This window comes from Lontra canadensis, unplaced genomic scaffold, assembly GCF_010015895.1.
Source record: "Lontra canadensis isolate GAN:19392208 unplaced genomic scaffold, GSC_riverotter_1.0 scaffold111, whole genome shotgun sequence".
NCBI classification, from domain to species: Eukaryota; Metazoa; Chordata; class Mammalia; order Carnivora; family Mustelidae; genus Lontra; species Lontra canadensis.
The window spans coordinates 1,584,746-1,873,103 of record NW_022631105.1 but is presented as its reverse complement, the minus strand read 5'-3'; the positions used below and the strand labels follow the sequence as shown (position 1 = coordinate 1,873,103).

The window sequence follows — 288,358 nt, the reverse complement described above, 5'->3', positions numbered from 1 at the left end:
CCATGCTGATCACAGGTGAGATATAAAATAACCATTTATAGAGGTTTTAGATTAGAAGTAAAGGAACTAGGAAAAGAATCATAAAGAAAATATCACCTAACAAATTTGTAGACTTTAGCTAAAGCAAGAATTAATGGAAAATTTGTGGTTTGAAGAGGTGGGGGGTGGGAGGTTGGGGGAACCAGGTGGTGGGTATCAGAGAGGGCACGGATTGCATGGAGCACTGGGTGTGGTACAAAAATAATGAATACTGTTATGCTGAAAATAAATTTAAAAAATGATTAAAAAAATTTGTGGTCTTAAATGTGTATGTTAGAAAGAAGAAAGCTGACAATAAATGAGCTAACCATCCTTCTCAAAAAAAAAAGAAGGAAAAGGAAAAAAATGTAAAATAAACCAAAGAAAATAGAAAAAATGAAATAATAAAGAGCTGAAAATAATGAAGTAACAACATTCGATAAACAGGGCCAAAAGACAAAATCTTGCTCCTTGAAGAGGTTAGTGAAGTTGACAAGTTTCTGACACTGAGCAAGGGTTTACAGAAGAGGGAACAAACCACCACCATCAGGAATGAAAAGAGGAACATCACTACAAACACTTCAGAAATTATAAAGATAATGTCATAAATAGCTTTATACACAAATACAAACATTTAGAGCAAATTGAAAAATTCCCAGAAAAATACAACTCAACAAACTGAATCAAGTAATAAAACTTAAATTGTTCTATAACAATTAATGAAATTGAATCAATGATTCTCCTACTGAGAAAATATTCAGATGGTTTTATAAGTGACTTCATCAAACTTTCAAGGAACAGATCACTAATCCCTGAACAAAAGTGAAGGATCAGAAGGGAACTCCTTAACCAGATAAGGAATATCTGCCAAAATCTGAAGCAAATGTCACTTCAGCAGCAACACACCAGAAGCATTGCTTTACTACCAGAAACGAAGCAATGATTGCCACCATCCCTCTTCCACGACACCGGGCAGGCAGGGCGGCAGGCACAGCAAAGAATGAGACTAAAGACCTGACAACTGGGAAAGAAGGAATTTCATTATTTACAGATGATGTGGCTTCCAGAAAGCCCAAAAAGCATATTCAGACAAATTATTAGAAACGATCAGAGTTTATCAAAACAGCTTACCAGACAATCCACATACAACAATCAGTACCATTTCTTAACCAGAGACAGAAAAGAAAAATAATAACATTCGAACAGCGATGAGGTGTGCATCCGACACAGGACGGGCAAAGCCTGCGCGCAGACATTTCATGACGTGTTGCTGAAAGGCATCAAGGCAGAACTACAGAACACGTGCAAAGGTGATGTTTCTGCGCAGAGACTCAGTATCCCGAAGTGCTCTCCCAGAGCACACGCAGACACAGCAGAATCAGAGTGCTAGTCCCCGTGAGGCTTTCTATCGACGGTGACGGGCTGATTTTAAAATTCAGATGAAGCAGTCGAGGGCCAGGAATAGCTAAGATAACTCTTGAGGAAGGTGACAGGGGAGACATGTAGCCCACCAGACAGCAAGAAACATCATAACTCCAGAGTACGTAAGACAGGGCTGCAGCATTTACAGCCAACCATTGCAGAAGAATGGGAATCCCACAGTCAGACCCAGGCGGAAAGCTGGGAAGCTTATATAAAATAGAGACAGTTTGATTCCACTGAGGGAAGGACAGCTATTTATTAAATGGTCCTGGGAAAAATTAAGTATCTGCTCTGGAAAAAAATCAGACTGGACCCCTACATTCTTTCATAAACCATCTATTCTAGGTAATTCAAAGACACTTCAGGTACCGTCTTCATGATCTGAAGGCAGAGATGTCGTAGAACACAGAAAGCACTAACCATAAAGAGAAAGTTTGATAAACTGGGCTACATTACAATTAAGGGCTGCTCCTTACCAAAAAATAATATAAATAAAATGAAAAAGTAATTCACAACCTGGGATATTAGCAACACATCTAACTGAGGAAGGACCTATAAATGACTACATATGACTATACTAGGAAAAGGTAAATGATGTAAGTAGAAAAAAGATATGAATGGGGACTTCAAAGAAGACAAACTATAAGCAGAGAATTATCATATGGAAAGTTTTTCTGCCTTAGTAATCAAGAAAATTAAAATTAAGGCTGCAATGAGATTACATGTTACATTTAACCAGATTTAAGAAGCTGAACAATGCCAAATGTTGGAGACATGGCAGGTTAGTGAGAACTTTACCTACCCTCTTGGGAATATCTGTTGCTACAACCATGATGCAACCACTATACAAAGCATCTTGAGGGCACCTGGGTGGCTCAGTTGACTGAGCTCAGGTCATGACCTCAGGGTCTTGGGATCCCACACTGGGCTCTGCTCAGCAGGGGGTCTGCTTGCAATTCTGGCTCTCCTTCTCTCTCTGCCCCTCCCCCCAAAAAATAAATAAATATATCTTTTTTTCTTTTTAAAGCATCTTGACATTGTTTTCCACAGTTGGACGTTTGCTTACCTCACCTAGCAGTTTTGTTATTAGGTATATAACCTAGCAAAGTTCTCATACCTCTACATTCCACAAAGACACTCTCATAGCAGCCCTGAGCCTAATAAAAATAAAATAAGCTAAGAAAAATCTGAATGGCCATTCACTGGAGAATGGGTAGACAAATTAAGGTGTAAGCATCACACAGCGGAAAACTATGTAGCAATAAAAAAACAAAGTCCTAGAAGATGATAATCAGTGTGGTGCCATTTGTATAAAGCTGAAAAATAAAGAGGAAAATGCATACAAGTTGCTGAGGATTAGAAACACAGAATAAATACAGAAACAAAACCAAGGAGATGATAAACACCAAATTCAACATGGTGGAATGCAGGAGAATCCTGATACAGAATGAGAAAGGAATGAGGTACATGCAAGGCAGTGGTAGATCTCTAGTCCCTACACTGGGGTGGTGGATTCAGACATTATTGGATTAAACTTTCACATATATATTTATATATAACATATAAGAGGAAGGAACTCTACTCCACCTTACCCTGACACCAAAACCAGGCAAACTCATTCTAAGGAAAGAAAACCACATACCAATAACCCTCATGAACATAGACATAAAATTCTAGCAACAAATACTAGCTGATTGAATCTAGTGATACATAAAAAGAGACAAAATTTTTACAATTGCTCTAACACAAATATTGTTAACCTTTTTTACCATATCACTGGTCTTTCTTTTTTTTTTTAATAAATGAAGACTTAAAACCAAAAAACATTAAAATTAAAGAAAAGAGTAATATTCCATTATCATTTGGAGCTTATCCCAGGAATACAAAGCTGGTTCAACATTCAAAAATCAATCGAATCCATTATATAACAGACAAAAGAAGAAAAACCACATGATCACATGAAGTGGTGCAGAAAAGCACTTAACAAAATTGAACATTAATTCATAATAAATACTCAGCAAACTGATAAGAAAGAAATCTCTTAATCTGATAAGGGGCATCTACAGAAAAATCTAGAGCTAACATTACATTTAATGGTGGAAAAACTCACTATTTTCTGCTTAAAACAAGAGAACCAATCACTACACCTATTCAACATCATACTACAAGTCCTAGCCAGTTCAGTATGGCAAAAAAAAGAAAAAGAGGGGTGCCTGGGTGGCTCAGTCGACTGAGCATCTGACTCTTGGTTTCAGCTCAGGTCATGATCTCAGGGTCATGAGATTGAGCCCTGCATCAGGCTCCACACTCAGTGGGGAGTTGCTTGAGATTCTCTCTCCTTCTTCCTCTGCCCATCTCCCTGTTCTCACTCTCTCTCTCTTTCTCAAATAAGTAAACCTTAAAAAAAAAAAAAGGAAAAGAAAAGGGAATAGAAAATTTGCTGTCTTTTCAGATGTCATGACTTTAGAAAATCTCAAAGAATCTACAAAACAAACTTCTAAAACTAATAAATGAGCTTATCAAGTTTGTAAGATATAAGGTCAACTCACAGAAATTAATCCTATAAACAAGCAATGAATAATGAGAAAGAAAATAATTAAAACTATACCATTTATAATAGCTCCAAAAATGATATATCTAGGTATAACTACAAAACATTTTTTGAAAACTGTAAAACCCTGATGAAAAGAAAGGAAGAAGGAGCTTATTAGATGGAGAGGCATACAATGTTCATGGATTGGAGTACTCTCTCCAACCAACCAACTTAGTGCAATTCCAACCAAAATCCCACCAGGACGTAAATATCCAAGCTGATTCCAAAATTGATATGGAAAGGCAAGGAATCCAAAATCACCAAACAACAGTGAAAAAGAAGAGCCAAGTTGGAAGACTCCCACTATCCAATTTTTTAACATTTTTTTTAAAGATTGTATTTATTTATTTGACAGACAGAGATCACAAGTAGGCAGAGAGGCAGGCAGAGAGAGAGAGAGGAGGAAGCAGGCTCCCCACTGAGCAGAGAACCTGACGTGGGGCTCGATCCCAGGACCCCGGGATCACGATCTGAGCCGAAGGCAGAGGCTTTAACCCACTGAGCCACCCAGGCACCCCCCACTATCCAATTTTAAGAATTACTATAAAGCTACAGAAATCGAGACAGTATAGTTTTGGCAAAGGAAGCAAAAAAAAAAAAAAATTAATGCAACAGAATAGTTTAGAAATGAGCCCACACAAATGGCCATTTGATCTTTGACAAAAATACAAAGGCAATTAGAAGAAAAATGATAGTGTTTACAAAAAATGCTGCTGAAATAATTGGATATCCATACTCAGAAAAGATTAGTGTTGGTATAAACCTCACACCTTGGGGCTTCTTGGTGGCTCAGTTGGCTAAGCATCCAATTCTCGATTTTGGCTCAGGTCATGATCTCAGGTTTGCAAGATCAAGCCAGGGGTCCTGGACTCCACACTGGGCAAGAAGCCTGCTTAAGATTCTCTCTCTCCCTCTGCCTCTGCACACCCGGCCCCAATGCCTCTGCTCATGCTCTCACCCAAATAAATAAATAAATCGATAAGCAAACAGCTTATATAAAAAGGAGCCAACAATGCACCATAGATTTAAATGCAAACTGTTGACCTATGCAACTGTTGGAAGAAATCATGGGAGTGATTTTTGTGACCTGGAGTTAGGTAAAGATTTCTTACCTATGACACCAAAAGCAGAATCCTTGAAAACAGAAATTGATAAACACCTTCATCAAAATTAGAAATGTTTGCTCTTCAAAGACACTGTTTAATGGGGCAGCTGGATGGCTCAGTGGGTTAAAGCCTCTGCCTTCAACTCAGGTCAAAATCCTGGGGTCCTGGGATCAAGGCCCACCTGGGGCTCTCTGCTCCACAGGGAGCCTGCTTCCTCCTCTCTTTCTCTGCCTGCCTCTCTGAATACTTGTGATCTCTGTCTGTCAAATAAATAAATAAAATCTTTAAAAACTAAAATAAAATATATAATAATAATAATAAAATAATAAAATAAAATTTTAAAAAGGCTATAGACTGGAGAAAAATATTTGCAAATCACTTATCTAACAAAGGACTTGTAGCCAGAAAACACAGTAAATTCAAACAACCCAATTAAAAAGGGGGGGGGGGGAAAGACTTGAACAAATGCTTTGCCAAGATACCTGGGTGGAAAATAAGCACCTGAAAAGATTCTGAACATCGTTCTCCGTTTGGGGAAACTTAACCCATGCTGAGACAGAACATTAGGACGGCTACATGGAGGGAGACGGAGAGCAGAGGGCGGAGGAAGAAAGACCGCCGACACCTGGCGCCGGTGAGGATGGGGGGCAGCTGGGACACAGCCACAGCACACCCGGAAAAGCAGCGAAACCCCCCACCACAGGACCCAGCAGCCCCCCTCTGAAACGCAACCTTAAACAAAACCCACACATGATTGTTTACAGCGGCTTTGTTTATCATTACCAAAAACTGGAAACAACCCAAATGTCCAGCAACCCGTGAACGGTAATCGAAGTGAGGCGGACGGGATCTGTCTCAGCCATGAAGAGGAACGACAGACGCACACATCACGGCGTGAATGCATCTCCAACGTGTGCCGCTCAGGGGAGAAGCCAGATTCGGAAGGTCGCGTATTGTATGATTTTGTGTATGGGAACATTCTGGAACCAGGCAACACTACAGGCCCAGAAAACAGATGAGTGATTGCCAGGGGCTGGGGGTGAAGAGAAGGGACTGGTTACAGATGGCCCCAAGGAACCTTTCTCGTGATGGCGGTCATGTTGTCACTCTTGACGGTGGTGGTCACACGACTTTGCGTCTTGTGGAAACGCATGAAACTATACAATTTAAACAGTATGTGCATCACTTACCTCCATATACTTAAATTTAAACATGTATCATTATAGAGATATATCATTATTGAAATATAAGAATATAAGATATAGAAATATATCATGATAGAAATATAAGCCCATGGGAAACCAGCTGCTTCAAAAGAGGAGGCAAAGTCGTGATAGGGGAGAGCCTGAACAGACCGTGTCGCGTCCATAGCAGGCAGGAGTCTGTAGCTTTGAATAATATTTTTATAAGCTCAAATCTCCAATAATTAAATCTATAAAACAGATGGGACAACAGAGCTAAACATCTTGCAAGAGAATCAAAATCTAGAACAATAAGGGTTGAATATATACATATGTCCTACATTCCAAACCTTTTTCTTTTACCTTTTTATGCATCTGAGCCATTGTTCATGAAAACCAGAGGAAATGGAAGCACAGAGGGATCCTGGAAAACAACTAATTTATCTCACAGTATAATCAAGTCAGCCTCAACAAAAAGAATCTGAAACCAAATGTTCAAATGAAGAGTATATGCTTTTGTTTTCCATCCAGTTTTGATGGTGTTTAAACAAGGATTTTTTAAAGCCTTGACTTTCAGAAGGTCACATGTGCAACATTTCCCTAAAACTTCGCCTGCTCTCTCCACAAGGTGAGTTTCCTTAATGCTGCTGCAAATCAGGTGAAAGGCATGCCGAGGGGAAAGTTAAATAAAAAGCTATCTCGAATAGCATTTTTTAAAAGGCAAACATCAACCTTGTAAGTATTAAAAGCACATTCTAAAATCCACTCTGATGACAGTTTAAGAAAGCCGCTTTTATGTGTGCAGAGCCCTGCTCTGCAAGGTCTTTCAAATGCGAGTGTTTACCTAAAAATACAGGCAAGGGCCAGAATCTGGCCTTGAAGAGGCGCCTTTTGATTGCACACAGTGAACTCAATCTTTAACTAATAAATTGTCCCACACCTTTGTCTCGCCCAAGAAAGGCAGAGGTCTGCTCTCACAAGAACGTACAAGCCTCTTTAAAGGAACAGGGTTTTTCACTCTGAATCTCTCTACTTGTTGATTTAGAGCTTCTCTGAGTGACAAAGCACATCACTGGCTTTTTTTTTTTTTAACTCTGTCATCTGTGCTACTGAGTGTACTTTGACTCAGATCAAAGTTGAAAGCTTCCAGAAAGATACACAAACCACAGTGTGACAAATAGCGTGCCGTGTCTGACCCGGCAAACAATAAATTACTTTCATCAGCCCAGGTAAAGAATCCCATGTTTTCAATTCTAATTCTGAGGTCTGAAATGATAGAACTTTACCACATTCTCAAAGAACGAAGAGCTTTAAATAACAAGGAAAAGCCGTAAGTGAAACTCACGTGCTACAACCACTGAAATTCTCATTGTTCAAAGGACTGTGGTTTCAATTTGCCCTCCTCTGAAGCTATTGTGAAGTTTAAACTAAGTAGCATCAGTTTAACTAAAACATGTCCATTGGACTCCATTTTTTTAGTTGAGAAATAATTTGCAGCGTGTCTGTGCCCACGAGACTATATAAAAATGTCTTTCATATTATTCAACAACAGTACAACCGACCATTCCTTTCCCGCATAAACCTGAGTAAAGGGCCCACAAGTGACAAATGACATCGGACAAGACATGCCCGCTTTGTCAGGGCCGCGCTCTCCGTTGCCTGTGGGCACCACTATCAGCAGAGACTACGACGGCTCACTAAGCATCCGTTGTCTGCTGGGCCCTGGGGAGGTGCTTTACGTAGAAGACCTTAGTCCCTCCAAAAATCCTAGGAGGCAGAAATTTCTACTCCCATCTTCCAGATGAGGAAACTAAGGCGCAAAGCATTTAAGTAACTTGCACAAGGTCACACACATCTGGAAAGTGAGAGAGCCTGGATGTGAACCAGTCTTTTCTAAAACCCAAGTTGCACTGGACTCACAGGGTGAGAACACTGTCTTCTAACAAGCGTGTGAGTTGCCCTGATGGTGAAAGAAAGGACACACTGGTCTTTTGTTTCAAATCCTTCCTGAATCAAAGAGAAAAAAGGTCGTCCTAGTTTGTCCTCCCTGAGCACTTCATTATGTGTACTCCAACGGGGAAACCGTGAATTCCACAAATATTCCTCCTACGACAGGGTGCTGAGCTGTGGGGTGGGACCATCATAAATAAGAAAACAAACAAAATTATTATTGATTCTCTAAGAATTAGGTTTTTGATTTATTTTAAAAAATATTTTTGGGGTTCAGATGTCCCGCCAGCAAAAAAAATCAGGAAGTCCAGAACATTTGAGCAAAACATTCCACATTCCAAACTGTCACTAATCCTTCTGTCCCCTACAATGACCCAGAATAATTAGGGAACGTGATTTGTGCCATTGGGACAGCAATTGATAATCACAGAACAAAAACAGGGCCATTGTAAACCGCTGAATGGAAGCTGCTGGCGCTTCCTCCGCCCGCCAGGACACAGGACGTGAGCACGCACTGTGCTAGCGAAAGCCCGTGTCGTCAGAGCAAAAAATTTCATCTTTACTCTTGAGCAAAAACCGAATATTCTTGTCCGGATTTGCTTAGGGATGCCTATGTTTCATGGCTATAGACCTCTTTTGCGAGGGTTATTATAGGTTTTTTCCTATAGGCAAAAAAACCCCTTTTGATTCAGAATCTAAAGCTTTCTTCTCTCCACTACGAAACATTTTCCAATGAGTTTCCAGGCAGCAGAGCACTTTCCCCTGCTCCCCACCCTGGACCTAGTCCTGGCCTCCACCCCTCCTGCTGCCCCTTCCCTAGTGCTGCTCTGTGGCCGCAGGCAGCTCTCCTCAGATCTTGGCTCCCCACTTCACAGGGACCCTACTGGCTCAGCACCGACCTGGCTGGGTGTTCCCTGCTCTCGCTGACTCCTGGCTCGCTCCCAGCCCTCAGTGAGCAACCTGCAGGAGAGCAGTTCTCACCCCCAAGGTCCTCAGTGGCTCTGTATAAGCCCGTCCCCCTCCTCCCCATCCAACGCCCTTCCCCAGCCAGACCTGCCCTTCCCAGGCCCAGGACGGGTCTTCCGCACCTGCACATTCTCATCCTCCCAGGCACTTCCTCCCACACTCGGCAGGCCTACACCCTCCCCGTCCTCAAAGTCCAGCTCTGCCCTCCAAGCCCACTCCGACCCCACACCCACACCTCCAAAGCCAAGTGTTATCTCTGCTCCAAACCCACGCCAAACTGACCCAGTGTTCCTCCCGGGCCCAGTCCACCGGGATCCGAGCTCATCATGCGCTCGTCTTTCTCCTTCCAAACTCACATCTCCTTGACGGCAGGACTCTCAGCTGGCCCCCCTGTTATCTCTGCAATTCTCAACGCCATTCTTTCATAAAATAAGCATCTAATGAACACTAGTTTAATGAACAAACAAGTCAAATATGAATTTAAAGACATGGCCACCAGCTTTCCTAAGTCGGTTATGTTGACAGTAACATAGAAGCAGACACTAATTAAAATAAACATGAAAATACACCCAAACCAAACCATTGAGAGGATTACAATAAAATGGAACAATTTTAGAGAAAGAGAGAACTAATGTTTTACATATTACTCTTTTATTTAACGGTTCCTCTTTGTATTTATACTAGCATAAAACTACATCTTTTTCTGTTAAAGAAGTTTAAGCTCAGTAACAGTTCTCAACACACTTGTCCTGGTGCAGTGTTTATCCCCTCCATGAACGAGCGTTTTAAGAGTAAGAGAGCTCGAAGCACTCACAATAAGGCACTCACAGCTGGGGCAGCTGGACCTTTCAGGCCTCAACTGTATGCATTGCTTTGCACACAAAGCGTGATGATATCTTAGAAAACCCCACATCTGCTGTACTTAAACATACTCCACTTTCCTTCGCATCCATTTAAGGGTAATAAAGGGATAGTGACAGTCATTATAATAGGATTTAATGTGAATAAAAAGTATAACAAGTCTGCAGGACTGTTGCTACCTACAGGCTCACAACTAAGAAACCGAGAGCAATCAAGAAGAAATGAATGGACACTTTGCTGTGGAAACTCCCAGAGGGTTTCAGCAACGATGAAAATAGATTGGAGTGACAGACAATTCAAACGTTCACAAAAACATTTACTTCCAAATTACCTTTGTCTGTGAAAAAATACAGAGATCTGGGAGCAGCAGAAAAGTAGCTTAATGGCCTCATTTTAAACATTTGATCTATGTATGAACAAATTCTAGGCTCATGGATTAAGATCTCACTTTAAAAGTAGTAATGACACATTTCATACGTGAAAACTAATGCGCAGCCATCAGCGAGGTTGTTTTCTTATGTGCAACAAGTTCACTTGCCTGGACAAAGCAAGTCACGTAGCCAAGCACGGGGCTGGGCGCGCACGACTGCAGAGACACCAGACAGAGGGATGCAAAGCCGGCTCCAGGTCCGCACTTCTCCCACACCTGCCCGTGGTGCCGGGCCACTCTGCAGGATGGAGCATTCTGACTCTGGGCCCCACCATGCGACTTGTTTGCCTGGGAGCACCTTTGCAGACACCGGAGCAAAGGCTTGGAACAGGCTTGCGCGCTGGGGCTCGGCCCCTCGCGCTTCGCCATCCCCAGGAAGAACGCGCCTGGGCTCGCCGGCTGGAGGGTGGGAAGCCTCTGGAGTGCGGCTGAGTTGCTCCGGTCGCGCCAGCCAACCGAGATGAGCCAAGAGCCTGCCAGTTCCATAGGAACAACAGCTCTTTGGGGGGGTTCTCTTCAGTAAATTGCCTGTTCATACAATAAGTGATCCCAGTTGAGACCAAAATAACCTCCAAGCTAAGCCCACCCCAAAGTGCCGACCTGCAGGCTTCCCTGTAAGTCAAGTGAACCTGACTGTTTGAGACGGACTCTGGGCTGGAGAGGGGCTGAGAGCTGGCGCTACTAGAAGGACACAAGAGTGACACTGAATCTATAAACGGACTCTCGCCAGACCGTACGGGACAAGAACACTGACCGTAACCTGCGGCGACCAGCCCGCGAAGCCAACCACCAATGCAGCAACTGGCCCCACATGGTCAGGACCAGGCCAGCGACGTGGCCCCTCGTCCCCACTCAGGACAAGCTAGAGGAAGCCAAATACCCCCATACCGGCCACGCAAGACGCCCCACTTCTGTCTAGCCTCCTCCAGCTTCCCTGTGCCGACAACCTCCATCAGGGCCCTCTAGAACCTTCTGCTTCTCCCTGGGAAGCTCCCTCCCGCCCACTGCTTGCCACCGAGTGTCACTGAGCTCGAGTGAGTGTGCTGACCCCCCGGAAGAGCACACTCTGGATAAAGACCTACGTGTCCCCACCTGATGGGTATTTCTTCATTTCCACAACACGAAGGCCATAGAGAATTGTGACTGCGATGACAAGTCCTAACAGATACGTAACCAGGAGCCACGCGGTGCATCACACACTGCGGCTGTAATTAATCTGAGCAACTAATGCTGGATCAAAACGCTACACCATCACATGTGTTCACCTCCACTTGGACTGCAACAAAAGCGTCCTCTTTTGTCACAGATGATTCCAGAGACTTCTCCATGTTCCCAAGAGCCTCTCTCAGCCCGTGGCCTGCAGACCTTTCTCTCTTGAAGCCCCTTCTTGCTACCGTCCTTGTCATTCTCTCTTCTAAAATCGTTGCCTGGTCTGGGGCACCTGGCCGGCTGAGAAAGTAGATAGAGCATGTGACTCTTCACCTCAGGGCTGTGAATTCAAGCCCTATGTTAGGGGTGGAGTTTACTTAAAAACAAATAAATCAGGGCACCTGGGGGGCTCAGTGGCTTAAGTGACTGCCTTTAGCTCAGGTCATGATCCCGGGGTCCTGGGATCAAGTCCCACGTTGGGCTCCCTGCTCACCACGGAGTCTGTTTCTCCCTCTCCTCTGCCCCTGCTCATGATATCTCTCTCTCTCTTTTTTATTTTTTAGATTTTTTTAAAAATTTATTTATTTGACAGACAGAGATCAGAAGTAGGCAGAGAGGCAGGCAGAGAGAGAGGAAGGGAAGCAGGCTCCCTGCTGAGCAGAGAGCCCGATGCGGGACTCGATCCCAGGACCCTGAGAACATGACCCGAGCCGAAAGCAGAGGCTTCAACTCACTGAGCCATCTCCATCAAATAAATAAATTAAATCTTTAAATAAATAAATAAATAAATAAATAAATAAATATTACTTGGTCTAATTCTGCCAGATTTTCAATCAGTAATGGCTTTATGTGATTTTTATCAAGTACATTGAATCCCAAATCTTACACAAGATTTGTAATTTGAGCTTTGCAATCTCTTTGCCTCATATTTTTACAGGTTTGCAGTATCCCTTCTGCAAGACACTGCCAAGGATCCTGATAGCACAGATGACAGTGGGACAGGGGAAGGGACATTCGCTAATCTTATAAATGTTTCAGTAAAGAAATCTGATAATGAAAGTAGGATATCAGTACCTCAACGTTTTTATAATTTTCCCTATACTTTAGAAAAATCTTTTAGAAACAAAAATTCAGTAGTAAAGAACTTTTATTGAATAATAAAACTCAATAATTTTTATTTTAAAATAGTAAATACACTGTGATTCCCTTTATCTCAAACTAATTTTCATAATCTATCTGTACATGTGCATTGAAAATACAGCTAAATGATGTTCACCAAATGTTCACGATAATTACTTCCGGGACGTGAGATGTTAAGTATGTGTACACACGTGTGCATGCATATGTGATTACTTTCTTCTTTGCACAGTTACATATTGGTAGAAATGTTATAACAAAGTTCTATCATTTGATGAAAAGATAAGGGTATTCTTTTAGAAAGTCCAAAACTTGAAAATATACAAATGAAGATCTGAATTCATTTATTCAATAATTTCCTGACAATTTATGAAGGTGAGAAAATGAGAGAAATTGTAGAAATATGCAATACCAAGTAAACAGTAGGCACTAGAGGACAATGTGAACATGGAAAAACATCCTGCAGTCATAGAAAATAAGGGTAGAGAGACTAAAAGGACAGATAATGAGGGAAAAAGGAAAAAAACTATCTAAGGAAAGAGAATGAAAGGAGCTAAAAACACAGTTAAAGGAAAGACAAAACAGTCAAACAAACAAAAGCTTATCCAGACTCACCAATTCTGGTTTTCACTCCAACACACACAGAGCTTGCACCTATCACTCCCACCCTCACACCAAGAAAAAAGCTGAGTAAACTGAAAGTCAACAACTCTTCTTAGAGCAACCAGAGGACTGGGGTCACAGGGCAAACCCCCCCCACAAAAACACCTCCACTTACTGGGTGGGACTGCCACTGGCAGACATGCTACACGGTAACTGAGAATGGCTGGGTGCTGAGTGTGGACGAGCTTTGGGGTTAAAAACCACAGCCGATGCCATCTTATGGGGCCACCACACTTTCATGAGTTTTACCTATAGGAGCCTGACCAGGTTCTCACAGTGAATATTTCACAAAAGTACCCTAGTGTTTGTGGCAGTGGAAGAGTTAAGTAGGCATTCTGAAATAAAGCCAGAGCATTCTCTTCTCATCACTCTGCTCTAGGGATCTGCCCTCAGGCGACACGTTCTTGTTGGAGCCTGTGTGACCTAGACTGAGACCCTGCTTGTTTTTCTGTCTCACATAATGGGAGGGGAAAAGGACTGAGGGACTCTGTAAAGGTCACAGCCCAAGGATATTAGTCCATTAAAAGAATGAGGATTCAGTCATAATATTATAGAATGCTTCTCCTCCCCAATACCTTGCCCCCATCCATAGAGCTCCAGTATCATCAAAGTGGGTCACAACTCAGTGAGCTGATAATGGAGGCACAGCATCTATTTAAAAAGGAGTCTCAAGGGATACCCAAGAACAGTGGAGGTGCACCCAGTAAGAACACTAGAGGAAATGTAAGCTTTGACACCTACAAGTACAGTGAAGATTAAACACAACACAACTACTTTCCAGATAAAAGTATAGCTCTCATTAGAGGCCTATTTGCCTCAGTTCTTATTACCCAATACATATGTCTGGCTTTCAACAACAAAACAGAGATGCAAAAAGGGGGGGTGGGAAAAACAAAAGCAAGAACACTGTCTGAAGAGACAAAGCAAGCATCAGAATCAGACTCAAATATGACAGAGATCTCTGAAATTATCAAATGAAAATTTTTTTTAAACTATGGCTAAGATGTTAAGGGGTCCAGGAGGAAAAGTGAACAACATTCAAAAACAGATGGGCAATGTAAACAGAGAGATGGAAACTCTAAGAAAGATCCACAAGGAAATGCTAGAAATCAACAACACCATGGCATAAATAAAGAGTGCCTTGATGGCCAAGGAAATCAGTGATCCTGAAGATGTATCAATAAAAGCTTCCAAACCTTGTGCTCAAACAGAAAAAGTAATGAAAAAAATGGAAGAGAATATCCAAGAAATCTGTGGCAATTACAAAAGATTTAACATACTTGTAATGAGAATACAAGAAGAAAGATGTATAAGAAATATTTGGAGTAGTAATGGCTAAGAATTTTCTAAAATTAATGAAAGATATAAAACCACAGATCCAGGAGTCTCAGAGAACATCAAGCAAGATAAATACCAAAAACTGTACGCCAAGGCATGTCATATACAAACTGCAAAAAAACAAAGAAAAAGAGAACATCTTGAAGGAAGCTGGAGAAAATCACCTTACTTATAGAAGATTAAGAATGACACCAGACTGTATTTCAGAAATCATGCAAATAAGAAGAAAGTAGAGTAATTATTTAAAGTGTTGAAAGAAAAAACCCCACTAACCCAGAATTCTGTATCTAATGAAATTACACTTCAGAAGTGAAGGAGAGGGGTGCCTGAGTAGCTCAGTTGATTAAGCAACTGATTCTTGGTTTCAGCTCAGGTCCTGATCCCATAGCTCATGGGATCAAGCCCCACACTGGGCTCCACACTCAGTGGGAGTCTCCCTGGATATTCTCTCCCTCTGCCCCTTCCCCCACTCATTCTCCCCTCTTTCTCTCTAAAACAAATAAATAAATCTTTTTTTTTTTTTTAGGTGAAAGAGACATTAGCAATGAAAAATCTGATAAGGAAATTAAGATAATAATACCAGGAGAGGCAAGATGGTGGAGGAGTAGGGAACCCATTCCACTCGTTCTCTGAATTTAGCTGGATATCTAACAAAACATTTTGAACACCCACAAAATCATCCTGAGATAAAAGAATATATATCTGGATCTCTACAAGCAGAAAAGTGACTGCTTTTTGCAAGACAGGACATGTGGAGTCATGAATCTGTTGGGGAGATATCAGAAGATAAACAAAAGGGGGAGGGAGCCTCCATAAGCTGACTCCTGGAAAGTGGTATAACACTGGAGTGCAAAATCAGAGCCCTAGAAATCTGCTCTAGTGAGAGACATCCCTCTCTGAAAGGGCCTCAGGAAATGAAAAGGCAGTATTCTAGGTAGGGCATTGTGGTCTCGGGATACAAGGAACCACAGAGCAAAAGGGGTTGCCCGAACTGGTAAAGTGCCCTAGGAGAGGAGCCAGGAAGCAGGTTATGGTCAGCAAGCCAGGATGGGACTCTCAGCTCAGATCACTATAAACTCGGAGCGAAGCCTGTGGATAATTGCTCTTCTCCTGAGCAGCCCGAAAAAGTCTGGAACCCGCACCCACAACCGGGCAAAAACTCAGAGTGAGAGTGGCCCAGAAGGGGCTTTAGGGCAGCACCCAGACATGATCCAAAAGCTTCTGGTGTGCACACAAGCCTGTGGCCACTTGAGGTTTTGAAATAAAAAAGGGCAATGGTACTCCTGAGCCCCTGGGACTACCTCTGAGAGAGTTGCTGTGGGCACACACTGTGGGAGACTGTGGGAGCATACAGAAGTGGAGACTGTTCTTGAGGGCTTATCAAAGAGAGCAGACTGCGTTTTTTCCTGCTCTGGGCCATAGGATTGGGGTGTGGGCCATTTTTGCTCTGATCCTCGGAAGAGGCATGGAAAGCCTCCAGGGAACAAAAGCACACAGGATCAGTTCCCACTGAGCGCATTCCCCCAACAGGGGGCAGAGCAACACTGTCCAGGCAGGGTTACCTGAGAAATAGCATGGCAGGCCCCTCCCCCAGAAGACAGGCTGGAAGAACAGCTGGACGACAGACCTATGGCTCTCACAAAACTGTTAGATCCCAAGGCCAAGAGAAAATAGTACATGGAGCTCCAGGTATTGACTCATGACTTGTTATTTTTCAGATATAATTCTCCTTTTCTTTTTCTCTGTTTTTCTCTTTTTACCTTAATCTCATTTCAACTAGATGCTTATTATATCAACTTTTATTTCTTGGTTGCTTTTTAACTCGTTTTTTTTCACACCTATATGTTTTATAGATACATGCCTCGTTTTAGTCCTTCTCACTCTCTTCAATTTTATCTTTACGTGTGTGTGTGTGTGTGTATATATATATATATATATGTAATATATATAATGTAATATATATATATTACATTATATATATATTACATATATATATATATATGTAATATATATATATTACATTCCTTGGAATTTGGGAATGTAGTGTCTGTCCTCTAACACACAGACCAAAATACACCCAGGAACAACTGGAACATCCTGCTTTGCCCTCACAGAGATCATAGGTCCCCATCCCCATTTTTTCTTTCTTTTTTTTTTATTTTTTTATTTTATTCTTGTGTTTCATTTTGGCCTTGTTTTTTGGTGGTGGCTTCTGATCACTCCAGATTTTGATAGGTGTATCTTTCTTGGGTCATGGTTGATATTTTGGACTCTGCTCACTCACTCAACCATCCCTCAACAGGATGACTAAGAAGAGGAACTCTCAACAAAGAAAAGAACCAGAAACAATGTCCCCTGCCACAGAACTAATGGATATAGATATAAACAAGATGTCAGAGATAGAATTCAGGATCGAAATCATAAAGTCAATAGCTACGCTTGAAAAAAGCATTAGTGACAACATAGAATTTCTAAGGGCAGAAATGAGATCTAACCAGGTGAAATTTAAAAAATGCTATGAATTAGAATACTCTAATAGCCAAGGTAAACGAGGCAGAAGAGAGAATCAGTGTTCTAGAAGATAAGCTGATGGAAAGGAAGGAAGTTGAGGAACACAGAGATAGGCAGGTAGTAGCACATGTTGGAAAGATTAATGATGCCCTGAAACACTCTAATGTCAGAACTCCTGGAATCCCTGAGGGGGTGGAGAGAAAGAGAAGGCTATGAGGTATATTTGAGCAAATCATAACTGACAACTTCCCTAATCTGGGGAAGGAAACAAGCATTCAAGTCCAAGAGGCAGAGAAGACCCCTCCCAAAATCAATAAAAATTGACCAACACCCTCATATGTAATAGTGAAGCTTACAAATTTTACAACCAAAGAAACTATCCTGAGATAGTTCTTTACTATCTCACTTTATCCAGCAAGGCTGTCATTCAGAATGGATGCAGAGATAAAGAGCTTCTAGGACAGGCAGAAACATGTGACCACCAAGAAAGGCCTGCAAGAAATATTAAGGGGGATTCTGTAAGCAAAGAGAGACCCTGAGAGTCATGCAGACCAGAAACAGAAAATCTACAGAAATGGGGGCTCTGCAGGCAATAAAATGGCATTAAATTCATGTTTTTCAATAGTTACTCTGAATTTAAATGGGCTGAATGCTCCCATCAAAAGGCCCAGGGTTTTGGATTGGATAAAAAAGCAGGACCCATCCATATATTGTTTACAAGAGACTCATTTTGAACCTAAAGACAACTCCAGATTGAAAGTCAGGGGATGGAAAACCATCAAACTAATGGACCTCAAAAGAAAGCTGGAGTAGCAATCCTCATATCAGACAAATTAGATTTTAAACCAAAGACTGTAGTAAGAGATGTAGAGTAATGATATGGCACACTTAAAGGGTCTATCCAACAAGAAAATCTAACAGTTGTAAATATCTATGTCCCCAACATGGGTTCAGACAATTATATAAACCAATTAATAACCAAAATAAAGAAACATAGTGAAAATAGTACATTAATAGTAGGAGACTTCAACAGTCCATTCACAGCAATGAACAGATCATCTAAGCAGAAGATCAGCAAAGAAACAAGAGCTCTGAATGATAATTGGGCCAGATGGACTTTGTAGATATATACAACATTCCATCCTAAAACAAGAGAATACTCATTCTTCTCAACTGCACATGGAACTTTCTCCAGAATAGATCACATACTGGATCACAAATCAGATCTCAACCAATACCAGAAGATTGAAATTATTCTCTGCATATTTTCAGACCACAATGCTTATATGGAACATAAGGAATAGTGCACAGGACTATAGTGGAAGGAAGGGAAATCTGAATGGGAAGAAATCAGAGAGGGAGACAAACCATGAGAGACTCTGGACTCTGAGAACAAACTGAGGGTTACAGAAGGGAGGGTAGTTGGGAAATCAGGTAACCAGGTGATGGGTATTAAGGAGGGCACATGTTGTGATGAGCAGAGGGTATTATGCCCAACTAATGAATCACTGAACACTACACCTAAATGATGTACTATATATTGGCTAACTGAACATGATAATAAATTTTTAAAAAGAAAAAAATTCTCTTTATGATAACATCAAAATGAAGAAAATATTTAGGAATAAATTTAACCAAGGAGGTGCAAGACTTATATACTGATAACTACAAATGTTGCTGAAGGAAATTTTTAAAGACAGAAATAAATGGAAAGATGTCTTGTGTTCAAGAACTGGAAGGTATAGTATTCTTAAGATGATAGTACTAATGATGATGAACATTTTTTCATGCATCTGCTAGCCATTTGTATGTCTTCATTGGAGAAGTGTCTATTCATGTCTTCTGCCCATTTTTTTACTTATCTGTTTTTTGGGTGTTGAGTTTGAGAAGTTCTTTATAGATCTTGGATACCACCCCTTTGTCTGTAATGACATTTGCAAATATTTTCTCCCATTCCATGGGTTGCCTCTTTGTTTTATTGACTGTTTCCTTTGCTGTGCAAAAGCTTTTTATCTTGAAGAAGTCCCAAGAGTTCATTTTTCACTTTTGATTCCCTTGCCTTTGGAGATGTGTCTTGAAAGAATTTGCTGTGGCTGATGTTGAAGAAGATACTGTCTATGTGCTCCTCTAGGATTTTGATGGATTCCTGTCTCATGTTGTGGTATTTCATCCGTTTTGAGTTTATCTTTGTGTGTGGTGTAAGAGAATGGTGGAGTTTCATTCTTCTATACATAGCTGTCCAATTTTCCCAGCACCATTTATTGAAGAGACTGTTTTTTCCATTGGGTATTTTTTCCTGCTTTGTTGAAGATTATTTGACCATAGAGTTGAGGGTCCATATCTGGGCTCTCTATTCTGTTCCATAGGTCTACGTGTCTGTTTTTATGCCAGTACCATGCTATGTTGGCGATCACAGCTTGGTAGTAAAGCTTGAAATCAGGCAACATGATGCCCCCAGCTTTGCTTTTCTTTTTCAACATTTCCTTGATGATTCAGGGTCTTTTCTGGTTCCATACAAATTTCAGGATTGTTTGTTCCAGCACTTTGAAAATGCCAATGGTATTTTGATCAGGATAGCACTGAAAGTAAGATTGCTCTGGGCAGCATAGACATTTTAACAATGTTTATTTTTCTAAAAATGTTCCTCATCATTAGCCATCAGGGAAATTCAAATCAAAACCACACTGAGATACTACTACCTTACACCAGTTAAAATGGCAAAAATTAACAAGGCAGGAAACAACAAATGTTAGAGTGGATGTGGAGAAAGGGGAAACCTCTTACACTGTTGGTGGGAATACAAGTTGGTACAGCCACTTTGGAAAACAGTGTGGAGGTTCCTCAAAAAAATTAAAAATAGAGCTACCCTATGACCCGGCAATTGCACTACTGGGTATTTACTCCAAAGATACAGAGGTAGTGAAAAGAAGGACCATCTGTACCCCAATGTTTATAGCACCAATGGCCACGGTTGCCAAACTGTGGAAAGAACCAAGATGCCCTTCAACAGACGAATGGATAAGGAAAATGTAGTCCATATACACTATGGAGTATTATGCCTCCATCAGAAAGGATGAATACCCAACTTTTGTAGCAACATGGACGGGACTGGAAGAGATTATGCTAAGTGAAATAAGACAAGCATAGAGAGTCAATTATCATATAGTTTCACTTATTTGTGAAGCATAACAAATAGCATGGAGGACAAGGGGAGTTAGAGAGGAGAAGGGAGTTGAGGGAAATCGGAAGGGGAGGTGAACCATGAGAGACTACGGACTCTGAAAAACAATCTGAGGGGTTTGAAGGGGCGGGGTGGGTGGAAGGTTGGGGAAACCAGGTGGTGGGTATTGGAGAGGGCACGGATTGCATGGAGCACTGGGTGTGGTGCAAAAACAATGAATACTGTTACGCTGAAAATAAATTTAAAAAATTAAAAAAAAAAGAAGGGCCATATGTACAGCAATGTCCACAATAGCCAAACTATGGAAAGAGCCTAGATGCTCTTCAACAGACAAATGGATAAAGATGCGGTCCATATATACAATGGAATATTAGTCAGCCATTAGAAAGGATGAATACCAACATTTTGCATAAACATGGATAGGACTGGAGATTATGCTGAGTGAAATGAGTCAAGCAGAGAAAGTCAATTATCATATGGTTTCACTTACTTGTGGAACATAAGGAATAATATGGAGGATATTAGGAGAAAGAAAGGCAAAGTGAAGGTGGGGTAGGAGGGGGAGATGAACCATGAGAAACTGTGGACTCCAAGAAACAAACTGAGGTTTTCAGAGGGGAGGTGTTAGGAGGATGGGTGAGCCTGGTGGTGAGTATTAAGGAGGGCATGTAGTACATGGAGCACTGGGTGTTACATGTAAACAATGAATTTTGGAACATTACATCAAAACAAATGATGTATTGTATGATAACTAACATAACACAATAAAAAATATATAAATAAATAAAAAGAAAAAGAAAAATATGATAATACTATTAAGGTTTAGTACTATTAAGGTTTAGGACTACTGGAAGATCTAGTATAATTAAGTACTACCTCAAGTGATACACAGACTCAGTGTGATGAATCCCCTATCAAAATTCCAATAACATTTTTGTAGAAATGGAAAAATACATTCTAAAACATATATGGAACTTCAAGGAATCCAGAATAGCTAAAACAATCTTGAAAAAGAAGAGCAAAGTTGGAGATCTCACACTTGACAATTTCAAAACTTATTACAAACTACAGTATCAAAACTGTACGGTACCAGCATAAGGATAGACACACAGATCAGTGGAGAGAATTGAGAGCCTAAACTAAACTTTCACTTGCTTGTTTAATTGATTTTTGACAGAAGTGCCAAGACCATTTAATGGGAAAGGAATAGTCTTGAAAAAATTGTGCTGGGAAGAATAGATATCCACAAATGAATGAAGCAGGACCCTTGCCTTACATCATACACAAAAATTAACTTCAAATGGATCAAAGATTGAATTATAAGAGCTAAAACTATAAGACTTGTAGAAGAAAACATATAGGAAAACCTTCATAATATTGAATTTGGCATGATTTCCCAGATATGACACCAAGAACTCAGGCAACAAAAGAAAACAGATAAATTGGACATAATTGAAATGAAAAACTTTTATGGATCAAAAAAGACTATCAAGAGAGTGAAAAGACATCCCACGGAATGAGAGAAAATATTTGCAAATCACATCTATGATAAAGGTTTTATATCCAGAATATACAAAGACTAAAACTCAACAACAAAAAGTGGTTCGCTTTTGTATCCTGGAACTTTATTATAATTGTTTATTAGTTCAAAGTTGGGTGTGGATTTTTTTTGCCAATTCTTTGGGATTTTCTACATAACCATGTCATTGATCAACAAATATAATTTTATTTCTTCCTTCCCAATCTGTATACTTTTATTTCCTTTTCTTGTCATATTGCATTAGCTAGGACTTTCTATATGAGGTTGAATAGGTGCTAAGAATGGACATTCTTCTTGCCTCGCCAGAGGAGTAAATCATCTAGAGTTTCACCATTAAGCATGATGTTTTTGCAGTATTCTTTCTAAGTTGAGGAGTTCCCCTCCATTTCTTATGTGCTGAGAGTTTTTATTGAGAATGAGTATTGCATTTTCTCAAGTACTTTTTCTGCATCTATTGATATGGTCATATGAACTTTCTTCTTTAGCCTGTTGATGTTATGGGTTACATTAACTGATTTCTGAATGTTAAATAAGTCCTGTACATCTAGGATAAGTACCACTTGGTCATGGTACATAATTCTTTTTATACATTGTTGAGTTCTATTTGCAATATTTTATTAAGGAATTTGAATCTGTGCTCATGAGGAATTGGTTTGTAATCTTATATCTTTATCTGGTCTTGGTATTAGGGAAATTCTGACCTTATATGGAATGCGAATTCCCTATACTGTCTGCTTAATTTATCAGTAAATGTCTTTAAATAAAAACTATTTAATTAAAAAAATTTACCTTGGTTTAATCAGGAAACAGCTCCTTCTCTATGAAACACACCAGTGCACAAACCAATTTAAGTTAGAGAAACTGCTTTAGCAGCAGCAGTCAGCAACCAGCATGCACTGAGTCCCAGGTTATTGTAGAGACTGTACTAGGAACCTGGAGTTTTTTCTGCTTTTACACACCTCCTAAAACTTTCAGTTAGGGCAGAAAAATCACAAATGTCTGAAATAGGTTCACATTACCCAATCAAAGTCCTTTGATACAATGAATATGTACTAATTGCTTCTGACAAGACTTTTGTAATGTCTGGTACATGGTGATCAACAGCATTTTTAACATGAATATCTTTATCGTGTCAGTTTTCAGATCATAACAGGACACTGTTCTTTACCAAAGTGATAAATTGCTTCTAACTATATTGGATTCAACAACAAAGAATGAATTTGCTCCATTTTCTGTTCAGAAAATGAGTTTTTAACAGAGCTCTATTGTTACACCCATGACTTTATAGACAAAGAACTGAAATAAGATAATTCCGCCTCATTTCTCCGGTGCTCAAGATATTTTCATCAGTGTTATTTCACCACTCTATTGTAATGTGAACAGGAATGACATAATCATCATACCTCTTGTTAGAGATTTTTTTTAAAAAGTACACATTTTGCCAGAGGAGTTAAAACAACTCGTCCCAAGCTCTCTTTCTTTATTAAAAATAAAATCTAGTATAATCTCTAGGAAAGAAAATATTTTAGGAACTCCTACCGTATACCTGAGTCTCTACAGGGATCACTGTTGTGGGAGGAGGAGAGACTGCAGATCGCCCCCAAAATGGCTGGACCTCATCTGTCACAAAATACAGAAAAGGACTTGAGTTATTTGGTGGGTGGGGAAGAAAGCCCTGGGGCGGAAGCAAGTTTGGGAATAGAAATCAGTAATAAATCTAGAAGTGTTAGTAGAAAATTAAAGGCAATACTAAAGATTAAGAGAAATAAAGTGCAGGAAACTTTTTTCAATGACAATCTTAAATTAAGAAAGAAGATGGACTTTGTGCCACAGACTTCTGCTCCTTCCATTTGTTTTCAGGGTGAAGAATTGGGCTAAGAGAGGCAGAAACATGCCTCGTGTAGGATTAGAGCATTTTGTGGATTACAAAGAAGAAATGTGGGAGCACTGAGAGAATAGGGGAGAGGGAGGATGTTGAATCGGTAGAACCATTGTGATCCACGCAGTGTCTAGTGGAGATCACGCAGGTGGGCACACGTGAACCCTGTGGACACGATGTACCAAAGATCCGTATGTTCCCAGCATCCCTATCTGCGACTGGTCTCTAGGGTCATTGTGGAAAAACCTCACTGTCAACCGGCAAACTCCAGCTGTCGTTCTAGAATTTGGACACGTTCTCTGCTTTTCTCCTATGCAGACAGGATATAGGGTAAGATTCCCCTCTGCATCAATGTTTCCCACTTCAATAGCCAGGCCTTCCCACCCTTGGACCCCCTTCTCCGAGATGCAGAGGCATCATCTCCTTCCTCATCACAATGTTTACACACGCATCTCTTTAATATGGCGCCAGGCACTACAGCTTACTGTTTAGACACGGCGGAGCACACGCGTGCAGGCCATTTGTCCCAGGCACATCCCCTCCCTTCTCTGAGTGACTGAACAGAGCAACCAACACCTCTGGTCCTCTACCTACACCCTTACCTGTGTCTTGTCTTCTTCAGCCTTTCTCTTTGGATCATTCCCAGAACGTTCAATTCATGTCTTGAAACCCTAAAATAAACGGGTCACATGAGTGCTTTTGCAAAGCACACAACAGCACACCACCGGGTTTTTAGAAAATGCAAACATAGTCTAGCAACCTGCAGTACCTTAGGCCCATCTTTAGACAAACGAAACACTAATGCCTTCACACTAATAAATCATCAAGAGCACTTTTTGGGAGTGAGACCAAGAACAGAACATACCATCTGGAGGAAGGATAAGGGACGCGCTCCCCGCGGCATCTTCTTCAAACATCAACCACGTCAGCACTGATTTTGTCAAGAATTACAAAGAGTATTAATCAGAAGCTTGAATTTCCAAGCAAAAGCCTGCAGAGAAATATTCTATGTAGCTAACAAGAAAGACCAATGTCTTTTGGATGGAAAACATGCTGGGAGTAAAACTGTTGAGAGATTTTAGACACTCGGAGGGAAGGGGGAAATTTTTAATGGGGATTTTTCTTAGAACTTTATAGAGTTGAAGAGAGATACCTTAGTATGGGTACAGAGAATAGCAGGCACTGTACTAAGCACTTCATATACATAAGATGGGGTTTTTTTTAAGATTTTATTTATTTATTTGACAGAGATCACAAGCAGGTAGAGAAGCCCGCAGCGGGGCGGTGGGGGGGGGGGTCGGGAGGGAAGCAGGATACCCGCTGAGCAGAGAGCCCCATGCAGGGCTTGATCCCAGGACCCTGAGACCATGACCTGAGCTCAAGGCAGAGGCCTTAACCCACCGAGCCACCCAGGTGCCCCCATAAGACGGTTTTAATCTAACCACAGGCATCAGGTGGTTAACAGGACCCCCACTTATCATTCAAATTATTCCTGTTACAAGTAACAGAAAACCAGCCCCAAGCCGGCTGAAGCATGCAGGAACCCTAGCCACATAGGGAGGTAAAATCACTGAGTGGGGCTGGCTTTGCGGCACTCGCTATGTTGCCAGGGCTTGGTCCCTGTCCCGATCTGTGCGGTTTCCTGTGTGATTCTCTTCTACAGCTCACAGGTTGGCCCCACAGCACCAGCTCTCACGTTGGGATGACAGGAGAGCTGGCACAGCTCTAGTTTCATGTCTTCTCGTTTCTACGTCTGTAGGAAGAATTACAAGAATTTTCCAGTTGCTCCCACAAAAATACTGAATTCACCCGAGTGGCCCCGTTAGGTCACATGCCCAGACCAGCTGTGTCAGTGTGGCCAGGACACTGATTTCTGACTAGCTCAGGCCGGTCATATGCTCCATCCTAGAACTGATGAATCCCCAGGGCTATTGCTAAAGGGCAGGCAGATGTTGACAAGAGAAGTAGAAAATGTCCCCTTTATGTATAAGGGACCCATAGTTTCGGAAAATGAAGTAACTTCGCAAATTCAGACCTCTAAGAAGTCAGACTAGATCTGAACTCAGATCTACCTATCTAAACCCAAAGCTTTCTCACCGTGTCCTCTGCACAGTCCTAACAGTCACAGAATGAAAAACTCTCAGGTCCACAGAGAGACCCCTAAATGCATTCTAGACCCATTACCACTGCAACATAAATCAAGATTACAGTATTTGTTAGAAAAGTTTAAATAACTTAAAAATTAACTTAATTATGAACTCAATTTGGTTTCTCAAAAAAAATTTAGTTTTTAGTCTGTCTTTTGAAAACTTCCAAACAGGACTGGCCAGCTTAGGAAATTTAATTGCACTATGAAAACAGGAGAAGCGGAGCTTCAAGTAACCTTGTTTCACAGTGGAAGACTATTTATTCCAAAGTCATGTCAGACATTTTCACTTTAAGGTCTTTTAATGACCAATGATCAATTTCTACTCAACTTGGTAACTTCCGTAGAACTTTCAGAGAAGTAAAAAGGGGCGGGGGGAGAGACTACTTGCATTTTGCATGTCTTCTTTATACTTTCAGCTGAACTTTATTTCAGTAACCGTCCAAACATAAGTTTAAATAACACAATTGAGTCACTTCATTCGAAAAAAAAGACGAACGTCTACTAATTTCTGCTTCTGGCCATGACGGAGTTTTAGGGACCAGACCAACAGCTAAAGGGGCAGACGGAACGCGGGGACCCACGGCCCTGGGGCCGCCGTCCTCGAGCGCAGGGAAACCACGTGAGGCGGGTTTCCAGGCCACGAGTGAGCAGACCCCCGGCGGGTCCGCGGACACAGACTCAAGGCCCACAGGAGGACCCACGCGGCGCCAGGCGAGCCCTGAAGGCCCGGCTGGGGTCTCCCGCCACGTTCTGCCGGCCGCCAGCTCCAGGCGGGGAGCAGGGCACAGCGCCCGCCTCCGAGCTCCCGCGCGGCCCCCCGAAAGTGCTCGAGTTGGCTCGGGTCCTAGGGACCCCGCGGCGCTCGGGCGTCAACCCCCCGCCCCCCACGTGACTACCTCTGCGCCCCACGCACGACGCGCAACGTCACGCCAGGGCCGTGAAAACGCCCGCAGGGACGCGGAGCTGTGCGGGGCGTCCCGTCCAAACGGCCAGCGCCCACGGGAGCAGGACGCGGAACGCTGGGAAGCACCCGGAGACGCCGACAGGTGCAGACAGGGCCCTGCGGGGGAGGAGACGCCCCGCAGGTGCTCGCAGCAGGGGGGACCCGCCGCGACTTGAACACGCGTGAGCCGACAGGTGCACACGCGCCCGGAACGGACCGAGGTAACGGCGCTCGGAGGGACGGCTGAGAGCCCGTCCAACGCGCTGAGACCCCAGATGTCCGCGGCTCGGGGACGTCCACCCAGGGCGCGAGCGAGCGCGGGGCGGCCTGCGCGGGGTGGGGCGGGGAGCGTGCGCCGCGTGGGAGCGCCCGGGCGGCCCGCAAGGCCGGGGAGGTCGGGGGCGCGGGGCCGAGCCGCCGAGCATGCGCGGTGTGGCCCCGAGCTGGGCGCCGCGAGGGGCGGGGCGCGGCGGTTGAGCATGCGCACCGGGTTGCTCGGCAACGGCTAGCAGCGCGGAGGCCGAGGGTCGGGGTCGGTGCGGGAGCTGCCGGAGCGAGCGGGCAGGGAGGGGCCGCGGGGAGGGTCCTCGGTCCGCAGCACCGCGGGCTCATCGTGGCCGCTGTCGCGAGGGCGTCAAGGCGGGGACGGTGTCCCGACGTGGTGACCGGGCGGCGCCCGCAGGTAGGGGTCCCGGAGAGCGTGGGAACCCGGGCGCGCTGGGCGCTCGGGGCGACTGGTCCAGACACCAGGGAGGGCCACCGCGACGGGCCGCCGGTGGTTGCCGGTGGTCGCCCTCGCTACCGAGCCCGGGCGCGGTTTACAGCGGGTCTCTACGCGCCGGAAGGCACCGTCCCCCCGGCGGCGCCGCTCCGACGCCGGCTCCGCCCCCTGCGCGAGGACTGCAGCGGCCGACGGCTCCGCCCCCGACGCCGGCTCCGACGCCGGCTCCGCCCCCTGCGCGAGGACTGCAGCGGCCGAGGGTCAAGCGACACGAGGACCTGACGCGCCCCCGGAGCGGTCGGGACGCCGCGGGCGTGACGGGGCAAAGCTGTCAGCTCCCGGAGGAGACGCTGCGGGGAACTGCGGCCCGTGCGGAGGAGCGCCCGGCGGGCCGTGAGCCCTGGCGGCCGGGCGCGCAAGGAAGGTTCTGGAAGGGCCCCCGGCGGTCTGGAGACCCCGGCCCACGTGTGCGGTCGGCGCCGCCCGGATGTCACGGGCGGAGGCTTCTCACACGCGCCTTGAGGCCAGAAGGGACCGCAAGCGCGGCGAGGACGCGGGGAGCGCGGCCGGCGGGTTCCTGTGCGGGACGCCCCGCGGCTGTCTCCGCCGCCGCCACGTGTGCAGCCCGAGGCGGCCGGACGCCTGTGTCCGACCCCGATGCGCGTCCAGGTCCCTTGGTCCTCACAGCCGCGTCTCGAGCGCCCCGCGGCCACGGCTGTTCGCTTCCGTCTCGTCCTCGGGCGCTGCACCTGCCTGAAGCCGAACGGACCAGGTCGCTGTTTCCGCGGGATTCACGGGGACCCGGGGCAGAACCAGCGCTTGCAGCGTGTCTTCTGCACGGAGCCCCTCTCGGGAGCTGCACACAGCGGGCTTCATCGGGGACTGTGTCGTCACGCTGTTTCCTGGGGACGCGGCTGCCAGTCCGAGGCGGCCAGTGTCCGGAGCAGCCAGAGTGAGGCTGGACGCCAGGTCGGCCCCCGCGGCCTGTCCTGAGTGTCCCAGACTGACCGCTGGCGGCCCGTACGCCGTGTGCCCCAGGGCGCACGCGGTTCCCCACAACCGTGCGCCGCACTCCGGAGGGCCCGTGCCGCTCTGTCCCGGAGTGTCGTGTGTCCCCTCCCTCTCGTCTGACCTGCACATCCCGGTGTCAGTGCTCTCTCCCTGAGACGCGCTTCACTGACAGCGCTGCGCGGGGCCCCGTCGGGGCAGCGTGTGCCTTCGGCCCAGGTGGTCGTCTGGGGTCCTGCGGTCGAGCCGGCATGGAGCTCGCTGCTCGGCGGGGAGTCTGCTGCTCCCTCTCCGTGCGCTCTCAAAATCTTCAAAAAAAGTATTTCACTTAACTATTCTCTGATCTTTTCAGCTTCACATTTGTCGTACGTATTTATGTATAACATTATCTGAGCAATGGATGTTCTCCTTCCAGTGCATATGCTCCCTCCAGCCCGCTGGACCTTGGAGGGCGGGGCCCAACCCGTCACCACTGGAGTGAGTCTCGCTGGAATCCAGTGCGTCGCCTAGACCAGTGCTCTCTGGGCATCCCGTATCCGGCAGACTCTCAAACGGATCTTCCCTCCGGACTTCATAAGAGATGTTGACACGCTCTCTAACTTGGACTTCCTGTTGCTTCTGTCTTTACAGTGGAAGAATTAAAGGAATGTGGCAAGATGATATAACTTGATAGAGCCGAGGAGCAAGTGTGCCTGACTCAGCATGTCAAAAAACAAGGTACAGAATCCTGTTTGAAAACAGTCTTTTCAATGAATCTCGCCATCTGCAATCACGTGGATGGAACTGGAGGGGATTCTGCTAAGTGAGATAGAGTTATCCTGTGATTTCACTCATATGTGGAAGTTACGGCTCAAAGGGGAAGGGAGGGAAAAATACAACAAGATAAAATCAGAGAGGGAGACAAACCATAAGAGACTCTTAATCATAGGAAATAAACAGGGTTGCTAGTGGGGAGGGGGAAGGAGGGTGGGGGACTAGGGTACCTGGGGGAAGGGCATTAAGGAGGGCACGATGTAATGAGCACTGGGTGTTGTATACAACTGATGAGTCACTGACTTCTGCCTCTGAAACTAATACTACACTATGTGCTAATCAATTGAATTTAAATTTTAAATTTTTTTTAAATAAAACAAACACTGTTTTACTCATGACTGTTTTTTTGTATTTTCATTGTACTTTTTTTCTCATTATGTTAGTCACCATACAGTACATCATTAGTCTTTGATGTAGTGTTCCGTGATTCATTGTTTGCCTGTAACACCCAGTGCTCCATACATTTTAATTCAGCTGTTTGAAAGTATAAAAATATAGTTGCAAACCTTGCTCCAATGAGGAACTATCCACCATATACCGACTGCAAGCACTTCATAGGCGCCCAGCAGTTTTATTCTGTGTTAAGTTTTTGCCAAAAGAGCACGTACTTAAACGCAGGATTCGCTTTCATATTATGGAAGCAAGATTTTGCCTGGAGACTAATTTAATTGTAGTAAAGCAGAATGTGTTTAGGCATGCACAGCTTTTATAGGTCATAATGAATTAATTCATATATTTAAGACCCTTGCAAACAATTGGAAAGACATTACTATGTCACCAACGTAAATGAGGAGACTGGGCTTTCCCACACTTCCGTAATGTGGGTCAAGCATCCTGCACCATTACATTGGGTCTAGTATCTCACCCAGATTGAGTACTAAAGCTTAAGGTTTCTTCCAAATGATATATTACAAAATGTTCCATAAATAAGGCTTTTTCCCCTAATTTTTAGGGTCATTCATCTAAACAAGATAACTTAGCAGTCACTGCAGTTGCTTTACAAGATCACATTTTACATGATCTTCAACTTCGAAATCTTTCAGTAGCAGATCATTCTAAGACAAAGGTACAAAAGAGAGAGAACAGATCCAAATCTCTAAAAAGAAACACAAAAGCAATAATAGATACTGGACTTAAGAAAACTATACAAGGCCCTAAAGTGGAAGATCTAGAAAAAGAATATGTTCTTGATCCAAAACCACCACCATTAACTTTAGGTAAGTTAACCTTCTCCTTCATATTTTGGCTTATTAGAGCTAAGGAATCTAGTTGAGATTAATACTATAATTTTTCCTGGAACAGAAATGATTCTAATTTATAATCTTACAGAAAGAATGTATGTACAAAAGTTTAAAAATGATGATGGGGATGATATGAGCAAGAAAATAAAGATAGAACTACATAAAAATAAAAATAGTAGAATACAATCAATATCCACTAATCCACATAGGTGGAAATTAATCAATCAATAATGGAAAAGAAAAAGTTCTCTCTTACAGTAGAATGACAACTGATAAATACATAGATGGGGCCAGAAATAGAAAATCCCCATCCGGCCAACAGCACAGTGAGAACAAGTGTCAGTGGCTGCTGAGACATAGGGTGTGGGCACGGCCTCCCAGTGTAATCACGCATCACGGAAGCACAGCCACCAACTACTGGGGACCCGGTTATAGCAGCACCCTATCCACGTGACCCAAGTGCCATCACCAAAGGGACACATGCTGACATGCCCCCCAATCTCATGCTCTAAGAAAGGTGCAGCATCCCCTCCAGGGTATTCTTCCCAATATGCGTATCTGAAGTTAACCACGAGGAAATATCAGACTCACCCAAATTGATGGAAACACTACACACTTCCTGGCCCCTACTCTTCAAACAAAAGTATCAAGTCAAGGAAAGCAAATGAGGAGAGAGACACTGTCCCAGATATAAGGGACGAAGGCGACGTGACAACTGAGAGCTATATGTAATCTGAGTCCAAAAAAAGGACTTCCATGAGACAAGAACAAAATCCAGTAAGGAGTACAGATTAATTGCCAGTGTTAGATCAACGTTAATTTCCTCACCTTGATCGTTGAACTAGGGATATGAAAATACTAACATTTGGGAAAAGTGGGTAACAGGCCCATGAGGATTCCTTATTCTGGCTTTACAACCTTTTGCAAGTCTCAAATTATTTTAAATGGTAAATTTAGAAATAGAAAAGATTTTTACACCATGCTGGGCATGGAAACTAGGTTTGTCAGGGGGCGCTGCTCCCTCATGCAAGTGTGATGGCTGCAGGAGGCCCAGGGAAGCCTGTGGGCTGCTGCACGGTGTAAGGGGAGCCTGTGGCTGCAGCAAGACCAGTGGCCACTCATAACTTCCCGCTGCACTGCAGACAGTGCTACTTGTCTTCTAGGAAATGGCACAGCCCGAGAACATGCAGACACTGGGAAGAACGTGACTCAGTCATGTAGTGGGTCTCTTGTGCATATATAATTTATGGAGACAACCAACTAGATGATTGTCATAGTTTAGCAGGAAAGGTTTAAATTAGACATCAGGAAGAACTTCCTAATTTGGAAAAAGAGTGAGGTTAAAAAAGAGTAAATGAGGTTTTTTTCCAGAAGCTTTTTGTGAAAAAGGAATTTTTAACTATTATGCATATTAGCTACCAGTAACTGTTGAACCATATGCTCTTTGTTATTCTCTATACATCGTATTGCACTCAGGTCTCTTCTTGCTGATTTCGTGGAGCTCTTTATGTATTCTACATACTAATCCCTTGTTGATGGAGCCACTGAGACCTCTCAGTCTGGCACGGTCTTTTAATTTTAGGTGTTATTTTATATTGAATAAAACCTTCATTCTGATTACTGTGAAATCCATCAGTTTTTCTCTTTATTGTTTATGCTTTGGGTGATTTAAGAAATCCTTACCCATTCTGAGATCACAAAGGTTTTCAAAACCACATTTTATTTACCTTTACAGTTCGCCTTTCACATTTAGACCTCATCACAGTTTATTTTGCATACAGTATTTGCAAAACCATTTGATAGAAAAATTTACATTAGATTTTTCCCTAAAACCACCCTCTGTCCTTTCTTGGTTGACCAGCAGCACCACATTTTGCCTTTCCCAAGTTTTCCAAGTTCATGCAAGAGAGGGAGGAAGGGTCAGGATGTATGATTAGGGGATTCTGTTTCTATGTCAGGATTTTACTGTTTTAATTCATAATAGTTTTGTAATATGTCTTAATAACTGGCATAAAAAGGCCCAAAATTCATTCCCCAAAATCTCAGAAGTATATTCTTTCCATACCCTGAAACAGAGTGGGTGATCTTCCGATTTCATCTTTGTGGAGACATTCCTTCTAAAACCTCCCATTACTTTGCTCCCCTATGGCCCAGTTGTTCTGTGGGGCTGGCACAGAGCCATTAGCCTTGGATGTCTTTTTGGCATCACCCTGTGGGCTAATACCCTTCGGTTCTCCTGCATTAGCTCCTCTCTCTCTGATCGTACAGCTTCCCCTTTTTGTCTATGCCCTCAATGGGGTGAAGCCACTCCTCCAGCAGCTTCCTGGAAAAGAGTGCAGAAGAGACCAGTGTATAAGCTTATGGGCACAAAGGTAGCTTTATCCTATCATAGTCCATTGATAGCTGGTAAAGAATTTCAGTATGGGAGTCCTTCTCAGAATTTTGAAAGATTTGCCTTCTTGTGTCTGTGGTGTTGGTGGTAAGTCTGATCTAATTCTGACTTCTGACCCTTTTTGAGACCTGTTGTGTCTCTCACACACAAAACTTTGAAATCTGCTTTTTGACCCTACAGCTGTGATGTTTCATAGTGGTGGGATTTGGTGTGAATCCTTTGTTCTGGGCCTTCCTGGGGCCTCTCAAACTAGAAACTCACATCCTCTTGTGGGAACTGTTTTAGGCTATTTTAAGATCTTTACTCTTGATTTTCTGTTTTCTTTATGGAATGTCTGTCTTTCAGATGTCAGGCCTCCTAGTCTGGTCCTTTAGTTTTCTTATCTTCTGTCTCCTGTGTTATCTCATCTTCCTACTTTCTATGAGATTACTTTAACTTTCTCTTCCAGTATTTGAGTTGACTTTCACATTTCTACTATAAGATTTTTGATTTTTAAGAGCTCTTTTTTGTACTTTGAATGTTCCTGGTACAACTTCCTGTTCTTGTTTTGTAGATGTAACACTTCACTTTCTATCTGAAGAGAGCCCACAGGGTGGCACTGTACCCATTCCCTCATTTGGGGGTGGTGTGAGGATGGACATTGGTGCTCGCACCCTGCCAGCACTGTGCCCCAGCTGCGGCAGCTCCTACTGGGACGTAAGCTATGCTTGACGCAGAGGGGACACATGGTGGGCTCTCAAATATTGCTGAAGTAAGGAATTGATCCTGACGATAATTATACATTGTAAGAATTTTTAGCAAGAGAAGAACCTGACAGATACTCATTCTGTGAAGGTCACTGGTGGCAAAAACAAAACTAAACGAAACTGGCAGAAGACAACACTGAAGCCTGAAAGACAAATTAGGTGAACAGTGAGAACCTTTGGCCAATACATGTGAAAGCCTAGTATTCTTCAAATTTCCTTCTGAAAACTGGATAGCAGTCCTGCCTCCTGTAGAGGACATTGTGAACATGATATAGGTGTGGGGAATCCTTCATAAATAAAAGCATAAGCCACAAATGGAGGTATTATTACCATTGACTTCTATGCACCATGGAAGATTAGCATTCAACATTTGGTGGAATTACATGGTATGTTTTACTTTCAAATTTGTTTACACAATGATGTCATTAAACTGTATCTGAGTTCTATATTCTAAATAGATTGCAAGTTCTGTTTCGTATTGTTTTAACTTCAGCACAGAAGCTGGGCCTCTTTGAACCTCCCACACCGCTACTATCCTCAGATGAATGGGAAAAAGTGAAGCAAAGATCCATCCTGCATGGGGACTCGGCGCAGCCGTGCCCGATATGCAAAGAAGAATTCGAACTTCGCCCCCAGGTGTGTAGCCTGAAGATCAGATAAGCAGGCTTGGGAACTAGACTGAGCTGGAGCCTAAGATCCCAGGTTTCATTTTTCTAGTTTCTTCTGCCTATCTGACCTCAAATACTTTTACGTTTTCTTTTCCATTAATTAAAATGTGTGTGTAAGAAAGGCTAAACACCCTTATCAAAGAGTTTTGTTTATTTACCAAATGATATTTTCAAGTATAAAGTTCATACAAAAGGAATGCTTCCATTCTGCTGGCTGGAAATAGCTGAGGAGGGACTGGAGGCACCACTAAGAGGAGGCCAGGGCAGGAAGAATGAAAGCAAATGGAAATTTTAAGTTGTTTTGTGAATTGAAATGATAAAAGAAATGAAAAACTAGGCTTGCATATCTCCAAAGAATTTGTGTAAGAATCTTTAAGTAAAATCTTTTAATAATCTTTATTCGTAAACTTTACCACAAGAAGGTTGATGACATAATAGATAAAATGCAATCAATCTCGGTCATAGGTTTCCCTGTACATACTATGTCTGCCTAATCTATTGTCATCTCCTGGCAGTTAGGGACACTTTCACTGCTAGAATTTTGTGTTTTATTTTAAGCTAGTGGCTGCCCTACAGTGGTTTTCCATGTGTGCAGCATTGTGATTCCTACGGAGCAGGCACTTGGACATTTGCTGGGGAAAAAAACCGCAAACAGAGTCAAAGCGGGCCCAAAATTTATAGCCTGGGAAACTTCCAGCTTTACTCTCTACCTGACACTTAACTCTCAAACTTAATTTGTTTTAATGAGTTTCATCGTTAACAAGTTAGTTCACAATCATAAAACGTTTGTTCTTCACTAATTTAATTTTACAAGTTATTTTAAGTATACTTACTGTATTCCAGTGCTCTATCAAGACCTAATCTTACATATATGAAAGCTAGGTATTTTCGTAAAATGTTAACCCTTAAACCACAGAATCATCATCTAGTATAATTTAGTATTTTAGTGTAGCAAGAGTTAATAGACCCACACGGAGCCTTTCCGGCCCCAGCAACCTCCTTTTTTACTGTGCTGTAAGTATTGAGCCCGACTGCTGTATGGCGGATGAAAACTTACACTGAGTGTCAGAGGCAGGGCAGCGGGGGGCTCAGGGTACATCATCCCCACCATTTCCTCTCTTCTGTTTTTTATACATTTCTCACTAAATTCTTATTTCCGCTTCGTTAGATATAGATGCTTGTGTTTATTTTGCGTTTTTAGCTAGTTACTGTCGTTGTGCTCAGGTTTTCCCTTCCTCATGCACAACAGTCGGCGTTTCCCCAGCGCTTGATGATTTCAGTACTTCGGACTCCAGTAGTTGTTGCGCATCACCAAGGGGAGCTCTGTACCCATTTAACAGATGAGGAAATAAGTCTAGCGCTCCACAGTGGGGTGGCTCAGGAAACGTTTGCATGGTCAGCTAGAGTCTAATCCCAACTTCTAGGACATCTTTAGTGCATTTAGGACAACTTAATCATTCATTGTTATCTCAGAGAATGTTTGCCAATAACAAACATTTATGGACATGTAGAAGTCTAATACTTTAAATATATGGAAGTACAAAGTTATTCAGTACAGATAATCAAATATCTATTGATAAAACACCCAAAGACTATTCTAGAAAGGAGAAGAGTTAAGATGGAGGAAGAGTAGGGGGACCCTAAGGTTGCCTTGTCCCTCAAACACAGCTAGATAATCATCAAATCGTTCTGAACGCCCAATAAATCAGTCTGAGGACTAAGAGAACAAAACCACAAGTCTGTAAGTAGAAAAGCAGCCACCTTTTGGAAAGTAGGAGGTGCAGGGAGTTGATCTGAGACAGCTGCCACTGTGGGAACTGCAGCAGGAAAGGAGCCCTGTTTGCAGAGACCACCGCGAGGGATTATACAGAGCAGAGTGCAATATCTGACGAAGTCTCACGTTTTAGAAGTCTGCCACCGCCGGGGTCATGCCTGGCTTAAACATGCTCAGGAGGGTTGGCTGGGTGGACCCAGGAGTGAATAGGGTGGTCTGAGGTTACCCTGGGTTGCGAGAAGAACGGGTGGCATCAACGTGCTTCGCTCTTTGCAGGCGTAGGAGCGGGGACTTTGCTTGCAGGCCGAGTCCGGGTGCCCGCTCTCTGCTCCACCTCACCATAAACTCTGCACTGCTGTGTGGTCCTGTGACCACTTTCCTGGCATGGTCCAGGCAAATGGCAAAAGCATAGTGAGACACTCCCCCAGAGGAACAGCATGGTTCCATGCCACAGGAGTCCCTAAAATTGTGGAGTGATAAAACCCAGTCCCGCCTGGGATAAAACAGGTTGGACGCAGGCAGAGGGTGAAGGTAGGGATCTGAGGGAAGCTGGGAACACAAGAGGGGTGACTGATTGCCCTTCTGTGGGGGCTCACCGAAGAGTGAAGGGGAGCCAAGAACCTTCCGTTCCAGGGCAAGAGAGCATGGCGCTGCCATATTCATCCCACCCATCAATGACAAAACACCTCAGGGAGCAGTACAGTGCAGCCGAGTGGAGACTAGCACGCTTACACCAAGCCCTGCCCCCCTGCGCCCTGCAGGTGCATTTCCACTAGAGCAAGTCATCTGAGAATCAGTGCGACGAGCTCCTGCCCAAGAAGGCCAGCACAAACACCTTGCAGGTGCCAAGTCTACTGGTCATAGAGTACTGCAAAGCTTAATTAAGGGGAAATAGGATTTAGCTTTCTTTTTATATTTATTTTTTTCTAAATATAAATATTATATATAACATTATATATAATATATAAAATAAAAATATATAAAATATTTTATATAATATATAATAAAATATATAAAATATAGTGACATATATTATAATAAATAAATAATAAATAATAAAATTAAAATAAAAATAATAAAATAAAAAATAAATATGTATTTATATATTATATATTTATATATTTATTGTATATATTAAATAAATATATAATATGTAATATATAAAATAAATATTAAAAATATGTTTATAAAAATATATAAAATATTTTATATATAAATCTCATAAAATTATATAAAATATATATAAATATATTACTATATATTATATAGAATATTATATATAAAATTATATATTATATATAATATAAAATATATGTAAATCTTATATAAAAATACAAGATATTTTTTTATTTTTCAATTTTTTAAATTCTTTATCTTTTTAATTTTTAATGTGTGTGTGTATATATATATACATATGTATATATATAGAGAGAGAGAGTGAGTGGTGTTTTTTGGTGTTGCTTTTTTTTTTTTTAGATCTAGCCTCTTTTAACAAGTAGACCAAAACACACCCAGGATCTAGTTGTGTTTTTTCTTTTTTTCCTTTTTTTTCTTTGTTTTCTAAGATGGAGGAATTCACCCCAAAATAAAGAACAAGAAGTAGAACTGATGGCCAGTGATTTTCTTTTCTTCAAATCTAGTTAGTTAACATACAGTGAAATATTGGTTTGAGGAGTAGAATTCAGTGATTCATCACTTAACATACAATACCCAGTGCTCAACATGAAAAGTGCCCTCCTTAATGCCCATCACCCATTCAGCCCATCCCCCACCCATTCCTCCATCAGCACTCAGTTTGTTCTCTATCTTTAAGAGTCTCTTAAGGTTTGTTTTCCTCTCTCTTTTTTCACTTCTCCCTCCCATATATTGACCTGTATTGTTTCTGAAATTCCACAGATGAGTGAAATCATACGGTATTTGTCTTTGTCTGACTTTTTTCACTTTGCGTAATATAACTCCATTCACATCACTGCATATGTATAGTAGGACTTCGTTCTTTTTGATGGCTGAGTAATATTCTCTTAGGTATAGATATAGATATACCATTTCTTCTCTATCCATTCATCAGTTGATGGACGTTTGGGCTCTTTCCATAGTTTGGCTATTGTTGATAATATGGCCAGGGATTTAATCAATACAGATATAAGTAAGATGTCTAAACTAGAACTTAAAACAACAATTCTAAGGATATTAGCTGGGCTTGAAAAAAGGGATAGAAGACTCTAGATAAATCTTTACTGCAGAGATAAAAGAACTAAAATCCAGTCAGGATGAAAGGTAAAATGTTATAACTGAGGTGCAAACCTGAATGGATGCCATAAAATGAAGATAGATGAACCAGAGGAACAAATCAGTCACATAGAAAATAAAATTATGGGAAGTAATAAAGCTGAAAAGAAGGGGAAAAGAAAGGTAATGGATCACCAAGGTAGACTTAAGGAACTTAGCAACTTATTAAAATGCAAAAACATTCGTATCATAGGCATCCCAGAAGATGAGAGCGATAAAAGGACAGAAGGTTTATTTGAGCAAAGTATAGCTGAAAACTTCCCTAATCTGGGGGAGGATACAGACATCAAAATCCAAGAAGCACAGAGAATTCTATAAAATTCAATAAAAGCTGGCCATCGCCAAGACATATATCACAGTCAAATTCACAAAATACACAGACGAGGAAACAATCCTGAAGGCAGTAAGGGGGAAAAAAGTCCTTAACCTGTAAGGGAAGGCAGATCAGGTTCACAGCAGATCTGTCCACAGAAACTTGGCAAGCCAGAACATAGCAGAAGGAAATATTCAGCATGTTGAATGGGAAAAATATGCAGCCAAGAATACTTTATCCAGCAAGGCTCTAATTTGGAATAGAAGGAAAGACTAAGAGTTTCCCAAACAAAAAGGAGCTCGTGACCATTTGACCAGCCCTGCAAGAAATATTAAGGGGGACTCTTTGAGTTGGGGGCGGGGAGAGACCAAAAGCAACAAAGACTAGAAAGGAACAGAGACCATCACCAGAAACACCAACTCTACAGGTAACACAATGGCACTAAATTCGTATCTTTCAATAATCACTCTGAATGTAAATGGACTAAATACTCCAATCAAAAGACACAAGGTATCAGAACAGTTAAAAAAACAAGAAATGCTGTCTATAAGAGACTCATTTTAGACCTAAAGACACGTGCAGATTGAAAGTGAGGGGACAGAGAATCATCTATCATGCTAATGGATGTCAAAAGAAAGCCAGAATGGTTATACTTATTCATATATTCATTTATTTGAGAGAGTGTGTTCACATACGGGGGGTAAGGTGGGGGGGACAAGGAAAGAGGGAAAAGCAGATTCACTGCTGAGCAGGGAGCCTGACATGGGGCTTGATCCCTGGACCCTGAGATCATGAACTGACCCAAAGGCAGATGTTTGACTAAGCCACCCAGACACCCCAGACAAACTAAATCTTAAAATGAAGACCATAACAAGAGATGAAGAGCATTGTATCATAATTAAGGGGTCTACCCATCAAGAAGCTCTAACAATGGTAAGTAAATATTTATGCCCCCAACTTAGGAGCACCCAAATTTATAAATCAATTAATAATAAAGAAGGACACTTGGGTGGCTCAGTTGGTTAGGCATCTGACTCTTGATTTCAGTTCAGGTCACAATCTCAGTGTTGTGAGATCAAGCCCCACATCAGATTCCATGCCCAGCGTGGTGGATTCTCTCTCTCTCCCTTTCCCTCTCCCTCTGCTCCTCTCTGCCCTGCTCATGCATAATATCTCGAAATATAGCAATAATAATAATTATAATAAACACAAGAAAACTGATAATAATAGAATAATAGTAGGGGACTTCAACACCCTACTTACAGAAATGGACAGATCACCTAAGCAGAAAAACAAGGAAACAATGGCTTTGACTGACACACTAGACCAGCTGGATTTAAAAGATATATTGAGAACATTTCATCCTAAGGCAACAGAATACACATTCCTTTCAAGTGCACATGGAACATTCTCCAGAATAGATCACGTACTGAGTCACAATCAGCCCTAAACAAGCACAACAAGATCGAGATCATACCATGCATGTTTTCAGACCACAATGCTATGAAACTTGAAGTGAACCACAAGAAAAAAATTGGGAAGACCATGAATGCATGGAGGTCAAAGAACAACCTACTGAAGAATGAATGACTTAACCAGGAAATAAAAGAAATTTTAAAAATACATAGAAGGAAATGAAAATGAAAATATTACATTCCAAAACCTTTGGGATATATCAAAGGCAGGCCCAAGACGAAGGTATATTGCAATACAGACCTACCTCAAGAAGCAAGAATTATTGGGACCTCATCAAGGTAAAAAGCAAAGGAAAATCAACAAAACTAAAAGGCAGCCGATGGAATAGGAGAAGATATTTGCAAACAATATATCAGATAAAGGGTTAGTATCCAAAATCTATGAAGAATGTATCAAACTCAACACCTGAAAACCAAATAATCCAGTGAAGAAATGGGCATAAGATATGAATGGACATTTCTTCAAAGAAGACAAATAGCCAATAGACACATGAAAAAATACTCCACATTACGCTGCAACAGGGAAACAAAAGTACAGTGAGATACTACCTCATACCTGTCAGAATGGCTAAAATTAACAAAAGAAACAACAGTGGGAGAGGATGTGGAGAAAGGAGAATGCTTTTGCACTATTAGTGGGAATGCAAACGGGTACAGCCACTATGGAAAACAATATGGAGGTTCCTCAAAAGAGCTAAAAATAGAACTACCCCATGACCCAACAATTGACTTACTAGGTATTTATCCAAAGGACACAAAAATACAGACTTGAAGGGGTACATACAGCCCAATGTTTATAGCAGCATTATCAACAATAGCCAAACTATGGAGAGAGCCCAAATGTCCATCAACTGATGATTGGATAAAGAAAATGTACACACACACACACACACACACACACACACACACACACACGGAATATTACCCAGTTATCACAAAGAATGAAATCTTGCCATTCACAATGACATGGATGGAGCTAGAATATATTATGCTGAGTAAGTCGGAGAAAGACCTATTAATACCATATGATCTCGCTCATATGTGGACTTTAAGAAAGAAAACAAATGAACATATGGGAAAGAGGAGAAGGGTGAGAGAGAAATAAACCCTAAGAGATTTTTAACAATAGAGAACAAACTGAGGGTTCATGGAGGGAGATGGAGGGGAGGATGGGATAGATGGGTGAAGGGTATTAAGGAGGGCACTTACTGTGATGAGCACTGGGTGTTGTACATAGTGATAAATCACTGGATATTGCACTATATGTTAACTAAGTAAAATTTAAATTAAAAAAAAAAGAGAAACTTAACCCTACACCAAGAGGAGCTAAAAAAGGAAAAGCAAATAAAGCCAATAACCAGCAGAAGAAGGGAAATAATAAAGATTAGAGCAAAAATAAACAATTTAGAAACAAACAGCAGACCAATGAAAGAATGAATAAAACTGATAAACCCCCCAGCTAGACTTATCAAAAAGAAAGAGAAAGGTCCCAAATAAACAGAATCATAAATGAAAGAGGAGTGGTCACAACCAACAGCACAGAAATACAAACAACCCTAAGAGAATATTATGAAAAATTATATGCCAAAAAACTGGCAACCTGAAAGAAGTGAACAAATCCCTAGAAACCTACAAACTGGAATGGAAACATTTTCCAAAATGGAAACAGGAAGAAATAGAAAATTTCAACAGACCCATAACCAGCAAAGAAATTGAATCAGTAATCACATCAAATGTGTCTGAGACTTCAGTCATCCCCAAGAGTCTTGCCCGCCATCTCTTCTCTTGGCCGAACACGCTGGAGAGAACAGAAGCCAGTGGCCGTAAGACCAGCCCCCTCACATGCTCCTTCCGCACTGGTATCCTGCTCTCATCCCCCAGTTCTGGGAGAACCACACAGCCTTCCTCCTTATCCTACGGCCCAGAGTATCACTGTGTGGTGGGGACTCTGGGCCACAGAGAGGTGACATTTTCTTGTGAGCATACTTTTCCCACTTTTGAGAAAGAAGAGATGATTCCAGTGTCTCTGGACTTATTTCTGGAACTCTCTGTTTAAGCGTCACAGTCAATGAGCTGCAATGCTAAGCACTCCAGGACTGCAGCTCAGCTGAACAAAGCCCTGTAGAGATGCCCGTCCCCTCCCTCCGCTCCCCCTTCCCCCCACACCCCAGTGTGGGCTGGGCACCCCCAACACACATCCCAGCTTGCTTTCCTTTCTCAGGATCTACCCAGGGAATACACCTATTTTAGAAGCTGTGACGCTTACTAGCAGACATGTGTGTTTGATGTTTCAGACTGTCGTTAACTTAGTCTTTCTTACTGAATTATTTGCCTGTGCTGTGTTCATCTTAAATGCTAAATATTAGAAATATCAAGGTTATTAATCTGTTTTAATTTTTCAAAGAAACAACACAGACTACCTTTTAAGCATTCAGAATTTTTCTTTTAATTAATGCATTTATGCTGCTGCTCTTTTAACACTAATTTAAACTTCAAACATTTTTTGTCTTCTCATGCACAGGTGCTGCTTTCATGTTCACATGTGTTTCACAGAGTAAGTGACTCCCGCTCCCCCCTGCCCCAATAAAGTGAGCAGGGTGCCAGCCGAGTAGCTCTTACTCATTGAAAATCTCCCAAGACGAACCACTTATTTTATCCATAATCACCACTCGGAGTTAGAAATCTGACTTTAGGCTACAGAATAATTCATCCTGTTTTGAAAATCACAAATTTTATGTGACAAAAGAACCACACGTGTTTGTGTAACACAGTGCTGTTACTAACATTCCTCAAAGTGAGTGGCAACTTGCTTCCTGTGACCTGACTGCATGGTAGCCCTCTATACTGGGCTCATCTATCTTGACACAAGTGATTTTCAGAAGTTTTTGATGTATGTGCATGTATGTTCTTGTAAAATTTCACTTTTGGAACAAGTTTCATGAGGAAGGTGTTAACATCTGATGAAACGTCTTCCCTTCATAATCCAAACTGGACTGTCTCATAATGATGAGAGAAAAGAACACTATAATTACATTAGGAGTAAGAATGTTATTTATAAGTAATTGCTCATAAAATTTTAAGTGAAATGTTCTTCTTCAGGCATGCCTCCAGGCTTTTGAAAAGTTCACAAATAAAAAAACCTGCCCTCTCTGTAGAAAGAACCAGTATCAAACCAGAGTGATTCATGACGGAGCCCGGCTATTCAAAATAAAGTGTGCGACAAGGTAGGAAGTGTCCATCCCCCTCCCCACGACATACCCAGCTGTGGCGCCGGCTGGTGACTCATTTTCAGGGAAGGAGGGATTTTGCCTCCCTCCTTGGCCACTGCCTCCCCAGGGCCTCCCCCTGTTTTGAAATACCTGTCAAGGCCATCCTGAGTGAGTCATGTCAAACATCTGTGTTCCAGGATCCAAGCCTGCTGGAGGGGACACGTGGTCAGGAAGTGGTACCAAGACCTGAGGAGAAAGGTTCCTCCCACAGACGCCAAGTTGAGGAGAAAATTCTTTGAAGAAAAGGTAGGTCCAGGGCCTTGATTCTCCTGGTAGTCTGCCCACCAGTGGTTCACTGGGGTCAGGGAGGCCCACCGAGGCGGTGAAGCCCAGAGACTCACTTCGTTTGCAGGCCTTTTACAGATGCTTGAGAAGCTGCTAAAACCCCATTCCACCTGGATTTCCAACTCAGGCAGTAAAATACTTCTAGGTTTTCTTTTCTAGTTAAATCATAAGCATCATAAAATTGAAAGAAGTTTCAATTCAAAACAACTTTGGTTTGGCTGTTTCATGACACTTGCTTAAATAATCTCGTCAGAGGAAGGAATAGATAAAGCTTAAGTTTTCACATCCCCTGAGCTGCACGTTAAAATTTTTTATTTATAAAAATAGAGCTCCCACTGTGCTACAGTTTTACCAGGTGTCTCATTGGGCTTCATGGGGTCACCAAAATGTGAGTTTCAGAAATAAATAACCTCAGTTTCTACCCTTTCTTTGAATAATTTTTTAGCTTTTTTTTTTAAGATTTTATTTATTTATTTGACAGAGATCACAAGTAGGCAGAGAAACAGGCAGGGGGTGGGGGGAAGCAGGCTCCCCGCTGAGCAGAGAGGCCGACTCGAGGGCAAGATCCCAGGACCCTGAGATCATGACCTGAGCCGAAGGCAGAGGCTTAACCCACTGGGCCACTCAGGTGCCCCAACTTTTTAGTTTTATGTTTACTTTTTGGCTTACCAGTTTTCCACCCTTGTACCCCACAAGGCGGGGTAGAGCAGAGGAGCCGGCTAGCCCGGGTTCCAGCGTCAGCCCCGTCCTCACCAGCTGGTGGCTCTGGGCACAGCCTCCGTGCTCACCTGTAACAGGACAGTCATGACCTGAACCCCCGGCGCTGCTCTAGGACTAACGCCCTGTAGGCCATGAGACGCACAACTCTTTCGTCCTATGTTGTCCGAGCCCGTCTTCTCGGTGACTGCTTCAGATGTCGTCGTAGCCCATGCTGCCGGCGACGGCACTGGATGAGGCTCTGGCGTTCTGACATCACGTTAGCTTTAAATCGCGAAGATAAAACTCACAGTTGCACCTCCCTGCCATCATCTTTATGGAAGTGTCCCTTACACGTTTGTTTAGCTCCTCCCTACACTTGCTTTGTGAGCCTGCACTCCCGTTTGGAGTAACAAGTGATGGAAGATTGCCCTTTATTGTGTAAAGATTCCCCTAACGGTTACGTCCGTTAGCATGTGAAGCCCGCGTGACAGCGGCCCTGTGCTCCGGGGGAAGAGGCTGACACTCACCGTAAGCGTCACGCTTTCATCAGACTCCCAGTCCGGCCTTCTCAGGCCAAGGTGCCATCTCTCTGTGCGTCGCGTAACCTCGCCAGCCTTGTTTGTGCCCTGGCTGAGGGTCTTCTCCAGAGAGCCCAGGACTGCGTAGGGATCCTGAAACTAAGTGCATTTAGGCTCGACCCTCAAACGAGAGGACACCAGACTGTCCCGGGGCCCTTCCTGATCACTCAAGTAGTTGGTCCAGGCAGTGTCGTCATCAGTGAGTGCGAAAGAAAATCAGGAACTTGGCTGATTATGATGTCATTAAATCTCAGATTTAATTAAGAAAATACACTTAGCTGCCCTCGAGAGAAAGACAACATTAAATGCAATATAGGAACCAATAACCCTAAAATCCTGAAAATCCTGAAGACAAGGAGACGGACCCACTGCTGGAGGTGAGCCTGTGCGGCAAGGGCAGCCCGAGCTCGGGGGGAGAAGCCACAGGTGGGTCCACTCCGGCTGACACAGGCGTGGGGTGGCTCCAGGAGGGGGCGGCGTCCGCAGCATCCGCTGGTTGCAGAAGTGGAGGCAGGGGCAGAGCAGAGGCTATGGAAAGAATCTGCCATTCTACTTGTGAATAAGAAAAACTGTATTTTCTGAGCCGTTCGTGCACCTTATGGCATGAATTGGGGAGCACAGGATCTGAAAGGAGCGAGGACAGAGCCCTAGTGAAAGCCCCCCTTCCATTTCTGCCTGTGGGGTGGACATGAGAAAAGCTTTGCATTGGTCTGCACCATCCTTTTGACAGAAGAAACAACAAATTGGCTAAAACTGCTGCGAACTTACTGGAAATGTGAGCCTTTGCTCTAAGTGCTTAGAGAGCAGTGTGCTGCCCTCCTTCCTCCACCTCCACTCGGACCTTTGTATCTGGTTTCAAAAAGCCCCTGTCTGTGGACCAAGACAATGGATTCAACCTAAGCTGGGGTCCTCAGTGCCACTCCCCACGCTGAGCCTGTCTTTCGGGCAGTCTGTCACGTCCTCCCTCTCTGTCAGAGACTGGCGTCTCTCGAGGGGTGGCTCACACTCATGGTGAGCTGTCATCCTTCTCCTGTGTTCCCCTCATGCTCTCCTCTCTCCTGGGGTCTGACAGTAATTCTAATATATTATTATTATTACTCTTAGTAATTCTAATATAATATTCCCTTGGCTTTTAAATCAGAAATTATTAATTTTTTTCTCTTAACAAAATTTTAATTACAGATGACAGTCATTTTACCTGTGTGTGTAAATATTTTTTCATTCGCATATATCATCTTATTATAATTTTTTAAAATACAGGCTACACTCTGCCTTCACATAAAGCAGAGTTGTGAGACTCAAATGATTGTACATCTCTACCCAGACACTAACACACAAATGTGCACACACATGCAAAGACATACACTGTAATTCAGATCATTCTTCCCCAAAAGTGCTGATTTACTGTCCTACTCAATTTGTTGCACAAATAAGCATTTTATAACTGCTTCAGCTATCTATTTGTTAATTAAATCGATAATCCGCAGCTCTCTCTGCTACTTTCCTAAATGTTCATTTCAATTTATTCATTCCTCACTCTACTCACTTGTCCCATTTGGGCATAAACATTGAAATCTATAAACCCAAACCTCATTTTATTTTTTTAAATCCGGTTGGTTAACCTACAGTGTGACATTAGCATCAGGTACGGAATTTAGGGACTCAGCACTTCCATACACCAGCCAGTGCTCATCGCCACCAGTGCCCTCTTTAGTCCCACCACCTCTTTAACCCGTCTCCTCTCCACCTCCCCTCCAGTGACCAGCAATTTGTCCTCTAGAGTTGAGTCTGTTTCTTGGTCTGTGTCACTCTTTTTTTCCCCTTTGTTCATTTGTTTTGTCTTAAATTGCACATATGAGTGAGATCACGTGGTATTTGTCCTTTTCTGACGGACTGATTTCACTGGCATGATACCCTCTAGCTCCATCCATGTTGGGTGGAAATAAACCCGTGCATTTATTTCTGGGTTTTCTCTTCTGTCCCATTGGTCTAGGTGCCTCTTTTTGTGCCGGTACCATCCTGTTGTGAACAAGCAGCTTTGCAATAGGGCTTGACCTCCGGAGTGACAAAGCCTCCAGCTTTGCTCTTCTTCTTCAGAATTGCTTTGGCTATTTATGGTCTTCCGTGGTTCCGTTCAGATTGCAGGATGGCCAAACCCCATTCTGAGTAAGTGAAGACGGGCACTCGGGTGGCCCGGTTGGTTAAGCATCCGACTCTTGACTTCAGCTCAGGCCGTGATCTCAGGGGCCTAAGATCAAACCTCACATTGGGCTCCACACTGCGAATGAAGCCTGCTTAAGCTTCCCTCTCTCCCTCGGCCCTTTCCCCCAACTCCCACTCTTGCCCTAAATAAATAAATAATGACGGCATTTACTGTCCGATAGTACACTAGTAGTAGGTAGTACTAGTAGTAGGTGCTCTTGTCATCATTCCTCATTGCCCGTATGGGTACACATCTGTCCGCCCTTATCCCTGGGGTTGTGCTCCAAGAGCCTCAGTGGATGCCTGAAATTGCAGATGGTACCAAACCCTGTATATACTACATTTTTTCTCTACCTACATACCCAGGATAAAGTTCAATTTATAAATTAGGCACAGTAAGAAATGAACCACAACAAATAATAAGACAGAACAATTATAAAAATACAACAGCACACTATAATACAAGTTATATGACTGGTTTCTCTCTCTCTCTTTCCCTCAATATATCTTACTGCACCCATCTGCACCCATCCTTCTTGTGACGATGTGAGATGACAAAATGCCCCGTGAGGAGATGAAGGGAGGGGAGGGACATAGCATTAGGCTATACCGACCTTCTGACAATGTGTCAGGGGAGGGTCGTCTGCTCCAGGACCATGGTTCGCAGTGGGTAACCGACACTGTGAAAAGCAAGACTGCAGAGAGAGGGTCAGCTGTGTGTCCGAGTGTCTATGTGGCCAGAGCCCAGAGGCTATCCTTTCTTACACAGACCAGTTCTTTGTCATTTACTGAATGGCTCTTGCAATTTAATGATTTTTTTCCGACCTTTTTCAAACTCTCCTGCTGGCATAGTCTAGGAAATAGACCAGTTAATCTACAATTTTAATGTATAATTTTAGTGAAATCTGAAAATACTGAACAAGGCTATTGAATGCCACATTACCTAGGACTGTACAGATGCATCCAGACCATTTGGATATATACACAGGTGACAGTTTGTGGAGAACTTAAATCAATAAATTACATTACTCTAAACTACTGGGTAAAAGATGGTTGAGGAACAGGATATTCACAAAGTCTCAAAGCATCGACCCACAGATTATGTATAATTTGCAAAGGGTATGAGAAGCCTTTACATCGGAAAGGTCCAACAGACATCTCAACCTAATGATTGAAATTACGTGCTCCTAATGTGCACAGAGTGCACTAGAACAAAACATCGCCTTTACACTTTCATGCCAAAAATGCTTAACCTGAACCCAATCAAGAAAGCATGTGATCAAGTAAATTCAAAATGAGGAATATCCTCATAATTAAAAAAAAAAAACTAAACAAAAGTAAGAACCTGTTCTTACTGTTCACCTATTAGATTGCAAGAATTGGAAAATGTGATGACAATTATCTAGTACTGATGAGAACTAGGGGAAATGGACATTCTTATAAGACATCGGTAGGACGAAGAATGTACATCCTGGCTGACAATTCTCTGAGCCATCCTCTAGAAGTCACCCTACAGATCTACACGTGTGCTGAGATGTATCCATGACTTGTTCACTATGGCAATGATTATAAAAGAGAAAGAACCAGAAACAGCCAAAGAATCTGCCACCAAGGAACATCCACACAGTGATTACTACACAGCCATTGTAAAGACCAAGTTAGATGTATATGTGGGGGTAGTAAAAGATTTCCAAGAAAAGGCAACAAGAAAGAATAATAAGTAGACAAGGTATCATGATAGGGTTAAACTATAATAGTAATTACAGCAAACATGATTGAGATGAATTTCCTTATTAAATAACAAACTTGAATTACATTGAAAATCCACTAACAACTGCTTATGAGAGAAACATTAGAATCAAATGAAATAAAAATGCCTTATATAAAGGCATGCTCAAAAATAAATGAGGCAAATGCAAATAAATAAGTAGAAAATCACAGGGCACATGGGTGGCTCAGTTGGTTAAACATCTGCCTTCGGCTCAAGTCAGGATCCCAGGGTCCTGCGATCGAGCCCCACATCAGGGTCCCTGCTTACCATGGAGTCTGCTTCTCCCTCTCCCTCTAGCCCTCCCCCCCACTCATGCTTTCTCTCTCTCTCAAATAAATAAAATCTTTTTTTTTTAAAAGGCAAAAGCCATGAAAAAATAGAAAACCACAATAAAATAAAGGAGTATTAAAACACATCAGGAAATTCAGAGTCTACATACTGTCCTGGTGCTTATGACTGTGAACACACTAGTAGTCTATGGTATATAGCTAATGCTGTATTTAGAGGGCAACTAGTATTAAGCACATTTATTATTAAACAAGAAAGATGAAAAATAATGAACTAACCATTTAAGTCAGAAAGCTATTTAAACACTAAAGAATTTTTAAATGTAGGAAGTAGAAAGTATAAAGATAAAAGAAGTAATTTATTAGGATAAAAGTAAAACCAGTAAGTGAAGCCAATAGCTGGTATTTCAGGAAAGAGAAACTAGAAGTGAATATTTTTTCAGTGATTGGAAAACTACCAAGTACAAGATAAAGTCTCACCAGGGTTAAAACAGATAAAACAATGTAGACACACAGAAGGGAAGGCATAACCATAGATGTGGAAATCATTTTAAAATGATAAGACTTGTATGCAAATTCATGCTCTTAAATCTGAAATTATTTACCTCCTATCAAAATAGGAAACAGAAATATATAAAAATGACTGAGAAAAATGATATTAAAGCGTCTCAATCTTTACCAAAAATATACTAAACAGCCTTTCTTAGTAATGACAGCAATCTCAAGCTAAAGTGACATTTCCTTATCACAGTAAAGACCATATATCAGAAACTAAAAACATATTTTTCAGATACTGAAACCCTAAAGATGCAAAATAGGTTATCTATTATCACACTTTGGCCAATCCTTGCCAATGCAATAATACAAGAAAGCAAAATACCATGTGTGTGTGTTTGTATTATATAATATTTAGTACATATATTGTCTATGCACATGGATTTTAAATTAATAAAATCATTTGAAGAGTTATTAGAATTATTAGATATCCCAATTCAAGATAAACATGCAATTTTTTCCTATAGAGCAACAAGAATCAGATACAAAGTGCAGTGGAATAGGACCCCTTTGTAATAATTAACACCTAAAAATAAACTTAACAAGGAATGTACAAACTCTGATCAGGAAAAAAATGTTTTCTGGGGTTGACATTAGCAGCATGGCCAAATAAAATGTTCCTCACTCATATCCACGCCCTCCTCCAGCAACAACAGTCTGGCATCCAACCACAGGTAAGAGTGCCTCTGTGGGAACTGTGGGTTCCAACATCACCGAGCAAGCGAGTCAGGAGTCTCACCCACCCATGTGTCCAGTAATAGGGACACACACCTCGGTTCCTGTGGACCCTGAGGTGCACTAGCTTCTCTTGGCCACAGTCTGTGAGCCCCTGGAGAGCACTGCCTCAGACAATCACCCACATCCAAGAGAGACTTTGTGAAGTCCAGGTTTCCAAAGGAAACCTCCACAACGCCCATGGGAATGCCTTGGAGAGGGCCAGAGGACTTACACTTTACCCATGTCACCCCTCTCCCAAGGAGGCACAGCTAGGGCCCAAGAGAGATCTTCTTGATCATGATTTCTCCTGCAGGGGAACGTGAGAGTTTGTGAGTGAGCACCCAGCTTCTTGGGCTGTGTGGGGCATACCAAAGGGACTCGTCCTTCCATCCAGCATACTGAGCCATGAGCTGTGTGACCGGGGGTGGGTAGAAACTGGAAGAGCAACAGGTAGGACTCCTGAGGGCATGAAAAACACAAGGACCCTACTGACTGTTGCGGCCTCCATCAAGAAGCCCCAGGGGAGGTGCTTCACCTGTGGACCCCCCCACGTGGCCCCCAGTGCCACATGTGCCTCACCCACACCCTGTGGCTGGTTCCCTGTGTGCACTCCTGATGGCGACGGCCAGGAAGCACATGCAGAGATCCAGCCTGCATCTGGGGCCGGGGGGAGAACACAGACCGGAGCTTCAGCATCACCCTTGGGAAAGTTGAAGGGAGGCCACCGGCACCCAGCCTGGCGTGACGCAGAGTCCAGAGAAGGCGCACAAGCATAAGAATTCAGCCATAAGAGGAGCACGACATGGAGCAGGTGTATCCACAGGAAATCTGAGAAAGCCTCAGAACCCATACGGGCTGACAGAAAGGACTTCTGTGTTGACGCTACTCAGTAAAGACCTAGGAGGCCACGGTTACTTTGGTTTGGTGATAGCAATGCAGGACTGAAAGAAACATGAAAATCAGGAAGATATGATACCACCAAAGGGTCTCGGCAGCCTCCTAGTCAGCAAGCAAAGACGTGGCGAGCTACAGCCTGGTGAAGAATTTGAAACAGGCATTTGAAGAAAGCTCAGTCAGGTGCAAGAAAACACAAAAGATGCATTTGATGGGATCAGGAAAATAATACGTGAGCAAAGTGACAAGCTCAATAGAAATAACAACAAAGAACCAAAGAAGTTCTGGAGCCTAAGAGCAGAGATGGTGTCACCGTCGGAATGGATCAGGCAGAAGGAAGAACCTGTGAATTAGAAGAAAGGAACTTGGAAATTATCCAGTCAGAGGCAAACAAAAAAGAATGAAGAGTGAAGAAAGCATATGTGACCTTTGTGATACTATCCAAGGAAACAGTCTGTGAACTGGAGTCTCAGAGGAGAGAGGAAGGGACAGAAAGCTGGTCAAAAGAAATCATGGCTAAGAACTGCCCGGATCGGTGAGAAATTTGGAGAGCAAAGTTTATGGAGCTCGGAGTGACCAAACAAACTCAATTTAAAGAGATCTCCCCCAGGGTGCCTGGGAGGCTCAGTTAAGCGTCTGCCTTCGGCTCAGGTCATATCCCGGGGTCCTGGGAATGAGCCTTGCTGGCACCAGGTTCCCTGCTCAGCGGGGAGTCTGCTTCTCCTTCTCCCTCTGCCCCTCCCCCACACATGTGTACTCTCACTCTCTCTCAACTAATAAAATCTTTTAAAAATAGATCTTCTCCAAAATATATTACAATAAAACTCAAAAACCAAAGAATCTTAAAAGCAGCAAGAGAAAAAAATTCCACACTCACAGGGGACACCCATAAAGCTGTCGGCATATTTCCCAGCAGAGACGTCACAGGCCAGGATAGGTGGGGCAAAATACTCAGAGTGCTGGAAGGAGAAATTTCAACTGACAACACTCTCTGGCAAAGGTGGGCTTCAGAAACGAAGGATGAATAAAGACGTTCCCAGACAAACAGAACCGAGGGAGGCCATCACCACTGGGCCTTCCTTACGAGAATGCAAAAAGCTCTTCCCAAGCTGAGATGATAGGAGGCTAATCACTAACGTGCCAATACAGGACTACGCACAGCAGGGCAGGAAAGCTAAACACGTGGGCAAATTCGGACTCCTAATACTGTAACATGATGGGTGGGAGACTCTCACCTGTGTGTGCAGATTAAAGGGCAAAAGTATCAAAAATACCTAGATCTACACCGATTTGTCAATGAACATACAGTACAAAAAGGTAGACTGTGGAGCACCTGGGTGGGTCAGTGGATTGGGCGTCCAGCTCTCAAGTTTGGCTCAGGTCTTGATCTCAGGGTTCTGAGATCAAGCCCGCCATCGGGCTCCGTGCTCAGTGGGGGTCTGCTGGAGACTCCCTCCCTCTGCTCTTTCCCCTGCTTGCACTTGCTCACATGCCCACCTGCTCTCACTCAAATAAATAAAATCACTCACTCGCTCTCACGCAAACAAATAAAATCTTAAAAAAAAAAAAAAGGAATATAAGCTTGCCAGTAACACGAAGCTTGAAAATCTAGAAAGCACAGACTAAGATATTTGAAATAAAATGCAGCTCTGAGCCTTGGGTTCTCATGACATCCGTCCTGCTGGTGTCAGAACTGAAGGTGCACGCTCAAGTCCAGCTTCAGGAGAAGCCGCGTGTGCAGCTTTCCTAATGATCCGCCTTTAAAAAAAAACAACAAATTCCAAAGCCAGAATGAACAATCACTTTATCAAGCCTCCTCTGGGTGGGAGCCTAGCTTTGTAACATAGTCAGTGACATTCCAGAAATGCCGGCTTTTCCTCCAGAAGTGAGCCTTGTGGCCCGTGCCTTTTCAGGGGCCTGGGCAGCTGCCACCCTCCCACCACCTAAAAGTGCCCGGAACTGTACATTAGGAAACAGACATCTGATGTTTGAATTTGAGAAATTAGTAAGTTTACAAAGCAAAATGTGCAGTAACAATATGCTACCTTCAGGGGAAAAGTCTATAACAGGAAAGAAAGGCAACGACGGAGAATACTGTGACATTTTTAGGCATAATAAATTAGAAGGTGCTTCTGTTTAGAGCTTCAAGATCTTGCCAAGATGGACATGTTTTTAATACTGTAGATTAGATTAACGCAGGTCATTCTGTTTCTATTAACTGACCTCTTTCTTATAACAGAACTCTGGCCTTGCCTTTTCCTTCCTCTGTTACAGGGGACTAATGAAGTCTCTTCTAAACTTTGGCTTCCATGCACCTATTGGATGTTAACTAATTAATAAAATACAGAGTTCGTCTTTCTACATATAGTAATGCTTCCATACGCTGAGAATTTCTTCTTGCTGATTTTTCTTCCTTTAAAATGTCATTGGCACATTCTTAACAAACTGAACAAGAACAAAGTGATGTTGTGTTATAATGTGGGATCTTTTCAGTAGATTTCAGTCCTGTGCAAAGAACTGAAGAGATCAAATGTTGGATTTTGTCTCTGAGTGTCAGAGAATTCAGTGGGAGTCAGCATTGCCTTTGAGCGGGCACTGGGGCTGTCGGGGATGGCACAGCAGTCCTGGGGCACTCTCACAGCACGTCTCGTGAACTCTGGCCAGAGCTGCCTGGAGAGGTCAGGAAAGCTGCTGTGCTCATACCTGTCACCAGTGTGTACAGAAAGCCCGAGTGTTGCCCACAATGCACTGCTTGGTCCTTGAATGCCTTTGATCCTTATCTAGAAATTCTGCTAGCATATGTCATATAATTGAGGTATGGTCTTTTATTGCTGCAATTAAAACTTTTCAAATGCATTATACTATCTCCACCCAAGCTAAAAGTCCTGACCATTGTTTAAAAAGTAAGGTTAGTGATTTGTCAGATGCCCTGGTTGACTTGAGGGGCCGCCCGCTCCCACACCCACCCACATGAGATTTCTCTTACTTTTTTCATTGACATCTCACCAAACAGCATAATGGTCTTAAAGTTTGTTTAGTCCTTTGACTTCCTTTATCACGTAGAGATGGCAAACATTCTGTTGCTAACTTGGAGTGGTTCCAAGCAGCAAGACTGGGAGGATATTAAACCAGTAAAAGCTTATCAACTGATTCATTGATATGCTGTAAATTCCAGGCTTTTCATTTTGCTTTTGAGGGTGGTCATAAGTCAACACATTAGTAAGCAATTTGCTGACATCCAGACGGATCACTTAGAGAGGCCTCCCGGGCAGACAAAGTTCACCTGGTACTTTTGTTAGTGTATTTTTTTTTTTAATGTTTAGCCAGTATGTTACTTGTAAATGACCAGTAATTGCTTTACATATCAATAAGCTAAACTCCTACTTATCAAATATCTGAAGTAGAAGACTTAAAAGGAAAAATATATGAAGACATTCATTCTTCTTAAAACTGAACATTTTACATACTTTGTTTCTGTAGAATTAGTAATATTAACCATTGGTTTAAAAACTAGAACTCAACTGGCTGCTTTTGGGGGGGGGCAGTTTTTGCCCTTTCAATGACTAAGGGCATCTGACCCAAGTACCAGTAAGGAAATAAAGAAAGCAAGAACACATAAGAACTTGAGATGTAAGAAATAGTTAATAATGGCTGCACTTAGACTCGGCCACAACAGGTGGTCGGTAAGTATCGCTGATTTAACTTTCTAACTATCACCCTTGCTGAGTTTTGACTGTGTGCAGCTGCAAGAGGAAGGTCACAGCAGTTGGCGTGTAGGATTCTGCTGCGAATGCGTACTGAAGGGTTCTCAGTATCTGTATTAACAAGCTAATGTCGATGCCATGATTAAAAGCTAAATGCAGATGCTTTGTTGAATCTTGATAGTTGGAAATAACTTCACGTCATTCCTCGGAGGCATCATCCTTTTGTTTTAATCCCAGAAAGGACGCCATGCTCTCCTCCTTTAGAACGTGGACGTTGGGGCACAATATGCATCCTTGTTTCTAATCTACTGCAAACGTAAAATAGAGATTTTTTAATGAATGCTAAGGGCCTTAGCATGAATCAGGTGCTTCTCTGGACCTAAGGAATTCATTCGAGGAGATAAGAAATACACACAGGAAAAGATAACAGCGTCCCGCCAAGGCTAAGTGCCCAGGGCAGGGGCCCCCAGTGCTCTGTGAGAGCTGAGAGAGCGAGCTCACCTGAGAGAAAGCCACGCACTCTGGGTGTACATGCGGTCCTCGGGAGCCATCGGTGCAGGAAGTCATGGAAACAGGAAAACAGGACAGTTATTCATGGGACTCTATAACGACGACCAGCCGGCTGGGAAACTCCTACAGGACAGTAATGAGAGGAAAGGTGGGCGCGAGGGGTGCTCCAAGAAGACAACCCGGGCATCAGAGGAGAGCGGGAGGCAGCCCGGCTACTCCTGCCACACTGGCCCCCGCCCCCTCCTACCTGCTGCCCATCACAGCTGGCAGAGCCCCCCCCACCCCGCCTGCTCCTGCTGGGCCTCTGAGCCCTCTGCTCAGCCCCCCGGCCTTCCGGCAAGCTGGAGGCCCCCTTGTTAAAGGTGACCTGGGTCCCCAGGTCGCACAGTGCGGTGCCAGCCGTTCCCACCCGGTTGTACCAATCCTGTTAATCACTCACCGCGCAAACACTGCATGGTAGTTGCTTAGCTTAGAATGAGTAAACTACGCTTCAGTAGTCCTTAACCACCGTCACATGTAAAAGGAATCGTCACTTCACTCATTGTGAAATGCTTTCAGTTGTAACGAAGGAAGAAGGTACGATTCGATTCGTTACCAAGTGTGAAAATCTGAGGTTTGTAGGCAGGTTGAATAGATCCCAAAGTGCAGAAGAAACCATTCCAGGCCCCTTCCCGTGACTGAGGCCTGCAGTTCTGCACTTTGCAGAACTCGTCCAGCTCCCTCCCTCCCCAAGCAGATCCCTAGGGCCACCCACCTGGGGGGTGGTCCCTGTCTCTGCTGCCCCCCACGTCTTGCCTTCCAGAGGGGAGACAGCAAATAACATGTGCCATTAAGGATGTAAATGTCGGGGCGCCTGGGTGGCTCAGTGGGTTAAAGCCTCTGCCTTCAGCTCAGGTCATGGTCTCAGGGTCCTGGGATCGAGCCCCGCATCGGGCTCTCTGCTCAGCAGGGAGCCTGCTCCCCCCTCCTTCTCTGCCTGCCTCTCTGCCTACTTGTGATCTCCATCTGTCAGATAAATAAATAAAATCTTTAAAAAAAAATGTAAATGTCGAAAAGCAGTGAGAGTCCAAAGGAGGAAGAGATGCCAGAGGCAGGGAGCAGAGTCGGGAGCGATGGGTCTTGGGACGGGGCTGCTGATGGCCGGGGCTGCGGGACAGAGGTGCGCACCCCAAACCAGAGCAACCTCCCAGATGGATGAGTGGCTCCGGCCTGCAGCGGGCGGGGGCTCCCGTGTGGGGAGCACGGTGCCGGCGTGGGTGGCCGGTCGCTGCTGGCATCTTGCTGCGGTGGGAGCCACAGGAGCTCTACCCGGCTGCTCAGCAAAGGGGTGGCCTGAGAAAGAATCCGGGACGCAGGAACCCTGACCAGCAAACACTCAGACACTTGTTCGAAACCGAAACTTAACTCTGCGACTGTTGTCAGTCTGCCGGCCTCTCTCTCTCTCAGTCTGCCCTGGTGGCTCTTACCTGTTATTTAATATTGTTCCAAGCAAAGAAAAAATTTACATCATTAGCATGAATTTTACACTGTACAAAGCCAATTTTCAACAAAAACATAAGAGCATTTAGTTCACGTGTGAAATCTCCAAAAGTACAGTCTGCATCTCCTACCTCATACGTGTGTGTGAGACCCGTGTGCGAAAAAAGAAAATGCTGAACAGAAACGAGTCCGAACCCCCGCCCACAGCAGGGCAGGGGCTCTGGGCGCCCTCGCACCTCCCTTTCCTTCTGCACCATCATCCCCCCGGAAGGGGCCCGCCGAGGAGAGGACATAAAGGGTTCCCTCCAGGAACCAGAATTTAGGAGGGAAAGGGAGCATGGGGACATCTCGAGGCAGAAAGGCTATGAATTTTTCATATGGGAAGGAGATACACAGACTTAAAAAGCCCAAGAACTCCAATACGATTTTTAAAAAAAGAAGGCGCCATGTGTAGTGAGCTGCAGATTTGTTGGAAGTTAGAGCAGAAGCCAGAGGACTGAGCGCGACCCCTCAGCCAGCCTGGAATTCTTCCCGTATCAGATGAAAATTCCAGTTGGGAACAGAGGCCGGTGGTGTGTGTCTGGCTCAGTCCGAGGAGCCGCTCCTGCTCTCAGGGGCGTCAGGTCAAGGCCCACACTGGCCATACAGATTACTTAAAAACAACAACGACAACAAAACAGAGGCAAACGACCGTTTCACAGGAAAATGGGGGGAGGGTCACTAAAGTGTCTTCACTGAAGGACGTTCTGAAGGATGCCTCTCATGAAGAAAGAAAATGATCCGGGATTCCGAGACACAAGAAGGGCTGACGTGCAAAGAAAGTGGTAAAAATGTGGAAAAGCAGAACCGACCCGGAGTCTGTGAGCGAGACCACCAGCGTCTTCTGGGCCGCCAGGGGGGAAGCGTGCGCCCGGCCCCACGGCAGCCGCCGGAGCTCGTCCGCTCAAGTGCCCCGGGCCGCTTGCTTATGTGAGGGGAGGAAGTTGGGACGGGCTTCCCATGTTAATCATTTCGAAGATGACCACTAAAACAATGCAACGGAGTTTTCACATTCAAACTAGTGGAGAGAAAACGGGAGATAGGAATTTCCGCAGCGACTGCCTTCAGCCCCCCGTGATCCTGGAGGCCCGGGATCAGCTCAGCAGGGAGTCTGCTTCTCCCTCTGACGCCTACTTCTCACGCGCTCTCTTACTCTCTCTCTCAAGTAAATAAAGAAAATCTCTTTTTAAAATAAATAAATAAAACTTCCACAGCAGAAGCGAGCGCAGATCAAACCAACGGGTGGCAGAATGACTAGAAAACCCAGGCCGGGAGGACGCCCAGCGATCTCCGGACGGAACGTGCCGGTGGGGACAAGCCCAGCCACAGGTCGCTCGGGAGACTCTGACGCAGGCAAAGGAGGAGGAAGTGTGCGTGGAACAGGCATACACTGACCACGGAAGACTCGGCACAGGAGGAGACGTGCGGACATCAGGCCAAACAGACGTTGAGGCCAAGGCATCAGGGAGCAGGACACACAACACCGCCAGCAGCTGTAGCATGCGGGCTCGGCCAGACCACGCACAGACCCCGACCGGAAAACGTCCCACCACACTGTAAAGGATTAAAATGTGCAGAGCATGGTCTCGGACTGCAGTGTACTTAAGCTAGAAACTTAAAATAATTTATAAATAACTAGAAATGTCTCACACATTTGGAAATTTGCAAACAGTTCTAAATAACCTGCTGGTAAAGAAGATGTGATCATGGAAACTAGGAAATATTCTGAACTGAATTGACAGCAAAATACATCATCAAAACTTACGGATATACTAAGGCAATATTTGTTTCTTGTCTACTAGGTATCCATTGCAGAACCAAACACTTGGAGATAGGACTAGTTTACAGTTCTCACATATCGGAACGTCCTGAGCACGGGACACCAGGGAGCACTCATTTCGGAACACGGAGCTTTAAGACCCTCCTCCCCGATTTACGGGCTGCGGAACCCTGCAAGCCCATGTTTTCCGCAAGCGCCAAAGGGCCTGCCGTGGTTGGTGCACAGCCTAAGCCTTGACAAATGCAAAGATGCAGCGGGAAGCCTTGGAGAACACCACGGGGTGTAACAGCACGAGGTCCAGCGCTCCCAGCCCCCAAACCCATAGTAATAAAGGCAACAAGGCGTGTGCCAACAGCCCCAGCGGAGGCAGGACGAGGCGCACCTGGATAAGGTGACACGGGTGTCCTCGCCAGGGCCCCTTGGGAGTCACCAAACACAGCTATTCAAAGCGTGTCAGCTGTGTTTCCATCTAAGCTGCTTTATCTCCCGCTGCGCGAACTCATCCCCATGTCAGAACGGTTGGGGTTCCCGCAGGCATCTGGGCGCCCGCAGATCTATGCTCACACACAGCGTATCCGCCATACAATACGAACTGTGCGCACGCGGCCTCCGCACTTACTCCGTTGCTCTCTAAGGGCCCTCTGAGAGCGCACGGTGGTCCCTAACACCTGGAGTTGGGAGGTCACACCCCCAAGAAGGGGGATGAAAGCTGTGGTAAATAATTTTGACTCTTAAAATCAAGCAGGTGACTTCAGCAACAGTTCTCAAACTTAAGCGAGCATCAGAGTCCCCAGCTGGCTGCCGCTGCCCAGGTTCTGGTCCAGCAGGTCAGGGCATGGCTGGGAATCGGCATTTCTAACAGGCTTCCGGGGGAGGCCGAGGCCGCTGTCCCAGCACAACAGTTGAGAACCAGCCCCCAGGTCAGTCATTCACACTCCTGCATCTCCTCCAGACAACACTTCTGTGTTCAGAAATAATTTCAGAATATGCCTCATCACCCGAAATTCTTTGTAAGGTCTGGAATAGAATGTGATCCCTTTTTTCTGAGCATAATTTTGGAGGAAGAAAAGATCTTACATTCCATTCCGTGTATACATGGGAGATCGCTCTCACTTCAAGAAAACTCAGCACACTGGGTCATGAAACCTGAATCAGAGCCCGTCATACAGATTTCCAAGGACTTCTCCCTTTTACACAGTAGGGAACTCTTCTGTCAGTCATCTGTTTAGAGAGTATCAAATAGTCGAAGAGCCAAAGAACAAAGAAAAAATCAAAGCCCTAAGATACACCGATCGACCCTCAGTTGAAGAACCTAAATTAAGCTACAGCTGCCCGGCAGCTCCGGCGGAGGCAGCGGGAAACAGCTTCCTCACAGCAGACGAGCTTCCGCCAGGTCTCCAAGTACAGACGCTCCTCGACTGATGACGGCACTAGCTCCTGACAAACCCGTCATAAATCAAAAATGCACGGCCCACACCTCCCCTAGCCAACGTCACCGCACAGCGCGGCCCACCTGAAGTGCGCCCCGAGCGCTCCCGCGAGCCCGCAGGTGCGCAGTCAGGAAACACGACGCCTGACAGTACAGTGTCGAGTGGCTCCTGGACTGCACGGAACGCTGTCCTGAAGGTGACGGACGGGAGGGCGGTGGGGGCGCACCCAGGTGTCGCCCTGCTGACTGTTGACCCTCTTGATCGCACGGCTGCTGGGGGCTGCGGCCGCTGGCCGGCATCACCGGGCAGGGTCAGACCGCGTAAGGCTAGCCCAGCAAGAGGTCCACGTCCTGAACTTGGACCACGGTTTCTAGGAGTGTGTCGCTTTCCCACCATCGTAAGGTTGAAACATTTGCAAGTCAAACTCCTGTAAGTTGGGGGGCATCTTTATGGCTAAAAAATAAGTGCAAACAAACCCCCAAAATAAAGGTGCCTGGAAGATTCCCGCACACATCATTAAAACCCCAACCACCAGCCGTGTGGGTGCCTTTCCCTGAAACCCCACAGTCATCCTGTACCAGCCAGGGGCAAAGGCCAGCAGGGGCTCACTCACCACTGCTGCCCTCCCTTCCTGTGTGTCTCCACGACGTCTTAGTGGAAGAAGTGGAAGGGCACACTTCGTCCCATAAGGCCCCTTCTGAGGTCTGACCTCGGAGCGGTAGCTCGGGGGGGGACTTCCGCACTGTGTTCAGACAGGTGGGGCCGCAAAAAACCAAACAGAACACACATGAGCTATCCCGAGGACCAGAACACTTGAGAGCTGAAAATTCTTACCACCATCTAGAATCTGCGTCCCCTGTATCATCCGTCTCATTGTCTCTGAGATTCTGACGGGCTTCGTTCCCTTCTCCAAGCCCAGCAACGCGGGACAGGTGTGGTGACTCAACCAGGACACTTCTAACTGCTGGAGCAAACAGCCCCCAAATTTCAGGGACTCAAAGCAGGATCTTTGGTCCCACCCACGAGTGCAGACAGCCACCCTGTAGAAGGCAGACTCTGTCCCCTCCAGCCTTTTGCTGGGCTGTCCCCAGGGCAGCAAAGACCTGTGAGTCCAGCCCGGAGACCCCACGTCCACTTGGAAGAGCCATGCCGATGGCCCCAGCTAGCATGGGAGGAATGGAAGTGTGAGTCTCTGGACGGGATGCCAACTTCTACAGACAGCTCTGTGCTGGGGAAGGAACAGCAAGAGAGTAAGAGGGTGACAGCCAGCACAGCCCTTGGAGAAGATGATTCCATAGCTATTTACGTGTTCAAAAAGGAGCCCCCCGGTGTGGCCCTGGCCGAGCGACGTCCCTGGGCCTCGGGCACTATGTCACTCCAACAACCCAGCTCTGTGTAGCACTGTCCGCGGGAGCCTCCAGCCACATGCCGTGTGTGCCTCTCGAGTCCTTGAAGTGAGGCCAGTCCTAGTCGAAACAGGCTAGAGATACACAGGATCTCAAGGACTTAACAGGAAAAAAAGAATAAAATACCTCATTCATAGTTTATTCAATTGACATATTTTGAAATAATATTTTGGATATGCTGGGTTAAGTAAAACTTGAAAATTAATTTCACCTTTAAAAAAATTTTTTAATGTGACTTCTACAAGTTTTAGGGTTACAGATGTGACTCATGTTACATTTCTTTTGCAGAGGGACGATCTAGAGTAGCTAGCTCTTACGTTTTAGAAAGTTCTGAAAACAATGAAGCTTAAAGGGGGTTTTTCTAAGTGTATCACACTATTTTGAGAAGATAAAGAAAAATAATGCAGTCCACCCCCAAACCCTTTTTCCGTTTGAATATAGTTGACACATGATGTTACATTTATTTCAGGTGTGCAACACAGAGACTTCCAAGTCTATCCAGGGTGCTGTGCTCACCACAGGCGTAGCTCCCTCCTGTCCCCACCTGGCCCTGTCACACCAGCACTGACCGTACTCCCTCTGCTGTGCCTTTCATCCCTGTGACACGTCCGTCCGTAACTAGAAGCCAGTCTTTCCCACAACCTTTCACCCACTGTGCCCATCCCTCCAACCCCTTTCCCTCGGGCAGCCGTCGGTGTGTTCTCTGTACTTACGGGTCTGTGTCTGCTTTTCGATCTTGTTTTTTAGATTCCACATATGCGTGAGGTCATGTGGTATTTGTCTTGCTCTGTCTGACTTATTGCACTGAGGATAATACCCTCTAGGTCCATCTCTGTTGTCACAAATCACACAATCTCATCATTTTTATGGTTGTCTAATATTCCTCTGTGTGTGTGTGTGTGTGCACGCGTGCATGCGCACCACATCTTATCCATTTATCTATGGATGGACACGTTGCTTGTTTCCGTATCTTGACTATTATAAACAATGCTATAATAAACATAAACAATACATATATCTTTTCAAATTAGGGTTTTCTGGGCAAATATCCGGTACTGAACTATTAGATCAGATGGTAGTTCCAATTTTTTGAGAAATCTCTATACTGTTTTCCACAATGGCTGTCCCAGTCTACATCCCCACCAGCAGTGCATGAGCGTTCTTCCCCAAAACTCTAATAAAAACCATTCACTCTGCCCCCACCCAACGCCCTAGCTGTTTCCAGTCTTTTCTCAAGATTTTCTCAACTAAGATTGCCTTTTGTCTGGTAATCCAGATCTTTACAACCTAACTGAAAACCATGAAACTATTCTTCCTTCCAAGCCTAGCAAAGGAGAATGACTTCTGGACTCTTGAAGCCCTTTGTAATCACAAAATCACTTTTCTATCTAGGCATTGTTCCCAACATGTTTGTTCCTGGAAACTCACACAGGACTTATGGCAAGATGGACAAACCATCCAAAACCTGTATTACTGTAACCAAGACACTAACAAAACAATAACTGTCTTAATAAAACCCCTACTAAAGATTTAGACATGTTAAATTTCTAACAAGCCAATAATTGTAGAACTGTTCCCTTTCTGAAAAGAAGTGGTGGAAATACCAGGGAGAATCACACAGTAAATATTTCCAAATCAGAACACAGACCAAAACAGTCTGGGGGAGGAATAGAGAGTGAAGGATATCATGTTAAACTACTTTGCAGTTAGCAACTGTGGCTTCTACAGGATGGAGGCACGTTCCATTTTACTAATCAGACGCCAGCAAATTCTCCCACCGGTCCATGCGCTGTAGCAGGAGGGTCTGTAGAAATCTTGCCGCACCCTGGCAATTCCCGCTGCTTGTCATCAGGAGGTGACGACAACCATCCCACAACCTTCTAAATCGTTTGCCTAAGATCACTGTGTTTTTCTAAATCCTTTTGTATCAAAAATGTAGTACTTTATTAACCGAGCAGGGGTGAGTTAGAGAACTCTATTTAAGGACAGTGCTTTCAAGGCAAACTTCTTTAAAGTTCGAGATAAAAGTAATATGCTGCCTCCATTGTGGTCGACCAGCAAGGGAAACAATGTAAAATAAATCCTAAAGATGTGTTCTGTAGCAAGGGACCATACAATTATCCATAAATCAATTACCCCCCCATAAGGAGGTTTTTAAGGTCCTTGGGCAATGGGAGTTTTCAAATTATTATTTTAGGGTTTGGTGAGAAAAACAGAATGAATAAACTAGTTTAGAAGAAGGGGATAATCTTTTTTTTTTTTTTTTGATGGTCACGTGAAGATGATCGTTCATAATCTGCAACCACATTGGGAAGACAGCTGGCCAGCAAAGGGACGGGAAGAGCGCTGGTTCCAACAGCCAGGCAAGCAGGGCACTGTGGCCACACGCAGTGAGCGCCCTGCTTACAGATTAGAATAGATGTTGCCAGGGCGCCTGGGGGGCTCAGTGGGCTAAAGCCTCTGCCTTCGGCTCAGGTCATGATCTCAGGGTCCTGGGACTGAGCCCCACATGGGGCTCTCTGCTCAGCGGGGAGCCTGCTTCCTCCTCTCTCTCTGCCTGCCGCTCTGCCTACTTGTGATCTCTCTCTCTGTGTGTCAAATAAATAAATGAAATCTTAAAAAAAAAAATGCTCCCAGAGCAGGGTGGTAATGGGATGAATTTTGTGCAGTTCTAATTCCTTTCTCCTCTCCACTTCTTCCACCCCCCCTTTTTTTAAATTTTATTTATTTGATGGAGAGAGATCACAAGTAGGCCGAGAGGCAGGCAGAGAGAGAGGGGGAAGCAGGCTCCCTGAGGAGCAGAGAGCCGGATGCAGGGCTCGATCCCAGGACCCTGAGATCATGACCTGAGCCGAAGGCAGAGGCTTTAACCCACTGAGCCACCCAGGCGCCCCTCCTTTTCCCTTTTATTAGCTCTCAACTTTTGATTACAATGTATTCCTTGTTAACAACAACCAAGACTTAAACCAGGTGGGCATGTCTGAATCTCTTTCTATCAGCTATCTGGACATGGCTTTATTAGGTAAATATCCATGTTCTGTTTCTCAAAAAAGTCTTATTCCAAGGTAGAGACCTGAGGAAAGTTAGTAAAAAAGGTGGTCAGGACCCAAGAAGGCGCTTCCTTTGCACCTACAGGTAGAGGTCCCCCTCTGGGCCTGTTACTGCACTGCCTCCCGTGTCCTTTCCAGTTCTCAGAGATCAGTCACCGCCTACTGTGCTCCTACAGCACAAACATAGAGGACCTCTTCTGGGAAATCGACCACTGCCTGGCCATAAACCGAAGTGTTCTTCAGCAGCTGGAGGAAAGGTGCGGCCACGAGCTCACAGACGAAGACTGGGAAAAGATCCAGATCCAGGTAGGCGTGGGTCACTAACCGGAAGTGGCAGAGCCCCCAGGAGTCTGGGTGACATTAGAGGGAAGACTTGGGGACCCTGTGGTGCCGAGTTTTCTGCCCCGACTGTGCCTGTACCCTGAGCATTTGCCGTCCAGTCTGGGGTGAGGTCAAGGCCCTTCCATTGGAAACTGCTTTGATGATGCATTTTGTGAATAATGAAAACACCAAAGGGAAGACTGCCCCACGTCTTAGCTTCCTCGTTTTCCTTCAAGCCCTAGGCTGCCCTCCTCTGACATCTGTAGTAGCCCTGGGAGAAAGGGAGACTCAGAATTCAACAGAGGAAAAACTTACTTAGAAAATCATTAAAATATGAAAATTTATAAATAAGTTTGGAAGCTGTATAGGGTCAAGAATTTTGAAAAAGACTTTTTGTTGCTCAACTGAAAGGAGATCTATACCATTAATGTTCAGCATCTTATACAGTATTTTTGTTTTAAAACTGCTAGTCACAAGCAAGTTACTCTCCCTTCCCATCTTCCACAAGACTGACAGTGCACGTATAACTGGTGCCATTGTAACAAGACTAACAGTGCACGTATAATTGGTGCCATCGTAACAAGGGATGAGACTTCGTTTCTAGAAGTCCAGTCTTCTCGTACACAGTTCTCACTTAAATTTAGGAAGTTCCCCATTATGACAGAGCTATGACCTGCACAACAACTCATGTGCTCTCCTGTGGTGCAGGCTCTGCACCGGGAGTCCTATGAGTGTCCCATCTGCCTCACCCCGCTCCCAGCCAGCGCCGACGGTCACCAGGACCCATGCGAGACACGCTGCAGCCAGTCTTCCCGGGAGACAGTCCTCCTGTCCTGCTCACATGTGTTCCACCACACGTGTCTCCTTGCACTGGAGGAGTTCTCCTTGGGGGACAGTTCTCCTTTCCACGTTTGTCCCCTCTGCCGCTCTGGCTATCAGAAGAAAATTCTTGAATGTTGAATTCACAGGAAAAATTATATTGTTCCTGGGCAGCGCTGGGGGAGAGGGATTTGCCTCAATTTTGTAAAAACTGTATGAGTTTGGGGTGAAGTACTACAGTGTAATCTCTCTAATGAAATAGACTCTTAGTAGTTGTACATAGGGACCCTATGTATATTTTAAAAGCTGACAGCATACCCATTTTTAGTCTTTAGTTTATAAAAATTTCAAATTGATGATTTTAGTCAGTTGAAATAAGTGAGGAATGGATAAAAACTTGAGGTTCAGAGGTTCTATCATTTAGTGACTCGCTATGCTTCTAGTTGATCTGTTTGGACCACTCCAAACAGTGCAGTCACCCCCTGCTCTCACAGTCGTCTGATTAAGTGGCTCTGTTTCCACATGGTTCTGAATGGCAGCAGGTAGCCCTGCCAGGATGGTCATGGCACGCTGGCCCCAGGCTGACCAGGGTACACATGGTTACTTAGATCGAGCTAGTGTCTGACCAACAAGCTGGTAACTACAAACACTCTTCCAGTTGTCTTCGGCCCCCTGCCGTTCCTAGTTATTTGTTTTGTAGTAATTTCTTTATTTCCATGTGATAACTTACCATTATATTTCAGCATTTCAAATATGTAAACCCAAAGTATAAAAATAAAATATTCAGTGGTATTCATCAGCAGAAGCTGGTAAATCACATTTTCATGACTTGGAGCCACACTACTGCAGCTTGTACAGGAAGAAGAAATGTTATCAGTCATACAGATCAGGTGTCTGGCTGCCGTCGCAGGTAAGGCCCCCATTTCAGTGGCTTACAGAGAACCCTGTTCTTTCTGAACCCCACAGAAAGGGTGGGGTGAGGGCTGAGGGGCTGAGGGGCTGCTCCACGTGGCCTCTGGCTCCCAGGCTCCTCCTGAGTCTGTGGATGTTCTCGTCGCTGGGGAAGAGCAGGCCAAGATGTTTCATGGCCCACGTGCGGGCAAACAGGCACACATCCCCGCAGCCACAGCTAACTACGGGATAGAGACAGGGCGTGAGAACACAGGGCGAAAAAGACACAGGTCACCAAGCCCTGGTATATACATGTCAAGGGTATAGGACAATCCTGGTGTCTTATGGAAAGAAATAAAATATGTGTTCCTATGTTTTTAATCTCATCCTTTTAAAATGCTAGTCTGGTATGTTTTATTTCTAAATAGCTGTATACAAACATATCACTTATGAATAAATACACATGTATTGGGCTGTGCTCAAACATTTTTTAAATGATGGAGTATCCCATTGCAAAATTTAGACAAGAAAAATTTGTTCAAAATTTGTTACAGTCATCCCCCTCATCCATAGGAGACACGTTCCAAGACACGCCCCAGGGATCCAGGAAATGGCATATGGGGACCAAACCTTATTTTTCAACTACATTTTCTCTTACACATACACACCTATGATAAAGTTTAATTCATAAATTGGGCTGCAGTAAGAAATTAACAATAGTAATAAACAGAACATACTCTAATAAAAGTCATGTGAACGTGGTCTCTCTCTCAAAATACCTTACTACGCTGTACTCACCCTTCTGGTGATGTTGAAGCTGGAGGGTAAAATGCCTGCACGGCAAGATTAAGTGCGGTGAAAGATGTCGGCCCCGGGACGCAGCATCAGGTTATTACTGGTCTTCTGATGACCTGGCAGGAGAATCGTCTGCCCAGGACCGTGGGAAGCGGGACTGTGGAAGGGGGTGGTGAGGGTAGGTGTGGGGGACAGCCGTAACTCAGAGACTGCTCTGAACAAGGAATAAGCACGTCTACCCTCAGACAGCAGACGGAAGCTGCGCACAGGCCTCAGGCGTCCGTTCAGAAGGCCAATGAGGCAGACGCGTCTCTCTCTCTCTGTGCCCCGACAGGAGAGCAGAGCCATGTGACCAATGCCAGGGCAGTCTGATTACACTGCCCCAATCTTGGAAGCTGGAGGGAGAGTCCACGTTTGCACGGCTCATTGAGTGACAGAGTCCACTGAGGACTGCGTGTGGCCACATCCCAACATGTTCCTGGGGATGATGACCTGGGTCTTGCTGCCCAGACTCCCTGCAGGCCTGCCTACCTTCTGACCCCATTTCTTGAGCTTTCCCACTGACCTCTGTGCTGCTCCATATCCTTCCAGTAAACTTTTTCCTGTGTATGTGGGCAGAATCCATTTCTGCTCTACACAACCGAGTACTTAACGTAGGAATTAGTGAGTTGTAGGCAGCAAAGTCAGGGAAATCAGTGGGGATGGCATCTGGAATTTGTCCTTACTGGGGATGAGGGCAGTGAAAATCTCGTGAGTGCTCAGGGATGAGTCTCGGGCAGCTGTGACAATCAATGTCAAATCAGGTCACTTTCTTATCGAAAAACCTTCTGGAATGGCATTCCCATCAAAGGCTTGGGGAGACCCAACTCTTGACCACAGGATAATAAACAAGGACTTTGACGGAGTAGCTGCTTCTCTGGGCAGTTTGACGATGTTGACGCATTTTCAGGTCAAGTCACAAAACCCATGCATACTTCTGTACGATTATAGCACAGCCTCAGGTCTCTTGTATAAAAACTAGGTCACTGACCAAGAAAAAGTTGGGGCCCCAAGAAGTGGGGCATCAGTGGAGGACGTGAGAAAGGAAAATTCTGTGATTCTACTGAAATCCATCATTGTAATCATGTTCTCATTGCCGTGGTTGGGTACTCGGCTTATCACCATGCTAAGGAGTAAACTCCTAGGACAGGGAATAGGGCTTATCAGTCCTGTCTCTGGAACAGCGCTTGCTGCGACAAGCACCTGCCTCCCGTTTGCTGGACACGGGCTGGCTGGCCTGCAGTGGGCTCGGTTGGGCTTGGTTCCAAACTGTGAGTTAGATCCAGGTACGTTCCCTGAGCTTTGTAAATTTGGTTTCTGGCACCTGCAACCAAAGAGTTCTGATGAGTACAAGAAAGCACAAACTCAGGCAGAACCAAAGGAGAGAAAGCAACAAGAGTGCAAACGAAAAGGGGGAGGAAGGAGGCCGAGCTACACGTCACAAACACCCACGTGCACTTGCTTTAGGAGCAATGCACGCTCGGTTCTGAGCTCCCTAGTCGTGGACCCAAAAGGGACACTCATGTCTGTTACACTTGCATCCTGTCCATGAGTAAAAAATAAGGCAAGTGTTCAGGAAAGAATGACTACTCTTTTTTTTTTTTTAAATAAGTGTCTCCTTTCTCTGTTCTTTGAATTGGTAATTGGGAAGGCCTTGGCGGAGCAGCCTACAGATGGCATTTCAAGAGAATCAGCTGTGAGGAGTTAGTGGGCTGACATCCTCCTGCCACTGCCCCTTCGGATCCGTGTGAGTGCTCGCGGAGGCCAGGCTTCCAGGCTGCACCTTAGCACCACGCGGGTCCACACCTGACCGCGGGGGAGCCCGCGTTCACACAGGTACGTATTCTCACCTCGTGGGCAACCACTGCTCGTCCTCAGACATGACTTCTACCATAAAGACAAAACTAAATGACACAATAAAATGGTGCCCACTTAGGCGTCCCTTCAGATATGCAATGGTGAGTTTCATGGGACAGATTTTGTAAAATGTCCCTCCGTATGCTGGCCACGCACTGCCAACCACAGCGGCTTCTGTGACGCTCGCTCTGGTGCAGTCTGCTGGGGGGCTCCCTGCAGAGCATCTGGCCGGCCCGTCTGGAATGCGTGTAAGGGTGCACTGACCGTGCGCGCCACGGAGTCTCACGGGAAATCATCTCTAGTGCTATTTTGATACATATTGTGAAGTTTCAAATTTACTTCCTAGTAAGTCCCAGGACTGTTTGCTTCTTCCATACAAGACAATCTGCACGTAAATGGACAGACGTTAATAGACAACAGACGTGCAATACAGTTAACCACTGTCCGGAAAAGCGGGAAGCCCGTGAAGTGCGCCTGTGGACGGAGCCGCCCGGACCCCTCTGAGGCGAGCCACCAGCAGCGCCAGAATTTCCACTTAAATTAAATGAATGACACAGTATAGGGAATACAGTCAATGATATGATGGTGACAGATGGTAGCTAACGTTGTGTACCCGAAACTAATGTGACTCTGTGTGTCAACTATATGCAAAAAAAAAGTCAACAAAAATACAAATAAATAAACAATGGATGGCTCGGGCTTCTTATTCTAGCAAACTAGGCAAACTCAAATGCCTTCTGCAACCAAGCAGATAACAGGTTAGCGAAGAAAGCAGTTGTTTTGCCAGGTTTCCAAAATATGGAACTTAATGTTGCCAGATTCTCTAATACTTCAAAAGCATACCTCCCAATTAAAAATGCTTACTCTTTTGACACCAACAGCAATATGGCACTGGCATAAAAACAGGTCAGTGAAACAGACAGCCCAGAAACAAACCCATACATAAAAGATCAATTAATTTATGACAAAGGAGCCAAGAATATGCAATGGGGAAAGAATATTCTCTTCAACAAACATTGCTGGGAACCTGGACAGCCATATGCAGAAGACCGGAACTGGGCCACTATCTTACCATACACACAAGTCAACTCAAAATGGATTAAATACTTGAACCTAACACCTGAAACCATAAAACTCCTAGAAGAACACACAGTGGTAAGCTCTTCGACATCAGTCTTGGTGATGACTTTTTGGATTTGACACCAACAGCAAAGGCAACAAAAGCAAAAATAAACAAGCGGGACTGCATCAAACAAAAAAGCTTCTGCACAGCAAACAAAACCAAAACAAAAACCAAACTGAAAAAACCCAAAAAATAAAAAACAAAAAAAAACCTGCAACAAAATGAAAAGGCAACCTACTGAATGGGACAAAATGTTTGCATGTCACATACCTGCTTATGGATTAATATCCAAATAGATAAAGGACTCATACAACCTCATAGCAAACCAAACAGTCCAATTTAAAAATGGTTCTATCCGAACAGACATCTTCCCAAAGACATACAGACAGCCAACAGGCGCGTGAAAAGATACGCTGCTGGTGGGAAAGCAAACTGGTGCAGACCCTGTGGAAAACAGTGTGGAGGTTCCTCAGAAAACTAAAGTCGACCTACCATGTGACTTTGCAATTCCACTTTTGTATACTTATCCAAAGACAATGAAAACACTAATTCAAAAAGGTATTAGCACCCGTGTCCACTGCAGCAGCATTCACAATAGTCAAAGTATGGAAACAGCCTGAGTGTCCAACAATAGACGGATAAAACTGCGGTGTCCAGATGCGCTGCACATACATGCACACACACTGCAGCTGTAAAAAGGGAAATCCTGCCCTTTGGGACGTGGACGGACCCTAAAGGCATCCTACTAAATGAAGTCAGTCAGACACAGACAGATACCGCATGATCTTTCTTATATGTGGACTCTGAAAAACAACAACCAAAAACCCAGATTCGTCGATACACAGAGCACAGATTGGGGGTTGCCTACAGTGGGGGATGGGGAGTGGGTGACACGGGTGGAAGTGATCAAAGGTACAAACTTCCAGGTATAAAGGAAGTCCTGCTGATGTCATATACAGCATGGGACAACAGTCAACAGTACTGTACTGCATATTTGAAAGCTGTGGAGAGTATATATATATATATATATTCATTATGTTATGCACCTGAAACAAATAGAATGTTATATGACAAAGATATCTCAATTAAGAAAAGACACTGAGGTTACAGCTATAATATAGCTAAAATAGCCGTGGTATCGTGGAACTTTTGTGACTCGTGAATGCTGACTAAATCTTTAAAATGCTGAAGTGGCAAAAGTGCGCGTTTTGAACTGAGCGCCGCCCCTGCCGCCTGTGTACCACGCGCGTATCACACAGACACACCGGGGAGGGAAGCCGCGGAGACCTGCGCCCCTACTTTGTAGCCAGGACGTCCCGGGCGTGCAGTTTTCTTTTAGATTGATTACCACAGCGACACCCTAGTACAGCACCCATAGCATAACTGGCTCTGAAGAATGCCATTTCCTAACCTCGTTTTCTAAAGCCACGCACTCAGGCAATGCACAGTGACTCGGCGGACGTGACTGCCAGACGTCGGGAAGCACCCGCCGTGGAAACTTCGATTTGAGCAGAGCTCATCGGTGGCCGATGACCAGGAGCAAGAGCAGTTGTCTGGATGCACCTGGGGTCAAGATGAAAATACGAACTGTATTAAAAGACAGCGGAGGGGAGGAAAAGTCTTCCTTGACCCTCTTGGATCCCTGGCTGGGTCCAAAAATTAACGCGACAAAGCCTGCTCAGCGGGAGGAAACCACCCAGAGACGTTCAGCGCCAGCTCCGCCTGCTGCGGGAGGCTTCCTAAAGAGACGAAGACCCAAAGACAGACCTACTTCACCCCATCTAATGAGGAGCAGGCAGTTGTGGGAAACACAACAGGTTGGGAAGTGTGAGGCAAGCGTGTAGATCGGGGAACTCGGCAAGGCCTGTTAGGATTCTTGGAGGTGAGGGTGCTCCTTTCCTCTGGGTACCGGGAGGCCACCTCCCACAGGAGGGTCTTGGACCTGTTTAAAGGAAGAAGGGTAAACCTCAAAGTCTGTCAGCTTAAAATATTCGCTATGTGAGAGTGGTGTGTTCTGAACCCAATCCCATGTTTGCTTTCTGCTTTCTGCAGGGGTGTGGACACACATCTAACTTCTCTAAAATGGTATGAGAATTTGAAATTTTTATCTCTGGCTCTCCCAACAGTGTTATGGAATAAAGTCCTTTATCAGCCCCAATAATCAGCAGTAATATTAAATTCATAAGCCTAAGTTATGACCTATTTCTGCTCAGAGAGGGAAAGACCTGAGATCAAAGACCGCACTGGCCTTGGCAGATTTTCCATGAGTTTTGTTGAAAAATTGCAAGGTTCTCGGGCCTGCGTGTGGAAACACACACACAGCTTGTCAAGGAAACAGCTGCGGCACAGTTTCCAAGGACGCCTGTGCGAGCCCGTACTGGGTGCGCGAGGTCTTTGTGAAGACACGATCGTCTCCGGATGCAGCCTCACTAGGCCTCGTCTGCAGGGCTGAGATGGGCCCGTCAGGGACCACAGACATTTGTGCCCTGGACACCACACACTTGTTTCCGTTCCTCCTCCCTCCCCAAGTACACAGCTTCCATCCTGAGGGCAACTTGCAGATGAGTTAAAATTTTTAGGTACATGTTTCTGAACAAAGTATAATTATTTTACAGCACAATTCTTTCTTACACAATGTCTCTGGGATTTTTAAATACTTTAAATTGTTGCAAATGATTAAACAGTTGCAAAAATAGACTTCCCATATACCCTTCACCAGCTTCCCCTCGTGTCAACACACCGCAGTAAAATCATCTAAGCCAGAATTGACAATGGTACAGAAGTGTTAACTAATGTACACATTTTATTCAAATTTTGTCAACTGTCTCTGGAATGTTTTGTGAATACGAATTTTCTTTGCCAACATAAGTGCTAATGTGTCTAAAAGAATACATCTTCCAAATTATAATTCAAGTGTATATGGTAAAGTCACCATATTAACTGGAGGTTTCCAGACAGAAGAACGAGTCACTGACCAGAAAACTACAGAAGAGTAAATTTAAGTATTAATACTCAAAACACAAGATTAGTGTTTGTTTCGTACATTAACGGAGGAGAACATTCTTCGAAATCAGTTTATGAGATACATTAATTAGAGGATTTGGGATATAAAATTTAGGGTAAAAAGCTCAATTTTTATGGACATTTAGTTCATGAAAACAGCATTCAAATCACACACACTGTGTAATATATGCTTCTGCCACACTGGCCTGTCATTTGGGGAAAGAGTAGAACTAGTCAAGGACAGGTTAGAATTGCGTTCGGGCGCTCCTATCAGACCTGAATGCGGCAGTCTGGACACACGAGGAGTCGCCACCTCCACAGAAGCCAGGCAGGGCGGCGGGGCAGCGGAGCAGGCAGGGGGCATCCAAACTCTCCCAGCTGTCTTCACGGGTAGTCGCGATCCGAAGTGGCTCCTGGGAGTCCCCGCTGTCCCATCCGGTCCCAGCCACGGCACCGTCAGCAGGAGGGAACGGGGGAGGTGGGATGGTGCTTGCTCTGGCTGAATGGCTGCTTTCAAGTCATCTTTCCAGAGGTCCCACGGGATAGGCTGCACGAACACCCAGGTCAGATCCCAGCCCCACGTCCACGCCTACCTGCACGGGAAGCTGGGCGCACTGCCACCCTGAATAAAACAGGGGCTGGGCTGCCTGGCACCAACGGTTGCTGTGCGGCCACGGACATCTCTGCACAGCCATTATCTCATTCCCTTCAACAAAATAAGTCCAGATCAAGTGTTGATGAATTATGAAAAAAAAAAAAAAAACAACAGACATAAAAGTAGTTAGGTTTGGGGTAATTAAAATAATGTGGGATCACGTGGTGAGGACGGTTGCACAACCCCAGGAATATACTACACATCAAGGAATCATGTGCTTTAAGAGTCAATTTTGTAATATGTGAATTATATTTCAAGTAGATAAGAAAAATATTGGGAAATATTTTAGAAGTCTGAGAGTAGGGAAGGTCTAAGTATGATGCCAAAAAATTATGGGAAATTGTAAATTTTGCCTACTTCAGAATTTAAAATTTCCATACAGAAAAAAAAAAAACCCAATGTGGACAAGCTAAAAAAAAACAACCAGGAAAAATACATACATCAGAAAGACAAAAATTTAATCCATAATACAGTTTTTATAAAACAATAAAGATATTAAGAAATACCAGCAGAAAAATAGGCTAAATGTATTTAATGATAATTCACAAAAGTCGAAATACAAATAGCTGATAAAATTTAAGTTCCCAATAGCTGTTACAAATGCAAAGAAAAACAAGTATTTGCCTCTCAGGTGGGCACTAACGTAAAAGACCGGCAAGACCCGGTGTTAGTGAAACACAACTTCACACGCTGTTGAGAGTACATACCGACTGGCAGGGTTACTTCTGGAAGCAGTTTGAAAATGTGCATCGTCTTTGAGCCAAGACTTTAGTACCTAGTAAATAGTGATACTGGGTCGCCCGATGCAAGCCGCTGCTCCAAACCGAACCCCCCCAAGTAATTTGTAAGAAATATGTATTTGGTCTTCCTCCCTATTCCTGGCACAGAGCTAAAACCTGTGGAATTTCCTAAGTGATAAGAAGATCAAGGTGTCTTTTGATATTTGTAAGAAGCCCCTTTCAACCACATCTGAGCTTATGCTAATGGGTTGTCTTTTGGAAAGCCCCTAATGATGGCCAGTGGAACCAACTACTTCCGGTCCCCCCCCCCTGACCTCTGGGGAGTGGGGAAGGGCTGGAGGTCGAGCTAATCACTAATGGCCAATCCTTTAATCAATCAGATGTATATAGTGAACCTTCCATAAAAACAAAAACAGAAACACCTAACTGAAGGGATTCAGAGAGCTTCCGGGTCAATAAGCGCATGGGGGTGCCGGGAGGCTGGTGCACCTGGAGAGAGCACAGGAGCTCTGAGGGCACCCCCATCCCTGGCTCTGTGCGTCTCCTCCATCTGGGATTCCTGAGGTGCAGCCTCTGTAGTAAACAGGTCATCTCGTAAGGAAAACGGGTCCCGGGGTCCTGGGAGCTGCTCCGGCACATCGCTGAACCGGAGGATGTGGTGACAGCCCCTGACCTAGAGCTAGCTGGTCAAAGCACATGGGTCAGCCTGGACTTGGGACTGGCCTCTGAAGTGGGGGTGGGGAACCAGTGTTATGGGACTGAGCCCTTACCCTTAGTGCAGGGTCTGTACTAACTTCACGTACACAGTGTCAGAATTAAATCAAACTGAGGGACACTGCTGTGCTATCCGCAGAGAACTGGGAGAAGAGTTTGGTGCAGAAAAACCCCACACACATTTGGTGGCTAGAAGTGAAGTATTGAGAATACAGAAAAAGAGAAGTTTTCACCGCTGCTTTCTAAAGCAGTAATAGAACAATGTGCTAAGATTTATGTAAAAAACTATTTGTTAGTACTTCTGGCCCTTCGGTACGCTGTGCCAGCTACACGGCGTGACAGAACAGCTACAGCCACTCGATACTACACCATGTCCTGGGTTCCTGGAGGCCACTGTCGGCCAGCAGCCTGTCTTTCAGTAAGAGCTTTTCAAGGGAGAAGACATTAAAACATTCACACAGGATTTTTAATAACTGACAAAACTTCCTTCCTCAGATTCATATTTAAACCTCTACCTCCTCACACTCAGACACTGAAGGTCTTCCTGCCCACACTGATCCTCAGGAATAATACCCATCGGGGGCTGCCACCCTACTTCCTCAAAACCTGTGCTTCTGAACTTGACTTCTCCAGCATGTTCAGGAAGAATGTAACATCAAAATCACATTCAAGAATAACTGGGTTTTGTCTGAATTTCCTATTTGATCACATTTGAACTTGAAAACACTTTTACCTAATCGAACCACACAGAATAGGAAGTTAAATAACTTCTCTTCAAAACTAGGTCCCAGCTCTACTCCTCCAAGAAATATGGATCAAGCACCTTGTTTTGAAATTTTAAAATCCATTTTCTGGAGTTTCAGCAATTTCTATTGATTTTAATTACATTTTTTGCAGTGCAACAAGTAACATGCATAGATAATACTTTGGCTTCAGTAGTATTTGCAATAATGAATTTTACCTAATATTCAAAAACCAAAAAAAGTTTTTTTGTTCATTCATCTTTCAACTAGATCCTGGAAATCATGTTTTTCAAAAGAAAGTTGACCATTCACTAGTATTAGTGCGGTTTGTGTCTAGCATTCTAAAAAATAGAACAGAAAATGCCAGCACTCATCACATACAGTAAAAGTAGGTACTATTTTGTTAAATGTTTGTTTACATGTATAGAAGTGTGTGTGTGTTACAATGCAAAAAGTACTTCTTCCTGTGGTCAGAAAGCTGGAGAGCCACTGCTGCAAAGGCTTCTGTCTGTCAGTGAATTCACCAGATGCCGATGCCATTTACTCTTCTGAGAGCTCTGGATTAAGCTGCCAGACCCAACCAAGAAGGCGTGGCTCAGTCCTTTTATGGAAAAGATTAGAAGAATCAAATACATCTAAGAAACTCAAACAATTACATGACATACGTGATTTCAATTGCTGATGCTACATTTTAGCTGCAAATGGTTGGAAGAAATTCATCTACCAATAACTCCACAACAAAAAGAGAGAGAAAATGTTCATTTCTTCCTCAGTCCAACATCTCACCAGAACCATTACTGCCCTTTATAAAATTGACATGGAAGTAACGTACATACACCCTTAAGTTTTAGCCACAATGGTATTTAAGATTTAAAACAAAAATAAAGACACATTTGAATGCTTTTAAACCAAAACATGAAATCACTTTTTGTAAAATTTTAATTTCTAAGACAAAGTCACACTAAAAGTATCTCATAGAAACAAACAAGGCCAACAGATGATTTGTAAACAAAACACTCTGTAAACAAAAGTAATATACCAGTGCATCTAAACATTATTTTTAAAGTAACATACCAGTTTTTTAAGTTAGTACTGCATATATACTCCTATTTTTTAAAAATTATTTTAAGAACTCTGCCATTATACATTAAATACTGTGCTAACAAAGAAAACCACATAGGGTTTTCAAAGGATGTGAGCTTGTGCTGTGGGCAGCTTAAGTGGTTATGGGTGCACACACAGGTCTACTGTGCTCCAGCAGGGCAAGGCTGATGTCCAAGCCCGAGAACGGGGGCACGCAGTACACTCCTCAATCACATGCAAGAGTCAAACCATGCATGAGACTTCATTCTCATCCAGTGATCAGTCAACCTCATGGTGTCGCCTGAAGTAGCTCCATGTGTGTGTGCACATGTGAGCGTGCATGTGTGTGCAATTTTTACAGTCTCTTAGAGCAGGTCTGTTTTTATAAAGAATATATGTAAAGCTAAGTAAGTACTGAATCTAAGAAATATCTTGGAAAAGTCAGTAAAAATTACAAATGTTATCATCCATAAAACTTAGAATTTCAAAATGAGTACTGCAGAACCAATTAACATTTAGAGTTGGTAAGTCGCCTCCAGAAACTGTTTAACTACAGTGTCTAATGCCCCTTAAAGTGGATCCTAAGGTGAGAAAGAGTCAACAGAGTGTCTGACTTCACACAGTCACCTAGATGCCCCGCACGCAGTGAGAACACCGGGGCCATCCCTGGGGCCGCCCTAACCGCGGGCACAGGCCACCTGCCTCCTCCTTCGCCGGCACAACTACAACGAATGAAAGGCTTGCAGTGCACCTGTGCTTACCAGACTTCAAGTGCTTGGCCTTAGTGTGCTGCCACCCATTTCTGTCGTGGCCTTGTGCAGCCTCCAGTGTGTCCAAGGGAAGCATCTGTGTTCAGACTAAGTCTCTCACTCAAGAGGAAGACTCCTGCGTACGTCACCAGGAATAAACTCTTTGCGGAACCCCACGCTGCTGCACTCACGCAGCAAACGGTGTGTAATCACCTGCACTTGTCCCCACGGAAGGCGTCTGAGATCCAAGGTTCCAACCGTCCCTCCATGTGAGCTGTATCCTGTCTCAAAAGCAATGAGGATGCCCCCGGTAACAGCTGTAGGAATTGATAATACATTCCACTGTTTACTAATCCAAACCGAGCCTAAGTTTTCCAATGGAAAGAAACTTTCAAATGAACAAAGAACTGATACAGACATTGAAAAGTTTAATATTTTACTCAGAAATTTTCAGACATCTTACAAATACCCAAGAACTTCCTATGGATGTGCCCAGAAACCAGTGTAAGTTACAAGTGAGGTTCTTTTATGTAAGGAACTTTCTTTTTCTTCTCCCTTGACCTAGTTTGCTCAAAATATGGATTGCAAGCAAATTTCAGAAAAACCATAGACTGCAATTAATGTTTAAATAGGTGTAACTACCAGTGAAATTAGGAAATGGCCAACTTCTGTTAATTTTCTCAGTACGCAGATCCTATGTGGAGAGATTCACCAATTCACGGAGTGTTGTTTAGAATCACAAAACGTTCTTTTATTTTAAAACTGGACTGTATTTTAATGAGCAGAGAAGCTCGGAAGGAAATGCAGAGGTGTAAATAAAGGAGAGGTGTACACAATGGAATTTAGGAATATACAGATAAAATTTTCTTATTATTTTGGCTCTAAGTGGAAATTTTTTATGTCAAGTATATACAGCCTGATTTTCATAAATTTCTCAAAAAAAAAACACCCTTTAAACTCAACAATTTGAGAAAAATGTTCTTTTACTTTTGTCTGAACACAGACAATCTGTTGCCATACACATAGTGCATGTGAACATACGTATTTATAGAGACTATGTAACTATGAAGTGTGTGCAAAGGGGCTCATCTCTTATTTCTGCATGCACAATTTCCAGTACTCTATCCTAGGGGATGGATGGTAACACAGAGTACAATTTTACAGTTTTTATGCAGTGGACTTTATGTCAAGAAGCCATCCCCAGAATTATTTACAACTTAGTAACTGAATGATTATCAGATCATGAAACACTGAAAAACTATTCTTACATCATGAATGCTGATACTGTGCACCTGGGTGTCAAACTGGTAACTTTAGTGAGTCTGAGGTTTAAACTGGCATATACAAAAGGAGCCCAGGCCTGAAGAATGTGTTGACAGAAGGGGTTTCTACCACAGAGCATGTGTAGTTTCATAATGGACACAGGAGAACAAGGAACTGAGAGACTTTAGAAAAAAAGCTTAAAAAAATTGAGTGTACATATAGCCTATAAGGCAAAATCTAAGTTACAAGTGTATTCGACACCGGCAACTATGTTACGAGAGGTAATACTGAATTCTACACACATAAGATGTCAGAGAACTAGGATCACAGAATACTTCCTACGCAGCTGACCACACTCCGTACAGTGGAAGGTTTCCCATGCTGTTCTACCGCGGATCAGGTTTTCAAAAGAATTTCGTATTTTTCCCTTGACCCAAAGTCCAATCGTATCATTCTGAAATATAAACCAGAACTACGTGCTTGTCTTTTTCTTTAAGGACGTGAACAACAGCTTTGCGCACTACCGCTCCAATGCACCCACTGCAATGATGGCGTCCGGAAACCTGCCTTTTTGCGGGGCCTTCACTTCACATCCAAATACCAAGGATGCCTTTCATGATGCCTTCTCCATTCTGAATAAAATATATAATGGGATTGAACTGAATTCTTAGAAAGCCCCCAAGTCTGCCTTTTCTGACATTCCCATATGGGTGATTGTATCAACTGATGCAAGCAAATGTGTCCCCCGAAGAATGTGCTGCCCTACGGAGCCGTGTCTGGCTGGAAACTGTGGGGGTCCTTCACGCGGCTAAAGGAGGAGGCCTGCGGCAGCCAAGTTCTCAGGAGGTTATGAAAGAAACGGTGCTGCCAGGCCCCGGCCCTGAATGTGAAGCCCAGTCAGTGCGCGTCATTTCGGACCAGCGGGGACGTCAGGACTGTGGGGCTCCCGGGTCCTGGATCGCGGAGTGCTGCTGCGTGTCTCACAGTGCTTTGTGATGCCCGTTTGCAGACGGCTTTGATGTTTCTGAATCCCTTGAAGGATCTGATAAGTGGAGCTTATGAAGCCCTGCAGAAAAATTAAGAAAATGGTGAGAAATGATGTACTGTGGCGTAGGTGGGCAGAGGGCTAACGAGGCAGAGTGTCAAGTACTGAGAAAGCTGTGATGTGCTGGCCAGACCCCCTTTAGGGTGAAAGATCTCTGTCCTCACTGGAGGCTCCCTGGGGGCCTAAGCAGAGGACAGTTGTCTCCCAGGAAGCCATGCCTTCTCCTCAACTCTGTGCAGCTCTGGGGCCCAAGGAAGCTTCTGGTTTCTTCTCTCTGGAGTTCCTTCTCCACCTCCTGCCCTCCATACCAATCCTAAGAGCACCCTCTCATACACCTGCTCCTCCAAGCTTGTCCCAGTCCCGAAGTGTGCTTCCCAGGGGAACTAACCCGAGACAAGTATGATCCCACTTTTGTTTTAAAATACACACAAGCAAGTATACATACAGGAAGACATACAGAAAGACCCACCAAAGTATGAAGCTTGTAATTAAGAGGAGAAACAATGGAGAACATGGCAAAAAGAAAAGGAGAAGAAATGGCAAAAGAATAAATGGAACATAAATGCTTCATTCAAAGATACTTCACAGAATAAAAAATTATCCCTATCTTTAAAAGTTACATTAGTTTCCCTCTGTGTCACCCATCAGTCATTTACATAATATACCTGATATATACAACAATACTGTGCAACAGGGAAAACAGGCAGAAGGAAATGTAAGAGTTTATGTGGCACCAAGGCTCTCAGCACTTATTAATCAAATGAAGCACCAGTGATGTTTGAGAGCACATAACCAGCTCACCTATGGAAAAGATGGTGAGCAAACATTTTTATGAGGCTCAGCCTTTGTGACACATCAAAAACACACTTGGATAAGATTCGATTCCCCTAAGATTCCAGAAGTCTGTCTACCTGGCTGTTCAGCAATTTTATACTGCTCTTAAGTCAACATAGCACTTTGAATTTTGAAGTTTCTACCACCTGCATATCTTAATGAAAGAAAAGGTAAAATTGACCCTGTCTATGATGGATGAATGGGAAGGAAAAAAGAAAGCAATCCAATCCAAGCAACAGTTCTGGCCCGGGAATGGCCAGACCACTGAGTGACAACAGGAACCCATGGCTGCAGGGTGTGGGCAAGTGCCTTTAAACAGGGTCTGTTAGAAAAGGAAGTCGGTGGAGAGAGCAGCAGTGGGGTAATCAATGCCCGAAGTGAAAAGGAATCCCCTTGGAGGATAGATTATTTCCATTATTACTTCTAAAACTTGGGGGCAGCACAGGGTCCACATCTTTAAAAAAAACCAAAACTGTGATGTCTCTCTCTGCAGAAGCAATCCCCTCACGATCAGGTTTTTAGCTACTGTGTACAGATACTCCTGAGACAGGTACTATCCTTATGAACGGATACAGCAGCTGCAGGAAGGACTACGGGGGGAGATGGTTAAATTTTGTAATCAAATTATGATTCCCAATGAAATCAGATTTAAGATCTCAGATCACACACTATTACATATACTTAATGAGGATCTTTTTCTATGTATAATGCATTTCTTCCCTCAAGCATTCCAAAGAGTAACAGAAAACACTTGGGCACAAAAAGTAAATCTATCTATTAGTTTTACACAAGTCTGGATAATTCTACTGCCTGTTATGGTCAAAGAGCCGACACAACACATGTGACCTCACCTTAGGTTGACCGAAATTTCACTATATTAATAAAGACTTCCTTCCAAAGAAGACATCCAGAATCCTTAACTCAAAACCAAACTCACTGCGCTTCATGTACAACCATCCATGTTGGTGACCGGGACGGGGGGTGATCCGACACACAGCTAGCTCATCTCACTGATGCTACCGTGGCCTTAAAAAGGAAGTTCTAACTTTAGACCTTTGGCTCAGAGAGCTGCTGATTCCCGCCTCACCCTGCAGCTTTTAACCTGGCCAGCGTTCTGAAAGCGAGGCCTGAAAATCCATAAAGTATCCGCTGCTTAGGCTGAAGTGAGATGTCACTTCCACCTGCAGGCACTGCTGTACCAGCCATCTGCTCACAGGGCAAATTTAGTAAAATATGGATGAAGAGATAACGTGAAATCTTCTTTCCTTCCCAAAGGTCATCCCTTCAATCACAGGGGTTGGAAGAACTTGGTGGGGTGCGAAGCTTTCTTGTTGCTCAGAAGGTTGGGGTTATCTGGACCTTAATGAATCAATTACTACGTAGCCTTTTGCAATAGCTATAAAAGCCACAATGGAACACAAAATATAAGCGTTCAAATGATGTCACGTTAGGTAAATGACCTAATGTCAGGATTTTCTATAATAAATCACTGCCTTTCCCTTCTTCTATTCTAAAATTACTCCAAACCAAAGAGGGTTTATATAGCAAGATAGTTTATACTGCCCTGGTATTCCTACAATATAAAATAAAACTAATAAAAATATAAAATAAAATAAAAACATATAAAATGTTTAGTGCTAATGTTGATGTGGGCATGAAAAGCTCATTCATAAGTTACATTTATACCCTTTATATCTTAGCCAAACCGAAAGTTTTTTTAAGATTATCTCAATGCATGCAACTTATGGAATACATGATAATGAAAACCTCCCTCCTATTAATGACAAGAGTATTATTATTTTCATCCTGAGTTATCTGGCTTACTGCGGAGAACTGTGGATCACCCTGATACCTGGAAAGTCCAAGTAATCAAAAGAAATCTGTAAGTAAAAAATGGAAAGAGGTATCATTACCAAAAACTAAGTCTCTAGCCCGTTAGTAGCTTTGCCTTGCCTCGACCACCATCATCATAATAAAAAAGCTGATTTTACTGAGCTTATATGATGTGCCAGGAATCTGCTCAGGCCCTTAAAAGAAACATTCCAGTTAATATTCAAAATAGTCCTTGAGAGGAGATACTGTCACCATTTTACAGATGATGAAGCTGAGGCTTAATGAGGTAATTTCACAGGAGAGCATAAATCGTAACTAGTGGGTCAGAAATGGACTCTCTATGGTTTTACATAGTAGGAAAAATGAACAGATGAAGATTTAAAATTAATTCAAATGACAAAATTAAAAATTAGTAGAAAGAGAGAAAAATACCCGTAAACCTCGGATTACCTAGGGCCTTGAAAAGTTCTTCTCGCACAGCAGAGGTGAATTTTCTGACCAGACACAATGTTGTCACAATAGCAAAAAGCAAATTGTAGGATAATACAATATAGAAATTTCCCAGCCAATTAAACCTTCCAAAGTCTCCAAGTAGATCAAATCTAGTGATTCCTGTTAAAAATAAATAAAATAACCCTTAATAAAAGCAGGTACAATATGTTTAAATGTGTTACACAATCAAGTACAAGTCAGATAAAACTCCGTGGACTTTCTCATTTGTTAGTTGGAACCCCAGTCAGAATTTGTAATCGTTATGTTGTGGAACAACCTCAGCCAGTCCTAACCTACTCTCTCTATATGCCACAGTCTCTTGGAAGTGATGAGGTTGGAGTGACTGTCCCTTCCTTGTCACTCACTCCACTCACACCGACAAGAGATCTGCTGCGTTGCTCATGGAGAGAATGGGTGCAGTGTGCTCAACTGAAAAAGGAAACAAGAGTCCTGAGGGAGGAGACGACACTGGACACACCCTTCTAGCTCCCACCTCCCTGCTGCGTGGTCCCTCTCTTCGTGCAGCACCCAGGTCAAACATCACCTCCTTAGAAAGGGCACCTGTTTCCTCCACATAAAACAGCTGGACCCTCCATGGTCGTCTATCCTAATTACACATCTTTGTAACACATGCTACTTGAAATACTTCTTTTCCTTTCTGGTTTAATTTTTTGCTGACTTTCCCCACTAGTATGTAAGTTCTATGAGAAAAGGGACTTTGTTTTCTTCACCCCTATAATCCTAATGCCCGGAGCAATGCTTGTCCATGTCTAATAGTTACTACATAAACGAATCAACAACTAGGGTGATTCCTTTCTGGGTTGGTGGGGTGGGGGGCAGTGGGGATAAGCATTATTAACCTGAGCTGGACACCACAGGCTTGTAGAGTAAAATGGCAAATCTAGAAAAGGCAGTTTTCTCATATATACATTGAAATTACTTAAATTCACCTATACACATTTTTTAAAGTCTTTTTATTCAAAAGAATAATTCAAATAGTCACTCTATTTAGTAATAATGTGCCCTAAGCCAAATATTTATTGGAAAGAATACGTGAATGTTAGGGCTCTTCTGACTCCTGGTAAATAAGTAAACGGCATTCAGGTAGTTAGTCAAGTGACAGATGACGACACTGCTGACAAGCTTCAGGGAAGAAACTGGAGTTATTTGGGGCCATATAAAATTTTAAACATAAAGGACTGTATAAACAAAATCCTGTACACCTTTATTTTTTGGGTGGTCTAAGGATTTCAAGAGTAACCCAACTTCATTTCACTCTATCAGCTGACTTTTGAACTTAGCTCTCATTCCCACCAAAGCAATCCCATCACCCCTATAGGGCCAGACTCCACAAAAGCAGTGCATACAGACAACAGAAAAACCTTCATACCCAAAAGCATCACAATAGTAGGAGGTTTCAAGAGGTAGTTCCTTCTTAATTTTTTTTAAAGATTTTATTTGTCAGAGAAAGAGAGAGCACAAGGAGGGAGAGCAGCAAGCAGGAGAAGCAGGCCCCCTGCTGAGCAAGAAGCCCAACGTGGGACTCGATCCCAGGACCCTGGGATCATGACATGAGCCGAAGGCAGAGGCTTAACCAACTCAGTCACCCACGAGTCCTAAGAAGTAATTCTTCTATGGCCACATTTACACAGTATTTGAACTTGAGAGACAATAATTACCATAATATTTTAAAGAGAAGATTAATGAAAACATACAATAAAATATCTTTTTAAAGAAGGTGAAGGGACCCAGACCCCAGGAGAGTATGCCACATAGACCACAAATCATAAGTCATGACAACAAGCACGGCTGCAGTTTCTCAAATAAAAGCCTTAATAAAACTTCACTTTTTCTGGGGCGCCTGGGTGGCTCAGTCGGAGAAGCGTCTGCCTTCAGCTCAGGTCATGATCTCAGGGTCCTGGGATCGAGCCCCATGAGCCCCACATCAGGCTCCCTGCTCAGTGGGGAGGCTGCCTCTCTGTGACCCACCCCCCCGCCCCATGCTATCTCTCAAACAAATAAAATCTTCAAAAAAAAAAAAAATCAACCAAAAAATTTACTTTGTGGAAAGGAATACAGATCTAATTACACACTGTAGTTTTCAAACAAAGTACCATTTAATTTAACCTAGGAAGTTATCTATAGACCGGATACAGTCCTTCCAAAACAAATTTCAGTGATTTCAGCCCAAGGATTCCAGATAAGTAGTTTATTTGATCTTTAGGATCAAAGACTCCTTTGACAATCTGGTGAGAGCCATAGATCTTTTCACGAGAAAAACACGGAGATGCACACACACACACACACACACACACAAAATCTTGCATATGATGAAGCTGATTTATAGAGAAAACTGCTGGATCACTAAATAAAAACCCTGTCTAGATGCTCCGGAAAAGTCTTACCTGGTCTCAAGACATTTTAATCATATACCACCATTAGCAAAATTACCACACATATAATTAACACACATATACACACATATTAGCAAAATTAGAACACATATATCCAATATATGTGTATTTAATTATTTTAAAACTATGTACTGGCTTTTAGATTATACACAAAGGACAGACCTTTAAAAAAGTAAGAACAATAAAAGTAAATAGTTCTCACGGTTTCTTCACATAGCCCAGTGACCTACTCTGTGAATGCTGGGGACAAACCACTCTGGAGGGCACTGGACCGCGCTAACTGGTGCGCCAGCCCGAACCCGGCCAGTACCACACTGGGACAGAAGTTCCACACAGAGCGCAGTGAGGAGAAGGGTGCACTTAGCACAGGGACATTGGAAGGTATGTTATGAACAATGGGAAGCGCTTGCACTAGGACTTCTTAGTGGATTCAACTTGGTATCCTGAAAGTCAAGGTCGAGACTTCATATGAAACCCGAGAGTAGTCTCCCCGTTATATGTTTGGTCCCCAGGACATCTCAAGTTGACCTCACAGACAGAAACCCAGGGGCCTATTGCTCCAGTGCACCAAAGCACTAAACAAAGTATTAGATTAGTTCTAAAGGTGCTATTGTTTCAAATTGAATTTAAATATCTAACGAACATTGTCTGATTAAAAGGTCACTCTGGACAACACATGCAGGTCTTCAATTATGAAAATCTTCTGTAAGACTGAACAGCAAGAAACTTGAAACAATCACTTCCCTAAACTTCCATCTGAGAGGTTTAGGTCAGAGCAATAAACTGTAAAATGTACTTTTTTGTTAAAAGCACCAACACTTAAGAAAAAGTAACAATACTTAAAATTTTAACAACACTTACGGTATATATGTATAATACTTCAAAATCTCTATTTCTGAAGGCATATAAAAGGGTATTAAGGCAGCATATTTTAAAATACTATTAACTAAAAAAATTCAATTATCAAATGCTATTAATTAACTCTCCTTGTCAAATACTGAATGCTCACTCCCATCCTGAAGTCATTTCTTTAAAAGGTAAGTAAAACATACACAAGGTGAAAAGCCTAGTTAGTTAAGCAGTGGCTAAGCATAGGCCGTATTATCTGGATTATCTGTGAATAAAATGCACTATGATGCAGTAGAAAATGCTTTATGCATAATTCCTTGAATAAAGATCTTTTTCTATTCATACCTATACAAGAGCCAAGGTGCAAAACCTTATTTCAGGAAAGAGCTGGTTACTCCTCCAACAATATGATTCATGAGAATTTACCTTCACTAACCCCCTGGACTTGACTCTGATTTCTAGCAAATATATTTCTGTTCCTTACTAGCAAGAAGAAATTGAGAGTTTATAGAGCTTGACACACTGAAGCAATCATTAAAGTAACTTTATCAATAAACCATATGTGCTGGCATCTCACAAAAATGGCTGACACGATCCATGGCTTCAATGGAAGATTACCAAAAAGAACACACACATCTTGTCATACAAGATAAATTTGTAAGTTAAATGTTTTCTGACAAAACAAGAAGACTGGGGCACCTGGGTGGCTCAGTCAGTTAAGCATCTGGATCTTGATTTCAGCTCAGGTCATGATCTCAGGGTCGTGGGATCAAGCCCTGCATTGGGCTCTGAGCTCAGTGGGGAGTCTGCTTGAGATGCTCCCTCACCCTCTTCCTTTGCCCCTCTCCCAACTCATGCACGCAGTCTCTAATAAAATAAACCTTAAAAAAAAATCAATATACCTCTAGCAATACTATTAAAGAAAAAAAAAAAAAGACACAAATTACCAGTATCAGCTATGAGAAGGTAATTAGCACCATAGCAGGGCACTGATATATCTATACTAAAGGGATAACAAAGGAACTTTATGCCAAAAAACTTGACAACGCAGATGAAATAAACTCCTTAAAACACATAAACAAACTCACTCGAAAAGAAATAAATAGGCTGAGTAGTCCTCTATCTATAAAATAAATTGAATTTGTTGTTAAAACCCTTCCACAAAGTAAATTCCAGGCCCAGATGGCTTCAATGATGAACTCTATCAACTGAAGGGGAAAAACAAAAAAACCCAATTCTATAAAAACTCACTGTCTTAGTCCATTAGGGCTGCTGTAACAAAATATTATAGACTGGGTGGCTTATAAACAACAGACATTTTTTTTTCACAGTTCTGCAGGCTAGAAGTCCAACATCAAGGCTCCAGCAGACATGGTGTTTAGTGAGGGTCCACTCCCAGGTTCACAGACAGTTCTTTTCACTGTAACCTCACATGGCAGAAAAGGACAAGAGAGCTCTCTGGGGCCTCTTTCATAATGGCACTAATCCCATTGATGAAGGTGGAGCTTCATGACCTATCATCTCCTACAGGCACCATCCTCCTAATACCATCACACTGGGGATTAAGTTTCAACATATGAATGGGCGGGGGGGGGGCGGGGGCTGACACAGACATTTAGTGTATAGAATTCATCCAGCAAATTGAAGAGGAGGAAACACCTCTGGATACTTTCAATCAAGATAGCATTACTCAAATAATCAAAGCCTGAAAAAAGTCATCAATAAGTAAAAGGAACTACAGGAGTGCCTGGGTGGCTCAGTGGGTTAAAGCCTCTGCCTTTGGCTCAGGTCATGATCTCAGGGTTCTGGGATCGAGTCCCGCATCGGGCTCTCTGCTCAGCAGGGAGTCTGCTTCCCCCTCTCTCTCTGCCTGCCTCTCTGCCTACTTGTGATCTCTGTCTGTCAAATAAATAAATAAAATCTTAAAAAAGAAAAAAGAAAAAAAGAAAAAGGAACTATAGATCTGTGCACTCATAAATACAGATACAAAAATCCTAAACAAAATTTTAGTACATTAAACACAATAAAAAAAAAAAAGATACTATGTCATGACCAAGTGGGGGATATCCGAAGAATGCAAGATTAGTTTAATCAACAAAAATCACTCAGTGCAGGAAAGCAAGATGGCGGAGGAGTAGATGACTGAAATATCATCAGGTCCCAGAAGTGCGGCTAGATAGTTATCAAACCATTCTGAACACCTACAAACTCAACAGGAGATCGAAGAGAAGAAGAGCAGCTATTTTAGGAACAGAAAATCAACCACTTTCCGGAAGGTAGGACATGCGGAGAAATGAATCCAAAGAGATGGGAAGATAGACCAAGGGGGGAGGGACCAGCTCCCAGAAAGTGAGAGAGCAGCAGAGCACAAAATCGGAACTTTTAGAAGTCTGCTCCATGGAGGCACGTTACTCCAGAGGCTAAATGGGGGGATGGAGCCCTTGCAGGAACAGTGTGGTGTCAGGTCCCTCAGGGTGACAGGAAGACCAGGGGTGTCTGAGTGTGGCAGAGCCCCCAGGAATCGGAGTGGGGAAGCCGACTACAGAGACAAAGTCGAGGAGTGGGCTCTCAGCTCACGGTTACCTTAAACCATAATCAAAGGCACAGTCGGGCCACTGTTCTTCAAGCAGGGTCCCCACAAGTGGCAGATCCAGGGGGACTCACCTTCCTCCTCCAGGAGGAGTGGCATGGGAGCACGCTGCAGGAATCTGCTCGGTTTGGAGACTCCAAACAGGGCTGTGAGCCAGAGACAGGAATGCTCTGTCACAGGCCGGGTGAGCATGGAGTGCAGCAGGAGACCGGGGAGATGGGAGGGATTGACCGCTTCTCTCTGAGGGCACACTGAGGAGTGGGGCCCTGAGCTCTCGGCTCCTACAAGCCAGAGACTGGGAGGCCGCCATTTTCATTCTCATCCTCCAAAGCTCTACGGAAAGCGCTCAGGGAACAAAAGCTCCCCAGCATGAATCCAAGCAGATTGCTTAGCCTGGCCTCTGGCAAGGGCGGTGCAATTCCGCCTCGGGCAAAGACATTTGAGAATCACTGCCACAGGCCCCTCCCCCAGAAGATCAGCAAAAACATCCAGCCAAGACCAAGTCACTGATCAAAAAGAACTGCAGAGCTAGGGGAAGCAACACATAGAATTCAGGGCTTTTTCCCCATGATCCTTTAGTCTTTCAAAGTTAATTTTTTTTTTCATTTTATCTTTTTCCTGGTCTATTTTTTAAATTTTTTCCTCTTTCCTATTTTAATGTTTCTCAACTATTTTCTTATCAATACCTTATTTAAAGAATCTTTTAAAATTTTTATTGTTATAGTCATATTTTATCCCTTCATCGTATTTAACCTTATTTTTTTGTATACATATAGGTTTTTTTTCTTTAAAATTTTGAGACACAATTTCTTCTAATAGATCAAAATATACCCTAAATCTAGCACATGGCTTTGTTCTAGTCTCCAGCCTGATCACACTCGTTCCTTTTTTTTTTTTCAAACAACTTCTTATCAATTCCTCTTTTAGAATCTTTTTAAATTTTCATCGTTACAGTCATATTCCACTCCTTCATTGTGTTTACCCTTATTTTTGCATATATATAAGTTTTTCTTTCTTTAAAATTGGAAGGTAGTTTCTTCTGGAGGACCAGAACACACCCAAAATCAAGTGTGTGGCTCTGTTCTATTCACCAGTCTAATATATATATATATATATATTTATATTCAGAACATTCCATCCCAATGGAACAAAATACACATTCTTCTCTAGTGCACATGGAACATTCTCCAACCTAGATCACGTCCTGGGTCACAAATCAGGTCTCAACCGGTTCCACGAGACTGAGATCATTCCCTGCATATTTTCAGACCACAATGCTCTGCAACTAGAATTCAATCACAAGAGGAAAGTTGGAAAGAACTCAAATACATGGAGGCCAAATCCTATTAAAGAATGAATGGGTCAACCAGGAAATTAAAGAAGAATTCAAAAAATACATGGAATCAAATGAAAATGAAAACAAAAATGTTCAAAATCTTTGGGATACAGCAACAGCAGTCCAGAGAGGGAAAAAAAAATAGCAATACAAGCCTTTCTCAAGAAACAAGAAATGTCTCAAGTATACAACCTAACCCTACACCTAAGGGAGCTGGAGACAGAACAGCAAAGAAAGCCTAAACCCAACTGGAGAAGAGATAAAGAGCAAAGCAGAAATCAATGAAATAGAAACCAAAATAACAGAAAAACAAATCAATGAAACTAGAAGCTGGTTCTTTGAAAGAATTAATAAGATTGATAAACCCCTGGCCAGACTTATTAAAAGAAAAGAGAAAGGTCACAAATACATAAAATCATGAATGAAAGAGGAGAGATCAAAACCATCACCAAAGAAATACAAACAATTACAAGAACACATTATGAGCACCTATACACCAGTAAATTTGACAATCTGGAAGAAATGGATGCATTCCTAGAGACACATAAACTACCAAAACTGAACCAGGAAGAAATAGAAAACCTGATCAGACCCATAACCACTAAGGAGATTGAAGCAGTCATCAAAAATGTCCCAACAAACAAGAGTCCAGGGCCAGACAGCTTCCCAGGGGAATTCTACCAAACATTTAAAGAATTAGTACCTATTCTCCTGAAACTGTTTCAAAAAATAGAAATAGAAGGGAAACTTCCAAACTCATTTTGTGAGGCCAGCATTACCTTGATTCCAAAACCAGACAAAGACCCCACCAAAAAGGAGAAGTACAGACAATATCCTTGATGAATAAGGAATGCAAAAATTCTCACCAAAATATTAGCCAATAGGATCCAACAGTACATTAAAAGGATTATTCACCACGACCAAGTGGGATTTATTCCTGGGCCTCAAGGTTGGTTCAACATCCGCAAATCAATCAATATGATACAACACATTAATAAAAGAAAGAACTAGAACCATATGATACTCTCAATAGATGCTGAAAAAGCATTTGAGAAAGTACAGCATCCCTTCTTGATCAAAACTCTTCAAAGTGTAGGCATAGAGAGTATGTACCTCAATATCATCAAAGCCATCTATGAGAAACCCACAGTGAATATCATTCTCAATGGGGAAAAACTGAAAGCTTTTCCGCTAAGGTCAGGAACACGGCAGGGCTGTCCACCATCAGCATTGCTATTTAACATAGTACTAGAAGTCCTGGCCTCAGCAATCAGAGAACAACAAGAAATTAAAGGCATCCGAACTGGCAAAGAAAAAGTCAAACTCTCACTGTTTGCAGATAATATGATACTATATGTGGAAAACCCAAAAGACTCCACTCCAAAACTGCTATAACTCATACACAAATTCAGTGAAGTGTCAGGATATAAAATCAATGCACAGAAATCAGTTGCATTTTTATTCACCAACAGCAAGATAGAAGGAATCACTCCCATTACAATTGCACCCAAAACTATAAGATACCTAGTAATAAATCTAACCAAAGAGGGAGAGAATCTGTACTCAGAAAACTATAAAATACTCATGAAAGAAATTGAAGAAGACACAAAGAAATGGAAAAAATGTTCCATGCTCATGGATTGGAAAAACAAATATTGTGAAAATGTCTATGCTACCTAAAGCAATCTATACATTTAATGCAATCCCTATCAAAATACCATCAATTTGGGGCACCTGGGTGGCTCAGTGGGTTAAGGCCTCTGCCTTTGGCTCAGGTCATGATCCATGGTCCTAGGAACTGTCTGTCAAATAAGTAAATAAAATCTTTGAAAAAAAATCAATTTTTTTCAAAGAAATGGAACAAACAATCCTAAAATTTACATGGAACCAGAAAAGACCCCAAATAGCCAGAGGAATGTTGAAAGAGAAAGCCAAAGTTGGTGGCATCACAATTCCAGACTTCAACCTCTACTACAAAGCTGTCATCATCAAGACAGCATGGTACTGGCACAAAAACAGACACATAGATCAATGGAACAGAATAGAGAGCCCAGATATGGATCCTTAACTCTATGGTCAACTAATATTCAACAAAGCAGGAAAGGATGTCCAGTGGAAAAAAGACAGCCTCTTCAACAAACGGTGTTGGGAACATGGGACAGCCACATGCAGAACAAAACTGGAACGTTTCCTTACACCACACACAAGAATAGACTCAAAATGGATGAAAGACCTCAATGTGAGACAGGGATCCATCAGAATCCTTGAGATTCTATGCAGCCACTCTGGAAAACAGCATGGAGGTTCCCCAAAATGTTGAAAATGGAGCTACCCTATGACCCAGCAATCACATTACTGGGTATTTACCCTAAAGATACAAATGTAGTGATCCAAAGGGGCATGTGCACCCAAATGTTTATAGCAGCAATGTCCACAATAGCCAAACTATGGAAAGAACCTAGATGTCCAACAACACATGAATGGATAAAGAAGACGTGGTAAATATACCCAATGGAATACTATGCAGCCATCAAAAGAAATGAAATCTTGCCATCTGCAATGGCATGGATGGAACTAGAGGGTATCATGCTAATCAAAATAAGTCAATCAGTGAAAGACAATTATCATATGATCTCCCTGATATGAGGAATTTGAGAGGCACCGCAGGGGGTTGTGGGGGTAGAGAAGGAAAAATGAAACAAGATGCGATTGGCAGGGAGACGAACATGAAACTCAATCTCATGAAACAAACTGAGGGTTGCTGGGAGGTGTGGGGGGAGGGACAGGGTGGCTGAATTATGGACATCGGGGAGGGTATGTGCTATGGTGAGTGCTGTGAAATGTGTAAGTCTGATGATTCACAGACCTATACCCCTGGGGCAAATAATACATTATATGTTAATTTAAAAAAAAAGGAAAGGAAAGAAAGAAAAGGAAGGAAGGAAGGGAGGGAGGGAGGAAGGAAGAAAGGAAGAAAGAAAAGAAAAAAGGAAAGGAAAGAAAGAAAAAGAGAAGGAAGGAAGGAAAGGAACAGAAGGAAGGAAGGATCACTCAGTGTAATTCAGCACATTAAGTCTAAAAAAGAAAGCCACAGGATTATGTCAATAGATGCAGAAAAAGCATTTAAGAAAGCCCAACATCCGTTTCCAATAAAAACTCCAGCAAAGGAGAAAAGAAGGAAACCTCCTCAACCTGGTGAAAAGCAACTACCAAAATAAACAAGCAAAAAAACACTACTGCTATTATCAGTTTAAAGGACAGAAAGCTTTCTTGCTATCATTGAGAAATAAATCAAGAATGTCTGCTCTTACTACTTCTATTCAACACTGTACTCAAAGCTCCAGATAGCACAACAGACAAGAAAAATAAATTAAAGCATCCATATTGGAAAGGAAGAAGTAAAACTATTTTTATTCACGGACATCGTCATCACCAACAAAAATTCAACAAAATCTACAAAACAGATACTATTACTAATAAGTGAGTTTAGCAAGGTTGCAGAATGAAAGACCAATATACACGAACCAACTGTATCTCTATGTACCAGCCATGAACTATTACAAGAAATTATACTTTTAAAGAAATACCATTACAATAGCATCAAATGTGCAAGACCTAAACAAAAAAATGCAAACGTTGCAGAGGCAAATTAAAGAACTAAATAAGTATACAGTGCTCAGGGACTGAAAGACTCAATATTGTAAAGATCTTAATCCTCTCCAGTTTGTTCTACAGATTCAACACAATCCAAAACCCTCGCAGACATTTGTGTAGAAAATGACAAGCTAATTTAAAAAGCCACAGGGAATGCAAAGGACTTAGAATAACTAAAACCACTCTGAAAAAGAACAGACTTCACTGCCTGATCTCAAGTCTTACGATCAATCTACAGCAACCCAGACAGTGCAGTATTGATGTTAAGACAAACAGAGACATCAATGGAACAAAATAGAGTCCAGAAATAAACCCACACCCACAAATACATGGACAACTGATTTTCCATGAAGTTTTCAAGGCCATTCAGTGGGAAAATGAATAGGCTTTTCAAGCAGTGGTGCTAGAATAATTGGCTACCCATATGCAAAAAAAAAAAAAAAATGTATCTCAATTCATACCTCATACTATATACAGAAATTAACTCAAAACGGGAGTTAATTTCTGAATCTAAGTACAAAACTTAAAACCTAAAAGTATAAAACTTCTAGAAGAAAACACGGGAGATAATCTAAGTAATTTGGGGTTAGAGAAAGATTCAGTATACTGATATAACACCAAAAGTACAATCCAAAAGGAAAACTTGGTAAATTTGACTTCATCAAAATTAAGGATGTCTGTCCTTTGAAAGATAATTTTAGAAGATTAAGAAAACAAGCCACCAAATGGGAAAAATATTTGCAAATCACATATCTTGATAAGGGACTTTTATCCAGAATATATAAACAGCACCCAAAACCCAACAAGGAGAAAATAATCCCAATTTTTAAAGCGAACCAAAGATCTGAATAGATACTTCCACAGAGATAGAGACAGCAAATGAGCACATTAGTCATCCGGAAAGTTCAAGGTAAGTCCACAGAGACATACTACGACACACCCATTAGAACGCTGAAGCAGTAACAGCGGACTACACCGGTGTTGGTGAAGATGGAGAGGAACCAGGATTCCCATACACTTTGGAAGAGTTTAGCAGTTTCTGAAAAAATAGAGCAGACACCATGCTTTCCATTTTCTAGTTACTATCCAAGAGAAATGAAAGCATATGCCCAGAGACTTGGATGTGAATGTTCACAGCAGCTCTACTTATAAAAGCCAGAAGTCATAAACACCTCCGACGTCCTTCAGGGGGTGACAGGATACACAAACTGCGGTCCACACATGAAATGAAACACTAGTCAACAATAAAAAATGAACCACTGATACATGCAACAACCTGGGTGAATCTTAAGATAAATACACCGAGTGGAAAAGCCAGACAAAAACGACATACTGTAGGATTTCATTTATATAAAATTCCAGGAAACATGAACTAATCTATAGTTCTAAAAAGCAGGTCAGTGTTTGCCTGGGGATACAGGGCAGGGGTGTGATACGGTGGAGAGGTGTGAGGGAGGAACTACGTATGGCTAAAAGGAAACATTCTGAGGTGACAGGGATGGTCACTAAGTTGATTGTGGTGACGGTTTCACAGGTGTACAAGTAAGTCAAAACTTGAAAAAATAAAACAAAACTTGTCAACTGTACACTAAGTACGTCCAGATTATGGTACGTCAATTATGCCTCAGTAAAGCTATTAAAATACATTTATTAGGCTTCAGACTATATACACGCCATAGCCTGCATGCCTACATTAGTTTATGGTTGTGGCAATTAGATTTAATTAGAAATTCTGTATTTCTATATTTGCTCCTGTGTTATAAGTTAAGTTTTTAGAGTATTTTTCAGTCCTTATCATATTCCTAACGCTATACAGGTACCGTAGGAGTTATAAAGTGAGTATGTAAGATATTTATTCCCTTTATGGAATTGTCTTCACATCCTAAGAAATGAAGACTTTCAATAACATAGTTCATATATTCATATACATTTCCAGCACAACTAAATGTCTGTGTAGTTAAGTAAAACAGAAACTCAGAAGCATGAATTCCCACAGATGTACTGAAAGTTGTGTGCAGACAGACCGCCCAAAGCTTTATGGAGGGAAGAGAAAAGTTAGCATTTAGAACACAACCTGCTCAAGTGACAAGGCAGATGTGTGGAGAATGAAACAGGTGATGGGAGGGATGCCGGAAGGGCAGAAACTCAGGGACAACTTTCTCTGTGGAGTTAAATGGCTGAGCCAAGCCTTGAATGGCAGGTTAGGTATGCCAGGAAACGGGGTGAACAAAATCACTCATGTCAGATGAAGTCACATGTTCAAAGGCACGCAAAGTAGAGCAGTACTGTTCCCATTCGGTACACCCGAAGAACACCGCTGTCACTGATCATGGTTCAAAGTGGGTGGGGCTCGGAGTGCCGAGAAGTGAAGGCGGACGTACGAGCATGGATTAGGGTTAAAGGACCTCCTGTGCCACCTTAACAAGACAGAACCTTATTCTAATGGCAAAAATCTTGGAAGCATAGAGAGCAGGGGAGTGGCGGGTCACATTTTCATTGTAAGAGAAGAGGATGGAACGCCAAACTAGCCATTAAATCATGAGAAGACTGTGCATGAGAGGAGGGAGGTTGGAGGGTGCTCCTGGTTAGGTTGTCTATACTGTAAGGCCCCTGCTGTCTGCTCCCCCTTCCTCTATCCAGTGCCTAACACTAGGGTAACGAACAGAGAACACTCAAAGCTGACTCATGATCATTAAAAATAGGTAGACCTCAGGATTAGTTACATTACCACATCAAGGAAACAGAGGAGAGAGCAAATATTTACTGTCTACTGTTATACTGTGTAAGGGTCTTTTAAAAATAATAGTTTATTAAGATGAAATTCACATCATAAAATTAATGATTTTAAAGTAAACAATCCAGTGCAGTGAGTACACTCACAATGTTGTGTAAATCTATCTAGTTCCAAAACACTTTCATCACCCCAAAGTGAAACCCCAGACCCATTAAGCAGTTTCTCCCCCATCACACCTCCCCCAAGTCTTTGGCAACCACTAACCCACTTTCCCTGTCGAGTTCCCTACTCAGGCCATTTCATATAATAGGCATACTACAACGTATGGATTTCTGTGCCTGACTTATTTCACTTAGGATCATGTTTTCAAAGTTCATCCATGTTTTGTCAGTACAGTATTCTTTTCCTTTTTTTATTTAATTGTGGTAAAATACACATAACACAGAATTTATATAGTGAAGTACATTCACGCTATTGTACAACTAACCTCCAGAACTTTCATCTTGCAAAACTGAAACTGTACCCATTAAAAAACTACTCCCCATTTTCCTGTCCCCCACCAGACCCTGGCAACCACCATTCCCCCTTCGGTCTCTATGATTTAGACGACTGTAGGCACCTCGTGTAAGAAGTCACGCCGTATTTGATTTTTTGCGACTGGCTCATCTCAGACTTGATTCCTTTTTATGGCTGAATAGCACCCTGTATGTACTGGACCACAATTTGCTTGTGCATTTATCTGGGTTGTTTTTACTTTTTGGTTATTATCATAAGGGTTTTTTTATTTATTTTTTTATTTATTTTTTTTAAATTTTTTTTTTTAAGATTTTATTTATTTGTCAGAGAGAGAGGGAGAGTGAGCGAGCACAGGCAGACAGAGTGGCAGGCAGACACAGAGGGAGAAGCAGGCTCCCCGCCAAGCAAGGAGCCCGATGTGGGACTCGATCCCAGGACGCTGGGATCATGACCTGAGCCGAAGGCAGCTGCTTAACCAACTGAGCCACCCAGGCGTCCCCATAAGGGTCTTTTTAAATGATAAAACTAAAATACTTGGTCAAACTAGCCTGAAACATGGAAATAAAGATGATCAGGATGGAAGCAAGACATCCAATTTCTTAGTTCACCTACTCCAAACCACAGGGCACACTCAATGCCAGGGCACCCGCTGGCACCGCAAATACATACTGACTAGATGCTGGAAGGGATAAAAAGATACATAAGATATGCTCTTGTCCTTTAAGGGGTGGAAAGCTTCTTGAGAAAGCCAGTATAGGCAGGTTAAGTACAACACAAAGCTGAATGCGTCAGAATCGAAGAGCTTCATGTGTGACCAGCCTGTGACCTGGCCTTGGAGGTTGGGGAGGAACCAGGCAGGCCAACAGGTGAGGAGAGAGGTTGGAGCAATGTGAACCAGAGCTCAGAGAGGGCAAGTGTGTTTGCAAATGTCAAACCAATTTTAGTCACAACTATTTACGTGCCACGAATTCAGTTTGTCCTAATATGAAGGTAACTTAACTAGTAAGCCAGATGAACTAGACTATGAAAATTTTAACAAACTAAAAGCCAGTGAATGGGAATGAAAATCACTATCCAAGAGGCACCTAAGTGCTGATTCTCAAACAGGTGAGCATGTAAGCATCCCCTAAACTAGACAGGAACTGTCTATTCTCTTCCTGAAGAAAACATCCAGAGACGGAGGCCCCAAAATGTCCCTCAATGATACCTCCTGACTTGGAAAAGTAAATACTTCTTCAGGTCATTTGCTTTGGTTTCACTTCTTATTCTATTCCCCTCAAAGAAAAGAACACCTGTTTAGAATCTGTTTCATGAACATTCCCTAACAATAAAGTACTAAAAATAAAATTATATACTCAGCTCTCTGCTTGGATGTTTACAGGAGTCTGATTCTTTTCACTTTTTTGTAAGGGAAATGGGAGGAAGAAGCAAATGTGAGAAACGTCCACAAGAGGAAACTGAGTATCACCATTAGTTGTCAGCATGGAGAAGTAGATGCATCTAACATAACTCTCCAGTTTCTGCTTTGGCCTGTTAGATAGACAGTGGCCAAGGACTGAAAGGAAACACAGAGGAGAGAGAGAGGGAGGGAGGGAGGGAAGGAAAGGGGTAATGGGAGGGAAGGAAGGTGAGAAGGACAGAGAGAGACACACACCAGTGTGGGTCCTACCAAAGAAATGACCAGTGTGGGATGGCGCCCACATGGAGCACAGTTGGCATTATCTGTTCTTTGCTCAGGGATGTGTGCTGGGCTGGAGGTCTGGGTTTGGGGACAAGGGTATGGGTATACCTGAGGAGCAGTAAAAGAGATAGTTAAAAAATAGCCAAAGGAAAAGAAAGAAAGGGGGGAATGGGGACCAGAAATAAAGAAAAGATAGGGGAAGTGGAATTTCAAACAGCAAATGCCATGGAGCAATTAAGACAAAAAGAGAATCCATAAGATTGGACAATTACGAGGTCACTGGTGACCTGAAGAGAAAGAGATATTTAAGTGTTTGGGGTTTGAAATTCCTTTGCAGATGACTGAGTTCCAGTAGACGAAATGATATCAGCTCCTACTGGACAGCACCCTGAGGTCAGGAGTCAACACGAGGAACAAGACTGATGACCAGAGTCAGCATCTCGGTGACCCCAGATGAGGATTTCACGTTTCCTGCAGAGGCACCAGGTATGTCCACGTACCTTTGGAGGACGATCCGAAGACTTGGACACTCTGAAGAGAGGACTGGGAGTAAAACTGGTGGTCACAAGGAACTGCGGCTTGATCTCTAACTTTTAGTATTCTTTATAAGGAGAATTTATTCAAGTCTATACTTATATAATTGATTAAAATTAATTTTAAAATAAAATCTCCTACAAAGAAGGAGATAATATATCCACCAGTCTCAGAACTGACTGTGTGCAAGTGTGCTATGAAGTATTCTCAGCCAGGCCACAGGCCTTTTTTCTTAGTATAAAGTGGACCCTTATTATAGCTAACTGTCTGGTTTTTAACTCTAACATTTTAAGGATTACCTCTTCAGTCTCCTTCTAGCTAAATTTTCCTAACTAGAATTATTTTCATATAAAAATATTTTATAACAAACTAAAACTTCAAATATTTGAATGTATCTGAACGATGGCTAAATTATTTAGGTAATATTGGCCACCCAATATGACATTTTCTCAGACAGGACTAAGTTCCCTGAAGTAAGAGTGGCATCGTAAGACTAAAACAAGTAGATAACTGGGAATAAAGAGCATTTAGGGACCGAGCATTAGTTAGTCTCTTAACTCTTTTTTAGACATCTGACACAGAGTAACTTTCTCTTTATTATTAAAAACTATAACTAGATCTACACATAGATAGATATACAAATTTATTGTTCAGATATAAGAACAACAGTATTCAACCAAAAGTCAATTAGTGCCACTCTCTCTGCAATATACCTGAATGTAAGTATATCATATACAAATTTTTTGCTGAAAAATTTTCAGGAAGAGTTTAAAATTATTTTTACATCAAAGTCATAGTTAGGAATATTTTGCACTTGTCATCTCTAAGCATCATTCACTTTTGTTTTACACTGAGAACTGGAGAGAAGCAGCCCAGGGTAAAGATTAATAGCATATTTATGAAACCCTAAATCACGACCTCTCCAAGACAAAGCAGTTTTTAAACAGGTTCCCTTCATTAAGGAATGAAGGAGTAATCCATTTTATCTCCTACAAGATGAGGGACTAAATGGGACCCAGATGATAAATACATGGAAATACTAAAAAATAAATTCAAGGTGATTCAAAGGAGTAAGTGTTCTTGTTTTAATATCCTAAGTATATTTTCTTTTAAAAATCGGCATTTGGGCCTTGTACAGCTTACAAGTTACAGAAAGAGCTTCCATTTAACAGAATAACTATAAAGATTATTTTGAGAAAAATCTTCCCTGTTAAAGGAAACTGCACACGGGAGGGATATCTGAAGGGGAATGCAAAATGAAGTCCATCTCTCAGTAGTTTCTTGATTAGGCATAATTGGAGCATATCAGCAATCCTCCAAAATCTGTTCTTACAGAATTAATTGCTGCTTTTAAAATATTTTATTGCAGAAAAGTGTGGGCATCTACAGGGAGTTCTCTAGGCTTGGTGCTGTGCTATTTTCACCATGTTCACCAGCCACTTCCTCTAGTCAGCGTCAAAGCAAACAGTGAACTGTTCACTGCACATCAAGTCCTCCAAAATGTTGGATTCTTCAGAACTATAAAGTCTAAACAGGCAGCAAAGCAATGTTCTGGAAATCATATGCACTGACATGGCATTATTTTTAAAGGGCTTTAAAGAGTTTGAATAAGAAATGTTAAGCTTAGATTTTTTGTGTTTCCTATAGACAATAAAACCATCATTTATATTAATTACTTTTAGCTTAAAATACATGGTCAAAATCGTCCTCACAACTTAATTCTTCGTTGTCCAGTGATATGCTTATGAAATCTACTCTGTGGCAATTTTTCAATTAGTACAAATTCTTGCATAATCAAATATAAGAAACTGATCAAAGGAATTCTTTAATGAATGCGTCCTATCACACCAGGCACTGAAGTCTAAAGCTAGAGTTTAATGACACCTCCGTTGCACCAACAACACCAGCTAGCAAATTAAAATATGCAAATTAAAAAACCAAAAACCAAAAAACTCATGTAACACTTTCATTTTTGAAGCAAAAATATCATCAAATTCTTTTACACAGGATTTAATGTATTTTCAATTTACAATTAAAGTAAAACTATCACTGATAAACTGTTGAAACAAGAGAAGAGCTGCTCATATACAGGTAATGTTGGATTTTCCCTGCTATTTCAATTCTCATTTCACTGTAAGTGATGGGTGCTGCTGGTGGAATTCCCAGGGGCAGATGAGAGCACCCTAAGAGTCAGGCTTTCCTTTGGAGAGGCAATGAGAAAGAGTGAAAACTTTCATAGCTTGGAATGTGGTTGTGAAACACATCCTCTATTCTAGGCTTATGAGCTTTTCAGCTGGTAAATCAAAACCCTGTTATACACCAGGATAACATTCATGACAATTCTCCACATTTTATCTTCTTAAAAATCAAAGGCTCGGTCCTAAAGGGTTAATAGAGGAATTACAAAGTAACTCTCTAGTTTGCATTTCCCATAATACTAAAATAAAGCTGCTTCTTTTAGTCCAGAAATTTGCTTTTTTAATACTGTGAAAAGCCTCCATGAATCTGTTTAACGTATTTACTTCTTTTCATCTATTCAGTGCCACTGGGCATAACCTGTAATGCAGTGCGTGTTGATATTTTGCAAAGCGCCACATGACTCACTGTACCCTAATGCGCTCCATTAATCCTGTTTGGACAGCTGGGTCCGGGCGTTTGTTAGCTGCACTCTAATTGTCCCATCTTTCTTTTTCTTCTTTTTAGTTATCTCTATGGCAAACTACTCAGGAATTTAATTTGTTGATCTTCAAAAAGCAAATTTTGCCATTAATTTGTTTTCTTTGTATTACAAGTATACCTACCATGCAATTTTCTTCCATAAATTCAGTATATACTATTATTAACAATTAATCTTAAGTAACAGATCACAGTAAGTAAGTTTTTTAAATGACTAAACGGTAGGGTGGCTATAATATCATAGGAATTACTGTTGGACTGTGACAATACAAACGATATCACTTAGTTACAAATGAAGTTACTGTCGTGCATACTTTTGGCATTTTCAAGATTAGCACCCCATAAGCAGATGTCAAAACAATAACAAGTCCTGTAAAGCAAACACAAAAGAGGTGAGACTACTGAGTAAATAAGCTGTGTATTCGTCTACGGAACAGCGGTCCCTTCCCATTGAATACTTAGATTTCACTTCTTGCTAAAACATGAAATTCTCAGTAAGGGTTGCACAGTTAACCATAAAGCCTCTATTTCCCTCTCGCATCCTGCCTCCCTGCTGCCCAGGAGTCTTGAATCAACAAGGGAGGCAATAGAAGAGGTAAACAAAAGCAACTCAAAGCGACTAGTAATTTTTGTTATGAGCAAGTTGGCGCGGTTGAATGATGGGATTCTTCTAATCATTTGTGAACACTCTTAAGTGGAAACCTAAGTCCAGAAAACCAAACAGAACTGCCTAACGGAGACTTTTGTCTGAAATAATATTTAGCCAAGAAGCGAGATCACAGACTGCAACATGCTTTATAAAAGAGCAAAAGGCCAAGTGAAGATTTGCTCAACTATTTTAATGACAACGTAGAAATGTGTTACTTTTAAAAGATCCTTCCTATAAAAAATTAAGAAAACTATATAAATGACAAGCAAGAAAAAAATTAAAAAACTAAAGGATGCCCTTGAGATCAGCTCATGCTCTCAAAGATCTCCCTGTTTTCAAGTCTATTTCATGGACATGAAGCAGCTTAAAGCAAGTTTTACACATTTTCAATTTTTTAAACCACATACTAAAAGTTTTTAAAAAACATTTCATATAAGAAAAATTAGTTTAATACTTCCTAGACGTTAAACAGTGTGTTTTTTTTTTTAAATATCACAGTTTTCTCACTGGAGAACTCAAAAAGCTTAACTACTCAGTAGAAAAAACTGCCCACTGTTTGAAGAAGGAACATTTTTAAGTATTTAAAAAAATAAATGGTCTTTATTTGATAAAAGTACTTGTTTTGGTATGGTTCTTACATAACCTAAGTACAGAAGTAAACTTATAAAATAATGTGAAAGGAAATATTATATTTCAAAGGATGGTCTTTTTGAAAAAGTGCAGAAACTACAAGTTAAGGCAGAAGTTTAAGAAAGATACAATTAACAAGGTATGGACTTCAAATGGACATTTCTCCCGGAAACCTACCCAGTGTTCTTGACATCACAGGCAGTGCAGAGCTCAAGACCAAGATGGACACACAATTCCCAATGATCTATGTGGGGATCACAAAGAATATTGGGCAGTCAGACAGCAGAATGACGAATGCAGTCAATCCACTCACATTCTGGGAACTCACTGCACATCCTACTCACCTTGCACTGTTGCACTGTACTCTGCTAACATCTTAATGATATCACTCAATATAGAACTTAAAGAGAGTAAGAAATGTTTTCTACAAATATTTAAAGTTACATCTGTAAAGTTCTAAAGATAGGGACAGTAGTTGGCACGACTATCAAGTTAAAGGACACTGAAATCACATCTCAGACAACGCATCTTACATTACTGGTTGCGGTTGCCAATTTTAAAAAGGTTTGCCTGTCAAGTAAAATAGAATGAATACATTTAATACTTCTGACTATGTTTTTAAAGCCAGACTACTGCTCAAGATATATAATATCTACTTCTAACACATTCAACTATTATAAATTTTAATACCAAAATGCTAGAAATCTAAAACCCCTAAATTTTAATAATTCATTCCCAATGTGTCCGACGTTTATTCTTTCCTATTAAATAAAAGGAGCTGAAATACTGATTAATGCTGACGATCACTGACACTAGACGCTAAGTATCTCAACAAGTCAGAACATTCTATAGATATGTAAATAAAGCACATAAAATAACTTTTCCTTTTTAAGATAGGCTGAAAATATGTGATCTATAATAAAAAGAAAAGAAACCAGCAGCTCTTATTACTTATTCTTCATGGTCAGGCTGTGGGAATATTTTAAAAAGATGTAGTCACTATATAAGGTAACAGTCTTTGTCATTCCAAAGCCAATGACACATTGTAGGAAGTCAAATTAGCCTCAGACTACAAAATGTTTCTGAATAGAACTCTTCCGTCTTGCTTTAATTATTCAAATTTGAAATACTTTGTCTCTACTACTTGTAGCAACTAAGTTCTTCAGATTTCAAACAAGCTCCCTGAAGTACAGTTTGCACAATCAAAGTTACTCATTAGCAATACGTTTTCTTTAGAGGAGAAAGAGCCCTTTCAGTAGCCTTCTGTAGCTGGTTAACAAGCTCTGCAGTTCTATGCATTTCCAAGTGAATGGATGCCGTCCAAATTAAACAGAGCAGCACATCCTTTTCCCACTCATTCAGCATTTTCAAAATCTTTCAGTTTGTGTTTATGCAATTTACAAACAAATACCTATCGCAGCAAATGAACCATTCAGGGCGATTACAAAAATAAAACAGTTCATTTGCCTTGGAATGCAAAAGGGAGGCACAGGCATCTAAGACTTTGCCTTACCTTTGTCATAGTTGTGTCATCCTTCTTGGGAATAAAATTTCCAAAAAATCGCAGGCTATAGAAACCGACAACAGAGGATACCATAAGATAGCTGTGAGAATCAAGGAAAAAACTCTCCAAAGAATGCAAGTTTCCTTAAGTTCTCAGTAGTCTCCAGAAACTCTTGAGGTCCAAAGGAAAAACAAAACAAAAAGCCACTTGGCGTGCTTGAGGAAGACTGACTTGTTTTTCCCTTCTAGGCAAGTGTCTTAGTAAATTACCACTGTCCCAGAAACTAAACAGAAAATTTGTTAAACAATGTTTAGTTAAAGAAAGGATACAAAATCAAAATGATTTCAAGTGCAGCTCCCACAAAACCAAAAGCAGAAAGAGAAGCATTTCCTATTCCAGGACCCTGGGGGGGAAAAAAAACCACTTTTCAGAATTCAATGACACTATACATTTGCTTTCCCTAAAACTATTTCTTAAATACAGGAATTAGGACTGTTTAATACCCTAAAATAGCATCTAGATTTTCTAAGAATAAAACATGACACTAGACTACATTCGTCAACTAATGCAAGCATGTGTTAATAATTTCAACAAGTTCAAAACATCTCTGATTTCTCTAAAATGTAATTCACTCATAAAAATGATATTATGCTTATTGTTAAGAGCCCTGAATATTATTGGAAGAAATTTCTTTAAAACAGTACCACAGGAATAGAAGATGTAGTTATTTAAATAAACCTTATGACAACATATAAAAATTATACAATTAAAATATCTCAAAGTAGGCTAAGCATCCAAAGACTGAATGTGCACATCCTATTTCTACAGTTGAAAATTTTGTTTCCCCAAATCTTCCTTGGAATTCAGACATTTTTAAAAGATATAACTTAGTTAACACAAATTTTTTTAATGTAACACTACACAGTTTTCCAAAACATTATACCTATTGTGGAAACCTATCTTTATCTAGAACTTAAAAAAACAAGCAGAAAAACTAGTATTTATTAATGAGACCAAACAGGCAAAAAAATAATTTCTTATTAAAGTAGGAAGAATTTATTTTCACAGCTTACCAATTAAAGGAAGTATTCAAATATGAACTACTGTTCTACTATCAGCTCTAATTGTAGCAAACAAAAATACCAGGAAAATTAAGAATGTATAGCCAGGTTAATAAAAAATAAACCAATAATTAACATCATACATATCATATACACATTCTAATTTTGGCCTAAAGAAGTAAGAATACTCATGGAAATTTCATATATATATATATATATATATATATATATATATATATACATACAAATCAAAGACCTATCAACTTTTTGTTAATCTTTTGACAAAGAAATGAATAATGCTAATGGCTTACTGGCTGGGTGAAAAACATTTTGGATATATTCCCTGTCTCAAGAGAAGTCCTCCAGGCAGGATTAGGATGATCTGATTTATTTACAGAATCATGCATGGGCCCTACAAGGTATAACTCCCCCTGTGTGATACACTAAGGGGATGGTACAAAAATGTACCATGGCGGCATGGGACTTACGCAACGTGCAATGTATAACAGAGGGTCACAAAGTGAACAGAAGCCAACACAGTAGATAACTTCCTGCTCTATCAATTAATTTGGGTCTAAACAAAAGATAAAGACCAGGTTGCAGATGAAGTACCCTTCAGTGTTGTTTGCTTGTGGAATGAGGCACCTGGAAAGCTTGGTGGCAGGCTAGACAGTGGGCAGTAACAGAAGGCATAAGGTCCAGCAAAAGTTAGAGGAGGGCAGGATCTAACTGGAGAATATGCCTGAAATTGAAAGAGGAGGGCATCTCCATCGTGGACTGAAGGGAAGAAATTTAGGTTGATGTTGGCTTGTTTCTATGAGAGGAAAGGGATACATCCTCTGGTTCAGAGAGAGAAGTGACACTAAAAGTCTGGAACAGTTTTGAAGTCCTTTCTATGGGGAATAAGAAAGCTACTGACTTAGAAAAATATATGAAAACATTAGAATGTAAATGCTACTTTAAGTAATCAAAAGTCTACAGAGTCTTAGAAGTGTGCTAAATATGCATCTTTAGTGATAACTACCTTCTAGATGGAGAATATATTTAAACAGGCTAAAAGACAGAATTTAATAGAATCATCAACTTTTAGACAAGAGAGAAAACAAAGTTAATTCATGAAAAGATATATATCTGACTCTCCTCTAGTAACTAAACATTTGACTCAGTTTCATAAAATGTGTGACCCTCTTGAAACCTAAGTGCCTACCAGCCACATATCAGGATCTTCAGCAAACACTATGACTCCATCCAATAAACTCCTTCCACATCACTATTTCACAGAGTATAAGTTTTCGTAAAGAATTCCAAATATGAACTACAGCAAAATAAAAGTAAACTGTGATACAAAGTCTAAAAGGAAAATGATATCCGATAAAAGGGCTAGCCAACTGAAAGTAAGAAATTAGAAACAAGTCATAGGTCACGAGCACTGTTTACGAAGGCTCTTTACATAAAGAAATTCATACAACCTGAAACATAGGTATAGAAAGGTGATGTTTTAAATTACTTATTTGAAACACTCAGGGTATATATACAGAACACTTGCAAAAGAAAGACATTTAAAGCAGTTTACCCTTGTTCCCTTTGGCATGGCTGTTTCATCAACCAACAGGCAAAGAATATTACAAGCCACCAAGAGGACCGAGATGGACTACAACATAAAAAATGATCATCAGTTCTGAATTTCACAGATATTTTGTGAGTACACATGTATTAAAATCTAAGTTATAGGCCAAATATATGCTTCAGAACAGAGAAGACCAAAATTCTACACACAAACTGGAAGTAATCAAACTATCTGCAAAAACTCTAAAATCTTCTGCAAATTATTACAATTTCAAAGCTTGTGACTAAAGCTAATAATATAGATTCGGTTACTGAATGATTCCACCAACTGGAAACCCACAACTCCACAGATTTAAAAAATGGTTAATAGTTATCAGAACTAATTAAGAATATAATTTTCACATCCCATCAGAATCTGAAGCAAGATATCTACAATACCTCATCTCTTAATTCTAAATGGCACCAAAGAATAAATGTCCTGTTTCCATGAGGAAATAGTTAATCTTGAGGACTTAAAAAAAATGCCATTAATTTCCTTTTTTGCTTTATTGAGTTTTTCCAAATACAAGTATGGATGGATTTTAACCCTGTTGACAGAAAGCCAGTTTACTTGAAACCATTTAGCTGAGGGAGTTACCATATTCAAATACCAAAGTAAATAAAAAATAATTTGCTTTATTTAACTAGGCAAATAAATTCTTACTGTCTCAATTAGAAGGAGAAGCATAACAGCAGGATACACCAAATTTCTTTCCCATGCTGAAGCTTTTTTTCGCCTCTCTATTAGGAAAAAAAAAACAAAATACAACAAAGATTTCCAAAAATTCTCTTCAGAACCACGCTTTCATTCCTTACTGTTATAATTAGTATGAATTATTTTTATATAATTTCTTTTTCACAAACACAAATTATTTTTTATCTTCCTCCATAAACTATAAAAATCAGAGTTTTAAAATCACTTTGCTACATTGAATAGTTCAATCCTATAATGCTTACATTTTAGCTCTGTAAAGACATTTCAGTTCCTAACAAAATGTACTGTTAATACACAGCTTGCTATGAAAATATAGAAATGTTTGTATTTGATGTAGATTTACATATTGATATAGATTTGAGTGAATAAATTAACATGAGTAAAAATCCCCTCTAATCCAAAGATAAAAACCTCCAGTTTTCTAAAGGTGGAAGCAAACTTCTGGCTACAGTGATCTACGTGATATCGCACCAATCCTCATGCTATGAACAACTGGTAAGAACAAACTTAACTAAGAAAAAAGTCTGCATGAAGGAATCACAGAATTACCACAACAAAGCTGTGAGGTCAATACTCTGTGAAACGGATTGATGTGAGCCGTCACATTTGCACTATCTTTCCCTCAACAATTTTCCAACGTATAATGACGTGGCCTCATGAAGCTGAGAAATGAAGCAAATAGTGAGTAAAAGAAAATGATGCTAAAGCAATGCTTTCAGCAAACTCAACAGCATCAGGAAAACAAAAATTGGAGTGTGGGGCTACCAAGGAAGCCAAAATTTGAGAGGCTATAATCACAGAGAAAAGGAAAGGAAAAAGAAGGAAGCCGAACTTTCAGCCTCCTGCCCTTCAAGGCACCAGTGGCCAGCAGGCTGAGAGAGTGACAGGAAGGTACAGCAAAGAGAAGGAGCAAAGCTTCGGTCAGGCTCCCGTTTCTTTTTCTTTTTTCTTTTTTTTCTTTTTTTTGAAAGATTTTATTTATTTATTTGACAGAGATCACAAGCAGGCAAAGAGGCAGGCGAAGAGAGAGGAAGGGAAGCAGGCTCCCTGCTGAGCAGAGAGCCCAGGACCTTGGGATCATGACCTGAGCCAAAGGCAGAGGCCTTAACCCACTGAGCCACCCAGGCGCCCCCAGGCTCACGTTTCTTGAGATAAAAACTAATGTTCAGGGTTCATGAATAAGATGGTATCACAGCCAACAACAAAACACCCAAGCTCTCACTTAGAAACGCTATACACTAGGAGCAAGGCCAAACTGCAAATCGACTGGCCCTCGTGAAGACCAAAACCCACTCTGGAACAATCACCAGCCCAGACAGGTGAAAGGATCTGTCCCTACTCTAACTGCTGAGCAGAAGGAAAAGTAAACCCTCTCAAGAAGAAAACATTATCCAGAGTTTCTATTTTGTATAAGAAATGCCTGACAATCAAACGTTCCCTGGAGACAAGACAAAGAAAAAAGATAATACAGACTTTCAGTTTATCCAAATATTGAACTTACCAGAAAGAAGCCTTAAAATAACTGATTAATATGTTCAATAAGATAAGTGACAAGATGGCAAATGTCATAATTTGAATCGAGGAAAATAACTGAATGAAAATTCTAGAACCGAAAAATACTGTAACTAAAATTAAGACTTCAGGAGATAATTTAGCAATAGTTATGACACAGCTGAAAAGACCGTGAAATGGAAGACACATCAATAGAAAAAATTACAGATCAAAGAATGTGGTAAAGGAGGGGAAACTCAGAAAATAATACAGGAGTGAAAAGGTCTAGCGCATATGCAGCTAGGGTTGAAGGAACTTAAAGAAAGGAACAGCAGAAGCAGTATTTGATGAAACAATGGCCAACAAGTCCCCAAATGGATAAAAGACATTAGGCTACACGCTGATGAAGTAGCACAGATCTCAGAAGAATAAACACAAAGAAAACCAAACCTGAGCACATCAGGCTAGAACTACTAAACAAAGACAAAAAGAAAATCCTAAAGCTTTCAAAAGGGCAACAATACAACTTTTTTAACCAGAAACCAGAAGACACTAACAAGACATCTTTTCAATGTTGAAAACTATCAAATAAGAATTCTAAATTCTGTAAAAATGTCCTACTGATGAGAAGGCAAGTAAAAATGTTTTCAGGAAACAAAAACTGAGAAAATTCATAGCCAACAAACTAGCACTAATGAAATGCTAACAGATGTTCTTCAGGGAGAAGCTAAATGAACACTGAAAACACAAATCAGGGACATATAAATTAAAACACCAGTGAAAACGACTTCACAACCACTAAATTGGTAAAAATGTAGAGTCCAACACTGTCAACTGTTGACAAAGATGTGGAGCAACATATCTTACTCATGCTTAAAACAAATGCAAAATAATACCACTACCTGGGAAAACGATTCGGCATTATTTTAAAAAAAGTTGTATGTCCACATACTCAATGAGCCTATAATTCCACTTCCAGGTACATATCCTAAAAAAACATATGTACCAGAGATATGGAGAACAATGTTTATACCAATATTATTCATAACAAAAGATAAACACATCAAATATCCATCAACCGTAGAATGAATAAAGTAACTTTAGGCAATATGATGTTGTTTACAAAAATGAAAATGAGAGCAACCTATAGAATGGGAGAAGGTATTTGCAAATGATATATCCACTAAAGAGTTAATATCCAAAATATACAAGAATTTATACAACCTAGCACAAAATTAAAAAATGAAAAGAGGACTTGAATAGACATTTTTCCAAAGAAGACATCCAGATGTCCAATAAACACATAAAAAGATGCTCAACATCATTCATCATCAAGAAAATGCAAATAAAACCACAATAAGATATCACCTTATACCTGTCAGAATAACCAAAATCAAATAACACAAGAAATAACAAGTGTTGGCAAAGATGTAGAGAAAAAGGAACCCTCGTGCACTGTTGGTGGGAATACAACCTGGGGAAGCCACCATGGAAAACACTATGGAGGTTCCTCAAAAAATTAAAAATAGAATTACCAAACAATCCAGTACTTCCAATACTGGGTACCCAAAGAAAACAAACAAGAAAAACAATTTTTATTGTCTTTTGCAGCCAAGACATGGAAACAACCCAAGTGTTCATCCATAGATGAATGGATAAAGACATGATACATATACATTCACACATACACACACACACAGGAATATTACTCAGCCACAAAAAAAAGAATGAAATCTTGCCATGTGCAACAACATGGATAGAGCTAGTGTGTACTACACTAAGTAAAGTATGTTAGTCAGAGAAAGACAAATTCCATATAATTTCACTCAGATGTGGAATTTAAAAAGCAAAACAAAGTAAAAAAGGAAGGAAGGAAGGAAGGAAAGAAGGAAGGAAGGAAGGAAGAAAGACCAAAAAACAGACCCTTAAATACGGAGAACAAACTAGAGACTGGCAGAGGGGAAGTGGGTGGAGGATGGGTTAAATATCACTATGAGCACTGAGTAATATACGAATTACTGAATCACTATATTGTATACCTGAAACTAACATAACAGCACATGGTAATGACACTTCAATGAAAAAAGAAAAATGAAAATGAATAAATTTTCAACAACAAAACAATTTCTGAAGACAAAGTAATCACAGGGACCAATTTTCTATCCAGGCTGAAGCAAACAGGAAACAAAAAACACATGCATATGAAACAGTTTCGACCCTGGATATGCAGTCACAGAAGGCAATGATCTCTGAGAGGTGGGAAGCAAACAAGACAAGCCGTGGGTTTGCCCCTGCTTACTGTCTCTCGACAGTTTACTGGCCACAGTCGTGGGCACAGGAACCTAAGCAAAGCCCTACTTATTCGTTGAGTTGAAGACATAAAACAGGAGTGTAGAGAAACCTAGTTAGCCGGACTGTACAGAGCAAAGTACCACCGACAAAAGTCCCCAGACTCCCCCGGATCTTCAGAGAGTTATCTTTGAGTCTTCAGTTGGGTAAAGATCAGCTCAGGTACATGAACAAACAACCCTCAGCTGAAGAAAGAACCACCCAAAAAGGTTAGATGGAGAGGCAGTAACCAACCATTATAAAGGGCCAAGAATAGGGCCTGTTCCCCCAAGACAGGAACGAGACCTCATCAATCATGAGCACAGTTGCCTTAGTGTGGAATGACTGACCCTAGAGGAAATGCTGCTCTAGCCGTGCCTGACAAGCCTTCAGAGCAAAACCCAAGAATATCAAACTGCTTCCAAGTAACTTAACTGCATCCCAGAATAAAGTTCCACACTTATGGGAATACAAAAATATCAGCAACCAGCAATAAGATTCTCAGTGTCCACTATCCAATCAAAAATTGCCATGCATAAAACCACAAAAATACACCCAATGATGAGAAGAAAAGTCAATCAATCAAAATCTATCAAGAACTAACACAGAAGTTAGAAATAGCAGATAAAAACACTGTAAGTGCTACTATATAATGTATGCCATATTCTTTAAAAAGTGGAGGACACAGACTAAGTTCTAAACAGAACTTCTACATATAAAAACTACAGTATCTAAGAATGCCTGGGTTCAGTCGGTTGAGCGTCTAATTCAATCTCAGCTCAGGTCTTGATCTCAGGATCGTGTACTCAGGCCCTGCACTGGGCTCCACACTGGGCATGGAACCTATTTAAAAACAATTTTTTAAAAATGCAGTATTTGAGAATACAATAGATAGGATTAAATGCAGATTAGATACGCAAAAGAAAAGAGTAGTGAACATGAACATATAGTAATAGGAACTATCCAAAATGAAACACACAGAAAAAAAATCTGAAAAATAAAGGAAAATCCATGAGTTTGGGGGGCAGCTTCGGGGGAGGAGCAGTGTACATGCAGCTGGAGTCCCTGAAACAGGGGCACAGAGAAGAAAAGAAAAAAACATTTGGAAAAACAGTGGTCAAAAATGTTCCAAATTAGATGAAAACTATAAATTCCCAGATCCAAGAGACTCCATGAACCCAATGCGTCAGAAGCATAAAGGAAACTACTCTAAAGCACACGTGAATCAAACTGTTCAAAGTCAATGACAAAGAGGACATCTTAAAAGCAGAGAGAGAAAAAAGATTCAAAGGATGAGGATGACAGAAGATTATTTGTCAGAAATAATGCAAGTGAAGAGACAGCAGACTGACATCTCTATACATCAGCATCCGAAAAGTCATTTTATGCTTGTATGAAACAAACAAAAAAAAAAAATGGGAATTTATCCTCTCCCCAAACTAAGAAACAGTCTGTATCAATAGCTTTGGACAGATTGGAAGCTTATAAAATACACTAAAGATTTCATAATTTTTTTGAATATTTCAGACTACAGGAAAGTCTTTGGAAAGAATCCAAGACCAGTACATGAGTCAAGAACAAAAATGTACAGTACCTAATTTTGTCTTAAGAGTCTTCACATTTTCAAGTTCTTGTTCCAACTCCATTATATTGTATTCCACTGATGAAGACAGTCCTGTCAAAAGCAAATACATTTTAGAAGTGCAACAACAGAACCTTAACGGCATAGAATGGGTAGCCCTCAAATTAAAATATAGGATAACATACTACAAACACTGATCACAGAGAATAAAAACAAATGCTGTTGTGATCCACTGGAAAATATATCCATTTCTTCATCACTTAAGACTTCAAGTTCTTACTGATTAAATACTACCTGTTTCCTAGAAAATGCCTGACTTTGATCAACTTTTACTTGATCCTTAATTTTTCAATAATGACAAAAGTATCATACGACTATAGAAAGTGGAAGAAATTCACGATCTCATTCTCTAACCCACCTCCCTAAAGGGACAACTGGTAACAGTCTGGTTGATGTTTCCACACCTTTCTTCATGATCATATAACTATTCATATATATATACATATCATACACATGGTTTCTATTATATACCTTATACGAGTAGATTAAAGCAGACATGTTATTTTACCACTTGCTTTCCTAATCAATGATACATCCATGTTTACAGATAGTGCCAACACCTTTAACAAATGAGTAACATTCTATAGTATGGATGCATTTCAATTTTATTCAGTTATTCCACTTATGACTAGTCAGGTTTTCCTCTGTTTTTTGCAAGTACACAAAATGTTGAGCAAAAATTTCTGTATGCATATCCAGCATATTCTAATTCTATTGTTTCTACAGGAGAGAGTCCCAAAATTTCAATTGCGGAGTCAAAGGATATACGCATGTACAGGTAAGAGATATTTAAAGGTTACTTCCTTCCAAATATTGTAATTTACTGTAATGGTTTAAATAATGTAATAATTTTTAAAAATAAGGACACCTAGATGGCTCAGTCAGTTAAGCATTGGACTCGATTCCGGCTCAGGTCATGATTTCAGGATCGTGAGATCAAGCCCCACAATAAGCTCTGCAACTGGGCATGGAGCCTGATTAAATTCTCTCCCCCTCTCTCCCTCTGCCCTTACTTCCATGCTCACACATGTGTGCACACACACACACACACACATACTCTCTCTCTCTCAAAAATATGAAAAAAAATTATTATAATAATTTACATTTCCATTTATAACTTTTGAAAGTACCTATTTTCTTCCTGTATCTACCCTAGCACTGGATGTTGTAATTCTTGAGTTTTGGCCAGTATGATGAATAAAAAATGTTTTCTTATTGTTACTTTAACATGCATTTCCCTAAATGTGGTTGAGCATCTTTTCAGATGTTTATTTATCACCATCTGTGGGACTTTCCTCCTGGGCTACACAGACTCCCCAGACAAGACTCTTCTGATCTCCTTGGGATATTAAGCTGTCCGAGTGAAGGGAGAGGGGAGCCTGTGAGCACTCACCCCATCCTCTATTTCACACTGTGTCCAGGCCACAGCCTCTGTTTCACTCTCTGGAGAACAACCCTCCCTCTTCTCTTGGCAGGAAAGAGGCACTGCCTGGTACCTTGGATGAAGGGAAAAACGTGGAGATCAAATCGCTTCATCAACAGGATCTTCAAGTAACCTCCTTACTTGAAACTCACTCCACTTCCATATCTGCTGGTGCCCCTTCTTGCAACTCTGGGGGATTCCAGGATATAAATCAAGCACAGACGGCTTAGGATTTAGCTTCCGTGGGTCTGGCTAAACTGGTTACTTCGAAGGTTTTCTCAGGTCTGCTAAATTCCAAAATTTTATTGGGATTTTCTCAAGTTCTCATTCTCTGACCCCAGTGTTCTCCCATGTGAAATGAGATGTATTTATTAGAATGTTTTCCACTGAACCAAAAACCTCAATTCAAAGAAGCTTTAAAAAAAAAAAGAAAATAATTTCATGAAATTAGGAGTTTAGACACAGAGTGGGCTTCAAAGTAGGTTTTTTCCCCACAGCTCAACAGTGACATCCAGGGACTGAGTGCTGCCATCTATAAGTTGGCTTTTTATGAAGACTGGTGGCTCTTTCTCCTTTCATGTAATTTCATAATATCTGTTTATTTTGCTCTTTATTTCTTCTTTTCCCAGCTAGTAGAACTTCTATTTATTCTTTTCCCCCATGTTAATTTGGTCCTTTGGTGGTTACTTTCTCACTGTTAACACACATAGACTTGTACTTTTTTTTCAATATAATATAGTTATAATCCCATAGTGATGCTTTACTAAATAACTCCTGCACCAAGGTGACACTTTCATACTTTTATCTGTTCTTTCACTGCTTCCCACCCACTCCTCCTATATCCTGGATTTTGCTCAGATTTATTTAAAAATATTTAGTATACTAGGGTGCCTGGTGGCTCAGTCGGTTAAGTGTCTGACTCTTGATTTTGGCTCAGGTCATGATCTAGGATCATGAACTCAAACCCTGAGACAGGCTCCATGCTGGGCATAGAGTCTGCTTAAGACTCTCCCTTTCAAAAAAAAAAAAAAAAAAGACTCTCCATTTCCCTCTACCCCTCCCCTGGCCCCTCTAATTAATTAATTAATTAATTAATTTTTCGGTATAAGATTATTAAATTTTTCTTTCAGTATAAAAGTTGCCATATCCTTAATGTCTAGAATAGTATCTAGCACAAACCAGATACTCAACATACAGATATGAAATGAAGGAATAAACAAATGTCTTTTTTGGTCCTAATATACATATGACATATTTATAAATATATAAGTTTTTCAATGGAATCTTCCTCCCCAACCCTTAAAACTAACAATATTATTCAATAATCCTTAGCAGGTTACAAATGGAAAGATTGATGTTGATTTCTCACTCCTTTATAAGTGATTTTTCTATAAGAAAGCTTGTAAGGTGTTTTATTATCACTATTCTTAGAATTTAACAATGTTACACAATAAATCTAGATCTTTTAAATATCCTGTTTAATAACCTTGTCTAGGACTCTGGTCTTTTAACCTACACTAAAATCTTTCTTCAGCTTGACATTTTCTTCTATTATCTACTTACTTAATTTTTTTCTACTTGTTCTTTTTCCTCCTTTTAGATGCTTACTAGTTAGATTAAGTAGCTTAGCTCTACAGTCTGTGTGTCATTTCACTGGTGTTTCCCTCTCTTTGTACTTTTGGTTTGTGACATGCAACATGCCTCCCACTAGATTCTACCAGATAATTCATTCAATTTTCAGAAAGACTGTCCTCATTCCCCATTGCTGCTGTAACAAAGTACATTAACTCAATGGCTTAAACACTACAAATTTATTATCTTAGAGTTCTAGAGTCAGAAGTCTGAAATCTGGGTGTCAGCAGTGTTCCTTCTGGATACTCTAGGAGAGAATCTGCTCCCTTGTCTTTTCCAGCTTCTAGAGGCACCTGCACTCCTTGGCTCATGGTCCCTTCTTCAGGTCACTCTACATTTACTTCCACTGTCACATCTTCTCGAACCCTCACTTATAACAATGCCATGAGGACACTGGGCCCAGGAGATCATCTGGAATAATCTTGAGCTCTTCACCTAATTACCTTACAAAGTCCCTTTGGCTATGTAGGGAATATGTTTACAGGATCAGGGTGGTTAGGACTTGGCTACTTCTGCAGGGTCACTATACTGCCTATCATAAGGACTACTTCATCTTTTGTCTACTGAATTTTTAATTTTTTTTTTCATATTCTAGGTGGCCTTTTTTGGTTGTTGTTCTAATTATATCTCCTTAAAAGTCCATATTACTTTTGGGGACTAAGTACAAATTCTTATTTGTCTCTACATTAACTTTCAATTTCAGTGGGACTCGTTGTAGATATTCATCTTAACCTTCTTCACTTGGTCTTAAGTGAGTGATCATTTTTCTTTATGCACTGCTACTGCTGTTCCCTTCCCACTGAATCAAGTCAGACAGTCCTTCAAACAATGACAAACCATTCTGAGGGCCCAGCAATTTCCGTTTTGGGGGCCTAGGGATAAACTGGCCAGAAACAACAATGCAGGAAGAAGTGTCAGTGCTCTGGGGTTTCTCTCTGCAGCAATTCTCCTTTCTCAAAGGGAGAAAGAAAACAGAGGATTCAGGCCCAAAGTGCACGACGGCACAGGTGCTAATGCATTAGGGGAATTCAGAGGCTCTTTTTCTAAGCCCTCTTAGAGAATCACAAAACTCTAGTCTTATGCTGCATTTCTAGGAAAGGTAAGTACTATATGCTCTCTGAATCTCCTTCCTCACTTGTGTCCGTCACTGAAGGGAGAGAAATTCAATGCCTTCTTTGGGGGGCCTGAGGTCTTGAATGCACTGAACTGTTCTATAGTATTTCCAGAGCTTCTGAGTTTAATCATTTTACTAGTCAAAATATAATTGACATTTATAGGAGAATAGGGTTGAAGACAGAGATATTCAGGAAGTGCAGCCCAAAACTGCTAAACTTTGACTATGAATGCAGTTTATAGAGTTTCTGGTAACCAAAGCCAAAGGGAGACAATTCAATCATAGAATCAATGAATGTCTCCATATAAGAACAAGACTTACAGTAAGATGGCATAGTCTTATAAGGTTTGCAAGTGTCTTTGAATCAAAGCTTAGACTACAAAACAGTCTTATAGATACCTTTTGCTTTTTGGCCCATTTCTTCATAAATTATACGGTGTGTATCTGTAGTTAATGCTCCTTGAACTTCTCTATCTGATTAATTACAAATACAATTCCAAATGACACTTCATTCCTATATTTATAAAGAAGCATTATTCCGGGGGTGGGGGAGAAAAGGATGGTGGAGGAGTAGGGGATCCCATTTCAACTGAATCTAGCTGGATAGCTACCAGACCACTCTGAACAACCATGAAATCAGCCCGAGATGTAGGAAGATATATCTGGATCCATACAAACAGAGTATCTCCGGCAGTTTGTTTCAAGGTATGAAGGTATGAAGCGGGAGCCATGATTCTGCAGGCAATACTGGAAAATAAATGGAAGGGGGAGGGAGCCTCTGGGATCCTGTGCCTCCTGCACTGGGGACTGGGCACAGACTCACAGACTGGTACGAGAAGGGAAAGGACTTTAGGGCAGCACCCCAGACTGAAACCTGGAGCTGCAGGGGCACAGGTGTGAACTGGGGGCAGCTGGAGGTTTTAGAAGCACAGAGGGCAGAGAGACATGCCTGGATGTGGAAGCGAGAGCTGGGAGTGTTGCTGTGGGGCACACAACCCAGGTTGCTCCAGTTTTTAGCAGCACAGACAAAAATGGAGACCGTGTGGGCTGGACAGCTCACTGGAGAACAGACTAGAATCTCTCTGCTCTGAGACAGAAATTTAGATACAGTCACTTCAGCCATGACTCTTGGAAGAGATGTGGGAAGCCACCGGGGAAAGCGGCCAGAGAACGAAAGCCCCCAAAAACACTTTCCACTGAGCCCATCCCACCCCCACAGGGAGCAGGGCAACTCTGCCCAAACATGGGGGTTGTCTGAGTAACAGTGCAGCAGGCCGCTCCCCAAGAAGACAGGCTAGAAGAACAAGAGACCAACAACCATAAGGTGCCTATAAAACACGTGCATCTTGCTCAAGTTGTGGTCAATAATTTTGACTCTGTGCATTCCCTCAACCACCCCTCAACAAAATGACTAAGAGGAGGAACCTCCAACACAGGGAAAATTCAGAGACTGTGGCCTCTGCCACAGAACGAACGGATACACATATAAGCAAGACGTCAGAAACAGACTTCAGGTTAACAGTTATGCAGACAGTAGTTAGGATGGAGAAAACCATTAATGACAGCACAGATTCTCTAAGGGCAGAAATAACAGCTGATCTGGCAGAACTTAAAAATGCTATCAGTGCGATCCAATCTAATCTAGATACTCTAACAGCTAGGGTAAATGAGGCAGAAGAACGAATCAGTGATCTAGAAGACAAATTGACAGAAAAGAAGGAACAGGAAGAGACCTGAAACAAACAGCTTAAAATCCATAAAAACAGAATTAGAGAAATAAATGATGCCATGAAACATTCCAATGTCAGAATCATTAGGATCCTTGAGGGGCTGGAGAGAGAGGACCAGAAGATATATTTGAGCAAAACGTAGCTGAGAACTTCCCTGATCCGGGAAATGAAACAAGCATTCATGACCTAGAGGCAGAGAGGGCCCCTCCCAAGATCAAGGAGAACAGACAACGCCCTGGCATGTAATAGTAAAATTCACAAATCTTAGAAGCAAGAAAACCATCTTAAGGGCAGTCGGGGGAAGAGATTACTTATGTACAGACGGAGGAACATCAGAATATCGTCAGACCTGTCCACAGAGACCTGGCAAGGGCTGACAAGACATATTCAGGGTACTAAATGAAAAGAACATGCACCCAAGAATACTTTATCTGGCAAGGCTATTATTTAGAATGGATGGAGAGATAAAGAGGTTCCAGGGCCAGCAGAAACTGAAAGAATATGTGACCACTAGCCCGCCCTGTAAGAAATATTAAGGGGGGTTCTATAAAAGAAGAAAGACCTGAAGAGTGATATTTAACAGAAACTTACAGAGACAATCTATAGAAACAAGGACCTCACAGGAAACATGATGACAATAAAATCATATCTTTCTTTTTTTTTTTAAATCATATCTTTCAATAATCACTCTCAATGTGAACAGCCTAAATGCTCCCATTAAATGGAACGGGGTTGCGGACTGCATAAAAAGACAGTACCCATCCATATGCTGTCCACAAGAGACTCATTCTGAACCTAAAGATACATCCAGACTGAAAGCAAAGGGATGGAGAAACATCTTTCAGGCCACCAGACAAAAGAAAGCTGGGTAACAATTCTCATATCAGACAAATTAGATTTTAAGCTAAAGAATGTAGTCAGAGATACAAAAGGACACTGTATCATTTTTTTTTTTAAAGATTTTATTTATTTATTTGACAGAGAGAGATCACAAGTAGGCAGAGAGGCAGGCAGAGAGAGAAGGAGGGGGAAGCAGGCTCCCTGCCGAGCAGAGAGCCCGATGTGAGGCTCGATCCCAGGACCCTGGGATCCTGACCTGAGCTGAAGGCAGAGGCTTTAACCCACTGAGCCACCCAGGTGCCCCACACTGTATCATTCTTAAAGATCTAACAATTGTAAATATCTATGCCCCCAACGTGGGAGCAGCCAAACACATAAGCCACCTGTTAACCAAAATAAAGACACATATTGATAAGAATACATTAATTGTAGGAGACCTCAACACTCCACTCTCAGCAACAGACAGATCATCTAAGCAGAAAATCCACAAAGAAACAAGAGTTTTTAATGACACATTGGATCAGATAGACCTCATAGATATATACAGAACATTCCACCCTAAAACAACCAAATGCTCATTCTTCTTGAGCGCACATGGAACTTTCTCCAGAATAGACCACATACTGGGTCAGAAATCAGGTCTCAACCACTATCAAAAGAATAATATTATTTCCTACATATTCTCAGACCAAAATGCTTTGAAACTAGAACTAAATCACAAGAAAAAGTTTGGAAGAAATTCAAACACTTGGAAGCTAAAAACCACCCTGCTCAAGAATGTTTGAGTCAACCAGGAAATCAAAGAACTTAAACAATGCATGGAAACCAATGAGAATGAAGACACACTGATCCAAAAGCTGGGATGGGATATGGCAAAGGCAGTCCTTAGAGGGAAATACACAGCCATCCAAGCCTCACTCACAAAAATAGAAAAATCCCAAATACATAAACTATCTTTACACCTTAAACAACTGGATAATCGACAACAAATTAAGCCTAACCCACACATGAGAAGGGAAATAATTAAGATTAGAGCAGAGACCAATGAAATAGAAACCAGAAATATAGTAGAACACATCAACAAAGCTAGAAGCTGCTTCCTTGAAAGAATCAGTAAGATCAATAAACCACTGGCCAGACTTACCCAAGAGAGAAGAGAAAGGACCCAAATTAATAAAACCATGAATGAAAGGGGAGAGATCATGACTAACACCAAGGAAACAGAAACAATCATCAGAAATTATTATCAACAGCTATATGCCAATAAGTTAAGCAACCTGGAAAAAAATGGATGCATTCCTACAAACCTATAAACTACCAAGGCTGCAACAGGAAGAAACCAACGACTTGAGTAGACCAATAACCAGTAATGAGATTGAAGCAGTGATCAAAAACCTCCCAAGAAATAAGAATCCAGGACCTGATGGGCTCCCTCAGAAATTCTACCAAACATTCAAAGAAGAAATAATACCTATTCTCCTGAAGCTGTTTCAAAAAATAGAAACAGAAGGAAAAATTCCAGACTCTTTCAATGAGGCCAGCATTACCTTGATCCCAAAGCCAGGCAAAGACCCCATCAAAAAGGAGAATTTTGAACCAATATCCCTGATGAATATGGATGCCAAAATTCTCAACAAGATTCTAGCTCAGAGGATTCAAAAGTACATTAAAAGGATTATCTACAACGAGGTGGGATTTATCCCTAGGATGCAAGAGTGGTTCAACATTCGCAAATCAATCAATGTGATAGAAAACGTGAATAAAAGGAGAGGGGAGAAACACATGGTCCTCTCAATTGATGCAGAAAAAGCGTTTGATAAAATACAGCATCTTTTCCTGATTAAAACTCTTCAGGGTACAGGAATAGAGGGAACATACCTCAATTTCATAAAATCCATCTATGAAAAACCCACAGCAATATCATTCTCAAAGGGGAAAAGCTGACAGCCTTTCCCTTAACAGGAACACGACAAGGATGCCCACTCTCACCACTACTGTTCAATAGAGTACTAGAAGTCCTAGGAACAGCAATCAGACAACAAAAAGAAATAAAAGGTATTCAAATTGTAGAAGAAGTCAAACTCTCTTTCTTCACAGACGACATGATACTTTATGTGGAAAACCCAAAAGATACCACCCCCAAATTACTACAACTCACACAGCAATTCAGTAATGTGGCAGGATACAAAATCAATACACAGAAATCAGCTGCTTTCTTATACACTAAAATGTAACTGTAGAAAGAGAAATTAGAGAATCAATTCCATTTACAATAGCACCAAAAGCCGTAAGATACCTTGGAATAAACCTAACTGAAGAGGTAAAAGATCTATACTCTAGAAGCTACAGAACACTCATGTAAGAAATCAAAGAAGACATAAAAAGAAAAACATTCCATGCTCATGGATCGGAAGAATAAACATTGTTAAAATGTCTATGCTGCCCAGTGCAATCTATACCTTCAATACCATCCTGATCGGAATACCAATGGCATTTTTCAAAGTACTGGAACAAATAATCCTAAAATTTGTATGGAACCAGAAAAGACCCCGAATCATCAAGGAAATGTTGAAAAAGAAAAACAAAGGTAAGGGCATCACACTGCCTGACTTCAAGTTTTACTACAATGGTGTGATCACCAAGACAGCATGGTACTGGCATAAAAATAGACACATAGACCAATGGAACAGAATAGAGAGCCCAGATAGGAACCCTCAACTCTATGGTCAAATAATCTTCGACAAAGCAGGAAAAAAATATCCAATGGAAATAAGACAGTCTCTTCAATCAATCAATCAGTCAATCAATCAATAAAATAAAGAGCTGAGATGCCCTTCAATGGATGAATGGATAAAGAAGATGTGGTCCATATACACTATGGAGTATGATGCCTCCATCAGAAAGGATGACCACCCAACTTTTCATCAACATGGATGGGACTGGAGGAGATTATGCTGAGTGAAATAAGTCAAGCAGAGAGAGAGTCAATTACATATGGTTTCATTTATTTGTGGAACATAAGGAATAGCATGGAGAACATTAGGAGAAGGAAGGGAAAAATGAAGGGGGGAAATTGGAGGGGGAGATGAACCATCAGAGACTATGGACTCCAGGAAACAAACTGAGGGTTTTAGAGGGGAGGGGGGCAGGGAGATGGGTTGGCCCAGTGATGGGCATTAAGGCGGGCACATACTGCATGGAGTGCTTGGTCTTATATGCAAACAATGAATCATGCAACACTGCATCAAAAACTAATGCCGTACTGTATGGTGACTAACATAACATAATAAAAATAAATAAAATAAAGGAGTTAAAAAAAGAAGAAGAAGAAGAAGAAGAAGCATTATTCCAGTAACCAGTTCAGTGTACAGAAAAATAATCTGATGATTATTCAGAATTTTGAAAGGGTATAGATATCAGAAGAAACGATATTCCTGCCGCCAATTTTAAGTTACATGAAAAGATACAAACGCCTGCTCTGTGGGTTTGATATCTACAAAGCTCAAGACAAATATCTAGGAAAAATAAAGTTGCATTTCTGAAATGCTGTGTTTTTATTTTTAGGTGACACAATGCTAGGCACACAATAATTAATAAATATTGACTGACTTGCACACAAAAATTAAGAATACATTCTCATTTTCTTCAAAGCATTCTTTCATTAAATGATTAGATTCACCTGGAATAACACAATTTTCAAACACACTGTCATCCTTTACTACATATGTAACGTTACCTTCGTGAGAAGAGCAAGCTTGTTTATAGGCAGAATCTTCCATTACAAATGACCAAAAGGAATGACGGCTATTGTAAGGAATCAAGACACACTGCAAACACACACTGAAATGTGAAGGCAATTTAAGTTGCACTAAAAAAAAATCATCAAAATATCCTGAACAACTGTATTATCCTTACTTTATTTCAAAATGAATCTAACATGTTCCATGTCAGCATTGTCTAGTCAATAAGTCAAATTGGTAGACAAAACCTGTCTGGACTAGTCATGAAAAATAAAAAGGGATTCTCCAAGAAAACCACAAAGCAGCTCATTTAAGGTCAATTTAACGGTATTATTCTGTTTTTCTTCCAGCCTCGACATAAGATTTCACTACCTCAAAGGAAATTAGAAGAGTATCTATTTGCATTCCCCTAGGTGATTGGCAGTTCAACACCAATTAGTTCAAAATTACACTGTTACTAGCGCGCAATAAAAACAACACCTTTCATCTTCCTCGCACAGGTAAGAATACCTTCAGAGCCAATAACTTTGATCAAGTAAGTATTTTTGATCCTGCCCCACCCGTCTCTTTGGATTCAGGAAAACTAATAGCTGAAGGCAACTCTTCCCGGCTTTATTCTTAAGCTGAAAAACTAGTGTGGTATTGAAAATATTTTGCGTCCAAGATAACAAAATTTCCCAAAGCCTAGCATTTCTTCAATAACTAAGCCTTAATACATAAGACAGCTTTAACCGACATTCGTGTGTTAAAGGGCAGATACTATTTAATTTAAAATATGTAATGCATTTTTTAAAATAAATATAAATCTCTACATTGGTATATAAACAATACAAATAATGTGAAGCAATAAACCTCCTTAAATAATTTAGTGTCCTAAACTCAGTCTCTAATGAATACTATTTAGAAATAGACACCCCTAGTATAAGCTGATTAGTCTTTCATTTTTTAATTTAGCATATAATTTAGCATAATTTATAATTTAGCATATAAATTCATTTTTTATTTAGCATATAACCAAAAAAAGTTGATTAGAAAATCTGTTGCCTAAGTAACTCTCTAAAATTTTGATTATACTTAATACATTATTAAACTGACCAATGTGATCTCTATGACCAGATTATAAGGTCCCTCAAGTACTTTTTAATTATTTCCTTTTTTTTAAGATTTTATTTATTTATTTGACAGACAGAGATCACAAGTAGGCAGAGAGGCAGGCGGAGAGAGGGAAGCAGGCCCCCCACTGAGCAGAGAGCCCGACGCGGGGCTCGATCCCAGGACCGAGATCATGACCCGAGCCGAAGGCAGAGGCCTAACCCACTGAGCCACGAGGCGCCCCACTTTCTAATTATTTCTAATCACTTAGACAGATAATTTTGATGTTTAAAGCCCAAGACTCCTAAAACTTCATAGAGTGAACAGTCGCCATCCTCTAAGCAAACGCCAATTATTGCTCAGCATGAGCCGTTGCCAATGAGGCAGACCCCAGAAAGTTTTTGAAAACTGAAGCCTAGACATTTAAATCTCTAAAACATCTATCTCAGCATCAACAAACTGTTATTATCTATAAAAGGGATGGTTAATCCATGTACTCAAACACTCTATTTCTATTTCATTTGCAATGCTAGTGTTTGTTAAAATATTAGTTTCTATTTACTCATGACATATCCTCAAAAATATGGCTAAGTACCGAATCAAGCAATGTAAGACATTTGACATACAACACAATTTGAAAATTCAAATATACTCTCATCACAAATGACCACAGCAAGACAGAAAATATTAAACAATCAGCTTTAAGAACATTAGAGAAAGCTATGTACTGGCACACCTGGGTGGCTCAGTCGGTTAAGCCTCTGGCTTCCGCTCAGGTTGGGATCCTGGGGTCCTGGGATTGAGCCCTGCATCAGGCTCTATTGGGAGGTGGCTTGTCCCTCCTGCCCCTCACCCCATTTGTGCCCTCTTCTCTCTCTCTCTCTCAAATAGATAAAACCTTTTTTTAAAAAAGCTATATATAGTTAAAGTTGTTGCTCACGGTGTGTTGTTGTTTTTTTTTTCTACCTTAGATATAAGTTATTGGTAGATCTTCAACTAGATAAGATATTAAGGTTATTTTTTTAATTTCATATTTATATATGGTACTATCAGGAATACTATCATCCAAATAGGTTGCGGTTGAACAAGCAACTCGTGTATATTGAGTTTTATCCTCTGCTAACAAATACAGATCATTTACATATAGCAATCTCCCTCGAAAGCTCAGAGGATATATGATACTTGACTCTTAAGTTGTTCTACAGTTTGTTACTCCAAACTACTCCCCATCTACCAATATTGTATCTTATCTTACCTCTCTTCAGTCACCTCATTTCATCTTGCAATGAATCATTTGTTTGGTCCACAATTTATGGTCAAGAAAGTGTTTATATGGCTCCAGAAGCTGAATAAATTTTAACAAGGCATCTCTCATTGTTTCAGACATTTGGACCCAAATGTTGGTAATCTTACTAAAAAGAAACCATTCAATTCATTTTGCCAGTAGAGTTAATATTCTTCCTGTTAGCTCAGGAAGTCAAGATATTAATAGACACTTTGTTCTATCACAATACTGCCAAAAAGGGGGGGTCACGGAGTGTCAACAATTTTGCTATGTATGTTGTTGATGAGAGCTGATATCTGATCACCTTCAGCCAGTGCAAGCCCATCATTGCTCAAAGGGGCCCAGGGCGTGATACATTTGACATATTCTCAACTTCAGTGACATGACCAACAGCACATCGTATTCCTAGAATAACCATTGCTAGACTACAGAATTGCTAAAGAAAGTCAAGATGAAGGTATGTAGAAAACATAAGATGTGACACAAGCTTCCTTACAACATTAAGGGTGTTACCTGAAAGGTTTCAGATAAGTAATGACCAAATCAGCAAACTGTACTGACAGCGATGATAAAAAATGCCTCTGACAGGTGCAACTACTCTAAACCAGGTATATACACTGCAAACCTTGTCACCATCGTGCAACTGCCTGGCAAATTCAACTTCGTGATAAACAGGCAAGATTCTATGACTGATGGTGACCAGTTGCTTCTGACCGGTAACTAGGTTCCATGAAAAGATTGACTGAGTTATTTTTTTCAATCTTCTATTTTTCAGAATACAAAGGTACTGCAACTTGACACTCCACAAAAAAAAGACTTAATACAAGCTTCAGTGAAAAAGCTTTTAAAAGAAGATCCAAATCAAGCAGAAAAGAAATTGCTACCAAGAGCGATATACTTTTTATCATGAAGATGAAAACAGGACCTTAAAAATTGAATTGAATCATTAAGTTCAAAGTCTACAATATTTTTAAATAAATTACATTAAAAGAACTGTCAAGGTTTTGAACTTAAACAATAAAAAATAATTCCTATTCATTATGGTACTTCTAAAGTTACCCAGTACACCCATAGGCTATATACACACGAAAGCTAATTATTTCAATTAATGCTGCTGCATTACTTAAACATTTAAACATGCTAATGATATATGCATCCTCTTAATCCTAAGTAGGAATTACAAAAGATTTTCTACCACAATTAATGTAATGGGACTTTCTGTTGGGCTGCTCTTCTGGGGTCTTGGAGTAGAAACGGATCTTGATTGCTCGTATTTCAGGGCTTCACACTAGGGGAAATCACCTTATCTCTGCTTCTCTATTAACACCCCAGGGCATAAGGTCCTCCAGCCCCACAATCTTGGCTTGTCTTCAGAGGTCTCTACTGTGGGCCTTCCTAAATACTGTCTCCATGTAATTCTTTTATCCTATCACCAAATTTTATTTCTTCTGCCTTCTTCACTTCCTTATGGTAAGACGCCATCTCCATCATGCATGTCTTTCATCTCTTCGTTTACTCATGCAACAGTTTTCACCAACCCACTATGTGACTGGGGATATCATGGGATCAGGAGCACAGAAAGGAAGAAAAGGAACAAAAATCCCTGCTCCTGTGCAGCTCCTGTCCTCCTATGGAGAAACTGGCAATATATAAAAAACAGTACGTGAGAAAATGGAGAGTGTTACAGGAAAACAAGGCAGGAAAGAGGGAGAGAAGTGCCAGGGCAGAGGCAGAGCCACAAGCCTCCAACATGGAAAGGCCCACCAAGAAGGGGCTCTTTAGGTAGACCCGAAAGACAGAAGGCAAAAGGGAAACACAATGCCCTGGGACTGGAGGTGACGGGCCAGGGAAGAACAGCAAGGAGACTGCAGGGAAGGAAGTCAGAGAGCACATGGGGGCCAGAAAGGGAACCGCTGCAAAAACTGGTTTTTATTCAGATTGAAAAAGGAGGCCACTGGAGAACTTTGAGCAAATACGTGAGACGATCTTACATCTCAAGCACTTCTTCTGACTTACAAGGCCAAAGACAGACACATGGAGGCTAATCAGGAAACTAGCACAACAATCTAATCAACAGGAGACAGTCCCTCAAACCAAGGTGGTGACATGCAAGCAGATGCTTCGAGGCTGGAGACAACAACTTTGCTAAAGGAATCCATATGGGAATTATGAGAAAGAGCCTCTAAGGAAGTGGCCTCAGCACCTAAAAGAATGGATTTGCCACCTATAGAGACAGGTTGGCTCTAACAGAAGCAGAAATGGGGAATGAGATCTTTAACTGATTCAGGACAAGATATGTTTGAGATGCTTATCAGGCATCCAAGTAGAAATGTCTACTAGACAGATGGAGAGGTCAAAGGAGAGGTCAGCATTCAAAGCCGCAAGACCAGATAAGATAACCAAAGGGGTGCAGGCAGGGAAACAAACAAGAGAAGAGTTTAAGGACTGAGGTATGAGGTGTTCCAATGAGAAGCAGCTACGGACACAGAGAGAAACCAGCAGTTTTTTGAGAAGCAGTAGCTCCTTAAGTAAAAGAACAAGGAAAGTGTAGTGAACTGAAAACCAAGTGGAATGAGGAGTGTGGTCGAGGACGCCGAGGTCACTAGCCACCTCGACAACAGCACCGTCAGTACAGCAGTGGAGGCGAGAGCGGCACCAAAGCCCAATGTGGAGCACGGCAATGGAACTGAGGAGGGTACAGCCCCCAGAGTTCTGCCATCAAGACAAGCGAAGCCGTGAGATGATAAGCCAGAAGGGGTAGAAGTCAAGACAGACTGATTTCAGTTCCTTCCTTCCTTTCTTTTCCTTCCTTCCTCCCATTTGCTCATTCTACTGAGAAAAATTACAGCATGTTCTATGCTGAATGAAATGATCCAACTGGAGAAAGGTTGCTTATGTCAGAGAGACAGTAGGACGGCCATCAGTGTGTCCCTGAATCAGGGAGAAGGGACTGAACCCGGTGCGTGGACAGTCCGGTCGCGCCACCGCAGAAAGGCGGCATGTGTGGGCGAGCAGCAGGTAGGCGAATGATATGCAGGAAAAAGCCTGTCAACATCTCAGCATGCCTGCTGCTATTTTTCTCAAGAAACGAGGAAGCAAGGCCATCGGCTGAGACGGATGATGAAGTCTTGAGGAAAAAGAAGATACAAAATCACTCCAGGGGGATGTAAAACACGCCTAACACACCATCACACGTTTAGGAAAGGCCAGGCAGGCAGCTGCATCGGTGTGCGTGCTGAGGACACCAAGAGCTGGCTATGACCACGGCTAGAGTTCAGCGAAGCAGAGGGAAGGGCACTGAGAGAGTAGGGCACTGAGTCAAATGACAGCCCAGGAACTTAAACGGTGTGAGGCATCGAGGGTCTGAAGGAAGCGAGGGAGGAAAGGCAGTAAAAAGTTATCAAGACGGACAGATGGCATGAAGAACCATAGGGCATGGCACACCTCAGGCGGCGAGCTGGAGAGCTGAGGTGGCACGAGAACTTGTCAGTGCTAGTGACGGGCCTGCGCTGTGGCCCCGGGCAGCAAGCGGCTGAGGAAGACCATTAAGAGAGAGGTCTGTGGAGGGCCAAGCAGCCTGGAAAGGTCATCCACGCAGACGCTGAAATCACCAGCTGTGACAGGAAGAGCGGCAGAAAGAATGATCGTGAGCAAGAACTAAAACCTTGAGGAATAGAAGAGGAACTGTCCGGACGGAGAGGGCTGAAGGGAAAAGGGAGAGGTGGTCGGGTCACGATCTAATGACATGAGACTCGAAGTGTGTGAAAGCCGCAGAAGAGAATGAGAGGAGGCCTGCCTAAGCTCCTGGAGAAGTGGAGTGGAGGATGTGGGCGAGAACAGAGCTACCATCTGGAGGGACTGAGAAGCCGTGTGTGCTGGGAGAGCCAAGTTTCTTCCAGCAAGAGGGAGAAGACTGAGGGTCTGGGTGCCTCTGCTGCCGTGAGCCAGCAGCTCTGAGGCCCGCGTGGTCCCACATGGTATAAGCAGAGTTTCAGGAGCTCACGACAGTGGGAAATCAGGTCAGAAATGCGAGATTCGAGGCCCATCTGAGATGCCAGGGTCTTGGATATTCTGGGCTCCTTATGCCGACTGCAGAAAGGGGGAAGGGCAGGATGCAAGCACTCCTCCTCCTCGCCTCAAGGCAGACAGCAAAGAAGGTTGTGTGCGGGGGACGAGAGGAGCAGAGCCTCACAAGGACAGTGCTGAGTCCTGAGATCTCGGTCCTGCCATGGGGATTTGGACACCAGGGAGGGCTGTCTGCACCAGACGGCTAGAGACCTGGGGCTCCCTCCGGTCCAGGAATACACACGACTCCCACCAACGATTTCTCGTTTTCAAGTATTCTGGTTCTGGATAAAATCTTATAGATCTTTGCCTTGTTTTTCTCTTCTTCAGCCAACTCATCTGTGATCTTGAGACTCAGAATTTAAATTCATCTGCTCAAGGTCTGGCGCTTAGAAGAAGATGAGCAGCAAACCGAAAAGGGGGAGAAGAAGCCACGCAGACCGCTAACAGGACGGCTTCTTCAAACAGTGACTTATAGTACACGAGTGTATAGGTTAGCTTTATTTTATTAACAAATTTTCTGAAGTAATACAAATATTAGTAAGAACAAAACTAGCACTAACAAGCAATAAACAGGAACAATGGAAAAGTCACAGGCAAGTATCCCCTCAAAAAGCTATACTGATACTTTAAAAACTATGCACGGAAATTCAACTCCAGTAATGTAATAACTACCATAACAAGGTATACATCTCCAAGAAAAAAAAAAGTGTTATGTTTTTTCGATGACTGTGAAGCTGAGCTCAGAGCAAACCATGCCAATGTGCCAAAGGCTCCTGTGATATGCATCACACATCCCCACACAAACCAAGAAAAGCACACTCAAGGGCCACTAGCAAACTACCACCAGGAATTCTGGAGTAAATCACTGCTGTAAAAATTTTTTAATCTTTTACTCTTATTATTCTGTATTTCTTTTCAATAGCCCAGAATATAGGATGTCAGGGTGGTGCAGTCAGTTAAGCATCTGCCTTTGGCTCAGATCACGACCCCAGGGTCCTGGGATCGAGCCCACATTGGACTCCCTGCTCAGAGGGGAGTCTGCTTTTCCCTCTCCCTCTACCCCTCCCCTCCCCTGCTTGTACACACGTGGTCTATCTCAAATAAATAAAATCTTTAAGGAAAAATAGAGCCCACAATAAAAACTATTTTAAATTCACTTTTTAAGAAAAATTTAAAATGCAAAATAACTGTTAAAACAAAATACATTTGGCATAATACTAGATTTAATAAAACCCATAGGGATGATTCCCACTACTTACCTTCTATGATCTATACTTTTTTAAGTAGGCTCCATGCCCAGTATGGAGCCCAACATAGGGCTTAAACTCAGGACCCTGAGATCAAGACCTGAACGGAGATCAAGAGTGGGACGCTTTACTATAGAACCATCTGTGTTACAAGCCTGTTGTTTTCCACCTGAAACAGTCCACAGTGCTAACAAGGAGCAAATTATAACACTACAGCAACTATTCCAACATATCATTAAAGAGTGTCAGTAGAAAGAATTTAACAACCTACCAACAGAGCACTTAGAAATGGTGCATAGCTTACCGAAATGGTAGAAAACAAAATTATACTTAGCATTAGCTATCATATAACGCTTAATCCTCTCCATATTATATTTCTGTGCTAGTCAGGGTATTCTGCTTACTTGGGTTTGGCTACAATTTGTAATATACCTAGCCTTCTGGCAACTACTTCTTTTTCAGTTTCTTTGGCTATAATGATCCATTTTTGCATTTGAGAAGTCAAAGGATCAAAAAAAGATTCTAGGGGGACTTTTTCCTGAAGTAAAAAGTGAGAAAAGGCTGTATTTTTGGTTTAGTTTTAACTCAAATTCTTTAACTGATGGGGCACTGTATTTTTTTTTTTAATTAAATAGGTTCCACATCCAGCGTGGAGTCTGCTGTGGGGCCCGAACCCACAACCCTGAGATCAAGACCTGAGCTGAGATCAAAAGTTGAAAGCTTAACCAACTGAGCTGCCCAGGTGCCCCCAAGGGGCACTATCTTTGACCCTTCCTAGTTCTCAGCCTCCTGATCTATAGAGACAGAAAGGCCACCTGCTTCAGGCAGAAGCACAACTGCACAGCGCAGGCAGCAGCGGGACAATTCAGGCATATTTATCACATGTTAGCACGACTACCTGAGTAAGGCAAATTTATTATAATATGTACTACTTTAATGAAATTTTATGAAGCTGACAGTATTGAGAAAAGTTGTAATTCTGAAATAAAATAGGCTTAAATATTAAAATAGCTTTAATAATATTAGAAGAAAAAAAGATACATGTAGTTCCAGTCTAACAGTTATTGGTACCAAAGGAAACAATATTATCGCCAAGAATTCTCTAAAATAGATAAAATCTGAAATTCTTTGATCTAAGAATAAAGTTCTAAATGTTAGCAACACTTTTGAGTTGATGATTTAAATTCACTATTTGTAACTAAGAAAGTAGGTCTATTTCTATTTCATAATTAAAGTAACCTTCCATTTTATACCTGCTCTTTAATTATGATCCTGAAATACAGTTAGCTCCTAGTAATCTGATCTTGGGACTGGTTTTCAACGTTAAAGAAGAAAACAACTACCACACAGGAGAAGAGAGTGCAAAGTAAAAAGCATTTAAGTAAAATAGAAAATTTACCCAAACTATATCATTTCTTTGTTAAACTACGTCATTACTCTTTTTTTCACTGGTTCTTCATTTGAAGCCAAAAGGATGAGTAAATAAAAATTAAACTTTGAGATCTTTGACATGCTTATCACAGCTGATAATGAACAGAATTCCCAAATAACAACAGAGCTCCTAAGCGCAACTGAGACCGTCAAATTTGGTACCTAGTAGCAAAGAGACAGACTACTTTTGATCTTAAGACTTCAACAGGAAAGAAATGAAATAGAGACATTAAAGTCACTAAGAAAACATGCAAATTTGCAAAACCTCAGTAACTAAGTCGTCATGTTTAAAATACACAGCACTAGAGGCGGATACCTTCGTGGTCAGTGTCTTAGAACCAAACGGGCCTTGCTAAATCCCACCTAATCACAGCTATAGGGAAAGACGGGTGCTTGACCGCAGTGCCACTAGTCTTTAGCAAAACTGTCCTCACCTGAGACGTTCACATGTTACTCTTACGTCTTGACCTGGTGACTCAGCACAATGTGCTAAGAGGCCTGTATTTTTCCCCCTCAATTAGCTGTCTTTTTCTGAATTAAATAATTTTTTATTGAGCCCTAACCACAGAATACATACATACCATTTAGTCGTCTCTGGAGTGCTTCCTCCTCTAGGGTAATAATATAAATCTGTTCATCCAGGTCTTCAAGAATCTAAATTCAAAGATCAAACCATTGACTAATGCACATTACAGAACTAGTGTTTGTGAGAGCGGTAGGCTATTCCGTCTATGATTTAGACCGAATTTAGATTCAAAATCATTAGGAATTTAAAATAAAAATACTCCCACTATTCTATTTATAAGTTAAAGAAAAATATTTTAGCATATAACTAAACACATCAAAAGTTGACTATTAGAAAATCTACACATATTTAAGTTTAAAGGATTAAAGAACACTGCAGCTCTTTCAGTGACAAACAAATGCATGAATTCTCAACATCCAAAAGACTAAATACAATCTCACACCCAAACCAATATTTTAGAGCAGGAAGGATAGATCACTCCGTCCAACGCTGGTTTCTCATTTATATTTACCTATAAAATATTTAACACAAGAGACCTATAAACTCAGTAACCACCATGCAATACTTTCCACTTATATCGTCTGTATACACTAAAAATTTTCTGCAAATTATGACTACTGGTATTATCAAAATCATTCTGTAGATAGAACCCTAGAGAAATACTGTGTTTGTGTATACTCCGCTCACTACCCTGCCATACAAGACTAGTAAAAAACAAGAACCACTAATCAATCACCCATTATATAGGCTATTATCTGCACTATCTTCACAACTGATAAAACCTAAAATATGTTTAATTCTAGCTTTGTTAACATAGCTATCCTTCTTGAAATGATCCTAAATATATTCCTAGCTCTGGGGAAAATCTGAAAGAAGCCCAAAGCTGACATATTTAATATCATTCAAACCCAAACTACTTCTTCCCAGCAAAATAATAAACTATGAGAAGCTGATGGACAAAGCAAAAGGTGGAAACCCTATACATGTGTAGCCTTTCAGCTTCCCGATGAGGTCATAAAAAGGAGTCTCAAAGCATGCAACTCCTAGGTATCTAAGCAGGTGCCTAATTTCTGTAAAATTTATTTAGAGCAATCCAGTAATTCCTAGTATTTCAATAAATATGGATAATCCCTTATTATCAATAGGCCTAGCACTCATAGCAAAATAAAATAATAAAATATGAATAAATAATAACACACAAATAAACATGAACAAAAGCTGACAGACCTAGGAGAAAAGGACGGGGTGACCCACGTCAGCAGGCCGCCACTGAGGGCCGCCACCAGTGAGGGCCAACCCCAGGAGACAATGCGCCAGTCCAAAGTGGGAAGGCCTGGGCAGATGTACAGCACTGGTGCAGGCAGCAGACTGAGCTGAGTTAATCCAAGACAGGCTCCGAGCCTAAGGCAAGCAGAGGCCATACCTTTGTGGGTCATGATATCAAGTTTCTTTCCAATCAATGTTCTCACCATTTCTACTGTTTGGATCACAGTCCAGTTTTTACTTTTCTTAAGGTCGAGCCCATACAAAAAGATTTCCTCTTACAATGCACACTGTCCATTAGTGACTTACACTATGGGTCTGTCTTCATACGAGTGAGCGACAATGAGGGGCACACAGATATTTGTGTTAAATGCTTATACGCCCCATCCCCTTGATTCTACAACAATCCAGTGAAAATCAGACTGTTGTCTTCCCCGTCTTATAATATGCCAAGAAACAGGGGTTGGCAAAGAAAAGTTATCTGCCTTTTGAAGCCCACACTCTTCACCACTCTGAGCTGATGGGGACCTAAATAGGAGTCAAAGACAGTCCTTGACCTCAAACAGCTTACATTCTAGTGTCCAGGAGAGACAGAATGAACTCAAAAAAAGTAATTACAGGGTTAAAATACCTGTCGTAACTCAAGCAAAACTAAAACATTACAAAAGCTCAGAGGAAGAAAGATCCCCAACTTCTAGGTGGGAAGAAAAAAGTTTTGCCAAGTGTTTTTGATGATAGTAGCCTCTTATCTGATAGCTTAATTTATTAAAAATGGGAAAGGCATCTGGATCAGAAACTGTAAGCAGAGTACAAAGGTGAAGAGATGTGAAGTACATTCAGCAACAACGTGGTTCAAGTACTCTGGAGCTTATGACAGAAGAGAACAGTGGTCCAGGGTCTGAAACCAGGCTCTGGGTTCAAATCCTGCCCCACCAAGACTGATCTGAAATCTTGTTCAACCAACTTAATCTCCCTGAACTACAGATAATTCAGTCATAAAATAAGACCACCACCTAACTTACGGGTTTATTAGCAGGATTAAATGAGAAATGTGTGTAAAATATAGTACTTATCACAAACATAGAGCCTAGACTGACTTAATATCATTAATAGTGGGTCTTAGCAAAAAGAAAAGAGACAAAGATAACTAAAGTTTTGAGAATAATGTTAGTAAGAGACAACTTTAGAAGAAAAATCAGCTTTGGGAAGGGCGCTAAGTAAGTAGTTCGGTTTTCTATGAGCTGAGCTCTCAGCTCCGTGGGTACTCAGGGACAGCATTTATCATGTGGTGTGGTTTGTTTGCAGAGCCTTTTGCTCCCCAGAGTTACACATATAGAAGTGTCATGAAAGTGGCAGAGGTGGTCAGGAGAATGGAGCAGAGCCACGTTAGACCAAAGACAGAATTTAGAACATATGCCTATCTTTAGGGGGCCAGAAAATAGAAACAGAGAAAAAGACCAAAAAAAAAAAAAAAAAAAAAAAAAGCTCTGCCAGAGAATCAGGAAGAAATTAAGAATGCAGTGTCATAAAACCTCTTCCAGAGGAAAGTGAATTTTAGGATTTGATAGCATGTTTTATTTGAGTATGTATACATTTATGTAGCAATGTTAAATAAACCAATTTTATTTTTAAAAAAGATATGAAGAAATTATTTGTCCTTTATTTTTTAAATCTCTCAAAATTAAGCATGCATTACTGAAAGAATACCTCTACTGCAATATTTCTTCAAATTTTTCCTTGATTAATCACTCTGACAGGAAAGACAAACATATAACCAAAATAATTTGATAGGTGCCACCGATGAAATACAGAGGAGAATATGAGCGGTGCAGAGAAAGAAGCTTGATTATTTCAACTTAAAAGAAGAGATGAGGCAAGGTTCAAAGACAGGCAGTGAACGCAGCCAACATCAGAGCCAGGCCTTGAGGAGGCTGTCAGGTGGCTGAAGCAGGCAGGGTGCACTGATGGGAGAAAGCCCCAGACATGCCTGGAAGTGACAGCACACAGCCTGTTGTGAGCACAGCCCGTCAGCTGGAGAGTGTGGAATCAGACAAGGGGGTGGGAGCAGAGGCTGGAGGTCAGTGGAATAGAGAACAGGTTGTGAGTCATTCAGACCTGAGTTTATAGGCAGTGAGGACCCATGAAAATAATATAAATGGCAAGTTCCTTAAATGCAGCTAAGAATTATTTTCATGGGAGCAAATATTTGACAAAATAGCTAGAGGCCAAAGAAATTAGGAACAAATCATTATGATTACTGCCAACTGAAAATCACATAACAATGAATATATGGTAACTCTGAGATTAAACTGAAAAGTATAATCAAAACGAACATGCACCAACTCCTCAGAGACATAACTGGTCTGTTAATCAAGGAATATACGTGGCACATTCTGAAACATAACAGAGTTACTACTGATACAACAGACACCTAAAATATCTGTAAGTATTTGTAAATTTTGTCATAAAATTTGCTAGAGGAATTTCCACCTGAGTGTCTGTAGTTAGTATTTTAAAAGCAAAAACAAATTTGGTTTCCAAAGATGAAGAAGATTAAAATAAAAGCAACAATAACAAGGTCCCAAGCCCACAGAAATATTCTAATGTTTCTGATTGCTAATTCACAACCCAAAAGATGCTCAGATGTAAACACATTTATTTCACAAACAAGACGACACACTTACTGTTGGCTTCACCAGCAACTGACCCATCACTGTGAACATGCGGGAAAGGCCAACGGGGGTACACACTGCGGGAAAGATCACAGAGAAGAGGCAGGTAAATTGCTAGTGCAAAACAGAGAACAGACTTAAAGATTATCGTTTTAAGAAAACTCTTGCCTCAAACTTAGATTCTCTCAGTGTTTTGTCAGGGGACACTTTCTCAATAAAAAAGCTACGGGGGGTGACAGGTAGAGGAGGAAAGATACCTGAAGGTTGAAGAAGGCTTAGTATGTGCAAGACTCTAGCAGTTCAGTAGGTCTTTTCACTTTAAAGAAATTCAAGAAAACCAACTAAGGAGCAGATTAAATTTCAAGTGCTGATGGGAGTTGAGAACCAAACTATTATCTTCACTCCTTACACCTACATTTATCTGCTTACAGTATTCCTGAGACACGCTATGATGACTCGAGTAAAACTGGACACATGTGAAACAAAGACCACAAACTCACCACACAGAATTATACGTTACTATTCAAAAGTAGAGTCTAATGCTTTCAGTGAGTGTGCGCCTGTGTGTGCGTCTCTCTACAAGAGAGACTTTCCTTAAAGAACAACACATGTGTTTTATTTCATGGTTTCAGTTTATCAAAATTTATCTTAACATTAAAAAAGTGAAGGGCCAACTTTAAAAACATTTCTTTAGGAAACCTTACTATAATTTTCGAAAATAAAGAACTCCATTCTCCTGTCAACAATAAGCCAGAAAAATACTTACAGAGAAGTAACAAACATCCCATCAGAGATATACAGGAATATAAATAGGGTAGGTAGAACTCCCAGAGATCTGCAAAGAAACGCACATATGTTTTAGTAAATCCAAAATATTGTACATTGAGATACAGGTTGACTATAAATTGTTTGATAAACATCATAACTGTCTATTTGAGTCTAAGCCATATAATTTCTAAATTATACAATAAATAGATCTAAAATAGAAGAAAAGGAAATAACCCTTTTGCAAAACCTGTCTGGAGGAGAAAAAAAGTCTCCATGGAATTTTAAGAACAGAATCCAACTAAGAAACAAACAAAAAATCATAAAAGCTGCTTGCTCATTCTCAATACAGCAAACACACGAACACTCATTTCTTTTCCTAAACATGTCTAAAGACTTATTAACTCTGTAAATTAGCAACAGGGCTAACGACACAAAGAATTATTAAAACACTCAGGAAAGCGAGTGTGTAATTCCACGCCCGGTTCAGGTCCCAGAGAGAAGCCGGCTTACCATACAAAGACTCCATGCTCGCCGCGTCCTTGTCAACGAGCGCTGAGGCTACCCACACTATCCCGAGGATAAGGAGCGCAAGAAGGACGAGCATGACCAGAGTTTCTAAAATGCGGGCTCGGATGCCCTGAAAAACATAATGGAAATCTAACTGTATTTTATTTCATCTCATGATTAATTAGGTTTCTATCTATATGAAAGTACAAAGATTCTTTGGAAAGGGAGGAAATTTGTATTTATTAACAAGATTTAAAAATTCCAGCTTTACAGTGTCAGGTTTAGAGTGACTTTGCTTTACCAAATTATGTAGAATACCATCAAGCTTTAAAGAACCAAAAAAAAGAGTTCGTGAAAACATTTTTTAGAACCATATTTTAAAACACAGGTTGATGAATTTTTGTCTGCAGCTCTAAGTGAGGGCATCAAGAATGACTAAGGTTGGCGGCCAAGCAGCCATCGGAGCGCTGGACCCCATGAGCGCACACAGCCCCGGGTCCCAGGGCGCCAGCCACGAGCACCACTCCCACGGCCCCCAGCACAGCTGCCAGCGCTCCCCTAACCTCCACCCCTACAAGGACCAGTGCCCCCTCCCCTCCACTCCCACAGCTGTCAGCACCCCCTCCCCTTCACCCCCAAAGCTGCCAGCATCCCCTTTCCCCCACTGCCGCAGAGGCCACCATCCCCTGCTCTGCAGCCCAGGGACTCCCCAACCAAAGCCGGCAGCAGAAACCAAGGCCAGGCGCAGCACTCAGCTATCAATTATGTACCACTTCTTTCTTCACATTAGATAAAACCATCATTACTTCATGTGCCCGGAATATAATAAACCATCTTTATGCACAGTTTTGTTTTAGACATAAAACAAATTCTGATCTCAGGGCCAAACCAGAGGTCTTCTAAACCAAGCCAAACCAAGGCTTCTAAGCTTGAAACATTGAAACCTATTGGACAAGGCAAACAAATGAATAAAAAACAACTTTGTTATATTCCTGAAAAGTCACTAAATGACTGAATCCGTACCTAAATTCAAAGACTCATATTGATGTTTTATACCCTAATGCACTAATGTACATCTAATACAACAAACAAAATTAGAAATAAATCTATGTCTCTCAATTAACATCTCATGTAATATTTCCTTCCACATTAAAAACAGTTGAAGTTGTGTGATAAAGATCCAAAACACACACTTACTTCAGTTTCGCCCTATATTATTTGCTAACTGGAGAGGCTGCACGTCAATCGCAGCGCGCAGTCAGATGCAGAGGAGAAGGCCCGACCGCACCCTGGCGGAGCAGCCCAGGCCCAGCATGACCGGGCGCTGGAGGGGCCGCTCTCAGGCCAGGCTTACCACCGAGCTGCCCGGGGCAGGTCCAAAGATGTCCTCAAAGGTGGAGTCAGCGCACCTTAAGTGTTCACAGGAAGGGAGGCCAGCAGACTGGAGTGAGTGATGCTTGTATTTTATTTAACACATCAGATCTAACTGTAGTTAGGACTCAAGTGAGACGAAACATGAAGTCCCCAAACGTGCTCCGGAAGAACCCACTGACTCTCCCAAAGAACTCTCCAACCTGCACTTCACAACCTTCAAGCCACTTAGGATACCAAAACATGAGCGCCACCTTTCTTTTTCTTTTCTTGAAGTGGGTGCCACACCCAGTGTGGGGCTTGAACTCACAACTCTTGAGATGAAGAGTCACCTGCTCTATCAAGTTAGCCAGCCAGGTGGCCCAGGTAGCCACCTTTCAATAGTAATTTCTTTTACCTTCCTTCCCTCTTTCTGAGCAACAGCCCTTTTTTGTAAGCAAGAATCTTATTACACATCAAATATTATGTGAAGAGCTTATCATGGATAAGAAGAATAGGTGCTCGGATACATGACCCTGAGATCATGGCCTGAGCAGAAATCAAGCTAGATGCTTAAACAACTGAGCCACCCAGGAACCCCTGGACTATCTTTTAAGGATGTCTGGATAGCAAACACTCTCAGAAAACAGAGACGGTATCTCTCTGAAGCAGAAGTAGGTCTGTTTCCCACAGAGCAAAGCCAGGCAAGTTTCCCTGAAACCCATGTGTGGGTTTCCCTAGGTCTGAGATTGCTCAGCTAAGACCTGAGCCCATAGCAGGAGTGGCGTCACCGGAGCCGCATGCCCCCATGAAGCTGGTGGGAGGAGGGCTTGTCCTGGGGAACAGGAAGCTCATGGCTTACCTGTTCTGAGTCATGAAGTCCTTTGTCTCTGATCAGGAGTCTCGTGTCTACAACAACCACGCAGGAACCAGACTAATTGTCAGCTTGCAAGTACAGTAAAATCTCAGACCCTCTACAATTCTGGCAGCTTTGGGTAACAAGGGTAGGTGGCTAACATGGTTTTCTAGAGAAGAGCAAATAAGGGTCCCACAAGGTTGGGTTAAGGGCAATAAGAAGACTCCCAAGATCTAGTAATGAACGCTCTACCCAAGCAGTCGGCAGGGGAGAAGTAAGGGCACAGCCCCTTCTCCCAGAGAGGAGGGTGTCATCATGCTCCTGTAACACCACACCCTACAAGGCCAGCTATAAAAACTATGACTACAGCAACTATTTTTCTTATATACTTTGTCCTTTTATGTATTTTCAAAATTTTAGAGTGTGAATGTGCATTACTTTAAGTAATATGAGAACAAATTAATGTTGTTTTTAATTTTTAACTTTTTTCTTAAAAGAATTACTTCCAAGAGATGGGCACCCAGAAAAGTAACTTCTAAAATATCCAAGTTTAGTTTATGAGACCATATAGGGAGCTGGTTCAGGACTCCGACTCCAGCAGCAAACTGCTTGGGTTCAAAGCCCGGTCCCATCACTGACCACCTGTGTAACACTGGGCAAACTTCTAGACCTCTGTGCATTTGTAAATAGGTTTATCCCTACCTTATGGGGTCATTGTAAGGATCGAATGAGTTAACATAAGTAACGTGCTTAGCCATTAGGCTGGGTGCTTAGTAGGCACAACATAAGGGTTAACTGTAATGGCTCAAATTACTGTCTTTGTTTTTAAAATGTTCAAGGCTTTGGAGTTCACCTATCATTTGTGTTTCTGGATTAAATTTATTTCTCCTAGGGGCGCCTGGGTGGCTCAGTGGGTTAAGCCTCTGTCTTTGGCTCAGATCATGACCTCAGGGTCCTGGGATCGAGCCCCACATCGGGCTCTCTGCTCAGCGGGGAGGCTGCTTCCTCCTCTCTCTCTGCCTGCCTCTCTGCCTGCTTGTGATCTCTGTCAAATAAATAAATAAAAATCTTTAATTAAAAAAATAATAAATAAAATAAACTTATTTCTCCTAGTGCCAGCTTGTCAACTTCTTCCCATCTCTGTCACCTATTATTCACGGACCTATAAGAAACAATCCTAGTTTCTTGATGATGTCAACACCAGACACACAAGCATTTCTTATCATTCCCTTGCCATCATGATTAACATACAAGCTCCTAATGAACTTAACCTCCATGCTACCACAGCCCAGCACATGCACTAGCTTGACTCCCTCATCTCTCAGACTCACCTCTAAGAACTCAAGACTGTGGGACTGCTCCATATTTCTCTCCAATATCTCCAGTCCTCTAACCTACACTGGTCTTCATCATTATAACCTCCACTCCTCCATTCTTATTTTCACTTGCCTGTACCCTATGCTGAAATGTGTCTTTTAATGATACTTCAGTACCAATAATAATTCTAATATATTCCTGGTCCCTTTGATTTCTACCAGACTACCTTAATTCTACTGGTGGCTCACTCCCTGAATTCTCAGTCCTATGAAAGACATTTACAAAATCTTGAGAAACATGTGCTACTACATTCCAAAGTGGGCCTTTGCTGTTACCTGGCACGACTTAAGCTGATCTCTAGCTGACTAATGATGCCCTCAATTTTTAAATGTTTTCCATTCTCCTTGATCCTAAATCTCATCTCCTACTTTCTAGCAAATTGTAGCTGCCCTTACCTCTTCCTTAGTGGGATATAACTGGAGGGACTGCACATCCTCAGTTTCCTTTCCCTACCTCTGGTTTCTCCGTCTCTGTTCTTATTTTTCATTCTTTACATAAAGGAAAACACCTCAGATCCCTCTTCTCCCATGGCTCAGGCTTAGATGTTCACCATTTCAACATGCTGGATCGGTGCTTCTCCAACTTTGGCACACGTCAGCATTACCAAGGGGCTTGCCAATCCCTGAGAACCAGCCCAAAGACACCTCAGTTAATTCTGACGAAGAGAGGGCATCTGATGAAGACACCAGATAGACTGCTCTGTTCTTCCCCCAGGTGATCTTGCCTCCTCATTTAACCAACGACTCTGAAGTTTGTATCTTTCGTCCAAATCTTGCCACTGAGACCAAGACCAAGAGGAGGAGCTGCCTCCTCCCCTCAAGTATCTCACAAGTACTTAAATTTAATTCTAAAGTCAGACTCCCACTTTATCCCCTAAACCCACTCCTTCAGTGTTAACATAACCCAACTGATGGCACCATTACCCACTGCATTGTTTTCCAGATGCTGCAAATATCCCTGTCATCCCACCCTCCTGTTGTGTGCACGCACGTGTGCATGTGTGCATGCACATACACACACATACACACAAACTCACACTTGGACCCTGATCTATTCAAACACCAAGTCCTCCTGATTCTATTGTGTTATTATGACTAACTCTATCCACTTCTCCTTCTGCCACCACATTCATCTCACCTGGACAACTCCCTACTTTGCTAGCTAGTAGTCCGATAGCCAGCTCTTGTCTCTCTCTGCCTGACGTCCTGCCTACACTGCAGTGAGAATGCAATCTCTGCAAAACACAACTCTGATCATGTCACTCTTAGTCAGAACTTGCTAACAGAAATACAGGCCATCAACAGGGAAACAGGTGCATTAATGCAACAACAAATAAACAACAAGTCTCATTAGTACCACTTCTAAGCAAATGAGGTGCTATACATATATCCTTAAAGTTGGGTCCTACTCTTTCTTCTTACTCTTTCTTACTTACTCTTCTTACTTCTTTCTCTTACTCTTAGATGGTGTACAAAATAATTATAGATGAAGCAAATTATTTATGATTTAATAGCATACAAAAGTGCTGTCCAACAGACCCTTCTGTGACAATGGAAATGTTCTAGTCTATGTTATCCAAGAAGACAGCAACTAGCCATATGTGTTTATCAAGCACTTAAAATGTCGTTACTATGAATGAAGAACTAGTTTTTAATTTTATGTAATTTTAGTTCTTTTACATTTATACAGCCCCACAAGGCTAGTGGTTATCATATTGGTCAGAGCAGATTATTAACCCCCTGCTGCTAACAAAATCTGATATAAGTACTCTCTGTACTCTGAAGTACTTTCTGGTTATTTTTCTAAATTTAGCCTTGATATAAAATTATTTGAAAAATAGCTTCGTTGAAGTAACCTCATTTAACATGCTATTGCTCTACTTAATATTTTCATTAGCATTAATGTCAAAAAGAGAATCTACTACTAAATTCAAAAACCACCCCTTCTGTTTACATTAAGAAAAATTACATGCAGCCTATGTATGACCTGTCTGACAGTAATACTAAGTTTCAAGACCCAAACACTTACTCCCATACACTGACATATTAAGTCTTCAAATAAATCCCTTTTGTTAAAAAAAAATTATATGTGAACAGTTTTTCTAAAAAGAAACAAGCTACATAATTCCAAAAAGATGCCTCTATTTCAGATATTGAATAATATCAAGAAGAAATGTCTAAAATGTATACTCACATGCTTAGCAGTCATATAAGAATCATTTAACAAAAAAAGACCTCTGTAGTCAAATCATATAAATTGCTCAAAATTTACTATCAATATTTCTTTTGAAAAATAGTGAATAACTCACAAAAAGAAATCTCATTTTCAGTTATCAGTCTAAGTACAAAAGAGTGAATTAGCAATATTACACTTACAGAAAAGGCTGCCACAGAGCAAGTCATCAAGTTTGCTGGATAGGATTATGCCTGTTTGTGAAATACTGAGGATGACTGCTGTAGGAAGAAATCACTGCTATTCTGACTCAGTCCACTAGGAGGCCAGGACAGTTATGTTCTCCTTTTAATTAGATTCTTTTTTTTATTATTAAATGAGGTAAAAATCAGCCGAACTTGAAATCACTGAAGTGTCACATTTATGAACTTTAGCAACACCAATATAAAAACATAAATTCTTTCATTAAATGCAATGTGGCAGCCTTTTTTTTATTGTCAACAACTTTAGGACAGAGAGAAGAGGGGTAATGGGGCTATAAATAACCTGAGACTTCATCTGTTAATTCAGAATTGACCGCTCCTACAAGTGCCAAAAAATACATAAACTATGGTTACCACCTTTCTTGAGATCATAAAAGTATTACAAAGCCTAAAAAGTACAGGCTTTGTGGCATGTAATGTGTGAGATTTTTAAACTTTTGTATGTGATTCTGTCTGTAAAGTAATGAAAGCATTGAGAGAGCTTTTATCACTACCATTAATCACCAGCAGGACAGCATATAAGCAAAAAAATATGCCTACTGCTCATTTTTCCATTAAGAGTCAGAATCAGGAGCTAGGAAGCCCCAAGGGGAAGGTTCCTATCAACTCTATTCTTGCATATGCTGAGCTAAAAGATGTGCCAGATGTCAGAGTAACTTACTGAAATACCCTGCAAATAACAAAGTGGCAGACCATTGTCAGAGAGGAAAAAGGTTTCCACTGTTTATCTTAAAAAGTAAGTCTCCTGAATATAAGATCACAAACTATAAGAATTTGAACTTATCAACAGTTGTACCTCTTTCAAGTACTTTTGAATGTTTATACTATGTCATACATTATTAAGATCTCTGGACTCTAATATTTTTATCCCCAATATGAATACTTATCTTAATCCCACCCAAAAACCATGAACCTAAGTTACTTTAATGAAACTCCACCTTTTTATTAAAATTATAGTTCAATAAGCACTCAAAAGTACTAGTTAAAAACAGCATTGAAACTAAGTACTTTCCACTAATAAAACACTATAGTGTTTTTTAAGAAAAGTAAGCTATATAATTACACTAGTTTCACATCAATATTATTTTGAAAATTACAACTATCAAAACACTATAAAAGGTTAAATTGAATAGACTAGTAAAAACTAAATACATGTGGACAGAGATTTCTTTTAAGATTTAAATAAGCACTGAATAATTCAGGTAAAAGTTTAAAACATTAAAATAGTTATAATTGCTTTTAGAACTTTTCCTGCTTGTCAATTGCACACTTAATTGCTTTGTGCTGAAGATCAATGAAGTGACAATGACAATGTATATACAAAAGCTCTAACAATAAGCTGACATGTTTCTGTGGTGATGAACATTTAAACAAGATTTTGCCTGGACATCTTGACCTCTCAGAAGGTATGTAAACACCATGTTATATACTATGGCTCCACCCATCAGGAAAGCCTGGGAAAATTTTCTACATTTACAGAACATTTAAAATAAATATCAAGCCACTGTTCATTTAACAAAAAGAGTCTCTTAGTAACACTAAGGTAAGGTTTGCTCAGCATGCCGTCAACACTGCACCAAACATACATGCCGTCATCTGGAAGATCGATAGAAACACTAACAAGGAACAGAAAATAAAGGCAGGTATTAATTATTCTAAACCATGAAAAAAGCTACAAACAGGCATCAGTAGAGTGTCAAACATTTCCCCCCTTTGCTCCCAAGGTAATCATTAAGCGTTTGGACAAAAAAAATTTTGGTCCCAAGGCAAAGAAAACAGCTTTATAGAAAGCTTTGTTAAACTACAGTGAAATATTTCTTAATATATTCTGCACTTAATGTAATCTATTTCAGATGGAAAAATTAAAACTCTAAGATGTTCAAGTTATTAAAATTTGACAAAGAGAATCTATTTTAGGATAAGTTAAAATAAAAACACTATCACTGCCCATTCATTTAACTAAGATGTTCATTGTATTCAAATTTATGAGAAACTTCCCATGATGTTAGACAAACAAAAATCCTCAAGATCCGGACACCTGCTGGCTCAGTCGGTTGAGTGTCTGCCTTCAGCTCAGGTCAGGATCCCAGGCTCCTGGGATTGAGCCCTGCATCGGCCTCCCTGCTCAGTGAGGAGACTGCTTCTCTCTCTCTGCCTCTGCCTGCCGCTCTGCCTGCTTGTGATCTCTCTCTCTCTCTCTCTCTCTCTGACAAATAAACAAATAAAATCTTAAAAAAAAAAAAGTGCAAAGACCTTATATTAAAAATTTAAAACATAATTCTAAGTTCAGGAAAAAACTTTCGCAGTATACTACACTAAATTATCAGAACAACTTCATGGCCAGCCAGTGAAGAACTTTCATTCTGCTTCTTTTCCAATAATCTTTAGTATCAATCTCACAGAAGAGAAGAGATGGGAACTGATATCTACCAAGCTCCTACCAGTTGCTTTACATACACTCCCTGAATCTTCATGATAAATCAGAAGGTAAATTGTATTAGAAATGAGGAAGCTCACATCCCAGAAAGTAAAACAATCTGCCTCCGGTCGCCCCGTCGCAGTGAGTGAGTCGGCGCTCCCTGCAAACTCAGGTCTGTCAGCTCTCAGAGCCCGTGGTTTCCACCTCCTCACACAGTACAAAAATGAGACACCAAAGACAACTGATGTGGACACAGGGAGGCGGGGAGAATGCTTAAAACATACTTAAGACAAACCTCTAACATAGTAAAAGAAATAAAGCAAAGCACATAAAAGCTTCTTTTACTAGAACATTAATTTTCAATTCCATAATAGCAAACTCATGCTGAGGTCAAATCCTTAGTCCCATAAGAAACTTTTAATACAACAGAAGTCAATATCTTACCATTTGTTTCATAAAACACCCACACATAAACCCCAACAGACACAACAAAACAAAGATCAGTAGGGTTTTTATCACATTACTACAGAAAGCGTACAAAATATTAAAGTGCAGAATATAACAGAGAGTGTCACCACGTAATTTAGATGTAGCGTCTCCTCGCTTATGTGGCAAAGAGGACATTCACACGAAAGCACTAAGAATTCCAAAACAGCACCCAAAGCTTAGGGCTATCTGCCCTCACTCCGTTATCTGGGTTGGGCCCATCTCTCCCTGATTTCCACATCTCCCCCAGCTCTCAATCAAAGCAGCTTTGGGGGGTGCCTGGGGGGCGCCTGGGGGGCTCAGTGGGTTAAGCCTCCGCCTTTGGCTCAGGTCATGATCCCAGGATCCTGGGATCGAGCCCCGCCATCGGGCTCTCCGCTCCACAGGGAGCCTGCTTCCCCCTCTCTCTTTGCCTGCCTCTCTGCCTACTTGTGATCTCTGTCAAATAAATAGATAAAATCTTAAAAAAAAAAAAAAAAAAGTGGCTTTGGGTGGACAGGTGTGCATGCGGGTGTATTTTACAGTTTTCCACTGAAAACCAATAAACTGACATTTCAGTTTTACATATCAGCTTCGATTTGGGTAATGTGAGCTCCTCACCAAGAAAAATAGCCTTTCATTCCTTCCTATTTGTAAACAATGACAGTCCACCATCTACTAAATACTAGTGCGTATTCCACAGAACTTACAGGAACATCACACAACTACCTGGGCACCCATGTGGCTCACCCAACAACACCCAAACTTCCACACCAACCTGGCCAAATGTAACCACTAGTTTGAACTGCCATGTTCGTCATTTATTTACTTTTATTTCTGATTGTGGTAACACACACGTAACACAAAGTTGACCATTTTGAAGTGTACAGTTCTACAGCGTTAAATGCCTTCATTCACGCTGCTCTGCCATCACCGTCCCCAGCCATCCCCAGAACTCTTCCACATTCTCCAACGGCAACTCTGCGCCCATTAACAGTGACTCCCCATTCCTTCCTGCTCCTGCACCCAGCCCCTAGCACTTACCATCCTATTTTCTGTCTCTATGAACTTGACCGTTCTAGGACCCGCAGACCAGTGGAACCACAGTATTTACCTTGTTGTGTCAGCCTCACCTCCCTCAGCATAATGCTCTCCAGTCTCACCCGTGTTGCAGCATGTGTCAGAATGTCTTCGATTTTTAAGATGAAATAACGTTCCACTACATTTTGTTAATCTGTTAATCCACTGGTGGATACTTGGGTTGTTCCACCTTTTGGCAGTTCTAAATAATGCTGCCGGGAAAAGAAGCATATAAAGATCTGTGAAGGAAAGAGAGGAAGATGGCGGTGGAGCAGGAGGACCCTGGGCCAACTGGTGGCCAGAGGGGAGGTGGGTGGGAGGACGGGTGGAGCAGGTGATGGGGAGGAGGGCGTGCACTTGCTGTGCACAGCTGGTATATGGAAGTGTTTCACTCAGTTGTACGCCTGAAACTGAGTAACTAACATTACTCTGTTTGTTAACCAACTAGAACTTGAATAAAAACTTTTATAAGTGAATAAATGACTATCTGTGGAGTTCTCGCTTTCAATTCTTTTGTGTATATACCCAGAAGTGGAACTGCTGGATCATAAACAGTAATTCTGTTTCAATTTCTTGAGCAACCACCATACTGTTTTCCACAACGTCTACACAACCTTACATTCCCATCAACAGCGTTCAAGTGTCTCATCCTTGCTACATCCTTACCAATACTCGTTATTGTTTGGGGGTTTTTGCAGTTGTTACCCGCCAGCCTAATGCATGGGGAGAAATACCTCACTGTGGTTTTAATTTACATTTCCCCCAAAACTGGTACTATTGAGGTCTTTCATGTGCTTATTGGCCACATACATGTTTTCTCTGTAGACACGTCTACCCCGGTCCTCTACCCCTTTTTTATTTGATAGATTAAGTCCCAACACCATGTTCTTCAAAACTGCTTTGGCCATTCTTGGCTCTCTGCTCCTCCGTAAGAATTTTACTATCTGCTTATCACATTCTTTAAGATAACCAGTTGGAATTTTTTTTAGAATTGCACTGATTCTAAAAAATAATTTGAGAACTGTTATTCTTACCATATAAAGAAAGCCTAAACACAGAATAACCTATCCATTTAAGTCTCCTGTATCATCTTTCAATGAGATTTTTTGTTTCCATATATTATTTCATAAAGATTCTACATATCATTTGTATGATTTATTTCAAAATACCTTATGCTATATTGCTACTATAAAAATTTTTAATTAGATTTTCTTTGTTGTTATTTATTAATTTTCTATTTTAATCCACATTAATTTTTTCTATGTTAATCTTATATCCAGGTTCCTTGATAAGTTTTTATATTTGAATTAATAATTTATTCTTAGATTCTATGGGGTTTTTCAACAGACAATATCATGTTAATAATATTTTGTTAACCTTTCAATTTTTCCTTTTCTTATCTAACTGTACTACTAGTAACTCCATAACAGTGTTATTGTTAGAAATAAAGGATTTCAGATGGCATCCCAATGTTAAAGTAAATACTTTCTACATTTTACCATTAGGTACAATGCCAGTTATGGACTTAGAGTAGATATCCATTATCAAGTTAAGAATGTTTGCTCAAATTCTTAGTTTGCTTTTTAATCATGAATGGGTTATTGATTTTGCTAAATGCGTTTTGCATCTCTTTGGAGGCACTCAAATTATTTTTTTCTCATTTGCTTTCTTAATATGAATTATAGTACCATAGATTTTCTAATGTGAAGCCAATCTTGCATACCTGAAATAAAATTTTCTTTGATGATGATTTTTTGCATACATAGCTGAATTCAGCTTAATATTTTTTGATTCACAAGTATTCACAAATAAAAATGGCCTATAGTGATCCTTTCTTATACAATCCTTGTCTACTTTCATTATCAAGATTCTATCAGTCCCATAAAACTGTCAGTGTTCCATCTTCAAATCTCTGAACAAATCTGTATGAAACTGAAGTTAATCTATTCTTTGACTTCTGGTAAAAATATCCTACAAACTGTCTGAACTTGATTCTTTAAAAATCAGAATGACTGTAGAACTTTCATTTCTGGCAATACTGAGAATAAGATATGCTTAATTTCCTCTGCCAAAGTGTCTGAAATGCTAGAGCAAATTTTTTTTTTTAAGATTTTATTTATTTACTTGACAGAGATCGCAAGTAGGCAGAGAGGCAGGCGGGGGGATGGGCAGCAGGCTCCCTGCTGAGCAGAGAGCCCGATGTGGGGGCTCAATCCCAGGACCCTGGGACCATGACCAGAGCTGAAGGCAGAGGCTTTAACCCACTGAGCCACCCAGGCGCCCCTAGAGCAAATATTTTTAAATCTCCCTGAAATCTTTTCTTTGTCGATTTATTCTGAGCAATACATTGAGTCTGGTAACCCTCACAGTGTTGACTTTTCCCAGATGTCAGATCATTTTCTGAATTCCTATTCATCTTTATATTTAAAGAGTTTTTTCCCTCCTGGTTCTCTTTATCACCTCCTGACTATGGTGACAGCAGAACTACTAAATGGATCTAGAAAGCAGATCTTAGATAGGCAGGATCTGGTTCTGAGTGATGGTCTCAGTAGCCTGTATCTCGGTGGACACTTGTAAGTACTTACTGGACACTCTACCACCAGAATCCCCATTTTCTATGTCAGCCTACAGTAAGTACTACAGCTGCTTGCTAACTGCAGCTCCCCTCTGAGTACCCTGGTCCTTTCTGTTCCTCACATCCTTTACCAGCAGAGCCAGATGGTTTGAATTTTTAAGACCAGGTCAAAGAAGAATGTGAAAAACACAGATATACTCAGATAAATGGAAATGATAAAATCAATTTGCTAACAGATGCAAAACTAGATAGTATCCTAAAGGACAACATAATAAAATGTTTGGAGCTATCTTTTGTATAGAAAAGAAATCAATTCTATCAGACAAACTCATTTTCATTGCTCTTACTTTCCTACAAGTTAGCTCTAACCCTAAAGAGATGTAAATAGCCAAGTCAATAGAAAATCAAGCAAAGGTACACACCACCAGTCTTCTACAAAGCCTAGGACTCCACTGACAGAGTACCCAGCATCTCCATTGCCCATTTCCAAGTCTTGGACAACTGCTCCTGGCACCAGAAAATTTATGTATGCAAAATAAATTATTAAAGTAAAAAGGATATAAAATATATGTACAAACTAATTATAATTATACAGTACTCCAAGTACAAATATTGACAGGTAATTTGGAATGATATAAAGTGTAATGTCAGATTAATTGGCTTCCTATGAAATTTTTTAAATTAAAACTAAAATATTAATGAAAAACGACAGAAGTCAAGATACACAAGATAATCAAACAAAATCATCAGCCCCATAAGTATGCTTCATGCAAGCCCGATAAGACCCAGGAAAAGTAAACATTCAGGATCCTACATTACAGATGCATTCAGGAAGGATTTGTACATTTGTAGAAATCATCCTGGAATCTTGAGGATTTATGAACATCAGACTGGAAGAGATCTTCTTTGAACAGTAAGGCCATGAGTGGCTAAAACGTTTACAAAGCTAAAGAGGAGAGGCCAAAAGAAAAGACTGGGCCTCCATATTTGCTGACAAAATCACAGCCATTTCAAGCAGAGACCACAAAACCTCCCAATCTGGAAAAAGGCCAAAGAATGTCCCCAAATTAACAATTAGCAAATTAGTAATGTATTTCAGATAAAGGGCCAGTAAAATTAACAGGTAGAGAGAAAAGAGGAATCAGGGAGATTGGTTCAAGATGATGGATCATCACGGAAGACAGGAAAAATATAAAACAAATAATCAATCAATCAATCTGCACCATTCCTAGCAGCGGCAACAACACCAAGCATAGAGTAGCTCACTGAATGAATTATGCTAGAAGATAAGACTGCCATCAGGAGACTAATAATGTTAAGAAATCTCTAAATGATAGAAAGTAGATGGTATCAAATCTACGGAGAAATTATAGACTAACAAAGGGGGAAGTAAGTACTAAGAGCCATAAGCTTCTAGTCAAAAAGTCCTGGGCGCCTGGGTAGCTCAGTTGGTTGAGCGACTGCCTTCAGCTCAGGTCACCATCCTGGAGTCCCCAGAGAGTCTGCACTGCGCTCCCTGCTCAGCAGGGGGTCGCTTCTCCTGCTGACATTCCTCCTCTCATGCTTGCTCACTCTTATTCTCTCTCTCTCAGATAAATAAATAAAATCTTTTATTAAAAAAGTACAAAAATTATAGATAAGAAGTACAGGAAAATCAGAACACAGTAAAATATTTAAAAGTAATAGATAAGACTCATATTCTTATATAATTGCCTTAGAACCGAATACAGAGAAAAATTAATTCAGATTCATTCTTTTAATCACCTCACAAAATTAACTACATAGATTAAAGTATTAGATCGTTGTAAAATCTCACAGAAAAGGGTAGCTAAAATAAAAAAGACTACATTATTCCTTCTTGGCTTTGAGGGATGATAATACTTAATGAGCTAAACCAATATCAAATCACTAAGAAAGAATGTAATTTTAAAGTGTACAAAAGCTAGGACAAAATGCAACCAGGTCTTATTTAGGCCTGTTTATGTAATATTTATTGTCAAGTCCTGAATCACACGATTAATTTAAAGGCAATTAAACAGCACATGTCATAGTTAAATAGGACCAGGTCAAAAACATATATGGATTATGAATCTTGAATTATATTAAATGAACTTTCTACAGCCAACTTTAATTATACGTTTATATAAACCATTTTTAACTAAAATTTATTTAGAAGTACTATACATTAAGTTAAAATGACAAAGTGATACATAATGCTTTGAAACAACTTTTATGCTAATTTCTTATCTTGGGGTTTCCCAGCAGGTATTAAATACTGAACCCCAACCCCTAGGAGGTAAAGGCCTGTGGAGGAACTCTCAGGGGAGACTTCTGCCCAGAACTAAGGCCGACAGTACAGTCTTCCCCCATCAGTGGGCAAAGGGTGTGAGTGTGTGAGTGTGTGTGTGTGTGTGTGTTAAATGAGGAGGCCCCTTTGCTAAAGGCTTTCACCGGGGCCTCAGTTCCATCTCCTCACCTCTATGCAGCTGTGACTCTCCGTCACCGAGTAACTACCTCTCTGTCCTGACCAACACAGCCAGGGCATCACCTACTCACTCAACACCATCCAGGTGTTGTGGTACCTGTTCAGTTTGGTCTTTGGAGATTTTCCTGCTTTCCTTGAACTTATCTATGCATTTAATTATAGAGGGATTGGTTATACAGTTAAATTTTTGGCTTGCTTCTATTTAACAACTTAAGAAAATTTATGAGTTGACATCAAACATCATATAACTAGATCCAAACAAAGTCTTATATATAAAATATATAGACTAAAATTTCTCTATGCATTACAACTTATAATATTTTTTAAACTCTAACATCTCGATTTTTTTTAAACTATCTTTTATAACCTTCGTATTTTATTTCTACATATTTAAATAAGAAAAGATTTCAGACAGTTCTTTGCAAATGTTTCTCAATAAAAACACTCCAGGCCCAAGTCGTCTATTTTTAATACATAAAAAGCCAAATTAGATAAAATTATTATTCCGTCTCCTCTAGTTAGCATTAATTTTGAAGTTCCAGGGCCATCTTAATGTGCAGTACAGAATTTTTAATGAGGCAAATACCTTTACCACAACCCGGTGAGGATTTACGGGGTGGGTCTGCAGAATCATGATTTTTCTCATCATTAGTTTTATGCTCTTTATCCACATTGCACTTAAACCTCAGTGCCTCTTAGATTCGCGGTATTTAAACAATCATTCATTATAGCACTAAATGACTAAGAATTTTTAGAAAAGAAAAAACACGATGCTCAAAACCGCCATTGTGGTTTGTGAGGTTCACCCGAGCGACCCGCCAGTCGAGTCCTGGAACCACGAGCACACGCCCTGGATCTCCACCAAAACCTGACAATCCCACCAAATATACATTCACAAGCTCTCGAGGTGTTTTAAGGAAAAATATATAAATTTATTGATTTTTTTAAAAAAATAGAAATAGTATGAGATATCTTTTTAGAATTGCACTGCAGTAACCCTTCTCTAACCTCTAGAAGGTTTGAGAACTATTTGATTAGTAAATATTAACACGGGCAAAAAACACTCCTCAGAGTCTAGCAGTAGCTCTGCCATGGATTATGTCCTTGAAGTTTGCCAAGAAAACTTGGCCTTCAAGACATTCTCTATAAGAAACATGCAATAACGGGGGCGCCTGGGTGGCTCAGTGGGTTAAAGCCTCTGCCTTCGGCTCAGGTCATGGTCTCAGGGTCCTGGGATCGAGCCCCACATCGGGCTCTCTGCTCAGCAGCAGCCTGCTTCCCCCCCCCCCTGCCTGCCTCTCTGACTACTTGTGATGTCTGTCTGTCAAATAAATAAATAAAATCTTTTTTTTTAAAAAAGGAAGAAACATGCAATAAAATTTGCCTTGGTAACTTCTCAACATATTTAACAGATCAAATGAAATACACGAAAGCAGTTTAAAAACAAACACAAAGCAAGCATGAACCTTCAGTAATATCTGGCAGCAGGGAAAGAAGATGAGAGCGCCTATTCTATGTAAGAATGAGATGTGGCACATAAGCTAGTAGGCTAACAGTATTAACACTATTTTCAAGGTTTACTTTGACTTTTCATCAATTTCTGTCACAATGGGAGTAAACACCAGCACCTGTCTTCCTGCTTCTGAGACATTCCAACCCAGGAGACATGCTAGTTCTGCACTGACGGGCCGGGCCAAGAAGGAAGCTGGGAATGGAGCACTATGGGCAGAGGAAAGCTCAGCCACTGAACACATGGCCCCTTAAGGGCATGGCCGGGAAAAGGAAGACGCTCACCCCCAGGGCAGGGGGTCAACATCCTGCCAAGCCGGCTGCAGTCAGGCTCCAGCACAGCAAGAGACCGGGAACCACCAGTCTCACCTAAGAGGCAAACACAGTGGTGACTGGGGGGCTCCTTCCCAACTGCCAGCTAAAGAACAAGAATAAGGGTGGGGAGATCGGGTTTTGTAAACCAAACCAAGGATGGTAAAGATTCTGTAAAGACTCACTCCATTAATGAAGAGCCTCATTCTAATTTAACCTGGAGGTTCTGGACTAAAAGCCTAAACTGTACCAAAACAATGCAAACTCTCATGTCTTCTTTTGTGTTGTGGTTCTAACATGATTCTAAAAATAACATGCCTGCATGATAACCTGCAGAAACCTATAACCAGCCCCTCCAGAAAGGGGAACACTGATGCATTTTTAGATCCTTCCTCTGACAAATCAATGGGACTTCATTTTTCCTCTATAAAAACTTTGTCCGCAACAGGCTAAGTATATATATTTGGGAAGACCATGGTAAATAAGGGAAAAAGACACACCTACAAACAATCACAACAGAATTCTAATCCCTACTGCAGGAGGAGGAAGCAGCTCACCACAAAGGAGCCCCACTGGAAAGACTTAAGGAGCACCAGGAGGTAGCACTTGCAGACAGAGTCCACCAGGAAGTGAGATGAGGGCTTCTGGGCAGAACCGCACATGGAGACAGGAGGCCATGAAAGCACCTAGAAAGGGCTGCACAAGGCGAGGAGTTCAGTGGGAAACAGCTTGGGGAACAGGGGAGCCTCCTGAAAAATTGGCCTAAAGGACAGATGTGAGCCAAATCTCCAGAGTTGTAGATACAATGTTACAGATGTTAGGCTTCATTTTGTTGTCAGTTAAAAACTACCAAAAGATTTTATGGAGGTGAGTTACACGAGATCATTAAGAAAACAATGCTGGAAGACAGTGTAGAGGTTACACTGTACAGGAAGGAAACTGGAAGCAGAAAAGACAGCAGGACAATGGTTTATATAATCCAAGTAAAAAATGATGAAGCCTGAACTAAGGTAATGCCGAAAAGAAGAGTGGAACATTCAGAACACTTTTTCAGAAATTATTCATAGTTTTTAAGTTATTTAATGCACTAGGTTCTTATTACAACGTAAGGTACTTTATTATATCTCTTCTAAAAAAAATCAGAAGTATAATTCAATTCTGGGCACTTAAGAAGGAAACAAAAATCATCAAAAGATCAGAAAAATCTTTTTGATAACTCAAAAAAGCCTTTAAAAATTTTTAAGCCCTTCCCATGTCTGTTTTAAAAATCAACTGCTTATAATAAAAATTAATATTCATTAATTAATGTGTAAAGAGAAACATTAAATATCAAGTAATCCCAACTAAAATATGAAAGTATACAAGTAGTTAAATCCAGCATTCTAAACAACTTCAAATTTCTTCTTTGTGTTCTAAAAAAGATAATAGGAAATGTTTTCTATGAATTAGTCATTTCAGTACTTAATTCTAACTTTTTCTTCTGTTGATATAGCCTTATTTTTTGTTTTTGCCTACTAATCTTATTTTTAGATTAAGAATAAAAAGAATAATAAGTAAAAAAAGAATAAAAAGAATATATGTATACATATACATATACATATATGTGTATAAGAATAAAAAGAATAAGTAAAAAAAATAAAAAATAAAAAGAATATATATGTATGTATGTATGTGTGTGTGTTTGTATATATATGTGTGTATATGTACACACACACATATATATATATTTCTGACAATTCAGTGCTTTAAAATTCAATTATTCCAAAACAGTAAGAACTTGCCTTTCTAGATAAGAACTTACTTTGCTTACCAGCTGTGCAAACCAATAAATTTTTAAGTACTGTAACTGCTAATAACTTGTTTTAAAGAAAAGTAGGTATATCACAACCTCAAGTATTTCCTAATGTCAAAACCATCAAACAATCCAATTGCCTTTATCTGATTATGCAACATTTATTTCTCGAACAAACGGGCCAAATAAATGGGTTGGTAAAGTAATATACCAAGTTTCAACTATATACTGGGAAATATTTCATAGAGATCATAAGATTAACATTGCATAATGCTGAATAAATTATTTTATAGACAAATAAATATGTTTAAATAACAAACAGAAGATTTTAATAGTCCAAACTCCAGCCGCGCTGTGGACCTGTGAGCATGTGCCGTAACGTGCCGTAACCAGGTAAGCTGCTCTCTAGTCAGCATGAAATTAGACATCAATTTTACTTTCAAATAAAGCTTATTCCAACCAAGGGTAGATAGTTTTCAAGTTCCCCTCAAGAAAAGTTTTGGAAAAGAGACTCTAATTGACAATGATTATTTCCATAAAGTTGTTTCATGAATGTTGGGCATAGTAGGGACAATTTAATTAAGAGTTTAATTACTTTAAAATCTGAACCTGATTATTTTTTATTCTCTCCATACTAAAATCTTCCTCATTTAAAAAAAAGCCCCAAATTGTGAGACTTTAGTTAATAATTTAATCATCATATAAAATAAAGTTTGAAGATTAGTTACCTATTAAACACAATACCTATATTTTTTACGACTTACACTGTTACAATATAAAGCAGTTCCTATTCCAAAAAGGAAATAAAGCCGACTATGTCGACTCCACTATTTCTTATATGTAGCTTTGCTATCGCAGGTTAAAAAATGATCCTACACAAATCTTCCTGACGTTTCATTATCAACCGCCACGTAGCCCATACATTTAAGCACCTACTCACAAGTGGCAGCTCCTGGTAGGTGAGACCAACAATACCCTGGGCAACCCCGCAGGGAGTACCGGCAGCCCATTTTACAGACACGGACACTGAGACACATGCCTGTAGCCCTGCGTTAGTAAGGAGAAGAGTCAGGATTTAAGTCAGACAGTCTAAATGCCAAAGCTCACAGTTTATCCACTCTACTATTACGCAAAGAAAGAGAACATTTAGCGTTAGGGGAGAAATCTCTCATTTTTTGACAGATGGACAGGAAAATGGAAGTGCTATACAATGGTCCAATTCAACGCTCCTACCATCTCGAAGTACGCGGTTACCTGTGGTATCTTTTAGAAACATGGCTGCTATTTAACAGTAACAGTTACTATTATTGAAATTATAATTTAGTTCCCTCTAATATGCAACTGTACTAAAACCAGCGACAAAATTAAGATCATTTCATGAACTAAATGATTTTTAATTCAAAATCTTTATAAACTCAAATAATTTTACATGAAACAAATGCTTTCTTTTCCTCAAAGTAATACTTTTATACATCTTTCTCTAAGATCTCACATGGCAAGCTTCAATGAATCACTACAATCACGCCTTTTACAGTAGATTGACAAATTCCGAAAAGAACCCTGAGCAGATCAACACTGCCAGAATCAAATGTTTTAAAAATAATCATCTTTATCCATGTTGTTTCTATGGAAAACAAGGAAGGCTCCCAAGAGGGGGAGGGCAGAGGAATTCTATTAATAAATTGACGAATGATTTTTTTTTTCTTGAAGGTGTTGGGAAAATCAAATTAACACATAACAATAGTTAGTGAGATATGACTCCATTTTCTGTAATAAAACACCAAGATCAAAACGCACCCAAGGTAAATTTCCTTGCAAGTCTCCCAGCAGGAGTTTTCCTTCTTGTATGTGATTTCCTCTCACCCACAAAAACCAGGCCAAATACGCGCATGTGCCGCTAACACTAAGCAGCACTTCCTTATTCACTCATGTCCAACAATTTATGGATGATCAGTGGCAAAAACGAGCAAAAATAATGAAAGAATGCAATGAAAGCTCCCTGAGACCAAGCTGGACTTCCTACTCATTTCTGTGTCTCTTTCAGATGCAGGCCTGATACAAATTAGCCACTGGGGGGAAAAAGTCGTCTGGTCATAAAATACAGTACAAGGTCACTTTTATGTAAGTTTGCCAAAAGGGACATAAACCAGGACAATTTCACACTGTGACACAGGATAGAAACATATTAAAACAATCTCTGTTCCTCCTCCATTGTGCTGTCACAGTGCTCAGCTTTATAGGCCTTCCCAGCACCAGCACCGGGCTCTTCGCTTCCACCTGGTCAGTCTAATTAATTAAGAAAGGAAGTTACCTCAAATTCTGTACTTTTTGCTTTTATTATCAAGCACTTCGTTTGAAGTTATAGGAGTTAACCTCTTAATCCTACAGACCGTGTGCTATGTTCTGGACATTTGGGGATGTCTGGATAGCTTGGATAATTGGTCAGGATGTTGCTGTCGCTTATGTTAAATTTTATGCCAAGACTTCAAATCAAAGATAGGCATTAAGGTGAAGCACAATATAAAATTACTCCCAGAAACATCTTTGCTTTGTGAATTAATCTGCCATTGATTATATTTTTTCGCTTTCATTAAATTGTTGAATTTCTGCCTCATAACATCTGAACTCAAAGTAAGATGTTAAAATATAATATGAAATAAATATATTCCTAACTCCTACTTCACCTCTGGCCAGAGGTTAGATTTCCAGAGTTTACAAAGCAATCAGCAAACATCTTCTGACATCATCCCACATAATCTAGGTCTCTCTGAGGCAGAATGGGAAGAGAAAACCACACAGCTGATTCGAGGTGTGACAGGAACAGCAATGCTGTCGGCCCCGATACCCTGGTACCCGATACCCTGGTACTCTGAGTGACCAAGATAAAAAAAAAGAGGAGAAAGCATCTCCACCACAAAACACAACACCCAGCAGATATAACCTTTTTATCAGAACTGAAACGAACATTAAGATGCAAGCATGGGATAGGGTTCAAACACACATGAACATATATAATGCTGGACTCAATACATAGAGGTGACTACAAAATAATATAAATTTGATAAATATTTAAGCGCTAACAATAAGAGTTCTAAATTCAGTTCTTACTTAAAAAATGTCTTGCTTTATCAAAACCATTTCCATTCCCCTACCCTTAAGAATATAAAGAATGGGAATAGTGAGGAGATGGTCCTAATAAAATAGAAACATGCACCATGGTAAGGAGAGAGAAGAAAGGCTCGTTTAAGACCCTTAAAAGGACATGGCCAACCCCCCCAGGCCTAAAATGTCCTGTTTGAATTAACATAGTGGTTTAATTAAAAACTAAGTAGAGAATTCTGCTTAATTTGATTTTCAATTCAAGCTCTGCATCCGCCCATGGCTAGTGGCCAATTTCCGCCTCTCGGCACAATATGCAAGGGGCCGTTTTAAAATCGATCGCCCAGGGGAATCAATGGGAGTACGGTGGAGCCACAGGCCATTCAGGGACTCCACCAGACTTAGACACAGTAAAACAGCACCAGGAGGGTGGTCAAAGGAATAAAAAAGAAATTTAACTTAACCATATTTCAAGTTTGTCATTACTCAAATCATTGTGCTGAATCTACCAGTTAGAAGTGTTTTCTAAGCCCTCTTCAATAGCCCTTCAGAACTAGATAAGTCTAAAGCCAATGAGCAAAGAGCTTTAAAGGATATACACTTATTTGTGGAGCATAACAAGTAACATGGAGGACATGGGGAGATGGAGAGGAGAAGGGAGTTGAGGGAAATTGGGAGGGGAGGTGAACCATGAGAGACTATGGACTCTGAAAAACAATCTGAGGGGTTTGAAGCGGTGGGGGATGGGAGGTTGGGGGAACCAGGTGGTAGGTATTAGAGAGGGCACGGATTGCATGGAGCACTGGGTGCGGTGCAAAAACAATGAATACTGTTACGCTGAAAAGAAATAAAAAATAATAATAATAATTTTTAAAAAAAAGGATATACACAAAGGAATACACTCTTGCTAGCCAGCTATGTAAAACGTGTCAATGACTGTGATGCAGTCACTTCAATGAGGCAACAATTAAAGTCTGGGGTCCAGTCTACAATATTGTGTAAAGAACTATAGATCTTAACAAACATTAGGTAAAATCTGCACAAGTCAACTCCTAGGATCATATATTAGGAAAACAACGAAAGGCTTAAACATATACTTTACACATTAAGACTTAACCATGCAATGTTAATAACTCTTGCAGCTTTCAAATAATTGATTTTAAAACCGAAAAACATGAATTTTTACAATTATATGTCATGATTACTTTAATCTTAAAGCTTTCCAAACAATTCTAACAGGGTCGAGAATGTACCTTATCTTCAAGCAGGTGTGATTCTGCTTCAGTCCATGCCATTTCAAAATGGGAAAAATAATTTGTAACCTTAAAATAGCCCAAGATAATATGTGAATAATTAAGAACTGACTGTACTGTATTCAGTTGCTTTCTGGTGATCCCATAGAACATTTACTGGCGAAATGCAGTAAGCTCTAGAATGATGGCACTAATAGCAAACATATCCTGGGCTATGTCTTTTACATGAATATTGTCCTCTCATTTAATCCTTTAAATAATGCAGTAAGGTAACAATCATTACTATACCCATTTTACAGAAAGAGAATGTGAGGTCCAGATGAAAAAACTAACCCAGGCCATGAGACTCAAAGGGCAAATTTTCTCACCGTAGCGCCCTTACCCTCCCATCTCTGCCACAGGCCCCTTCTTCTGTGCACAAAGAGGAGAATCATTCTGCCTCTTCCGCCTCCAGGCTACAGCCTCATTTTCCCTTCCCTCCTCTGAAAGCTTTAAAGACCAAGTTCTTTCATTTGGTTCCTACAACTCCCAGTCATTGTCCAGTGACAAGTACAGGTCAGACAAGCGGTACCCAGCTATCCCCAGCTGTCTCCTTGCCCGCCTTTCAGTCCTTTGCTGAGCTGGGGAACCACCTGGACTGGCCAAGCCGACTATGCCTCGAACACATCAGTCCCCTCTGAGATCATGAAATGGAGCTGGGGATCTTGAGGGATTCAGAGGAGACCAACATGGTCAAAGATGTGCTTAGAAAAGAATATTGTTTAAAGTGTGTATGGACAGACTAGATGTAAAAAAAAAAAAAAAAAAAAAACCTGAGAGGAAAGAATGCTGTACAATTGTAGGCGTGAAATATCTTCAATTACCTTCTTGTGTCCCTCCTCAAGCTGCTTCTCCCCTTGGACCTTAGTCTCCAAGGGGGAACAAGAGAACAGTGACATATCACTGGGTTTCTGTCAGGTTTTTTTTTTAATTCTAGAGATGGTAATTCTGTTCCAGTAAATGTAGCCAAGACCCTCTTCTAGTTGGTCAGTTCACAACAAGGGAGGAAACCAATCTGGAGACAAAGAGTCTGTGCACATTACAAACTTTTTTTTAAAAAATAACCTATTTAACTAAAAACTAGAATTTTATAAAGAGTATAAATTAGGTAGAAGCACGTATACTACTTTCAAATATGAAAATACAGCTAACACTGAGCTTTACCAATTGTTTTTGTACTTGGTAAGATTACACACAAGGTGGAGATAGGACGAAAGAACAATTTGCATATTTAAAGCAAACATCAACATAGCAACGTTGGTGACATATGTTGCAACACTCTGTTTAACGGGAGTAGGTGTGTGATTGATTCAGTACGGTGCTATCTCTACAAAACAGCGTTTCACATTGTCTGGTGCGTGTACTCCTTCCCTTAGTGACATATGTTTAAACTCCGACATGTGTATTTATCTCTATACTTAAATAAAACAGTAGTTGCAAAAATCATTTTCAAAAGTCTTTTGCCAACTCCCTGTTATCTATACCACAAAATCCAAACTAACTGGCAGACCATTCAAGGCGTCCCAGATGTGACCCCAACAAGATTCCATGAACCCTGATCTCTGACCAATTCTCTGTTCTATAGCTTAGTGCCAGCCATTCCCTCAATCCAGGCAGAATCCATGCCTTTGCTCAAGCCTGGAACGCCACGCTCCAGCAAAAGCCTATTCATTCCTTCAAGTCTTAGCTCAAGTGCAGGCGGACCCCTCCCGTGAAGCCTCCCCAATTTCCTATGCAAATCAAGACTTTACTCCTTCCAGTGCCTCCCATCACAACGGGCTGCAAAAAAGTTCATCACACCACATCCCATTTGATTGCAACTCTTTCTCCTTCTATCTCTGGAAGGCAGGAGCCCTGGCTTTTCATTTCTGTCCCAGCAAGGTCCTATAGTAGCATAATTACTTCCTAGTAGGTGCTTCATAAAACTCTGTTGAATGAATGAATATCCATCAAAAGCTTTGGCTCTAAAATTATACAGAAATCACTTTCTCAAGTGTCTCCTATGCTGTCACTTCTTGGTGTTCATTCTTTCCAGCCCTCTTTAACACAATATTTTACATCCCATTCTTCCAGAAACCCTGTCTTCTGGCTTCCACAAAACCACACTCCTTTGCTCCCCTGCTTTCTCACAGGACCTGCTCAGCAGCCTCCTTTGCTTCCTTCCTCTGCCGGCCAGTCACAGAGTAGTCCTCTTTTCTGTTCCAGCCCCATTTGTCCTTGGCCACCTCATCCACTTGGGCAGCCTCAATAAACTCCACAGTGTTGACATGTGAAGATCAACCACTCTGGGATGGTTAAAACCACAAGGTTTTGGTACCAGTTCTGGAATTGTACATATGTGGCCCTTAGACAACGTACTAACATCTAATATATTTGGACCTCAGTTTTCTCCTTATAAAAGGAAGGTCTGCACTACATCCCATTCAGCAAAACTCCTATAACTTCTTCAAGAAGTCTTAAACAAAGAGCTTTTTAAACTGAAACTACACAATTCTTTCACATTATACAGATGACTTAAATAATTCAGATATACCACGATAAAAAACAATTCCAGTATATCAAAGCCAGTTTTCTCAACGTCAGGTCTGACTACCAAATATAACCAACCATTCTGATCTCAGGACATTTATTATATATGACATCAACTCTGAATTTTCAGGCTCAAACTATTCAAGCATGGAGTAATATCTAGAAAGCAAGAAGGTACATCCGCTAAAACAATACCCTATCACCAATCAGTGACTCTTTCCTGGCATCCTTCAACAAAAGGATCTAAAAAGTACTGTACTTAAGGTTTAAAATCAAAAGACTTGTCAAAATGTAAGACTAAACAATTTCATTGCTACAAAAAGTTATACGAAATAAAAAGTCATAAAAATTCAGTTTACAGCTTCCCTTGCCAAATGTATTGAGCTGGCATTAGAGTACTGTTCAACAGTAAGACGCACAGGCACACCTGCACTTCACATGGCACAATACAAATAGAACTAGCAACTAAAAAGGTGTAATGTGTCCATAAGTAAACAGTAACTCAGAACTCATTTTTGCCAAAAAGTATTAACTACTTAAATCTTTGTATTATATTCCATATGGTTATATGGTTAACCATTTGCTATATGGTTATAGCAAAGACCCCCACAAGCCATAAACAGGAACATCATTTGTTTCACTTTAAAATGTCATTTTCAAAGACAGATGAAGTTATTACCACTGATACAGTCTGGACTGATTGTTTAAGATGCTCTTGCAAAGTCTCCTGTTATGCTCACTTTTAACCTCTCACATTCACTAAGATCAGTAACTCACAGTACCTTGAGAATCTGACTATCTACAGGGCATGTTTGATTTTATAATATGCTACTTTCCTGAAAATACAAGATATAAAATAACTTCTACATCAAAATATGGTTTAATATTTTGAGAATTTCATGTCATACTTTACACTAAATGCAAGAGAGCCTACAAAAGGAAGAACGGCTGTCTTATCAGCTTTATTCTCTACAAATACTCCAAGTTTACAGGTACTATAAAAACCTTCAAAGGTCAAAAATGACTTCCTCCCTATGGAACAAAATCATTCAATATGCAATATTATTAGTATTATTGTCAACATGATTAATATTAATAAGATGTCATTATTACTAATTAAAGTTTTTATATTTCAAATGGTTGTTCAAGCCTGTTTTTACAGGTTCAACATGAATGACATATACTTCTTTCCACAAATTTAATTCCAAAATATGATTCACTTACCTTTTTCAGGCCAGCAAAACCTTCTGACTCCAGAAAGAAAAAGGCAAAGGGCATCAACACAAATAAACAAAGGTTGGAAAAGAGAGAAGCAAGATTCCACAAGCCTATAAGGAGGTAGCAAAAAAAAGAATAAAAAGATTAGAGACAGGCCTTCTCAAAAAAAAATTACTATGCTAAATTATGATGTTAGTCAAAGAGCTATACTTTTTAATAATAAAAATAAACATAAACTTGAAGACAGTAGCCTAACAAATCACCTAAACTTACAAATGAGAAAATAATTACACATCCAAATTTCTGTAACTTTGTAGCTTGTACCTATTAGGAAAAACCGATGTAGAAACTAGAAATATTTTTCTCCATGCCCTAAAACAAATTCACTAAAGATATGCCAAATGCAGAGATCCAAGAGAGTCTCTTTAGATACACCAGCATCTGAGTATTTAAAGTAGAGCCACTAGCATTTATTGAGCACTTAATAAATGCCAGATACTCTACTAGACATTTTACATGCACCATATCATTTAATTTAAGCCCAAGCAAAATAAGTCAATCAGAGATAGACAATTATATGATCTCCCTGATATGAGGAATTTGAGAGGCAGGGCAGGGGCATCATGGGTGGGAGAGAAGGAGAAAATGAAACAAGATGGGATAGGGGAGGGAGACAAACCATAAGAGACTCAATCTCAGAAAACAAACTGAGGGTTGTTGAGAGGTGGGATAGGATGGCTGGGTTATAGACATTGGGGAGCGTATGTGCTATGGTGAGTGCTGTGGATTAGTAAGCCTGATGATCCACAGACCTGTACCCCTGGGGCAAATAATACATTATATGTTAATAAAAACAAACAAATAAATAAATATTTAATTTAAGCCTAATAAAAACACTAAAAGTAATAATTAGCACTTCTTGAGTCCTTCTGTGCCAAGCACTATTCCGAGTGATTTACCAGTCTTATACGAACTTGTGTATTCCTCACAGGAATCCCCCAACAAGACAGAGCATAGGCTGGTTATATAACTTAGCCAAGGTTGCAGAGTCTGCCAGTGGCAGAGCTAACTCCTGGGATTTTTAAAAATCACTATATCATAGAAGGTTAAGTAAGCAATTCTAAGTGGGAAGGAAAATGTAAGAAAGGCAGACAAGTTCATATCACCTTTTGGCACATTCTGTACTCTTACAAAACCACAATAAAGAGCTACTAAAATGATAATAAATAGATTTAGGAAAAGAAGACTAAGTCTATCTTTGGGATTATGTTTGGCCAAACATCTTACACCTTTTATAGGTAAAACATTCAAATTTAAAAATGATTTTCAAAATAATACCTGTAATACTTACAAAATCAAGAGTTAAAGACAAAATTATGCTAAGTATAAATTCAATCTATCACATGCACTTATCACTCAGTGCTTTGGAAAATGGGCAAGAAGTGTTCTTTCAAAGCTCTTATTTAGAAGGCAGTGTTCCAAGCACAAGAGACACAGGAACGAACAAAACCTTTTTAACCAAAATATGGTATGAGGAGTCTTTTCAGTTTCAGCCATTCTAACAGGTATATAGTGGTATCTCTTTACTGTTTAAATTTGCATTTCCCTAAATCAATAAAAAATAACATGAACATCTTCATGAACTGATCTGCCGCCCATCTGCATCTTCTTTGGTGAAGAGTCTCTTCAAGTCTGTTGCCCATTGTTTCATTAGACGTTTGTTTACTTACTGTTGAGTTTGGCAAGTTCTTTACATATGCTGAATACAAGTCCTTTTTTATCAGGTATATAATTTGCAGATATTTTCTCCCCATCTGTAGATTGTCTTTTCATCTACGTTTTTAACAAGTATCTTCCAAAGAACAAAATTTCTTGATTTTGACAAATTCCAATTTACCAATTTTTTCTTTTACAGATCATCATTCCCAAGAAATTACGGTCTATTCCAGTAATACTAACACTTTCTCCTATGTTTCCTTCAACAAGGGCTACAGCTTTAAGATCTACATTTATATCTATGATCCCTTGAGTCACTCTTTGTATGTGGTGCCAGGTATGGACTGAAGTTCATTTTTTTCTCTATGACTATCCAATTGCTCCAACACCATTTGTAGAAAAGAATACTCTTTTTCCACCAAATTGCCTTTGCACCTTCACTGAAAATAAACTGACAGTATATGTGTAGATATATTCCTGGATCCTCTATTCCATTGAGTCGATCTATTTAGCTTTATGCTGATAACACACCATCATGATTACATGGCCTTAAAATAGTTTTTGAGTTGGGTAGTAAGTCTTCCAATTTTGTTCACTTTCAAAGTTGTTTTGGCTATGCTAAGTCCTTTGAATTCCCAACTCGATTTCAGATCAGCTTTTCAATTTCTACCAAAAAAGGGGGAAAAAAAAAAAAAACCCTTCTGGGATTTTCGATGAGATTGCATTGAATTGGTAGACCAATCTGGAGAAAACTGACATCTTAACATTGTCTTCTTATCCATGAACATGGTATATCTCTCCATTTATTGTGGCATTCTTTACTTTTTGTCAGCCGTGTTTTATACTGTTAACTGGAATTAGAGTACTGTTCAACAGTAGTATATATATATAAAATATATATACATATGCATATATATATATATATATTTATATATATATATATATTTAGTATATATAACAGTAGTATATATATATAAAATATATATACATATGCATATATATATATATATATATTTATATATATATATATATTTAGTATATAGGTCTCTCACATCCCTAAGTATAACATGATTCTAATGCTACTGTATACAAGTGGCACTGTTTTTTTAATCAATGTCCACTTATTCATTGCAAGTATACAGAAATACAGTTGAGTTTTGTATATTTATTGTGTATCCTGCAACCCTGCAAATTCATTAATTGGTTCTAAGGGCTTCTTAATAATAAACTCTACCACAATTTCTATATAGACAACCATATCATCTGTTAGTAGAGACAGTTTCACTTTTTCCTTTCCAACCTCAATGTTCTTTATTTTCTAAAAATCACCATAACAATGTTGGATAGAAGTGGTGAGAGGGGACATCTTTGCCTTGTTTCTATTCCCAGGGAAAAGCATTCAGTCTTTCATTAAGCATAATGTTACCTGTAGGGTTTTTACAGATGCTCTTTATTAGGTTGAAGAAATTCCCTTTCATGCCTAATTAGCTGAGAGATTTTATCAAGAATGGATGTTGAATTTTTCTTGATATTTCTGCATGTATTATGGTGACTTTTCTTTTTTAGGGTTTGAATATAGTAATTACATTCATTGATTTTTCAAAAATTATAATGTATTATTCTTTTTATATATTGCTACATTTGATTTACTAAATTTTGCTTAGAATTTATGCATAACTCTCTTTTCTTGTAATGTCTGTCTGGTTCTGGGAACAAGGTAATGCTAGGCACCATGAATTAGGAAGTATTCCTTCATTTCCAATTTTCTAAAAGTCTGTGTAGAAACTGGTACTGCTTCTTCCTTAAATATTTAATAGAACTGAGAGTGAATTCTTCTTGGCCTACAGTTTTATTTGTAAGAACATATGTAACATTTCTACATCTGTGAGACTTCAGTAGTTTTTGCCTTCCAAATTTTCCCATTTCTCTAAGGTGTTGTATTGACATAAAGGTGTTCACAATGTGCACTAATTATCCTTTCAATACCTGTAGAATCCATAATGATGTCACCTCTTTCATTCCTCTTATTAGTAATTGGTGTCTTTTCTTTTTTTCTTTTTTGCTAATTAACCTGACTGCAGCTTTATTAATTTTATTGATCTTCTCACTTTCTCTGTATTTTCTGTTTTCTATTTCACTGATTTTTCCTCTTATCTTTTTTTTATTTCCAATCTTCTTAATTTGGTATTCATTTGCTCTCCTCTTCCTGTTTTCTTAAGGTAGGAATTATGGGCACTGATTTAAGACCTTTTTTCTTTTCTAAAATGGACATTTTAGTGCTATAAAATTTTCAAATGTTTTATTTTTGTTTTCATTTAGTTCAAAGTACTTTCAAATTCCCCTTCTAATTTCTTCTTTGACTTATTAGTTATTTAGTTACCAAATAATTGAGGGATTTTCTAAGTATGTTTCTGCCACTGGTTTCCCATTTAATTTCATTAAAGAACATATCCTATATGTCTTAAATTCTTCTAAAAGAATTGAGATTTACACAAAACAAACTGAGGGTTGCTGGGGTGAGGGGAGTTGGGAGAGGGTGGTGGGGTTATGGACATTGGGGAGGGTATGTGCTATGGTGAGTGCTGTGAAATGTGTAAACCTGGTGATTCACAGACCTGTACCCCTGGGGCTAATAATACATTATATGTTTATTTAAAAATTTAAAAATTAAAAAAAAGAATTGAGATTTATTTTATGGCACAGAATATGGTCTCTCTTGGCAAATGTGCCTAGTATACTAAAAGAATGTATATTCTACTGGTGTTGGGCAGAGTGGTCTATAAATGCAAAGTAGGCCAAATTAGGGTCACCTGGGTGGCTCAGTTGCTAAGTAAATGCCTTAGGCTCATGTCATAGTCCCAGGGTCCTGGGATTAAGCCCCACATCAGGCTCCCTGCTCAGGAGGAACCCTGCTTCTCCCTCTCCCTCTGCTTGCTGCTCCCCCTGCTTGTATTCCTTCTCTCGCTGTGGCTCTCTCTGTCAAATAAATAAATAAAATCTGAAAACATAAATAAATAAATAAATAAATAAGGTCAAGTTAGTTAAGAATGTTATTCAAATCTTCTATCTTGTTCATTTTCTTATTTTGTTCCATCAATTATTAAAAAGAAGATATTAGTAAATCTGAATAGAACTGTGATTTTGTTAAGTTTTCTTACTCTAATTTGTATTTTTTACGTACTCTAATTTGTATTTAATTTAATTGATTTCTCTAAGTTTTTGCTTCATGTATTTAATAGCTACTTATTAGGTAGAGAAATGTTTATTATGTTTTGATGAATTAAGTTCTTCATCATTATGAAATGATCTTATTTATGCCTGGCAAAATCGATACCCTTTTCTAATAATAATAATATACCTACTCCAGCTTTCTTTTTATTAGGATTAGCATGGCATACCTTTTTTCTGCTATTGCTCTAAACATATTTGTGTCTGTAGATTTAAGATGAGTTTACTGTAGGCCCCATATACCTGAGTCCCTCCTTTTTATTTAATCTGATAATCTCTGCCTTTTTTTAAAGTTTATTTATTTATTTTTAAGTAATCTCTACACCCAAAATGGGGCTCAAACTCACAACCCCAAGATCAAGAGTTAAATGCTCTTCTGACTGAGCCTACCAGATGCCCCCAATCTCGGTTTTTTAATCGGAATGTTTAGACCACCACTGATGTTTACTGATATGGTCAGGTTTAAGTCTGTTGATTTGCTCTTTATTTTCTATTTGTCTCATTTATTGTCCCGTTTTCTTCTTTTTCTGTACTCCTTTGGATTAATTTTTATGATTCCATTTTATTTTTTACAGTTGCTTATTGACTATACCTCTTTGTTAAACTATTTTAGGGTTATGTGCAGGTTTATCACATACACCTTAACTAATCACAATCTTTCAAGGGATAGAATACTCATGTACAGCATGATAACCTTCCAATAGTGTATTTCCATTTCTTTCCTTCTGCCTTTGTGCTATTGTTGTCATGCATTTTACCTGTGTATGCCATAAAATCACAATACATTGTTACTATTTTTTAAGCAGCCAATTATCTTTTTTTTTTTTTTAAGATTTTATTTGTTTGAGAGAGAGGAGAGAGAGAAAGCACAAGCAGGGGAGAGGGAGAAGCAGGCGCCCTAATGAGCAGGGAGGCACTGCTTTCTACACAGCTGTGGACTCCAGGTAGGCAGAGTGAACCCCCAAAGATGTCCACATCTTAACTGCTAGAACCTGTGAATATGTTACATTACATGATATATTAGTTTTCTAGGGTTGCACTAACAAAGTACCACAAATTGGATGGCTTCCAACAACAGAAATTTGTTCTTTCACAGTTCTGGAGGCTCTAAGTCCAAAATCACAGTATCAGTAGGGCCATATCCCTTCTGAAGGCTCTAGGCAAGAATCCTTCCTTATCTCTTCTGGTAGCTGCATTCCTAGTTCTTACAGATCTATCTCTCCAAATCTACCTATGTCTTCACATGGCCTTTTTCAGGTGTGTCTGCGTCTTCATTTTATCTTCTTTTAAGGATACTAGTAATTAAATTAGGGCCCACCCTAAGCCCATGTGACCTTATCTTAACTAATTACATCTTCAAAGACTTTATTTCCAAATAAGGCCACATTCTGAGGTTCTAGGTAGACCTGAATGGGGGGAGATGGGTGGGCAGGAAAGAGGACCATTATTCAATGCCAAAAAGACTGTAGATATAATTATTAAGGTCATGGACCTTAACATAGGAAGACAGAGAGATCATCTTAGATTAGATTAGCCAGGTGGGTGAAACCTACCCAAATAACCTTTAAAAGTAGAGAACTTTCCCCAGCTGAAGTCAGAGAGAAGCAGCAGAAGGGTATATATCAGAGAGGAACTCAACCCACTTTTGCTAGAAGGGGTCATATGAAAAACATAAGAGGTGGGCAGCCTCTAGGGCAAAGACCAGCACCTGGCAAGGAAATGGGCTTCAGTCTTACAACCACAACGAACCAAATTCAGCCAATAACCTGAATGATCCTGGAATTAAATTATTCCCCAGAGCCTCCAATAAGGAATGCAACCTCATGAAAAACCTTCATTTCAGCTTCCCCCACCCCCACAAAAAGAACATCAGTTTAATAAGACCTTACAAGGAGAAATGTTTAAACTGAGATTATGATAGCCCTTTCATTCATCCATCTGTAAAACACGTGTTTCTCAGTGCGACTCGCTCCTGTCTAGTACTCTGTCCAGAACCTCCAGTCACTTGCCCCCCCACATCTGTACCCTGCACCCCCACCCTCCCAGCAGCACCCTCGTTGCAGGACTCATATATGCTGAATTGCTATGCTTCAGTGCCTACGTTTTCTTGAAAACTTAGTTGTTTTAGGTGACAGGGTATACACAATCTCTCTTACTCATCTTCGCTGGACTATATGTAGCTTTTCAACTTGAATACTGATTTTCTTACTTCATACCTGAGCCTTAGTTTTTGATAAAACAATAAACACAGGGAATGCTCTGGGCATAAAACACCACAGCAGTTCACTCTTTCTTTACTTACTGTCCTCGTGGATTTGTCAATCTTTAAACAGCTGTTTTTAACCTGTAGTTACCCACTGTTTGAAGTTGGCTTCCCAAATACTGGTGTTCTTGCCCCTTTTTAATTGCTTCAACACAACTCAATAAAGCCTAAACCTCATTCCTATGTCTTCGTTCTCACTTACTCAACGAAATTGTTCCCTATTATAAAATATCCATTCTCTTTACTTCTTGCCCTAAATTCCTAAAATATAATTGCTCCAGTACACATTCCACAGTGGACCTCTGGGATACCTCACAAAACCATCAAGTTTACTCTTTTTTCTCCCTTTTCTATACCCTGCTCATTTTATTCTTTGATACATTTAGAAAGTATACCGTAATCAAATGAGAGTGTCCTAAGGGCGCCTGGGTGACACAGTCAGTAAGTGTCTCCCTTCAGCTCAGGTCATGATCCCAGGGTCCTGGGACCAAGTCCCACATTGTGCTCGCTGCTCAGCAGGGAGTCTGCTTCTCCCTCTGCCTGCCACTGCCCCTGCTTGTGTGCTCTCTCTTGCTCTCACTCAGTAAATAAATAAAAAAATTTTTTTTTAAAAAAGACAGTGTCCTAAAAACATCTTAAATATAATTAAATCATTGCAAAGCCTCTGTTTGTTAAGCTCCTATTGTACCTGCTATTTTCAATTTACACTCTGAAAGGAAAAAAATAAATCACTTAAGGAAAAAAAGTACTAGTTTTAGATCTTCTCAAAGAATTGCTTTATACTAAAAAGACCTCTCTTCTTGTTTCTAATGGTCTAAATAAAGATGTCTTTAACAAAATACTTAAGCAGGATAGACTACATTAGTAAGATTCTGAAATTAAGATTCGTTCAGAATAAGCAAAAGGTCACTTTTATTTTAATGCACCAAGAATAAAAGGAAACACAGAATTTTGGAGCAGAAAAGAACTTGGAGATCCCTTGTTTAATTCACTCAGAAACCAAACTCCTTTTTTAAAAGAGGTTAAATAAATGCCACACAAACTCCGTAACTTAGAAATGACAGACAAGGGATTAGATTCAAGATCTCTTGCTCTTTTAGAGAGCAAGATCCAACTCTATGGATCTCACACTTAACATTCTGGATGAAAGAAGCACAATATTTTGAATTTTGCTAATATCTGCTACAAAAAAGCAATCAGCTTAATAAGATTTTACTAAAGGAAATGTTTAAACAGAATATGACAGCTTATTAATTCTATCCATCTGTGTAAAACAAAAGTAGTTGAGCTTCTGATCAGTTTGTGAAACAATGAAACAGAATTCAGCACTGCTACGTGTGTTTATATGTGAGCACATGTAAACCCAAGCCTTCTGAAAACACCAACTATGGGAAGGTTTTAACAAATCCAACTTCGATAAAACATTGATTGTACTATATGTACTTTGTGTGCTATAATGTCCTGTAACAAAACAAAGCATTCATACTATTCATGATGTAAAAGGCCTAAAAGTCCTGATGGCAGATGTCTGAGTGGGCGGTACTTTATGTCTGACTTTCTGTCGGACTAGCCTAAGTTTGCATCTATCGGTTGTATATGAGCGAGAAAAGGAACTGCAACTCTGTTTCCTCATGTATAAAACAGGCTATAACTCAACTCATAGCCTCTCAGAAAGAACAGAAGAGAAATAACATACCAAATACTAAACAAATGTGAGTGCCTCCTGCCAGCCATCTCAAAATAATGCAAATGCTCCAAACAATTGAAAAATTCTAATGCACACCAGCAATGTGACCAGATAAAGACAAGAAAGTGAGTTACAACTAAAATTAGCTCTCAACCATTCCCAAAGAAGTATTCTCATTAGGGGCATCTGGGTGGCTCAGTTAGTTAAGCATCTGCCTTTGGCTCAGGTCATGATCACTGGGTCCTGGGATAGAAACCAGTCTCTTTGGGCTCCCTGCTCAACAGGGAGCCTGCTTCTCCCTCTTTCTCTGCCCCTCTCCCAGCTCATGCTCTCTCATGCTCACACTCTCAAATAAATAAAATCTTTTTAAAATTTAAAAAAAAAAAAAGATTCTCATTAATTACACCCCAAAAAGCTCACAAAACAAAAACCTGTATATACATGATATTAAAAATATATGAAAACAACAATGACCAATAATAGATACAGAAAGTAAACTGCAAAGAATTACATAAATTACCAACAAGGTGAATATACTAAAATTATGGATGATTTTCTTCCTACTTTTCTACATATTATAAGTTTTCTATAAGGAGCAACAAAGACCCTTAAAAAAAATGAAACATGTTTAAACCTCCTTATAAAACTCAAAACTCTCCAAATCCCTGTTTGGTAATGTCCCAACAAAAAGCTGGGCTTCCCCTAGGCCATGCCACTCATTGTATCCACCAGCCTCACTGGCTGCACAGTTCAACTCCCAGCTTCAGCCAAATTACACATCACCACTGAGCAGGGAGCTCAGACCACGCTCTAACAGCTGCCACCATGAATATAAACCCCTGGAGGCTTAAACTCCACTAACTTTTATACTGGGGGAAACTTTATAAGTTTTTGTAATTTGAAACAACTATCATTCGTAGCACAGAAGTGGACTTTTTTATTGTTATTGAGCTATAAATACACATACTTCAAGAATTCATCCTTCTAATCATTCCCCTTTCATGCAGGGAAAGCTACAAATTTTTCTCTGAGAATCAAAAGTTAAGAAATAAGACTCTGCCTTGGGCAAAAGCTCACAAATCAGAAAAAGTATCTGTTCTGACTAACCCACACACTTAAAACGAAGACAGTTATAAAAAGCTGAAGAAATCTCTATCAACAGATATGAAGCAGCAGCAATGTCTGCCGAACAAGTGAAGAAAATGGTGCGTATGATTACAAAGATTCTGAATACCAACTCGTTTAGTTTGGCATGAAATTAGATGCCTACACTTTTACATGCTGAACTTCATAGACACGTAATATGTGTAAATATGTGTATATAAGTATGCTATATATGTGTGTATATATAATACATACATGTATGTATGTATATATAATTTTATAATTTCTTTTATTTTCCCCCAACTGTCCCTTTTCCAGGAGATTCAACGTTAGTACTAAAGGTTTTGACAACCACAACTGTAGAAAGGGATATAATGTGATACAGAACCTCCACTGTATTTATTTTTGCAAGGAATATTCATTTAACACAAAGAATTTGAGAGTTGATGGTCTTATCTTAACAGGATAATCATCTACATAAATAACCAGTTTTTTTTCAAAGACTAAATAAGTAAATGCAAAAAACTAAGTTTATTTACCAGAGTATATAAATGTGAAAGTCTCAGACTTAGTTTATGCTAATTTAATTATTAAAGCTACAACATATAAGTTGAAGTTACTTTGAGAAAAACACCTAATATAGAGAAAAATAATACATCTAACATTTCCAAGTAGTAATTATATTCTTGACAATTTTGTAAGACTTAGTAAGTTTCCAGCATTTTACAAACATACATCAGACATGCATACATAAATATCCCTTAAGAATTATTCTATAATTTTGATAAAACTTTCCCAATTTTAAATTAGGACTAATATATATAATTATTTATTATATATGACTACATATTAATTTATAAAATAAAAATATTAATCAAATTTCTCTAGTCAAAAGGCTAAAATTACTTCAATATAGCTAAATTATATCAATATAACCAAAAAAATTCAAAAACCTCATAGTTTGTCTAAATCAGTATCAGTGACAAACTTTTTGAAAGATCTCTTATGTCTATTCCCCAAAGATGTACCTAAACTTAAACAAAGGTTATTTACTAATCCTAGAAGACTTCATTTCAAACCAAACCAAACAGAACTGCCGGATCATCACAGGATGCATTAACTTCTAGCTCCATCTGCTGGAGTACAAAATATTCCAAAGTCCACCATAGAATACTATAAAGCAAATGATTGATCTATTACTTTCCGTCATCTAGGTCAAAAATTTCATGAATTTAAAACAGAAAATTAATTAAGAGTTTAGCCATATTCAGTACATTTCCAAAATAACAAATCTAAGTTAAAATCAATATTTCAGTGGGATTGAGGATCTAATGCAGTTGTCAAAAAGTGAGTTATATAATAAAAAAATTCTACCAAGAAAGCAGAAGCTTTAGAGAAAGACAAGTCTGCTTTTGAACAGTAAGTATTGTGTGAACCTCAGAATTAGAACAGCTTATATTAGAAGAAAAACAAAAAATAAAGAACAATTTTAGCAATAAGTTGTGAAACTTTTTATCTTAATATAACTTTTTTCTTATAACAAAAAGCAATGTCTGTTATAGAAATATTATACAATACAATCACCAAAAAAATTTTGTATTCTGTAATTAATTCTACCACCCAGAGAAAAATATGTTTTTCAACATCTTTCTCTAATGGCCAAAAAAGCACTCCACTGTTAGGGTCTGCCAAAATTCAACTAAGTAAATTTCTTACTTTGACACTTAGATTGTGCTTTATTTTTAATATTAAAAATAATACCTCTATTAATATCCAGTAACTATGGTAATAAGTGACTATTAAGACCAATTAATTAGAAACTACTGGCAAAATTAAATAGTGATATATTAAACTTTATGAAGGACTGATTTTGATTTAATATCTATACATAAGTAGATGTAATATTTATTTTTCTTTTTAAGTTTGATTGCTTATAATCCAGAAGTCTGACTTTTTTTAATCTTCTGTGGGACCTGAAAATTGATAAAATAAAGATGGATTTTGTATTGTTCCTTCATGATACCCACAAAAACATACTGTCTATTCCTGTTGAAAAATCAAAGTAAAATATCCACACCTTAAAAAGACTAGTCAGGTTCATGGTGGTTATCTCTTAACAACTAAATGTCAACTAGGCAATCATGTTATAAATATGTGTCTCTGTCTATCTCATAAGGAAGTATGGACAGCTTAGCAAACATTGGCCCCCAGTGGGGGGATACCTCAAAGAACTAAAGAATTATTTCCTGACCATTTGAGTCTACAACTGAATGCCGTTATTCTCCTACCCTCCAAAGATTTCCTCCTGTTTAGTTTTTAACTTTAATCTCACATTACGTGAAATTACCATTGAAAGGGAGTAATTCAATGCATTTAGTGCATTCACAAGTCTCCATCTCATTCCAAGACATGTCTATCACCCAGAGAAGAAAATCCCGTGTATCAGTTTTTTCAACCTGTGAAACTGACTAATTTTGTATTTTTCTAAGTTTTTAACAAGATACAAAGAAAGTGAATACAAATACATGCTTTCTTTTTCTGTCCATTTTTCACCCTTTTCCAATTTTAACAACAAAAGTGACAATACACATTTTAGTTACCATTTGAATTTGTCATCTCTGCTCTCTTTGTACCATCCTAGAATAACTACAGTTGCTGGCCATGTCATACCCACACTAAGTGAACGATGGAACACAACTCCGCTGCATCTGGCTGACAGACACTGGGCTGAAACTGCCCATGAGCAGAGGATCACCATTCTGCCTCATTCCAGCTCCGATATCATTTTTGTACATCACATTTTTCAAGCTGTTTTAATAATTTTCTCACCATAGACAGAGATACATCTTGTTACATGATACAGATTTAGAACTAAGAGTAATATTTTATTTATTTACGTTACTAAATTCTGACCCACAGAAGTGAAGTGGCATTCTACCGTTATCTGGTTAACATGTGACATCTTAAATCCATGCGCCCAAAATCCAGACACTGTATGTAATTCAAACTAAATCTTTTTAAACATACTAAAGCATTATCAACACTCATATTGGCCTAATCCATGTGATTTACACACTAAGGCACAAGCGATCAAAACCATCCATACTAACAATTTTATAGGTAAGTCATTCTATTTCTTTTCAAATTAAGTTCTTTTTTTAACCAAGGTATTGCTAATGACACAATAAATAACTTTTATTCACTGAACGATGAATCTTTACTGGAAAATTTCAGTGTGAAAGTACTGGAGCAATGATCCATGGGAGATAAAGATAATTTCAGACATATTCTGAGACCTCAAAGAATTTGGCATAAATTCACAAAAGGCTTAACCAAGAAGACAAATAACAACTCAAGAAAATCTCCTAAGTTTTACAAAATGTTAAATGACTGACAAGTGTGGATGATATAACTACACTGGGGTAAAGGAAACCCTGAGACTTTCCAAGGACTACTAAACACTGGCTCTGACCTGACACTAAATCTAGGAGACCCAAAACACCACTGTGGCCCACCAGTCAGAGGAAGGGCTTATGGAGGTCAGCCGGTCAATGGAATATTAGCTCAGGTCTCACAGATGTCCCAGTGGGTCTGCAAACCCGGTCTATGGTCACATGCCCAGTGCCAGAACGCACACGGAATAGATATACTTCACAGCTGACAGAATCCCTACTCTGGTCCCCTGACTTGTGTAGTAAGGGCTCCTACAGTGGGAAACACCAAGCGGAAGCTTCCAGAATTGCCTCTAACTAGGAAAATAGTAAACCCAAAAGTCACGCCACATCCCCGAAAGAAATGCAGAGATTAGTGCCACCATCAAGGGTTAGAAAGACACAAAAGTGGTGACTCCCACATCCCTAGAACCGACCTTAGGACAATGACAGTGGATTCCCATAAGCCTCACTCGATGGTGACCCCCCACTGTTGCTGTTGTTCCAGCTGCTGTTCCAGATGTGGTTTCAATGCTTGAGTAAATTAACACACTGGTACCTGGTGTGTGACTCCTGGCCTCTGTCTCCATCTCTGTCCCTAAGACCCACCGCAAGAAGTTTGCTTGCAGCTGCAAGGCCAGCAAAGCGCCCCCACTATTTTCCCTCAGGGCCCTGACCCTCCGCCCTCTTCAGTCCTGTATCGCAATTTAATTTGCAGGAATTCTGATGGCCTTTCCCTTCCACAAAATGTCACAGGGGCCTATTCTAATGATGACATTGTGCTGACTGGATCTAGTGAGTGAGAAGTAGCAAGTATCTAGACTTACTGGTAAGGCATTTTCATGTCAGAGGTGGAGAATCAATCCAAGCATAATTCAGGGCCGTCCATGTCCGTGAAAGTTCTAGGGGTCTAGTGGTGTGGAGCACATGGAGAGCTCTCTTCTCAGGAGAAGGGGGAGTTGTTGAATCTGTCTCTTCCTACAACCAAGAGAGGAACAACTGTCCATGGGCTTCTTGGGATTTTAGAGGTAACAGATTCCTCATAGACCCCCTCTGGATGTGTTACTCCAGCCCAGAGCTGCCAGTGTACGGTGGGGTCCAGAACAAAAGAAGGTTCTGTGACAAGTACAGGCTGCTGTGCAAGCTGCTCTCTTCCTCGGGTCACCGGGTCCGCAAATCCACTGGTGCCTTAAGTGTCCATGGCAGACAGGGATGCTGCTCGGAGCCTTTGACAGGCCCTAGAGACATCACGGCACAGGCCCTTAGGACTTTAGAGCAAAGCCCTACAGCACTACAGCCCCTGTCCCTCTGGGACATACATGAAGGACAGCCCTTCACAGATAACCAGTCTCTTTTAAGAAACAGATCTTGGTAAAGAAGATGTGGTATATATACACAATGGAATACTATGCAGCCATCAAAAGAAATGAAATCTTGCCATTTGCGACAACGTGGATGGAACTAGAGGGTATCATGCTTAGCGAAATAAGTCAATCAGAGAAAGACAACTATCATATGATCTCCCTGATATGAGGGAGAGGAGATGCAACATGGGGGGTTAATGGGGTAGGAGAAGAGTAAATGAAACAAGTTGGGATTGGGAGGGAGACAAACCATAAGTGACTCTTAATCTCACAAAACAAACTGAGGGTTGCTGGGGGGAGGGGGGTTGGGAGAGGGGGGGTGGGGTTATGGACATTGGGGAGGGTATGTGCTATGGTGGGTGCTGTGAAGTGTGTAAACCTGGAGATTCACAGACCTGTACCCCTGGGGAAAAAATAAATATATGTTTATAAAAAATTAAAAAAAAAAAAAAACAGATCTTGGCCTGTTATTGGGCCTTAAAAGAGATTGAACACTTCATCATGAGCCACCAAGTTACCATGTGCCTGGAGCTGCCCATCGTGAACAGGGTGTTTGTTGTCTGACCCACTGAGCCGTAACATCAGACGTGCAGGAGCACTCCGCCACCCAACAGAAGTGGTACGGACGTGATCAAGCGCAAGCAGGCCCTGAAGGTACAAGTAAGTCACATGAACAAGTGGGCCAAATGCCCGTGGTCCCCACTCCTACTCTACTACTTCTCTCCCCCAACTTGCACCTGAGGCCTCATAGGGAGTTCCTTACAGTCAGCTGACAGAGAGAAAAGACTCCAGCCTGGTTTACAGATGGTTCTGCACGACAGCACCAGAGTGGACGGCCGCAGCACTGGGGCCCTCTGAAACATCCCTGAAGGACAGCAGCGAAGGGACATCCTCCCGACGCTCCTGGCTGTTCACTTTGCTTGGGAGGAGAAATGGCCAGATATGTAATTATAAATTCATGTGTTGTGTCCAGTGATGTGCCAGGGTCAGGAAGAAATGACTAGAAAACTGGTAGCAAGGGAATTTGGGGCAGAGGTATACAGACAGAACTCTGAATGGGAAAAAAAAAAATGTGAAGATATACGTGTCCCATATGACTGCTCGTCAAAAGAGGACACTGGCAAAGGAGAAGTTTAATAAGCAAGTGGATAGGGGCGCCTGGGTGACTCAGTGGGTTAAAGCCTCTGCCTTCAGCTCGGGTCATGATCCTGGGGTCCTGGGTTCGAGCCCCGCATCGGGCTCTCTGCTCGGCAGGGAGCCTGCTTCCTCCTCTCTCTGCCTGCCTCTCTGCCTGCTTGTGATCTCTGTCTGTCAAATAAATAAATAAATAATCTTTAAAAAAAATAATAATCAAGTGGATAGGACACCAGTCAGCCTCTTTCCCCAGCACCCCTGTCCTGGTCCAATGGGCTCATCAACGAAGTGGCCATGACGGCAGGTGGAGAACAGGCATGGGCCCAGCTATGTGCACCGCTACGCATCGGACTCATCTGGCTACGGTTACCACTGCGTGCCTAATTGCCTGCAGCAAAAACCAACACTGAGACCTCACTATGGCACCACTCCCAGGGGAGATTAGCCAGCTACCTGGTGGTGGGTTCAGTGAAATGGGCCTCTCCCATCATGGAGAGGGCAACATTTTGTCCTTACTGGAACAGCCACTTACTCTGGCTACAGATGCACCTTGAACGCAAGGTGAGCTGCCGCCAAAGCTACTTCCCGCGGACTTCCGGAGCGCCTTGTCCGCCGTCGCCACAGGAGTGCTTCTGGTCTAGGAAATACCTCACAGCAGAACAATGGGCCCATGCCCTTGGAATTCACTGCTTAAGCATGTTTCCCACCATCCTGAAGCAGCTGGTTCAACAGAATGCCCTTCTGAAGACTGAGTTATGGTATTGGCTAGAAGGTCCGACCTCGCAGGGCTGAAGAAAGGTACTCTCAGAAGTTGTATTCACCCTGAATCCGTGTTCAATACATGGTGGTATTTCCCCACAGCCAGGGTTCCCAGACCCAGGAATCAAGGGGCAGAAATGGAAGTGGTAGCACGGACTAGTATCCCTACTGACCCCTCGCAAACCTTCTGCCTCCCGTTCCTATAACCTTAGAAACTAGTGCTGCTAGGCTAGAGGTTCTAGCTCCAAAGGGAGGAACACATCCACCAGGATGCACAACAGTGATCCCACGGACCTGGAAGCTCAGACTGCTGCCCAGCACTCTATGGTCCTCCAGCCTCTCAGCCAGCAAGGAAGGGAGTCCTGACCACCAAGCGGAACCTGGACTGCTCCTCCACAATGGAGATGAGGAAGAGTGTCTCTAGAAAACAGGACATGCCTCAGGGCATGTCTTAGTATCACCATAATTTGGGCCCATTAATGATTTTTTAAAAGCCAAGAAGCAAGCATGTCTAAGGCTGAAAAGTCTTCAACCCAAGACAATCTTAGGAACTAATAATCACTCCCTCGAATGTCACTGACAAGGTTAAAGAAAGCTACGAATTTAGAAGAGAAAGATAAATTTAAAGATTCATGAAATTCACTACATGCAGCAAAGGATACTGACCTACCAAAGATTCAGCAGAAACAAAGCCAGGGGTCATAAAACCCTCAAGGAAAATTTCCAAGGCTTACATCCCAGGCCTCCTGAAACCGATTCCTAAGAGTACATTTAGAAGCAGTGACATCACTTAGAAGGTTCTTCCTCTAGTTCCCCGACTTTCAGATGATGCGGTTTACTGAAGTTTGAAATTATTGTTTATTACATTTTCATTCAACACTTTTATTAGACAATCACTATGTGGAAATCATTGCTCTAAGCCCTAATTTATAAACAAAATATTTGAGCTTACATGCACACTTTACATCATTAACGAGAAAGACTATCAATAAAACAAATATATTTACTTCCAGAGTTAAGGCCTCCAAACATATGGCATGTCTTGTGTTAGTCACTCTTACTCCCAGTCCATAAATAGAGTAAAAGAAATGACCTTGATTTAGAGTATGTGAAGGTCGTTAAGTATAGTACGAAATTTCTACTCAGCGAAACTGGAAACAAAGGCCAGTTGACCTGTCATACTGGTTAGCCCAGCTTGAAATCACCTGCACTGCTGGTAAAAACACCTGGAGCCCAACCCTGCAAAACGTATGTGCCATAGTCCCTACAGCTTTACAGAAAGGCAGGGCCAAGCAGAACCATGCCAAACAGTCCTCCTCAAACATTTTAGACGATACATGTAAAAAACATTTTCTAAATTATATATTACGCACGTATTTTTAATAACAAATAACATGTCATCTAAAAATAACTCACCAAAACATTCATAGCCTTTACTTTCCAGGTTGTTTCCTGCCTTTCATAGTAACAGCGGACTTTTCAGTAGAAGATTTATTTTTTGTATCAATTTCAGTTTGCTTATTTGAGTTTTTTTCAATTGCTAAGCAAAAAATTGAGTAACTATTAAATTATTCATTTAATAATTAGTCCTAATATTGCTGAATTCACTTGGTCTTCAGAGCATCATGACTCCATTTGTTTCTACTTTCAAGCACAATAGAAACCACAAAGGCCAAATTCAAATATATGATTAAACTAAAATGTTAAAATTTTTCATGTCAATAAACAGTTTAAGCAGTATTAAAGGACATAAGGGACGAAAGTGTTTGCAATTAACCTGATAAACAACTGATTACTTAAAAAAAAAAAGCAGGTGGAAAAAGGAATGAATTCTTGCTATCTGCAACAACATGGACGGAGTGAGAATATCATGTGAGGAGAAATAAGTCACTCAGAGAAAGACAAAGACCCTATGATTTCACTCATATGTGGAATTTAAGAAACAAAACAATTGCACAAGCGAACAAGAGTTGGGGGGCAAACCAGGAAACACAGGAAACAGACTCTTAACTATAGAGAACAAACTGGTGGTTCCCAGAGGGGAAGGAGTGGTCAGGGGATGAGTGAGACAGGTGACGGGGATGAAGAAGTAACACTTATCGTGATGAGCACCGGGTGGGGCATGGAGTGTTGAATCACTGTATCGTACACCTGAAACTAATATCATACTGTATGTTAACTAACGAGAATTAAAAATTTAATTAAAAAAAAAGAAAAAGGGGGAAAACACACTGTAAAAATGGGCAAAGGAAACACAGGTAGGCAATTTACTAAAAAAATAACTATGGTGGCTCAGACATTAAGTGTTTGCCTTCGGCTCAGGTCATGATCCCAGGTTCCCGGGATCGAGCCCCGCATCGGGCTCCCTGCTCAGCAGGAAGCCTGCTTCTCCCTCTCCAGTTCCCCCTGTTTCTGTTCCCTCTCTCGCTGTGTGTCTGTCAAATAAATAAATAAAACCTTTAAAAAAAAAAAAAAAACTATGAATGACCTCCGAGTATGTTTTGTAAATGTTGTAAATGTCTACCATACTAGTAATTAAAGTAATATACATTTACAAGGAGAAATGTCTCACGTTTTTGAACTGGAATGATTGTTTTAAAGATTTATTTGGGGGTGGGGCAGAGAGAGAGAATCCAAGTAGGCTGCACCAAGCATGGAACCCGATGCTCAAGCTCCTGACCCTGAGACCATGACCTCAGCAGAAACCAAGAGTCAGACACCTAACTGACTGTGCCCCCAGGCACCCCTTGAATTGGCAGGTTTTAAGTACTGCCCACAGTTGATGAAGATGCATTCTGGGAAGGGGAGCCCCTCCCCCATCCCACCACTGAAAGTGAAACCACTAGTGGAATTCACACAGCTTTCTGCAATCAGGAAATATCTTCTCAAAACTTTTGAAGTGTGCTTACCTGGAAAGTGAACTGCAGAAATTTATCCTAAGGACAAATATTTATTCGTAAAGATGTAGCTTTTTTAGTTAAAAAAAATGGGAACAACCCATGCTTATAACAGCTTCAGGCACTACTGTAAATTGCACAGAAAAGTAGTTAATAGCATGGAAACTTCCCCCTTATATGCTGATTTAGGAAAATACAAATTATCAGTGAGTCCATGAAGGTTTCCTTCTGGTTATGTATCCACAGGAATACACCTTACTGAAGGCTACAGGCCACAGTATTCTCAATAGCTCTGTGAGTTGTAGGATTTTGGGTAACATTAATTTTCTTCACTGTATATTGTTTTCCAAATATTCTACAGCAAACACAGCATTTCTTTAAACACAAAGGAGTGAGAGAAAAGGTAGCTGTCTATATAAATTCCAGATAAAGAGTTATGCACAAAGTCATCTTTAGAAAATGAGGGGGAGGGGGAGGGATTATTTGTCACATCTCAGGAAGGGAAAGGATCCTCTAAACACAGAACAACTAGAAAAACCAAAGGAAGAAAAAAGACTGCACACTGGGAAAAATACAAATGTTAATAATTCTGTCAATCAAAAAAAGCAAATAAAGTTAAAAAGAAAAATAACCAGGACATATTTACAAAAATCTAATAAAAAGCTGATGTTTCACATATAAAGAAATTATAATTCAATAAGAATAAAAGGGGGAAATCATAATTCAATAAGAATAAGAAGATCTATGTATTAGATCTTATATTTTATAAGTTAAAATTAAAATGTCCTACCTCACCAAAACTTTCTAGAAAATGGTAGAGTCAAGATTGGAATGCAGGTCTACTTGGCCTCCAAGCAATGTACCATGTTGCCCACAGAAAGTAAGTCACTTTTTTAACCACATTAATTTTAAAGTTCATACTTGACAAAAGAGTTTTTTCCCCATCAATTACACATTCTTAAATGAAAAAAGTAACTGAGAGAAAATAAATGAAGTAGAAAACTATGGCTAGTATTTTTAGGTCTTAAATGGAGGTTAGTTCTTTTGACATATCCAGATAAACCAAAATTCTCTTGATACATATTTAAATGAGAACTTACTTATCAAAATCATTATTAAGTATAAAGACTGGTTCTTGATTAAGTAAAACAGAAAAGGCTGTCACAACTAAGAACAGGAATAGTAAGTAAAATCTGGTTTTCTGATTTTATGAAGGACTCATGGTTTCCTGGAGGAAGATGCAAATTATGAAGGAAATTAAGAAAAGGCAAATCTAAAAATACAGTGTGGAAAAAAATGAAAACATTCATTATTAAGCAATATATACTGACCATGAATCAGGGAGCCATTTAGCCACTGAATATAGTAGTTTTGAGGAAAAGAAAGCAGGATTTCATTGCTGATTATTGAAAAGGGTAAGAGCAGAACAGCCCCGGCTGAAACCGCCAGGGTGAACGTGCTCAGAAACAACCTGGAAGAGAAGAGATCATTGTCACCAGCAATCGCAGAAAGCAAGGAATACAGTCGGAATCCAAAAAGGACAAGACTCTTAAATCTTTTAACCCAAAAAAGTTACATAAGGTTTTCATTAAATACGTGTCGTTGGGAGACAAATGTTGTATGTATGATACCTGAAGTTCAAGCAGCTATACTCCAAAGCGCCTCTCTGTGAAAAAGGACAGTAACTCGAACGAGCAGGCCCTCTAAGAATCACAGAGAAGACAAAGTACTCTGCCCATTTTACAAAGAATAAGCCATAGTCTCTCTCCTCTTTTAAATTTAAATATTTATTCCACAATTGCATTTAATTAACAATTGGCAAATACATCCTCACAGCAATGCAAAAACTGATTCAGGTGAAAAAAAAAAACTTGCAAAAACGGTACAAAAAACCAATTCAAAATGGTTATTTCAAGAAAAAAACTCAACAAAGCCATTGGTCAGCTACCTCTTAAAACAGGTAAAGGTAAAATAAATTAGACTAGCAAACAGTATCTAACTATTAATATTCTACTATTAAACTATTTAAAACACTGCTTTGTCATTTTTAAAAATAAGATATTGCTAATAAATACTAACACAGAAAGATGTCAAACATAAATTAAGTAAAAAAACAAAAACTGAAAAAGCATGGACGATAAATAGAATACATGCTTACACACACACACACACACACACACACACAAAATGCATTGATATAAACAGGAAAACAGAGGTACCAAAAAAAAAAAAAAAACCTAGCATAATATATAACAATCCCACAGGAACGTGGGCTTTCACATTCTCAGTTATACATGTCTGAAATGTTTAAAAATTTTTTATCTAATTTTTTAAAGATTTTTTTAAGACTAAAAGGGAAAGGAAAAGAAAACCTCACCAACATTATAGATGGAACTTTAATTTAATATCCATTCCATTAAAGTCAATATAGGAACAACGTGAAAATAAATGTAAGAAGACATAAGGAAAAAATGCATACTAAACCCTGGAAATACACAGCCACTAGAGTAAACTTTGAGACCAATGCCATCTGGTGGCAAGCAAAAGAAGTGTTTTCCTACTGAAAAGCCAAAACAACCATGAAACCTCTCTGTTCAGTAAATCATTGATAAAGCTCAAAGGTAGACCGTATCATACACACCAAAAACACAACTCAAATCAGACACAGAAGGAGGCTGAGAAGCCGTTTTGCTGAGTCGGCATGTTTCCTGGGAAAAGCACTAGGAACAATGTCTACCCGGGTCCACCGCCAACTCTGGCAACACCAGGCCGTGGCTGGAGGCGTGCTTCTCTGCTTTTGTCCTTGCAAGTCAAGTGAGGAACTTACCCCAGCCACTACCATTTCTGCCTTCCAATGCTAGAAACAGGATCAAACCCACAAGCTCACCATTCCAGGTGCCGCACAGCTGTTCCAGTATGTGTGCGAGGCTCCTCCCGCCACGACAGACTCCCACATACAGTGCCATGTACCCCGTCTTCTTGTACACCAAACCTCAATGCGTTTCAGTGCTCTGTGCTCCAGGGCACAGTCAGCTCTGTCCCTAGGGTCCCCTTTATGTCCTCTGCCCTGCAAACCGCCACTCTCCACATTCCTCTCAGTAGTCAATCCCTCTCTTCTCAGCTCACATGACACTCACCGCACAACCAGCAAGAAGACCAACCAGTTTCCAAATCAAAAACTGGGTCCTGTAATCTGACAAAAAACGAAGCTTATGAGGACAAATCCATAAAGTATTTGAAATCAACGATCCAGAAAGCCTGAATGCATGGTCACCGTAACTACAACGCCAACTCCCAACCAAACACTTCCAGAACCTACTGTATGTATTCCAGGTACCGTGACTGGGCTCAGGATACTCAGACAAGATGCTGTCACCCTCTCACACTGCCCGTGGGCACCTAGGGTGACAGCCACTCACCGAAGGCCGAAGCAGTGCAGGTCAATGCTGGCAAGGGGTCCTTACTAAGGTAAGGCCCTGAGTCAAGTCGAAATAGGGCAGTAGTGGCCACGGCTTACAGACCTACTGAAGTGCCCCTCGGATTAAAGCACCATTTCACAAACGTCACCTTCTGAAACGGAGCAGATTCTGAGCACAGAAGCCACAGGACTGCCTGAGGGCGGGGGCAGAGAGCGCTCAAGGCCGATCGGAGTTTCAGCTGGAACTGGAACGGCAGAGCGGCTCCTGCCTGTGGAGAAGGCCGAATGGGGAGGCTGACGGGGACACAGGAACTCAGCTCTGGCCCAGCTTCGTCTGTCTCGTCCACAAGGCAGGAGCGTCACAGAAGCAATGCTTCACACTCCTCTCCGCAGGCTACCAGGTGGCCGAGACCTTGTCTGCCCTATTGCTGGTCACGTTCTGATGACCGCTGGTCAGGATGGTGTCTGCCAGGGCGCTCTGACTCTAACATCACTCTTTTCCCTTTTAAATAATAAGTATTTTGTGGGAAGCTAAGTCTGAAACTAGGGAAAATAGCCTGTTCCTTGCCAAGAAAGATTATTCATTTACGGATTCCTATCAGTTTGGACTCAAGATTGTTCTATTTTATTCTGTGCAGGGCCCATTACAATCACTCTCCAGACACTGAGATTGTCCCTGATCGGTGTGAAAGCCCTCAGAGGCTTCTGGGTCTTTTTGACACGTACCCATCATTCTTGGGGCACTTCCTTGCACTCTGGCAGTACCACATGCACAGAATGAGCCTGGGACTTCCCCTCCCCTACCCTGCAGTCAGCTTCTCCCCCAAGGAGCCGGGTCCCTATTAGTGGGAAATTTTATTTAGAAGCACCAAACTGGTGCTGATTATACTCCCTGCTGCTGGGGTGTCACGCTCCCAACGGACAGGCAAGGACTGTACGTGCGCACTATGCATACAGGTACACATACACAGTTACCTGCACCCGCCTTCACATCGAGATGTGCTGCGATAACTTTGTGTCAAAAACCATGAGGCCGCACTGACAGTCCACTGGCAAGTCCAACTGCGATACAACAGCCCTGTTCATCTTCGTTTTCCTCCCCTTCCCGTAACTGCAAATGGCTCCCATCACCTTCAATGGACCAATCCCCTGGAAATGATCTGACACTCCTACCCTATCCAGAGCCACCCTCCTGCTCAGGTGACTCCCCATTCCGGACTGCCCTACCTCCCTCCCCACTGACCTCTGATAGCCATGCCAGGCCATCCCTCCAGGGACACCAGCCTACTTAGGCTCTGTCATCCTGTATGGATGCCCTCCCCAATCTCTGACGCCCTGTGACAGAGCACCCCTAAGCACGTGCGGATGCCCCTCATCACCCCCAAGCTCATACTCCACACCAGGATTTCCCTCTGCAGGGAAAATTCCCTCCCTCCTCTCAGACCCTGAGAGCCCACACCAGGTCACCCCCCGGGGCTCTGATACGTCATGCCAGAACCACCTCCTGCAATGGAAACCCTCCTCTCACCTGCAAAGGCTCACAAAACTTTCACCAGTTAGGCATTCTGATTTCATTCTCAAGTCAACCAACTAGCCAACAGTAGCTCTCAGAAAATGTAGTTTTGGGTTGCAAAGTTCATTTGGAGGCACAAGCAGATACAAACGAAGAGCAGAACAAAGGAGCAAAGGAGAAAGCAAACATGGGTCTAACAGGAGGTGAGAAAGGCCAAGGAACAGCCTTTCCATTTTGACATGGGTGCTGAGCCAGCTGTGGAGATCCCGGAGTGCTGCCAATCACTGCACTTAAGAACTTGTCAAGCTCTTTCCCTTTCCTCTCCTTGTTAGCAGGACTCTCCTTCCACTTCCTCCCCTTCGGTGGAGGGGGCAAGGGAAGGAAAGATGGTGGAGAGAAGAGAGGCCACCCCGAAGTCCCACGTACAATGCCCCAGCACCAACCGTGGATTACTCTGCAGATACAACTTAATCCACACAACAGCATGGCAGAGTAAGTGGGAGCTCTCCTTCACACAAAGAGAAAACAAATGTTTGTTTCTCAATCTCTTCTGACCTGAAGTTAATCTTGAGTTCAAAATCTGAATCCAGATCCGCCTTCCTCTTCCATTCTCACTCATTCTATCACACAAGGGGGGAAAAAAGCAGTGAAAGCCAAAAGGGTCACTGGGAGGCAGTGGAAGGGAACAGACTAGTCCTGATTCTCTTAGGTGCCCCCACCCCTTCTGCCTCTCCCATCTTTAATGTAAGTGCTCCCCCAGCTGCCTGCCTCCCACTCACAAGATGCAGGAACCACCCGCCAGGAGAACCCAAAGCCCTCAAACCCGCCACAACAGCGATGGCAGCAGAACTGGTGAGAGCAGAAGGGGAGGTCAGGGCTCCTGAGCCTCCTCAGAAGGAAATGAGGCACAGCCACCATTTCATAGAATACATTGCAGGGTAAAGCCTAAGTGCTGTGTTCTGGTCTGTTCGTAAAGGACTGATCCACAAATGCATGTACGTAAATGTACCACCATGAGTGGAGCGCATACTAAACAGAGAGTGGTACATCTCACAGGTACTTACTTTATCCCTAGAGGATTTCATTGGGAAGGAATTATATCTGCCCTTTATTCAGTGTGTGATTTGCTGAAGCTTTTTGAGGTAAGTGAATTATTTAGACCAGGAATTTAGACAGACAAAAATGATAAGTCACTGAAGAATTTTCATAAATGTCATGGTTTGAAATAAAACTATAACCCCTAATCCTATAAATTTAAATAAAGTAATAGGCCTAAGTTTTAAATCCACAAAGCAAGAAGAATTCACAATATAAAGTTACAGATGTTTTCCCTAGGGCATTTAAAATAATTTAAATTACCAAATCTAATAAAACAAGGTCCATTTAAATTCACTGTTCAGTTATGAATCAAATCAGCCCTATTCGAGTCACTTCTCAGTTGAAATTTTTTTTTTATTTAAGTGAAATTCACATAACATAAAATTAACCATTTCAAAGTGAACAATCTGGTGGTATTTAGTGTAGTCACAGTGTTGTGCAACCACCACTTTCTAGTTCCAGAACATTTCATCACCCCAAAATAAAACCTTGTATTCACTAAGGAGTTGTTTCCCATTCTGCCCTCCCCTCGGTCCCTGGTAACCATCAATATGACATGGATGGATTGACCTTTCCTAGTTTATTTCTCACAAATGGAATCACGCACTAAACGGCCTTTCCTGTCTGGCTTCTTCCACTTAGCATGATGTTTTCGAGGTTCCTACATATCGTAGTACCTCATTCCTTTTCAAGGCTGAGTAATACCCCAGGGTGCGTGAGAGTATTTGTGTATGTGTGTGTTAAGTGCAGGCAGCCCTTCTCCCTTTCCCTCACCTCCTCCCCACCCCAGGCACAAAATGAAGAATGTGATACCAACCATGAAGACACAAATCCAAACAACTGGCCTGCAATCTTCAGAAGTACCGAGGATAGGGAAGTCAAGAAAATACTGAAGAAGGGTTTCAGTCTGAAGGCAACTAAAGGGACCCGACAACTACAAGCAGTGTATGATTCTGAACGGGGTCCTTTCGCAACAAAGGACATGACTGGGACAACTGGTTAATCTGAATGGGGCAAGAGTGGTACAGCCTCAATTGCATTATTCTGATGGTTGTACGGTAGATACACAGGAGGATGCACTGTTTGTAGGCATTATATACAAAAGTATCCTAAGGAAATGGAGAACCGGGTTGGCAAATTCTCAAACAGTTCTGGGGCAAAAAGGCTCTTTCTTTGTTGTATTTCTAACCTTTCTATAAATTCAGGACTATGCCAAATAATTTTCAAAGTATCAATAAAAAAGAATCCTGGCATAAGAATCTCTCCAATGTAGTTATATCTGTGTGATTTCAAATTTTAGTCAAGCAAAATCTGATAGAAACTTACTGCTTCCCATCCAGTTTGATACCTCAAAAAATTTAAAGGGCAGAACAATCATATATCAGCATAAATAAGGAGAGAGAGAGCTACAAGGAACATAAAGAATCATCAGACCATCTACCTGCTCACAGCAGGTAGACGCTCAGCTAGCTAGAACGGATGTCTGTTCCTTATTCCAAGACTGTCATAGTCTTCTCAGGAGATCATTAAACAACCCAGAGTTTTCTTTCTTATGGCCCAGCAACTTTCCCACCAGAAGCCCACTTCCTGGCTAAAACCTCTGAAGGTAAAATTATCAGCTCCTCAAAGAAGCAAATTTTAACAGGAGACAATCAATCCTCATTTTTCCATGTACAGTTGATCCTTGAACAATATGGCTTAGAAATGCACAGGTCCACTTATAAGTGAATTTTTTTAATTAAATATAATACAGTATTAGAGAGGCACCTGGGTGGCTCAGTCATGAAGTGTCTGCCTTCGGCTTAGTTCATGATCCCAGGGTCCTAGGATCAAGCCCCACATCAGGCTCCCAGCTTGGCAGGAAGCCTGCGTCTCCCTCCCTCGCTCCCCCTGCTTGTATTCCCTCTTTCACTATATCTCTATCAAATAAATAAAATCTTTTTTAAAATATATATAGTACTGTAAATGTACTTTCTCTCCCTTATGATTTTCTTTTCTCTACTTTTTTTTAATTAAAGATTTTTATTTATTTAACAGAAAGAGAGAGAGCATGAACAAGCAGGGGGAGCAACAGAGGGAAAAGCAGGCTGCCCGCTGAGCAGGGAGTCCAATGTGGGACTCCATACCAGGACCAAGGGATCATGACCTGAGCCGAAAGCAGACGCTTAACCAACTGAGCCACCCAGGCACCCCTAAATATAATACAGTACTATAGGGTCCTAGGATCAAACCCCACATTGGGCTCCCTGTTTGGCGGGAAGCCTGCTTCTCTCTTTACCACTCCCCATTTGTGCTCCCTCTTCTGCTGTGTCTCTCTCTGTCAAATAAATAAATAAAATCTTTAAAAAAAATTATTTTCTCTCTTATGATTTTAGTAAGATTTTCTTTTCTCCAGCTACTGTATTTTAGTAATGCAGTACATAATATACATAACATATAAAATATGTGTTAATCAACTGTTTATGTTATCAGTAAGACTTCCAGTCAATAGTAGGCTATTAGTAGTTAAGTTTTGGGGAAGTCAAAAATTATACACAATTTCCAACTGCACAGAGCCAGCATCCCTAACTCTCACAGTGTTTAAGAGTCAACTGTATATTTATATGTTTATAAAAATAGGGTTAATATCAATAAAAAAGGTGACTTTTCCCCATATTTATGCCCAAAGGTGCAAATTAAATTTGAAGAATTTATGACATCAAAATTAGAAACAGAAAAAATGAATTTTAAAATACATACGAAATCCTGTTGACTATGGCATCTTCATCTTCTTGTTCATCTGTAAAAATGGTTATGGTATTAGTTTTTTTAATCTTCAACAAAATGTTTCATTAATTTATTAGAAAATATAAACAAAAATAGAAACTTAAAGAATTACTGAAAAGAACTGATTTTCAAAAAGCACTGTTATTTATTTCAGCATGGATCCAAATTTAAATCCTATTAAATTACATAGGACAGAATGTAGGTAGAGAAGAGTGTTGTGATTAACCAAAATCTTGATTAACAAAACTAACATATGTAAACTGGGATTTTCCAAATATTTATTGTGCAAGAAAATAAAACTTAGCAGAACCTTCGGACCACTATCAAGTTTACTGTCATAAAATAGAAGTAAAATTACAATTGCTAATGAATGAAATTTTTTAATTGATAATATCCAACAAAATCTTTATTATAAAATTATTAGAATCTTAAAACTCATGTACTTTTCTATAATTTTTGAGTTTGTCATTATTACTGGTAATAAGGAAGACGCTCTTAGACCAGTCTAAACCATTTAGATACCACTGCCTCAATACTTCATAATTATTGTTCAATTTACAGAAGGAAAGTATCAAGTTTTATGTCTTTTACAAGTAGCAGATGCCCTCTGCTCCAATGCTCACTCACCTCCCTCTCTCTCATGGCTGCTAGCCTTTTCTTTGTCCTCCCACATAAATTTACCAGCTAAAGAACGTATGATCCAATTACAAGAATATTGCACAACACCCCCTGACCCCTCCTTCTCCTCAAAACCTAACTGGGGTTGTCCTCAAAGGCTCTCTCTCTCTAGGTCTCTGTAATTATGAGAGTCTACTTGCTTCCATGTCGATGTGCATTTGAGCCATTCTGACTCCAATCTCCATTCTTAATTACAGGCTGCCAAAATAGCGTTACAACCAAAAGGACAGTCACAATTAATTTTTATACTGTTGTGCATACCCCCAATTAACCATCAACTACTTAAGAATGTTTTAATAGCTTCATATGAATTTCAATTCTTCTCCCTAAATTCTACTAAGTCCAAGGTATTCATCACCCCTCCCTGCCATTACTTTAAAAATCATCTAATGGGTTGTCCCGGTAGCTCAGTCTGTTGGGTATCCAGCTCTTGACTTCCACTAGGGTCATGGTTTCGGGGTCATGGAGCAGGTGCTGAGTCGGGCTCTATGCTCAGCAAAAGGGTCAGGGGAGTCTGCTCGGGACTCTCTCTCCCTTTCTGTCTCTGCCCCCCACCCTTGCTCACACACACTCAAAATAAATAAATATTTAAAAACCATCTCAATCCTCTCATCTCCAATTTTCCTGCTCATCATCCCCTAATTTCCCCTAAAATGATGGATTTATATTCATTAATTCTCTTTCTCCCCCTGCTTCTGTATCTATAATCATTAAAACCTGATGCCAAAACATGTGTAAAAACAGCTAAGATACTGTGTTGAATCTGCAGGTCTTCAAATTTTTGAAAGATTATAGATTCCAAAAAGTATTTTAGTGTAATCATAGAGCCAAACTAAAACACTAGTGCAAGTACTATTTCCTAATTGCTTTCAAAAGTCCAACAACTTTTTTGTTATTATAACATGAAGAGTTCCTATTATATGGAATCCTTAAGTATTCACATGGTACCTACTGCGAGCCCAGCACCACAGGCAGAAAATCCTGTGATTTATAGAAAATAGCTGAGATTTAACAGAAGGCAGTAAGGCCATTGTTCAGATCCTTACAAAACCCTGGCACAAAAACCTGTGACTTAATTAGCACAAAGTTCATTTAAAAAAAAAAGAAAAAGAAGAAGGGATTGGACGCCTGGGTGATTCAGTCAGTCAAGCATCTGCCTTCGGCTCAGGTCATGATCCCAGGGTCCTGGGATCAAGCCCCACACCAGGCTCCCTGCTCAGCAGAGAATTCTTTGGCCCTCTCCCTCTGCACCTCCCCCCACTCATGCACATGCTCACATACATGAAGATTTTATTCACTGTCATACAGTGAATAGAATAAAATAAAATCTTCAAGAATAATAAATCTTCAAAATAAATAAAATCTTCAAAAATAATAATAATAGGGTGCCTGGGTGGCTCAGATGGTTGGCATCTGCCTTCAGCTCAGGTCATGGTCTCCAGGTCCTAGGATTGAGCCCCACTTTTGGCTCCTGGCTCAGGGGGAGCCTATTTCTCCCTCTGCCTCTTCCCCTGCTTGTGTTCTCTCTGTTTCTCTCTCTCTCTCAAATTAATAAAATCTTTTTAAAATAATAATAATTTTTAATAAAAAAGGAATAAAGATTTAGTAGTCCCTCTGGTATACAGGATATATATGAAATAATAAAAAGAAAAATATAAAATTGAATCCTCAATTGATACTAAATGGTATCATGGGGATTCTAAATTCCGTATCACTTTAGAGAAAGAAAAGATAGTCTAGTAGTCAGAGTAAGGATGGAAAGTATGCTGTTCAAACTCAGAGCCAGTCACAAGAACACATATATCCTTATAAACTCTAGAACTTCCCAGATACTGAGCAGCCCCACACTACTCTTAGACACTAGAACAATGGTAAACAAGGGTTCAGGTCTAAGAGAATAATGACCCTGCAAGCAGTCAGATCCCTGAAGGTTACTGTTTACTCTCAGTACCAAGCTATTGTGTCCTTCAGTCATGGCCATACCGAATATATGCACTCCATACTGGCATAGTATGTAGCCCATACACCACAGACCACCTGGCATGATGATCTAAGTTTTAACTACATACAGTGTTTCTACTTGCCTGATTTTCTCTTGTATCTTCTGATGATGAAGTAAGAAACAATGTAGAGAACGGCAAAAAGAAGGAAACATATCTGAAAAATAAAATTAACAATTCACTTACATTTGTTGCATTTATTTTTTAAAATTACAGAAGATACACCTTTGGTATTTATAGGCAAGAATGATTTGATCTATTAAAAAGTAAAAATTTTTAGATATTTTGGAAGTGTAAAGAGCCAGATCAACACCAACAATTCTGAAAACTTAAGTCAATGAGATGCTACTATCCCTTCCAAATATCAAACATACTATAAAGCTTCAATAACATTTAAAGAGTGTGATGGCACCAAAACTTGACAGATAAATGAAACATTCTATCATACAAAAAATTATATAAGTTAGTTCTATATACAAGAAGCATCACAAATCAATGTAGGGGGGAATAATTATTCAATAAATATACCACATATCAAAAAAAACAGCAGCTGAATGAGAAACTTAATTTTAATATTAAATTCAAATTAAATTCCATCTAATTTTATGGGGATGGCAGGTAAAAGAGGATGGGTCAAGGATAGGAGATCTCATTACAGTCCAAGACCAAGTGTGCTAGAAATAGTATTACTAGGGCTATGGATCAAAGTAAAAATAGTTTGAATACCCTCAAATGAAAAAATTCCAAGTGATGGTAGTCTAGGGACCACCGCTATGCATGGATTTCTGAAGGAGGATTGTTGTCCACATGACTGAAAATGACCTTGGATCTGGGTGTGAACAGGCACTATACAATGTCATCCACAAAATGACAAACGGACAATGAAGAGGAAGACCGTGAGTCTCATGATGTCACACTTCTTCCAATACAAGTGGAATGGGAAAGTGACAACTGACAATAAGGACAGTGACCAAAAAGGAGCCAAGAGGGCACCCGGGTGGCTCAGTCATTAAGCATCTGCCTTCGGCTCAGGTCATGGTCCCGGGGTTCTGGGATCTAGCCCACATCAGGCTCCCCGCTCAGCAGAAGCCTGCTTCTCCCTCTCCCCCTTCCCCTGCTTATATTCACTCTCTCGCTGTCTCTGTCAAATAAGTAAATAAAATCTTAAAAAACAAAACAAAAAGGAGCCAAGAGTCAAAAGCATCCAATTGGCCTGCTGCTGGGAGCCCATGAAGAACTCCAGATGGATAAGAGAATATTAACACCATCACTACTTTCTCCCCAGATCGTTTGGACTAGGGAAAATGGATCAAAAAGGAAACCAATCATCGGTGAAGAAATGTGAACAGTGGGGGTCTTCTAAGAAGATGTTAAGGGTCAGGGGAGATTGTTTACAATGGAATGGTGAAGCCTGAGTAGGGCTGCAAGAGCCCTGGAAAGAGGGTAACTGGCCAGAACCCTGTGCCTTACGAGGTTCAAGTCAGGGGGATCGAATGACCAAAGGAATTAATATTTATGACAGAAGCTACCTGAAATTTGATTCATTCAGCAATTACTTGTCATGAGCTTACTGTACACCAGGCACTCTTTTCAGAACTGAGCACACAACCGTGAACAAAACAAAGCTCTTGCACTCACTGAGCTTACACTCCGCTAAGAAAACCACCGATCAATAAGCACGCAACCGGGCAGATGATGACTGGTGCAGGACTAAGGGAACAGGGAGTACGAGCAGAGGAGGGGGCACGCCTCACTAATACGGTGGTCTCTGAAGAAGGACTTGTGGGAGAAGAAAGAGAAAGACATGCAGAAATCTGGAGGGAGGGTACTCAGTGCATAGAGAACAGTCACACCAAGGGTCTGAGACAGGAAAAGCCTGGTGTGCTCAAACAGCGAGAGGGGAGAAGAGATGGGGTCTCACAGGAGTTTCAACTATGTGTCAGTTCTCATGAACAGTGAAGAGTTCATTTTTACGCTGAGTGAGATAAGAATGCATGGTGGGACTCTGAGCAGACGGGTGACAAGATCTGACAGAGGGCAAAAGGCTCACTGTAGGTACAATGTGGAAAGTAACTTAGAAGGGACACAGACTGCAGCAGACAGACCAGTCAGGAGTGTACTGCAATCACCCAGAAGAGAGGTCACTTGGCCCTGTGTAGTAGAAATATCAAAAATTATCAAGTTCTGGGTATGTTTTGAAAATAGACTTGACAGGGTTTGCAGGGATGAGGCTTGGCCTACAAAACTGGAAAGAGAAAGTGACCATTTTCTCAGGTAGGAAAGATTATGAGTAGTTATTTTGCTTTGGAGATAAAAAGTACAGGGTACACCACTGAACGTGAAATACCTCTTATTCACTGAGGTAGAGAGGGCAGATAAACTGCTGGATATAAAAATCTGTACAAGCCAAGGAAAAGAGCCTGGCTAGATTTTTTTTTTCCTAAGGTGAGGACCAGTGGGGGACATAATCAGATAGGTATTTAAGGCCCTAAGACCAGATAAGATTTCCATCCTAGGGAGTACAACCAGAGAAGTCTGAGAACCAAGCCTCAGACCTCTCAAATATTTAGAAGTCAACTTGACAGAAGGAATCAGGAAGAGCTAACTGAGAAGCAGCAGTCAGCAGGTAGGAGGCAAGCAAGAGACTGTGATGTCCCAAAAGCCAAATGAAGAAAGTTCATGTAAGAAAAGGGAATTATCAGCCGTGTCAAATGCCGCTGACAGGCCAAGTAAGATGAGCGCTGAGAATTGACAACTGGATTTAGCAACGTGGAGGTCATCAGTGACCTTGACAAGAGCTGTTTTTCTGAAGCAGTGAACTTAAAACCCTGACTGAAGTAAATTAAGACAGAAGAAGAATTGAAAATAAAATGTACATCGACAGTTCTTTCCAGGAATTTTATAGTAAAGGAAAGCAAAAGAAATGTGATGGGAACTATGAAGAGGATTTTTATTTTTTAAGATGAGAAAAGTCACACATAATTGCAATAATCATCAGGTAGAAAGAAAAATTACTAATGCAAGAAAGAAAATGGAGAAGTGCTAAAGCAACATAAGGTAAGGAGCTAGAAATAAATGTATCCCTAGTCAGAAGGAGGAGGAGCCAAAGCAGAAGAGGACAGAACACTCGAGTTCCACTGCAGGTAGGTAAGCAGATGGGTGCTAAAGCACAAAAATATGCCCTGCTGATGGAAGTTCCTCGAATAGAGTTACATGTGGAGAGTGGAGACAGAATTCACGGGAGGATGACACCATAAATGGAGTATAGAATATAAGGGAAATGAGAGCCACAGCAAGACGAAATGGAAGTCCCAGCTCCAGGCGTGCCCAGGCTGAGCCTCCGAGCCAGGCAAGAGGCCCGCTGCTGCTCTGCAACATGCCGGCCTGGCTCTTAGATGTGGGGGAGCTGCAGGTAAAACGAAGGAGAGACGAACCATGAGAGACTATGGACTCTGAAAAACAATCTGGGGATTTTGAAGGGGCGGAGGGTGGGAGGTTGGGGGAGCCAGGTGGTGGGTATTATGGAGGGCACATATGCTATGGAGCACTGGGTGTGGTGCATAAACAATGAATTCTGTTATGCTGAAAAGAAATTAATTAAAAAAAAAAAAAAACAAGCAGAGGTTTGAGGATTCTAACAACTACCCTCTTCTCTCCTCCCCTGGACAGCCTATACTTGCAGACTTGCACAGGGTACCACTCACTCACTCCTCCAATCACAGATCTGCCTTCATGTTCACTGCCCAACCCAAGTGCTCCCGCAGTGATCAGTCAACACCTCGCAGCTGAATTCCACTCCCACGGTTTCACCTGATCTCTGAGCAGTCCCCCTATTTCAGCAACCATCCTCCTCCTCTGATTATGTGCCCAGTCTCCATCACTAGCTTCCCTCTTCCTGACAGCCTTTAAACACTATTCTTCTAAAACAAACAAACAAACAAAAACAAAACAAAACACACTACACTATTATTCTTCCCTATGATTTCAGGGCTGAGCCAGAACTCTATCCTCAATCCACAAGCTCTTCATAGGTAACCTAATCTGCTCCCAGGGTTTTAACCATCAACCCCCAGAAATCCTTGGACCACAGTCTGAAAACCACTGGATTAGGGTATTAGCAGAAGTAAGTTAAGGGCACCTGGGTGGCTCAGTCAATTGGGCATTTCCCTTTGGCTCAGGATGCAGTCCCCTGGGATTGAGCCTGGTGTCAGGCTCCCTGCTCAGAAAGGAGTCTGCTTCTCCCTCTCCCTCTGCCCTTGCTCCACCCCGCTTGTGCTCATGCTCTCTCACTCTCTCTCTCTCTCTCTCTAAAACATAAATAAAATCTTAAAGAAAAAAAAGTGAGTGAAATGAATGGCCATAAATCCTAGGTAGAGTGAGGGGGAAAAAAAGAAACTAAGTACAGAGTGATGGGTAAGTAGAGTTATCTATCAACTGAGGCTCCCAATAAAACTGCAACAGAAGACCAAGGAATGTGGAAGAAGTAAAGGTTATGATTAAAGAATGTTTACAGATCTTTAAACTTAGTATTTAAAGTTAGAGAACAAAAGTGTCAGAAATTCCAGAAAGTTCATGCAGAAGCAGAAGATGAGAAGACATAAGAGGTAATGAACAAAAAGAAATTAAAAAACCAAAATGCATGGTATAAAATGAAAAGACTAATGGAAAGCAATTCATTTAAGAATGGAAGTAAGGGGGCACCTGGGTGGGCTCAGTGGGTTAAAGCCTCTGCCTTCAGCTCAGGTCGTGGTCCCAGGGTCTTGGAATCGAGTCCCACATCGGGCTCTCTGCTCGGCGGGGAGCCCGCTTCCCTCTCTCTCTCTCTGCCTGCCTCTCTGCCTGCTTGTGATCTCTGTCTGTCAAATAAATAAATAAAATCTTTAATAAAAAAAAAAAAGAATGGAAGTAAGGCTAACAATTATAAAAACAAACATAAATATTACTAATTTAAATATAAAAGCCACCCATTAGGAAAATAAAAATGCAACTATAACAGATTGAAACAAAACTCACAGAATGGGTTAGACTATTTTTCTAGTTGTAGGAGCAAATGCTCCTCCCCTAAATGAGTGCATCTTCAACAGACAGCAACCCTCAGGGATGAGGGAAATGAAAGCAAACTGCCATAATGCTTCTTATTGTCCCTATACCTGGTGGGAACAAAAAGACATTCCTAACCAAAAAGGAGAAAGTCAGGGCACCTGGGTGGCTTACTCAGTTAAGTGTCTGACTTTGGCTCAGGTCATGATCCCAGGGTCCTGGCACCTAGCCCTACACTGGGCTCCCTGCTCTGCAGGGAGTCTGCTTCTTCCTCTCCCTCTGCCACTCCCCCTGCTTGTGGTCTCTCTCTCTCGATATCTCTAATAAATGAATGAAATCTTAAAAAAAAAAAAAGGGAGAAATTCATTACAACTCCTCACCACTAACAGTGAGTAAGATACAGCTGAGAAAAAGGGAGAGGAATAGGCTCTCATCTAAAAAGGATGAACTTTCCCCCCTGGTCAGGGAGGAAGAGCAAGGTTCCCAAACCTCACAAGGAGAAACAATACTTTAATATGGAGATATGTACTATATGTGTATTGGAGCATTTTTTACATCAGCCAAGATATGGAGACAATCCAAGTATCCACCAAAGGATGACTCGATAAAGAATATGTGATTTATTCATATAAATATATATAAAATATGTAATACATATCCATATATATCTAATACATATATATATTAGAATATTACTCAGCCATAAAAAAGAATGATATCTTGCCATTTGTAACAACATGGATGGACCTAAAGGGTATTATGCTAAGTGAAGTAAGTCAGACAAAGAAAGACAAAATACCATATGATTTCACTTACATGTGGAATCTAAAAAAAAAAAGAAAGAAAGAAAGAAAAGCAAACAACCAAACAAAATGGACTCTTAAAGACAGAAAATAAACCGGTGGTTGCCAGAGGGAAAGTGGGTGGGAGGATGGGTAAATAGATAAAGGGGATTAAGAGGTACAAACTTCCAGTTATAAAATAAGTAAGTCACTGAGATGAAAAGTGCAGCATGGGAAATACAGTCAATAATACTGGAATAATGTTGTATTGTGACAAATGGTGACTGCATTTATTGTGATGAGCACTGGGTAATGTATAGAATTGCTGAATCAATGTGTTGTATACTGAAAACTAAGATAACATTGCATGTTAACTATACTTCAATTAAAATTTTTTTAATTTAAAAAAAAGGCTAGGCATTTGGGAGTTGAATTACCCAGTCACAAGTAATCTAATAATACTTTTTAAATACATTGTTAAAGGCTAAAATTCTTAAATTCCAGGTATAAGATATGAACGTAAATTCAAACCGGTGCATTATAATCGAATGGTACTACCTAGCTTTTTGTTCAAGGCTGATGGGCTTCAACTATTTTAGGGTAACCAGAGGAATGAGTTTCATAAAAGCGTCATGGGTGCAAACAGGCTCAAGGACTGCTACCATGAACACATTTCTGACAAAATCTTGGCAGAGAAATGAGGAAATTATAATTGAGCCAAAAATCTCATACCACAGCTGAAAGCCAATAGACACTGCTTTATTTTAAGGTCACTAAATCAAAAAATAGAGATGTTAAGTATCCTCAACATTACAAGCTAACCACTAAAATAAAATTAAAATCCTTCAAGTTATCCTAAGAGCCAGGAAAACAACAATAAAACAAAGAAAAATCCAGACTATGTGGTAAAAGGCAGGAAAAGACCAATATTGTGAAAATAATTATAGATTAAAGATGAAACATTAAAAGCAAAATTGTAAATAAGACAAATTATTAAAAGAAAACTCTCACAGATATAGACATATCTAAAATAAAGTAACTTGGGTGCCTGGGCATCTGCCTTCAGCTCAGGTCATGATCCTAGACTCCTGGGATGGAGTCCAGCATTGGGCTCCCTGCTCAGCACGGAGCCTGCTTCTCCCTTTCTTCTCCCCCTCCCTCTTATTTGGGCTCTCTCTCTTGCTCTCACTCTCCCTCTTTCTCTCAAATAAAATCTTTTAAAGAAAATGAAATGAGGGGCGCCTGGGTGGCTCAGTCTTTAAGCATCTGCCTTCAGCTCAGGTCATGGTCCCCGGGTCCTGGGATCGAGAGCCCCACATCCGGCTCCCTGCTCGGTGGGAAGCCTGCTTCTCCCTCTACCACTCCCTCTGCTTGTGTTCCCTCTCTCCCTGTCTCTCTCTCTCTGTCAAATAAATAAATAAATATCTTTTTTTAAAAATGAAATTTTTAAAAAAGTGACTCAAAAAGATTGAAAACAAAAGGATAAACAGACAAACCAGGCAGATGCTAACAAGCCGTCATTTTTTTTTAAAGGTGTGAAGTCAAAATAGGACACTTTATGAACGGTATAACCCACAGTGAAGAAAGAATCCTCATGTACCAAAAACACAATACCAAAATAATTTTTTTAAAACTGAATATGTGGAGTGCCTGGGTGGCTCAGTTGGTTAAGTGACTGCCTTTGGCTCGGGTAGTAATCCCAGAGTCCTGGGATTGAGCCCCACCCACATCGGGCTCCCTGCTCAGTGGGGAGCCTGCTTCTCCCTCTCCCTCTGTTGCTCTGCCTGCTTGTGCTCTCTTGCTCTCTCTGTCAAATAAATAAATAAAAATCTTAAAAAAAAAAAAAAAAACACCTGAATATGCAAGGGAAAATATAAACCACTACTTTGGTTAGGAGTCTTCACTCACCATGAAAGAAAAAGTAATGCAAACCAAATACATAATAAATATGAATTTTTTAGAAGTAATGAGATCACTCTAGTAAATAAATGGGTTTCTCAGACTCAATGCTATACACCCCTACAAATCCACATCCTGCCACCCCAGCCCCTCACAGCTACTAATCTGCTTTCTGGCATTTGCCTATTCCAGGTATTTCATATAAAATGAAGACACAGGGGGTGCCTGGGTGGCTCAGTAGGTTAAGCTTCTGCCTTCGGCTCAGGTCATGATCCCAGGGTCCTGGGATCCAGCCCCGCATGGGGCTCTCTGCTCAGCATGGAGCCTGCTTCCCCCTCTCTCTGCCTGCCTCTCTGCCTACTTGTGATCTCTGTCTGTCAAATAAATAAATAAATAAAATCTTAAAAAAAAAAATGAAGACACAACATGTGCCTTTTTATGTCTGACTTCTTTCTCTTAGCATGTTTTCAAGGTTCACACATGCTATAGCATGTACCAGTACATCATTCTTCTAGATTTTTTACAAGAAAAATAAAACCTTATTTGCTTAGAAACACATTGAATATTTTGTTGCTAGCAGCTGAAAGCATTCCTTCCAGATACATTTGCATATGTTCATTGTTTGTTTATAACTGCAACAAACCACCTTTCGAAGAGATAAGAAAACAAAATCAGCAACACTATCTCCAGAACAATTAACGTAACTTTGAAACACAAGCTGATATCTACCTCTCTGTTACTAGCACCATCATAATATATTGCGCTGTGTCCATCAGTTTGTGCTTCAATAAAGGTAAAACAGTATTTCCTGGCAAACAACTCACAAAGACTTTTAACAAGGAGTAAATATTCTATTTTTCAAGATTATCACAGTAAATGTCAAATTCTGTAATGTCATCTACATTACACTTTATTAGTGAGATTTTTGAGATTCTTTATATTCTTACATTGTACGTCACCAGCCAAAAGTTCTCTAAATCCCTTCTGAGACCCAGACTCCAACAGAATGTAAAGGAAAGACAGCTTTATTTGAGAGAAGCTGGCATCAGAGCCACCTGCCACTCATTCTTTGTCCTTTATGTTCTACATAGCACAACTATTCTACCCACAAAGCCCCCCTTTCTGAACCCCCACAATACTCCTAGTTCACAATATTTCAGCACAACCGCTGACTGCCATTAAATGTTTCATGTAAATAAAATTTGTCTCCTAAACTTTTTATTGTATATAGTTTAGGCACATTAAAGGTACTAATACAAACAAGAAATATCTTATACATCTCTTGAATCTGCCTGAGTGCCTAGATAAATAATTTTAAAATAAACTGAGTAAATTACACTCCTTCCCACTGCTGGTTCCTTAACCTCCATCAGGCCCAGTCAGGGCAAGGGGAAGATACTTTGAATAAGATGAAAGACAGAAGTTTAAATTAGACTGGACTTGATTTTTCAGTATGTGAGAGTGACCATAAAGCTGTGAGATGAACCGAGGGAAAGGAACAGAGATCCAAAAAAGGATCCTTGCAAGCAGCAGTGGGAGAAAATGAAACTGCTTTACAACTGTTTCCTACCAAGTTTATCCACACAATAACCAGTTAAGTACTGACATCTGAACGGATATTGAGTCTTCCTTCCAGGAGAGGAACAGCTCTCCACTAATTCAGATCTTCTTTGATTTTTTTAAATCAGAGTACAGTTTTCCTCATATAGGTCATGTACATGCTTTGTTAGCTCTGTATACAAGAATTTTTTTCTTTGTGCTAATGTTAATGGTATATTTTTAATTTCAAATTCCAATTTTTCATCTTGGTATACAGGACAGCAACAGACTTCTGTATATTAACGCTATATCTTAATGTCTTATTAGTCCCAGGAGTTTTATTATTATTGACTTTCTGGGATTTTCTACCTAGACTATCATGTCATGTAAGAATGAAGACAGTTTGCTTTTTCTCGTCCCAATTTGTACACCTATCAGTTCCTTTTTTTCTCACTTCCAGGACTTTCACCGGCTAGGACTTCCACCGCATTGTTATAAAGTGGTGGTAAGAGAGGACATCCTTCCCTTGTTTCTGATCTTAGTCGGACAGCTTTTGGTTTCTTCATTATTATGATGTTAACTGTAGATATTTTGTGGATGTTCTTTATCAAGCTGAGGAAGTTCCCCTCTATTCTTGGTTTATTAAGAACTTTTATCATAAATGGGTGTTGGATTTTGTCAAATGCTCTCTCTGGATAGGATATTAACAGGACCATAATATGCTATTTCTTCTTGAGTCTATTGATGTGATGGTATACACTAAGTGATTTTTGAATGGTGAACCAGCCTTGCATACTTGGGATAAATCCCACTTGGTCATGGTGTATAATAATTCTTTTGACATGCTGTTGGATTTAGTTTGCTAATATTTTCTTACAGAACTGTGCATTTATGTTCACAAGAGATACTGGTCTGTAGTTTTCCTTTATTGCAATGCTTTTGTCCAATTTTAGTATTAAGGTAATGCTTGCCTCCTAGAATAAGCTAGAAGTATTCCCTCTGCTTCCATTTTCTGTAGGGGTTACAGAGAACTGGTATCACGTCTTCCTTAAACATTTGGTAGAATTCACCAGTGAAACTATCTAGGACTGTTTGGAGGGTCAATTGCTGATTGAATTTCTTTAAAAGATACAGACCTACTCAGATTATGTTTCTCACTCTATTACACTTTGATTTCTACCATTCCTTGGTTCTTTCTTAAAGTTTCCATCTCTTTGCTTACATAATCCATCCGTTTTTGCATGTTGTGCACTATTTCCATTACTGCCCTTGGCATATTAATTAGTTATTTCAAATCTGGCCTTTATAATCCTCAAGTCTCTCTCATATCTAAATCTGCTTCTGATGTTTGCTTTGTCTCTTCCAATTTTATTTTTTGCCTTTTAGTTTGTTTTTAAATTTTTTTGTTAAAAGTCAGACATTATAGGGGCACCTGGGTGGGATAGTCAGTTAAGCATTTGCCTTCAGCTCAGGTCATGATCCCAGGGTCCTGGGATTGCCCCACATCGGGCTCCTGGCTTTGCAGGGAGCCTGCTTCTCCCTCTCCCTCTGCCGCTCCCTCTGCTTGTACTTTCTCTCTCTGTCAAATAAATAAATAATATCTTAAAAAAAAAAAGGCAGATATTATAAATAGGGTAAAAAGAACTGGGGTAAACAGGACTTCAGTGAGGTTTGTGTTTAACCTGGCTGTGAGCTGGGCTGTTTACTGTTTGATGGAGCTGTAGGAGTCAGAGGCTAGAATGTCCTCCAGTGTGCTTGGTTTTATCTCCCCTGCTGTCTGGTTTTCTGTAGAGATTTCCCCCTGAAAGACAGTCTGAAGATATCCATTGGATATCTTTCCTGCTTTGTCAAAGATTATTTGACCATAGAGTTGAGGGTCCATATCTGGGCTCTCTACTCTGTTCCATTGGTCTGTGTGTCTGGTTTTTGTGTCAGTTAAGACAGTCTCTTCAATAAATGTTGCTGGGAAAATTGGACAACTATATACGGAAGAATGAAATTTGACCATTCTCTTACACCATACACAAAGATAAACTCAAAATGAATGAAAGACCTCAATGTGAGACAGGAATCCATCAAAATCCTAGAGAAGGACATAGGCAGTACCCCTTTGACATCAGCCACAGCAACTTCTTTCAAGACACGTATCCAAAGGCAAAGGAAACAAAAGCGAAAATGAACTTTGGAGACTTCGTCGAGATGAAAAGCTTCTGCACAGCAAAGGAAACAGTCAACAAAACAAAGAGGAAACCCACAGAATGGGAGAAGATATTTACAAATGACATTACAGGGGTGCCTGGGTGGCTCAGCAGGTTAAGCCTCTGCCTTTGGCTCAGGTCATGATCTCAGGGTCCTGGGATTGAGCCCCGCATCGGGCTCTCTGCTCAGCAGGGAGTCTGCTTCCCCCTCTCTCTCTGCCTGTCTCTCTGCCTACTTGCCATCTCTGTCTGACAAATAAATAAATAAGATCTTTTTAAAAGAATGACATTACAAAGGGCTGATATTCAAGATCTATAAGGAGCTTCTCAAACTTAACACCCAAAAAACACAAATAATCAAGTCAAAAAATGGGCAGAAGACATGAGCAGACACTTCTCCAAAGACAACATGCAAATGGCTAACAGACACATGAAAAAGTGTTCATCATCATTAGCCATCAGGGAAATTCAAATCAAAACCATACTGGGATACTACTTTACACCAGTTAGAATGGCCAAACTTAACAGGCCAGGAAACAACAAATGTTGGAGAGGATGTAGAGAAAGGGGAATCCTCTTACATTGTTGGTGGGAATGCAAGTTGGTACAGCCACTTTGGAAAACAGTGTGGAGGTTCCTCACAAAATTAAAAATAGAGCTACCCTATGAGCTAGCAATTGCACTACTAGATATTTACCCCAAAGATACAGATGTAGTGAAGAGTAGGGCCATATGCACCCCAATGTTCATAGCAGCACAACAGGCAAACTGTGGAAAGAGCTGAGATGCCCTTCAACAGATGAATGGATAAAGATGTGGTCCATATATACAATGGAGTATTACTCAGCCATCAGAAAGGATGAATACCCAACTTTTGCATCAACATGGATGGGACTAGAGGAGATGATGCTGAATGCAGTAAGTCAAGCAGAGAAAGTCCATTATCATATGGTTTCACTTATTTGTGGAACATAAGGAATAGCATAGGGGAGGAGAAGGAAGGGAAAAATGAAGGGGGAGGATTCAGAGGGGCAGACAAACCATGAGAGACTGTGGACTCAGAGAAACAAACTGAAGATTTTAGAGGGGAGGTGGGCAGGGATTGGCCCAGTGATGGGTATTAAGGAGGGTACATACTCCATGGAGCTCTGGGTGTGATATGTGAACAATGAATCATGGAACACTACATCAAAATTAATGACGTACTGTATGGTGACTAACATAACATAATAAAAAATAATAATAATAATAAAAGAGAGAGAATCTGAGCTTTGCAGTTTTAGCTGTAATCCCCTGTTATTATACAGAAGCCTGACTGATGTGGTAGAAAGGGGCGGTTCTGGTAAAAACAATTTCCCTTGAGAGAAGGCCTTTTGTCAAGGTGAACAAAATGTTCTGGTTATTTTTCAGAACGGTTACTTTCCCTCTCCCCTGCCAGAAGCACTAGGGGATATTTTTCTTTTTTAACCAGAGAACCTAACAGAACTCCTAGAAGTAAAACTCATCAAAGTGTGGGAGCACCCCATAAGAAGACTGGACCTCTGGAGGGTCAAACTGTCTGGCTAGTCTACTCTAAGCCTCCACCAATTAATTAGTTACAGATTAAGTGTTCCTGCCAGTACTGGCTACTTAGCAGGCTTCTGCTCTCTAGGCTTTTGCTCTGGGTAAGCTCTGATTCCACGCATTCGCCTCTCTTTCCAGTCCTCAAGGCAACAATGTGCCCTAGGATCTCAATTCTCTGACGAATCTGAGAAGAATTGCTGATTTTCCAATTCTTCAGCTTTTCTCACTATGGGACATTGGGAATGACAACCTCCAAGCTCTTTTCAAGTTGGACTGGAAACCAGAAGTCACCTATACGTTTTATGATTTTATCTCTTAACTTTAGGTCTTTGATGTACTTGATTTACTTGATTTTTGTGTAGGGTGTATATGATACAAAATACTATTTTAAAAATACTTTATTCTCTGTGGGAAACGCGCTTGGATTCATCATTTGACATCTCCTTGGGATCTTCCTCTGATACGCAGGTTGCAGGGATTTAATCCAGATGAGTTATGCCAGGGCTTCTCTCTAACTTACTCTGTTTTACTTTTATTTTAAATAAGTTTTTGATTGACAGAGGAAAAAATTATTTTAATCCTTTAAAAAAAAACACAAGGTGTGAGATCATAATAGAAAGTACTTTCTTTTCCATTTTAATACTAAGTAGTTTGGAATGATCTATCCTTTAATCTCTTAAGGTGCCTCCTAATTTTTTTTGAAGAGAAAGGAATTCAGTTATTACAATGTAACAATTAAATTAATATAAGCATTTCCTACTATGGCAACTTACAATAGAAAATAAGCATTACCAGAGCCTTTGGGTGGTTCAGTCCATTAAGCACTCTGCCTTCAGCTCAGGTCATGATCTCAGGGTCCTGGGATGGAGCCCCACAGCAGTCTCCTTGATCAGCAGGGAGCCTAGTTCTCCCTCCCCACCACACTTGTGCCCCTTCTTGCTACCCCTGTCACCAACTCTCTTTCACTCAGATAAATAAATATTTTTAAAAAGAAAGAAAGAAAATAAGCATTATTTATAAAAGGCTATTCAAATTGTGTTGTATGTGTAATTATTTCTGTGCTTATCTTGTGTATTTCATGGCAGTTAGTCTAAGAGAGAGTTCTTCCACCCTGGCACTTCGAACATTTTAGGCCAAATAATTCCTTATTGCTGTGGGGCTCTCGCAATGTAGGAGTTTAGTATCATCTTGGTCTTCTACCCACTAGATGCCAACACATAATCCAAACCCCCAAGTTGTTATATTGCTGCATGTTTTCTGGAGGGACCCAGTGGAGAACCACTGGTCAAAGAAATGTATGCTAAATGTGGAAAAATGAAATAATGTAAAAATTGTATTATTTGGTGTTAATTTTTTCAAATAATGTAAATTTTCAAGTGAAAGAATGGTAGCTAAATCTCTAAGGAATGACTTAAACATCGTCGTGTCAGAGATATACATGCATGTGATACTCAGACATCAAGAAGACTCCCAGGGGAGCCTGGGTATCTCAGTCAGTTAAGTGGCTAACTCTTGGTTTCAGCTCAGGTCATGATCTCGGGGTTGTGACATCGAGCCCCACATCAGGCTCTACCTTCAGCAGGGAGTCTGCTTGAGATTCTCTCTCTCCCTCTCCCTCTGCCCCTCCCCCTGCTCACACAAATTCTATCAAAAATAAATAGTTTTTTTAAAAGACTCCCATTCAACCTTCCTCCATAAGCAATGTTGTTTTTCTAAGTCACTTCCATAGTACTAGGAAATGTTTGTTTACCAACAATATATACTGACTACCCAGTACAGAAGTTCAGAATTTACCTACTAGCTTTCTGATACTGAGGATTTATGCCAATACAATGACTATTACCACTACTACCTGTCTTCCACTTCCTCCTCTGGCATTGATTATAGTATTACTCTTTGCTATTCTCTTGGGTAACCCTCTAAGGATTTAAATCTTTACTTCTTGTTTTACCAGTTTATTCACAAAGGTGTAGGCCGACAGATATTTCCTGTTCTTAAATTCTCTAGTAGCTGTTATTACATTATTGTTACTATTAACATCATCGTCAGTAGTAAAAAAAAAAAAAAAAAAAAAAAAAAAAACTAATTCTCTAACAATAGATGAATTGTTCTCTTTAGTTTTTCATGGTTTAAGATAATGAGACAACGAAAATTTTAATGCTACAAGCCACCTTTTTGAAATAACTGCAATATAAATCGCCAGGAATAAGATTATTAAATCATAGTGTATAAATACTCCATCATATTGCTTTCCAGCATGGTTATTAGAATCCATTTTATTTTGTTCGTATTGAAAATAGTGTTTTTTCCCAATTCTATAAATAAAAATCCTTGTTAAAACTTCAGTGTATTCAGGGGCACTTGGCTGGCTCAGTGGGTGGACCATGCAACTCTTGATCTCAGGGTTGTAAGTTCAAGCCCCACACTGGGTACAGAGATTACCTAAAAATAAAATTTTAAAAAACTTGAATGTATTCAAAGGAGTATAAGGAAGAAGATAAAAATATGAAACTCCACTACTCCGAAATAAGTACCTCTTCCTTTATATATCTACATAGCTTAAATAATTTTAGTCAGATTATATACATATTGGTTTTATATAGCAATTTCTTTTAATTTTTTCTCTATTATTTCTGGCTTATAATCATACTTATATAACACACTCTCCCTCCCTGACAACTTTATCATCTCCTCAGGTAGCCAGCAGGAAGAACAGTCTGGTGTGTAGCTTTCCATTCTTACTGGCTCCAAAATATTCCACAACATGTGTAATCGGAAGTATAGGCTAGTTCTCCTAAAAAATTATTTTTACATGTAAGTCTCTAATCCATCTGGAACTTCTTTCTTTTCTTTTTTTTAAGATTTTATTTATTTATTTGACAGAGAGAGATCACAAGTAGGCAGAGAGGAAGGCAGAGAGAGAGGAAGGAAGCAGGCTCCCTGCTGAACAGAGAGAGCCGGATGTGGGCTCGATCCCAGGACCTGGGATCATGACCTGAGCCGAAGGCAGAGGCTTTAACCCACTGAGCCACCCAGGCACCCCTGGAACTTATTTCTTATGTATGACATGGGAGTTCAAGTTCACATTTCGTTCCTAAATGGTGAGTGATTAGGCCAAAACAATTTATTAAATCAACCATCTTTTCCCACTGTCAATAACTATTGTTGCTATAGACTGAATTCCCAAGTATGCTAGGACATAGTTCTTACTCTCCATTATGTTTCTTTGTTCTCTTTGCCAACTCCTATAACAACAACATGAATTTTTATTAAAAATGATTAGATAGCTTAATTGCTCTCTGGGCAAATCTCTCTAGGAGTTTCATTTTTCATAATTTCCTAGGCTAGCCTCAGGTTGGTTTGTTTGTTTTTTTGGAGGCAAAAATTTAAACAATCTTCCATATAAACTTTAAGATCATTTTCATTCAATTCCAAATACAACTCTGACTCTAAATGCAACTGTATTAAATATATAATTTTGGAAGAGTTAACATTTACACGATATTTGCTTGTCTTTCCCTCCAGAAATGTGGGCTATCCTTTCATTTGTTAGATCATGTTGCATACCCTTCATAAGATTTTTATGGCTTTCTGCATATAGTCTTTTCTCCTTTTGTGTTTAGTTCTGTTTCACACTTTTTGTTGCTAATGTGAATAAAGTAATTTTACTATTCTGACTTGTGGCTGGTGATTGCTAGTATAGAGAAAAGCTCTTCACTTGGATATAGTTAAATTATTTCTAGTCAGTTTACCAAACACACTCATAATTTCAGAATCTTGTGGTTTTTCTAGTTATGCAATCATATCACTAGTTAAAAGAGATGACCTTCTTTTCTAATAATTATAATCAATATTAATTTTCTTAGCCTTTTGAATTCCCCAGAATCCTGAAAATAATGTCCAATGCTAATAAGAGCAAACATATCTGTCTTTTTCCTCTTGATAATGGAAATGGCTTTTCAGTTTCCACATTTAGTATAAAGCTTCCTCTTGGTTTTTTTAACAAATATTTAAGTAACTGTCATTAATTTCCATCTTATTTAGCATAAGCCAGCTACAGGAAAGTGATATAGATATGGAGCACAAAATCTGAACTTTTAGAAGTCTGCTCCAGTGAGAGATGCCCCTGCCTGAAAAGTGCTCAGGTGGCAAAGTGGGGCAGAATCCTGGTAGGACAGGGTGGTCTCAGGTCACAGGTCACAGAAAGAACAGGGTGCCTGAGCCGGCAGAGTTCCCAAGCATTGGAGCAGGGAAATCGGCTACAGCCAGCGAGCCCAGGACTGGGCTCTTAGCTTGGTTTGCCATGAACCCTGGTATAATCTGGCGACCACTCTCCGTATAGAGGCCCCGCAAAGGGCAGAAACACAGTGACCTTCTGCCTTCCCCTTCCCCTGGGGAGGAGCGGTGTGGGTGGGCACTGCGGGAGTCTGCAGAGTTTGGCACACACAAAAGTGAAGATCACTTCTCCCTGAGGGTTTACTGAAGAAAGGGGCCACAATCTTTCAGTTCCAGGGCTGGAGATCAGGGCAGGGCCATTTTTATCTTCATCCTCTCAAGTAGCGCACAAAGCCTTCGCGCAACTAAAGTCACAGAGAACAACCCCAAGCAGCTTACACTGAGCTCAGTCCCCCCGGCAAGGAGTAGTGCAAACTTCGCCCAAGCAAAGACACTTGAGAGTCAGTGCAGCAGGCCCCTCCCGCCGAAGACCAGCAGGAACAGCAGGCGAATACCAAGTTTACTGAACACACAGACCTGCAAAACTCTCAATTCGAGGGTTTTTTTCATGATTCTTTTCTTTCCATTTAAAATTTCCTTTTTTTTCTTTTTTCCTTTTCAACTAGTTTCTGATTTTTATCAACTCTGTTTTTAAGTCTTTTTTTAACTTTCACTTTTATATTAGCATTTTATAGATATAGTCTTCATTTTTGGCTTCCCTTCACTGTATTCAATTTTATTTTTGTACAGATATAAGCCATGCTTTTTTTACAACTTTGGGAGTTAGTGCCTTCTAACAGACCAAATACACCCAGGACCAAGTAGATCACCCTGTTTTGTCCACCTGGAAGATTATATTCTTTTTCCCCACTTTTTCTTTTTCTTTTCTTTTTTGGTTTCTGACCTCCTCAGATTTCTCTAACGTGTATTTCACTTGGGTTGTGGTTGATAATTTTTTTTAAGATTTTATTTAGGGATGCCTGGGTGGCTCAGTCATTAAGTGTCTGCCTTTGGCTCAGGTCATGATCCCAGGGTCCTGGGATTGAGCCCCACATCAGGCTCCCTGCTTGGTGGGAAGCCTGCTCTTCCCTCTCCCACTCTCCATGCTTGTGTTCCTTCTCTCACTGTGTCTCTCTCTGTCAAATAAATAAATAAAATCTTAAAAAAAAAAAAAAAGATTTTATTTATTTGAGAGTGAGAGGGCAAGTATCAGTGGGGGGGGGCAGCAATACCATAAAGTGAAACAATATTAGAATTATTGGTGTCCCTGAAGAAGAAGAAAGAAAGAGAGGAACAGAAGGTATATTTGAGCAAATCATAGCTGAGAAATTCTCTAATCTGGGGAAGGAAACAGGCATTCAAGTCCCCAAGGTAGACTGGAACACTCTCAAAAATCAATTAAAAAAAAATCATCACCCCAACATAATAGTGAAGTTTGCAAATTTCAGAGATAAAAAGAAAAATCCTGAAAGCAGCTCAAGTCAAGGGGATCTTAACCTACAGGGGTAGAAACATTAGGCTGGCAGCAGACCTATCCACAGAGATCTGTCAAGCCAGAAAGGGCTGACATGATATATTCAGGGTACTAAATGAGAAAAATATGCAGACAAGAATACTTTATCCAGCAAGGCTGTCATTCAGAATGAAAGGAGAGATAAAGAGCTTCCAGTACAAACAGAAATTATAAGTATTTGGGACCACTAAACCAGCCCTGCAAGAAATATTAAAGGGGATCCTGTACGCAAAGAGAGAGCCCACAAGTAACACAGACCAGAAAGAAACAGAAACAGAAACAATCTATAGAAACAGAAACTTTACAGGTAATACAGTGGCACTAAATTCATCTTTCTATACTGACTCTGAATGTAAACGGCTAAATGCTCCAAAAAAAGACACAGGGCATCACAATGGATTTAAGAAAGAAAAAAAAAAAAAAAAAAAGGCAAGACCTGTGTTATACATAACTGATGAACTATTGAAAATTACATCTAAAACTATGATATACTATATATGTTTGCTAACTGAATTTATTTAAAATATATATATATAAAGAAAATTAATCTAAACACAGACCCTATAACTTTCATGAAAATTAACTCAAAATAGATCAGTCTTAAATGTAAAACATGAAACTGCAAGAAATGCAGGTGATCCTGGGTTTGACAATGACTTTTTAGATACAACTTGAAAAGCATAGTTTATTAAAAAAATAATAATAAATTGTACAGGATTATAATTAACAACTTCTGCCCTGTGAAAGACACTGGTTAAGATAAGACAAGCCACAGGCTGGTGGAAATTTGTACAAAACACATAGCCAGTTAAAGAAGTTGAACCCAAAATACTGAAAGAACTCTTAAAACTCAAAAAAAAACCCAATTAAAAAATGAGCTAGAGATCTAAAGAGACAGCTCACCAAAACAGATATGCCCCTTTCTTTACCATACACAAGAATGAACTCAAAGTGAATCACACATATAAATGTGACAGCTAAAATTGTAAAATTCTTGGAAAAAAGCACAAGAGTCTTTATGACCTTTTGTTGGCAAAGCTTTCTAAAATATGACTAAAGTACAAAAGTGATAAAAAAAATTTTATAGGTGAATTGTATTTGAACAAGATTAAAAACTTTTGTTGTGCAATCAAGAAAGTGGAAAGATGACCCACAGAATAGAAGAAAATATATGCAAGTCATATGTTTGATAAGGGCATGATGTCCAAAATATATGAGGATTTCTTACAACTCAATAAGAACAAAAAAGAACCCAATTTGAAAAAGGACAAAGCTAAATAGTCTGCCAAAGAAGATATACAAATGACCAATAAATAAATGACCAATAAACAGATGTGAAGATGTTCAACATCATTAGTCATTAGGGAAATGCAAATCGAGACCACAATGAGGGGTGTGTGGTTGTCTCAGTCAGAAGAGAGAGCAACTCTTGATCTTGGGGTTGTGAGTTTGAGCCCCACATCGGGTGTAGAGATTACTTAAATAAAACTTTAAAACACACACATACACAATGAGATAACACTTCATACTCACTAGGATGACTGTAATTAAAAACCAAGGGGGGCTCGCCTGGGTGGCTAAGTTGTTAAGTATCTGCCTTGGGCTCAGGTTATTATCCCAGGGTCCCAGGATCCCTGCTCAGTGGGAAGCCTGCTTCTTCCACTCCCACTGCCCCTGCTTGTAGTCCCCCTCTGTCTCTCTGTCAAATAAATAAATAAAATCTTAAAAAAAAAAAAAAGGGTGCCTGGGTGGCTCAGTCAGTTAAGTGTCTGCCTTCAGTTCAGGTCATGCCTGATCCCAGGGTCCTGGAATCAAGCCCCATTTGGGCTCTCTGCTCAGCGGGAGCCTACTTCTTCTCCCTCTCCCTCTGCCTCTCTCTCCCTTTGCCTGCCACTCCACCTGCTTGTGCTCTCTCCCTCTCTATGCCAAATAAATAAATAAAATATTTTTTTAAAAATTAAAATGGCGGGCACCTGGGTGGCTCAGTGGGTTAAGCCACTGCCTTCAGCTCAGGTCGTGATCTCGGGGTCCTGGGATCGAGCCCCACATCGGGCTCCCTGCTCGGCGGGAAGCCTGCTTCTCCCTCTCTCACTCCCCGTGCTTGTGTTCCCTCTCTCACTGTGTCTCTCTCTGTCAAATAAATTAAAAAAAAAAAAAAAAAATTAAAATGGCAGTTAATAACAAGTGTTAAAGAGGATGCAGAAAAATTGAAATGTTTGTAGATAGAAATGTGAAATGGTGCTCCAACTTTGGAAAACAGTTTGACAGTTCCTCAAAATATTAAACACCGAGGTATCGAACAATGCAGCAATTCCATCCAAGAAAAATGAAAACATACATCCACAGCAAAAACTTGTACATCAATGTTCACAGCAGCATTTTTCATAAGAGCCAAAAAAGTGGGAAAAAACCTAAAGGTCCATCAACTAAAGAATGAATAAACATAATGTGGTACATCCATACGATGAAATATTATTTGGCCACAAAAAAGAACGAAGTACTGATGCATGCTACAATGCGGATGAATCCCGAAAACACTGTGCTAACGGAATGAAGCTAGACACACCAAAAAAAACACACATTGCATGATTCACTTTATATGAAATACCCAGAATGGGCCAATCCATACAGAAAGTAGATTAGCTGTTGCCAAGGACTGGAGGGAAGAGAATTCAGGGGGAAATGGGGAATGACTGCTAATGTGCATAGGGTTTCTCCTGGAGATAGATAAAAATATTCTAGGATTAGATTGTGGTGATGGCTACACAACTCTTAAATATACTAAAAGCCACTGAATTGGGTGAATTATATGATATGTGAATCACATCTCAATAAAATTTTTTAAAAAACAGTTGAGTTTTTCTGCAGCATTTCCACTGTTCCGGTGGGAACAAAATATACATACATATACGCACTGTTAAATATAAATTGCATAATCTCAGTGATTGCACAGGGTTCAATATTCCCACATTCGCATTTAAACTCTACTGCACCTGCAATGTCCACAATAGCCAAATTATGGAAAGAACCTAGATGTCCACTGACAGATGAATGGATAAAGAAGATGTGGTATATATATATATATATATATATATATATATATATATACACAATGGAATACTACGCAGCCATCAGAAGAAATGAAATCTTGCCATTTGCAATGACGTGGTTGGAATTAGAGGGTATTATGCCGAGCGAAATAAGTCAATGATCTCCCTGATATGAGAAAGTTGAGAGGCAACGTGGGGGGTTTGGGGGATAGGAAAGGAATGAATGAAACAAAATGGGATTGTGAGGGAGACAAACCATAAGAGACTCTTAATCTCACAAAACAAACTAAGGGTTGCCAGGGGGAGGGGGGTCAGGAGAGGGTGGTTGGGTTACGGACATTGGGGAGGGTGTGTGCGATGGTGAGTGCCGTGAAGTGTGTAAACCTGGCGATTCACAGACCTGTACCCCTGGGGCTAATAGTACATTACATGTTAATTTTAAATAAATAAATAAGTAAATAAATAAATAAATAAATAAATACTGCACCTACCTCCTTAGTGCAGCAGGCAGCACATCAGTCTCATAAAACTAATACTGCATTATTTCTATACACTAATAATGAAACAGCAAAGAGATTAAGAAAACAGTCCAATTTACAACTGTACCAAAAATAATAAGGTGCTTACCTTATTTTCATAAACAAGAAAATTAAGGTTCCAAAGAGACTAAGGAACTTTCCCAATGTCACACAGCTAATAAATAGCAATATGACTGGAACCTACACTGCCCCAATCCAAATCCAACAAATGTACCTCCTCGTTCAGCTTTCAGCACTGCTGTGCAATAAGGAAAAGCTCAGGCTCTCAATAAAATAGTTAAAATTTGGGGTTTTGAAGGAAAATATTACACTATGAATAACAACAGTATAGGCCTCAATAATACATCTGATATTCAAATATGCAATATCAACAAACTCATACATCAATCCCAAAGAATGACTACAGAATCATGAGTTAGTATGCTAGTGAAACAACCCTGCTTGCAGTCCTAGTTGGTCAACTTTTTGTCAAATTCCATATTTAGTTATGGTGTTCTTTGAAAGATACATAGATTTGAGGAAAATTAATGTCAGATGAATGACTCCTAAAGGCCAAAAAATGAACATTAAAGAGTATTTGGGGGGCACCTAAGTGGCTCAGTTAAGCGTCTGACTCTTGGTCTTGTCTCAGTTCATGATCTCAGGTCATGAGATCGAGTTCTGTATCAGGCTCTGTGCCAGGAGCCTGCTTAAGATTCTTCCTCTCCCTCTGCCTCTGCCCTTCCCCCACACCCACGCTCCCCCTCTCTCTCTAAAAAAAAGAAATTAATTTAGTAAAAGGCATGTGGAATGTTCCTGATGCCTAAGCCCCAAAGAAGGTATGTGAAAAACTGATATAATTAAATATCAGAATACTTTAACAATTCTATCTAGAGAATCTACGGCCTACACAACTGAAACACAAGTTTTATCACAAGTCCTGCCACAAAAACTTCAACAAAGAAAAGAAAATGATATTATAGTCCCTCTCCAACTTCAAGGCCCCCTCACACAATTTGAAGTTCATGCAAATTTAATTCTACAAAGCTTTTTAAAAAACAAAAAATTCTGGCACCCCCAAATTTCAAGTCACTCCTGGTAGAGATGGGTCAGCAATAGAAAGACAAGTAAAGTGGGATGACAGAGAAATAGTTTCTACAATGTCACCTTGGGAAGGCAAATCTGAGCTGCAGAAGGTACCCCACTACCATTTGTGGGGACAGAAGGAAAACAGGAACATAAAAGATAACAAGTGCTCTGACGTAGAGTCATCACAGGCAGAGATAGGGTTCTACACCCAGCGACCGAGAAAAGGCACCCAAACCATCTCCCACCTCCAGCACACAAGTTCTTCTGTGCCAGTGGAATGATAGTGAGGAGCTGGTCCCAGGAGTCAACAACTCTGAGCCATAAATCAGAAAGCCATCTGGATGGAAGAAGAGACAGAAGGAAATACTTCTCGTAATGCATATTATTCAAAACAATCCAAACCGCATCACAAGGATCCCACTGAAATTCTAGGGAAGGGGATTCTGAAAATTCTAACACACAAGAGATACATAAAATTAGAATTTATTGTCTTTATTGTGTGTCTTTTCTGAATCATTTCATCTTAAGTATTAAAACATTTACAAGGGTTTCAAAGATAAATTCTAAACTTTATCGCCTCGTGTGTTTTTTCTTTTAATGCCTTATGTTCTTTGAATTATCTTACCACCAAGGTTTTCAGAAAATTAACCTATACTACTATATTTATATGTAATCTTCAAAACCTTATCATCATGAGTAAATACCCGTAATTACCTTCTACGAAGACCATGCAGAATAAAACAAAAGCATAGAGCTCTCAGAGAATATATAGTCTATCCTACTGTATAAATTAGCTTGGAAACAAAAGGAAAACTAACACGAGAAATTGTGCTGAAATGATATGGCATTCTTTGAAATGTCTATACCTCTCAGGAAATGTACTTCCAACTATTACTTAAGACAGAAAGAATAAAAAGAAAGGAAAAAATCTTACATGCAATTAGAAATGCCTCAGTCTCCTTCAACCCCAAGTACAAAACTAAAGAGAAGTGAGGCAGAGTCACAGGGAGAGCAATGAAGGTCAAAGCCTCCTTCCTGATGAAGGATTCTGAGTGGCTGCTGTAACCAGTTACCGCAACTCAGTGCTTAACACAAATTTACTACCTCATAGTTCTAAAGGTCACAGCTCTAACATGGGTATCACGGGGCTAAAACCAAGATGTCAGCAAGACTAGCTCCTTCTATGGACTCTAGGGAGAATCCGTTCCCTTGAATTTTCCAGCTTCTGGATGCTATTCACTTTCCTTATCTTCAAGGTGCTTCACACTACCCCCTGCTCGTTGTCACATCCCTTTCTCTGACTCTGACTCTCCCACCTCCCTCTTATAGGGATGCTTGTGATTACACTGCACTCACCCAGATAATCTAGGACAATCTCTCCCTTAACTTAATCACATCTGCAAAGTCCCTTCCGCCATGTATGATAACATACAGCGTTCCAGAGATTACCACATGAACATCTTTGTGGGCTACTGTACCACCTACAAGGGAAGTTCATTTAACCCAGTTTAGCAAAATCAAATACAAAGAATCCTCTATACCGCTATTCCATTCCTTTTTGCTCACCTATGTTATAAAATCGATATATGTCAGCTATTAGATTTGCCTCTACTACACCATATAAGACTTTATGGACCACACTGAGAAAGAGAAAAACAGCCCCTAACATCTGGAAGCTGGCCTGCTGCTACCAAGCTAGGCTTTGCTGTCGCTACAAACACTAGCAGCTCAGAGTGAGGCACTCACAGCAAGGTCTTTTTTTTTTTTTTAAAGATTTTATTTATTTATTTGACAGACAGAGACCACAAGTAGGCAAGAGAGGCAGGCAGAGAGGGAGGGAGGAAACAGGCTCCCCGCCACGCAGAGAGCCCGATGCAGGGCTTGATCCCAGGACCCCGAGACCATGACCCGAGCCAAAGGCAGAGGTTCAACCCACTGAGCCACCCAGGTGCCCCTCACAGCTAGGTCTTGATGATTCTCCTCTTGAAAATAAACAGCTTTCAGGAGCGCTTCAGGGGCACAAATAAATAAATAAAATCTTTTTTTAAAAAAATGACCAAATATCTCCCCACCATGGCTTATATGAATGACTTGCTTCTTTTCCAATTAGCTTCAACTTCACCCCACCCAATTTTCTTTCCTTCTATATCAGATTAAGATACTCAATCATAGAATTATCTCTGCTTCCTAACAGCATCCAATACAGATCAAAGCCCCATCTCCTTAAATTCTTTCCAAATCACCCAACACAAGCCCAAATCCTATTTTTAAAAGCTCCTTTCAAATGTTTTCTTACTGAAACACCCCACAGTTCCCAATGGTATGCATTTTCCCTTACTGCAACATGCAATCAACCTAACTTGTCCAACTACAAGTATATTCCTATGGTCTTTGGCTGGAGAACAGTAACAACGCTCAGAAAAGACTACAGACCTCCAGACACTGCATTTCAAAAATTAGATACAAGATTGATCACTGGCTCCCATCTTCTGCCCAACCTCTATTCTCAAGAGGGAAGGGCTAAAGTTTTTATCTGCAGCACATGGAGTGAGCCATGGAGATGAAGGCAAGACCCTGGTAGAAAAAGGCAGGTAAACCCACCTACGGAAGAAGTAAAGAGAAGATGATTCCTGGTATCTCCATTATATCCCCACTCTTTTTGGCCAAAAGGAAGCCATGTAAATTAGGGGTCCTAAAATCTCCACTGTTGTGAAAGTTCTAGTGAACCCCAGAACTGTTCCCAAAAATGCTACAACCAGAATAAGGAAGAATTTAAATTGTGCAGCTAGATCCCAAAATTCCCGGCCAGCTAGCTTCATAGGTTCTCCCTGGTCCTTTCATTAGCCTTACAACAAGCATTTTATGTAACCAACCTAGCTGGATCCCACATAACCCTGTAACAGTGGAGGTTTAAATTTTATAGGACTATAAATATAGTACGGGCTGTGAAATCAGCCTGTCCGGACTCAAACTCTCGTTCCATCACATGCTAACTATGCCACCTTGGCTACATGCTGCAAAATACCTACTTCATGTGCTTGTTACCGGACTCAAATGAGATACCTGGTAAGCACTCAATAAACGTGATTTATTATTAATTTAGTGAAGGTATTACGAGGATTTTTCTGGGTACTGTTACGTATTGATCTGTGACCATTTTATAGTAATAGCTGTATCGGTGAAAGTGGCATCAACATTAAGAAAACCACTTGGGAGATACCATCTAAGTAAATGCACTCAAAGAATAGAGTACAGGGGTGCCTGGGTGGCTCAGTCAGTTAAGCAACCAGCTCTTGATCTCAACTCCGGCTTTGATCTCAGGGTTCTGAGCTCCAGCCTCCTGTTGGGCTCCATGCTAGGTGTGGAGCCTACTTTAAAAAAAAAAAAAAAAAAAAAAAAGAATAGATGGACCAAAAGACAAGTGGTCCTGTGCAGCTAAGGCAGGTATAAAGGACAAGAACATATAAATTACAGTCCACATTTCACTTCTCCTGCTGGGTATTTAATAAGCTCGAGTCAATGTTTTGGTATCCTGGGTAATAGCTGGTGGGGTACATACTATTTAAAAATAGGTTAATCAAAAGCAGGTCACACATGAAACAATGAAAAATTTGTGTATGAACCCAGGATTATAATTAATCCAATTCTGTGAATCTTAAATTCAAAAGAAAAAGGGAAAAAAGCCAGCAAAAGGAAAGTAAAAAGATTATCACCACCTGGTTAACAGATTTTAGCTACATAATCACTGAAATAATTGACAAGAGAATTCAGAAATATTCATAATACTTAAAACAAAACAATTATTACATGAGTATTTATAAGTTAAACACTACAGAATACACAAAAATTAACCCAAAATGGATCAAAGACCCCAAATGTAAGAGTTAAAACTCTAAGAAGAAAACATAGGAAGACATCTTCATGAAACTGAATTTGGTGATGATCTTTTTTTTTTTTAATTTATTTAACAGATGGAGAAGTACAAGTAGGCAGAGCAGCAGGCAGAGGGAGAAGGAGAAGCAGACTCCCCGTCAAGCAGGGAGCCTGATGTGGGGCTCGATCCCAGAACTCTGGGATCATGACCAGAGCCAAAGGCAGTCACTTAACTGACTGAGCCACCCAGGTGCCCCATGGTGATGATCTCTTGAATATAACACTAAAAGCACAGGCAAAAAAAGAAAAAAATGCATAAAACGAACTTCATTAAAATTAACAACTTTTGTACATCAAAGAACTTTATCAATAGAGTAAAAAGGCAACACACAGAATGGGAGAAAATATTTGCAAATCTGACATTTAATAAGGGATTAATATCCAGAATAGAAAGAGAACTCCTGAAAGTCAACAACAAAACCACCCAATTCAAAACAGGCAAAGGACCCAAACAGATATTTCTCCAAAGAAGATATACAAATTTAAATGGCCAGGAAGCACATACAATAGTGCTCAACATCACTAATCATCAGGGAAATGCAAATAAAAGCCACGATGACATCCACTGCACACCCATTCGAATAACTACTGTATTTTAAAACAATAGAAAACAACACGTGTTGGTGGAGAAGCTGGAATCCTGGAGCACTGCTGGTGGGACTGTGAAAAGCACAGCCACTACGGAAAACAGCATGGCAGTTCCCCAAAAAATTAAACATAGAATTTTTTTTATATGGTCCCACCAATTCCACCTCTGGGTGTGCATATACCTAAAAGAACTGAAAGCCAGGTCTTGAAGAGGTATTTGCACACCCATGTTCATAGCAGCACTATTTACAAAGGCCAGGAAACAACCCAAATGTCCAGTGATGAATGAGTGGATAAACAAAACGTCACATGTCAATACGAGTGAATGTCATCTAATGTTAAAAAGGAAAAAAATTCTGACGCGTGCTGCAAGGTGCGTGAAACTTGAAAGCCTTATGCTGAGTGCAATAAGCCCGACACGACAGGACGAATACTGTGGGATCCCACTTCTATGAGATACCTGCATTAGTCAGATGCAGAGAGACAAAGTGCAGCGGTGGTTACCAAGCGCTGGAAGGAGAAAGGAATGGTAAGTCAATGACTCATGGGGGCAGTTTCAGTTTGGAATGACAGCAAAGTTCCAGAGCTGGGCAGTGGGGGTGGCTGCACAAGATGTGAGTGCACTTAATGCCAATGACTTGTACACTTAAAAATGTCAATCACTTGCTATGTATATTGTATCAGAAAAAAAAGGTAAAACTTATAGCATTTCAGGGCAAAACCAAAAAATTGTTAAGTACAAGTATTGGCAACATGTCTTAGAGAAAACTCAAGTATTTATATTCCCTCTGAATAATCTGAGAAAAGAATGCGGAAGACTGGAAACCCCGTGGGCTTGCTCGCACCTGCACAGCTTCCGCAGAGGGTGCATCCACCACCCAGAGGTGCTGGTCGGAGAAGGATGGGGGACAAGCGGCAGAACTACGGCACTTTAAAAGGAGCACCCACACTAGGCCGTTTCCAGAGTAGCAACGGTAGTAAAGCTCGTGGCTGCTACAACGCAAGTCCCCTTCTCAATCCAAATGACAGACTATGTAATTAACTAAAAAGTAAGGCAAAAAAAAAGCAAACAGATCAATGGAACAGCGTGGATTACAAAATTAACCCCCACAGTTATAGTTACCTAAGTCATGACAAAGGTCATAAATGGTGCTAAAGGGACTGGACATCCAGGTGGGGGGAAAAAGAAAGATTCCTACGTCAAAACAACCACAAAAAACAAATTCCAGATGAACTGCGGGTCGAAATGGGAAGAATAGATCAGTAAAGCATTTAGAGAAAACCGAGAATGTCCTCCCAGTTTTGGAGCCGGCGGAGACTTCTTGAGCAGGACAGAGCCAGAACTGACCATAAAGCAATTTCTGTTAAAGTAACTCTGAAAATTAAGAATTTCTCATCAGAAGATACGTCGTTGAGTGTTAAAGCATCCAAAAAATGGGAAAAAAAAAAAAACCCAACGGCAATACGTATACCTGACCCAGTTACCATACTCGGAAAGCATAGAGAAAACCTGCAAATCCCTATTTAAGGGGTTACAGGACTAATCTGAAATGGGGAAAGACTTGAAGACGCTTCAGGAGCGCGTTCCAAATGACCATAAATATAGGAAAAGGTACCCAAATTCGCTCATCATCAGGGAAGCGCATATACAATGTGTTGTGCAGAACACAGTCCGAAAATAAGAGGACGAGGACGCGCTTCCTGCGGCGGCTGAATCAAGAGCACCGCACGCGCCGACCCGCGAAGGGGCGCACGAAGCCGCGGCAGCGCCCGGGGCAGAGCGCTCGGAACCTGTCACCGGCCCGCGAGAGGCGCAGCCCCAAGCCCGGGCCCCCGCGCCGCCGTCGCACGCCGTGGCTCGCGGAAGGCGCTCCGCTCCAAGCCAGGGCCCGGCAAGGCGGTTCAGTCCCCGAGACCGAGAGCCACACAGATTCCGCAGCAGAACTTCCCCGGCTCCCGGCGCTGCGGCCGAACGCGGGGCCGAACGCGGGGCCGAACGCGGAAGCCGTCGGTCCGAAGAAGCGACGAGCACACGCGCACACACGCGCACGCGCGCACGTAACACGGTCCCCGCGCGGCCACAGGGACACAGACACGCGCACAGCGCGCTGCGTTGCGGGACGGAAGGCGCACACACCCGTGCCCGAGGCCGAGCGCGGGTCGGAACAGGCAACCCCGGCGCCACAGCTCCCGGGAGCGGCCCCCGAGCACGGCGGGCGCGGCCCACAGCGCCCGGCGCCCCCCAACCCGCAGGGTCCTGAGCCAACGCCAGCGGGGCCGGAGCGCGGGCTGCGCACGCTCGGCTCCCGGGCCCGCCACTGGGCACCGCACGCTCGCGGGTCCGCCGGGCCGGCGTCGGTCCCCCGCGACGAGAAGAGCGCCCAGCGGCCCGCGCGGGTCCTGCGCCCACCAGAGCTTCCGCGAAAGGGCGGGGGAGGGGGAGCGGGGGCGAGGGGGGCGCGGGGCAGGGGATCAGGGTACACCGGGCACGGAAGGCGGGTATCGCGGGGCGGGGGGCGCGGGGCAGGGGGTCGGGGAGGCACCGGGCGCGGAGGGTGGGGGCCGCGGGGCGGGAGGTCGGGGGACACCGGGAACGGAAGGCTGGGGGCGCGGGGCGGAGGGGGGAGAGGGGCGGGGGGCGTGGCCGAGGGCGCGGCCGGCCCGGGGAAATGGGGGCGGCGGGGCCGGGGGGCGCAGGGCGCGAGGAGGGCGGAGGCGCCGGGCACGGGAGGCGGCTGGCAGCTCGGCCGCAGCGGACGCGGGGGCGCGGGGGGGCGCGGGGGGCGGGGCGCGGGCCGGCTCACCGTGGACTCCCGCACTTGGCTGTGGAAGTGCTGCTCCCGCGCCGACACCTCGTCCTGCCCTTCCATCCTCCCTCATGCCCGCCGCCGCGCCGCCCGCGTCCGCGCGCTCCGCCGCACCATCGCCCGCCGCTCCGGGACGGAAGCAGACAGCGGACCGCCGTCCACAGGGTCGGCGACCGCAGCCCCCGACACCGCCGCCGCCTCAGCCGCCTCAGCTGCCTCCCCAGCCGCCGCCTCAGGCAAAGCCGCTCCTGCTGCGGAGGGCGGGCGCGGGGCGGGGCCGGGGCGGGACCTGACGTCAGAGAAAGGCGCTTCGCGTCAGAGGAGCGCGCCGCGGCACCTTGCTAACGGGAGCCGGCGAGGGGCGTGGTCTACTGGAGAGGGGCGGTGGGGCCACGCCCCCAGGAAGTGGAGGCCGGAGTCGGGCTGCCAGGTCCAGTGTCCTGCCGCTTGGGAACGCGACCCTGGTGGGGCGGCAGGAGCGGGTTCTTCCTCTTTGAAGGATACGGGGCGGCCGGCCACAGTCTCGGTGCAGTTGCTCCCGGCAGGAGGGGATCTTCGTGGCCCGGCGCGGCCTGCAGGCCAGCAGGTCTCCCGCGGAACTGGCGCTCCGCCAAAGCAGGTCAAAGGCCCGGAAGGACCTGGCTCCCGTGGCTCCGATAACGGCGTCGCCCGCCTGGAAAGCGTGGACAGCCCCGAGTGCGAGGCCCTTGCCGAGCCGGTGGAGTCGCCCCCGGGAGGCCCCCGGCAGACGCTCATATTGGGGACCTCCTAGCAGACCAAACACGGTCATTCATCCCCACTGGACGCTCAGTGTCTTTTTTTCTATTTTCGCCGGAAACTGAGTCAGAAGGAATATTTATCATTTTACTTCGGGATCTATTTGACTATAGAGAGGTCGCTTAAATGCTGCTGGCTGTGCGATTTGGGGGGCATCTCTAATTGAGAACTCGAAGGAAGTAAGAAAATCTAGAAATTGCTTTCAAATTATTTTAATGATGTATCTGCATCTAGATTTTTCAGTATCTTTTGCAATTTTGAGTTAAAAGTTTCCTCATGACTAAAAAAAAAAAAAAAATGTTTCTAGGGTCTCCAAAAAGCATGGCAACCCCATACACCGTGCCTGTGATGCAGTAGGCTGTAAACTGTTGGTAGTGGGAGGACCAGAACAGGAGGTTTGCTCTGAGGGAGTGGCCCCTGCTGCCACAGGCTGAGAAGAAACCAGGAGTGCTTCCAACTGCTTAAATGCAATGTTCACTTTTATTTTTAAAATGTCTCAGAGACGGAAAGAACCACCGAAAGACAAAGTCTCTGAGTCTGTTTTTCTAGACACCCGGGTTCTGAGAGCTGGGTTAAACACTTGTCCGAAATGATCTGCATAATTTCTGGGTTAATTAGAGTAAGCAGATCAGATTTTAAGATTATGGTATTTAGATGTGTTCCGGGAAATAGATAAAAGCATTTCTGCTCTTTCTAGCCCAACCCCCAAGCATCTAGTGCTTTCTGTTTTCTTTAGCAAGGCTTCAAAAATAGCCAGAAGCTCACCCCTTCCTATACATTCTCCTGTCTGCCTTGTGGCATTGCCCCTCCTTCCATCAAGAAGTGTTTATTTTCCACCCCCTTGAATCTGGGCCGGAGCAGGTGACTTGCTTTGGCCAAAAGAAAGTAGAATATATGAAGCTACTTTGAAAAGTGCTTGTGCATCAGGGCTTGTCCCTTCTTACCAGCCCTGGGCATCCTCCAACTGCTACTGTGCAAAAAAGCCCCAACCAAGTAGAGAGAGGGATCCCAGTTCTCTCTGGCTCCCATCTGACAGTCTTTTCCGCATCTCTCTAAAACATAAATCTTCCCGTAACAGGTTTTCTCCCCTGTTCAGTGCACTGCAATGCAGTTGTTCTCACTAAGTGTAGAATAAAATTAAACAAGAGCTTGACTTTAGAGCCTGACCCCATCCTTCCAGACACTGTCCCCACTTCATTCTCTCAAGAGCTCTTGGCTACAACTTGGCTTCCTCCTCTCTCCAATCCCCAAGGCCAAGGCCCAGCCCCTTTACCTATTCTATATCCTCTTTCCTACTGTTCAGAGTCAGTGCTAACTCCCTTCAACATTCACACCAAGACCTTCTTCTCAGAAAAGGGAACCTCTTAAACTGCAATGTAATGGGAATGCAAGCTGGGGCAGCCACTCTACAAAACAGTATGGAGGTTCCTCAAAAAGTTAAAAATAGAGCTACCCTATGACCCAGCAATTGCACTACTAGGTATTTATCCAAAGGATACAAACATAGTGATCCAAAGGGGCACGTATACCCCAATGTTTATAGCAGCAGTGTCCACAATAGCCAAACTATAGGAGGAGTCCAGATGTCCATGGACAGATGAATGGATAAAGAAGATGTGATATACACAATGGAATAGCATTCGGCCATCAAAAATGATGAAATCTTGCCATTTGCAACAACAGAGATGGAGCTAGAGGGTATTAGGCTGATCGAAATAAGTCAATTAGAGAAAGACAATTATCACATGATTTCACTCATGTGGAAATTAAGAAACAAAACAGATGATCATAGGAGAAGAGAGGGAAAAATAAAATAAGATGAAATCAGAGAGGGACACAAACCATGAGACTCTTTACTCCAGGGAACAAACTGAGGGTTGCTGGAGAGGAGGTGGGGGGGGGGGCGGGGTAACTGAGGGATGGGCATTAAGGACAGCATGTGATGAAGTGAGCACTGGGAGTTATATGAAACCAATGAATCACTGACCTCTGCCCCAGAAAGTAATAAAACACTATATTAATTAATTGAATTTAAATAAAGTAAATAAATAAAAAGACGTTTCTTCTCCACAGTCTTTCCTGATGATTCCAGATTCTTCATTCACACATTTATCCAAAACCGTGGAGACACAATGGAAAGATTGCTGGGGCGCCCGGGTGGCTCAGTCAGTTAAGCGTCTGCCTTCAGCTCAGGTCATGATCTCGGGGTTCTGGGATCAAGTTCCACATCGGGCTCTCTGCTCAGTGGGGAGTCTGCTTCTCCCTCTCCCTCTGCCACTCTCCCCCTACTTGTGCTCTTTCTCAAGTTAATAAATAAAGCGAAGGAAGGGAGGAAGGAAGGGAGGGAGAAAAGAAAAAGAAAGAAAGAAAACTGCTTCAGTCCCTGCTTTCACAGAGCGTGTAACCCAGGAGTAAAGCAGAAACCTTACAGCCATTCACTTGACCCTTAGCAGACATGTCCCTGTATCTACTGATAGTCAATGTATAAGCTCTTCAAGGTCTAGGGCATCTTTTCCTCCATTTTGTAAACATCTGTGTACTTCCTACAATACCTAACAGAATGTCTTGTGCAAAGTAAACACCTAACAAATATTCCTTGATCGGTAGGCTGCTTGCCCTGAGAAATTTCCTAGATTTCTTCACACTCCGGTATGTCTTTAAATTTTATGGATGTAAATAACTGTGTGGGCCTTGCTGGTTCTTCCAAGTTCACAGTTCAGATGTCCGTGACTGAAGGCACTGCTTGTTGCTCCGTCCTCTGCTTCACTGCCACGTCATGTCTTTGAAACCGTTACAATTCCAGATAATTCCACTCACTTCACTAGGCTTTGCTTTGGTCACAATGATATCAAAGTTTTGAGATATAAGGTGACAGAGACAATGTTTTTAACCTCTTTATGCCCTATACCAAACCAAGCCAAGCAATATTCAGATGAACACTGTATTTCCCCCAGCCTCTGGCAGAGGTGAGGATTTTCTTTTTCCCTCACCCCCATATAGCAAGAGACACCAACCAGCAAAGGTCTAGCCACATCCCAGCTATCCCTCCGCAGTGGAATAGGTAAACACACTGGGATGTGCTCATGCAGTGGGATAAGACCCTGGGGGGAAAAAATCAATGCATTGCGGCCACAAGCGACAATGTAACAGCGTCAGGCGTCCACAGGACGGAACTGCGGTATGAGTCCGTCTGGATGAAGGTCCACACCCTGCAAAACAAGACAAGGTATCATTTCAGGATACAAACACGTAGTGGACCTACAGACAAAGCGGGGAAGGATAAATTCCAGGAAGGAAGGTCAGGGCAGACAATGGTGGGAGGTGCTCTGGGGGCCGCAGAGATGACTGGGCTCATTGCGAAGACTTGCCAGATCTGGCCCCTGAGCGCGGCTGTTTCCACCTGCCAGATGGATCCCACGTGGTCTCCCCATCACGTCACCGCAGTGTGTCCCTCTCATTGGCGGAGCCTGGGTCATGTGGCTCCACCTGAGCCGCCAAGGCAGAGCACGTGGGATGTTTTCCGCATCTTTTGTGGGATGGAGTCCCTGCTTCACAGGGGAGGGGCCTCTCGTCACATGGAAAGGGGCTTCTCATATGGTTCAGCCTAAAGGAATTATTTGGTCCAAACACAAAGCTCTCTGGAGACCCAGCACAAGCAAAGTATAAAATTTAGACTCACTAAAGAAACAGATGGACTTTAGGGCTTTGCTAAGTGATAACCAGCCAGCATTGTGCTGGAGACCAGCTCTCGAACACCCTGGGTCATGATCCCAGGGTCCTGGGGTCAAGTTCCGCAGTGGGTTCCCTGCTCAGCAGGGATCCTGCTTCTCCCCCTGCTTGAGCTCGCTCGCTTGCTCTCTCTCTCTCTCTCTCTCTCTGACAAATAAATAAATAAAAGGTTCTTTAAGAAATTATATTTTTAGGGGCACCTGGGGGCTCAGTGGGTTAAGCCTCTGCCTTCAGCTCAGGTCATGATCTCAGGGTCCTAGGATCGAGCCCCACATCAGGCTCCCTGCTCAGTGGGGAACCTGCTTCCTCCTCTCTCTCTGCCTGCCTCTCTGCCTGCTTGTGCTCTCTCTCTCTGTCAAATAAAGAAAAAAAATCTTTAAAAAAAAGAAATTATATTTTTAAAATTATATTTTTAAAAGGTAACAAATATTCAAAATCCTTCATGTCTTAATTATTTTGTTACACTTTCCTCTTAGCTGTGTTCCTAAAGTGACTTCACTTCCAGCGGTGCGCTACTCTCCCTCCAATGACCTCACTTGGGCAGCTGGGATGGGCCACAGTGGGAGCATTTACACCATGGGAATCAGCAAACGATACACACCAGGGCCCTTTCTCCTCCCCCTCATAGAGCAATTATTCGCTGTAGTAAACCACGGGAGATGCCGAAGCGAAAAACACTAAGTGAAGATTTTCCGTATTGGGAGCTAATGTCAAACAGCCAGCTGGTCGAAGTTGGTGTCCTCTGAGGGAAGCTGAGGAGAATGACACACAGGCCTGGTGGCTGATCACGCCAGGTGTCTGGAGAGGTCGACGGCTCCCACAGGGAAAATGGGATTTTTCTCAGGAAAACAGTTCTAATCCCACAAAGGTGCAGCTAGGTTTAAAAACATCCATTATGTCACACTGATCGGACCCCACCCGTGGTTTGTATATTTGTTGGTTTTCTAAAGGGACAAAATAGTCAATGTTCCCCATCACAGGGGAGGCAGCAAACACGGGTCTGGGTGCAGAGAGGGGACAGACGTTGTGAGAGTTCATTGGTCTCCGGGGTAACAGAGTACCCCAGACTGGACAGATGAACAGAATCCTGATTTCTCACAGCTCTGGAGGCTGGAAGTCTGACGTGAAGGTGCCGGCAGGGCTGGCTCTTCCCGAGGCTCTCTCCTTGGAGTGTGGACAGCGGTCTTCTCTGTGTCACCTTCAGTGTGTCTGTGTCTCGTCTCTTTTTATAAGGACACCAGTCACGTTGAACTAGCGCCCTCCCATAGGACCTCATTTAACTTAATCGCCTCTGTGTTTTTGTTTTGTTTTGTTGGGGTTTTTGAGAGAGAGAGAGAGAGAGCAGGGGTGGAGGTGGTGAGAGGGGGAGAGAGAGAAGAGAATCCCAAACAGGCTCCACGCCCAACACAGAGCCCAATGCGAGGCTCGAGCTCACAACCCTGAGATCATGACCTGAACCGAACTCAAGAGTCAGATGCTTAACCAGCTGAGCCACCCACGTGCCCCAACTTAATCCCCTCTTTGAAGACCCCATCCCAGTTAGGGTCACATTCTGAGATCCTGGCAACAGGATGTCCACATGTGAATTTTGAGGGACACAATTCAGCCCGGACAGGGAGTATGTTTAAGTTCTCTTCTGACAGTCGGCTTCCTCAGCGAAAGAAACAGCAAGATTATCCTCCAGAGGGAAGAGTGCAGTGTTTGAGGTCCTGAGAGAGGAAAAGTATGACATAGTCACCAGGGGGCAGGCAGGAGTGAACATAGTCACCAGTGGTGCTCGCAGGAGTAGACACAGTCACTAGAGGGCAGACAGGGGTGGACACCGTCATAGGGTGCTGGCAGGGGTGGATGGAGTCACCAGGGGACAGGCAGGAGTGGGCAGAGTCACTAGGATACTAGCAGGGGCAGACACAGTAAGGGTTCAGGCAGGGGTAGACAGAGCCCCCAGGGGACAGGGAGGGGTGGACAGAGCCCCCGGGGGACAGGGAGGGGTGGACAGAGCCCCAGGGAACAGGCAGAGGCAGACAGCATTCCCAGGGGATGGGGGGGGTGGACAGAGACCCTGGAGACAGGCAGGGGTGCACAGAGCCCCGGGGGACAGGCAGGAGAAGACAGAGCCCCCAGGGGACAGGCAAGGGTGGACAGAGCCCCCAGGGGAGGGCAGGATGAATGAGGAAGGGCATATCATTTCTAGACAGCACTAAGCTCTAGCTAGGCACCAGCCCCCAGCATCTAACCGCTCCCTCTGCCCAGTCGTGCCCTGGGCCCTGCTCCGCAGTTACTGTGCGCAGTGCTGGCCGGCGTTTCTTAACATCAGCAGATGAAGCGCTCCTTTGAAAATGAGATGCGGTAGCGCCCATGAACAGTCTCCAACGCCAGAGCACGGGGGTAGAATCTCAGCTTCACCACTCCTGAGTTGTGTGGTTTGGGGCAAGTTACTGGCCTGCTCTGTGCCTGTTTTCTCACCTGTAAATAACCTGGAAACAATGAAGAGGCTTCCCTGGCATGGTCCCTGGGATGAAATGCCATATCCACGCAGAGCAGAGGCACCCTAAAGTTAGCTGTCATCGTCGCCGTCATCTGAAATACCAGGACCTCAGCATGGATTGCACTGACATTTATATATTGGGCTACGTGTCCATGAAATAGTCGCAGATTTTGAGGAGATTCACGGCAGACTTGTAACTCCTACACTGGGGATTACAGACGAAAAGGACGCTTTAAATGGAAGAGAGAAGCTCCACTTTGCCAAGACGTGCGACTGTCCCATCCAAGAGCTGGAACGTTTAAGAACCAGCCAAAAGGAGTGAAGGAATGTGGACCTGGCGTTGGCGGGGGTGGGGATGATTACAGGGAATCATGGGAAATCTAAGTCCACAGACGGAAAGAGCACCCCCCCGACTTGCCCTTCGACCCTCGGTGTCAGCTTCTGATTTTGACAAGATTCTGTCCTGGGTGAGGCACGTGGTTTTCGCCTGCCCTGCTCTCACTGAAGTTTGAATAAAGAGAGAATCGAGGCCGCTTGCAGAGGAGAGGAGAGAGACATGAGGAATTCATGTGTGGGGAGGACCGGCCTAATTCACCCAGCGTGCTGGCAGCTCAGTGCATCACGCGGCCCCTCACCCTTTCCACAATAATGTACCAGATGCCACAGGATAGGGGGACCCAGTGAATTCCAGGAGAAGACACCTGTACAGACATCGTTAAAGGCTTCCCTCTGGCAGCGTCCACACAAAAATGCCTGACCTCTGATTCAGATACAACTCTAGAGGGGGCGTGCTTTCTCCCCGAGGAGTACAGCGGCCGTAGGGAGCACGATGGCAGCAGGGACGACGGCCTGGGCCAGCAGAGCAGGAGAACGAGGAGAAGACGGGACACACAGAGGCCGGCCGGGGAGGACTCAGAAGAAGGACAGGACGTGTTCTCAGACTCATCAGAGCCATGGTTTTGTCCTGACTGCCTGTCGGTATGAATATCTCCCACGGCTCAGCGGGGCCTGCTGGGGTGCAGGAGCCACAGTGCAGAAACCCCCCGAGAAAATATCCCGGGCTGGGCGAGCCAGCCCGGAGACGGCTCTCAAGGAGGGAGTTGGTGCTCAGGAAAAGGGAGGCTGACCTTAAGCTTTTTACGATAGCTTTTTAATTCTTCTGTCTAGGGAGAACGAAGGAAATGATGAGGAACGTGTGTTTAAGAAGTGAGCCCTTCTCCCCTCTCCCTCAGACCCGCTCTCCGGGGGCAGCCACGGGTGAGGAACTCTAGCCGCTCCTCCTGCACACGTGGGGGTGCTCAGTACACAGTCCAGATCTGTTTTGCCACTCGATACTTTATCCGACAACGGATCGTGCCCACCGCGCCCCATCACTGTGCACAACAGTCTCATCCCTCCCACCGCCTCGTTAGCACTCCACTGACGAGCACGTTTTACGTTTATCGATCTAGTCTTATGCGGATCGACATTCAGATTGTTCGGTTTGCCATTTTCTAGTCTTATCGAGATGATGCTATGCCGTATAGTCCTCCTCACACGTATATTTTTGCGCCCTTCTGGGAGTCTTAGGGGCGAGTGTGCCACCAGCGAGAATTTCCCCATTTGCTCCAGATGAAGCCAAGGCAGCCCAGGTGCTTTCCGAAAAGGCTGCCCAGGGCCCAGAGGGTGCCCAGGGGAACCTGGTGGGGACAGAGCCAGAGCTGGCTGGGAAGGAAATGGGTCACATGTGGCGTCTTCACTGGCCACCAGGCCTGGGGAGGGAGACAGCCTGTAGGGACCTTGGGGAATTCACCCAGGGGAACGCAGACCTCCCCTAAGCCTCCTTGGAGTGGCTGCCCTGGGACAGGCCCACTGAGGGTAAGTGAAGTCAGCCGTGCCTAGGAGGGAGGGGTCAGTTGGGTCAGGACTTTCCCTTGCCTATACCAGTGGCTTTAGAAAACACTTTAACCCGATTTAAATGTTAACGGCAGGATACAGAACACCGGGGGGACGCCCGACGCACTGTCACACTGCGCTCCTTTGGGAACTTACGGGCGGGTCAGCGGGGCGTGAGCACGCACGCCGGGGACCCGCTCAGCTGTCATGGGGACACGTCAGGCTGTGTGAGAAACTGCGGTGAGAGGACACAGAAGCATTACTCCATCGGCACAGGTCTTGGGCATTCGTGTGCTTGCCTCCTGGGAAGGTTTTCTTGACCATAAAACATCAGGACAAGCACACAAACAAAACATCAGCCCGAGACCCCGCGCTGCTCGATGCTTCAACGTGATGAAGAGCGCGGCCGGATCCTTGCTGTCACTGATGACGTGTCTGTGTGTACGTCTTGTCGGCGTTAGGGTCAGCTCTCCGAGCGGGGGCCGGGCCCCTGTCACTCCTCGGCCTGGTGGTGCTGCCTTCCCCGCGGAGGCTTGCTGGACACCACGCCTCGGAGGCCGCAGACAGCAACAGACGCCTCGAGATGCCTTGCTCACTCTCCTCACCCAGAAATCTTCAAATGAGGCCCAGTGCCCTCCAGGCTGGACACTTAGTCGTTCCCTGCAGGAGCCACACACTCCAGCCCTTGTCCCGAGGATGCTCCTGGTGGAAAGGCTTTATCCGATTTGCTGCTGGTGTGACGGGAGCCGCGTGCGCCTGGGCTTGCGGGGGGAGCTTGGCATCCACCCCGGACAAAGGCTGGCTCCTGGCTGCAGCCTCTGGCTCCCCCACCCGCCCCTGGCTCTGCCAGCACATCCCGCCTGCCTGCCACCCGCCGCCGTCTCTCTCGAGAGGGGCCTGGGAGGAGGCGGCGGGGCTGCTCTGGGAGCGGAGCTAGAGGGCAGTCGTGCTGCGTGTGCCGCTCAGGACGCAGCCCCCACCGTGTGGCCACTGCTCCTGCCACTGGGGACTTGCAGTCTCCCGACAGACCGGAGGACTCTCTCTCCCGTCCCCGGGCTCCCGGGCTTTGAGCACAGGAGCCCCTCACAATTCAGACCAAAGAGGATGCTCTTTACCCTGCTGATCTTTACACTTCATTTTTCCTTCATCGTGGACTTAGGCCCGATCTTAGGGCGACGTCTCAGAAAAGGAGCTGAGACTGGGAGGGGTCAGTGCTCAGCACATGGACCTCGGTGCGGTCTTGTCCCAGCACAGACCTAGCGGCCCGGCCCTCCGTCCTCCTGGCTGCCCACCGCCCCCACCCCCAGCTCTCCCACTGGGGGCCCAGCCAGGCCACTGCGCACTGACCTGGGGAATAGGTCTCCCCAGCTGGGCCTGAACAGCCTGGCACTAAGGACTTTCTGCTGGTATGCAGTATTTGGTAGCCCACAAAGCACATGTTCCTCAGTGTTTAAAATCCACAGTAACCCACCAAGATAAACTAGCGTTATCATCCCTTTTCGACAGACATGGGCTCTGAAGTTAAGGAGGTGACTCGCATACCCAGGCGGGCACAGCCTCTGTCGCCAGCCCAGAGCCCTCTGTGACGTGCCCCACGGCCATGCCAGTAGAAAGGGGGGCAGTGGGGGGAGCACAGTCATGTGGATATAGACACGGCTGTCCTGGAGACCGATATTGCTGTGGACCTAGAGATCATAAACGTAGTGATCGTCATTGATATGCTACAGTTATGGATGCAGGTAGATATACAGTGAGAGACACTGACAGAGACAGAGGCAGATACAAAGTGCTCCTTTGAGCTGGCCAAATTAAAATTCTTTTTTTTTTAAGTTTTATTTATTTGACAGAGAGAGAGAGAGAGAGAGAGCATGAGCAGGGGGGGAGGCAGAGGGAGAGGGAGAAGCAGACTCCCCACTACGCAGGAAGCCCAACACGGGGCTCGATCCCAGGACACCAGGATCAGGACCTGAACCGAAGGCAGATGCTTAACCAACTGAGCCACCCAGGCACCCCCCAAAGTCAAAATTCTGAAACACAACTAGAAAGCCCAGATCCAGAAACTAGCTCTGGCGTCCTTCAGTCCACAGACCTCCTGGCTGAAGGGAGGCCACACCAGGAAGTGTAGGATGCTGGTTCTGTAGACTGAAAGGCCTGACAAGATTTCCCTCTCTCTTGTTCATCAAAATCAACATTCTATATAGTTAGAAAATTCTGGAGCTTCCTGGGACAGCGTGGGAGACTAGTTTATAGATAGTTCTACTTTGCCTTTATATATGCAAGGATAGAAGGGAAACAAAAAAAAAAGTGGTAAAAATACTTGTTATATGTTTTACTATCATAAAATTAAATTATAATTTAAGAGCTTCGATACCTTTCTAACCGTGGTAGATTTTAAGGTAATTATGTGTCTCTTCAGTAATATATTTGCTATCAACTTATTGCATAAAAGGATTGCTTGTGAATTCAAAATTATTTTTAGATTTATGGCCCTTTCAAGTGAAAAAGGGGTTTTTCAGAAATACTTCCGATTTCCAATATCTGGTGAATCTTCCATTTGCCATCAATAATGCCTCCTACAGAAATCCTCCTTCATATAAATCCAGCCTGACATTCCTATAATGCACACTGCGAGAGAGTGCTCTTAGGGCAAGAAATAATATCCGTGTGAATTATATTAGGCCAGCCTGTGGGAAACATTCATCCCACAATTTATGAATTCAGATGCTCCCAGAACATGCTTTGGTATTCTGAGGAGACGTAGGTGTTTTCATTTTCGTTGGCTTCTTGATAAATGTTTATTGTGGGCACCGTGAAAACTGCTGATCTGGAAAATCATTTTTGTACTCATTTGTTTGGCTGCCTCTAAGGTTTATTACTCACATTATCAAAATTGTACAGCTCTTCTATGCAGCCTAAGGTTGTGTCGTTGTTGTGATGTTTCCAACGTGCATACTTCATCAGCGGCGTCAGTGGAAACCCTGCTATCCGACGCCAGGCTGCACCCCTGCCTGGGCTCAGTCTGTCCGGGGGGAACTTGGGGAGGGCAGGGAGCAAGGGTCTGGCTGGAGATACTGTGGTGTTTCATGTCCTCTGACTTTGTGCCACTCTGTGTTGCACAGTGTTGTGTTGTGTTGCATTGCGTTGAGTTGTGTTGCCCACAATGTGTTGTGTCACATTGTCCAGAGACCGTAGAGTCATGGCTGTGATGCAGAAGATAATAATTTGTGTGGGTTGAGGATAGAGTGAGCATTTGGGCTAAATGACACACTCCGTCCATACTGCCTACCTTCACTGGGTAGTTGTTACTCTCTTCACCTTCTGTCCTGTCACTGTATCATTACAACATGGGGTTTGATGGGGTGCCGGGGTGGCTCTGTCGGGGAAGAATCCAACTTTTGATTTCGGCTCAGGTCATAATCTCAAGGTGGTGGGATCGAGCCCCGTGTCAGGCTCTGCATTCAGTGGGGGGTCTGCTTGAGGTTCTTGCTCTCTCTCCCTCTCCCTTCACCCCCTCCCCCTGCTCACTCTCTCCCTCAAATAAATAAATATACTTTTTTAATGTGGGGTTTCATTTGTCCATTTGGGTGTTTTAAAAGTTAAAGTCTGGGATCTCAAAACTTACCAGCCTGCTGCCTCTGGGTAAGAGAGTGTGTGTGTGTGTGTGTGTGTGTGTGTGCACGTGCACACACGCATGGAAAATCCCAGGGAACTGGGATGCTACGATTTATCTTCATAACCTGCTCTAATGCCCAAGCTCCTGAGTCAGCAGCCTTCAGTAAAATAAGTGAGGAGGCTCAGTTCCTCTCTCGCTACACACTCGGTTCAGCAACGTCTGTCTTGCTTTGCTCCTGGCCTGCGCCTGGGAGTGGGATCCAACCTGTTAGATGAAAAATATTTACAAGGAAAAGCATGCAAATAAACATGCAGCATTAAATGAAGAATTATTTGTGAAAGCCCCTCCATCACCGCCGGCTTGTGAATTCAAAATTATTTTTAGATTTATAGCCCTTTCAAGTGAAAAAGGGGTTTTTCACTTGAAAGGAACCACACACTATTCTTTTTCTGAAAGATTTGCTTCAGAAGCATTAGACGTCCACGTGGAAATAAATCAGATTAATTTTCAAAATTAGAAGGGATAAGCTTTATTCTGAAATCACTAAGTTCTCTTTTAATTAGATTCAAATGCGGTGAATCCCTCTCAGGCATGTTATAATGCTAAGTAGGAGACTGGTGTGTGGCGAGGGGAGGCAGGGAATATCCTTGATCCCCGTAAATAGTCAGACGGTCGGCTCAGAAGCACAACGTCCAACGTCGTAAAAATCCCAGTCGTCTACTTCCGTCTCGTGGGCAGAAGCCAACAGGCTTGTGCCAGGCACGCGCGCCGAGACAGGAGCTGAGCAGCCTTCGAGGACACGCTGGGGGAGGTGCAGAGCCTCCCGTCAGCGGGCGAGGGCTCATTCCACCCGGTATCCTCCTCCCAAAGGTACCAAGAAAATCATTACAGCAGCAGCCCTCAGCACGTGCTGCTCAGCCGGGTCATCAGCCCAGGGGTGGGGACAGGAGAGCCACGGGGACACGGCAAAGAGCTCGCTTCTGCTTCCCTGAACCACGAGGCGTCCGACAGGCCGCGCGGCCTGTCCGAGGTGGATCTCACAGACGCCCCCCGCCCCCGACTGGCCTCGCCGCACTCAGTCACGATGGACCTTCTGCCTCCGTGGAGGCCGTGAGCAAGAGGAGACTCCCGCTTGCGCCGTGGGCAACACCGACACCCGCCCACCCCGGCCTAGGAGGTCGGTGCGGGTCTCTGCGGCGCGGAGGGTGGGGGAGACCTGGCCTGGCGGGGGGGGGGCCCGCGGGGGTCCCGCAATCACGCTCTTCTCCTTCTCCTCGGTTCCGTCACTCAGTGCGCCGGTCCCCGCGTGCTCTGCGCCCGCCACCGACCTAGAAGGGGCAGAACGTGCACGGGTCCGGTTACAAGTACACCCGGGACGGGACGTGCAGGTCTCGGCTCCGGCGCGTCCACGTGGGGAAAGAGACGAGCGTGCGCGAGCGTCCGGGCCAGTTCGTCAGCACAGCAGGCCGCACCGGAGCGGACGCGGTGGCCGGAGGCGCAAAGAGGGCCGGTGACCGAGCGCCCGGCCGAGCGCGGAGCCGCCCACAAGCGGGCCCTGTTGGCGCGCCCCCGCCCCGCACGCGGAGACGCGGGGGCGGCCCGGGCTCGGGCAAGAGGACCCAGACGCAGTCGCGACGTCCGGAAGCGGCGGGCGGCGTGGCCTGAGGACTGTCCGTCTGCCCCTTCCGGCGACACGAGCAGGAGGCGGCGGGGCCCCGGAGCCCGACAGCGCAACCCAGCGCCTCAGAGCCGCCGTCGCCCGGCCGTCGGGGAGCGCCGCTCGCGAAGGCAGGCCCGGCCCGGCGCGGAACGTCCGAGGCCGCGGGGTCCCGTCACGCCCCGACCCGGAAGTGGCGCCCCCGTGAGCCCCGAGGACTCTGAGGCGGACGCTGGCGACTCGCGCAGGGAGTCGCCGCGTCCCCGGAAACGAGCGGAAACTAGAACCGCGGCGAAGAGTCAAAGTCACTTGAAAAAACGAACTTCCCGACTCCCGCGTCCCGTTCTTGGTTCCAGAAGCTCCTCTCAGAGGCCGCGGAAGCGACGGGGCGGCCCGTGGCGCTCGGCCCCGGTCCCCGGGAGCCCCGGGCGCGGGGGCGCGCGAGCGGCGGGTCGAGGGCCGCGTCGCTGCCGGTGCGCGAGGCGCGGGGACTCCTCGGGAGGTCGGGAAAGCCGCGGGCTGGGGCCACGCTCCTCGCGGCGACGGCGCTCGGCTGCACGGCGCCCCCAGCCGGAAGTGGCCGGCGCAGGGCGGCTCCCGGGAGCGCACGTGGCGCGTTTTCCGAGGCGTCCTCTGTGGCGAGGGCAGTTAGGAAAAGCCACGCGGTCTTGACGACCTTCATGTCATTAGCAGATGACCAGGGGTGCGGGGCGGTGGTTTTCACCTAAAAAGCAATCCTAGTAAATAAGGAACGAAAATCATGGAGCTGGAAAGACGCGGCACCCGGCGCGGCAGGAAGGACAGACGAGGAGGCAGCGACCGTGAGGACACAGCAGGGGACTTTATCCCACCTCGACCAGACGGAGACGATGACAGGAAACAGCGCTCCGAGCTGCACGTACCGCGGGACAGCCACCGGGTCCAGCGTCCATTTCCTCAGGGCCCCGGCGGGAAAGGGAAGAGAGAGCAGCTGAAAGAGGGTTCAAGGAAACGCTGGCCGAAAACTTGGGAAACTGGTAAAATGCATAAACCTCCAGATTCAACAAGTCCGCTTCCCTCTGACAGGATTAAACCCCATTCATTGAAGATGCGTCGAAATTAAACTTCCGGGAACTGCAGACTAAGGAAAAGTCTGGAAGGCTCGGGAGGGAAACTGAGCAGTGCGGACAAAGGAGCAGAGTTCGCAGGGCCGCGGGTTTCTCATGGAAAACCACAGAGGCCGAGCAAGCAGCCTGACGCCTCCCGGCCCTGGAAGAAAAGAGCGTCAGTCGGCCCAAACCCTACGTCCTCGTGAAGCTGTCGTTGAGGAGCGAAGGGAGCACAGAGACACTCTGAGAAGGCAGGTCGAGGCGCACGGTCACTCGCAGACCCGCCCTCCTAGAAGGGCCGCAGGAAGTCCTCGGAAGGTCAGGGCGACGAGGCGGCAGGGTCCCTGGGACATCCTCAAGGAAGGCGCCGGGGAGCTCGGACACTGGCAGATACCAGAGCCCTGCCTTTCCGTCGTGAGTTCTCTACATCATCTTTGACGATCGAAACAAAAATTATAGCTCCATTTTACGTTCGAGACCACGATATGTGAGCGTGAGGAAAGGAACGGCCTCTGCGTGGAATCAGGTTTGGCCACTTCATGTGAAGAGGGAGAATGGGTTCCTCGGGCACCTATGCTCCCTGACCCCTGCTCCGAAGAGACGGACTGGCTGAACTAGGACATGGCAAGCTCAAAACCAGATTTGGGGTGAGCACACGGAACTGTGCATCATTCGCCCCATGCCTCTGAGACCACTGCTTGATTGAACAGTGTTTAAAATGTACGAGTACTTAAATGTGTGGACAGAGAAATCCCGCTTGCTTAGTGTTCCCTTGATATAGCAATCGTCAAACCTGCAAATGCATGAATTTTTCCCAAGTGATTACAAGGGTGGTGACTTCTCAATGACGACTACCTCTGCTTACGGTGGTGATGTTAAAAACCGTTACCCAATAAGCCATGGCTCCACAGGACACGCGGCCAGAAGGTCTCGTTCTGCATGCGAAGTGGCTTGGGACCTTCTTTGCTGCCGGGAGCAGGAGCACTGCCTTTGCCTTTCACGCTGTGTTTCAACAACCATCCGAAATCAGACGGAAAGGGAGTGGGCTCTGTGAGCCGGCAGCCGAGCAGCCGAGATGCAGCAGTAAATGCAAGACCGGGAAAGTAGACAGGGGACATTAACAGACACCAGGGAGGCAGCCCTGAAACCCAGCGCCCACTCGCTGGGTGGATTGCGGCAGAGGGACGGCCCTGTCCTCGGGAGCCTATGGTCTTGTGATGAGGATACTCCTTCCTTCGTGGGGCCGCCCCGTCCTCGGGAGCCTATGGTCTTGTGATGAGGATACTCCTTCCTTCGTGGGGCCACCCCGCTCACCCCCTCAGACTACGGTTTGGCCATTTCAGGGCTCTTCCTCCAAGGGGCAGCCTCAGGGGGCATCCTGGGAAGGCTGGAGTGGTCTCCACTCCTCTCTTTCTGGGCCCTGCAGATGGCCATCACCCCACACCCTCTCAGACTTCTGCGAGGTCAGGGTTCCATGAACCCCCAACTTGACAGTGTGGCTGGGCCCTGCAGCATGAGTCCCTGACCACTTACCTGCCTCCATCTCAGGTCCTGCTTCCAGCCCTGCCTCTCCCTCAGGGATCCTGGCTCCACAGAGTCTAGAGAGTGGCCTCCACCGAGTGCCAGGCGTCTGCTGTGAAAGAGAGAAGCTTGACCACAAGGAGGGGTGTTCTCATCGGAAGGCTCTACTGCAGTCAGGGGTCTCCTTCCATCCCGTGAGTGGAGGACCGGCATTGCCCTCCAGCACCCCATCCGACATCCATGATAACAATATAAAGAGCATGGGTCTGTTCCACACCCAGAGTCAGTTCTAGGTCGTCTGCTGAAATCGAGTTTCTGAACCTGTAAAGCTCAGGGCAAGACCCTGAACATTGAAAAATATACTGAATTAATGAGTCTGACCCTGGAAGACCCTTCCGTGGAGAAACACGATCTTGACTGAGGCCCAATGAGACCAAGCGCAGGGTAGGAGCCGGGCCTCAGTCGTGTGAAAGCTCAAGGGGAACAAGCACAGGCCATTGAAGGGAGGCCATCCGCTGGGGTCGCACTTGCCCCCCCCCTTGGGGAATCCTGGGGCTCCAGGAGTCTGGGTCCCTACGGTCTCCCTGGACCACACGATGTGAGGTGTGGTGGCTGCACAGAGAGGCCTGCCCCCATCGGCCCCAGCTGCCGTCTGCCGGCATGTGGGACTCTCTCTGCACCCATTTGTATGTGGATGTCATGCCACGTGCAAAAAAATCCTAAATTCAGGTTTTAGAGAAAATTCTGAATTCAGAGAAAAAAACAGAATCCAGAATACCAGGAGCTCCTCTGGCAAAGTAGAAGGGACAGTTGTGGAAGTGTTAATATTTATACTGCCTCGAGACGACATTTCAAATGTCAAGTTCCTACGTAATTGTGAGATACACACAAAAATAGAGGAATTATTATATTTCTGTCATAATTTGCTACTTGACCAAAATAAACCAATAAGATAAATAAATACGGCCTCTTTTGCCCAACTGACTAATATGACCTGAATGGAAATAAAATATTAGATAAGCTGCCGACGCCAAGTTTAGATTCGCAACAGAATCTCAGCGTTCTGTTTCGATATAATTAACGTGATGATTTAATGTGTTTTTCGCTCAGAATCGTCATGAGGAGTTTTTTTGTGATAGCGTAGAAATGAACACACACTCATCCCAGCATCAGAGGAATAAAAGGTTGTCGTATTTTTGAGTGCTGTTGACAGAGCCATCCATCTTGCATGGCGCAGGAGAAGGGAGTGTTGTTCTTCCGATCGGTCACGGTCATTATTTAACATGGGGCTACAGCCACGGTCTTCATTAATATATTAACCTACGGCTCAGACAGGCCCTGCAGTGAACCAATCGAGGACTCCTCGGGACGGGTCTACACCTCGGGGTTTGGAGAGATGGACTATTGGAAACACTGACCTCAGGGGTTAGCATAATGCTGGCTGTGGATGGAAGCAGCCCGCCAGCAAGCAAGGAGGAGGCCGCCCCGGCGTGAGAGAGGGCTGGGTAAAAAGGAACACCACGCAACCCTGTCACGCAGCACCCTGCAGCTTCAGAAAGGAGAGGTAAACCCACTTATATCTGCCCCGCCTCGGCCTCGGCTCATTCCGTGCCAGCCCCGCCAGCCTCCGGGCCTTTGCACAGACCGCACTTCTCGCTCTTCCCGCTCTTCCCTGGGCAACACTTCCTTTAGGGAAACAAGGAGGAGAAAGATCATGACCCACATGACCTCGAGGAGGCCTTCTCATGCCACGCTCTAACGGTCGATCGAAGCCCCCACCAGCCCAAGCTGTCCCTTCAGTGCTTCGTTTGGGCCACGGGATGTGGCACTGACATGCAATATCTTACTTATCTTGGTTTTCATTTTTCTTCCTGAAAAGGTGAATTCCATAAAAGCAGGAGGCTGAGGAAGGACCCAAGCAGGAAACAGAGGGGGATCTTTTATTGGTTTCATTGAGGACAGTTTATTAAAAGAGCCATTTCCCAAGATGTGGATGGAGGCAGGGAAGGCTGGGGTGAGGCAGCACCCCAGGGCAGGGACTCAGTCTGGAGGGGGATGTTTGTGGGAAGGAGAGCTGGGGGGGGGGTGCCGCCTGACCGTCAGTTCAGGGAAGTCCGGCCAGTGCTAACTGCCCCACGGTGAGGGAGCCTAGGTCCTATATGCCCTCCCCCCAGTTCCATAGCTGCTCCTCATTGCCCACCCTCACCAGAAACCAGAGGGTGGGGGCTCCACCGAATCAGCCTTCCAGGCCACAAAACAAAGGGCAAAGGGTGGAGGGGCATCTGCAAGTGACACAGAAGGAAAGTCAGCTTTGCCTGCTGTTGAATTCACACCGCTCCTGGCGCGTAGGAAGTGCGAGTGTCCTGGGGCTGCTGTTACAAAGGACTGCACACTGGGGGCTTACAACAGAAGAAACACATTCTCTCATGGTTCCGCTGGCCAGAAGACTGAAATGAAAATGTCAGCAGGGCTGCACTCCCTCGGAATACTCTAGAAGAGAAAATGACCTGTGTGGCTCTGCTAGCTCCTGGTGGAAGCAGACATCTCTTGGCATTCCTTCTCTTGCAAATGTGCCCCTCCAGTTGTGGCCTCTGTCTCCACGTGGCCATCTCCCCATTGTGTCTGCCTCTGTGTCTGTCCTTATAAGGACACCAGACAAGGGCCCATCCTAACTGAGCATGACCTCAACTTGATGACATGTGGGAAGATCCTGTTTCCAAATAAGGTTGCCTTTGCAGGTTTAAGACTTCAACACAATCCAACCCGTAATGTGAGTACTCAATGGATCCATGCATGAACTCTATTCTCCTGAGAATAAAAAAGAAAGGGGAAGTGAAGTTTGGGGGAAACTCGACCAGGTCCCTACAGGGTCTCATTCCATTTTGTGTTGTTTTTTTCTTTTCTTGATGTGATGTCAGACTGTGGGCAGCAGTAAATCTCCAAGAAAAGCCAAAGGCCAGGATTAAGTGCCAGAAAGAAATCCTAAAAAAAAAAATTTTTAATCAAAATCCCAAAGAGCTAGAAGCAGGAAAGGTGGGGTACAGTCCAGGGAGAGGACCAGGAGACATTCAGAGCTCAGGAGATGACATTTGGGATGGGAGAGGCTGATATCACCCCCATGCCCCGGCATGCAGGGCCAGAGACCAGCCTCACCTAGGAGGGCTCTTCTCTAAGTAATGGGATGGCTCCCAGATAATTACCGAGCACCCTGGCACTCCCACCCACCCTACGGCGAAGCCCAGCAGGGATAAGCCTCAACAGGGATGCAAAGCCTTCTCTCAACATGCCAGTGCCTCCTTCCTGGCTTGAAGGTCCGCAGAGAATGGCTGGACATTTCCAGGGAACCAGAAATAGGAATGAGAGAGAGCAGGATACAGGAAAGGGGGAACCAAGAAACCATGTGTACCTATGGTCCCAATTCAATTAAAAAACACACACACATACAGTGTGGGGTGCATGGCTGGCTAGTCAGAAGAGCGTGTGACTCTTGGTCTCTCCGTCATGAGTCTGAGCCCCACTCTCTCCGTGTGTTTCCAGATGAGTGTGTTCGTGTAGTGTGAGCACATGCAGTGGTGTTTCATCACTTTTAATTAGCTTTCCCTCATGACATAGGACGTGGAGCACATTCTCATGAGCTTGGTTGTCATCTCCGCATCTTCTTTGATTAGGTGTCTGTTCAGAACTTTGCCTCACTCTCTGGCATGGCCCATCGCAGAGCGGGAGTCTAGTTTTAATGAGTCCTTTCATGGACCGTGTCTCTGCTGCTGTATCTACGAAGGGACCGCCACAGCCAGGGTCATCTCTGTTCTCTCCTAAGACATCTAACAGCAGTTTCATAGTGGGGTGTGTGTGTATGTGTGTGTTTGTGTGTGTGTGTGGTTTTTTTTTTTAAGATTTTATTTATTTGACAGAGAGACACAACGAGAGAGGGAACAGAAGCAGGGGGAGTCAGGGAGGGAGAAGCAGGCTTCTCAGCTCAGACTGAGCCACCCTGGCACCCCAGCATTGCGGGTTTTACCTTTAGGTCTAGAATCCATCTTGAATCAATTAGCTTCTCACGATATTTGTATTATAGATAACTGAAAGTTAAAATTGATAAGGATACAAAACCACAATGAGATACCACCTCACACCGTCAGGATGGCTAAAATTAACAACGCTAGAAACAACAGATGTTGGCAAGGATGCGGAGAAAGGGGAACCTTCCTACACTGTTGGCAGGAATGCAAGCTGGTGCAGCCACTCTGGAAAACAGCATGGAGTTTCCTCAAAAAGTTGAAAATAGAGCTACCCTATGACCCAGCAATACTACTTGTTATTTACCCAAAGTATACAAAAATACAGATTTGAAAGAGTACATGCACCCCAATATTTGTAGCAGCATTGTCAACAATAGCTGAACTATGGAGAGGGCCCAAATGTCCATCGACTGATGAGCAGAGAAAGATGTGGTGTATACAGACAGTGGAATATTACTTAGTCTTCAAAAAATGAAATCTTGCCATTTGTAGCAACATGATTGGAACTTGAGGGTGCTAAATTAAGTGAAACAAGTCAGTCAGAGAAAGACAAATATCATATGATCTCACTCATATGTGGAATTTAAGAAAGAAAACAGATGAGAATATGGGAAGGGAGGGAAAAAAAATGGATAGAGAAACAAGCCATAAGAGACTCCTAATGATAGAGAACATGCTGAGGGTTGATGGGGGAAGGGTGGGGATGGGCTACATGGGGGATGGGGATCAAGGAGGACACCTGTTAGGATGAGCGCTGGGTGTTGCATGGAAGGGATGAATCAGTGAGTTCTACCCCAGAAGCCAATAGTGCACTGTATGTTAACTAACAAAATTTAAGTTAAGAAAAATAGAGAAAAATAAATAAGTAAAATTGATAAGGTTAGCTAAGATCTCAAAGAGGTATCAGGACCGACCCCTGTTTCCACAATAGCCAAGTTTTCACAATAGCCAAGATAGGGAAACAGCCTAAATGGTCATGATCAGTAAGTGAACAAATAAAGAAAACGGGATGTAGACATACAGTCGGACCTTATTTGGTCTTACAACAGAATATATGTTACCTCCTGACACCTGCTACAACACAGATATGCCTGGAGGACAATGCGGCAGCGAAATAAGCCAGACACAGAAGGACAAATGCCGTGTGATCCCACTAACGTGAGGAATCCAAAAGAGTCAAACTCGTAAAAGCAGAGAGCAGAATGAGAGTTGCCAGGGAGAAGGGGAAGGGAGAAATGTGCAGTTGTTCAGTGAGTATAAAGTTTTGGTTATGCAAGTTAAATAATTTCTAGAGGGACGCCTCCTGGGGGGCTCAGTCGGTTAAGCATCTGTTGCTCAGGTCATAATCCCAGAGTCCTGGGATCCAGCCCCGCACTGGGCTCTCTGCTCAGCAGGGAGTCTGCTCCTCCCTCTCCCTGCCACTGCCCTGCTGTGTTCTCTCTCTCTCTCTCTCTGTCAAATAACTACATAAAATCTTTAAAAATAAATAATTAACTTCTAGAAATCTCTGTACAACATAGTGCGTATGGTTAGCAATTCTGTACTGTATACCGTAAAATGAGTTCAGAGTGCAGATCCTGGGCACCTGGGTGGCTCAGTGATTAAGCGTCTGCCTTCGGCTTAGGTCCTGATTCTGGGGTCCTGGGATGGAGTCTTGCACTGGGCTCCCTGCTTAGCGGGGAGTCTGCTTCTCCCTCTCCCTCTGCCCATCTCCACTGCACCTCCTCTCCCTCTCTCTCTCTCTCTCAAATAAATAAACTCTTTTTAAAAAAAAAGAAAGAAAGAAAGATGTGTAGATCTCATGTCAAATACTCTTACCAGGAAAGGGGTGGGGGAGGGGGCATGAGCAAAGTTTTGGAGGTGACAGATAAGATTTTTACTTTGATTGTGCTGAATGTATTATAGGTACACACCCAAACTCATCGTATTATATACATTAAATATGTTCATTTTTAATATATCAGTTGTATGTTAAGTTATTTTTTGAGAAGAAATTGATGTGCCTTACATATCAACAAACCAAGTATTGATATTCAGACAACAAGGCCAAGGTTGTGCTCTTAATGTTAAAAACCCTCATTAAGGGATGCCTGGGTGGCTCAGTGAGTTAAGCAACTGCCTGCAGCTCAGGTCATGATCCCAGGGTCCTGGGATCAAGCCCTGCATCAAGCTCCCTGCTCAGCGGGAAGCCTGCTTCTCCCTCTCCCACTTCCTCTGTTTGCATTCCCTCTCTCACTGTCTCTCTCTCTGTAAAATAAATAAATAAATTCTTTTAAAAAGAAAAAGAAACTATACCCTAATTAAAACCATATACAGAAAATTTGGATCTAAAACAAAAGAAAAGAAATCTGATTTATGTTGCCATCCTCAGGAAGGACAGCCAGGTCTTCCCGTAAACTAGGACTATTGCGGTCCCAAGGTATTTTTCAAAAAGCACCTGGAGGTTTATTTAAATACCCAACAAGTACCAGTAACACCATTAATGGGACCAGTAACATCCCAGAACGTAGAGCCCCAGATACCAGTCATGAGCAGGAGGTTGGACCCTGAGTTCAGCCTTATATTCTTATCTCATCGAAGGCTCTGTTGCAGAAAGCTTTTAGGACATCTCTCCTGCCGTGAAAGGACTCAGCAAGTCTTCTGGGAATGAACACTTGGGCCCCCAAGTGATCAGCTAAGTTAAGCTGTTCAACAAGCTCACTTAGCAGGATCAAGCCAGACGCCGGAGTCAGTCAGACGAGAGTGACTGTGCTGACGTCTGCCGTGAGGCCACTGGTCTGTGTCTTGATCGCAGCCGCCAGGTACCTCCAGGGGCTCCCGAGGCCCCGGGGGGACACCGCAGTGGCTGGTGCGTTGGCAACAAAAAGGACCACCTCCCGTCTAATGCTCTTCAGAGGCCATGTGACCAGATAGGCGAGGAACTATTCTAAAATCTTTACGTGCGAGGCAGTGGGAAAAAGAGCCATCCCGACATAATTAAACATGCACTTCTCTGTCAGAAGACCATTCTGGCCCACTCTGGTTTTCCCAGTGACATTATGATAAAGGCGAAAGGTGCATTAAAAGCTTTGGATCTATACTGAGGTCGTAAAATCTCGCACATAGACAGTTCCTGTCTCAGGAGTCATATGGCAGAAACAGACCACTAAAAGCTGCAGAAACTTCTCCAGCAGCTACCTCTGGCTGCTCTCGGGAGCCCATGGAACGCTCGCCCGTCGATCACTGAAGCCCGCCCCTGATGCTATATTAAAGATACACTTTACTCAAACAAAAGAATTTGTTTTCTATTTATTCTCTTGGAAAAATGAATTGAGAAATGAAATATCAGACCTGCCTCATTTTTCACGATGAAATTCTGATGAGCCTCTGGGTCGACACCAAGCCCGGAGAGGTGGCCTCGCCTGGAGCTGTTGCATCTCGAGTTGTGGGGGTTCAGCTTGACAAAACTCTAGGGCCGGGACAGAGTTTGTCATGAGGAAAATGTCTTCATCATGGCAAAGTGACCGTGCCAAAAAGAAAGCAAAATGAGGAAATGTGTGTTGGGGTGGACGGTCACCCCTGAAGTCCTGGACAGTTGGACAGACTGTATGCCGGCTGCCCCAGGGTGAGGGGACTCTCAGAGCCACACTCCGTCCCCGCAACAGGAAGGACCATTTTCCTGGCAACAGAAAGATTCATCATACATTTCACAAAGGAGACACAAAGTTCGGTAATGCGAGACCTTGATTTACAATGGCATCCTGATTTATAGTTGTGTATTTTTAAACTCTGCTATTTAAAACACAGCTAATTTAAAAGCTAGCGTGTAGGCACCATCTGATTCTTGCTAAAGATTTACTCTGAGCTAATACGAAAATTATTCTGTCTACGTTATTCCCACTTCTCCCACACCAAGTTCCAACCTCCAATAAAATTGCTTGTCGGGTGATAGATATTGGTTTCCTCAGGGTAGTTACTCTCTCTTTGTCTTTCTATTCCACACCCGCCCCCCAAATACAGTTCAAACACTACAGACACAGCATACGAAAGATGCTTCCTAGCAGCAGCGCTCTGGTGAGTAAAGCAGTGAGTGTTTTTAAAAGGGCCCTTCCCGCTGGCATGACCAGCCTCTGCAAACTCCGTGTTTCGGTCAGAGGGTAGACAGACACAACAACACCCTCCTCTTGCGGATACGGACACCGCCTGCCCACCCTGCCCAGTGAAGCGAGGAGGGCCAACCAGCACCCTGTTCCGGCTTTGTACCCTCATCCTGCTGCCTCTGGGATCATAGGGGACTTTAAAAAGCCTAGGAAAGGGCCTGCCTCATGGCAAACATGCCATAAATGTTAGCCATCCTCATTAACACAGAAATGTGAAATTCTATCCAAGCTCATTATTGTTAGTACAAGACCAGCAGATAAGTTTTGGAGAACCTGTTCAAATTATCTGAAGAAGTGCATATGTTGCAACTTCGGTTATAACCCAACCAAAGTGAGCCCACAATCTCCTGCAGGAACCTCGAACCCCAAATCACCAGGCCAGGGATCCCAACTTAGTTGCTGTAAAATTTTCAAACATCTCCACTTCAAGCAACCAGCAAACAGGTGCTTGCTAAAGACGTTTATGCCAGGCACTGAGAAATCAAAAAAGTGTGACCCTGGTCCCCTTCCTTGGATAATATCACAGGAACCAGCCACCAGCCACCACGAAGCCTTGACTGTCAGGAGGAATGCTCCAAGAGAGGGTGTGGGGCCTTCTGAGCGAGAGGACCCAAGGTCAATCTCAAAACAGAGGTCGTGTGTGGCTAGCTGTGTGAAAAGGCGTACCTGGGAGAAAGGGCAGGGGGAGGCTGGATAGTAAGCTGGGGGGCAGCGTCGCTACTTTTGGGGATGTCTGGGCAGGATGGTACAGCCACGCCGCTGGCCTCCAGGGACTCCAGCCTCGGCCTCCAGAGCACATCTCCTGCGACCTGCATGAGCTGTCACGTTCACAGCCCCCCTCCCCCCCGCGACGCAGCAAGGACGGAGAAGACCATGCGTACACCAAGTCTGGGATCTGAGCAATATTAAAGGGTTGGTGATTTCAGCCAGCGATGATACTAAGTAGGATTTTAGGCTAATTGAAAAATCTATTTCAAAATCCAAATGATGATTCGCTTGCTCTAGTGCAAGCAAGACACAGCATAAGCAAGACCAAACAGCCGTGGAGAAAATGGAGTTTTATGAGTCCACGTAAAAACGGACGTCCTCAGTCTATCCTGGCCCAGAGCACAGTAAACATCAGGACAGACCGTCTCACGCGGGAACGTGGATGGGAAAAGCACACGTCCAAGATTGCCCTGCGTGGACACAAGCCTGCCTGACGACCAAGCCTTGCACGGAAGCAGCAAAGCAATTTCACTCCTGAAGAGTGAGAAATCCTGTAGAACTAGTGAAACAGGCAGAACAATGACCAAGAAGGCGAAGGCCCCACGAGGAGACCGTAACTGCCTTAATTCAAGGGCATTTAGGCAATGCTGCAAAGGGGGGGAGCATCTCTAGACGGGAGGAAGCCGCTGAGGGGAGCGCGTACAGAGAGAGCAGGAAGGAGTAATGAAATCTAATGGCGCATCTGAAATAGAGCCAGAAGCAGACAGCGCTTTACTGACCGCGGGGCCCGTACCCGGGGACGAAGGTTTCCTAAGGACTTTGGTAATCAGGAATGAGATTGATCACCGAAATGAAAGCCATGGTATTAATAATGAAGGGATCAATGACACAGACAAATATATTTACAGACCATCGCCTCGGCCTGAAGACGGCAAAGGCCCAGCTGCATCACGGCTTTCAGATTTATTTATAGATCAGTGTCTTCGTGTGACAAACAGTCGGCTTGTGAACGAAAACACTGAAGATCACAAGAGACAATTACGACTCTGTTCCTTTTCTTTACTGCACGAGAGATGTCAGTGCAGGTCTGTGCCTCAGGGACAACTCCTTAGTCCTCTGGAGAGTGGTGTGCGAGGGCGGCACCTGACGGCCGACCTCTACCAGACACAACACTCAAGGCCCGTGCACGCTCGTCTAAGAGCCAAGGTGCCCTGGCACTTCTCCCACGGAAATGTCCTTCTCCACGTCTGACCTGCCCCTGGGGGCTGCGGCCGAAAGCCACCCGAGTGCCGTCAAGAGGGAGACCGGACCTTGCGGCTCCAGACCCAGACTTTCTGTAGCTGATTAACGTAGCGAGGGAAAGACTCTCAAAGTTCTTTTTGGCCCCGGTGTGACTGCACTTGGGCATTCCAACAAATACTTGAGTGGTCACTGCCAGCCAGGAACAGAAGCAGGTCTGGGGGCCCACACATGGCTGCCGCAAGCAGGAGAAGACAGAAGCTGAACTGTCCGGCTGGGGAGACAGAGGGGAGCAGTCAAGGGAAGCAGGAAGCTGTGTCTGGGCAAGGCAGGGGGTGATCGTGCAGAAGGGGCACTTCCAGCCAGAGAACAGTCGAGGAGGTACGAGACGAAGTGAACTGCCAAACCAGGACACGTGCAGAAGGGAGGCCAGTGGGGGGCACGGGGGCGGGGACCCAAGTGGGCTGGAAGGCTTTGAACTTGGTTCTTCCGGGAGCCACGAAAGATCATCCGCGGGAGAACGGCAAGGGGAGACTCAGGGTGAGACTGAGCACTCTGGCAACCCATGGACTGGAGAGAGCCAAAGGCAGGAGATGCCCGGGGCAGGGGCCACCGGGATGGAGAGGAGGAGACTCTGGTCTGGCTGAATGTTCTCTGGCAGGGCACCAGTGTGGATGCTGGGGAAGACGTCTGGGCTGCGGTTCAGCAGGCCGGGTGGTGAAGGAGGCAGAAGAAGGGGGGTGTGTGTGACCTCGCAGCCAAGGGCCACCGACAAGGTCACCCACAAGATGGCGAAGATGAAACCCCGGAGGCGCTGTGAAGGAGAGGCTGCGGGGACAGGGGCTCACTCCCACGACTGCAGCACAAACGGGCACAGCTCTGAGGTCGCAAATGTGGCATTATCAGTGCATTCCAAAAATACCCGTATCCAGTTCCTGGAAGCAACTTCCAAGAGGACGGTGGTGCGGAACCTGTGCCCAAGCCCTGCAGACACACACATGACGCGAGCTAGAGTGTTTGTTAGGAGAGCAAGAGCTGGGTTTTTAAAAGGAAACCATGAATATTCTTCATTAGCACCCAGCTGCGAGAGCAGAGCCCATCAAGCCACGGGAAGGAGTGGTGGATCCCAAATCAGGCCTCTCCGATGCCCAGGGTCATCCTGGAGGCTGTGGAACGCAGATTCTAACTCAGGGGGTCTGGGGGGGACTCCGGTGCTGTGTTCCGTAGGCCTCTGCTCAGCAGCGGTCAGGCCCCAAGCTGCTGATGTGAAAAGAAACCTAAGCTGTATCTCTCATAGATTGCAAGACAATAGATCCTGTTTCGGTAAAAAATAATCACTATCATCACCATCATAATGCAAGTTAGTATCACATTGGATATCCAGAAGGATACACATTCCTGGAGAAAAGCACACAGAGAACGTGCCTCTTACGTTACACGTGTAACCACGATGCTTCCGGTCTGGGGCGCCTGGGGGCTCCATCGGGCGAGCGTCCACCTGCAGCTCAGGTCCTGATCCCAGGGTCCTGGGATCGAGCCCCGCATTGGGTTCCCTGCTCAGCGGGGAGCCTGTTTCCTCTCCCACTCCCCCTGCTTGTGCTGTCTCTCTCTGTCAAATAAATAAAATCTTAAAAAAAAAAAAAGCTTCCATTTTTTATGATGAGCTGGAATGATTTTGCATTAGAAAAAAAAATTTTTTAATTTTACTTATTCGACAGAGAGAGGGAGAGACCACAAGTAGGCAGAGAGGCAGAGAGAGAAGGAGAAGCAGGCTCTCTGCTGAGCGGAGAGCCCGATGCGGGGCTCGATCCCAGGACCCTGAGATCATTACCTGAGCCCAAGGCAGAGGCTCAACCCACTGAGCCACCCAGGTGCCCCAGAAAAAATATTTTTAATCAACATGTGCATTGAAACAAAAAAAAGTTTGTGAGCCTAAGTGTTATGGACAGAATATTTGCGCCCCCCCCCAAATTCACATGTTCAAGTCCTCACCCCCAGTGTAGGTAGAGGGGGGACCTCGGGAGGTGGGTAGGGCGGGAAGGTGGAGCCCCAGGCTGGGATTAGAGCTTTAATAGAAGGGACCCCAAGCCCTTCCTCTCCCTTACACCAAGTGAGGACAGAACGAGATGTCATTGGTGACCAGTTAGGGGGTCTCACAAGACACTGAGACTACTAGCACCCCGACGTTGGACCTTCAGCCTCTGGCACTGTGAGACATAAACGTGTGCTGTTCAGGCCCCATCTGTGGCATTCTGTCACAGTCGGACAAAGACACAGTTAAAGGCTACGCTTCAAGTCGTATCTCATATTACTCTTAATAGATCATTCATGCTATTACTTGTATAAAGCTCTCAGGCAAAGCCCAGCCCGCAATTCCTTCCAGGCTGGGGCACAAGTGTCTGATGCAGCGGCCCCACGTCTGCCCTTCCATTCCGACCCGCCTCCGTCAGCCCTGCAGGCAGGGCTTTTCACGCTGCAAATCTCTTTCGCCAGCCCCCCCAAACACTGAGACCCTCCGCTCTCCCTAAAGCAGTCCCCTGGTTTCCTTGTGCTCCCAGAATGAAAACGCGGCGGGGGCTGCCAAACCTGTCACACCTGGCCCTGCCCCACACCCAGCTCGTTTTGTGCACGAGCCTACCCACGTGCCCGCGCCAGCACCCGCTGCTACCACTTGCTCGGACCCTTGTTGCGTGGGCCTGTGCCATTAACGGATGGTTTTACGCTTTCATTCTTCGTCTTGGCAACAAGACGGTGAAGCCGCTGCTTGCCCTGCCCCCAGCTGCTCTCACTGGGGAAGAAGAGCCTCCTTTCCAGTGGGGCTGGGGCGGTTTGCAGGTTTGGAACAGAGCTCCTCCAGGTGAGAAGCAGCCAGAAAAAAATGCCAAAGGCCTCCCTCACTTTAGGGTTTCAAGATTTACCCACATCAGTCCCTCCTGGAGTCCTGATATCCGTGGCATCAGGACAGAACCTCCTCGTAAGGAAGCCAGGGCCAGCCCCGGGCTCAGAATGATTCACAAACGCCCGATGATCTGGGAGGTCATGGACACCAACGGCTCAAGTGACGACATGCCCAACCGCCCCCCCACCAGGACTCTGTATCAGTGAATGGATTTGATTCATTTGGGTCCTGTCAAAATGGGTTAGAAACAAGCGTCTCTGGCTCCCTCTCCCCAGTGAGTATCTAAGAAATTATTCAACGAGAGGGGAGCACGGATCCCAGGGCATGACAGCAGAAGCCAGAGCCCTGAAGAGCCTGGAGGTGAGGACACGGAGACAAGCTTTCTCATCCCCACTCTTGCTTCGCCCTTGGGCACGGCCAGGGCCGGGGAGGACAGGCACCCAAGAAAGCAGTGGTAGGCCAGCACCTCATGCACCTGCTCCTGAGCCCCAGACCCCCCGGACTGCAGCTGTCCCCCGGGGGAACCCTGCCTCCCCTGACACTTTTCTCTAGGAGCTTGGTGACCTGCACCAGCTGACAACACGGCGTCTCTCCGCCCTGAAGGCTCCTACCTTCGGCCTTCAACACATTCATTCCCGGTGTCCGTAGCCCAGGAGAACAAGCCCTCACAGGTAGGCATGGGGAGCACCGCAGCCCCAAATAAAGATGAGAAAGGAGACCACTAGCAGCATCAGACAAGGTTGAGGATGGGACAGACTGAGGACAGAGAGCCTGGCAGAGGCCCTGGGGGACAGCAAGAGGGAAGCAGTGCAAATTGCACCATGAAAACCAAACGAGGAAGTTACTTTGTAAAACCCTGTTCGTCTTTACAACAGCCCAGTGCATGGCACTATCATCCGCCCATTTTGCAGATAAACTGAGACTCCGTGAGTTCACACAGCTGGGAAGCGGAGAGGTCAGGGTTTGAACCCCAGCCCCAGAGCCCGGGCTGCTGAGAACCCTGAGTTCTGAACTTTTATTTGGTTGTGACTCTTGTCCTTTCCAAGGCTTTTCCTTCCTGCTCACCAGCAGGCCCTGGGTGCTTCCACATGTCTCCTTCCCGTGGGCTGTACTCATTTCCTCAACAGCAGGAATGCCTCCTCTCCGTCCTGAAGCTGGACGTGGGAAACGGAGGTGCGGGCCCGGCTGCTTCCTTCCCGGGGCTCCAGCAGAGAATCTGTCCCAGAACTCCTCCAGCCCCTCCGGTTCCCGCAAATCTTGGCGCTCCCTGGCGTATAGCTGCTTCTTTGTGACCCTCTCCCCGTGCGACCCAACTTCCCGCTGGGAAATCCAGGAAAACCTCCTCTTACCTTTTTTTTTTTTTTAACTGAAGGATAACTAAGATACAGTGTTATATGCGCTCCAGGTGTAACCTCCTCTTGATTACAGCTGCACAGACCCTATTTCCAACAAGGCCACGTTCCCAGCCTCTGGCGGTCAGGGATGCTTCCTCCCCAGGCAGGTGTACTGATAGAGAAACCACGGAACGGCACCCCAGGAAGCCAGGCCACCCTACCAAACAATGAGGTGAGCCGCTGCGCGGCACGTGGGAGATCCGAGGCCCGAGGCTGAGTGAGAGAAGCAACTTTCAGAACAACAAGCTCGGCTGAAGTTTCCCGGTAAAATGCACAGAAAACAGCACTAATGTTCTCCCTACGGATGCGGAGACGCAAGCGCGTCTGAAGAGTCACCCCCTGCAGACAACGACGCCTACTTCTGCGGCAGGTCCCCAAGAGGCCTCTTCACCGCGAGCGGTAAGGTGTCCTGCGTTAGATGAGCACGTATTTGTGCGCTCGTCACACGGCTCTGAGAGCAGGTGCTGCTCGTTCCCGGGCGGTTCCCTGCGCTGCCGCCCTCCCGCCAGCAGGGGGCGCCGGTCTGCCCCGCACAGCGCCCGCTCTGTCCGGAAGTCCCGCCCCGACCGGAAGTCGGCGTAGGAGCAGCGGGGGAAAATGGCGGTGTCCGCGAGCGCTGGAGCGGCGCGCCGGCTCGGCCGCCGGGGGCCGGGACCCCACAGGCAGCACGGGCGCGGGGTACGCCGCGGGCCGGGCGGTGGCACCGAGGGGGCCCTGAAGCGGCTAAAGCTCGCGGTGGAGGAGTTCGTGCAGGCGAGCTCCGAGGGTGAGATCCCCGGCGGCGCCGCGGGGCCCCCGACGGGCGGGCGCGTGCGGCCGGGCGGGAGGAAAAGCCGCAGGGAGCTGAGGAAGGAGAAGCGGCACCTGAGGAAGGCGCGCCGGCTGCGGAGGACTGCGGGGCTCGCGCAGGGCCCGCGTGCGGGCGGTGGCGGCGGAGCCGGGGGAACGAGCGGCCCCCGGGCGGCGGGGGCGGGCGGGCGGCGGTCTCCTTGTCGGGCCCCGCCGCCGCCGTCGGAGGGGCTGCGACCTCCCCAGGCCAAGGGCGCCCGGGCCCGCCCCGAGCCCAGAGGTCCCCCCGGAACCCCCAGGCCCTCTGCAGCCGCCGCTGCCGCTCGAAAACGGGCACTTTTGGCGGCCAACGAGGAGGAGGACCGGGAGATCCGGAAGCTGGAGCGGCGCCTCGGCTTGAACAAGCGCAAGAGGAAGGGCGGCGGGAGCTCCGTGCCGCTCAGCTTCGCCCGGGATGGGCTCGACTACCTCCTGGGGGCCCTGGAGCCCGGACACAACGGCGGCTGGTGCGAAGGCGGCCGTGCGGAGGACGAGGACGAGGAGGAGGACGCTGGACAGACGCTGCCCGACAGCGGCACCGACAGCGGCACCGAGGGTGAAGGGCCGCACGAGGGTGAGGAAGAAGAGGGCCGGCCGGGAGCAGAAACCGGAGCAGAGACCGAGGAAGCGGACGTAGACGACGACGACGACGGGCAACAAGCCCCGCAAGGGCGAGCCGCGGGCGGAAGGAGCGAAAGGAGGGTCCGGTTCGCCGACGGAAGGAGGGAGCCTGCTCCGGAGGACTCGGACGCAGCGGACCAGGTCGGTGGGAGCTCGGTTCTCTGCCTTCTGCCTGAAGGGAGGGGGTGGCCAGACTGGGGCCGAGGCGGCCCACCGAGGTGCTGGCACTTGTCCAGCCAACGTGTGGCGAATCGGGTTGTTGTGTCTGTAATCCCACAAGGAGCAGCTCCGGGAGAAAACACCCTTAAAGATCTTTTCATCCCAGAAAGCTGGTGGCCGCCCCCCCTCGGTTGTGCTAAGGTGGACTCTGCTTCGCTCGGTGTCCGAAGCCAACTTGGACCCCCGCCCCCTTTGTTCCGGCCGCCGAGGTGCGGGAGGCCTGCAGCGCCGCTGCGGCTCTGCCCTCCCCGAGTCCTTTTCCTGTCCCGCTGCTCCCGCGGCGCATCCGAAACAGCCGGTCGGACGCGCTCCCTGGGGTAGGGTCGTGCACCGAAAATGGAGTCAGGATCCAGGACAGAGCAGCGAGGCCTTCCCGGGCTGCGCCTCGCTGTTCACACGGTGCCCTCAGCCGGCAGCTGCAGGGGAAGTCGGGGCCCCACGCACGTTCTTGGGCACGTCTCGCGGTGACCGCTTTCTGCCCCGGCATCTGCCCCGCGCAGGTGTGTGCTGGTCTGCGTCCTCTCCGAGAGCCTTGGTCGCGTCCTGACTGCTTTCACAGGCTGTGAAAGTCTGTTCACGTGCGGCCTGAGCTCACGGGGGTCACGAGAGCCGCGGTTTCTGGGTGCATAAATGTGATTTCCCCCGCCCGGCGTAACCCCCTGACGGTGTGGATCATGCCGCCGTGTTTGTCTCCCAAAGCCTGCGCGGGGCCCCGGGGAGTGTGGGTCAGAGTAGTGACGTGTAGCCCTCCGCGTGTCGGACCTAGGGATAGTGAGCGCTGGGCGGATTCTGCCACGTGTCTGTAGATGCTTTGGACGAGATTGGAGTCACTTTAGGACACTCTCCCTCCAGACTGGGGGTGCACGGGATTGAGGTGCATGTGAGCTGCTGGGCCGGCTGTCAGGGAAGCCTGGGCTCGTGCAGAGTGGAGGGCTCAGGTGCGGCCGGCCTGAAGTCACAAGGCAGAGAAGATGCTGACCCTCCGGGCAGCAGTGACCCCCACTCAGGACTCCCCAGGGCGCTCAGCACATTTCTGAGGGGCGTAAGCCTCGATGGTTGGTCATTACAGCTTCCGTCCATCCTTGGGACTCTCCTGCGGAAACGTGAATATGGCAAGCAGAGAAGAGGAACTTGTTCACGTAAAATTTTTGTAATTCTGTCCTTTCAAGCAGAGTCTCCGTGAAGACGAGGGCAAGTACATCCCCCCTCACGTGAGGCAAGCTGAGGAAACAGCGAGTGGTCAGAAAAAGGAGAGCCTGGAGAGGCTGCAGAAACACGTCAAGGGTCTGATCAACAGGTAACTCGCCCATTGCCATCCCGAGCGGTGCCAAGAGCTCATGTGTTTCCTAAAGTTACAGAAACTTTGCCTGGAATTAGACTGTAAGCGATAGGGGAGGGGTCATGGTGGTTGGTCTGCCCCTCTCTGTTCCTGCGATCTGTACCCTGAAAGGCAGGAAGCCCACCTTTTCCACTTGGTACTTTGAACCCTTTAGGGTCCGAAAGCCACGCAGGTGCCCACGTGGTTGTTCTGAGAAGTCCCAGGAACAGGGGCCGGCAGGGCCTGTCCTCCCCCGCATGGCGCTCTGGCTCAGGAATGCGGCAAGCAGCCCCCTTGCTCATTCCTCTGGGTCGCACACGTGCAGGCGGGACCCGTCCCAGCACCACGTGGCTCCTGCTAGCCTTTGTGGTCATACCCAGTCCTCTCCTCCCCCCACCTACCCCCCACCCCGCCTCCCACACCCCACTGCTTTGTTTTTAATGAAAACAGATCACTGTTTCCTGGACGCCTGGGTGGCTCAGTCTGTGGAGCGTCCCGGCTCTTGATTCCCGCTCAGGATGTGATCTCAGGGTCCTGAGATCGAGCCCCACATCGGTCTCTGCACTCCGCAGGAGTCAGCTTGACATTCTCTCTTCCTCCCACCGTCCCTCCCCTGCACTCACTTCCACGTGCAGTTGAAGTCTCTCTCAAGTAAACATTTTTTTAAACTTTTTAAGATGTTATTTGTTTATTTGAGAGGGAGTGGAGTGCACACGTGTGCATACAAGTTGGGGTGAGGGGCAGAGGGAGAAGCAGACTCCCCCACTGAGCGGGGAGCCCAATGCAGGGCTCGGACCCAGAACCTTGGGATCATGACCTGAGTCGAAGGCAGACACTTAACCAACTGAGCCCCCCAACTGCCCCTAAAAAAAAGTGAACGGCAAAAACAGAGCAGAGCAGCATATGTCCTAGACCCTCCCCCAACTTGCTGTGCAAGCGCTGAGTGTCGGCACGGGTGAGGTGGCGGTCGTGCACCCTACCCACCCTTCCCCTCTACGCAGCAAGGGAGCAACCTTTTCTCCGTGTGGGAACTAGGAGCTTGTGCTGGAAAGTGGAGACGTTGCACTTTTCCCAGCAGCACGCCTGATGTGCGGAGTAAGGCTGCTTCCTTGCCTCTGCCTGGGACGCTCACCAGGCTATCCGTGGCGTGTCGTCCTGACGGTCTCCGTGCTCTTCAGGACAGCCCTCCGTGGGCTTCGCCGGGGCCACGCTTCAGGTGGAGAGGGAGGATTCTGTGCGAGGATACGCAGTACACGTTAGGTTACCAGGGCGAGATCAGAGCCGCTCATGGGTTAGATGTGTGCATGACACGGGGCAGCGGGAGTATCAATGACTTCCATTGATGTAAATCAACTGAACGCATCCGTCCTGGGTGAGGCCTCACCGCCCCTCTGCTTTGACCACCGTCTGCAGGTTGAGCGAGCCGAGCGTGGCCTCCATCAGCGGGCAGCTGGAGGAGCTGTACATGGCCCACAGCAGGAAGGACATGAACGACACCCTGACCGGCGTCCTCCTGAGCGCCTGCGCGCCCGACGCCGCCATGCCCAGCCGGCTGGTGATGGAGCCTGTGCTGGTGCTCAGCACCCTTCACCACACGGTCGGGGTCGAGGTAGGCGCCCTGCCCGGGGCCGTGCGTCGAGCAGGCTCTCTGGTCTTTTCTTCGTATTCCCCCTGCAGCAGGGACTGGTCTCAGACTCTGAACACGGTGCCGCGTGCGGGCTTGCTCCTCCGGTGTCCGTGCCGGGTGATCAATGTTTCGTCAGTGAGGCCAGCAGCCTGGGAGGTAGACCCGGACTGAAGCCAGCGAGGGGGACACGTGACGGGGGTGAGGCCTGGAGCCACCAGTGCCCCCTCTGGGTGGGCCCAGACCTTCCCGCGCCCTCGTGTGTGAAGCAGGCCTGTGTGGGGACTCACTCGAGCAGCACACAGGGAGCACCTGCACGGTGCCGGGTACCAGAGAGCCGCCGCTGAGGGAGGACTTGTCCCCACTCGTCGGGTGCTCTGTCCTCGCTCGCTGGCCTCTGGGTTCACCCCAGGGAGGCCATGTGGTGCCCACCCTGGCTCTGATAAAAAAGGCCTTTTCTGTCACTGCATACGGTGAGTGCCAGCCTCCCAGGCAGTGTTCGGTTCCCCCGGGGTGGCCTGTCCCAGGGTCGTTGGAGGAAACCGCTCTGATCGCACGCGTTCATACTGAGGCCCGGGGACGGACGGACGATTGGTGAGTAGGCCTCATAGTTCGGGTGACATTCATCCTGAGAAGGACTCGGTGACACTTTGGGGCTTTCTGTGGGGCAGGATCTCTCCTGGAGGTTTTGGTTTCTTTGCCTTCTCATCACCCTCGTTCCAGGAATGGCCTCGGCACAAAGCCTGGCAAACGGCCTGTCCCCTCGGGCAGGTCTGCACACGGGTGCCCCCCTTCCGCCCATCCTCGCAGGTCCCAGCAGGGCCAGGAGGGCAGGTGGGCGGCCGCAGAGCGCTCTGGAGCTGTTGGCAGCACGCCCCCCCCCCCCCCCCGTTGTCTTGGTCCACCGCACCCAGGACTCCCCTGAGTCTCGCGCAGCAGGCCTGTGCGGCTTCCCTCCAGCAGCCACAGACCGGCTGGGCTCCGTGGCCTTCACGCCACTAGAGGTTCCGCGGTGACAGCAGTGTTCCTCCGGGGAGATGCTGCCTGGGGCTGCCACGGGCTCGCCGTCACCGGGAGCTCTGCACCGGCGTCTTCCCGCGGGGGTTCAGCCCGGTCTGCAGGCAGCGAGCGCGTTGTGGGGCGCGGCCGGGAGGCAGTGCTGGGGTGAGGATGGTTCGTCGTCCTGACTTCTGCCTGATGCGGGAGGATGCTTTGCGGTGGGACGGCGCTCCTCCCGCCTGTGCCGCCCCTGCGGGCTGCGTGCTCTCCGCTGACAACCCCTGGAACCAGGCTTTTGCATCCAGCAGCAGTCACGGTGGGCGAGGTTTGGAAGGTGCAGGTTCCAGGACCTTCTGGGCACTGGGCGGGGCACAGAGAGGCTCAGGCCCCAAATCTTCAGAGCACATGACTCTCCTCCCTGACGTCTGTGCTGGCGATTTGGAGAATCTCGCTTCCGAAGCAGCTGTTTTTCTAAGAGCCGTCCTCGTTTTCACATAAGACGCCGTGAGTCCCTTCTCTTCATGGTGAGGTATAACGGAGTCACTGGATGCCGTCCCACCAGGAGGGGACCCGGGAGTGCCAGGGCCCACTGCCATTGTCAGGGAGCCTCCGCGGGACCCCCGCCGTCCCGCATCATGCTGCTGCTCCGTACCGCAGAGGCTTCTCCGGAGACAGTAGCCGGAGCGACGGTCAGTGCCGCAGGCCCTGCCGCGCACAACGTGCAGGGCTTCGTGGACTCGAGCAGCAGAGGTTACGGGTCCTGCTTGTCATTCGCGCCTCCGCCGGGAGCGCAGAGGACACCTGAAATGACGCCCACTACGGGAAGCCGTCGTGGCAGTTGGCTAACGAGGCGCGCTGGCCTAAGCTAACAGCGCTAGCACTTGTCCCGGCGGGCAACGAGCCCTCGGCACTGGTGCCGTTACACCTCCCAAAGCTCCCCGAGAAAAACCTCCTGTCGGGAATTCACGGAAGGAGAGTCTGTTACGAAGCCCGTGTTGTCAGTTACTGAGCTGTCTCTGAGTCGTTTAGAAATAAAAATCAGGTGTGCACAGATCCGTGTTAAATTCCCCAAGTTAGAATTGATGTACCTTTTTTTTCTTTTTAAAGATTTTATTTATTCATTTATCAGCACAAGCGGGGGGTGGGGGCAGAGGGAGAAGCAGGCTCCCCACTGAACAGGAAGCCCGATGTGGAACTCGATGCCAGGACCCTGAGATCATGGCCTGAGCCGAAGGCAGACGCTTAACGACGGAGTCACCCAAGCGCCCTGAATTCACGTATGTTCCTCAGTAACTGCAGCAGCAGGAATGTTCTCCCTATTTTTCAGTGTTACCCTAAGTAGGGGTCTGGCTAGCTCCGTCAGTGGTGCGTGCGACCCATCATCTCGGGGCTGTGGGATCCAGCATGGAACCACACCCACAATGGGTGTGCGAATTACTGAAAAAAATAACATGTTAAAAAATATAAATTGGGGGCGCCTGGGTGGCTCAGTGGGTTAAAGCCTCTGCCTTCGACTCAGGTCATGATCTCAGGGTCCTGGGATCGAGCCCCACGTTGGGTTCTCTGATCAACAGGGAGCCTGCTTCCTCCTCTCTCTCTGCCTGCCTGTGCTCTCTCTCTCTCTCTCTGTCAAATTAATAAATAAATAAAATCTTTTTTAAAAAAGTAAAAGGCATACTAAGTTATATTTTATTTTGAAGATATTACCTGGAATGTAGAGTTTTGACGAATGTTAACGTAATTATTCCGCTCGTGTGATTGAAAAACCTAAGTATGTTTTATGCCTGAGTTTGTCTTGCTGTCTGCAGAGCTCGGGTTTCCCTGCAGGTCGCATCTGGACAGGATGGTGGTCGGAGGAGGAGGGTGTATCCCTCAGGTTCCTCGTCCACGTTTCTGCGCTCATTCCGTGGCCAGTGCGCCGCCATCACTTCCTGCCAGCGCTGAGCCCCTGCCTCTGGCCCTTCCAGAGGCCCCTCTGGCCTCCCCTGGGCCGGAGAGACGAGGGTGCCAAACAGCAGGACGTTCCTCGAGCTGTACGTGTGTTCTTGACGGTTTTAGTAATTTTCGTTTTGGCATCGGAATGGCTGCTGGCCAAAAACGGGACCTTGTTGATTTTGGAGACCAGAGGACGTTCTTAGGGGTTGGGAGCCACAGCAGGTCGCCTTGTGTCGTCGGTCACGGCGGCCTCATGCTGTCCGTTCGACTTCAGTGCTTAACGTTCACGCCGTGTTGGAGTCTACACCTTGCTGCGCGGACGCTTTGTGGGTTAACTTAAAAAAACGCTGGTTTTTTCAACATACATTTAAGTTTCGTTGAAGAAGGAAGAAGGATCCCCGCGAAGAGCTTTCTAATGTTTGATTTTTACGTGTTCACAGTGACACTCTCTCTGCTTTGTCCAGGTCGGCGCTCACTTTCTGGAGGCCGTGGTGAAGCGGTTTGACGCCATCTACAAGAACGGAGGCAAAGGGAAGGAGTGCGAGAACCTGCTCACCATCATCGCCCATTTGTATAACTTCCACGTGGTGCACGCCTGCCTGGTTTTTGACATTCTGAAGAAGCTTATTGGGACTTTCACAGAAAAAGATATTGAACTGACCCTGTTAATGCTGAAAACCGTGGGCTTCTCGTTGAGAAAAGATGATGCTCTGTCACTCAAGGAACTGATCGTGGAGGCCCAGGCCAAAGCCATCACGGCCAGCGGCACGTTCCAGGACCAGACCAGGGTAAGCCTGACCTGCTCCTGAGTGCCCGAGTGCTCACACGCTGACCAGAGCTTAAAAATAAGTGTTTGGGGTAAAATCACATGTAATTTCTTCGCGATCCCCATTGTTTTTTTGCCTCGTCAGGTTTTGTGGCTTTATCACCAGAATGTGAAAGAACTATTTTTCTTCTAAGGACTCAGATATTCTGTGAATTTAAGAATCAGTTTCTTTAACATTTATCCATTCAGAAAGCGTTTTCCTCAGGAAGGCTATGGCACGGCCCTCAGGCGACAGCGCTCTTGGATTTCCTCCCTGCTGCTTAACAACGATGGGCCCTGAGTCTTCCAAGCCTTGGTTTCCCCATCGAGAAAGTGGGGGCTGATTGTACTTCCCACCTCATCTGCCAGTTGCTTGAGAGGCACAGGCGAGCCGTGGGAAGCCGATAAGAGAGGAGAGGATGTCACTTTAGAAACAAGAGAAGTATTGGTGTCGGGATCCTGCAGGGGAGCAGGGCAGGAGGGGCAGGCGGAGGCTGGCCTCAAGAGGCCTTGTGAACCTTTTCAGGGGCTTGGGATTTTATCCTAGAGGCACAGATGGTTCTGAGCCAGGTAAACGATGTATGCTGTTTCCATGGCACTTTGACCACACCAAGAAGGGGGCAGGAGGGCAGGGCAGGGAGAGGCCACCTCAGACTCTGGCAGGGAGCCTTAGCATAGCAGCAGTGGCTGTGGGGTTAGGAGGTAGGAGTGAGCAGATGGCGTGGGCTGGTGGGAGAAGCAGTATGAAGGACAGGCAGGACCAGGGTTACCCCTGGTGGATGGCAGGACAGTAAAATGAGACAGACTCAGGAGGAAAGACAGGCTGCTTCGGAAATCCTGAAATGAGGTGCTGGGGTCACCCACGAAGGGGTGCGATCCCAGGAGCTGCGCAGGCTGGGGAGTTGCTGGGGTCCAGTGGGGAGCGGACGGAGCGCCGGCATTCAGCTGCGTTGTTTAGGGGAGGGAGAGCAGGACGAGGCTCCTGGAGCCTGGTCCCAGAGTGTCCCAAGGAAGCACTTGTTCCTGGATTGAATGCTCTGAGGCCAAGTGTAAAACACAGAAGACAGCAGAGGCAGGAAGGAGCCTCTGTTTCCTGGGGATGCGGTTGGGGAGATGGGGAGTGCCCCTAGTGGGCGTGGAGTTTCTTTCTGGGGATGATGATCTTCTGACGTTGACCATGGCAGCTGCACACCCCGACTGTGAGCAGGGTGCGCTGTTAAACGGGAGCTTTGCAGCAGGCAGGTTAGGTAGAGGTAAGTAGGTGGTGGTGGGGAGAAGCTCGGGGGGGGAGTATGCAGAAGTTCTTTTTTATCGTTCTCGCAACTTTTCCTAATTAGGATATTTTCAGTTTTGAAAGTTAAAAAGGTAAAAAGGACAGGCACGGGGAAGAAGTTGGAATACAGCGCAACTAAGACCGCGGGGGTGTGATGGGCACCGGGGGTGGGTCAGAGGTGATGGGGGGGGGAGGAGAAGACATCAGATCTCGAGGTGCTCAGGGTCCTGGCAGAGGCCAAGTGGCACAGTCGTATTGAGATGTGGTCCTGAGCAAGAGGTTCATATTGGCGACTCTCTCCCCAGAAAACCATCACCGGTTTACTGTCAGCAGCAGTGACCCTGTATGTGGCCGATGTGGCTCTTCCCAGAATAGAGGGTCTGTTGTTTGGGCTCTGAAACGGTGGTTTCTTCTGTTTTGTTTCCTTACAGGTTCGGTTTATGCTGGAGACCATGTTGGCGCTGAAGAACAATGACGTGCGGAAGATCCCGGGCTATGACCCTGAGCCTGTGGAGAAGCTCAGGAAGTTACAGAGAGCGTTGGTGAGGCTCTTTTCTTTTTTCAAGATTTTATTTATTAGAGAACGAGCAGAGGGTAGGGTAGAGGGGGAAGCAGGCTTCCCGCTGAGCAGGGAGCTGATGCAGGGCTCGATCCCAGAACCCTGGGTTCATGACCTGAGCTGAAGTCAGAGGCTTGAGCGACGGAGCTGCCCCGGTGCCCCTGGTGAGCTCCCCTGTCCACATGGGCTCGTTGTGAAACTGAAGGCGATCGGAGCTGGAAGTCAGGTGCCATGTCTGGTTAGTAATCATTCCAAGAGGGCGCTTGGGGGGCTCCTTCGGTTGAGCAGCTGACTCCTGATTGCAGCTCAGGTCGCGATCTCGGGGTGGTGAGATCACACCCGGTGTCAGGCCCCATGCCCAGGGCAGTTGGAGGCGGCTTCAGAGTCTCTGTCCCTCTGCTCCTCCCCCTGCTGGTGCCTGCACTCTCTTGCTCTAAAGTAAATAAATCCTTTTAAAAAAAGAGTTCCTGGGGGTGCCCGGGTCGCTCAGTGGGTTAAAGCCTCTGCCTTCAGCTCAGGTCATGATCCTGGGGTCCAGGATCGAGCCCTGCATCGGGCTCCCTGCTCGGCGGGGAGCCTGCTTCCCCCCCTCTCTCTGCCTGCCTCTCTGCCTACTTGTGATCTCTGTCTGTCAAATAAATAAATAAAATCTTTAAAAAAAAAAAAAAAAGTTCCAGGCTGGATGGCTCAGTGGGTTAAGTGTCTGCCTTCGGCTCGGGTCATGATCCCAGGGTCCTGGAATCGAGCCCCATAACGGGTTCCCTCCTCGGTGGTGAGTCTGCTTCTCCTTCTCCCTCCCCCTGCCTGTATTCCCTCTCGCTGCTTCTCTCTTTGTTAAATAAAATCTTTTTTAAAAGGTTGGGGGGGAGTTCCAAGATACTGGGAATAAGTGTCACATTTCTGTGGTGAGACCCTCCAAGTGGGCCGGGTGTGGGGCCGTCCCTATGAGCACAGCGTCCTCAGCACTGAGCCTGTGGTGCTCGACTCAGCCGCACCATAGAAAACTCTGGTCGCTTTGAAAGAGAGCTCAGGCCAGGGTCCCACCTAGACTGATGAAGTCAGCGTCGGGGTGGTGGGGGCCCACCTGTCGAGGCTCCCCAGGTGCCCCCGATGTGGGGTGGCAGCTGAGACGCACTGACGTCCCCAGCCTGGGAGTCCTTCAGCGCTGGCTCTGGGCAGGTCTCAAATCGTTGGCTCCGCAAACCCCAGGTGCTCCTGGGCGAGTTCTTACCCCCAGCTCTGTGCGGCTTTCCTTGGGGTCTACACCTCCCTCTGAGCCTCTTGCCTGGTGTGACAGCTTTCCAAAGACAGCAGTGTTCGGGGTGATAGACCCTCAGCCCGCAGGCAGAGGCACTGAGTTTATCTCTGCCTTTGGTATGATTCCAAACTGGTCAGCTGCCCCGGTTGTCAGTGACCCGGCACAGTGCTCATGAGCCGGCAGTTCCACAGTCAGGAGCAGAAAACACCCGAGGGGCGCCTGGGGGCTCAGTGGGTCAAGCCTCTGCCTTTGGCTCAGGTCATGTTCCCAGGGTCCTGGGATCGAGCCCCGCATCGGGCTCTCTGCTCAGCGGGGAGCCTGCTTTCCCCTCTCTCTCTGCCTGCCTCTCTGCCTACTTGTGATCTGTGTCTGTCAAATAAATAAATAAAATCTTTGAAAAAGAAAAAGAAAACACCCGAGGTGGCGACAGTGCAGACTGTGAGCCAGCTGGAGTGTCTCACCTGCTCCTTTCTCTCAGGTGCGCAGCGCCGGCTCGGGCGCCGAAACTCAGCTCCGCATCTCCTGGGACGGCATCCTGAACGCCGAGCAGACCGGCCGCTGGTGGATCGTGGGGTCTGCGTGGACTGGGGCCCCTATGATTGACAACAGTCAGCAGAAGGTCACAGAGAAGCCACCCTCGGGGACGGTATGAGAGCCCTGCACCGTCCCCCTGGTGTCCCGCGGCAGGCCCTGCGGGAGTCCCCGGTTGGTTGCATGGTTTCCTCAGAGACCCTACAGAAGTTGTTACTGTTTTGTGATAGGATTTCACTCAATTTCTGTGGTTTCTTTTTAACAGTTTTTTTAAGTCCCAAAATACTGTACATAAAGGACTTAAAAGCTGAATGGAGCAAGGGGAGCCTGGGAAAATCTGAACCCTCGGGTTGCAGATGCCGGTCCTGAGGGACAGGTGTTCCCACAAGGTGTGGCTTCCCGTCCATTAGACTTGGGTTTCAGATTGTCAGAATTCTTCATTTCTTGGCATTTGATTATTAACTAAAGTTCCTATATTATTCAGGTTTCCTTCATTTTCCCCTGATCACCCTTTTTGGTCTCAGGATCCCATGACACACCTCATCGTCCTGCCTCTTCTGGCTGTTGGTATTGCCGGTTTTCCCTTGTGGGAGCGTAAATAAGAATATAAGAATAAAGATGTAGCATTCACACATAAACGTATTTCCATGTAATTCAGAATTAGTCTTCAGTATAAGCCAGGGAAGCGTGTGTGTTGTCTTTTAGAGACTTGGTAACCACAGTAAATCAGAGTAACTTCTCCTTGAAACATCGATGTGATCTTAATTGCCCCTCTTTCAGGTTAGTGGGAAGATACTAGAACTCGCCCGAAAGCAGAGAATGAACACTGATGTCAGAAGGAACATATTCTGTACAATAATGACAAGTGAAGATTTCTTGGACGCGTTTGAGAAGCTTCTGAAGTAAGCATTAGTGCAGACACTGTGATCAGATGTTGTTGAAGAAATCAGCACAGTTGGTTTTACAGAGGGTCCGGTCAGATGCTGCTCGGGACAACTGGACTGTCCTCTCTCCCCTCCTGCCGTGGGTCCAGTCTTGCTCCTGTACTGGCCACTGGTGGTCCCAAATTGAAACATTTTATGGCATATTTTGATTAAAAGTCTCAGCTGACCAACTGATCAGTCACAGTGTCTGTGGGTGGTTATAAGTTTACTTAAAATCCTATTGGGGGCACCTGGGTGGCTCAGTGGGTTAAAACCTCTGCCTTCAGCTCAGGTCATGATCGCAGGGTCCTGGGATCCAGCCCCACGTTGGGCTCTCTGCTCAGAGGGGAGCCTGCTTCCCCCTCTCTCTCTGCCTGCCTCTCTGCCTACCTGTGATCTCTCTGTCAAATGAATAAATAAAAAAATGTTTTTTAAAAAAAATCCTCATATTGAGGCTGTGTTTCTGATGACTTCTAAATTAAAAACTTCCTGGTATAGTTTCTGTAATTAGTTGTAAAAAGATTTTGAAAGTACCCGTGTACCTTCACAAAATACTTCTCAACAAATCGGATGCTTATTTTCCTTTATGGGCTTCAAATGCAGAGTACGCGGGCACGAGGACCGGCCTGCCCACCGTTCCTGTCTTGTGATTCCCACTGCTCTCCTCCCTTCCCCTTGAGCCAGACTGTCAGGCAGGGTGCGCCCTCCTGAGAGCTTGACCCGCCGTCTCTGTGTCCTCTGCGCTGCAGGCTGCGGCTGAAGGACCAGCAGGAGCGGGAAATCGTTCACGTTCTCATGCATTGCTGCCTTCAAGAGAAAACCTACAACCCTTTCTACGCATTCCTGGCTGGCAAGTTCTGTGAATACCAGAGAAGGTTCCAGGTAAGCCCACTAGCAGCCCACCAGTCACCTGTGCTCCACTATTTCCCTGGACGTCCTCTGGCTCAGCCCACCCAGAATGAGCACCCCGAGTGAGACGTGTAGCCTGCGCCGAGTGCCGTGTGCAGGGGGACAATTCCAGGACCCATGCCCGCAGCCAGGCTCTCTCTCAGGGAGAGCAGGTGGGTGTCATGGAGGCCAAGTGACGGGGCAAAGGAGTGCCAGGACCCGTTTTCCCATCTCAGAGGAGGGTGTCGTGCAGCCTGTGTCCCCGGGGGAGTGCCTTTTTGATCTTAGATGGCACCAGCCTTCTCATCTTTCTCAGCATTTCTGCCGATTGGAGGGGAAAACCCACCACAGAAAGAAGCTACTGTGGCAGGACAGGAGGGGGTGTGTGCAGGGAAGGAGGCCATGTTGCTCCGGGCTCGTCCTGACTTGGACACCGCTCTGAGTAAATGAGCAGTAGAATACATCTGGATTACATCTTGGCGACTTGTTCTAACAGCGGCCCGCATTGTAACTCTTTTTTTTCCCCCATCAGATGACTTTCCAGTTCAGCATATGGGATAAATTTCGGGACTTGGAAAATTTGCCAGCCACTAATTTCTCTAATTTGGTTCACCTGGTAGCCCACTTGTTGAAGACGAAATCACTTCCGCTTTCTATTTTAAAGGTTTGTATCTTGGATGAAAGCATGAAAAGCGATGAAAACGGTAGTGTGATTGTTCATATCCAGTACCTCAAGAAAAAGCGCGTCCTTAGATTCTAACTCACTGGGGACGTATGTTTATCACGTCCTAGCCGTCCTAGAAAGTAGCCAGAGTGGCTTACAGTGTAGACGTAGCTCTGAACAAGGCATGGGTACAGTTGTTTTGCTCATCTCTGAGAATCTCACTTGCACTTTGGGTTCATGTGCAGGTCCTAGTTCTAAGTCCCCCACTGGCCGCTGCTAAGCGGGGAGGAGGACAGGGAGGCGTCGGAGCAGGTGAGCTGTGGTTCGGGACTCCGTGGTCGCCTCTCCCTTTGTGGTGGGTGCCCCGCCCCTGACCCCAGCCCTGCCATGTTTCTGCGTCTCATCAGAGCCAGTGAGATGTACATGCTGTGCTGTTGGTCTAGAGTGGACAGGGGAACCTAGGCAGAGCATGTGGGGTCGGAGGTGGCCGCCAGACCTGGACAGCGGGACCACCACGGCCTGGGCATAAAAACGGGGACAGTGAGGGAACCTGAGGGCCAGAGAATGCACAGGCCTGGGCTTCTGTGCCTCTTGCTCCCTGACCCGCAGACGGACTGCAGGCGCCATCTCCCACTTGTGCGCATGTGGCCATCCACCAGGGCGCTGACGTGGGGTCACTGTGTGTCTCTCCGGGGTGTGGGACTAGGTTTGGGCCACTGAGCTTTACACCACATTGCAAACACGGGAGCACTGTAAAGCATGGAGGGGCTGCCTTCTCGTTGCGGCTAGATCTTGCCCTCAGTTCACTAGGTTTTGAGCTCCGAACCAAAGAGGATACGGTCATTCCCCAGGTTCATTAGAACCCGGAGCTGTCCTTGAAGCTTGTCCCAGGTCCCTTGTTCTGCTCTCCCACCACCCGCCGTTCCCAGGGGCCTCTCTGGCCCACAGGCACGCTTTGGAACTCTTCCCGCAGATGGCCCGTCCTCTTACTTCACACACGGTCCCCCTCCGTGTGGATGACAGTCTCCTAGCCCCACGCTCCAGATAGCCCCTCACGGTTCAGTAAGTCAGCACGAGCCTGAAACACAGCCACGTTGAAATCTGGGATTCTCTTCTCTGATTTTAGCGCTTCTGTAGTCCAGTGTGTAAGTGTACCAAAATTTATATGGGATTCTTAGGGAATATATATTATATGAGTGATTTTCTTCTAGATCCAAATTTACTATGTACGGTTTTAATTAGGGCGTAGTTTCTTTAAGGCTTGGAGATACATAATGTTTCAATTTTACAATTAAATTCCTGATTCACGGAAACTCCATCCAGGGAAGGTCGCCCTGGACAGTGCCGTGCATGCCCCTGCCAGCAGGGCACAGAGGCCGTGGCCACACGCCCGTGCCCATAGCTCTTCCATCTTTTGTAGCTGGAAACAGCCTTACCTAAAGGGGTGGGTGAGTTTTTACTCTACTTTTTGAAATTATTGAGATTTTTTGTTATTTATTTGACAGAGATCACAAGTAGGCAGAGAGGTGGGGGGGGGCAGGCTCCCTGCTGAGCAGAGAGCCCGATGCGGGGCTCCGTATCAGGACCCTGAGATCATGACCTGAGCCAAACGAAGGCAGAGGCTTTAACCCGCTGAGCCACCCAGATGCCCCTACTTTTTGAAATTACTGAAAAAATTGATTAAATGTGACTTATTTTCTCTGTCCTGATTCTAATTAGGTAGTTGAATTCGGCGAACTGGATAAACCCAGAGTCCACTTTTTACGAAAAGTATTGTATATTGTGTTAATGGAAACAGAAGTTGAAGACCTTGGTTCAATTTTTTCAAGGTATGTTCTCAGCTTCTTTTGTTAAAACGTGGAGAAGAGATGAAGGAAGTTATTTTCACTTACGTTGACTTAGAAAAAGCAAGGTTGTTATACGTGACACGCAGCTTAGTACCTTATTTGAAGCTGGTGTCTTCTACGTTCGATCTGGGGAGCGTGAAGCTGCCTGACAGCTGGCAGTGACGGTCTCTAAAGCGCGGAGTGCGCTGTTATCTCAGTTGAGAATTCTGCTTTTCAAAGCCATTCGGTCCCGTCTCCCGGTTGGAGGTTCCCAGGAGCCGCGGACCGGGGGAGGCTGGCTCCTCGCTGACGCCCACTTCTGTGCCCCTTGCAGAGTGAGCGACAGCCCGAAGCTGGGCCTGCTGAGAGAAGGTCTGAAGCTCTTCATTGGCCACTTCCTGCTGAGGGGCGCGCCAGCAAGCACGAGCGCGGAGGCAGCCGGCCAGCTGAGGGCGAGGGCCGACCTCTCCACCAAGGCCCTGCAGGGCAAGGCTTCCCTGACGATGTAGTCCCAAAGCGGAGCGGAGTGGCGTGCTCATTTCTCTGAAAATGCCCTTTTTAAACCCAGAAGGCTCGTTACGCCGCTGGCCGCGTGTGCAGGTGGCAGGGCTCTGCCACGGGCTGCTGTGCTTGAGATCTACGTTTCTGGTAACTTTAAAATTCAAGGTCATACTGTGTTTCTGTTTTAAACGTTCTCACGTATCTGTTCCAGAGTAGGGAGGGCAGAAGGCAGGGAGGGCAGGACAGGCAGCCACGGGCATGTCCTCCAGTAGAGACAGGGCGGGGTGCGTGTGATCACGTGTGTGGTGGCCTTATTTTTTTTTTTTTTTTTTTAAGATTTTATTTATTTGACAGACAGAGATCACAAGTAGGCAGAGAGGCAGGCAGAGAGAGAGGGGGAAGCAGGCTCCCTGCTGAGCAGAGAGCCTGATGCGGGGCTCGATCCCAGGACCCTGAGATCATGACCTGAGCCGAAGGCAGAGGCTTTAACCCACTGAGCCACCCCGGTGCCCCTGTGTTGGCCTTATTTTTAATAGATGGTCCGCTAGATGGTGCAGTGATAAAGAAATGGATGGGTCTTTTATCTTTCTGATGGACTGATTTAAAGTCCAAAAACCATTAATTAAATGTGGTAGCTGATACCTCATGGATTATTTCACTGTTGGGAACGCAAGCGTGTGGGGAGGGTGAGCGGTTGCCCGAAGCCTTGTGGACACCTGTCTTGCACAGTGTGGACGGGAGCTTCCTGCCGGCACTCGGCTGCGGTTCCCACGTGCAGGGGCGCGTCCTGTGTGTGTCCGTCCCATGCGTGTCTGTCCTATACACGCCGTGCTTTACTCAACACGGATGGCACCAGAGAGCTGTCAGACGCTGGATGGGTGGGCCTCTGGGCGAAGTCCTGGGAGGAGTAAGTGACTGGGACAGCACTGCCGCCTGGGAGCCGTGAACGCTCACCTAGTGACAGACACGCCCCACGAGTACAGTCGGCTCTGGCTGAGTCTGTGCAAAGTCAGTCGTGACCGACGAATGTCTGTCCTTCTCCAGCTCTTAGAATTGGCTTCTCTGTCTTAAATGCTGCGAACTTGAGTTAAGTGTCCCCTGAGGTTATCGAAAAGTTACCAGCACGTGTGCACGGAATAGTCTCTTCTGGGGCATCGACACCTGCCCGGCGCCGGTGGCGCGCTGTCCCATAGGGGGCTCCCCTGGCCCGAGGGAGGCCGCTCCTGTGGAAACCCCCTTTGTCGCAGGCTTTCAGACACCGTCTGTACTTGAGCCGACAGCAGCGTGTGTTTGGAAATGACCGCGTGACGTTGGCAGCGTCTCCGTGTGTGTCCCTAAACAAACGGTTTAAGTCTTGAACAGACAAGGAGCACGAACAGCGGCCTGCTGGCCTCTCCCAGCTCGCTGGCCCCGCTGCCGGCCGCCCAGCACCGCGTCTCCCAGCTGCTCCCGAGCCGCGTCCGCGGGGAACGGCGCACTGGCGGTGAGCCTGCGCTTTCTCTGCGGGCGGGAGTCAGGCAGGGAGCCCGAGTCAGGTGGGGAGCCGGCAGGGCTGAGCAGGTGCCCCCCTCCACTGGGGCTCAGCACAGCCGCCTGCGTCCCGGGGTCGGGCTCGGAAGAAAAGTGTGTCATTCGAGCGAGACCTCGGGCTTACCGACACCGTCGACCTGCGCTCAGCGCAAGCTCCCGCTTCCTCGACGACCCGCAGACCTGCCTGCAGGCCGTTGACGGCGGGGGCAGCTGCTAAGACTGAGAAGAACGGTCCCCGGTCCCTGACACGGCCCTCACCTAGTGGGGGGTGTGGCTGCGCAGGCTGACTTTTTGCAGAAGATAAACTTATGTCAACGGAATCCTCTTTTTATATTGTCTTTGTTACTAAAGCAATAAAACTGTCTCTTTGCCGTGGGATGAATTGGTGACTTCGTTCCTGACGTCCACGTCTGGCATGTATTAGATGGCCGTCCGTCCGTTAATTTCTCCTTTTTCAGTGTAAAAGCCCTTTGTAGCAGCAAACTGTCACGGGTTATCACATGTTAGTATGCTGTCAGTAAGTAAGTGTATCTTGACCAAAAGCTACTGTGAACTCAGATTTGCTTGTAAACATACGGGTTTTCAAAATGTGTTACGGTTGGGGCGCCGGGTGGTTCCGTGAAGCAGCTGCCTCTGGCTCAGGTCATGCACGAAGCCCTGATCCTGGGTCAGGCTCCCTGCTCAGCAGGAAGTCTGCTTCTCCCTCTCCCTTGGCCGCTGCTTGTACTCCGTCTCTGACAAATAAAATCTTAAAAAAAGATAAAGTAAAACTTAACCCTGAAGTATCATAGTTTACTATATCCCATGTACAATAAAATGTATCTTAAAAAAGTAAGATGTATTACAGTAATACTCTGCATCTGGAAAACACTGTCCCCAGTGCTTGGTATACATGGAATTTGGGGGCTTCTTGTGGTGCAGGTTGAGAACCGCTATTGTATTGACAGAATTTGTGAAAAGACCTTGTCTTTTAGGGGACTTAGTCTTCTTTTCCCTTTAAGTAATCTCTGCATCCAGCCTGGGGCTTGGACCCTGAGATCAGGAGTCAAATGTTCTACCGACTGAGGCAGCCGGGAGTCCCTAGGGGATTTCATCTCTAAAACAGAATAAGGAACAAACTTTTTAATGTACTAAAATGTATAAATAAAGTAATTTTTTATATTTTATTTAGAGTGCCAGTGAAGGTTTATTTTGAAATAACAGGTTTGCTGGTTGCACACCTTATCTTTCCAGTTTAGGGAAATCTGCCTAGCCTGTGGCTTGGGCTACACCTAAACAGTACAGTCCCCCCTCACCCCTCCCCTCCCTCTTTGCCCAAAGACCCAGATAAAGCAAAGGAGGCAAAATGTTAACCAGTAGTGGATCTGGGTGAAGTTTATACAAAGTATATTCTTAACAACTCTGTAAGTCTTAAATTATTTTAAAATAAGAATTTTTATAAGACATTCATAATGCAGAACTCATCCTTCAAAGTTTTAAAATACTCTAATGCTTTTTCACAAAAATAATTAAGCAAATCACCTCTGCCTCTTGTAAAAAAAAAAAAGAAAACTAATCAGGTCTTACCATGTAAACAGCAATAGGGTTTCTGTGGTTTGCTTGGACTTGGGACACCCGCTTAGCAGGAGGAGCAGGGTGGATGGAGGGGAGATCCGGTTCCTTCCTGATCGCTGAGCTACAGTCAGCGCCTCGGGATCAAAGCCCACACGTGGGCCGGGTGGCTTTGGGCACCAGTCACAGAGTTGCGCGCTCGTGTAGGGGCTGGGGAGGATCCAGACTCCCCGTGCGCTCGTGGCACCAGCACCTTCCCGCTCTGACGCTCGGATCGCACTTGTGCTTTGTCTCCGCAGCCGGTCCCCAGTCCGCAGCGAGGCCAGGAGCCACGTGAGAGAAAGTTGCAGCATCACCTCCCTTTTCCCCAAATGACTTTCCTGAGAACTGGTCCAGTGACCAAATCGGGAGCGAACCCTGATGGAACTCTGGCGCGGTCCCTTCGCTTGGGTTTTCACGCGGTTCCCCATTCACGCAGGTTCGACTCCTGTTCCTTCTCTGCGGGACGGCGGGAGGCGGGTCGCAGGCGGTAGCTGGTCGGCGTCAGGGCAGGGTTGGCTGGGCTCTGCCCCGGCCACTGACGGGTCCTCCGCACGTCCGTGGGCGCCGCGTGAACCCATCGCCGCGCCCCGGTCACCGCAGCCTCCCCGCGGAAGGCGGAAGTCACCCGCTCTCTGGGGGTCTCGGGGTCTCGGGGACCCTGAGCAGCCGCTCAGCGTCGGAGCCGGGCGGCCCTCGGGCTCTCCCGGGCCTCGGCCCCTCGGGGAGCGCCTCTGCTAGAACAGCGAGTGGTTCCGCCTCCTCAGGGAAGGCTGCGGGCGGGCGGCGTGCCGGGCCCTGAGCCCCGCAGAGCGCCCTGCCTGACCTAGACCTGCCGCGGGGCCCTTGAAATCCTTCGCTTGAGCTCGTCCCTTGTCTGGGCGCCCCGTCCCCGATGCCAGAGCGCACGGCGCCCACTCCCGGCTCCTAGCGCAGGCTGTGGCGGGTGCGGCTGTGGCCGGCTCCTGTCCGAGCTCCCCGCCCTGCGAAGACACTTCCCGCTCTCGAGCCGCGGGCATGTTTGTTCGCGTGGCCGGGGGGGGCTCTGACATCCGCTCCGAGCCTCTGGACGGCGGCCCCTCAGAGAGTGTGGATTGTTGGTCCCGTTCTGCGCTCCCTGGGGGCCTGCCGGTGCCGCCTGGGGAGCCCCTGAGCCCCGAGACCTGCCTGAAGTCTGAGCAGCAGGCCCCGTGGTGACCGTGCCCCAGACGTGTGAAGCGAGCAGCCAGTCATGCCCGAGGGACAGCGACCGAGAGCTGCCCCTGGGAAGAGCTGAGCAGGGCGTTGTCGGGGGGCTCCCGGCATGGCTGCCCAGGCACAGAGCCCTGCTGTGGCCTGGCCCCGGACGTGGCAGGCCCACGGTGCACGTGGAGGGCCCCAGTCTCCACGAGGAGGACGTGGGGTTTGGTCGGTGACAGCAGACCATCAGGGGATCATTGAAGAGACTAAGTGCCTGAAGTTGGGTTTCAAAAACGTTGACAGACGAAGCCCGGCTCTGGTTGGGCAGGTGGGCATGTTGGGGACAGAGGACGGGCCGTTAGTGGGTTCCTGTGACCTTCCCGGCCAGGTGGCCGCACCCGGGCCAGCGCAGCTGCCGCAGTGAGGGGGGCGTTTCGGAGACACGTGGGGGAGAGGGCAGCTCGGCCTCTGGCGCCCAGGAACCCACGGGGCTCAGGGTCAGGGCGGCTCAGACACAGCCCCTGGAGGTGGGACCCCCACAGGGAGTCAGGGGCCCAAGGGCCAAGAACACCACCGGCCGCGGGATTGACTTTGGGGGTGTCTAGAGCTGGTCAGAGACACATCCTGGGGACAGCAGCTCTGTGCGATCCGGACAGTTACCGACGGTCGGGAGAACACGGGTTTTCCCCGAGTGATCTGAGTCTGGGGAGCCGCGCGTCCCTTTTTCCCACCCTTGAGGTTCTCTGCCCTGCGCCGCGTGGACGATGCTGGCAGGAGGGAGCTGGCCACCGCGGGGTCGAGGTCACCAGAAAGGGACATTTATCTTGAGCTCAGCTGGATAAATGATGAAAAATTATGTTTGCACGATAAGATGATGAAAGGGAAATGGGGCCTGGCTTCGGGGGCTCCGAGGGTGCAGAGGTGATGTCAGACACAGCAAGGGCCTCACGGGCTCGGGAAACAATGTCCTGTGTGTGCCCACAGGCCACCACAGCCCAGCAGGTTTGACCTCGAGCGTGTCCAAACAAGGATATATGAGCCACTGACCTTCACGGGTTATCAAGGCAACGCTTTCCCACCCTTTCCCTGAAGATTGCCTGCCCCCAACGTGCTGTGCCGCCCCCGCTCCCCCCACCCCGTGTGCTCCAGTGGGGACCCCGCCAAGGCCCTGCCCTGGGGAGCGGCAGAGCCGGACAGAAAGCCAGGACAGCCTTCAGCCTGGGCCAGAGTGAAAATGATCAGGAGTGTTTTAAAAAGTGTTCTTTCTAGAAAGTCATTCATTATGGGCCACCCCTCCCATTTTACTTTGTCACATCCTCCTCCTGTGCTTTTGGTGGCTAGGCTGTCCTTTTCTCCTGTTTGTATGTCCATCCCCGTGCTTTCACACTCCGCCGCGTGCTGCGCTGGACTCGTCGGCAAACGTGCACATCGGGACACTCTGCTCCTAAAGCCTCAGCCCGCGTCTCCCGAGAATGACAACGTTCTCTGGAGCCCCCGGCACTGTCATCACCGCGGAGAGCCGGGCGCTTGTGGGTGCCAGAGGCTGGCGGACCGCCCAGCCTGACGCTGCCCTTGTTGTGAAGTCAGTTTTCTAGAGCTGCTTGTTCCCACCACCGAGAATACAAAAGGAGCAGAGGAAACCAGAGAGGGAGACAAACCATGAGAGACTCTTAATCTCAGGGAACAAACTGAGAGTTCTGGGGGGAGGGTGGGGGAGGGTTTGGGAGGGAGATGGTGACCGGGGATGGACATCGGGGAGGGTGTGTGTTGTGGGGAGTGCTGGGAAGTGTGTAAGCCTGATGAGTCACAGACCTGTACTCCCGAAACAACACGTTATATGTTAATAATAATTAAAAAAAAAAAAAGAATACAACCGAGGTCCGAACATCTCCTTTCCATTCCTTCTTTAGTGTCGAACACGTCTCTGCTTCTTAAAAAAGTTCACGGTGCTGGGCTTGTGAAGAGTCAGGGCCAAGCGTTACCTCGAATCCTGGACGTGTCTGTGAGCCTCGGGGTGAACCCTCTGGGAGCAGCACCACATGGTGACGCCTGAGCCTCTCAGCGGCACCCGGGGATGTAATCAGGACCAGCAGTTCTAAGATCCATCGCTTAATTCAAGGCCACCAGACCTGTCCACAGGACAGGTACATTTTTACCTTTGTCATTTGTAAGGGAAATTGTTCATCAGACTTAAGGACATTTTACAAGGGGAAAAAATGGCAAAATGTGGATTTCCTGTTGGCCACCGGTAGCTGGTAGCTTAGGCAGCCCTTGGTCACCCTTGCCAGACTCGGGGGCTGCAGAATGGTCATTGTCTAGCTCGTCACTCTCCTACCTTATCCGCTGACGTTCTTCCTTTGAAACGGGACGTCCTGGTGGAGCGCCCAGCCGGCTCGGCCCGTGGGATGTGCAACTCTTGATCCTGGGGCTGTGCGTTTGGGCCCCACATCGAGTGTAGAGATTATTTAAGTAAATAAATAAAAATAAACTTTAAAAAAGTCATGAGCACGTGAAATGAGTCTCCCTCTGCTGCTCTCCGCTTTTCCTGGAAAAGGTCAGACTCCACACGTCTTTCCTGAAGCATCGACGAGTGATTCGCCACCGCGCACACAGCGGAACGTCACCACCCACCGCGGGGGCACCAAGGGCCCATTCTCAGGCGGGGGCGTGGGAGCCTCCAGGCTGGGGCAGGCCCCTCGGGGCTCAGCCCTGCCGTCTTCCAGGTGGGGGACTGGTCTTCTGCCCGTCGGGGATCAGGTCCAGCCGGGTGGTGGGAAGCCCTGGGTGCACGGGAAGCTTGCGTACCGCCCAGGTTCATGGCCATGCAACGGGCGTGACTACCCTTCGCAGCCCGGTGCGTAGGTCTGTCCGCACTGCTCTGTCCGTCCGCACTGCTCTGTCCCATTGCGCGGGGGCTGCTAACAGCAAAGGTCGGGCAGCACACCGTGCTCTCCCGCTCTAACGAGGCCGGGACCCTCACGAGACGCACCCGTGGTCGGTCATGAGATGCAGAGGGACGCAGTGTTGGACCTGGCCGCCGCTGCCACCAGCCCGGCTCACGGCCAGCTCCTCCCCAACCGGCGACCCGGCAGCTGCCACATCGTGGAGCCACCATCGCTGAGGAAGCCGACTTGCTGCGTGTGTTTTCTCTAACTGTTCGGGTGGGTTTGTGGGCACCTGTGACCCTGTGATCACATCAGGGATCAGGACGGGGCGGGCTCACGAGCAGCTTGTTCAGTCGTACCATCCTCAGTGTCGTCTTCACGCTGGCCTTTCCTCCCGACCGTGAGCAGAGCGGGCTGGGTGACCAGCTGGCCCGGTTTGTGCGGGACTTGGGGGTTCTCTGGATGGAGCTCTTTTGGTGCTAAAGCTGGGAAGGTCCCAGAAAGCTGTGATGGGATGGTCACCCCAAGTCCCGGAGCCGGTGTGCAGCACCAGACAAGGTCTTGGGTAAAATCTGCAGGGACAGTCGGGCTCGGGGACTGAGTGTGGCACGAGCGAGGGGCTTGTTACTGTTCAGCCACACCTGCGGCGCCCGTCCCTCGCCTGTGGTGCCCGTCATCACACCTGCGGTGCCCATCACCACATCTGTGCCCGGGAGGGTTTCCAGCAGCAACTCCAGTTGTGTCTCTGTCCCCAGCATTTCCTCTTCCCTCCCATCTTCACCAACAGCCTGGCCAAAGAGAAAGTGCTTGCCGGTTTGCAGACAACCTGACGTCAGCGGGAACAACTCAGAGTCTCACTCCTGAAGGCTGTGTTTTCACGACCCGTGATGAGACTTATGTCCTACGGAGGGCCCGGCACTTTCTCCTGGGTGGGCTTCTGTCCAGACCAAGGAGGTGCTTGTGGCCTGAGAGCAGAGCCGGGTTACTTCTCATCCAAGTGTAGAGGACGGTCTCCGAAGTCATTCTCCTGTCTCAGCCCGCAGTTTGCCACGAACATCATTCCCTTAGGCCGTATCGGCACCTACTTTCTACTTCTCAAAAGCCGATGGAGAATCCAGAACATCTTGACCGCCTCTGGGAAAACGGTCCTTAATGAAAGTAAAGCTAGGCCTGCACAGAAGTCCAAGATGAACCCACGGTGCTGAAAGCTGTCCCCGCTCCCAGAAGGCTCTAGAGGGGCGCCTGGCACCCACATGCCCTAAACCTGGGGCCTGACATGATTTCTAGTCTTGTTATTACTTCCTTTGCCAGGCCTGGCCAAATGTCTGATTTCCTAGAAAGAGTGGACTCGGAGCAGATGTGCCCGGGGGCGTAATTACCAGCCGCCTGCCAAATGCAGATTTCCCAGGAAGGGCTTCCAGCGCTCCTGCCTGCCGAAAAGCTAGTTCCTGTGCGTAGGGCAGACCCCGAACTTATTTAACTCATCAAAAATACGACGTGATTATTTGAGATTTATTTTATCCTCGCCCACAAACTTCTGCTTAGTGAAGGGAGTGCATTCCGAGCCGGCCCAAAGCCGCAGGTGGGGTCGGTCTAGCCCTCATTAGCCCCCTTGTGCTTTTTGGCTCATATGGACGATGAGATTTTTAAAGCGCTCTCTGCTTTCTAAATCAGATTTAATAGAGCAGCCAGAGTCTGCTTTTCTGCTTTAGCACCTGTGGGACCAACACGGCGAGACCAAGCTGCAGGGGCGCCTGGCAGCAGGGACTGGGCCTCGGGGAGGCTGCAGACCCGGGGTCTGTCCCAGGACGTGGCCCCTGCCCTCCACACCCTGTAAATTCACCCAGAACCGTGACACGGAGAATCCTGAAATACGGTGTGGGCTTTGGGAGTTGGGCCTGCTGCTTTCTGTCCCGTGTGTGTTTGAACAGACGTGTGCGCCTTGGGTCCTGTTGGCACAGCTCTGCGTTCCTGCGGAAGGTTTGCACGAGCCCCGTCTTCCCCAGATCTGTGGGTCTGGGCTGCTGTGGACGCTGTAGAGGAGGGGCCCATGGCCACCCATCCCTTTCCAGAGCTGCTTCCCCCCAGGAGTCCTCCCCAGGGTGAGACTCGGCTCCTGTGGGGCCTGGAGGAAGCCGGCTGCTCGGCCCAGGGCTGTGGCCGCCTGCCGGTGCGAGAGACGAGCATTTCCAAAGCTCTCGCTGCAGGCCTTCAGGCCGAGCTCCTGCAAAGTGCACAGCAGAAGAGAAGCGGCCACTGGTCTCGAGGAAACGTGTTTGGCAGTGATCTCGTGTGAGGGAGTCTGTGATGGAAGATGTTGCCACGGCCCCACCCACGATGAGGGGCCTGGCCTGCCGGAGGCAGTCGTGATGCCCAGATCCTCAGGGCTGGTCGGGCCTCTGGTCCCCGCTGACCCCCTTTTACGCTGTTCTGAAGGCTTAGGGGACTCTCCGGGGGCAACTTGTCAGGTGTGCCACACGCCCACCAGCCAAGCGCTGCCCGGGCCCTGGGCTCCCCATGGGCAGCGCCGGCCGGCCGGGCAGAATCGTGCAGACCCTGTCACCTGTGCGCAGGAGGCCTGGTAGGAGCCAGAGAGCAAAACAGCACCTGTGATTAGGAGGGCGGCTGGCACTGGAGGCCGAGGAACATTTATGAGTAAACAGGAATTACTTCTGTTCTCTGATTATGAAGGTCACGGTGGTTGAACCCTGTCGGGAAGGCCTCAGACCCATTATCTGCTTGAATAGACCTGGGAAAGAAAACACCGGCAGTCATTAAAAGTGAATTACCTTGTTTTTTGAAGATAGAAGGCCTCCAAAGCCTCACAGTGTGGGGGACGTTGGGGCCCCGCCGTGGGCCACCTGCAAACAAGGAGCTTCAGAGGGAAAAGCTTACAGTCGGCCACCAGAGACTCAGGCAGGTCTCGAGCTCCCCTGGAGGCTTCTTGGAAAATACTGGATTTTTCTAGCCTTTGTGGAAGCTGCTAAGGGTGCACTAGATGGCATGTCAGGCGATTTCTTTACCTGTGAACTAAAGGAAAGGATTTCTGAGAGCTACAAGATCAGCCTAGATTTCTGGTTTTAACTTTAGTAGAGGACTTGCGTTTTCTGAGGCAAGGCCGTTATTTTGCAGAGCGAAATGTCGGGTCAGGGATGATAATTTTCAGTCCCTCCAGACTCTGAACCGTGGCTCCTCCTCTCACCCCAACCCTCAGGCTCTTTGGGGATGAACTAGTCAGGATAGGCTAGTCTGAGCTTCATTCAGAAAGGCTAAGGCGGTATCAGAGAGGGACGGGCGGTGTCACCTGGAGGTGGGTGGCGCAGCACAGTCCTGAGGGCTGCCCGGACGTCGGTGGCTGATGCGAACTTTGCTGAGCTGGGGGAAGAGAAGCAACTTTACTTACGGGCCCGTTTTATGTGTTCATCTCTGTGGACACTGGGAACTGTGGGAAGTTTAAAAAGAACCCAAACAGACCTAGAATAGACTCAGCGGCAGAGTAGAGGTACCCGGGGCCGAGGGAGGGGTTCTTGTTTAATGGGGATGGAGTTTCTGTTGGGGCTGATGAAGAGGCGGGCACAGACGGCGCTGACAGGTACACAGCACTGTGAGTCCGTGCGGTGCCCTGACCTGTACACTCGCAGACGGCTACAACGGGACGCATCGTCACGTGTGTCTGAGCACAGCAAACGCCTGTGGCAGAGTTTGTTGGTTGTTTCCCAACATCCACTCACCCGCTTGGTCCCGCTGACAGGAGCCAGGTCTGCAGCCAACCGGAAACACCCCCGTTCCGGCTCCCACGAGGCTCCCGGGGCCGTGTGAAGAGCGCTTGCCGGTTGAAGAGAACGCGTCCGTTTCCGAACCCCTTGCAGGGTAGGCGCTGATTTGCCCTTTGCCCTTTGCCCCGTTGGCTGGGCTGTGGGGGCCCAAGCGCCATCCCGAACTGTGGAGGAAAAGCCATGAGATCATGGGCGTGGGGCCCTGGTGCTCGTGGGCCCCCAGCCCAGCCCTGGACAGGCTAGGTGCGTAGGAGAGAAACAAACGTCTGTCTGTGTGACACTCTGGTTTTTGGGACTCTCCTGTCCCCTCAGCCCCCCAGTTCTGACTGGGACACTGGTGGCCACTGTCCGAGCACGGATGCTGCTAGCAGGCCCCCGTGGACATTGCCACACCCAACAGAAGCAACGAAGGCCACAGGCTCATCAGCAGGGCCCGAGCTTTGTAGCCGCGTCCGGGATGCTGTCCCTCCTGTCCCCTACCGGCTGCTCAACCCCAAGGCCCATGGCGTAGAGAGCGTGGGTGGCCCTGTGGTTTTGGCCTTCTGTCCGGCTCCTGGCACACGACAGTAAGTATCACTTGAATCAAGAAGGCAGGGAGCCACCCGTGGTCCCCAGCCCTGTGGCAGGCGCTGGATCAAAGAGCGCTTCCTGTGGGACAAGCCACTGTGAACGCCCTTGGCTGGTCGGGGGAGAGGGGGCTCCGCAGCCCCCATCGGCCTGTGTCCATGCGCCCCTGGCGAGCATGCATTCGGCGGGGCTCTGCCCATGTCACGTTCGCAAATACCGCATGGGTCAGACAGGAGTCACGTCCCCACGCAAGGCAAGGTGGGAGAGGACCT

General features: G+C 43.8%; 3 protein-coding genes across 10 annotated transcripts; 2 read left to right on the top strand and 1 right to left on the bottom strand.

The window, feature by feature from the left end:
- The first annotated feature begins 27,553 nt into the window (after window positions 1-27,553).
- Window positions 27,554-66,459, top strand: RNF32 (ring finger protein 32). Of its 2 annotated transcripts, none has more exons than XM_032840205.1 (9): window positions 27,554-27,699; window positions 29,377-29,463; window positions 30,512-30,776; window positions 34,432-34,574; window positions 42,979-43,011; window positions 43,557-43,681; window positions 43,864-43,972; window positions 65,251-65,418; window positions 66,142-66,459. In XM_032840205.1, exons 2-9 carry the CDS (start codon window positions 29,449-29,451, stop codon window positions 66,391-66,393), a joined length of 1,110 nt encoding a protein of 369 aa, XP_032696096.1. In that variant the 5' UTR covers window positions 27,554-27,699; window positions 29,377-29,448; the 3' UTR covers window positions 66,394-66,459. The 2 variants fall into 2 exon arrangements, with proteins under 2 accessions (XP_032696096.1, XP_032696097.1); XM_032840206.1 differs by having other exon boundaries at window positions 27,556-27,699; window positions 65,289-65,418; window positions 66,142-66,277.
- Window positions 66,460-80,841: 14,382 nt separating this feature from the next.
- LMBR1 (limb development membrane protein 1) lies at window positions 80,842-228,806 on the bottom strand. 6 transcript variants are annotated; one of them, XM_032840293.1, is made up of 17 exons: window positions 228,639-228,806; window positions 197,992-198,064; window positions 195,203-195,242; window positions 187,766-187,905; window positions 166,858-166,961; window positions 140,062-140,188; window positions 139,550-139,618; window positions 138,796-138,860; window positions 134,904-134,976; window positions 114,673-114,753; window positions 109,209-109,285; window positions 108,513-108,590; window positions 106,208-106,281; window positions 105,888-105,978; window positions 104,552-104,618; window positions 84,070-84,231; window positions 80,842-80,973 (listed from the first exon to the last, which is right to left on the bottom strand). In XM_032840293.1, exons 1-17 carry the CDS (start codon window positions 228,702-228,704, stop codon window positions 80,888-80,890), a joined length of 1,473 nt encoding a protein of 490 aa, XP_032696184.1. In that variant the 5' UTR covers window positions 228,705-228,806; the 3' UTR covers window positions 80,842-80,887. The 6 variants fall into 6 exon arrangements, 5 of the variants coding, with proteins under 5 accessions (XP_032696184.1, XP_032696186.1, XP_032696188.1 ...); XM_032840295.1 differs by lacking the exon at window positions 84,070-84,231; XR_004380614.1 differs by lacking the exon at window positions 104,552-104,618 and having other exon boundaries at window positions 80,861-80,973.
- Window positions 228,807-260,235: 31,429 nt separating this feature from the next.
- Window positions 260,236-276,703, top strand: NOM1 (nucleolar protein with MIF4G domain 1). Of its 2 annotated transcripts, none has more exons than XM_032840208.1 (11): window positions 260,236-261,377; window positions 262,628-262,752; window positions 264,187-264,382; window positions 267,796-268,119; window positions 269,841-269,951; window positions 271,705-271,872; window positions 272,538-272,659; window positions 273,430-273,562; window positions 274,101-274,232; window positions 275,952-276,061; window positions 276,393-276,703. In XM_032840208.1, the coding sequence occupies exons 1-11, from the start codon at window positions 260,385-260,387 to the stop codon at window positions 276,565-276,567; spliced, it is 2,589 nt and encodes an 862-aa protein (XP_032696099.1). In that variant the 5' UTR covers window positions 260,236-260,384; the 3' UTR covers window positions 276,568-276,703. The 2 variants fall into 2 exon arrangements, with proteins under 2 accessions (XP_032696099.1, XP_032696098.1); XM_032840207.1 differs by having other exon boundaries at window positions 262,625-262,752.
- The last annotated feature ends 11,655 nt before the right edge of the window (window positions 276,704-288,358 follow it).

What these genes read in the sequence shown, in the direction of transcription:
- RNF32 (XM_032840205.1), top strand. An exon ending in GAAAATTCTTTGAAGAAAAG is followed by an intron (nt 43,973 to 65,250) that starts GTAGGTCCAGGG and finishes TGTCCTTTCCAG; the next exon opens with TTCTCAGAGATCAGTCACCG. An exon ending in GGGAAAAGATCCAGATCCAG is followed by an intron (nt 65,419 to 66,141) that starts GTAGGCGTGGGT and finishes CCTGTGGTGCAG; the next exon opens with GCTCTGCACCGGGAGTCCTA.
- LMBR1 (XM_032840293.1), bottom strand. Translation starts at nt 228,704, where the DNA reads ATGGAAGGGCAGGACGAGGTGTCGGCGCGGGAGCAGCACTTCCACAGC. An exon ending in GACTCTTAAGACAAAATTAG is followed by an intron (nt 109,286 to 114,672) that starts GTACTGTACATT and finishes TTTTCCTAATAG; the next exon opens with AGAGGCGAAAAAAAGCTTCA. An exon ending in TGTGATGTCAAGAACACTGG is followed by an intron (nt 84,232 to 104,551) that starts GTAGGTTTCCGG and finishes TATTTTTAACAG; the next exon opens with GAATCACTAGATTTGATCTA.
- NOM1 (XM_032840207.1), top strand. Translation starts at nt 260,385, where the DNA reads ATGGCGGTGTCCGCGAGCGCTGGAGCGGCGCGCCGGCTCGGCCGCCGG. An exon ending in ACCACACGGTCGGGGTCGAG is followed by an intron (nt 264,383 to 267,795) that starts GTAGGCGCCCTG and finishes TGCTTTGTCCAG; the next exon opens with GTCGGCGCTCACTTTCTGGA. An exon ending in AGAAGCCACCCTCGGGGACG is followed by an intron (nt 271,873 to 272,537) that starts GTATGAGAGCCC and finishes CCCCTCTTTCAG; the next exon opens with GTTAGTGGGAAGATACTAGA.